Source organism: Eublepharis macularius, chromosome 5 (assembly GCF_028583425.1).
Source record: "Eublepharis macularius isolate TG4126 chromosome 5, MPM_Emac_v1.0, whole genome shotgun sequence".
NCBI lineage: Eukaryota > Metazoa > Chordata > Lepidosauria > Squamata > Eublepharidae > Eublepharis > Eublepharis macularius.
In genome coordinates, this window is record NC_072794.1 from 11,908,601 (window position 1) to 12,194,957 (window position 286,357).

The following is a 286,357-nucleotide window of genomic DNA, read 5'->3' on the forward strand; positions in this document are numbered from 1 at the left end:
GTATGTTTTAAATATAAAGCGGTCTAGGAATCTTGCAAAATAAAATTAAAACCACCTTTTCTGCGAACTGCTTATGGGGGTAGGGACTCTTTGCAGTTACTTGGCATAGAAGCAATTGGAGCCTGTGCGTCCTCTATGGCATTTTCATCAATCCCAAGGTTTCTGGGGAAAGCACAGTGCTGAAAAAGAGACACTGGAGATGGCCGTCTAGCATTAGCGTTGCCAATGTCCATGTGAGATCTGGAGATCTCCTGGAATTACAGCTGGTCTCCAGTCTACAGGGATGGAGAAAATGGCAGCTTTGGAGGGTGGACTCTATGGCATCAAGCCCCCTCCTCAACCCCTGCCCTTCCCAGACTCTCCCTATAAATCCCCAAGAATTTCCCAACCTGGAGTTTGCAACCCATCTCACCCAGTGAGTTTCATGACTGGGCAGGGGTCGAAGCCCGTCTTGCCGCTCCTTGTCCGAGCCCTACGCCATGCTGGCATCCCACTTATCCTTGAACTGAGAGTGCCATTGAACATTTGACTCAGAGGGGTCAAGGTACGCACCGTCTGTTTACAAAAATGTTAGTGGCTGGGGCGAGGCAAGAATGTGCTGAGTTGCTTGCTCAGAATAGAAATCTTTTTAAAAAAAATCAGGACCTAGGAGCATAGTTATCAAGTGTCTTTCCTCTGAGAAAGGAGCATTTGTCACTTGTCTAAGACTGCTGTGTTACCTGGCGTCCTGCACCTTACCGTCAACATATCTGCCTAGAGGGGTCAATAGAAGCTGGCAGCCACACTGTTCACCAAATAGGGGCTTGAAATGGCAGTCAGTGATGCCATGAAAGTGTCACACTAGAAATGCGGCCACATGCACTAACATAGAGAGACAATGACTTGTGTGTGCAGTGACTGCAACCCCCTGCCACTAAACAACAAGAGCATCTGGCCTTGTGTCACTTGCTAGATTTGCACCCTCCACAACTGGCTACTAGGTAAGGCCTGACGTGTCAGCATAGTTTTGTCTGGATGCAACCTCACAGGTCTCTAGATCCAAGAGGATTTTTGTTTGGTTTAGGGATCGAACATATTCCTGGGGCTATGCTGCCCTACAGACTCTGGAGAACCCTCACGGGAAGGAACAACAATTACAAATTAATAAACAACTCTATTATAAGTGCCCAAAGGGCCATATGTATTTCTTATATAAATCAATCAGTGAAATGACCAAATACAATTTATACAATGACTCTTCCTTAAACTTAAAAAATACAAAGGTCCAAACAAAATGTGTTCTGTGTCTTCTTTAAATAAAGTAGCATTCATGCACAGCTATGTCCACACATGGTAAGGGAATCCACGGCTGCACACCCAATCTGGGGCCGGCTGAAAAGCTCAGATTTCGTATAGAATCTTCCTCAGGGGCGTGGCCAAATGCTGCAAAACAAACATCTTACATACTATACCATAAGCAATTTTACATGACATCCAATTTATACAAATTCATCATAATATACAATTGTCAGCAGATATCAACAACAAACCTGTGTGGTAGACCCTAAACACTGTATCAATTATTCACTCCCGGACCTGAGCAGCTGTATCTTCTTTTAGCAGGGCGGCTGTGTCTTCTAAAGCACGCCATTGCAATAAGTAAGTAAGCCGCCCTGCTAAAAGAAGATACAGCTGCTCAGGTCCGGGAGTGAATAATTGATACAGTGTTTAGGGTCTACCACACAGCATTTGGCCACGCCCCTGAGGAAGATTCTATACGAAATCTGAGCTTTTCAGCCGGCCCCAGATTGGGTGTGCAGCCGTGGATTCCCTTACCATGTGTGGACATAACTGTGCATGAATGCTACTTTATTTAAAGAAGACACAGAACACATTTTGTTTGGACCTTTGTATTTTTTAAGTTTAAGGAAGAGTCATTGTATAAATTGTATTTGGTCATTTCACTGATTGATTTATATAAGAAATACATATGGCCCTTTGGGCACTTATAATAGAGTTGTTTATTAATTTGTAATTGTTGTTCCTTCCCGTGAGGGTTCTCTTTAGTTTTACTGTTACAGTACGGGAAGTGCCATTGTTTTGTTGTTCTCTAGTTATTATGGCATCTTTTAAAAATGTGCTAGCCTTTTCGGCAGAAGAACAGGACCAAATTCTTTCAGGAATGACCTCTATAATGACTGGAACTAAGGCTGCCCCTAAGGATGAGTGGGATATGCTCAAATTCTTGAAGTCTAAAATGACTAAGTTTGATTTGCATGCTGCTACTCTTTATGATTACTATACTGCCCAACGCATTCCGCGAGGGCTCCGTATACAGAAACCCCCAGGTATGTTTGGGGAGGATGATTCTTTTAAGTCTGACTGGGCTTCAATTCTGAACAAATGCAGCTTTGACCTTATGCTGCTGGTAATTAGGAGATGCAAAAAGGAAAGTGCCACCCTTTTGGAGGAGATTCAGACGTCAACTGAGTCCCTAAAGACTCCTCTCCCTTCAGTGGAATATGAGAGTCGGATTAGTGAGATAGAAAAACAAGTTAAACAATTTGAAGTGAGGATAAAGGAGGTTAAGATCCAGAAATTCAAAAGGGACACATTAGATTATGCCAATAATCGTGTTTATTTTTGGTGGGACCAGTCTAAGGGTAGTAGAGGCACCCAGAGGAAAATTACTTGGGCTGACCCAGTGAGCTCCTTTTCTGATTTAGAAACTTCGGCAGCCTCTGACAGCTCTGGGGACGAGGGCCCCAGTAGTAGGAATTTACGTAGCAGAACTATTTTTTCTAACAAGAGAGGGCCGTCCCTTTTAGAGAGAGGCAATAAAAGAACCTTTAAGAGGGGCCGAATGAAACCTTGATATTCAATTTACTTTCCTGCCCCCTCAGCCCTGTAGAGGGCTCAGTTCTCCATCAAGGACTGGGCTTTATCCCAAGGACATGATATAGATCTTTAGATTAAACTGTGTGCGTTTTTTAAGGATAGACCTACAGAGGCTTTTGGTTCAGTTTAAACATTATCCAAATGATTAAAGGGATGCTCACAATTTTATCCACCTATTAATGACCATTGGATTGACACTTATGAGTATATCATACTAAAAAAACTGCAGACTTGGAAAGAGAACCAATTTGTGTGTGGCATAACTTCTCCTGCCCGGAGCACACAGCTTTGTATACTTTATAAAATGACGGGCATGGCAGTCTTAGAGGTTCCTCTTATCCAGCATTTCAGAGTTAGCAGCACTTGGAGACTGACTCTCGTGTAGTAGTTCTTTGTGTTACACAGGGCAATAAACAGAGTAATTTACTGCAGAAGGAATCCTGTTGAGAACTTTATAACCGTTAGGGCTTAATACTGATTACTTTGAGTTGTTTCCTTTGATGTGTAATTTGAGTGTCCCTTTAAGACAAAGTCAAGCCATTGGGGGTAGCTCAATATAAACGTTCCTTACTTATTGCAATGGCGTGCTTTAGAAGACACAGCCGCCCTGCTAAAAGAAGATACAGCTGCTCAGGTCCGGGAGTGAATAATTGATACAGTGTTTAGGGTCTACCACACAGGTTTGTTGTTGATATCTGCTGACAATTGTATATTATGATGAATTTGTATAAATTGGATGTCATGTAAAATTGCTTATGGTATAGTATGTAAGATGTTTGTTTTGCAGCATTTGGCCACGCCCCTGAGGAAGATTCTATACGAAATCTGAGCTTTTCAGCCGGCCCCAGATTGGGTGTGCAGCCGTGGATTCCCTTACCATGTGTGGACATAGCTGTGCATGAATGCTACTTTATTTAAAGAAGACACAGAACACATTTTGTTTGGACCTTTGTATTTTTTAAGTTTAAGGAAGAGTCATTGTATAAATTGTATTTGGTCATTTCACTGATTGATTCATATAAGAAATACATATGGCCCTTTGGGCACTTATAATAGAGTTGTTTATTAATTTGTAATTGTTGTTCCTTCCCGTGAGGGTTCTCTTTAGTTTTACTGTTACAGTACGGGAAGTGCCATTGTTTTGTTGTGCCCTACAGACTCTGAGCACCGAGATCCTGCACCAAGTTGTGAGGTCAAGCATGCTTGATCACACATTGCTCACACATTGCAGGGACACAGCAGGGCTTCCACTCCCCCCTTGTCTATTCATTCCACTGAGCACAGAGACGTATCTGACGAAGAGAGCTGTGGTTCTCGGAAGCTTATGCTACAATAAAGTTGGTTAGTCGTAAAGGTGCTACTTGACTCTTTATTAATTTTGCAACCACAGACTAATACGGCTAACTCCTCTGGATTTAAAAATGATGACAGCCAAACTATCCATCAGGCTAAGCAGCACAAGAGCCCAATGCACGGGTGTAGCCCTGGTTCTTCCAGAATGGTCTAGGGTGTGCGAAGCCATGTGTTGCAATCTCAGCTCTGCCACAAACCAGCAGGTTGGCCTCAGTGCGTGTGAACAGAAAGCAGAAGGCAATCTGCACATACATCAGTTACAGAATTAAGTTTAGAAATCCTAGCTTAACTGGAATTGGGGGGTGGGGGTGTACAGGGGGTGCCCTGATGTGGCTTCTTAAATTTAGCAGTTCTGTGTTAGCAAACTCAGCACAACCACCAACTCTTATTTTTAAACTTCCAGACGTTTATAGGAAATTTAATCTCACAGTTGATGGGATTTTACTTACACCGGTGCCATTTGTGAAGGGAGAGATAGTTATTGGGATGCATGCCAAAAAGAAGGCAAAAGGGGGCATTTGAAGCAAAGGTTCCCGACTGACCAGACGGAACCTGTCCTTCATCTCCAACAGCTTTCGTTGGCAGAAATGTGCAAGAAACACTTTTCCATGCACGGAGACAAACTTGTCTTCTGCGGCTCATGGCGACAGCTGCTAAAGGACCCTGCAGAGGCCCGCACCAAAGTTGGCAACCTTATTTGCTGCCTATGTGCGTGCATAAGATGCAAGATGGATCCCCACATGCAACTTGGAGATTTCACTTCTGTAAACGCAAGTACGGGCAGTGAACCCTAAACAAGAATATCTCACATCTCAATTTCTCCAAAGCAGGGATGGATTTACGAGGGACAAATAGGAAATGTAAGGGCAGCGGAGCATCTGATACTACAATTTAGTAAACAAAAAGCTGGCAGACATTGTTAGGAGCAAAAGCCAAGTAATTTGGTGGCAATTAATTTGCAAGACATTTGCTGTACTTCTTTGTGTCTTTGACTGCAGCAACCATACCTAGTGCAGCAGAAGCTCTTTGGAAGGAGGCAATGAACATTGCCATGCAGGGTTGCAACAGGCAGCCTCTCTCAGGAAGTGGGTGCTTTGGGATCCCACCCTCCTAGCTTTCTGCAAATGATGCAAAACCAAATTATTCAAAAAGGCTTTTGTAGGGGTCGCAGATGCTCTGCAATGAGTTAGGGACCATAGACTTCACCATTATGTTGCCTTATGTGCTATCTGATGCTTTAAATGTGTTCCTATGTCAGCCCTAGAACTGCTTATGTTTTGTTTGAGCATTTCTTCAGCTCTGTATTGGATTTTTGCTAATGTTATGTCTTAGTAAACTGGTGTTTATTTACCCTATGGCATTGTTTATGTGTCAGGATGCTGGCAACATCTGCCATACCCATACCTGGGGGGGTTGCGCTGAGGCTGGAGGTTGTTTATCTGTTGCAGCTGTGGTTCTCAACTCTCCCAGGATGTGAATTCTTGCTGGAATTCTCTCTCTTAGACGATGCTTGTTCCTAGCTGCTGGGAAAGAACCTTGAACCCTGTGGCCTCCTCTGTACATAGTTCCCAGCAGTAGTAGCCAACCTCTGGGAAGGAGTGGGGGGTGGGGGAGAAATCTTAGCCTGTGATGTTCATATTTGGTTGTGCCTCGTTCCTGACAATGAACCCAGTAAGATCATGATACTAGCGACTTTTCAATAAAGCTCTTACTAACAGTGTCGGTTGCTTGGCAGATCTTTAGTTTGTCCTTGATAATGACTGTTCTAATTAACCCGCCTTGAGTCCCAGTGAGAAAGGCGGGCCATACATAACATAAATGAAATAAATAAATATAGGATGAATTACTGTTTTAATGGGTTGGGAAATTATTGAACCAGAGGTGCCGGGTGTCTATCTGCAATTTCCCACTGGATGTTTTTGAGACACGCAGAAGGTGGGTGCAGAGCGGAAGGGGTTGTGGCTCCACCATTCACCACAGCCTTTGATGGGCACAGTGCTGTTTTTCCTGGGAGCTCGGCTGGGTCATTCGGGACTTTTCTGGGATTTGTGAGCTACGCAGGAGCTGACAGGAATGAATGCCATCCTAAGCATTACAGAGAAAGGCTGACAAAAGGGTGGGGACGGGCTGCTGACCAGGCAGAATGTGGCCACAGGAATGTTGCTGACCAGAAGGCTTTGAAGTACTCCCCTGACCAACAGAGAAGCGGAGAGAAAAGGGGTTGCTGGGAAAACTTGGCCCTTGTGATGGGGAAAAACAGAGGATTGGGGGGCGGGTCTGTTGAGCCTCTCCCATCTCTGCTTGTGTGGAGTGGTGGCTAAACATGTGACCTGCGAAGTCTCTGGTTCATGTCTCATCTCTGCCCAGGGGCCACCCACATCCAAAAGTGACCAGCCAGTGGTTAAGAGCAGGAGGTCTCTAGTCTGGAGAACCAGGCCCAATTCCCCCACTCCTCTGCTTGAAGCCAGCTGGGTGATCTTGGGTCAGTCACAGCTCTCTCAGAGCTCTCTCAGTCCCACCCACCTCACAGGGTGATTTTCGTGAGGAGAATAACAACACACTTTGTAAACAGCTCTGAGTTGTCCTGACGGGCAGTATATAAATCAAATGTAATAATAATTAACATTAGATTTATATAGCACCCTTCAGATAACTTAACACCCACTAAGAGCGGTTTACAAAGTATGCTATTATTATCCCCACAACAATCACCCTGTGAAGTGGGTAGGCGTGAGAGAGCTTTAAGAGAGCTGTGACTGACCCAAAGTCACCCAGCTGGCTTCAAGCAGAGGAGTGGGGGAATCAAATCCAGTTCTTCTTCTTATAATTTTGCAATCTTCTATCCCGTCTCCTCCTAAAGGGCAAGCCTCAAGCTCCTTAGCCTTTCTTTGTAGGGAAAGTAATCCAACACCGAGATCATTTGGACTGCCCTCTACCCCCCAGGCCAGCTCCACAATATCCCCTCTGAGATGAGGCAGAAAGGAAAAGTTACACTGAAGGGCAACCGCAAATGATTAGAGAGGAAGGAAGGAAGGGGGAAAGGAAATGAAAGGCAAGGCAAGGCAAGGCGGAAGGAGAGAAAGGAAGGAAGGAAGGAAGGGAGAGAGAAAGGGGGAAAGGAAACGAAAGGCAAGGCAAGAAGGAAGGAAGGAAAAATAGGAAGGAAGGGGGAAAGGAGAGATAGAAAGAGGGGAAGGAAGGAAGGAAAAAGAGATAGAAAGAGGGGATGAGTAGGGAAGGAGGCAAAAACCAGAAGTAGTCCCAGATTTTTAGATTATTCACACATTTTATTTGCTCTGTTCAGGTATATTACAAACCAATAACGGGGCAGGGAAGAAGGTGAAATTTCAAACAGCTCAGGTGAAGAGGGAAGTGCACTTCAGCAAGGCAAGGAGGGCCAGAAAGAGGAGTTTGGTGACAGACGGCTGTGAGCACAAGGGGAGGAGGACCACCATGTTTAATACACCGGATGAGACGGAGAGGGACGGGGGAGGAACGGGTGGGTTTGCTTTTGCAGGTCAGCAAGGGGATCCGGGAGGCAGCGCTCTCTGGCCCCTTGGAGCGGATGGCAGGCCTTCCCTTTGGAGCCCGGCTGCCTGGCCCTCTCGTCTGTTTCAGAGGTCTCCCGCACGTGGCAGAAGCTTGCTCAAGGGCTTCAGGGCTAGCAGAGAAGGCCCAGAGCAGGTGTCGAGAACGGGTGCAAGGTTGAGGCATTGCTGCTGGTGCAGATGTTCATATGCCAGGAAGGGTCCCAGCGGCCCTGGCTAAAAGTTAGCATGTCCTTTGCTGGGGGTGGGGGGAGGCCTCCCCACGGATGCTTCCGCCTCTCTCCAACGTCCTCGGTGAGAGCTCCAGTACCAGATGATCCTTGCGGGTGGCAGACCAATCAGATGAAGATGACTCCTGGAAGGGTTTGGGAGTTGCAAAATGGCCGGCTTGAGCAAAAGGGTTCGGAGAGCACTGCACAAATTGAACTGATCCGGTTGACTTGGAGAGAACTTTCGGGAAGGATTCGAGGGTTCGGCGCTTTGCTTCTGCCTCCAGCTCCCCATAGGGAGTGCGAGAGATTTCCCACCAATGCATAGCGATGCTCCCCTCGGCCCTAGGTTGAAGGGATTAAATCTCCATTGCCCAACGAAGCATCAAGTGACCCCTAACTCTCCCCAGTTGGTGGTCCCCTCCCCCCTCTTCTTTCCACAACTTCACGGCAACATCAGACGATTTTGTCCTTCTGACCCTTGAACATCTCTGACCGCACTCACACGGTGCGTTTACCAGGCAACATATTCAGCCATTTCTCCTCACTCCAAACATCTGCATCTACACTGAACTTCCATTGATACCAACGGGGCACTCTAGCATCCCACGGGTTTCAAGGGCAATCAGTCACGGCTGACATGGGCCAGATCAAACCCTTTTCGTATTGTGAACTATTGGTTATTCCTCTTTCATCCGCTCCACGTATATCTTGGTAGAAAACACAACCTGGATTTTCAGTCCCGGAGACGGGTGGAAAGGAGGAGTCCCGTAGAGCCCTGCTTTCACTCCCCATTCCAAATCCACCATTTTGGCCATCCATGGTGCCTTTTGCAGGCCAGCTACACACCACCCCATTTGGGAAGTGCAATCTTAACCCCGGGTTTGGGGCTCAGCTACATCCAACCCCAAGGAAGAGGACCGTAGTTCCCATCGGAGTTGCATTTATGAGAAGGAACAATGGCGAGCAGACTGTCCCATGACTGCCCTGCTGGTTCTTGAGGGGCATTAAAAAACCAAAAAGGGAAGAAAAAAAGCCAAACTCCTTTACAAAAAACAACAACAACCGATTGTCATGCCAAGCAGAAATGTGCAAAAGAAGCTCACTGGGGTTCTCTTTCTCTGCCCTTTAAAGCTTGGAGTGTGACTGGACATTCGCGAAGAGTCCAGGGCAGAGGAGGATGGAGGTGTTGGAAACTTGGGAGGCTTTGTGACGTCTAGGCACTGGGTCAGGAGCAGCTGAAGTAGCATTTCTCAAGAAGGTGCCTTGGAAATTAAGCTGCTCACTCACCCATATCCGCTACTTTACTCTCCTGGAAGTGGGGAAGGTCTGTGCCGTTCTGATCTCCCCCAGCCCTCTCTGTTGCATCCCAAGGTGTATCAGAATTCCCTACTGGACACAGGAAGCTGCTGTATGCAGAGCTAGAACCTTGGTCCACCTCCTCTCCCAGGTACCGGGGTGGGTCTTTCCCCCAGCTGTTTGAGGTTTTATTAGTTGAAGTGGGGCCTCAGATCTTCTGCGGGTGCCACACGGGGCCTCTCATGTTGCCTTATCCAGATTCAGGCCTGGTAGTGTTTAATCTGTCTGGCAATGGCTCTCCAGGGCAGGGTTACCAACCTTCAGTTGGAAGCCGCCCAAGAGAGAGGCCGTTTCCCCACACTACTCACCTTCATCCGGAACGCTGTGGAACGTCGCGGAAAAACCGCGGAAGATAGCAGCTTCTCGTGCGAGTTTTGCAAAACTCGCACGAGAAGACGCTATCTTCCGCGGTTTTTTCGCAACATTCCACAGCATTCCGGATGAAGGTGATTACTGTGGAAATGGCCCACGTTATGGTAAAAGCTGATTATCAAAAGAACCACACAGTTAACAGCCCAAAGTCCAAAAATACAAGTGACTTCAATGTGGTTTGTCTTTTGTTCTTTAAGGGAGAAAGAAGAGTTCCCAATACTTTATTGTATTTTGGGACTTTTTCCTGCGGTATATGCAATCTGTTTGTGCTTACTGATTTTTACCTGGAATTTGCAAGTGTATTCATTACTATTTATTTATGAGACCAAAAATGTTGCTTATTACTGTATATGCTTAAGAAATTAATAACATGTCTTGATGAAATTGAATTGTGACTGTGTTCATAAGCTGGCTCTGTATGATTGTTGTAATTATTTTGGATATTGGCTTGAATTGTATTAGTTAGGCTGTTACGGGTTGTTTCTTTTGATAATTAAGCTCCAGGTGGGGGCTGGAGATCTCCTGGAATTACAACTGATCTTCAGGCAACAGAGACCAGTTTTCCTGGAGAAAATGGCTGCTTTGGAGGATGAACTGGATGGCATTACACCCCACGAAGGACCCGCCCTTCCTCAAACCCCGCCCTCTCCAGGCTCCACCCCCAAATCGCCAGGAATTTACAAACCTAGCCTAGAAAGGCCTTTCCCAGCAGAAGTCCATTAACAAGATACTGAACTGGAGGCTTTCAGCTTGCAACGCTGAGCCTCTTCCACTGAGATAGGGACCCCCTTCTTCACCCATGAAGCTGCCTTATACGCCTAGACCATTAAGCTGTGTTTTATCTGCTCTGACTGGCAGACTTTTCGGTGGAAAGAAGTTTTTCACAACAGCAGAGATGCTCTCAAGGGGGACTGACGGGCGTGGAGGAATCCCCCAATCATCTCCCTTGCCTGGAAAGCCGGTCTCATGATTGGCTGGGTAGAGGGGAAGGGTATGACGCTGGAACTTTAAGCAGCCCATCCTAGCATTTGCTAACAGGACGTTTGTCTGTTGCATTGAGAACTGGCCAGTGGAGAAAATTGGTGTATTTCTCTTTTAAAGGGTGTTTCCTATCGGGAAGCAGCCTGGACAGCCCTGCTTATGAGTCCATTGGAGCTTGGAAGCAAAGAAAGGGTTCGGCATGGTCAGCACTTGGATGGGAGACCACCAAGGAAGACCGAATGTGCACCGTGGAGGAAGGCAATAGCAAACAAACTCTTGCCTGGAACACCCTATGGATGGGGTTCATAGAATCATAGAGTTGGAAGGGGCCATACAGACCATCTAGTCCAACCCCCTGCCCAGTGCAGGATCGGCCTAAAGCATCTCTGACAAATATTCATCCAGACTCTTCTTGAAAACTGCCAGTGAAGGGGAGCTCACCACCTCCCTAGGCAGCTGAGTCCACCTTGGAACTACTCTGACCATGAAAAAGTTCTTCCTAATATCCAGCCATGAGTCAGTTGCAACTTGATGGCATGCTCTTCTTTCTCCAATCAGAAATATAAAAATGAGCTTCAGCCCCCCCATTTCAGAAGTTTGGAATAGTGCGTTGGGGGCCCATGAACATCTTCTCTGATCACTTCCTACATCCCCTTTTGTTTCTCTTAGGAAGCAATCTGGAGCCACTCAGCCGAGACACTGAAAGAGCTCTGATGGGTCACCTACAGAGCAAACCTAAGAAGAGTTATCCCAGTCTAAGCCCATTGATTTCAATGGGCTTAGACTGGAGTAACTCTTCCTAGGATTGCATTGCTGGTCCAGCATCCTCTTTCCAACAGGGGTGAAATGCAGGGCTTTTTTTCAGCTGGAACGCGGTGGAACGGAGTTCCGGAACCTCTTAAAATGGTCACATGGCTGGTGGCCCCGCCCCCCTGATCTCCAGACAGAGGGGAGACAGAGGGCAATCTCAACTCCCCTCTGTCTGGTGATCAGGGGGCGGGGCCACCAGCCATGTGACCATTTTCTCCAAGGGCAACCCACTGAGTTCCACCACCTCTTTTCCCAGAAAAAAAAGCGCTGGTCAAATGGATGCTCCCCTAAAAGAACTACAAGCAAAAAGTTTGCTGTTTCCCTGTGGCAACCTGCCTTGGAGCGAATTGCCACTGAACATGGGAGGCTCCATGTAGCCTTCATGGTTTACAGCTGTTGAAAGATTCCTCCCCCTCACGATTGGTCCAATCCCTTTTTAACGTTCAAGGCCCTCATCACACCCTGGGACAGAGAGTTCCACAAGTTAATTGTGCATTGTGGGAAAAGAAGTACTCCCTTTTGTCTGCTCCTGAAGTCAACGGCTAACAGACCCAGGATGGACAACTGCAAAGTCCTTCACACAACACAACAGTCAAATGTGTGGTTTGAATATGGATTTGTTGTGTCCTTTATGCACTTAGAACCCCCTACATCCTTTGCCCAGAGAAGCGCCACCCCTCAACACCCCTCCTCCCAAAACTCCAGAAGGCTGGACTAGCCGTGCTCACCTGTTGCAGCAAAAGCTATAAACTGGGTCATCTGGAGATTCACAAGAGCTTCCACAGACAAACTTCCCACCTCCTGGCCAAATGGGCTTGAAATGGACACTGGAAGGGGTTCTTTGGAACTGAGGGCCAAGCTAGAAGTGACGAATGACACTTGAATGGCAAGTGAACAGACTCACGCGTATTCCTCCCTGTTCACTTGCACTCCACTTGCACTCCACTCGATCACTATGGAGTGCAAGTGGAGTGCAAGTGAACAGGGAGGAATACGCGTGAGTCTGTTCACTTGCCATTCAAGTGTAATTCGTCACTTCTAGCTTGGCCCTCAGTAAGAAGAGGGAACCAAAGAAGGATTGGTTACGTGTCTGTTATTGCCAAAGACGCCATTTTGGAAAGAGGGAAAGTGTTTAAGGCCAGCGGCCATCTTGGCTGACACCAGACAGACAGGTCTCTCTTGGAATGGAGTGTGGTGTCAGGCCCTGCAGGACTCAAATTGGGCCCTGTGGATTACACAGAACTCCCTTCTTTCCTGAACCACTAGAGAAGAAGAGCCACACATAGCTGCCCTTGCAAAGCCAGCTGCCTAACCCACCCCAGTCTGGGCCTCTTGCTACTGGGCTTCCGTCTTGGCCTGCTTCCCTGCTGGTCACCTTAAGTTCCTACCTCCTAGTCAGTTCTGCAGCCCGTCCAGACATGGCTGGGCTCCTCAATGTAGTTTGGATTCCATCTGCCGCTCCTGCCCATCTCCTGGGCCTGTGGCCCTCTGCAACCATGCTGGCCGCTGGGACTGCATCCTTCTCCTAGCACGAGGCTTCCTCTGCTCCACTGGAATCCAAAAAGGAGCGAGTATATTTTGAAATCTAGGTACGATGGGAACAGCACGCTGAATCGTTTGAGGTCTACTGCTTGACCAAACAGTCTCCATTTAACATGCTGGAGAGGTTCCCTTCAGGGCCTCCCACAAAACTGTAGAAAGATCATAATTAGACTGGCGTCTACCTGCAGCCATTGCATCACATCCTCCTTTGCTAGGAACTCCTTGGACAATCAAGACGGCAAGTGGGGCTTACTCCACTGATGGGAAACAACCAAGGCAGTTTCCAAAATCAGGATGCCTGCTGGATTTCTGCCGTGCCCAAGGGACGGACTGCCATGTTTTCAAATCAAAAGTCAGGTTGCGTAAGGATACATTTCCGATTGTAACACTTCACAGAATTGTACAAAAGTCTTATCCTAGAAAAGTTCTTGAGGAATTTAGGAGATCCTAAAGGCCATTGAATTCTGAAGGTTTTCCAGACCACTTGAAAAAGCTACACGAAGCACCGAGGATTCCTTGACTGGTTAATTTTCTTCTTCAAAGAAGCCTCCAGACAACCACTGCAGGATTGGTTCACTAGAATTAGGGAATGCTGACCCACAATTCAATTTTTTTTAATATATATATATATATATATATATATATATATATATATATATAGTGGGTCTGCACAAAATTTGACCACGTGGCAGTTTAAGGTTTCCTGACGCATCTTGCTGTGGAGAGGGGCCAAAGGATGACTTGAGCTAATAAATATAGTATGGCATCCGTTCCATTTATGAAAGAGAGGATAAGGATGTTAGACAAAAGTGAGGGCAAGGAAAAACGGCCAGACCGGCGGCACTGTTGTGTGTTATACACTTTTCACCAAGGCCACAATTAAGTTCCCTGGTCACTTTAAAATAGAAAAAAAGGCAACCCCCCTCCCAAATAATAATAATAATTATAACTGCTTGTCTTGTTAAGTAAAATAAAAACATCAAGGAGTTGGTCTAACTTAAAAGGTGACTGAGGAGGCGAAGTCAAGGTATCCTGGTGAGAGTGACGGGTGTGGGATGAGGAAAGGCAGTCCGGATGGGCTGTACAGCCGAGGGCGGGCTCCTTACATGACGGAACAGCATTTGCAACGCTGTTTTTTAACGTCGAGATCCTTGTCTGCTTCTTTGGGGTCGGTGTCGTTGGCTGTTGGCTCACCAGCCGGGGTCTCTTCCTTCGGCAGGAGGGCCGTCACGGGCTCCACAGTGCTGCCGTTGGGCGGGGCGTGGTCCTTCCCTGTGTGATCCGCTGTTGGCTTGTTCTCTGCGTCTTCAATCACCACAAGCTCAGCCTTGATTGTACCCTCGAGGCCCAGCACTTTTTTGGTCTCGTTCTCGTCCTCCACATTCTGGTAGCCCATGAAGATCATGGTGACTGGCTGTTCCTTGCTGGGCTCGGGGCCTTTCCCTGGAGGCATCAGCTTCGGACTCTCCACCGGCTTTGCCTGAACACCGGTGATTTCCTTCCGTGGTGTGACCTTCTGGCTGGGGGGATTGCTCTTGGCCTTCTCGGAGACTTCGCTCAGATTCGCCTCGTCTGCCTTGTGGATGAGTTCATCTACCTCAGAAGAGCTGAGTAGGTGGATGCCGTTTTCAACGGCCCCGTCCTCGGCACGGACAGCATGGACCACTGCAAGGGAGAGACAGAGAAGGTGCAAAGTAAGGACAGACCGATAGCCCATGTTTCCTCCTGAGTCAAGGTAGGGTTGCCAGCTCCAGGCTAGGAAATTCCTTGAGATTTGGGGGTGGAGCTAGGGGAGGGCAGGGCTTAGGGAGGGAAAGAACCTCAGGTATAATGCCAAAGCATCCATTTTCTCCAGGGGAACCGATCTCTGCATTCTGGAGATCAGTTGTAACTCCAGGAGATCTTCTGCCACCACCTGGAGGCTGGCAACCCTTGCAAGCAGGAGTCACCCTCACTCGGCCCCATCAATCTCTAATTGCCTCTAGAGTGGAGCAGAGGTTAAGAACTGGCCGGCTCTAATCTGTTTGGACACTCGACAGTAGCCTAGTAATACAGATGGATCGCTGAGGATGCATTAAGCCAGTCCCAAGAAGTCCCCCCAATCATGTACCTAGAACACAAGTCACACTTCCCTGCTTTTTGCCCGAGGGTGTGTGTTTGTGGCATTAAAAATGTACTTTGGATTTTGGCAGAGGAAGAGAGGGGAGATTTAGGAAGCAGCGGTGGGGCTTAGGAAGACGATGCTATAGGTCAAGCATGACCCGATTGTTCTGCATCTACAACAGCAATAAGGAAACGGGCACTGCCACCCCACCAGTCACTGGCACGCACTCTTCGTAAGGGCACAGGATCTAGGAAGCTGCTCTTCGTATGGCTTTCAGCTCGAGGAGGAGTCAGTCAGTGGGCAGCCCCGTGATAGGCCCCGTGATAGGTTCACAATCCCGCCTCCACCTGGCCAGCCTGGATTCCGATTAGCCCATGTGGAGAACATGGAGACAACGGCCATCTTCCAGTCACTGACCAACTAGCTCTGATCAAGGCCACAGATAGACTTATCCTCTGAGAATGTGTCTAATCCTTTTTTAAGGCCATCTAAACTAGAAGCCACGGCTACATCTTGTGGCAATGAGTTCTACAGGTTTGATTATGGGTAGTGTGAAGGGACTTTTTGTAATGTCTGAAACCTACTGCCCCTGTTTCGTTGCGTGCCTCCATGTTCTAGTCTTATGGGAGAGGGAGGGAAATTCCTATCTACTTCTCCATCCCTTGGTGCAATACTCCTCTGTTGGACCTCTGCTTAGTTGTCTTTCCTGCCATTTATTTTATTATACCTCGCTTTTGTCCCCAGTAGGAATCCAAAGCAGCTTACACTGTTCTCCTGTCTTCTATTTTATTCTCACAACTGTCCTGTGAGGCAGGTTAGGCTGGGAGTGTGTGACTGGCCCAAGGTCACCCGGCAAGCTCCCGTGGCAGAGGCAGGATTCAAACATGTGTCTCCCAGATCCTAGTCTGCTACTGTGGCCACTAACTAAACAGCCTCGAATTCCTTAGGAAATGGCAGTTTTTGTTCCTTTTTTCCACTGGCAGTGTTGAATTTATAAAACATTTTATGTAGAGATGTTTTGACACTTGTTTTGTCCCAGTTCTGTTTGTTTGCTTCAAACGAAGTGCTGATCATTATGCAAAACTCAATTATTTTAAGAATTGCTTTTGTAAATACCTTCTATGAATATTTTAGTACTGTCTTTGATAAATAAAATGAGAAACTAGCCACCAACTCATAGATCCAGAAGAATTAGCCATGTTAGTCTGTAGTCGCAAAATAGTAGAGAGTCCAGTAGCACCTTTAAGACTAACCAACTTCATAGTAGCATAAGCTTTCGAGAACCACAGCTCTCTTTGTCAGATGCATCTGATGAAGACAGCTGTGGTTCTCGAAAGCTTACACTACAATGAAGTTGGTTAGTCTTAAAGATGTTACTGGATTCTCTACTATTTAGCCACCAACTAGGGCTGTAAGCAGAGGAGGTGCAGTTGGATTGGCCCCCAGGCCGGGCTGTGCATGACAATATCCTTCATCCTTGGAGCTGCAGGAGGCCAGCCGTGCCCTTGCTCCTTGGGTGCTCCCTGGGTGCGTACCTTTCATCTCGTCCTCGTACACTTTGACCCCCTGCACATGGCAGTCCTTGGGGAGTCTAGTGGTGCTGGACAGGACCTTGGTCTCCCCAGTGACTTTGTCCTTTTCCACAGTGATTTCCACAGAGTACATAGCTGGGACACAAACAGGAGAGTGAGCGCCCAAACCCCTCACACCTCTACCCTGCCCAAGCTTAACTGCGAAGCATTTCGCACGAGCGGGGTTGGCGGTGTGAGATGTGAAGCAGCATGACTGGGTGGCGCGCCTGCAGGCAAGTGCCAAGACATCAGGGGCGCAAAGGGGAAACGGTGCACACAGCTGCAAAGAGGGACTGCGAAGAGCAGGAATCTGCCATCTGCAGTCGTGTTTATGCTCCTTCCCAGAATCCTTTGTGCGCACCCCCCCATCAGTCCAGCACCTTTGCCAGCTCCTCTGTCCCCCCTGCTGATAGATCAAGATGGGTAGCCGTGTTAGTCTGTCTGTAGCAGTAGAAAAGCGCAAGAGTCTAGTAGCACCTGTAAGACCATCAAAATTTGTGGTAGGTTATAAAAATAATAACTGCGCTTATACACCACTCTTCTAGACAGAATAGTGCCTCACAAGTTAGTGTTATTATTATCCCCACAATACAGCTGGGGAGCTGAGGCTGAGAAGAGGGGCTTGCCCAAGGCCACCCTCTGAGCTCATGGCAATACTGGGATTTGAACCAGTAGAGTGCTGATTCACAGCCAAACTACTTAACCACTGTGCTACAGCAGTATTTGACAAAGTGAGCTGTGACTCACAAAAGCTCATACCTTACCACAAATTTTGTTAGTCTTATAGGTGCTACTGGATTCTTGCTCTTTTCCCCCTGCTGATGTTATTGCTGTTATCTTTGCGGTGCCCCAACATACTTATAGTCTAAATTTGACAAAGGGGAGCTCTGTGGGAAAGTATGGCATCACGTTGCCTGACCAATGATCTGGTGGCAGAGTTTTGGCTGAGCTGGCTGAGGTGTGGCAAAGGAAAGCCAGAGAGGAGGAAGTTGCGGCAATCAGGGCAGGAGACGGCCAGAACATTGAGGCTGGTGGACCAAGCCAGAAGTGCGCACGATCGGCAATCAGGGCAGGAGACGGCCAGAACATTGAGGCTGGTGGACCAAGCCAGAAGTGCGCACGATCGGCAATCAGGGCAGGAGACGGCCAGAACATTGAGGCTGGTGGACCAAGCCAGAAGTGCGCACGATCGGCAATCAGGGCAGGAGACGGCCAGAACATTGAGGCTGGTGGACCAAGCCAGAAGTGCGCACGATCGGCAATCAGGGCAGGAGACGGCCAGAACATTGAGGCTGGTGGACCAAGCCAGAAGTGCGCACGATCGGAGCCAGCGAATTTGCTGCAAAGGGCTGATAACAAAGATGTCGTACGTCTCCACCATCCACCCCTCCTGGCTTTGCTTAAGGCAGCCTGGAACCTCTGAGCAGCCGCAATGGATGTGGTGAGCTGCAAAAGACAAGAAGCTGGCACACTGTTAGAAATGGTTGCAGCAGCCAGCTGCGGGAAGGAGCGTGAGGGCTGCACATGCTCTTTCTGGGGATGTCTTGTTCTTCAGGCTCAGCAGAAAGCCGTACAGACAGCAGGCAGGCACAGCAAAAGGGAAAATAAATCTGTGTTGCAATCTGAAGGGCTCCCGATTCAGGCCATCTCTGGGAAGAAGTGTTCCCCCCTCCCCAACCATGAAACAGCCGGCACGGAAAACTTGGGCTGATGGCAGCTCTTGCTGGGCTCATAGATGACCCAATGCTCAGTGGAAATGTCCCTTAAAGCTACATTTTTCAATTTTTTGTAAGTCAAGAAATAGTGATTTTTCATCTGCAGGATTTATAAAAATCGTAAGAATTGGCCTTGCTGGATCAGATCAAAATCCACCTTGTTCCCAAGAGGAGACAACCAGACACATCCAGGAAGTCCACAAGCAGGGCGGGAAAACTACAGCCTCCCTCCATGTCTTATCCTGCAGCACGCTGCACCTGGACATGGAGGTTCTACACTCATGGGGCAATGGTTAAGAAGCTGCTTCTGTTTCTCCGTGTTGGTCTTATTAGCTGGCCTTCTCAGTGGATACGTTTTGTAAAAAACTAGGCAGGACTGATGATCCTTTGAAGCTTGACTCTGTCCAGAGGAACATCTGGGATTTGGGGGACATTTGCAAGGACAACTAGTTCTACCTTGTGTCTAAACAGGAGACGGTGGGGAAGGCTGCGCGGGCCAGCCTGAGCTCCGAGAAGGGCAGAGCAATCTCAAGGTAATTGATCAGTTTTAAAGATAATAATCAGTGTGCGGGCCAGGAGCAAACGGGTTACTTCATCGTCATCATAAACCTTAGCATCTTTGTGGCCCTTTTGGATGCTTGAGAGCATGCTCCAGGTGCTATCTCGTTGTGATCCTGACAAAAGCCTTGTAGGTTATGTGGGTAATTTATCAATGGGATAATCAGTTAACTGTTGCGGCGCCGTTAGCTCCAGATTGGGAAATTCCTGGAGATTGGGGTGGGGTGGGGCCTGGTTTGGGGAGGGGAGGGGCCTCCACTGGGTATAATGCCACAGAGTCGATCCTCCAAAGCAGCCATTTTCTCCAGGGGAAGTGAGCTGCGTAGCCTGGAGATCAGGTGTAATTCTGAGAGACGTCCAACCCCTCCCTGGAGGCTGGCAACTCTAGCTGCAGCCCTCGTTCAAAAGTAATGGTTTACTCTGCGGTTTTTCCCACCCCATCACCCGCTGACCAGATGTGGAATAATATGCCCGGCCCCCCAGTGATGGATCAAAGGGAGCCAGATCCAAAATGAGGTTATATAAATAACATTTGCCCCTGGGGCACGGAAAGTGATCGAGCCGCTCAAGTGCCCATCGGGTCACTCTACACATTCTAACTTGGGGGCGGTTAATGGCTAATAGCTGCCGGTCAAACATCATTTCCCAGGATGGCTGCATTTGCAATCTGGACCGTTTCCCAGATGTCATTCTTCCTTTGACCTTGCAGGAATGGCAACCCACACTGTAACAAAATCATTTCTGATCAGTGGAAAAGTGAGACAGAATGGCCACCCAGGCAAAGGGGAAAATGCTGTTGGGAGCCCGGCAGGGTTGCCAGGTTTGGCTTGGGAAATTCCTGGAGATTTTGGGGTGGATCTTGGGGAGGGCAGAATTTGGGGAGGGAAGGGAGATTAAGCAGCGATCATCGTCTGCCCTCTGAAGCTGCCATTATCTCCTGGGGAACTGATCGCTGTAGCCTGGCGATCAGGTATAATCAGGGCTGGCGCGCCCATTGAGGCAGATCTGGCCCCCGCCTCGAGCGCTGAGGTGCCGGAGGGGGCGCCGAAGGGGGCGTGCGCTGTGGAGCTGGCAGCGGCAGTGCTGGTGCCTGGGTGGGAGGGATGGGAAACTGCTTGTGCACTGCCCCAAATGCCTGCCGTGCCTGGCCCACAGTTGCTGCAAAGTGCCAGCCCTCCTGCCCCATGCTGCTGCCGCTGCCAACACACGCCCCCGGCCGGGCACAGCAGCCGTGGGCCAGGAGCAGCAGGCATCCAGGATGGCGTGTGGAACAATGGAGCAGGAGGGCTGGAAGGATGCATGGGCACCTCCCCAGCCATCCGCCGCGCCCGCCTGGAAGCGCGGGCAGCCTCCGTGCGCCCGTCCCAGCCACCCGCCGCACCAATGGGGCTGGCTTGCAGTGATGTCATCACAGGGTCTGGGGTGCACATGCGTAGGGGCAGCAACAGACCTGGTGCTGCCCTAGCATTGGGCGCCAGAAACCCTGGCGCCACCCCTGGGTATAATTCTGGGAGAACTTCAGATTCAACCTGGAGGTTGGCAACCCTAGAGCACCATTTTTCCAACCTCCCCTGCCCTAATATATGTTCACAATCATTAAGCATTGGCAATTTTATTTGGTGGAGTGGGAAAAGTGAGATTTATAGCCTAAGGTTTTCCCTCCAGAACACTCCAGGAAACTAACCCTCAACAATGTAGGAACTACATCAGATTTGGTTTCAAACTATGGCTGGCCAGAGACTCCTTGAAGCTACACAAAGCAAGACTGGAAGGGGCTGGGCATCTTCTCCCAATTGTGCCTCTTCCAGCATCTTGCATTCTATGGTAGACTGCTTTTGAACATGGAGGCTCCATTGAGGACTTAGCCTCTGGCAGAACAGTCCATTATTTTTTGTTCTCTCTTTAAAAAGGTGATCAGCTTCTGTAGGTATAGCACTCCCTATGTAAAATCTGTTTCTGTGAAACTAATTAAAATTATGCTTGAAAGCTTAAAATTATGTGACATTCACTGCTCAATTTATTTTAAAAAGAGAAAGAGAAGTACTGAGAGCCAGCTCTGCTTGGGCACCCTTCCCTTTCCCCCCCTGATGTTTGAAGGAAATTGCACACTGCATCTGCTCAGGAGCACTTGCATCTTGTCTTACTCCGTAAAATCAATTCCCAGCCTGGAAAACAGGCCCTGGGACAGAGTCCCAGCACAAGTTAACATCTGGCAGACTGGGGTAAATGTATGGAAATCAGGTTTAAGGTCTATGTAATCTGGCAGTGAGTGATGCAAAGGACAGCACATTGTTTCCCGACGGCAGACGGTAAGTTAGTTCAACGCAGACTTTGATGCTCCACCCCCTTTCTTACAGTTGTGGGTGGTTGCCCCAGACTGTGGCAATAGCAGGCAAAGCAACATGCCACTGTGATAAGCATAGATGCCTCCCCCGCCAAGCCCTGAGGCAATGGGGTGCAAACAAGCACTGAGCTGTGAGGGGAGGGAAGCAGGCGGAACGTGACGCAACATACCTGCCTTCATCATGCCACCCATTTCCAACATTTTTATAGGACTGTTGGAGGCTTCTGGAGGGAAAAAAAGGAGAAAAGGAGTTACTGCTTGGAAATTGCATGTGTATACATACACCTAAGTGCGCATGTGCAGGGCCGGCGTCAGCGAGAAGATGTAGAGATCTCGGGATGCACACCCTGCATGGCAGAAGCAATTGCTGCTACGCCTCTCGTCAAGTGGTGCCAAAAGTGTGATTGGACCTCCCTTCGAAATGTTTGGTACCCCGAGTGTGGGGGCCTTCAGGAGTTCGAAGCCAGGGACTTGAGTGCTGGGACCCCCAGAGGTGCCTTGTTCTCTGCACCCCTGTCACTGCATGCCAGGAGGAGGAACTGGAGGCCTGCTCTCTACTGCCACCATTCTGGATGGCCAGAGGGGGTATTGCTGATACCAGAACACTTTCCAGGGAACAAAGGACGTGGTTGCCTCTCTGGGCAGGTTACATCCTTGGTATCAGAATTCGGAATTTTTTTAAAAAATAGTTGAGGACATGCAATTAGACTTACGCTTGGCTGAGCCCAGAGGAGTCTGCAGAAACAAAGAGATTATGTATTAATGCCGGTGGTGAGGAACGAGGAGTTATTTCAAGCACCTGTTGGGCTTGGCTGGCATGCAACACACCCTGCCCCAAGCCATTCCCTGCGTGCTCACAGCTGCTCAACGGTCCTTCCACGGGAGCACCGTGAGTTGCAAGAAGTTGCCACCGGACGGGAAAACCTCCACCCACCCACGTGCAGAAGCACTTGGCACATGCTCTTGGGCGTCTCTTGGTCACAACCCTTGGCCGCTATGGTAAAATGGCGTATATATTTACCAAATTTAAAACCAGCACTTCTTCCATGGAATTCAGGGCGCCCTGCGTTGTGACATGGTTTTTGTCCTCATAGGGGCCTTGTGAGGTAGGCCGGGGGACACAGAAAGAGGGAGGTGCTCTCCCAAGAAGCTCTCCCAGTGAATATGGTTTTTCAAAAGGCAGCCACTCTAGCAGAAAAGTCCCATAAACACAGCCCATTCCTTTCCTTTTGCCGTTCCTGAAGCTACCACCAGTCGAATTTACTGGAGTTTTCCCTCCCCCATTGCTAAAGATTTGAGAGAGGGAGAAAATGTCTGCTCGGTTCCACCACGTCATTAGGACATGCGAACATAAAAGGAGCCCTACTTAAGTTATCTAGTTCCCACACTGGCCAACCCAGACATCCCCCAGAAGGCCTATAAACAGGGCATGGAGGCCAAAACCTCCCCACCATGGCAACTGAAGTGCATTGACTCTTAGGATGGCACTCATGAGTTGAGAGCCAGTGTTGTTCAGTGGTTAGAGCACTGGACTTGAGTCATGGAAACCCAGGTACAAACCCAGGGCTTGGGCCAGTCACTTTCTCTCAGCCTAACCTACCTCACAGGGCTGCTGTGAGGATAAAACAGAGGAAGCAAGAACCATGTAAGCCAGCAGGGTGTAACGGTAACAGTATGGGACTAGAATCTGGGGAATCCATTGAATCCCTGCTCTGCCATGGAAGCTTGCTGGGTGATCTTGGCCAGTCACACACTCTCAGCCTAACCTACCTCACAGGGTTGTTGTGAGGAAAAAATGGAGGCGAGGAGAGTGATGTAAGGTCCCCAATGGAGAAAAAAGTGAGGTATAAATGAAGTAAATATAAGCCAGCCTCTTTAGAGGTAAAAGGTAAAGGTAGTCCCTTGTGCAAGCACCGAGTCATTTCTGAACCATGGGGGGATGTCGCATCACGATGTTTTCCTGGCATACTTTTTACGGGGTGGTTTGCCATTGCCTTCCCCAGTCATCTACACTTGACCCCCAGGAAACTGGTTACTCATTTTACCGATCTCGGAAGGATGGAAGGCTGAGTCAACCTTGAGCCGGCTACCTGAACCCGGCTTCCGCCAGGATCGAACTCAGTTCGTGAGCAGAGCTTGGGCTCCAGTACTGCCGCTTACCACTCTGCGCCATGGGCTCGGTACCCTCTAATACAAATGTCCTAGACCAAAGTAGAAGGCTGCTTCTGACCTTTGGTGAGTGGGCGAGTTTCTCTTCCTTAGCCTCCTCTGCCAAGGTCTCTTTGGTGGAAGATGCGGAGACTCCATTTTCAAATTGTTCCAGCTCCCTCTCCAACCTGGAATGAGAGGAGACTTGGCTGCTTAAAAGCTCTTGATTGGGGAAGATGGGAAGGGAGAGTTCATTTTAAAGTTATCTGGGCCTCACACCCACCAGTAGATCTTCACATCTCCACCGAATAAAACATCAGAGGCACTAGAGATTTAAATTGGTTTATCCACCTTTGCTTCTTCCAGTGGGGCCCCTTGGAGCTGTGATTTGGTATGTGGGTGTGTTGGCATGAAAGGTAACTGATGAAGAATTCTTGCCACAAGGAAACAACCATTTCCAGAATTCTTTGAGGGATACCCTGAAAGATGCGTAGATGTGTCAGTCTGTCTGCAACAGTAGAAAAGAGCAAGAGTCCAGTAGCACCTGAGGAGTTAGCCGTGTTAGTCTGTAGTAGCAAAATCAAAAAGAGTCCAGTAGCACTTTTAAGACTAACCAATTTTATTTTATTGTAGCATAAGCTTTCGAGAATCAAGTTCTCTTCATCAGATGCCTGTAGCACCTGTAAGACTAACAAAATTTGTGGTAGGTTCTGAACTTGTGTGAGTCACAGCCCACTTCTTTAGCTCTAACAATTTGTGGTAGGGTACGGTATGAGCTTTTGTGAGTCACAGCTTCAGATCTGAAGAAGTGAGCGGTGACTCACGAAAGCTCATACTCTACCACAAATTTTGTTAGTCTTATAGGAGCTACTGGACTCTTGCTCTTTTTTACTGCTACAAACTAGCTACATCTTATGAATGATTTTCTGCACTCAGGCATTTGGTGACCAGAACAATTTCTACTGGAAAGTTCTCTGTAATAATTTGGCTGCTATCATTGCAATTCTCCATTCTTTCATTCATTCATTTAAACGATCATACCAATAAAAGATTTTACAAACCCATCCACAAAGCCTGCTTTCTTTTTCTTCCTTTTCTTTTAGCTACCATGATATTTCTAAGAAACCAAGGTTTTTTAAGAAAAATTATGAACCATTTAATTTAAAAAGATTGTGCCAGGTTGAACAATGAAAACCCAGAATAAAACCATCAGTTTCTAACATCAATCAAGCAGCTGCCTCAAAAGAAGCCAAGTTTAAAAAAGAAAGTCAAATGCCCTGATTTAGGGTTGCCAGCCTCCAGGTGGTGGCTGGAGATCTCCTGGAATTACAACTGGTCTCCAGGCCACGGAGATCAGGTCACCTGGAGAAAATGGCTATTTTGGGGGGGTGGACTCTATGGAATTATGCCATGCCAAGGTCCTTTCCTCCCCAAACCCCTCTTTCTCCAGGTTTCACCCTCTAGATCTCCAGGACTTTCCCAACTTGGAGCTGGCAACCCTACCCTGATTAGCTAAACCAGATCAAAAGTCAGACTTTTCCAGCAGATGTTTCAAAAGAGAAGAATGAGGAGCCCAATAAACGGGGCACACGGCTCCAAAGCTGCAACCCGGAAGTCCCTGATCCTTGTGGACTCCCCTACTTGTGAGAAGGCAAGCAAAGCAGGGCCTCGTTGAGATATCTTCAAGGCTGCTCATCTTCTACACAAACAATGTTCAAAACGGGGGGATTCTGCCAAATATCTGTTTTGGGTCAAAACATTTCCTCCAAGTGGTGAATATCTGTGAACGTTTCTTCCAGTTGCGCAAGAGCATTTTGTTTTTTAAACATGATGGCCCGCCCCTCTTTTGGGGCTTAATATCCTTTCAGAAACTATCAGGGGAAACTTCTGGGGCTGCTATGCGGATAGAGATCCAAGAGAGAATTTCCACTGGCTTCCAAAGGAGGGCAGGGAGTGCAGGGCTCGCTTTGGCTGCTTTTTCTGAGCAACTCCGGAGTTGCCAGGAACAGTCTGTGATGGATCTTAGTGCAAAGGGGGGGGGGGGCGTGGAAGGCCAGTCACATTGTTGTTTCAACTAAAAGCCCAGTCCAGCACTTAGACTAGCCAAGATGTTTCTTTGGCTGACTCCTTGCTGGTTACGGAACTCAGGGAGAGATTTGGACAAAGCTGAAGGGAGAGGCACGTTGAGGTGGGGAAGGAGCCTGGAGTGGGGACTCCAAGCACTGGACTGAGGGACTTCAGCCAGGGAGATTCAGGCTCAAGTCTTCTGCTGGTGATTGCCATCCTTAAGGCTGGGCCTGGAGATCTCCTGGCATTACAACAGATCTCCAGACATCATTTCCCCATGAGAAAATGGCAGCGTTGGTACATGACACCAAAGAAGATTGCGCTAGGGAATTTGAACACTTCTAATAAATGCTGGAAATGTAGGAAGCATGAGGGCTCCCTCTATCATATGTGGTGGTCGTGTGAGGTAGCTAGGCAGTACTGGGGGGAAATAATAAGAGAAATGAGTGAAATTTTACAATTTCAAATAAATAAGAACCCAGAACTCCTGCTACTAAACTTGGGAATGGAGGGAATTCCAGCCCATCATAGGACGTTGATATTTTATATGACAGCAGCAGCTAGACTTTTGTATGCGCAAAAATGGAAAGTACAAGAAGTGCCAACTATTGAAGATTGGACCTACAAATTGCTGTACATGGCAGAAATGGACAAGATGACAAGAAAACTGAGAAATCTGGACTCAGGGCAGTTTAACACAGATTGGGAGAAGCTGAAACAATATCTGGAGAAGAAATGGGAGGTGGGAGGAAAACTGTGGCAGTTTGAGAACTACTGAAGTATAATAAAATGTAGAGGGGGGTGACTTTACCGGGGGGGGAAGAGATAAATGTGAATTTATAAGCAGTTAGATTAACAGATTGATATATATATAGATATATATTGGTTAATAAATAGAATATTGATAGAAAATAATTAAGGATAAGGATTAAATATACGGATTGAGTAATCAACAATATTTTCTTTCTTTGATAAGATTTGTATAATGCACCAAACTGAATGTATAGACGAGTCAAATTGATTGACTATGTGACGAGAGTTATATAGAATTACCATAAAAAGATAGAATGAGTAATACATAGAGAATAAGTCAAATTGTTTGATTTAAATGTGTAAGATTTTTATGGTTTATGATATATAGGTTTATGATATACAGAAATATTCAAAATTGGAAAATGGGATAAATTGTTTATCCAAGATGGAAACAAAGATTTACAGTTTGAGTATACAATAAGAAAAGTAGTTAAGGATGTACTGCTTAGTATAATGGAGAATATGTATTTGTTTTAGATAGAGAAATTTAATAGAAGTAAGGGAAAAGGGACAAAGGGTTGGAAAACTGTTGGAAGTCAACAAAAGGGGGGGAAAGGGAGGGGGTTAGAAATGAAAAATTTGGGGAAAATTGAATGTAAATGTAAAAATAACGGATTCTAACCCAATAAAAATTTTTTCAAAAAAAGAAAAGAAAATGGCAGCGTTGGAGGGTTGACTCTATGGCATTATACCCCCCCCCGAGGTCCCTCCCTTCCCTCAACTCTGCCCTTCCAAGCTCTGCCTCCAAATCTCCAGGAATTTCCCTACCTAGAGTTGGCAACCATACCCAATATGAAGTTAAATGGGTTCGTTGGCACCCCTCACTAATCTCTCAGCCAAATCTACCTTGCAAGGAAGAATGAGAGGAACAGATGTGCCTTAGAAAACAACACGCTTGCACACACGTCTGTGAGATGGACAACAAAATCCTAACATTGCAACCTGGGAAGGGAGAAGCAGGTTTGTAGCCATCAGTGGGTTAGAAGAACAAAACAGATTTTGGGGCTGACGTTATTTGTTTGCTCAGGATGTGCTAGGAGCTGAGATGGATTGGTTTTTAATTTCCCTGCTTGGCACCTTCGCCTACTCCTAACTTTTTGATGCGATTGGCAAACAGGAGGCTTGGAGGGAGAACTCTCCCACATACAATCTCTCTCTTTCTCGCTCGGGGTTAACAAGGATCATCCCAGGCCTCCAGAAAATTGATAAAACTGTTGGCCTGGCCCACAGGTTTGTGTCAAGACTCTAACCAAGGATGCTTAGTCTTGAACCCATTCCTTTGGCTGGACTGTGGAGGCCCGCTTACAAGTACAGATTTAACTAGCTTTCTCAACTTGGAGCTGGCAACCCTACAATGTATTCTTTGTTTCTTTCAATAGGATTCTGCCTGTAACTCTGTTTATTGATTTACTTTCTACGTTTTATGTGCCATTTCTTTCATTCATAATCTTTTTTATTGTATTTTATTTTATTGTATACGTTTTTATTTCAGTCAATAAACATAAAACTTAGGCTACAATCTTATAATCTAAATCATACATCTACAATCATCCACTACAGCTATTGTCTACAATATCTAAGTCATACATATTACATAAACACGTTCTAAATTATACAAAAACCCATAAAAGATGAACTACTATGATTTAAATAATATAGTCATCAATCAAATCATATATCTATATGAAACTTTCTTATATATGTCCTTAATTTTCCACTTCTATTCAAATATCTTTATTCTATCTTTTCCGTCTATCTTCATATCTAATAATAATTTTATTACAAACATATATTGCCAATCTCTTCTCTCTTTTTTATCCACAGTCTTTTTGAGTCTGAACAGCCAGCATAATAATAAATCGAAGTGATAAATAATATAATCTTGTTCACATCTGCCTGGCTGCTCAGTTTTTATGCTGAAACAACCTCTGCTGGTTCTGACCGAAAGGAAGGAAGGAAGGAAGGAAGAAAAAGAAAGAAAGAAAGAAAGAAAGAAAGAAAGAAAGAAAGAAAGAAAGAAAGAAAGAAAGAAAGAAAGAAAGAAAGAAAGAAAGAAAGAAAGAAAGAAGGGATTGAAGCCTTTTCTCTCTCATGTGAGCATACTGTCACTCACCTACCTCTGCTGGCTCTCTCCAAAAATGGCTGGGAGAGCAGGTTTGAAAAGAATTTTCTCTTTTTGTGGTAGCAGATTTCTACCAAAGATAGGCTTAAGCATGGGTGAGATAAAGGGTTTGGGGTTTTAAAATAACCTGATCCCTCTTGCTGCTTGGCAAACTTTGGACCAGAGAGGTCGGGGTGAGCCAAGAGGGCACAGTTATGACATCATCTGTAAAGAGATCTCACATTTAATGCACTTCAATGCTACTGAAGGCTGTCTGATTCACTCCAAAGCACACAGAATGAACCCACAGAGAATGCAGGGTAGTAGAGGGCCAGTTTGGTGTAGCGGTTAAGAGCGGCAGGACTCTAATCCGGAGAACCGTGTTTGATTCCCCACTCTACTGCTTGAAGCCAGCTGGGTGACCTTAGGGTCAGTCACAGCTCTCTCAGAGCCCTCTCAGCCCCACCCACCTCACAAGGTGATTGTTGTGGGGAAAATAAAAATATCCTTTGTAAACTTCTCTGAGTAAGTTGTCCTGAAGGGCGGTACATAAGGGATGATTTGGGAAAGGTTGCCACTCTGTAACAGAAAGCTTCCTGCTGGTAACCTGTGTTGCCAGCCACCACTGTGAGCAGTGGGCATTTAAAAAAAACCCTGTTGGCAGCCTGTGTGGGGTGACGTCACTTCCAGGAATAACCCAGAAGTGATGGCAGGGCACTCTAAGAATCACCAAAAACACTCGGGTGTTCTAATGTCTGTCAAGTGTGTGTTACACTGCTGGGGTTGATGGCATGCCTCCTTTCTATGCCTTTCACAAGGGCATCAGCAGTACGGTAGCCCGGCTGGCAACCTATTTTGTTGCTCAACGGAGCCTGAAGTGCTGGCAAGAGGAATGGCGGGGGGGGGGGGGCACGGTGGCATCGCACCAGCATGCTGACATTGCTTCCAATTTTTACTGGAACTTTTTACAAATCCTAGAGCGCCCCAGGACATCGCTTCCAGTTTTTACCAGCATCAAGCCAGTGCATCCGGGTGCCAGTACCCTCTCCCTAAATGCTCTCAGGGGTTGCCAATTGTGACCTGGCAACCTTAATTGACAGGCAGAAAAGCAACCAGCAACGTTAATCGGAGGCTACTTGGGGTCTCGTGCACCGCTGGGGAAGGGCCACTTGGCAGATTACCTCTGGATGCTCTCTTCCAGCTCCTTGGTCCTCAAGTCATCCTGCTGCATCTGCTTCTTCATGACATCTCCTTCCTCGGCTGTGGATGAAGGAGCTCCTTCTAGCAGCCATCTCTCCCGCAGCGTTTTTGACTGGGAAGGAGAGAAACCAAAAAGGGGGGGGGGCAGGAAAAAATCCAATTACTTCCCCCCCGTACAAGACAGCTCCGGATCCAGTCTTGTTTGCAACCCTTGTCAGGGTTTTGCAGGTAAGCTGTGAGCAGCCTGAGAGTGTCTTTGCATTTCTGAGAGAAAGATTGAGTCTGGGCAGAGCAGGCAACCTGTGTGGAAGCCTGAAAGGATTCTCATTCCAGTTCAATTAGGCAACCTGTGTGGAAGCCTGAAAGGATTCTCATTCCAGTTCAATTAGGCAACCTGTGTGGAAGCCTGAAAGGATTCTCATTCCAGTTCAATTAGGCAACCTGTGTGGAAGCCTGAAAGGATTCTCATTCCAGTTCAATTAGGCAACCTGTGTGGAAGCCTGAACTGTGTATGTTTGTGAAAGAACATCCCGTCTGGGCAAAGCAGGCAAGCTGTGTGCAGCCTGAGTGTGTTTATGCATTTCTGAGAGAAATATAACCTGTGTGGAAATCTGAACTCTGTGTGTCTGAGAGAAACCCGTCCATTCTATCTAAAGCAGACAAACTGTGTGCGCGCCTGAGAGAAAGTCTTACGTGTTTTTGAGTGAGAAATTGATGTCTGAAGCGGGCAAGCTGTGTGTGCAGCCTGAGAGAAGATGTGAATGACTGTGTTTATGAAAAGAAACTTTAAGAACAAATAATATTCTTTGAAACCATCAAGCTTAATTAATAGTGTATACTATTTTTGTTTGTTCGGTTTTTTTAAAAATAAAAATTAAAAATTAAAAAAAAACTTAATTAATAGTATGAAACCGAAATGCTTCTTGTAAAAATAAAAGTTTGTTTTGGTTTTTTTTGTTTATCCTAGAGTATCTGTTATTCCCATATCCCATTCCTATCCTCAGGGCTACATAGTAAAATGTCCTCCAGAGCTCCCTGTCTCCCCTCCCCAGAAAGTTGTCACCATTGTGGCTCTACTGAAGGCTCTACTGCATGTATTCTTTTGAGGCCCATCGATGCCAGGGGGCCTAAAAGGGTCATGAAAGATGGGCCTCTTGGATGACCACTGGGGCATGTGGAGGAGGCAGGAGACAGCATTGCCTGGAGAAAAACACCCTGTCCCTTTAATGGAAACTTGATGTGTGGAAAAAGGCAGATGAAGTTTGTCATGGCATGGAGGCAAATGTTTACCTGGTAAATAACATCCTATCAAGTCTCTATGAAAGGGAAAGGACATTGTGGACTCCAGGCAGTTGGCAACCCGAGTAGCAGAGAGCAGTGCTCTCATGGACTGCTTCCTCTACTGCCCTCTCTCTTTGAGAGATTGACCCACATATTTGGTCAGGCCACGGGGTGCGCCATCTGCCAGGCAGTGGGCATGGACGGGTGCCCGAGTGTGCCAACAGCTGACTCTGGCCTTGCATGGGGCAGGCCCGAATGCTCTCTGTTCCTTTTGGAAAGAATGAGGAAGCATGCTCCGCTCCGTAGGCGTTACTTACAACTGCTCATTTTTCAAAATGTGGATCCTAAAAATACGCTGTGAACAGCTTGCACGGTTGATGCCTCATTTCATGTCATGTCTGGAGTTTTCTTGAAAGTTAGAGCCATGAGAAAACGGAACTAAGAATTCCACCAGGTCCCTTCTGTTTCCTAGGGCAGACCTTTGGTGATTTTCCTCTTTCCAACTCATTCTGATTTGGCTCTGCTGTCTATTCCCACCCTCTTTGGGCGACATCCCACATTACACCTGGCAGAGGGACCCGTTTTTCTGCTTACCTTAAGGTGCTGCAGTTGGCGCCGGTCGTCTTCCAACTGCCGTCGTTTATTTTCAATCTCTGTTTGGCGCTTCCTCTTCTCCTATAAAATCACAGGAGAGAAAAGGGAAGGGGGATGAGAAAAAGACAGGAAAATGAAAATAAATCAGTAGAAGATCCCCAATGAAAGCAAGGGTCCAAAAGGTACAATGGACTGTATCAATACAGAGCTGCTGTCAGGGCTTCCAGTTTGGATTAAATGAGGGAGAAGGATCTACTCCAAATATCGGAAATTTGGTAATTTCTTTTTTACTTTTGTTGCAGTTTTCCTCCTCAACTAATTAAAGAAGGAGCTTGAGTTTACTCAAATTTTGCCTTTACCCAAATTAAAAATATGTAAGTTTGGTCCAGAATGCCTCCAAACTAGGGCTGCCAACCACCAGGTGGAGGATGGAGTTCTTCCAGAATTTCGACTGATCTCCAAACTACAACAATCAGATCTCCTGGAGAAACTGGAAGCTTTGGAGGGTGGACTCTAAGGCATTATACCCTGCTGAGGTCTCCCACCTCCCCAAAACACTCCCACCCTTGGCTCCACCTCCAAATCTCCAGGAATTTCCCACCCCAGAGTTGTCAACTCTACTCCAAACAAAATCAAGGGGCAGCACAGACCTCCATATGGTGGCAGATTCTAAAAATACACCTGCCCCTGTGCTTCAGTCCTGTTCACTCGCACAAACGTAGGGCCAAGCTAGAAGTGACGAGTTACACTTGAATGGCAAGTGAACCGACTCACTACGTGATTGAGTGGAGTGCAAGTGGAGTGCAAGTGGAGCGCAAGTGAACAGGGAGGAATACACGCGAGTCTGTTCACTTGCCATTCAAGCGTAACTCGTCACTTCTAGCTTGGCCCTTAGAATGCAGGCAAAGGGATAAGAAGACAGAAGGAACCGCTGTGTTTTACTGGGGCATTTGGCACTGTTCGAGCTGAACTGAAAAGGAGCATCCTCAAAAGGATGCCAATGTCTCTAAATATAAGTCGACTTCCTTGGCACGGTGGTAGAACTAGGGGACCTGGGTTCAAGACCCTACTCAAGTCACAAAGCTCACTGGGGAGGGGGGCCTTGAGCCAGTCTTCTTCTCCCAGCCTAACCTACCTTGCAGGGTTGTTGTAATTATTAAGGGGGGAGGAATAACTGTGTACTTTGTCCTGAACCTCCATTGACTAAAAACTGAGTAAATCAACCTTGAGGTGGTGGCAGGGCAATTACTCATTGTTGACTCCAAAGGCACTCTGCACGTGCTCCAGGAGAAAATCCCAGGTTCTGTGGATAAGCTACAGAACCCAAGTACTTGTGTGGATGCTAGGCTGCCAACTCTGGCTTGGGAAATTCCTGGAGATTTGGGGGTGGTGCCTGGGGAGGAACTTGAGTTTCTCCAAGGCTTTATGGTATACCATAGAGTCTATACTCTAAAGCTGCTATTCCTCCAGATCAATGGATTTATGTCATCTGGAGATTAGCTGCAATTCTGGGAAAAACCCAGGTCTCACTTGGAGGATGGTAGCCCTAATGGAAACCCCCAGTGCATACAGCTGCTTTTGTTGGGCCCACAGGGTCCCAGAGACCCTCCCCACCCATCCCCTGCCTTCAGAGCTTCCTAGCAGCAGAGCTCTGCTGAAGGAAGGAAGGAAGGAAAACCAGCAAGAAGTCTGAAGCAGGGGGGAAGGTTTCTCCTTGCTTTCCTGGTTCTGGTTTCCTGGAGTTAACAAGAAGAGCAATTCTTCAGTCCAGAGTCATCCTTAGGAGCAAAGGAAGAGCTGCTGTTCGGAAAATGTGCTGCCCTTGGAAGAATGTCTTGGAATGGTCCCCAAAGAAATGATTTCACAAGGCACTTCAGTGCACTTTGCCACAGTCGAGCGAATGAATGCTTCCATCAGAGGAGAGAGGGGATTTGAAACCACAGGGCATGTTTCTTTCTCCACACTGGCCAGAGGGGGAGAAGACAATTTCACCATTCACTGCCCCTACTTCCCCATATAATTCAGTACTGCTTGGTGATTTTTAGTTGATTCTAATGCCTCCGGCATATGAGATCTGGGATTTGAACCCAGATCAAACCGACTTTGCCAGTCTCTCTCTACATGTTACTAAGTACCTAGGGACGCTCAAGTGCAGGACTGCATGTCTAGTCCTCAATTCACGTGCAGGCTGCTCTTGCTCAATGCACGTGAATAACACTGTCACGGGAGCTCCTTTTGTGTGGCTGCATCTGCAAGTTAATCCCAAGGGCAAAGCGCCAATTCAGCTCTGTTTTCGCTCAACAAGTACTGTAGGCTCCTTTGAATTGTGAATGTACATTTCTTTAAGGTGGGAGAAAGTGTCAAGATCTGCATTTCAATGAATGGATGTGGGGAAAACTGGGATACCTTTAGCAGTTGATATCAAATGCGTGAATGAATTCACGGGGAGCAAACTGAAGAGTGACTGTGGGCCAAGCTGGGTGACGAATGACACTTGAACGGTGTCATTTGTCACTTGTAGCTTGGCCCTGCGTGAGTGCATTGAAAGTTGGAGGGGGGACACGTGAAATGAGATTCACTTGAGCATCCCTAGGTACTTCATAACATGTAGAGAGATCTAAGGGGTAAGAGGACTCCTGCAAGAGATGCCAACTCTGGGTGGGGAAATTCCTGGAGAATTGAGAACAGAGCCTGAGGAGGGTAGAGTTTGGGGAGGGAAAAGACCTCAGCAAGTTATAATGCCACAGAGTCCACCCTCCAAAGCAGCCGTTTCCTGCAGATCAATGGATCTCTGTACTCCGGAGATCAATTGTAATTCCGGGAGATCTCCAGGCCTTACCTGAATGTTGGCAGCCTTGGATGGTGAGAAGCTTCCTGCAAGACCTGGACCTGGTCTCTGCTGGCTAGGCTCCTTTTAGATCTTACCCTTCTCGACCCTTCTGCCTGTTTTCCCAGTGGAATTTTAATTCAATTAGGGCGGATGGGCCCCTTTCCCCTCCAGTGGAAGCCAATGGAAGCCGGACAATAGGGACTCTTGTTTGCAATAAATGATTGCTCTCCGTTCAAAAGGGACATCAAATATGAAGCAGCTCAGGAAGCGTGCTTGGACAGACCCAGGCAAATTTCGCTCTCCCAAAGGCAAACAATAAAGGATTCTTGTGAAGTGTTTGCCTTCCTGAAGGACTGCAGAAGGGCAGCCCTGAAGCGACTGAGTTCAAGGAGTGAAAAGAATCAACATCAGGATTGGTTTCTAAGCCACTGCCGTATGCCAGCTAGGTGAATCTTTGAGTAACGAGAACCCGGGTTCAAATCTCTGCACAAAGCTCACTGAGTAAGTTGGGGCTGAGGGCCAAGCTAGAAGTGATGAGTTACACGAATGGCAAGTGAACAGACTCACATGTATTCCTCCCTGTTCACTTGCACTCCACTTGACCATCGAGTGGAGTGCAAGTGAACAGGGAGGAATACACTTGAGTCTGTTCACTTGCCATTCAAGTGTAACTCATCACTTGTAGCTTGGCCCTGAGTTACTAACCACAGCCTAACCTACCTCACATGCTTAACTGAGAGTCTCTCTATGCAATACTTTTGACACGTGTTCTTCACATGTTGAGAGATGCAGTGTTAGTTGGGAAGCACAGTTTTAAATGACAGAGCTAGCAGAGATTACTCTGGAGCAGACAGATTGTCTCATAGCCCTCTGCTGGCTCTGGTGTCTCCCCTTCCGGAGCATTTGCCCAGCTGAGGCTCAGTTAATTCAAGGTTTTTACCAGTGAACGTGGCAGGGTAAAAGCTCCAGAAGAGGAGACAGTCCAGCATGCGAGAGGCAGTGGAGGGCTGTGAGAGAATCTGTCTCCTCCAGAGTGATCTCCGCCAGCTCTGTCTTTCAAAACTATGCTTCCCGGCCAACATTACATCTCCTGACACTTGACAGACATGCGCCTAGGCATCTTGTGCAGAGTCAACACTGCAGGGTAGTGACAAAGATCAAAGATCCATATTTGATACTATTAGACCACCAGAGGAAGGGTGGGGTGAACATGTAATCATCAATTAGTTTGCTTTCTTAAATTAAAGCAGTAGTTTAAGCACTCAAAATACATCATCTGTTGTAAAGTATCCCCATGCTGAAATAGAGGCTGAGAAAAAGTGAACTGCCACTGTGTGTGTGGCAAAATTGCAACTTGAAGTGAGGAGCTTGTCAGTCAGTAGATGTGTGACACCCACCAGGCTCGCCAACCTCCCAGTGCAGCCTGAAGATCTCCCAGAATTACAACTGATCTAGTTTTGTCCGCTCCAGACTGGGAAATTCCTGGTGATTTGGGGGGTGAAGGCAGAAGAGGGCAGGGTTTGGGGGAGAAGGGACCTCAGAACGGTAAAATGCCAAAGAGTCCACCCTCCAAAGCAGCCCAGCGGCCTGGAGATCAGTTGTAAGTCCGGGAGATCTCCAGCCACTCCCTAGAGTCTGGCATTTCTATGATCTCCAGATCACAGAGAACAGTCCAGCTTCAGGGCCAAGCTAGAGTGAACAGACTCACACGCATTCCTCCCTGTTCCACTTGCGCTCCACTCGATCACATGTGAGTCTGTTCACTTGCCATTCAAGTGTCATTCGTCACTTCTAGCTTGGCCCTGAGTTCTCTAAGCCTCACCAAGAAAAAGCACAATCAGATCCTCGAATGCCACCTCTTTACATGGGGAAATATCAAAGACATTTGCCCCCAAATTTCTCAGCCGTCTCACTGGTCAAGAAAGCTCATGCTGGAACAAAGGTCGTCAGTCTTTAAAATGCTGCTGGACTCCTGTTTCATCAGTCAAGTAACAGGAGTAGTCTATCTGAAAAGGATGAAAGGTCTGCCACCATGCTTAACTCCCTCTGGTGCCGTGCCTCGTCTGTGGCCACCGATGGCTCCAGTTACCAACAAGATTTTGCAGATTGCTTGGATAGAATCTGGGCAATCCAGGACAGAAGCTACCATGGCAAGAACATTTTCTTGCCTACTTATGATGAAAAATTTCATTTTATTCTCAGGGTATCACTTTACTTACAGCCCCCTGATGTTGAAACAGTAAGGTAATATTTCCTTGAGCGAGCCTAGAGTGGGAATGAAGAGCCTCTATACACGAGATGCCTGGGCGCATGTTCATTAAGTGTAGGGAGATGCAATGTTAGTTGAGAAGCATAGTTTAAAAAGACAGAGCTGGTGCCGATTGCTCCTCAGACGATTAGTTAATGTCATCTTTGCCGCCCAGAAGGCTCTGTCAATTTCACCTCTCCAGTCTAAAACTCTGTGGGATCACAACCAGAGGGCAAGGAGGAATGGAAATGGGCTGGAGCTGCCTTCCAGAGCCAGACTGGGACCTGGAGAGGTTATAATGGGCTGGCATTTCACAGCCCCTTCACACAGCTCCAGCGTATAGCAAAGCCTTTGCCCTTCCGCCAGCTCTGTCTGTTTAAACTACCCTTCCTGGCTACCATTGCATCTCTTCACAGGTCAGATGTCTTGTGTAGGGTGACTCTAGGAATCCTGGAGACACTGAAGGAATCTTGGGCTCCACAGTACCATCTTGGTCCCGATAGATTATTCGCTCTTTCACTCTCTCTGCAAGAGCTTTCAGCCTGAAAAATGTTGCTCCCTGCCCCGCTCCAGCCCTAAACTTTTCCAGTCCTTGGGGAAGGCCGATACCTCGTTTGACTCCTCTGTGTCTGGAAGTTGGCCTGGCTGTTTTGTCCTAGTCGCCCCATCCGTGTTCCCAGAATCATTCCATTCCTCCCCTCCTTCCGTCCGAACAATCAGTTCCTTTGTGCAGCCTTGTATCAAGCAAGGAGCCTCGGAAAGCCGGGTACCATCCAGCAGGGACGTTTCAAGGTGCCAGCCTCTCCCAAGGGCAAAGCTGAGGGGGGGGGGCAGACGTCCCTCCTGCCATTGTGACTGAGAGTCTCGCTACATGAGACATATGACACGTGAAGAACACTTGTCGGAAGATGCAATGTAAGCTAGGAAGGGTAGTTTAAAAAGACAGCAATGTCCACTCCCCCCTTCACCCGGCCAAGATCAGGATCAGAGCAGGTGGCAATGCCTGCCTGCCCTTCCCTCAGCTGGGATCAGGTGCAAAGCATGTGGCAATGCCCGCCCCCCCCTTCACCCGGCCGGGCTCAGGATCAGGCGAGGAGCAGGTGATAATGCCCGCCCCTTCACCCATGTAGTTTAAAAAGACAGGCATCAGGGCAAAGGCTTTGCCATACACGAGCTGTGTGAAGGGACTGTGAAATGCCAGAAGGGAAACTTCAGCCCATTAGAACCTCTCTGGGTCCAACCCCGGCTCCGGAAGGCAGCTCCAGCCCCTTTCCATTCCTCACTGTCCTCTGGTTGCAATCCCACACAGTTTTAGACTGGAGAGGTGAAATTGACAGAGCCTTTGGGGAGGAGAAGATGAAATTGACAAACCCTCTGAGGAGCTATCTGGACTGGCTCTGTCTTTTTAAACTACACTTTCTGGCTAACATTGTGTCTCCCTACACTTGACCAACATGCACCAAGGCGTCTTGTGTAGAAAGACTGATTCAGGGTGATATAGATTCTACCATGAGCCTCAGTCAAACAGCAGAGGTGCCACTCAAAGCTCCCTGCAGGATCAGTCCATCCCAGTTCACCAGCCACAATCCCAGTATTCTGGAACCCATTTCAAATAAATCACTCCCTTGACTTTGACTTTTTATCCATGAACTTCCCAGAGATAAATGCATCTCAGTATACATTGAGAAATGGGGACGTGTTTCAAAACAGGAAGTAGTTACAAAGCTTTTAGCTGGAATTAACCCAAGAGTAACTCTTGCTGTGGCAAAATTTCTATCTAGGGTTTCAATGATTTTTTCCCCCTAATGACATATTTTACACTTTGTATTTAGTATTTCTGGTTATTTGCTCAATTATTTTATTGAACTATATTATTTTGTACCTTTGAATTACTGAATTTGTCTGCTTATGACCCCCTGGTCTGTGAGCACGGAATAAAGAAAGTGAAAGACTTTTTGCAGAGATTTGGGTGGATGATTTTTTTTAAAGAAATGTTTACATATTTGGGGGCCAAATGGTAATGATTAGCAAGTATCAGATTATGAGATGGGTTCTCCCCACTGGGGATACAACTATACTAGTTTTTGTTCCCCCATCGTAAGAATGAAATTTAACAGAAACGTAGCCTCTCCTGTGTCCATTTAGTCTCAGGGAAAGGGCACGGGGTGGTGGTGGGGGGCTGAAGTCCCTCTTCCTTGGTTGACCGGACTCGTGTTAAAGTTAATGTGTGATTAGGCTCACAGAGGAAGAGCCCCGTGGCGCAGACTGGTAAGCTGCAGTACTGCAGCCTAAGCTCTGCTCACGATCAGAGTTCGATCCTGGTGGAAGCCGGGTTCAAGTAGCCGGCTCAAGGTTGACTCAGCCTTCCATCCTTCCGAGGTCGGTCAAATGAGTACCCAGTTTCCTGGGGGTAACGTGTAGATGACTGGGGAAGGCAATGGCAAACCACCCTGTAACAAAAAGTCTGCCAAGAAAACGTCATGATGCGACGTCCCCCCATGGGTCAGTAATGACTCGGTACTTGCTCAGGGGACTACCTTTACCTCTTTACCTAGGCTTACAGAGTGGGGGTGCCACCTCCAGACTGGGAATTTCCTGGAGATTTGGAGATGGAGCCTGGAGAGAGTAGACTTTGCAGAGAGAAAAAAGCTCAGTGGGGTGTAATGCCATACAGTCCACTGTCCAGGGCAACCATTTTCTCCAGGGGAACTGATCTCTGTGGCCTGGAGATCAGTTGTAATTTCAGATCTCCAGCCACCACCTAGAGGTTGGCAACGCTATCACACAGAGAGAAAGCGAGCAAGCACAACTCGACTAGTAAGTTTTGCAGAATCCTACAGCTAACCAAAAATAACAGCCCTAAGAAACATTCTATGGTAAAGCCAGATGTTCTTACCATAATTTCTGGGTAGCTTTACAAAGTGCCAGAACTCTATGATAAGAACTTCCTGTAAGAGGAAGCCTTATTATGCTTTTTAATTTTTCTCCCAGCATGCTGTCCCCCCACAACAACCCTTCCACCAGTTGCCAGGATCTTCCCAGTCTTAGCCAAGCCATCCCATCCCACTGACTCTGCCTGATACAGCATATCTCATATGTAGAAGAACAGGAACCAGGGAACTAGGTCCAAGGCCAGAAACTGTACAGGAAGAAGGCATGTAGGGTAGACTTACCATTTGCCTGCTGGTAGAGGGCAATCCCCTGTCCTACCTTAACCCCCTGCCCTTGATAATTTGTGAAGCCTGAAGGAAAAAGTGGTGTTTTCACAGTGATGCTCTAGGAATTTCCCCTCATTTCCATGGTCTTTTCCGTAAAGAGTATGGGAAATTCCTAGAGAGTCACCCAGAAGTGATGTCACAGCCTCCTGAAATTCAACCCTCTCCAGGCACTCTCCCCCAAAACCAGACAGCATTTGCAGGTGCAAGGCTAGGAATCCAGAGATTGCCTAGTCCCCCTCACCCCAAACTGTGAGGCTCATGGTACGGCCTGATGATGTCATACTGGACAGCTGTAATCATAGTAGTGCTTCCGCACTTGGAGGAGATGGTATATATGGCAGACTGAAAAATAACACAATAATTAGCTATGTGCTAAATTTAAAACGTAGTTCAGTTTTCAGTGCCAATTACTATCTCCTGTTGCCAATTTACATGTACAGTAATTACTACAAGTAGACTAGCACAGAAGGCTGACAAGAAGCCACACAGCGGGTAGTTGGCCCTCCAGCTGCAGGTCAGGCCTGAGAGCAGAGTGTCATGGAGGGAGGGAGGTGGGAGGCTGAACATTAGCCTCTTCAGTCTTTTAGCCCATGTCCTCAATTTGTGTGCGTGTGTGTGTGGCCAGTAGCTTGACCATAGATATTCACCGGTGAGTCAAAAGCATTCTGCACATGTTTGGTGGCATGCATTCCTTTACACAGGCAAGATACAACCAGACAATTTGCAGTTCATGATTAAAACTGGGCTGAGTGAAGCTGGACATTGGTTTTTGTGCTCCTATCCCCAAGAATCGGAGCCCACCTCCAAAGGCAAATTTCCCCACTGGAGACAGAGGAAGCAACCAGGGTCGCCAGGCCCTCGCCTGGAAGCTCCGGTGGCATGGCAAGGTGTGGAAATGAAGGACACCAGTGAGTCAGGCAATGCTCTAAAATTCCCCTGAAGTCCCTCAAAATTTCCCCAGAAATTTCCCCTGTAGCATAATGGTTAAGTGGCTGAGATGCAAATCAGCACTCTGCAAGTTCGATTCCTGCTACTGCCATGAACTCAGCAGGCAAGCCACCCCTCTCAGTGCCAGCTCTCCAGCTGTATTGTGGAAATAATAACAACACTGACTTTGTTCACTGCTCTGAGTGGAGCACTAATCTGTCTAGAAGAGTGGTTGTTGTTGCTGCATAATCATCATAATAATAATCAGGGCTCATTTCGAGAGGGAACGCGCAGGAACGCAGTTCCAGCAGTTCCCCAAAGAGGTAACATGTCAGGTGGCCCCACCCACCTGACTCTCGGCCATTTTGGGCTGGTGTTGGCCTGGATTGGGGCCAAAACGGCCTGGATCGGGCCTCTGACGGGTGGTGGATCACTCTTCCGCTCAGCAGTGGCCCAATCCTGACCATTTTGGGCCCCTTTTCGGCCATTTTCAGCCCCTTTTTGCCATTTTGGGCCCAATTTCAGCCCTGAATGGCCAGGATTGGGTCCAAAACAACCAGGATAGGTGATGCCATGGGTGTGGCATATGCAAATCAGTTATGCTAATGACACACTTTTGGTGATGTCAAGGGCTGTGGCATATGCTAATGAGTTATGCTAATGAGTTTCTGCAGCTCTTTTTCTATGAAATGACCCCTGATGATGATGATGATGATGATGATTTGGGGGAAATTCCAATGCATTGCCTGACGTGCTGACACCTTGTCTGGGTTTTCTCTTAGAAGTCATGTTGCATTGGTTCTGGAAAATGCTGTCAACTCACAGCTGTCTTATGTTATCCTTTACTGGGGTTTTCAAGGCAAGAGACTAACAAAGGCAGTTTGCCATTGCCTTTCCTCAGCAGAGTGACCCTGGTCTTCGTTGGAGGTCTCCTATTAAATTACCAACCAAGGCCCACCCTGCTTAGCTTCTCAGATCTGATGAGACCGGGCTTGCTTGGGCTATTCAGGTCAGCCAGTTGATGCACTGCCGCCATTTCCCCCACCAGCCTAAACCGCCGATGTGGGGCTCCGAGGGAAGGCCTTGCAGTGGCTTGTCTCTTTGCAGTGGCTTGTCTGTCAATTCATGCTTTTTGAAATTGTATGGAATCAGAATGGTATAAGCAGCAATATTGGAGCTACCGGTGAAGTGGGGGCTGTCCATATTTATTGTGCCCATGAAGAAGTATGTTATACGAAACGGGAATTGTATAAATATGCACGCATAATCCCGTCGGCACTTTTGGACTTATTTGCAGTTTGGACTGGAGCTTGCCATCTCATGCCTCCCACACGTCTACATTGGAGCTCTATCTGAGGAAACCTGCATGCTGCTACATTTTCATCTTAATTAATTCATGGACATTGTTCCTTTGAAAAATATACTTCATAACCATTAGTATCAAATTCTGTATTTTTACCATATTTATTGCATGTTGGGACAGAGAGATCAATATTTTATTGTATTTATTGTATATTTATTATTGTATATATAATCATGCACTATATTTTGCACTTTGCACTTTGCACTATAAAAATATAAAAAATTGTTAGATATATACATATTCCCGGAATTGTTTGTTTGTTTGGTTTTCTACTATCCGGGTGGATTCCCTTGTTTGCTTAAACTCCAGGTGGGGCCTGGAGTTCTCCCAGAATTACAACTGATCTCCAAACCACAGAGCTCAGTTCCCCTGGAGAAAATGGCAGCTTCGTAGGGCAAACTCTATAGTATACTCATATATTCTACGTGAAATCCTTCCCACAATTTCCTCTTCCGTAGGCACCACTTCCAAATCTCCAGGAACTTCCCATATCAGAGTTGGGAATTCTAGCTAGGGTTCCCAGGTGCTCACCAGTGGCAGGCAAACTCCCGGGGGTTATTGCCCGCTGATCTGCCAATGATCAGGAGGAAGTGACAATCAACCAGAGGTCTCCTGCCACCAGCAGGCATCCTGAGAACACATGCGGTGTGTGCGCTCCCAGGAGCGCAACTACGTCACTTCTGGGAGTGACGTTGTTGTGCTGGCTGCGGGAGTGCTCCCATGCTTTGTTTAGGGCCAATTTAGATCCTAAACGGTCCCCCAACAAAGTGTGGGAGCACTTGCATGGCCCCAAACAAAATGTGGGATCACTTGCACGGCTGGCACAATGATGTCACTCCCAGAAATGACATCACTTGCCAGGCGCACACTTGCACAAAGTGCACTCATCAGGAGACACATGCTTGAGGCACAAAGTGCCTGGTTCCCCCTCCCCACCACCACCATGTTGCACCAATATAGATAAAAGCACATGACAATAATCAATACTGAGCAATACTAGGCCAAGCACTTGTATTCTAGATGAACTTTCAGACTTTGCATGAACCCTGTGCGTTTTTTTCTATGTGTTAGGTAATTCTAACAGGTGTGCTTTAATCTTTTGACAGTTAATTAAAATAGTGGACTCTATCGAGATTAATGTTCCTCTATCAGAGATTCAACCAATGGTGATCTCTCAACTTAACTTTTTCTGACACTTCTCAGAGATTTATAGTTTTGGTTTGCAATTTTGAGTATAACGTAATTTTTTACTAACTGGAAGGTTATACAATAGAAACTATGAATATTCAATGAAGCATCAGACCAATTATCGTTTGTTTGTGCTATCATGTGACTAGACCTTAAATATTTGCATATGATGACTTATAAAATTGCAAACTCAGATAGAATGTCAGAGCTCTGATGGATGAAATCTCTTGAGAGAATTTAGGTGAGAACTTATCTTTACCTATGCATTTCATAGGAATGTTGATTATGTTAAACTTGGAATTTATTAAGAAATGTTAGCAAACGTATTTCTTATTGCCTTTCTGTGTTCTGTGTTTATAGGATTTATTTTAATAACCATTTATATTTTGATTACTTGCTTCATTAAAAAACTAGGGTGTATTTTCAATAAAGTGAAATAAACTCTAGACAGGTGTCTATGTGTTTGATAAAGAGTTGCAAAGCAATGTTGAACCCTATATAAATAAATGTACTGATAAACAGGTGGCTCAAAGAACTTATCTGTTTGACAGGTCTGAGAACTAATTGCTGAAAGCTTTCCAAGAGAAAGATACATCTTTCTTTTGGCTAGTAGAAGCTTAGTTTCAGACACAGGCAAAAGCTCGTTACAACCAGAAGGGTACAGGGACTTGGCAACCCTACCTAGAGCTACGGTTGTCAACTTCCAGGTGTGGATGTAAAGATAATTATGACTGATCTCCAGACTACAGACATCTGTTCCCCTGGAGAAAATGGGCGCTTTGGAGTGCGGACTCTAGGGTTTTCAAAGCAAGGGACAAACAGAGGTGATTTGTCGTTGCCCGCCTCTGCGTGGTGAAACTGGATTTCCTCGATGGACTCCATTAAAGTACTAACTAAAGCTGACCCTGATTGGCTTCTGAGATCGGAAGAGAAGAGGATAGCTAGGGACACTCAAGCCAGGGAATGAACATTTTAGAAGTTTATAATGTATCTGCTGCTAAATTTCTGTGCTGTACTTTGAGATATTTCTACTTGCTGCTCTCTTCTGTTGCTCTGCTCTTGTTGACTGTTGCTGCTTTTACTGTTTTATGAATTTTATAGTTTTTTTTTAAAAAAAGATTTGTGTGTCTTTTTAGTGTTTTTATCTCAAGAGCTTTGCCTTTTAACTTGGCATACAAGTAATTAAAAGAAATAAGGCTCCCTCTTATCTGTATGTCTTTAGGCCTGAGTCCCATAGAACATGATAGGAATGACTTCTGAATAAATCTGCACAGGACTGGACCTTAAATTACCTTCATCTCCTGGCTCTATCGCTTTCAAATCTGCAATAATCTGCACTGCCAAGCTACCCTTCAGAGCCACTGTCAACATTACTTAACCTGCTATAAAGACGGCTAGCAGGTTTTTAGTACGGCAGATGAATGCAACATGGAGGCTAAGTTTGCAGTCTTTACGCACACCTTCTTGACAGTAAGTCATTTTGAAGTGAGTGCGGCTTACTCAAGAGACTGGACCAAAGTATATATGTGTACCAGGAAGCTCCAGGTTCAAATCTCCTCTTTTTCACCCATTAGGTAGTCTTAAAGAAGCCGTGAGCACTGCAGACCCCTCCTGTTCCCAAATCGGCAGTATAATAATACTGACTTCCTTGGCTATTGTTGGGAAGGAGAGGTAAGATGGCAGACTGCTCTACCTCTGGCCAATTTCTGGTAGGCCATCAAGGACTGGCTGGCTGCTGGAATCCTGGCAAAGAAGAGTCTCTGTGCATGAGACATCTGACACAAGAAGAACACGTGTTGGGAGATGCAGTGGTAGGCGGGAAGGGTAGTTTAAAAAGACAGAGCCAGCGGCAGGGCAAAGGTTTTGGTATACACTGAAGCTGTGTGAAGGGGCTGTGAAATGCCAGAAGGGAAACTTCAGCCCATTATAACCTCTCCAGGTCCAAGCCTGGCTCTGGAAGGCAGTTCCAGCCCATTTCCATTCCTGGCAGCCCTCTGGCTGCGATCCTGCAGAGTTTTAGACTGAAGAGGTGAAATTGACAGAGCCTTCAGAGAGGTGAAGATGAAATTAACAAACCCTCTGAGGAGCAATCTCTGCTGACTCTGTCTTTTTAAACTATGTTTCCTGGCTAACATTGCATCTCCCTACACTTCACCAACATGCGCCGAGGCGTCTCGTATAGAGAAACTCAATGCTTGAACCTAACTGCATACTGAAAAGCACTCCGAGTATCCCCCAAAATCAACATTGCTGCACACACCCTAATAACTGAAGAGGTGTTTCTTTCACATTTCTTCTCCATGCTGTTGCAACCTGAAATCCTAATTTCAGTGTGCACAATTGGGGCCCATGATCCCTTATTTCCGTGCCATTTTCTCGGATGGATCCAGACGAAATTGGCCATTTCTAAGGATTGCCCCTTCCTGCTGTAGACCCATCATGCTGTTTCTCTGGACCCCTAACCCCCCACGTAGGAGCAGCATTTCATGAAGTTCAACGGGACAGGGGAGGCTGGAAAGTTCCATTGTGATTATGGAAATTTTAGTCTTGATCTGTTGCTGTAAGATCAGCATGATTTCCACTGTTATCTGTGTGTCAATTAAACATCATTATATGGCTGTTATATGTATAAATGACTGACATACATAGCACTGCTGCACATATTGTGTGAGAGAGCCACACAATGTGCTCACAGAGAGCAAACGGATCTATAAGCCAACAGTGAAAAGCAGGGGTTACAGTGTCAGACTAGGATCTGGGAGACCCCGGTTCGAATCTCCACTCAGCCATGGAAGCTCGCTGGTGAACTTGGACTAGTCACGCATTCTCAGCCTATCCTACCTCGCAGGGTTGTTGTGAGGATAAAAGGAAGAATGTTGTAAATTACCATGGAAACAAAAGGGCACTAGAAATATAAAAATATAAAACAAATAAAGCAGAGAACCAAAGACATTGACCGAAATAGAACCAATATTTTCAAAAAATGAGAGGTTTACAGTTCCCGAGTTGTTATGGGTGGGGCAGTGGCTTGGTGGTAGAGCACGGACTTAGCAGGCAGAAGAACTTCGGCAGGGCTGGTGGTACCTGCCAGTGCACAGTACAACCACCCCTATTTCCACAGTACCAGCACATCCTCCTGCCAGCAGGCTTGGGCCCCCAATACCAGCAGCTCTTTTTTAAAGGAAAAAAGCGCTGTCCCTAGGTAGGGATACCAACTGCCTGGAGGAAAAAAAGTCCTGTCCCTTTAAGAGAGGCTTGCTGGACTGAGCCGCCCCTTTCCACAAGACAAGCCTCTGTTAAAGGGACAGGACACTTTTCTCAAGTTAACACCAGCCTTAGGTTCAGTCCCTGACAGCACCTCCAGTTCAAAGGGACCAGGTCGTAGAGAGGTGAAAGACTGAAAGCCCTCCCCCTCCCAAGAACTAGGAGAGCCGCTGGTGGTGGTCAGAGGAGGCAACGGGGACCTGGATAGACACCCCCACCCCCAGACTGACTCAGGATCAGGCAGCTTCCAGCGTGACATTAATCCACGTGATTGTTATTGTACCATGGGATCAGCCCTGGCAGGTGGCCTCAGGTGGCGTGGAAGGCAAACCAAGCCAGCGACTCACCGCGATAGCCTGCAGTCTCTCTTGCTGAATGACGTTGGTGTCAATTATCCTGGAAGGAACAGAGAAGTTGTTTCAGACTCTTTCGAAGACCAACAAATCCCATAAAACCCCGCCCCGGCCAGCAAATAAGGATATAATTCTGCACCGGATGTGCATTCATACACTGTCCTGTAATGACAACTGGTTTACAATTTGCCAGTCTTGGGTTTGTAGCTAGGATTTACATGCGTTTTTAAAAATGTATTGATTTTAAAACTGGCACCCCCACCTAACTCGGTGGCCCGGAACAGCTGCAAGCCAGTAGGCATTACAGGACAGCGCATGAAGGCCCACGTAGTGCAGCATTATGTTCTTATTCCACTGCCCCTGAATGGATGAGAAGCCCCTCAATGGCTATGAGCCATGGTGACTAAAGGGAACCTCCATGTCCAGAAACAGTCCACCTCTGAATACCAATGCTGGGAGGCAGAATTAGGGGAAGGAATTGGTCTCTGTGCCTTGTCTGACAGATCTCCATCTACTCAGCCAACAGCAACTGTGTGAAAAAGGATATTGGACTAGAGGGATAACTGGTTTAGGGGTTGCCAACCTCCAGATGGGGCCTGGAGATCTCCGGGAATCACCACTCGTCTCCAGACTACAGAGCTTTGGAGGGAGGACTCTATGGGCCAAGCTAGAAGTGACGAGTCACACTTGAATGGCAAGTGAACAGACTCACGTGTATTCCTCCCTGTTCACTACGTGACTGAGTGGAGTGCAAGTGGAGTGCAAGTGAGCAGGGAGGAATACACGTCTGTTCACTTGCCATTCAAGTGTGACTCGTCACTTCTAGCTTGGCGCTATGGGGCCACATCCCAGCTGAGCTCCCCCCCAAATTCTGCCCTTCCCATGTGCCAGTCCCAAATCTCCAGGATTTCCCAACCCCGAGGAGGCCATCCTAGGATCCAGCAGGGCTTTCCGGATGTTCTTATGCGACTGCCCCAGAGACCCCTGAGCTGGCAAGGGGAGGAAGGAAATGTGGTATTTGGTATTCTTCAAGACCACGCCCACCGACAGGAACATGAATGTGTGGAACTAGAGGGTGTGGCTGCTCAGCACAATCCTGAGCCCCCCTCTTCAGCCAGAGTTTTCTAAAAGAAAGAAGCCATTTCCATGGTGCACCAAGCTGCACAGCGTACCGTTCGACAATCAGTTCAGGCAATGGGTCTGAGTGCCTGATGATCCATGGGAGAATTAGGAGGAGGGGCTGGCCAACCCTTTTGTGTGTTTCTGTGAGTAGAATCATTGTATTTCACAATTAACCGGACATGGAACACAGGCAGTATATGACCACTCGCCTTCCCTTGGGTGACCCCTCCTTCCTCCCCCCCCCGCACATTTCTTGCTAGAGGCCCTTCCTCCTATATTCTTGTTCTGTTCTGTATCATCCTTGAGGGAAGCCGATTTTTAAAAATGAGATTTTTAAAATTACCATTTCTTATATACTGCCTTTTAACCCAGAAAATAAACAAACGTCCCCCAGCCAGGGAAGCTATGGGTGTCCAATTCCAAACGAACGCAAAAACCAACTGGAAAAAGGTCCACTTGATCCCAACGGACAGCGCTTCCCTATGGTGCATTTATTTGCAAATTGACGGGGGGTGTATGTGGAGGGGGGGAAGCAGGAAAACAAGCCCTATTTGTTCAGATAATGGAAAGAAACACATGCAATGAATGGACATAATTAAAGCAAGTGGGAACAAGCAGGGAGGAACCGACACAAAACTTTTTTAAAAAACTGCCCATCTTTAGTTCACAGACAGTAAAACAACTTTTGCATTTCTCAACGTGACAGCAACACGTTAAAGCATTTTATTTGCAAAGATTGCAAACCGCTGAGCTGATCCATTGAAAATCCACCTCCCCACAATCCATGTACTAAGTCCAACCACATTCAGAGCAAAGGACTGAATAAAGACGAAAACAAAACTCCCAGTTGGTTCCTTCCAGTTCATTCCTGGAATTTTAAAAAAAAAAAGTTTTTACATGTCCCCGAAAAGAGGCCCAAAAGGGACATAAACCTCTCTCTCTCTGGAGAAATTTCCAAAACTGTGGCTGCCATCTGGCCAGTGGGGTGGGTGGGTGGGGACTAGCCTGGTCCGTTCCTCTGCCTCCAAGATATTTAACCTGCAGAAATCTGCTCATTGCTGAACACTAAAACTACTGCTGAAAGGATGGGGGGGCAGTTCAAAAGTTGGCAACGCAGCACTGCAACTGGAGGATGTGATGGCATGGGATGTTAAAGAACATTCCAACTGCTCATGGAACAAAGCTGTTGGAATGCAGAAGGTCAGAACTACTGTGTTTCATAGGCTGGCCAAGTATGGTTAAAAAGCATTGAGGCAAAGTAGGCCATGAACCTGAAAAACAGGGAACTGCTAGAACAACGGGTGCCAGAGACAGGGGGCTGGGAAAAGGTTTGTGAAATTGCACACGGTGCGCAGAGCATGGGATATTGGTACTGTTACTTTAAGGCCAACTCCCAGAGGCTATTGAAGGGAGAGGCTTCCCGGAGGAGAAGTCAGAGTTGCTAGGTTGCCAATCTCCAGGATATCTCCCAGAATTACAACTGATCTCCAGGCTATAGAGATCAGATTAACATGAAAAAATGGCTTCTTCAGAGAGGGAGACTCCATGGCGTCATACTAGGGTTCCTAGGTCCCTATAACCTCTCAGTGGGGAGGGGGAGACTCAGGACTTACCTGGAGTTGATTCCTTGTGCCCGTACAAAGTGTGTATGCGCTCCCAACAAGGTGTGATGACGTCACTTTTGGTAAGTGACGTCATCACACCGGCTATGGGCACGCTCCTGCCCTTTGCGCCGGGCTAATTCAGCTCGTTTGAGGCCAAAATTGGCCCCAGGGAAGCGCGGGAACACGCCTGCAGCTGGTGCAATGATGTCACTTTGCGAAGTGACATCATTGTGCCCTGTCGGGAGCACGGCTAGTGTGTGCTTTTCTGGGTTGCCTGCCAGTGGTAGGCGATCACCAGGGGATTTGCCACCTTCTGCGGATTGCCATCGATTGGCAGGCAACAGAGAAAACCTCAGGAAATAGCCTGCCACTCCCAGGCAACTGAGGGCCAAGCTAGAAGTGACGAATTACACTTGAATGGCAAGTGAACAGACGCCTGTGTATTCCTCCCTGTTCACTTGCGCTCCACTACGTGATCGAGTGGAGTTCAAGTGGAGCGCAAGTGAACAGGGAGGAATACATGGGCGTCTGTTCACTTGCCATTCAAGTGTAATTCGTCGCTTCTAGCTTGGCCCTGAGAAGCCTCCTCTGAGGTCCCACCCCTCCCTAAACCCCACCCCAGGGGTCTCAGAGGGTTTAATGCCTACGGTTGCTAGGGGGACACCCGGTACTTATCGGGACAACGCTCTTCCAGAAGTCACTTACGGAAATGACATCATTGCACCAGCAGCAGGAGTGCTCCTGTGTTTCACACAGAGCTGATTCAGCCAGTTTAGAGCCGAAATTGGCCCCCACAAAGCACAGGGAAGTGACGTGGTCATGCCACGCCAGGAGCGCACCACACCCGCTGCACACTTGGCCGGGATGCCTGCTGGTGGAGGGAGATTGCCGGGCAGTCTGCAACCTCCCACCAACTGCTAGTGATCGGCAGGCAATGGGGCAAAGTGCTGGGCATTTGCCTGCCACCAGTGGGCAACTGGGAACCCTAATAATGTCATATAGCCCACCCACCCTCCAAACATCCATTTTCTCCAGGGAAGTTGATTTCTAGACCCTGGAGATCAGTTGTAATTTCAAGAGAACTCCAGCCTCCCACCTGGAGGTTGGCAACCCTAGCTTCGAAACTGCTCAGTACGGGCCAAGCTAGAAGTGACGCGTTACTTCTAGCTTGGCCCTATGTTCACACTGCAGAGTTAAATTAGCTGAGTAGGCTTTCCTTTTCTCTAAATCTGGAAGCGGGCTCAGGATCTTTCACAACGATCCCCCCATGAAAGAGCCAGAAATCCACAGATCCAACCACATGGTTATAAGTCACAAGGTTTACGTGTAAGGTTGCCAGCTCCGGTTTGTGAAATTTCTGGAGGTTTTGAGGGTGGAGCCCGGAGAGGGCAGGGTTGGGTACTGGATGGACCTCTGCAGGGTATGAGACATTTTCTCCAGGGGATCTCTGTTGTTTGGAGAGCTGTTGTCATTCTGGGAGATCTCCAGCCACCACCTCAAGGCTGGCAATCTTATTTACATTGTGGTTCTGAAACCTGAGAGATGGCTACCTTTGGTTGGGGTCAGCATTTCCCAGTAGCAAAAGAAAAAGAAAATGAGACATGGGGAAGCCAGGAGGGGCTTAATTTATTTAGGAGATGAAATTCAGAATCTCTGCAGCCATACGGCAGGCAATGGTTACCAACAGGCCTGGAGAAAACAGAGGTTCAGTGTGTGGAAAGGTCTGGCTGAAGCTCTTCACAGTATAGAGGTAAGCAAGATCACCTGGCAAATAACAGACCATTAAGTCTCCATTGAAAGAGAACATTTTGTTCTCCTGGAAGCTGGCCTAACAGCAGCAGAGCTGAAGTAGGATGGGGAGGCAGGCACCTCGACAGGCTTGCCAACTTCTAGGTGGAGCCTGGAGACCTCCCAGAATTACCACTTGTCTCCAGACAACAAAGATCCATTCCCCTGGAGGAAATGCTTCCTTTGGACTGTTAGGCTTCCTTTGGACTGTTAGGCTTCCTTTGGACTGTTAGGCATCACTTCCCTCCCGAGCTCTCCCCTTCCCTGAACTGCCATCCCCAGGCTCCACCCCTGAAATCTCCAGGAATTGCCCTAAGCAGAGTTAGCAACCCAAACTGTGATTTCCCCCCCTCCTTAAACCTCTAACCAGGCTTTCTCTTTTTCAGGAGGGAAATAGCTGGGTAGAGGGAAGCATTCAAGGGAACAGAATTTATTTGGCAGAAGCTATAAAAATATGAAGTGGGGACTACCGAGGCAGGGCAGGAGGCTTTGGAACGTGGTGGTAGTATTATCCAGTCAGGCCTCACCTGGAGGCTGGCAGTGCTTGGCACAGGACCCCTGCTTTGCAAGCCAGACGTCTTTGCTCCAGGCTATGCAAAGGATCTCAGGGTTGGGGCAGTGCCTTTCTCTGCCAGAGGCCCCGGTAAGGAAGGCCACACGCATTACCCTCATCCACAGAGGGCAGGTGGTGGAAATAGAAAGCTGCCGCTTTCTATTTCCACCGCCTGCCCTCTGTGGGTGAGGGTGAAGCGCCTGGCCTTCCTTACCAGGCTGCTGTAAATATTACGGTGATTTGAATCTGTGACATTCCTCGGCATTTAGTTGAGTGGCAAAGCGAGTCCCTGCCGATGTTTCAGTCTCTCTGGCCTTTCGAGTTAGAAATGGACCTCAGAGTGTAGGGAAGATCATTCTCTGCACAAAAACCAGGGTCATAGGAGTCTCCACCCACTCCAGTTAACGTGAAGCCCATTTCGGGTAGCTGGAGTTCCAGGAGAGACTTGGAGATCTCAATGTGATCCGCGGCTTGGCTGTTCCGTTTGCAAGAAGCCCACTCTGGCCTTCAAACTCCAGCCCCTCCCTGGCCTGCTCCTTCTTCCCATACATCCGGCAGTGGCTGCCAGAATCACGTCCGCCTCCCCAGGCCAGCTGTGAGCTAATGCCTTTCTCCAGCCTTGGACAATCAGCCCCGCAAAGGAATCTTTCTCGCCTTCATCTAAAGCAAGTAGAGACCTACATTATAAGCTATCGCTACATCCAGTGGCAGTGAGTTCCCCTAGTTAAATCTGTGTCACGTGAAGAAATGCTTTCCCTTGTCTGCACTGCTTTTCCTGCTTCTAGAGCCAGCTTGGTATAGTGCTTAAGAGCACAGGACTCTAATCTGGAGAACCGGGTTTGATTCCCCACTCCTCCGCTTGAAGCCAGCTGGGTGACCTTGGGCCAGTCACAGCTCTCTCAGAGCTCTCTCAGCCCCACCCACCTCACAGGGTGATTGTTGTGGGGATAATAATAACATACTTTGTAAATCGCTCTGAGTGGGTGTTAAGTTGTCCTGAAGGGTGGTATATCAAAAATTATTATTATTATTAAATTTCATAGAGTGCTCTTTAATTTTAGAAAAGTTCTCTCATGTGGCCTTGCTTTAAACTGTGCCTAATGGCCTTTTTGCCTTTTGCCTTCTCCATGGAAGTTGCTTTCAGTTATGTTTTAAAGTTGGACTGGCTGGGAGGCAGCTGGAGCACCTTCTGGGAAATGTGCAAAGGAACAAACTCAGTTGCACACACGCAAAACACTTAGTGTGTTAGTCACGCTTGGCACCTTTGCCCGTGTGCCAGCTTTACTGGATGAGCAACACAAAACAAAAATGGCTAATTTGGAAACACAAATGCTCAGCGGCGCCTGCTTCTGCCCCCTCCCCTCAGCCATTGTTTTCCACCCTGAACTTTGGCTCGCTGTGATCATGGGAGGGAAACCTTGGCAGAGAGGAGGTGCCTCCGCTCAGATCTCCCTGGGAGACACACATTTCAGCTCTTGTGATAAAGCTGGGGAGGGGGCAGAGAAATTGACAAGGTCCCCCCCTCCCACCTCAGCAGTGTTCCGTTATCCAGGGAAAGAGCAGTGATTTGGAAGATGCTGGCCCTGGACACTGCAGCCAGGCTGGGAAGGGAAAAGTCTGGATTGTACTATCCAAATGGAAGCAAGACTGCAAGCACTGTGCAAAGAAAAGTAAAATGAAACATTGGCAGGCCCATGGCTGACCCCAAAGAAGATTGAAATCACTTCCCCAATGCCAAAGACATTCATGGGATCTTTGGAATGAAGACTGGACTGTCTTTTTGCTCTTAAGTTCAGCCTCGGAGGATCCCCAGAATTTCAGCTGGCCAGAATTCCTCTCTGTGTTCACGGCTCCCTTTTTTCATACATTCACAGGACACAAGCAAGAGGTGGCAGATAACAACAACAACATTCAATTTATATACCGCCCTTCAGGATGACTTAACACCCACTCAGAGCGGTTTACAAAGAATGTCATTATTATCCCCACAACAAAACACCCTGTGAGGTGGGTGGGGCTGAGAGAGCTCCAGAGAGCTGTGACTGACCCAAGGTCACCCAGCTGGCTTCAAGCGGAGGAGTGGGGAATCAAACCTGGCTCTCCAGATTAGTGTCCTGCCACTCTTGACCACTACACCAAACTGGAAGCTGTGCAGCCTCCTAGCTTGAATCTGGCCTCTGCCAGAAAAGCGACCCAGAGTAGCAACGCCTCCCATCTCTCACGCTCCCCGTCCGCAAGGATGAAACCGGCCTATTTTACAAGGAAGTTTTAAGGAGCACTGAGAGTTTAATTTATTAATTTATTAATTTATCACCTTAGCCTCCAATCTTATCGGGCCAGATTCAAGGCGTAGGCTGGCATTGAAGACGTAACTGGGGAATTGAAATATTGCTCTTAAAAAAATTTCAATTGCGTTTTCTCCGACAAGGCAAAACTCGAAAAAGGCAGACCTAACATAGTTCCTTACAAAAGTTGGGAAACGGTTTTAGATCGGTATAATTTAAGGGCCGTTGGTATGTATTTCCCTCCTTTATTTTTTTTTACCTTATTTATAGTCTGCCTTTCCCACTGAGACTCAAAGCAGATGACACAATCTAAGTCAATATGATCACTGGCTGGACCATTCAATAAACAAAACAATCGGGTAAAGATAACAGAAATTTGGAAACATGCAGAAATCCGATATACAGCTGGAAAGAAATGCTGAAACAAAACACAAGCAGACTGATATGACAATGATTGATATGATATGACATATTGAACAATGCAGAACTATCCTGTAGGAGCGTACTTGCAGCAACAGGCAGTACGCAATAGCATACTATAGTTCTCTGAACCATTTCCTAAAGAGCCAAATACATTACATACAGGGCTTTCTTTCAGCAGGAACATGATGGAACGGAGTTCTGGGACCGCTTAAAAATGGTCACATGGCCGGTGGCCCCGCCCCCTGATCTCCAGACAGAAGGGAGTTGAGATTGCCCTCCGTGGAGGGCAATCTAAACTCCCCTCTGTCTGGAGATCAGGGGGCGGGGCCACCGGCCATGTGACCATTTTCGCTGAGGGCAATTTAAACTTTAAAAAACTTTAAAAAACTCCCCCCTTGTTCCGGCTGACCCAAAGTGACGTCATTGTGTGGTCTTGAGTTCCACCACTGAGTTCCACCACCTCATTTCCCAGAAAAAAAGCCCTGGTTATATATATTAATTTGTGGCCTCAAAGTGGAGGCCGATAGTTGGAATCTTCCTCGAGATACAGAGTTCTTTTGTCAGGGGGCTGTATTTTCCTCTGAGCAGTCTCCTTTGGGAGGAGATCAGTGGGCGGAGTTGAAGGCACGGGCAAAGGGCTCTATAAGCCCCTCTTCTCCCGTTAAGAGAGGCTTTAGCCATATCAGCTGCTCACTACTATTCCCTTGCATTTTTGTTTTGGTTTCTTAGAAATTATACTTAAAAAGAAAAGATATAACAATAGAAAGTGCATAAAAATTTATAGAGGCACTACATTTAAAGTCAGATTAAACTTATAAAAAATACATTCAAAGTATGTAACAGCACAGCTGAATTATATAAGAGCTCTTTCCCTCTCCTTAGTTGCTTATACCCAGATTTTAGTATCAACAATTTTTAATTAATCATTTCTCCTGTGTTTTATCTTTTAATCTTTGTATCAAGTTACCTTAATTTATCTGCGTTTTAACTCAAGTAATCAAAGAAATCTTTCCATTTTTTCCAAAACTCAGCGATTGGTCTATTATGCACATTTCCCTGCATTTTGAATAACACACATGGCAGAAGGGCTCCACCACACTGGGGTTAAAGAGCCCTTGGTTCATGTCTCCACTTGGGAGAAATTAGCTCATGTGCAGAAGAGCATGGCACGGAGTGGGCGCTACACTGGGTCGTAGATAGGTTTGCCAGATGTTTGGTTTTCACCCGGACAGTCTGGTATTTGGGGGGAATGTCCAGGGAAAACATTCCCAAAATACCAGACCCCTGGCCCTTCCCCAATTGCTCAGCCCAGCTGTCCAGCCTCTTGTGGCTGCTGGTGGCAAAGGAAAGTGGTCAGCTGGCCAGCCTGGCTGGGCTCCCCGGAGTGGCCAGCCATCTCAGGAGCTCCTGTGGCTGCATGGGGCTGCCCAGGGTGGCTAGCCAGCTGGGCACCCAGGCAGCCTTGTGTGGCTGCACAACACTGCCTAGAGTGGCCAGCTATCCCTGGAGCTCCTGCAGCTGTACGGGCTGCTCGGAGTGACCAGCCAGCCCAGCGGCCTGGAAGTGGGTGGTCGTGTGATGTCATCATGTCCAGCAGTGACATCACTGCACTGGCCAGGAGTGCATGTGTGATTATTTTTTTTAAAAAGGCTAGCACCCTCCCCACCCCCTGAAGTCCAGTATTATTCCGGAGCCCTTCCTAGGCCTAGAACGGGGAGGCTGGAATTAGCCTCCAAAAGAGGGCCTTCTAGCTAAGGGTTCCTTCGTGGAAGCCTGTTGGATTTGCTAGAAAAGCTCCCTAGCTGAAGGGGATGGGGCCAGTTCCAAAGCCCCATCCCCAGACCTACTAGTGGTGCCGCTCGTGCCCTCTGCCAGTGGAGGGTTATTCTCTGAGGGCCAGAGACGTGCTCTTTGCCCCTCTGTTTTGCTTTCAGATGCGCATTCTCAGCTTTCAGATTTTCCAGCTCTGTTCCACCTTTGGGCACTTCTTTTGTGCTGCTCGAGAGTAATCAATGCACAAAGAATATCGACCGCAAGTGTTCATTTGAAAAGGGGGAAATTTCGGCAGGAGTGAACGGAAAAGAGTGCACAAGTGCCACTTCGATTCCCACCGCAGAGATGGGAAATCAAAAGGAGGGGGGGGATGCAAAATTCGAGAGGCTCCTTGCTGAAGATGAATGGCGTCACCGGCATGAGCCAGAGCTCCACCAGAATATGGCGAGGAGAAAAGAGCATCTGTGTGTGTGAAAGAGAGCGTGAGAGGGTGTGGGCGCATAAGAGCCTGCTGAGCCCAGCCACCCTCCACCCCCACCCCACCCCCCTGCGCTGTACCTCTGGGTATATTTATTTGTACGACAAGATTCATCTTAGGCCTCATCTCTGCCATCATTCCCTGAGCATCCCTGTTGCCTGGCTAATCTCTGTTGCTACGGCAACGTCAGCCCAGGCACCCACCTCCTGTCCCTCAAGCATTATAAATTACTACTAAGTGGCTTCTCTGCCTAGACAGGATGGAACTGGGCAGCCAGCCTCCGCCATTGCACAGGTGAGAGGAGGCATTGCAATGGGCGCCCAGATCTTGGTCCAGGCAGTGGGTGGGGCCTGTGGCGATAGAAAGAGGCGCAAGACGGAAATGGAGGATATTCACTCCAGCAGTGAATGGGCATGTGAGAGAGTGCGTTGGCACTGGGCAGACTCTCTGTTGCAGGAGCAAGAGATAAGAGATGCCTGCGGAGAAGAGAGGTGCATGACAGGAATCCCCCCCCCCCACTGCCAAATTCCCACTTCCCCTTTGCTTCTCCCTAGCACGAATCTAAGCAAACCTTTATCTTGGTGACATTGTCTGTTTTGTCACATCTATTCCCCGCCCTCCCCCATAAAATGTTTTTACTTTTAACGTGGCTTGCACATCAATAAATCAGCATGCCTAACACCACATCAAAACAGCACAATCCATGCATGCGCAATGCAAATGCAACTCCCAGAGCCACTGCGAAAAGTGGAGCACCAAAACCGCAGCAAGAAAATGAAAGAGGGAACAGTTTTTTCTTCCCTACTAAAGTCACAGCCTGATCTGGATGGCCCAGGCTAGCCCAATCTTGTCAGATCTTGGAAGCTATGTAGGGTTGGCCCTGGTTAGTACTTGGATGGGAGACCACCAAGGAAGTCCAGGGTCACTACACAGAGGCAGGCAATGGCAAACCACATCTGTTAGTCTCTTGCCTTAAAAACCCTACAGGGTTGTCTTAAGTCAGCTACAACTTGATGGCACGATGATACACGCTGAAGTCACACTGGAGATTGGGCTCAGGGCAGCAACTGGTTGTACACCCTGGTCCCAGGACTGGAGGGGAGACCAAAAACCACTGGATCCTGGCACATTTCAGTTTAGCTGAATGGAACCTCCAGATTCAGGAACAGTCTATCTCAGGAGTTGGCAACCAATGGCCAAATATGGCTCAGTATGGAACCAAATATTGCCCTTTGAAAGAAAATTAAATCTTTAAGTTAAGGTGTATTGGAGGGGTAGGTTAGATGCAAGAATGCCCAGTATGTGAAGGGAACAGCAGGCAAAGATCTACACGGGATTGAAGGGCTACTTTGAGATGCTTTCTTGAAAGGGAAATGAGAAAGGTGAACAGTTGCCAGTGCACTAAAACCATTTGAGCGTGTGTGTGTGTGTGTGTGTGTGTGTGTGTGTGAGAGAGAGAGAGAGAGAGAGAGAGAGAAAAGAGGTGGTGGAACTCCGTGGGTTGCCCTCAGAGAAAATGGTCATATGGCTGGTGGCCCCGCCCCCTGATCTCCAGACAGAGGGGAGTTGAGATTGCCCTCCGCGCAGCTGGAGCAGCGCGGAGGGCAATCTAAACTCCCCTCTGTCTGGAGATCAGGGGGCGGGGCCACCAGCCATGTGACCATTTTCAAGAGGTTCCGGAACTCCGTTCCGCCACGTTCCTGCTGAAAAAAGCCCTGCTTTTGTGTGTGTGTGTGGGGGGGGGCTGTATGCAGAGTTCATTGATTACTGGGAACACTGAAAAATGTAAAAGTGAGAGAAATATTTAAATTTGGCAAGCAGATTTGAGAATTTTTCCCTGCCGAAAATTTTAAAAAATCATTTCCTCTGGGCATGTGTGAAGTACACCTTTGCCCTTTGGAAAGCAGGCATAACCTGCCTCCATCCCAGTGACACATTAATGGGCAGCATCGTATCTCTGCAGTGCCTGGGTGTAGCCCGGCATCCTCTCCTGAACGCCTCTTCCACTGCTTAGCTGACTTGCGAAATATTTTCCCGAGTGCTGATGTGGGGCGTTTTCATTTCCATGACTGAGAGAAAGGCCAAGCGACCTTCCTTTCCACACCCCTGACTTGGAACGGCGCTGTTTGCTTTTCGTCAGCTCTCCCCTGATATCATCCCCCGTGCAGCCGTCCTTGTGACTCTTTCCATTTCTTCCTAATTCCCAGAGCAAAACTGGCCCCCTCCCATTAGCAGACAGAAGCGGGCCTGCACTGTGTTACTTTAGGAAAAGACAACCGAGCAAGACCTTGATGGACTGCTTTTAAAAAGCATCCAGTCTTTCTGGTTTATTCCCCACAGCTCAACTTGAGAGCCTCCATGTTCTGAGACAGTCTACCACTTAATAGTAGATTCTGGGAGTAAATAACAAGGAACAGCGGCTGACTCCTACCCTCTGCTTACAGGGCTCCCAAGCTTCGGTCTGATCCACCTGGATTCTCAGATGTCCTTGTGATAGCAAAACTGAGTCTCCAGGCATACGCGCAGAGAACCTCTATTTCTGAGAATTAACAGCAGGGGTTTATGGCTACATCCATGTTCTTTGGGCCTCCCAGAAACATCTGACTGGCCACTGTTAGAAACAGAGTGCTGGGCTAAATCGATTGCCTTGTTCCCGCCTGACACCGAAATGGCTTCCAGCAGGAAACTAGTTTTGATAAGGGAATATTCACATCATGGGCTATTTCAAACTGGTTTACTGCTGGAGTTACCGTGAAGTGTGTCTGGGCTGCTCCTTCTGGAGAATCTGAGGTTAAAAGACTTGTTATTTCTTCTCATCTGGGAGCCTCAGCAAAGAAGAAGAACAGGAAGAGTTTAATCCTACTTGGGGGTCGGGAAGAATCCATGTATCTGCGGGATGCAAAGCGCTTCAGTGAGTGCGCGAACGGCCAGTGTTTCAGTTGGTTGGTGCAAAAATGAGACTATCTGGAATAAGCAAGGCAGGTCTTGCAAGATGTCAGGTGTTAGGACCCCCCCCCCCGCCCTTGCAAGATATCACCTGCATCACTCATTTGCAACACTTGTCCCTCCAAGGCGTCTGATTTCCCTCTTGCAGCTGTGAGGGAGTCCTAAGTATGTTCGTTGGGAAAGAAGCCTGACTGAGGTCAATGGGCTTTACTCATGTGCAAGGACACCAAGGGTCAGGCGTCCTCCCCCCTACAGGAAGGAGTCTGAAACGGAAGCTGCAGATTCCGCTACTGCTCCGGAGTCTGCCATTCATGAAGATGTGTAGAAGAAGAAGATGCTCGGCTGGGTGGGGTAAGAGACGAAAGGCCTTTCACAAGACAGATTCCCTCCCCCATCTCAGCCTCTTCCATCAAATATTCATGGCATCCATTTTCTCTTGGCCTGCTTATGCCCGTTCTCTCTCTCCTTCTTCTTCCTTCTTAATGCTCCTTTCTCCAGACGAAGGCGACTGCCTCCCTCTTTTCTGGCCAGAAGCCTCAGAGCGAAAAGAGGCGCGTGAAAAATGGGAGGCACAGAACAGATGCAGGCAGTGGAGATGCAGGGAGCCTTCACAAGTCAGCAGAGGCCTCCCTTCCACATGACACAGCCTCTGGCCTTAAAAGGGGATTCGGTGTGGGCCAATCCACAGCTGTCAGTCACGACGGCTAAATGAAATCTCCATGTTCAGAGGCAGTCTATGGCCGTTTCCACACGTCTTACCTGCCTGCGGAACATCGCGCGAAAGACTCGGAAGACAACGTCAGAAGACCCCGGAAGACAACACAAAATTGCACCAGGAAGACGCTGTTGTCCGGGAGTTTTGCGCGAAATTGCACAAAACTCCCAGATAACAGCATCTTCCTGGCGCGATTTTGCACAAGACGACGTTGTCTTCCGGGTCTTTTGCGCAATGTTCTGCAGGCAGGTAAGATGTGTGGAAATAGCCCAGGGCTTTTTTTTCAGCAGGAACGTGGCGGAACGGAGTTCCGGAACCTCTTGAAAATGGTCACATGGCTGGTGGCCCCGCCCCCTGATCTCCAGACAGAGAGGAGTTGAGATTGCCCTCCGCGCCGCTGCAGCACCGAAGGCAATCTCAACTCCCCTCTGTCTGGAGATCAGGGGGCGGGGCCACCAGCCATGTGACCATTTTCTCCGAGGGCAACCCACTGAGTTCCGCCACCTCTTTTCCCGGAAAAAAAGCCCTGAAACAGCCTATCACTAATGAAGACGCTGTCGCCCTCACGCTTGCAGGCTTCAGCCAGTACTGCAACAAGTCCAGCGTCCTGTTTTCTCAACCAGATGCTCCTGGAAAGCCTACAAGCAGAAGGCAACAGGCACCCCTGTAATTGCTCCCCCTCCACCCCTGGTCTTCAGAGGTAAACTGCCTCTGCACAGGGAGGTGCCTTCGTGGCTAATAGCCATCGAGTCTCCTCTTAAAGAGTCTAAGCTAGCGATCATCGCTGCATCCTGTGGCAGTGAATTCCATGAGTTAATTATGCATTGCATGAGGAAGTCGTTCCTGAATTCCCAGAACGAGCCGGTTAAGTTGGAGGAACAAACCCTGAGGTGGAGAAAGGGTTCCAGCTTGGCTGAGTAGAGTGGCTGGATCTAACATACTCTCTCCACTTCCTCCACGCCATGCACAATTTGGTTGACTCGTTGCCTTTTCTTCCAAATGGAGTTGAGAACCATGAATAACAATTTCATAGAATCATAGAGTTGGAAGGGGCCATACAGACTATCTAGACCAACCCCCTGCCCAGTGCAGGATCAGCCTAAAGCATCTCTGACAAGTATTCATCCAGCCTCTTCTTGAAAACTGCCAGTGAAGGGGAGCTCACCACCTCCCTAGGCAGCTGAGTCCACCTTTGAGCTACTCTGACCGTGAAAAAGTTTTTCCTAATATCCAGCCGGTACCTTTCTGCATGTAATTTAAGCCCATTGCTTCGGGTCCTACCCTCTGCTGCCAACTGGAACAGCTCCTTGCCCTCCTCCAAATGACAGCCTTTCAAATATTTAAAGAGAGCAATCATGTCCCCCCTCAATCTCGTCTTCTCCAAACTAAACATTCCCAAGGCCCTCAGCCTTTCCTCGTAGGGCTCAGTCTCCAGACCCCTGATCATCCTCGTCGCTCTCCTCTGCACCCTCTCGATTTTGTCCACATCCTTTTTGAAGTGAAGCCTCCAGAACTGCACACAGTACTCCAGGTGCGGCCTGACCAAGGCAGTATAGAGAGGGGCTATGACCTCCTGCAATTTCAACGCTATGGCCCCTTTGATACAACCCAGGATTGAATTAGCCTTTTTTGCCACCGCATCACACTGACTGCTCATATTTAGTTTACAGTCCTCTCTTACCCCAAGATCCCTTTCACATATACTACTGCCCAGAAGTGTATCCCCCATCCAGTATTTGTGCTTCCCATTTTTATGGCCCAGATGTAATACTGTGCACTTGTCTTTGTTGAATTGCATCCTATTCACAGCTGCCCACTTCTCCAGAGTATTCAGGTCTTGTTGAATTTTAATTCTATCTTCTTGGGTGTTTGCTACTCCTCCCAATTTGGTATCATCAGCAAATTTAATGAGCAGCCCTTCCACTCCTTCATCCAGATCATTGATAAAAATATTGAAAAGTATCGGGCCCAAAACCGAGCCCTGCGGCACCCCACTGGACACCTCCCTCCAATCTGATGAAACGCCATTGACCACCACTCCTTGGGTGCGGTCCTCTAACCAGTTCCCTATCCACTGAACTGTCCTATATTCCACAGTCTTCCAGTTTGCCCATCAGAATGTCATGGGGGACCTTATCAAAAGCTTTACTGAAATCCAGATAAATCACGTCAACAGAGTTCCCCTGATCCAGTAAGCTGGTCACTCGATCAAAGAAGGAAACCAGGTTGGTCTGGCAAGATCTGTTAGGGACAAAACCATGCTGACTTCCCCAGATCACTGAGTGGTCCTTCAGATGCTTACAGATTGATCCCTTTAAAATCTGTTCTAATATCTTCCCAGCAACAGAAGCCAGACTGACTGGCCTGTAGTTTCCCAGGTCATCCTTCTTCCCTTTCTTAAAAGATTTAGAAAGGACTGGGGCCCTACTTGTCACTATTAGCATGGGAAAAGCTCACAGTCTATATCAAGTACAGTTCATATCAAGTATATATCGAGTAAGGTGCCCACCAAGCGTTTACAGAAAGGGGGCAGGGCCAGGTGAGGCTTTTGAGCAGCAGAGCTTCTGACTGGCTACTGGAGATCTGATTGGCTGGGCAGATTTTTTGAAAGTTGGTTCGGCAGTAGCTGGGATCTTTACTGCATGGCCAAAAGTAAGCTGTGTGTCTGCAAGAAAACATTTTAAAGCAATAGGTTCATTTTAAAAAGGAATCCCGTCAAACAGAGCGTCTACCTAAAATGTTGAAGAATCACCAGGAGAGTTTTGCAACTTCAGGGTGATGTTATGAGTGCGAGGTTGTTCTTGGATGGGGGAGGGCGGAGTTCGAAAGGCGCTTTAGTCAGGTGTGAAAGTGAGCCGACGCACCGGGTTAGTGAGGAATTTCACTGCCATTTTCCTGAAAAACTTTGGGCTGTATTTTTAGAGGGCTGTGATTGTAGGTGTGGGAGTGTGCCTTATTTAATTAACATTTTAATTTAGTCCTGCTCCTACATACAGAGACTAGATAGGGTGTGGTTGCTTGGTGAAGAAGCAGAGGACCTCTTTATTACTGCATATCCATTTTTTGAATGGGGTGTGGCACTGTGGCTGATGGCACAGGGAGATTGTTTATATGAGTCCAATGCCCAACAGCATCGGTTAGAATCCAGACACAATACAATACGTCCGCCTGCCCTATTTTGCTGGATTGTTTCCGAAAAAAATAGGATGGAATGAGGACGACCGTCCTAAACAGCTCTGCGGAAGTAATAAACGTTTGGAATTTAGTTGTAAAAGGGACCTCCTCCCCAATTTCTCGGGCTTAGACTACTCTTAAATACTATATTATTATTGGAGACCAAGTATGGTCAGCAAGTTGGACAAGAAATAGGAGAGCCAGATTCAAATCCACCCTCTGTTATGAAGCTTGCTGGCCAAATCGCTCACAAATTTGCCTACCTCACAGGGTTGTTGTAATGATAAAATAGAGGAGGGAAGGCCACTGTACACTCTCTAAGCTGCTAAAAAGAATAGGGCACATTATTATTAGCATTATCATCACCATGGATTACTATTATTAATCACATCAGAAATGAAACAGGGTTTTATTTGCAAGCGTAAGAAGAGCGCTGCTGAATCAGGGCAAAAGTTTCTCTTGCTCACAGTCTTCCACCAGAGGGTCAGCCAGAAGCCACAAGCAACGCACGGAGGCATCCGGCCTCCTCCTCCCCTCTTTGTCCAGGAGATTATAGCAGCTAGAGCCAGACCAAGGCCTCTGAACACAGAGGTTTTTATTAACTATTATGGCTAATAGCTACAGTAGATACATTTAAAGAAATGCCTGGTATCCTGTTTCCACTGGGAAATACTTCCTGAACATTTAAAAGCAAGTCATTAAGAGGATGGTTCTCCCTTGATAATACCACTTCCCAGTAGCTGGTATTCAGAGGGTAGACTGCCTCTCCGGACTAGGCCAAGCTAGAAGCGACGAATTACACTTGAACGGCAAGTGAACAGACTCACGTGTATTCCTCCCTGTTCACTTGTGTTCCACTTGCAAGTGGAGCACAAGTGAACAGGGAGGAATACACGTGAGTCTGTTCCACTTGTCGTTCAAGTGTAACTCGTCGCTTCTAGCTTGGCCCTATGGAAACTCCTTGCAGCTTTCATGGCTAAAGGATGTTGACGGGTGTACATGAATTTGTCTCATCTTTTTCCATCGCCTTGATCCAATCAGACCCCATGCTCTCTGGGAAACCATCCAAGCAAGGTGTGAAGCTGATTTTACTTATTAAAAAATTGTTTTTAAAAACCGTACGCTGCCTTAACACTAAAACGCTTGCAAGATGGAATAAAATCATCTCAAAGAAAACACGAAGCCATCCACCTTCAAGATCTCTCCAAAACCAACACCATACAGCAGCAGCTAGCCGGCTCCTCTGGCTGTTTGCTCCCCAGATCTGGAGCCCAGCGGTAGACTGCCTCTTGACAAGGAGGCTCCATTAAGCCGTTGTGGCTCATGGAGACTAATGGACTCATCCTCCACAAATGGTACCTAGCTGAAAGGAGCTCATCGGCTGATGGCTATTCCCTGGCCCAGCTCTTGGGCCCTGCCCTGCTGAGCAAGCATGAATGCTGATCTCTACTCTGAGAAAAGCTTCCCCTGTTGAATTTTGCTGCTGCAGGCACCGGAGCCGTCAGAGCAACCCCACTGACGAGAGCTCTTCTGAGCATTTACAGAGCGCCAGTCCACAATCACAGAGACTTCATGCACAAATAGGAGCAACATTCTAGGGCAGGCCCTTGTTCACCATGCAGAGGGACCCCCATTCAATTTCCAGTTTTAGGATCTCAGATGCTGGGGAAGAACTTCCCCCAACTTCTGAGATTTGAAGAGCCTGCAGAACAGCTGCCAGTCAGGAGGAAAGGCTGGGCCTGTTGGCCCCAGGGGCTGACTCAGTAGAAAACTTGAGGTTGGACTAGATGACCCTGGAGGCACCTTCCAACCCTATGATTTTAGTCTGGAAGCCCCCAATTCTCTCTTGATGCAACTGACATCCTTCTTGTCTTACGCTATCCTAGAACAGGACTGGACTGCCCACAGGGATGGGCGGAGAAACAACTGGGTGGAAACCCTTCATATTTTCCCTCTGCACACGAGCCAACTCCCCGCTTTGGAAAAAGAGACCATGACAGGGGAGGTGGCCGGATAGCAGTCATTTCATAAATCTTATAACAGGCAGTCGATGGTCATAGATCCAGAGGAGTTAGCTGTGTTAGTCTGTAGTCGCAAAACAGTCAAGAGTTCAGTAGGACCTTTAAGACTAGCCAACTTTATGGTAGCATAAGCTTTCGAGAACCACAGCTCTCTTCATCAGATGCATGGAGGGTATGAAGAAACCAGCCAGAGATATATAGGTGGTGAGGGGAGGGGGAATAGATGCAAATCAGTTGCAAACGTCATGAAAGAGGCAAAGTGCAAAATTTAGGCTGGCTGTGACCCCTCCCCTACACAGCTGAATCTGAATGGAGTCGATAGCAATTTTGGACAGGGGCAAGGGAGCCCAGGCAGGGCCCCACTTGATCTCTGGCTTAGTATAGTAGATGCAAACCCTTGCTTTGAAAGTCTAGCCAAGTTACTAGTCCACAGTAATATCTGCATGCTTGTGTTAGCCCATCAGGATCTGAAAGATAATACATAAATACGTGTGTGTGTTTGAAGGATCTTTTGTAAAACCTCTCTGCCTATAAAACGACTAAACCTGAACTTTGCTAAACCTGAGCTGCTGTATACAATTCTGGCCACCACTGCACGAGCGGGGACTCAGTTCTGCCTGGGCAGACAAAGTATCCTCCCAGTTACTCAACAATGTGGGAAAGGTACTCTGTACATGCTTAGAGCCACAAAGCAGGCCTCTGCCTCTTCCTGCCTGTTTTTAAGGAGCTTAGCAAAGACGGGGAAGGTTGCATTATCTCCAGTCATGACTGTCGTGACTCTTCACTGTGCTTCCGATGGATGCATTCTCAAATCCCTTGCCCCAGCTCTCTGGTAGTGGTTTAAAAGATTGTTCTGTACATGCTCAGAGGCACCTACTTTTTTATTACTCCTCTTCATGGCCTTGCACTGAGCATTGGCCATGAAAATGAACTTAACTCTGATTCAAGGGAAGTGTTACCAGGGGCAAAGGTCTTGTGAGGTCTACTTAGTCCTGAGACCTCTTACAGCTTGGGTTTTGCAAAGCTCATTCTAATTAAATTACAACGGAGGGTTTGGAAGCCATGCTTTGATCAAGCTGCTCAGATTATTTTATCTGGCAGCTAAATAAGCCTGGAAAAAAGGGGCTATGTTTTCACTTAGTCGCAGGACCGCGCCGCTTTACAGCTCAGGTTTTGCAAAGTTCACCTTAATGTGATGTTAGGAAAGTATTCAATTTCAGTAAAGCTCCTTTGGTGGTTTCAATTGGCAGCCACATAACCTCAAAAAGACTTGAGCCCATAGTTCAGAGCTATTTTTGCAGCTCATTTTTAGCAAAATTCATCTTAATCTACTTGCAAATAATCTGAGATTTGAAAAGCCTCCTCCTTTGATCACGCTATTCATCTCATGGTTACTTTCCATGCTTAGACTGAATCCTAACACTAACAAGTCCTGGGCTGAAGTCCTGCTTGGGTGAAACTATGGTAGTGACTGGCTTTTACTCTGGCACACACGGTCAGCTGGGAGCTACCCCAAGGGACGCAGCTTGGGTGGGAGGGAGATGGCGAGACTTGCCCACAGCCCAGTTGTCCACAGGCTGCAAGGCCATGCCATGCCCCGTTGATTGCATTTCAGAAATAAAACAGGGCCTTTTCTTTCCTGGCCCAGGAGAACAATCCAGAAAGGATGTTTTCACAACTTTGCCACGGGGCCTGGAGAAACGACGTTCGGACCCTTTTTGCATGTGTGCTCCCCTCTCGCTGTTTTGGGAACCTCTGCCCTAGGAAAAGCAGAGGCGCCTTTGGCAACTGGATTCCAGACAGCTCATTTCTCCATGAAATGGGTGTTGCTTTCTGGGGAAAGGGCACCAAACAAGTCCTTGGCTGCGGTCTAACCAAAGTTAAGGACCATCTTCGTTTTGTGGCCGCTGCTGGGAAAGGGACCGAGAAAGGACAGCTCAGGATGCAGTCCGGCCTTTGGAGGGACCCTCATTGGAGGCTTTTGACGGCTGCCAATCCAAATGCTGCATCTGCTCGCAAAGACATCAGGCTCATTTTTCCAGGTAGCATCTCTGGAATGTGGGCTATAAATGCCCAAACGGAGAGGAGGGAAACATGCCTAGCAGTGGATTCTCTGGCCCTTCCTTTCAAATGTAGGCAGCATATTCCTTGGGGCAGAGACCTCTCACTTCCCACTGAGGTTAGTCTTCAAAGCTAAACACAGTTAGAGTTGCCAACCTTCCGGCAGGGCCTGGAGATCTCCTGGAATTACAACTGATCTCCGCACTACAGAGATTAGTTCTCCTGGAGGAAACGGCAGCTTTGGAGGGTGGACTTTATGGCATTATACCCCATCTCTAAACCCTGCGTTCCCCAGGCCACATCCCCAAATCTCCAGGAATATTCCAATCTCAATTTGGCATCCTGTCTCACTAAAAAGGGATCTCTAGAGCCCTGACCAGACTTAGGTGCACTGCCTGTTTATCAATGGGTAAAAATGGGTGGGAGTCATCTTTTAATGGTATTTACAACAGGGACTGCAGAGAAACAAATGTATTCTAGCAGAGGGCTCAAAGCATTCACGGGGGAAATAGCAGTGTCGCCCCACAAATCAGATAGAGTTGCCCCAAATTCATACCCTCAGCTGGAGCCAGACCTCTGTTTGTGACAGCTACTGGCTGTAAAAGATCCGCCATCAGAGCCCATGGCAGGTAGACTTTGGGTGGTATCAGAAGGGTAATAATCGTAGGCAAATGTGCACGCTGCGTGTGAATGGAACGCAAGTGAGAATGAAATGCATGCTCAGTCTCTTCTCTTTTACAATTCCAAATGAACTTTTTTTTCCAGATGTGCCCTTTGGCTCTTGTCTGCTGAGAGCTGGAGCGGCCAGCCGCACGGCACTCGTGGCCACTAAACTAATGCACAGAGGCGGCGAGACTTGAACGTACCTCTAACCCCCAGGCCACAGCCACCAGGCGTACGCATCGACGGAAATGTATTTTGTGTTTACTAGAGCAGAGGAAATTAAAACCACCAACCAAACACAATTGACTGCTGGGCGTGGGGACGGGGGGTCACAGAATGTTCACAAACATTCTTCTGGCAGAAGAGGCATGGAATGGCAAAACATGCAATCACTGCAGCGGCTGGAAAGAAAATCCTGGCTGAAATTAAATCCTGCTAGCTGGCATGTACTGACAGCTCGGCTAGGTAGCCCTCCTGGGAGGCTCTCCCGGCGCCAGCAATTCCTAGTGGAGGTTGCTGGAGAAAGCAAAATCCTTGTCCCCTCTTGGTAGCGGAGGGGGGAGGGGTTGGCAACCAAATGTCAAGCCTGATGTTAGCATTCCGTATGCCCCCCACCCCTCGCCCAGTTGCTTTTGCACACACTCCAGGCAAGGTTTCAGCCTAGACGGAGGGCTGCTTTGAGCAGGTCTTCCAACTTTACCGGCCTGTTTGCCTGGTTGGAAAGACTCAGCTATAATAGGAAAACATCACCAGCTGGAAGAAATCTGAGCGGAGGGTCACCCGCTTTGCACAGGAACTGAAATACCAACATGGGGAGGGGGGGACACAGCACAGGTATCTGTGGGGCTGGGGGGGGGGTTCCTTCTTTAAACGGGTCCCTCATTCTACGCCAATTTAAGCAAACTCCTCCCAGAAGGTCCAGCATTTAACCGCAGGCTATTTTGTTTTGGCCAGAGTGGCCTTTGGGGGAAGGGAGGTTAACCACAGAGAGAAGTGAGACTTCGGGGGCCCCTCCAGGAGGAAAGGCGCTGCCCCCCCTGTTCAAAGGCACCCCACCTTTGCAGCCCCTGGCAGGCAGGCAGGCTGGGCACGGGGTTGCAGGGCTGGGGGGAAGCAGCCACCTCAGGCCCCTGCCCAAGGAGAGGCAGATTTGCCTGAGTCACTGCGAGGGACCCGAGCGCCGGCGGCTGGGTGGAGCCCGGGCAGCAGCGCGCCCCCCGCGAGGCTGGCGACAACAGGTACGCGACGGCCCCGGGCTCGCCACGCCGGGCGCAGCCGCCTCCCAGCCTCGGCCCCGAGCGCCCTTGGCGGCTGCCCGCAGAGAGCCCGGGCAGCGGGGCCGGCCCCGCGAAGCCCCTGCCCGCCACGGCCTCGGGGATGCGCGAGCGAGGCGCGGAGCGGCGCGGGCGGCGCTACTCACTCCATTTTCCAGGCTCGGCTCGGCTGCGCTGGGCTCCTCTCCCGTCGTCTGGCGGACTCGCCGGGCGCGAGCGAAGGCAGGAGGGGCAGCCGGCTCGGGCGCCTCGCTCGGCTTCAGGCGCTGCGATTGCCGGCGGCGGCGGCGGCGGCGGCGGCGACGGGAGAAGGTGGCGGCGGCGGCCGCCTCCACATCCCCTCCGCGGTCCGCCTGGTGCCCCGCGCGGATGAACGGTGCCCGCGGAGGCGGCGGAGGCTCGGTTGTTATGGCCGGGCGGGAGGGCGCGCGTGTGTGATAGGCTTGGCGTGTCCCCCCCACCCCTCCCCCGGTTCCGGCTCTTCCAGCGCCGCAAGAGCACCTCCTGCCGGCCGCCGGCCGCCATTGCCGGCCGCCTTCCCCTCCAGCCAAAGGCGGCAACATCTGCGGCAGCGACGCGCGCCCGGGCGAGCATCAGGCGCGGCGGCTGGCGCGCATGGCTTCCGCCTGAGCAACCTTGTGGCGTTGCCAGCTCCAGCACGGGAAATTCCTGGAGATTTGGGGGTGGGGCCTGGGAAGGAACCTTATGCCATAAGGTTAGGGGAGCTGGAAACCCACGCTGATGGATGGTGCGCATGGCTTCCGCCTGAGCAACCCTGTAGGGTTGCCAGCTCTGGGCTGGGAAATCCCTGGAGATTTGGGGATGGAGCTTGGGAAGGGCAGCATTTGGGCAAGGGAGGGACCTCAGCAAGGTATAATGCCACATCCCAAATTAGCCATTTTCTCCTGGGGAACTGATCAGTGTTGATTGGAGGAGATCAGTTGTATTTCCGGAAGATTGCCAGCTACCACCTGGAGGTTGGCAACCCTACTTGGGAATGTGGATCGAGTCCACATTCTCAAGTAGGGTTGCCAACCTCCGGGTGGGAGCTGGCAATCTCCGAGAACATGTCTTTGAATTGGTTATGCTCCATTTCAGCATTTCTCTCACCCTATCGTGATTCTGCAATGGCATCTGAAAAAGTGAGCTGTGACTCACGAAAGCTCATATCCTACCACAAATTTTGTTAGTTTTATAGGTGCTACTGTACTCTTGCTCTTTTCTCCTTCCACCCAGTATTAGATTTCTGCTGGTTTTAAATCCTTGCAACTTTGCATTTATTATCATTATTATTTCTCACTGCGATCTGAGGTGTTACACAGTGCAAGTGAGATACAATATAATCAACAGCTAGCACTCGCACTGGCCAACTACAGTAATGAACAACGGGATATTTAGTGAACAGATACAATAGGTATGGTAGCAGGATATTTGAAAACGAGCAGAAAGCCAAGACAGAGAATGGAATCTTCTGAAACAACACATAACTAATTTATATGGCGTCTTAAGCAACACAGAAACTCCCTAGTGGCACGTATCTGCATCAGCAAACATTACCCAATAGCATAGCATATAGCCCCTGTGTCTATCAAAGCATCTCTGTGAGTTATTTCTTATGACAGAGCCCTATAATCTGGGTAGAAAGCCCTCCTGATTAATTTGGTTTTGCATAGTTTGCAGAAACCCCAGAGGGTGGGAATTTATAGACCTTATTACATGGTTTATTGAAATGTCCTGAAATTGGCCGTGCAATCTGCCTTGAGTCTCAGCGAAAAAAGGAGGACTATAAATAATGTAAATAAATAACATAAAATAGATTATCGCTGATCTCCAGGCCACAGAGATCAATTTTCCTGGAGAAAATGGCTACATTGAAGGGTGGACTCTATGACAGTATGCCCTGTTGAGGCCCCCCTCCTCCCCCAAACCCCACCTCTCCAGACTCCACCCCAACATCTCCAGGAATTTCCCACCCTGGAGCTGGCAACCCTATTCCAAAGTCACCATGTTATCCAGAGGAACTAATCTCTGTTGCCTGGAGATCGGTTGTGATTCTGGAAGATCTCCAGCCACAACCTGGAGGTTGGCAACCCTAGCTAAGGTACGGTGTGCTGTCTTGTCAGGAAGCAGAAGGTCCGGCTTAGGTCCATGGCTCTGACTTGGGGAGAAGAGTTTGTGAGCGCCGAGGAAACTGGAGCCGTTTCATAGGTTCACAGTGCAGGACAGGCCTCTGAGCAAATCTCCTTTGGGGGTTCATGGAACCTCAAAGGGAGACCAACTTTTCTGAGGTTCTTATAGGGTCAGCATAGGACCAGAAAGTCCTGGGATCAAATCCTGACTCTGCTATAGCCTATGAAGCTAGTGGTTCTCTTTTGCCCTAAGCAGGGTTTTTTTTCTGGGAAAAGAGGTGGTGGAACTCAGTGGGTTGCCAGCACAGGGGGCAACTCCTGGCAGGAGGTATGGTACCAGGGGCAACTCCTGCCCCTGGTACCACATGTGCATGTGCAAAGTGCGCGCATGGTCCCAGGACCGCACAATGAAGTCATCCTGGGTCAGATGGAACAAGGGGGGAGTTTTTTAAAGTTTAAATTGCCCTCAGCGAAAATGGTCACATGGCCGGTGGCCCCGCCCCCTGATCTCCAGACAGAGGGGAGTTTAGATTGCCCTCTACGTTTCTCCAGAGGTGCCGGAACTCTATTCCACTTCATTCCAGCTGGAAAAAAAGCCCTGGTCCCAAGCTACCTCGCAGAGTTGTTGTGAGGGTGAACTAGAGGGGGATTTTTGAACATTGCCCTATATTCCTTGGAATGAGGGTGATAAAAATCATAAAAATCAGCCACAAAAGAAAACTCTTTAGACAGGGTCCTGTGTGTTTTAAAGAAGCAAAAACTAAGGCCAAGGTAACTCAAACTCTGAATCCCTCTGAACCAATCTTTCCCTGAGATAGGTGAAGTTCTTTTTTTAAAGAGTCCAAGAGCAGATACGCTTCTGAGCCAGTAGTGCTTCTCGTCTCAGACAGGAAGCAGCTTTAAAACAAAGTCAGGAAAATGTATTTTTCAGCACGTGCAGAGAATTTCTCCCCTTCTGTGAAAAGCACAGTCTTTTAAAAAAAAAACCTCACATATTTATAGAAATGGTGGTGGAGAGCGCTCAGAAAATATTCAACCTAACCCTGTACCCCAAGTTGCAGTGATCTTGCAGGACTGTGAAATCCGCTGTCTGTTTAATTTTGCTGCCAGTTTTAAATTGCTTTTAGCTATATATTATTTATTGTATATTGTATATTGTATTGTGTTTTAATTAGGTTGTGATCCGCTCTGAGCCTGTATTGTGGGGAAAGCAGACTATAAATCTAATAAATAAATAAGGTCAGGCAAGCTCTCTTGCTGACGCAGAATTTGAACCCAAGGCCAGTCCAGCAGGAGCATGCAGAAAACAGCCCAGTCTCCATCAAATTTCTGGGGCTAAGCAAGCCAAGTTCCAACACACTTTGAAGAAGACTGCGAACATCCAAGCCCAGGAGCTGATGATGATGATGATGATAACTGCACTTCTAGACAGATCAGTGCCCCACTCAGAGCAGTGAACAAGGTCAATGTTATTATCCCCACAATATAGCTAGGGAGTTGGGCTGAGAGGAGTGGCTGACCCAAGACCACCTACTGAGCTCATGGCAGTAGTGGGATTTGAACCAGCAGAGTGCTGATTTGCATCCCAACCACTTAACCACTGTGCTACAAGCAGAGCTAGCCAGTGCCCTCTGGGACAAAGATGGGCTGTGGGGAGATGCTAAATTTCAGCAGTCTGGGCAAAGAGAGCAGTGGGTGGGAGCTGAAGGATGAGAAAGACGCCCTGTGCAATCCTAGGAAGAATAAATCTGGTCTCAACCTGTGGGATTTGGGCGTGTGTGTGTGTGCGCAATGGGAGTGAGTCTTTGCAGGCTTTTCACCAGCAGCCAGGAGCTGTGAGCCAAGCCCCAGAGGGACTGGCTGTGAGGTAGGAGGTAGGGTTGCCAACTCTGGGTTGGGAAATACCTGGAGATTTTTGGTTGTGGAACCAGAGGAGGGGAGGAGCTCAACAGGTTATAATGCCACAGAGTCCCCTTTCTAAGCCATTTTCTCCAGGGGATCCCTGTGTTGGAGATCAGTTGTAATTCCAGGAGATCGCCAGACCTCACCTGGAGGTTGGTGACCATTTGGAGAGTGCCTACACAGCCTTCCTTCTGCAAACCCAGCAGCCATGCACCACTGCCCAATGTGCTGGGGCTGGTCACTCCTGGGGCCATTTTAATGCCCCCCCAACCCTCCTTCATCTGCCAGGCAATCTCTGAGAGATGGGACCCATAAAGGTGGTTGATGTTAGCATACCAGCACCGCATTTAGCTGCTAGGGAGGGAGAACACACACACCCCCTCCATACGAAGAAATACTTCTTTACTCAATGAGCAATTAAATTGTGGAATTTGCGGGCAGCCGAGGTAGCGATGGCCATGAGCATAGATGGCTTTAAAAGGAGGTTAGAGAGATTCGTGGCTAAGCCTGTATCCGTGGCTACTAGCCATTCGTGATTAAAGGGAACCCGCACATTCAAAGGCAGCACACTTCTGAAACCCAGAGCAAGGAGGCCACAATGGACTACGCACCCTGTTTGTTTGGCCTTTCCAGAGCAACTGGTTTCCCACTGCGTGAAACAGGATGCTACGTTTGATGGAACACTAGGATTGCAAAATTCCAGGTGGGGCCTGGAGATCCCCTGGAATTATAGCCTGTCTCCAGATTGCAGATATCAGTTCTTCTGGAGACAATGGCTGCGTTGGAGGGCAGACGCTATGCTGTTACACCCTGCTGAGGTCTCTCTCCTCCCTAAGCTCCACCCTCCTCAGACTCCATCCCCCAAATCTCCAGGAATTTCCCAACCTGGAGTTGGCAACCCTAGCGCTGCTCCTGCTGGGGCCTTCTTATGTTTTTACGCGTTGCACAAATTCAAGCCAGTGGAGCTCCCTCTTTCTCAGATGTGGTCTTTCTTGTTTGTGCCCAGTTCAGACCTCATCCCTTATTGCAGAAATAAGAGGGGTTTCCAACCAGCCCCTTTCTTGAAGCTGCCATGAGTGAGTGGTGGACATATCATGACTGACTGGGCAGAAAATGTATGTACAAGGAGTAGAGATCCCAGGTCCCCCAGTGGAGGTGGGAGATCCCCAGCTCCCACCTTCCAGCCATGCCTCCACTCACCTGGCCAGCGGAGGCCTCCTGGGCACACTCCCATGGTGGCATGATGATGTCATCTCCAGGAAGTGATGTCGTTGCACAGGGCAGCACAGGAGCACTCTCAGCCCATGTGATTACATCACTTCCTGGAAGTGACATCATTGCGCCACCCTTCCCAGTAGGAGGGTAAGGGTACCTGGCAACCCTAACAATGACACAGAGCGGATTTTTAAAAAGGAGTTCAGAACATTTCAGGCCCATTAGTCTAATATCTGTTGCAGGTAAAGGAGTAAAAACTGTCATTAAAACTAGAATTATTAAGTACATAGAACATCAAAGCCTCAGGTAGGGGTGGATAGCATGGCTTCTACAAAGGGAATTCCTGCCTCATCAACATTTTGGAGTTCTTTGAGCAGGTGAACAAGCATATGGATAAGTAACATTCAGAAGATATTACATTCTTGGACTTCAGAAAGGCTTTTGACTAGGGTTGCCAACCTCCAGGTGGTGCCTGGAAATCTCCCTGATTTATAACTGATCTGCAGACAACATCAATCAGTTCCCCTGGAGAAAATGGCTCTTTGGGGCCGGGCGGCGGGGGGGGGGGTGACAGTATAGTATTATACCACTGAGGTCCCTTCCCGCCCTAGGGTCCACCCCCAAATCTCCAGGAATTCCCCAACCTGGAGTTGGCATCCTACTTTTGACAAAGTCTCTTGTCAAAGACTCCTGAGTAAGCCGAGCAGTCATGGGATAAGACAGGGGTCCCTAATTATTGGAGCCTGTTGACACCATTGGAATTTTGACACAGAGTTGTGAACACAACCACAAAATGGAGGCGGAACCACAAAATAGCTGCTGCAGGAGGTGAAGCCAAACACACAGAGAAAGCCCAAGTGCAGGGGGCTATACAGGTAACTTAAAAATAGTCTGGGAAAGAGCGGTGATGGAGAAGAAAACCAACACGGGTGGCAGCGGCCACTAAAACATTGTTTTAATCTGTACAGCCAATCGAATGAGGACTGTGGTGGCCAAGATTGCAGATGACACAACAATTATTTAGTAAGTTAAAATCAAGATGGACTGAGAAGAACTCCAGGAAAATTGTTTCATACTCGGTGAGCAGACAACATGATAAATGATATTCAACATGGGGTTGCTCACAGGGCCGTATTATTCCTAAGGCTGACTAGGCCGAAGCCTAGAGGCCCTGCAGGGACTAGGGGCCCATCAATGTATTTTTTAGCTGAGGCAGACCCCTACATAAATTACAATTAATTGATTCTCTTATATAACCTCTATTAATAAGATAACTAACTGCTTCCTTATTGAAGTGAAACAAATTATCTCTTATATTAAAACAATTATCCATAAATTATATATTTTTAATAAATAATAAAAATTTCATTCACTTCAAAATTTTACAGTATTGAACAATTATACCCCCAGAATGTGCTTTCCTGAAGAGTTCTACTTGCACAATAACAATATTTTTAAAATTGTGAATAGAATTCTTCAGGAGCCCCTCAAAATGGATGTAGGGCTACGTACTGCAGTCTAGTACCTACCGTACCAGGGTGAGGCTGTCAGCTGTAGTGGGGTGAAAGACTGAAGTGCCGGAGGGGGCCCGAAATACACGAAAGCCTAGAGACCCAGCCATGGGTTAATGCGGCCCTGCTTTCACACAGACAGGTGATACACATAGGGACAAAAACATTCATGGCTGCTAGCTATGGTGATTAAAGTGAACCCTCCCTCAAGCTGTAAACATCTATGCCAGGAGGCAACATTGGGGCGGGGGGGTCTTGCTCCCTGTGCTTAATTTGTAAATTATCTGGTTGTATCTGGAGTCCTGTGCATAAGTAACAGTGAATGCATATACAATGTGTTTACAGTGTACACGTGTTACAAGTGTTGGACAATTCTTATGTAACATTCAATGCATGTTCCCTGACCCGGATAGCCCAAGTGAGCCTGATCTTGTCACATCTCAGAAGCTAAGCAGGGACAGCCTTGGTTAGTAATTGGATGGGAGACCTCCAAGGAAGTCCAGGGTTGCAGAGGCAGGCAATGGCAAACCACCTTTGTTAGTCTCTTGCCATGAAAACTCCTCCAGGGGTCGCCATAACTCAGCTATGACTTGAGGGCACTCTCCTCCACCTTCGTTCAATGCATGTACATCTGAGCGTGTGATTGAAACCCCACTGGCACTGATTCCTGGTTTCATGTGCAAAGTGAATACATGTTGGCTCTTTCTTACAAACATATGTGTGCACATATGTGCAAGTTGTATATGCATTCACTGTAATATGGGGATGGGGTTTGGTTGGCTGCTGTGTAAAACAGATGGACCTCTTGCCCAACATAGCAGGGCTAATTTTTTTTTCATATGTTCCTGTCCAGACAGAGCTGCAATAGCCCTGACATCCCTCATGGCCTGCCAGATGGAATCAGAACAGTTTCTTGCTGCCTGGCGTTTGAAGTTCAGAGAGACTGGACTCCATTCCATTCTGACAACAAAAAACCTGACCAGAACAGGCAAAGGTCCCATTAGTCAAGTATTATGTTTTCTGCTATGTCCAGCCCAGATGCTTTGGGGAAGCCCATCAAAAAAGTGTGAAAACTTCACTTGTCATCTTGCCCTATGCATCTGATATTCAGAGGCAAACTGCTTCTTCATATGGAGAATTTTTTAACCTAGCTAATGCTCACTAGAAGATTTCCTCTCCTGCATGAATCAGAGCATCAAATCAAGCCAAAACTTCATCTCCCCTAGTATCCAGTTTCCAATAAGGGGCAGCCTGATACACAACCTTGGTGTGACATCAATAGCGTTCCCCTGCTGTAGTCTCCTTGGCAACTGATAATCAAAGGTAGATTGCCTCTGAACACAGAAGTTCCACTTAGCTATCATTTTTCCTCCTTTGTCTGCTGCAAACAGCCATGCGGGGCTGAACATTCCTTGAGAAATGCTTCTTGCCAGGCTCCTTAACTTTAAAAGCGCAAAGAGGGTTGGGAGTGGGAAAGGAAGTGATTGTGGAGGGGCACTTCCAAAGCTCATTGAACAAAGAGGGAGCTCTTAGGTCCAGTTCCTGAAAACTACAGGGCAGTGGAAGGGCAGCATCCTGGAACAAAATATTACTCTTGGGCGCGCAAACCAGGCAGCATACCATGGAGACATCCTGATTGTGAAAGAAGAACCTTTTGAAAGACTCTGCCTAGCAACAGGGGGTCTAAAGGGCACTTGCAAATGGTTAAAAGCCCACCCACAAAAAAAAGAGCTACACATTGAAGTGGTTTGCTAAACAATAACTAAACTGTATTGCAAAAGACCCTTAGATGCCAGGGTAGGTAAAGGTAAAGGTGCAAGCACTGAGTCATTACTGACCCATTGGGGACGTCGTATCACAACGTTTTCTTGGTAGACTTTTTATGGGGTGGTTTGCCATTACCTTCCCCAGTCATCTACACTTTACTCCCAGGAAACTGGGTATTCATTTTACCGACCTCGGAAGGATGGAAGGCTGAGTCAACCTTGAGCTGGTTCCCTGAACCCGGCTTCTGCCAGGATCGAACTCAGGTCATGAGCAGAGCTTGGACTGCAGTACTGCGGCTTACCACTCTGTGCCATGGGGCTCTTAGTCGATGCTGGGGTAGCTGCAGAAAAAACTCGACAAAATAAATCCTTCATATTTCTATAGGACTTTCTGTGTTCAAAGCACTTTGTGTACATTATCTGGTAAACTTCATAGCATCCCTGCTAGGGTAGACCAGTCAGTGGGGTCTTGAGAAGCTGGCCTAAGAGATATTTACTTAAAACATTTATATGTTGCTTCGTCGGATAACTGCTCGAGATGAACCACAGCCTGAAAGATAAAATCATAACACATACAATCATTACAATAAACAATTAAAAACCAGTGTGACAGGAGTTTTCTTCCAACTGAGGGCACCCACACAGCCTTCTATAATTTTGGGAACCAAATTTGTTTTGAAATTTACTCCTTCCCTTCAACTGCAAAATGTTTTTATAGTAACAAGTGTGATGGCTTTGGGTTTGCTGCCATGAGGCAACTTTTGTTTCGAGCACAGAAAGTGCAGAGATCACTGAAGCAGGAGCTTTATACAAATAACAAAGGATAACAATTTATGTACAGTTTGTTTTGAAGGAACAGATCGGCAGTTCAGGTCTCCCCAGCATTCAAAGGGAAAACCTGGCTGAGGCACAGGGCTCATTTCGAGGGGGAACGCACAGGAACACAGTTCCGGCAGTTCCCCAAAGAGGTCACATGTCAGGTGGCCCCGCCCACCTGACTCTCGGCCATTTGGGGCACGTTTCGTCTTGAACTGGGGCCGAAACGGCCAAGATTGGGCCTCTGATGGGTGGTGGGTCACTCTCCTGCTCAGCAGTGGCCCGATCCCGACCATTTTGGGCCCCTTTTCGGCCATTTTCAGCCCCCTTTTGCCATTTTGGGCCCAATTTTGGTCCTGAATGGCCAGGATTGGGTCCAAAACAGCTAGGCTAGGTGATGTCAGTGGCATATACAAATCAGCTATGCTAATGACACGTTGCCAGTGATGTCAAGGGGCATAGCATATGCTAATGAGTTATGCTAATGAGTTCCTCCAGCTCTTTTTCTACGAAATGACCCCTGCTGAGGCACATACATTTAAGCTAGCTTTGGATTTTCCCTTTCCTGCTTCCAAGTACAAACAAGAGTTCACTGACTAGCTACCAGGTTGGATCCGTTCACATGCACAGTGTTCCACCCACACCAGCCTGCCCTGTTCCAAGAGACAGACGAAAAGGTATGAGGACTGCTCATCACCAGAGCCAATCCTCACATCTGTGTCCTCTCCTAGAGTTAGAGTTAATGCATTCTGACACAATACCAGGCAAAGGTGCGCACAAAACTGTGCCGTTGTTGAGGCAGCCCTGAACTATGGTTATTAGATGGCTTCCCCCCACCAGCTGGATGGGGGCCCTGGCACTTATCAGTGGGTTTTTCCCCTTTGTGCGCATGTAAAGCATGATGATGTCACTTCACTGGGGCTTAGGAGGCTGGGCAGGCAGGCTGGCTGGCTATTCCCTGGGTGTGTGGCAGGCCAGGCATTCAGGCGAGCGGGTCAGGCTGAGTGATTGGGCACATGAGCCAGCCATTCCCTGGGCACACAGCAGGCCAGGCAGGCGAGTGGGCCAGACACTCCCCAGGTACATGGCAGGCCAACCTGCTCACCTCCCTGGGTGTGCGTCTGCCAGGTGTCCATTTTTTCAACTTTGTTTCCCCCAGACAGTCTGGCAAAAAATGGAACTGCCTGGGGAAATGCTAGACACCTGCCAAACCTACCCTAAACCGAACTGAAATACTGCTGCATTTCCCTCCAACATTCATTCCCCCCCCCAAAGGTTATTGGATGCTGGGACAGCAGTCACATAGGCTGGATCAGGGGTCATTTTGTAGAAAAAGAGCTGGAGGAACTCATTAGCATAACTCGCATAACTCATTAGCATATGCCATGCCCCTTGACATCGCTAGAAATGTGTCATTGGCATAAGTGGTTTGCATATGCCACACCCCCTGACATCACCTATCCTGGGTGTTTTGGACCCAATCCTGGCCATTCAGGGCCGAAATTGGGCCCAAAATGGTCAGGATCAGGCCACTGCTGAGTGGGAGAGTGATCCACCACCCATCAGAGGCCAGATCCGGGCCGTTTTGGCCCCAATTCAGGCTGAAATGGGCCCCAAATGGCCAAGTCAGGTGGGCGGGGCCACCTGACATGTGACCTCTTTGGGGAACTGCCGGAACTGTGTTCCTGCGCGATTCCCCTCAAAATGAGCCCTGGGGTAGATGAAACAGCTGTTTGGCTGTTTTAACTTTCAGGGGCAGGACAGCCTCCTGTCCATCACAACCAGCCAGTTTGCAGAGGGGCTTTACATAGAACCTAAGGTATATCTCCTGAGACTTCCATTTTCTCTAAGAGAACTGATCTCTGTAGCATGGAGATCCGTTGTAATTCTGGGAGAACTACAGGCCCCACCCGGAAATTGGCAACCCAAAGCCGGACCACTGCTTATCCAAGCATTTGAGTGGATGAGCATCCATGTGCAATGGGTGGACCATTCCAGGGCCAAAATGTTGAGGATTTTAAAACGACGTCTGATCACGCCAGAAACAAAATGGTATAATCAAAGAGGTTATTTTAAGAGTGACAAAAACACATTTGCAGCCACTGATGCCCACTAATAATCAGGCGGGGGCCTTGCGGATCACCTGAAGTTTCCAAACAGTCTCTTTAAAAACAATATTGCACCATGAGTTTGTTTGGTGCTTTACAGGTAGGGGAAGAGAGATCCCGACAGCAATTATAACTTCATATTCTGGGGGAGTTGCCGCACCATTGCTTAATTTATATCCCTTTAATCTGTGAAACAAGGTTTCTCCAGTGGGAAAACATACTCATTTCCATCAAACGAGCACAAAAAATGCATCTCCGGTACATTTTAGAAAACTGAAACAAGGGGTAGCAATTGGTAACAGGGTCATATCTAATGAATAACGTTCCTTTCTGCTTGGCAAATATTATGTTCATTGTGAGTTTTGATCCAGAAGAGTTAGTCGTGTTCTTCTGTAGTTGCAAAATAGTAAAAAGTCCAATAGCGCCTTTAAGACTAACCAACTTTATTGTCGCATAAGCTTTTGAGAACCACAGGGCTCTTCGTCAAATGCATCTGACAAAGAGAGATGTTGTCCTTGAAAGCTTATGCAACAATAAAGTTGGTTAGTCTTAAAGGTGCTACTAGACTCGTGACTATTGTTTGAGTTTGTCAAGCAACGCTTTGCTAGCAGCAGGAAAGGCAATCCAGCCCTCATTTCATTCCTGCCTTCTTCAGCACTGACATGTCTTATGTATACAAGTTGAATAAATTTGATGGGGGGGGGGGATGTCTTACATTGCCAACCTCCAGGAGTTCTCCTGGGTTGCTCCTGGAATTACAACTGACTGCTAGACTACAGAGATCAGTTCCCCTGGAGAAAATGGCAGCTTTGGAGAGTAGGATCTATTCCATTACATCCCCACTGACTCCCAGACTCTTACTTTCCCGGGCTGCACCGCCCCAAATCTCTAGGAATGTCCTGACCTGGAGTTGGCAACCCCTTCAGGAAGTAGTCTAATGGGACAGTCACTTTTATTATAATTGTTTACAATCCTATAAGCATTTATAAGTGTTTATTGTTTCCATTGCCTTGCTTTTACTGCATGGGATATCACTCCTTAGGCAGTTTTCTGTTTGCACTTTTTTCTGGTTCTATAATCCTAGCCTGGGCTAAGCCTGTTCTCCTCAGATCCTGGAAGCTAAGCAGGGTCAGCCTTGGTTAGTAATTGGATGGGAGACCTCCAACAAAGACCAGGGTTGCAGAGGCAGGCAATGGCAATGGCATCTCTGTTAGTCTCTTGCCATGAAAACCCCACCAGGGGTCGCCATAAGTCACGTAGGACTTGAAGGCACTCTCTACCACTACCAATCCTTGTCCTACTACATTGTTTACTGTAGGGCTTTGCTGTCTGATTGAATTGTCTTTTGCATTTTGACATCTGCCTTGAGCCTCAGAGAGAAATGTGGGTTATAAAGGAAGTATATTAATAAATAAATACTCTGGTGCTCTCATATTACATTATCTTAACACAGGGGACTTCCAGGGCAGAACAAAATTCCACCCAATTTTACTTTCGTTTCCTCCTGTTTACTTTTTAAAAGTGTTGATGTTGATGGATTTCATGTGCCGAGTCCTACTGCAAATACTGCCTTTTCTCCAAAATCACATGATTTCCTGGAAATACCAGAGGGGCGGGGAGGAAGGGTGTTTTGTGAACAACACAATTCTGGCACCTAGAGGGACTGGGAAGTTCCTCCATGCAATCCTGGCAGATTCTTCTGTGGCTGGTCTGATGGGGACAGAATCTCAGTATCAACATTGCCCCACATCCCCAAATAGTCCAGACGGTGAAATGACGGGGTGCAAATACAATTGGAAGTGGATCTTACTTTTAGCTGTGGCCCTCTTTGAGGCCATCCTCTTACTTGTTTTCTTGGGGCTATTCCTGAGGCAGCAGCATTCGGAATCAGCCCTACAACTGCAGGAGTGCCAACTGCAGATGCAAAACCAGTCGTCCCGAACCCAGGACCAGGCTGTATCGCTCCGGAAGTGCATGGAGGAGATGCAGGAGGCAGCAAGGAAGGAGGCCAGAATCTTGAACCACAAACTGGAAGCTGTGAATGAGACCCTTGCTCAGACCCAGAAGAACTGGACATCCTGCCAGAACCAGCTGGTATAGTATTTGATATTTGAAAAATAGAGTATTTGATGCTGCTTTGAAAAAAAACCAAGTTTCTGTATTCTACAATGAGAATACAAGCAGAGACTGTCTCTTCTTGTGCATAATTTATTCAGAAACTGACCTGTAGATTGTCAGCTATACCAGTTCAATAATATATGTGGAAATACTGCTGTTGGTAACTATTGTAGCTTTTTTATTTTTGCTTCTGTATGACTTGTGAGCTGTACTGAAGACTGTCCGTTTGAACCTGAGTTAGATTCTCCAAATAACATTATTTGTTATTATGTACACTAACAGTGCAATCCTAAGCAGAGTTACTCCAGTCTAAGCCCATTGAAATCAATTGGCTTAGAACGGTGTAACTCTGCTTAGGATTGCAGTGTAAATGTTGGACCTCATTGGGATGGCCCTGGATAACCTGATCTTGTCAGATCAGGGCCAACCCTGGTTACTATTTGGATGGGAGACCACCAGGGAAGTTCAGGGTTGCTACACTGAGGTAGGCAACGGCAAAACACCCTTTGTTCGTCTATTGCTTCTCCCGCTCTCCTAGCTTTCCGCAAACTATGTAAAATTAAATTATTCAAGAGGGCTTTTTTACTCAGATAGGAGAGCTGTATGAGAAGGAAGCAATCTCAAAAAGTTGCATCAGGAAAAGAAGAGGGACCAACTATACTATTGCTACTATAAGTAAGATAGACTGTAAAGTTTACTGTTATTGCTCTGTGATCCTACCTGGTAGCTCCTATGTTGTTTAATATGCCAGTCTTAGAATTGCTTTTGCTCTGTTTCAGCATTTCTTGAAATCTGTATTGGATTTATGCTGGTTTAAATCTTTGCAAATCTGCATGTACTATTACATGTTTATTGAAATGTCTCTGAAATTGACTGTACTGGTTCACACTGTAATTGAGTCTCAGTGTCAAAAGTGGACTATAAATAGCATAAATAAATCCTACAGGATTTCCATAAATCAGCTGCAGAGTAAATGTTGTGACCAGCAAAAAAAATCCTTCTGAAAGTCAGATGGTACCCTGGCGCCTTGGGTTAAAGAGAGCCTGGGAGCGGGTTATGGTGGCGCCATTTTGTTCTTTGCTTTCAATATTAATCATATCCTTTTCCTTTCAAAATTCAAAGCTTCTTATAGGGCTAAGACATGGAACGATTTGCAGTGTCTCGGTTGTCAGACTAAGAAAGGGTCTTGCCAGATTCAAATAGGGGAGGATTTTAAAAATCTGTGCCCTTGGTGTATTTAGATTGCATATAAATACACTATAGGGTGCCTCCAGAACACAGCTACATCTACAAAATTAACATTAAAAGGCAGAGAATGGAAATATAAACAAATGGGAGAAGGGAACCGCACTCCTCAATATATATTCCAGAGAGAGTTACCCCTCAGTGCTTACATCATACTTTTGGATCTGGATTATTGTACAGAACATTGGACTTTATTATATTTATTCATCTGTACCTCCAATAATTACGATTTGCGTTACTTGGTTACATGTTAGACAACGAGTTTGTCAATTTCAGGCACTAGCACTTTGTAAAATTATTGAGTTTAGCACTTGGCACTTCGTTCTTTGCCATTGGCATATGAATATTCTTGCACTTGGCACTTTGTATTTGCCATTATACTTCTTGTGAGATGCTTTGCCTTTTGTATGTATCCAAGCTATAATGTATGTATAGTTTATGAGACCCCTTATTGTTACACCACTAAATGATATTTGGAATATATTTCTTAAGTGACTATTTAAAAATTCTTCAGTTAGTTGAGCACGGTTTTTTCCTGTTGGGTAGCCTTCAGGTGGTGGCTGGAGATCTCCTGGAATTACGAACTGACCTCCAGGCCTCAGAGATCCAATCCCCTGGAGAAAATGGCTGCTTAGGAGGGTGAAATCTATGGAATTTACCCTACTGAGATCACTGCCCTCTCCAAACCCCACCTTCTCCAAGCTCCACCCCCCAAATCTCCAGGGATTTCTCAACCTGGAGTTGGCAACCCTAGTTGCCACCCTTGAGGTGGGAATACAATCAACAGAGAGAGTCACGGTAATAAACGTAACAAATAAAGGAACACGTGACTGACTTACTAAAGAGCCTTATAGAAACAATGAAACCCATTACAAAAACTGTTTTACAAAAATCTTTGTTACCAGTTCTTTGTTGTCAATTACTGAAGCAAAAATAGGCAAACTGGAAATCAACATTAGGCAGCAGCAGACACAATTTGACCAAGTCATATAAATACAAAGTGCAAAAGCGTTACAGAGATGCTTCAAAGTGCATGTGCCAGCATTAAAGTGTCCGTGCCTATTATAAATAATATTATAATTACATACACATACGATACGATACCACAGAGTATTCAAGCGGGAGTAACAACACATTCAATGGTACCACATAGGTACAAAGTATACTCAAAGTATTCCCTTCCCTTCCCAGGCACCGCTCCCAAATCTCCAGGCATTTCCCAAGACACAGTTGCTTGCAGGGTGGGCATTTGCCTTTCCCATTGAATTCCACCCATGGGCTATGCCATGTTTTTTCCTGGTATAACTTTACTCCACTTGTGACTCCTGCCATGCTCCAGGAATGCCCCTTTCTGCGCTGGCATGAGGGGTGTGCCAGGATATCTTGGATGGCTGGTTGTGGCTCTTTGGCAGCCACTCCAGAGCACTACCCTGCTGTACCTCTGGGAGATAATTCCTGGATAGTGCCTAGCTAGCTCCTGGAGCACTTCCTCCCCTCTCCCCCAGATCTGTGCTGTTACACACAGGTGTGTGCTGAAATCCACAATCAAATTCATCCAAGACATTGATGGTGCCTTAAAGATGGCCAGACTGATGGTTCTGTTTAACAGAGCTTTTTCTCAGCTGGAACGCAGTGGAACGGAGTTCCAGCACCTCTTGAAAATGGTCACATGGCTGGTGGCCCCGCCTCCTGATCTCCAGACAGAGGGGAGTTGAGATTGCCCTCTCCTCTGTCTGGGGATCAGGGGGTGGGGCCACTGGCCATGTGACCATTTTTTCCAAGGGTGATTTAAACTTTAACCCCCCCCCCCCCCCGGTTCCAGCTGACCCAAAGAGATGTCATTGCGTGGTCCCAGGAACGTATGCGCAGTTTGTGCATGTGCATGTGGTACCAGGGGCACCACCTCCCACCAAGAATTGCCCCCTGTGCTGGCAACCCACTGAGTTCCACCACCTCTTTCCCCAGAAAAAAAGCCCTGATGATTAATGTGTGTTTTATTGGAGGAGGGGAGGGTGTAACCTGATTTTTCCACAAGCTACCTCAAGAGCCATTGTGGGTTGTCAGTGCATACAAATCAGGGCCGAATCTAGGGTTGCTGGCGCCCAGGGCAACCCAAGTCCGGCCCCGCATGCACGCGCACGCTCCTGGTGCTGCATGATGATGTCATTTCTGTGATGTCATCACGCAAGGGTGGAGTGCGCTGCCTGCACAGCAAGCCAGCTGCCCCGGCACACCGTGGAGCTGGTGGTGGCAGCGCGGGTGACTGGGAGGCCGCGCGCCATTCCCCTGCCCCGCAGGACAGGGGGCGCGCAGCAAGCCAGCCGCCCCCTCAGCAGGGCAGGCAAATGGCATGGGCGGCCAGCTCTGCGGCCCGCCGGGGCAGCCAGCTTGCTGCATGGGCAGCACGCTGACAGGGCGGCAGGCTTGCCGCACACCCCCTGCCCTCTGGGCAGGCGAATGGCACGGGTGCTCAGCTGCCCGTGCATTCCCGGCAGCTGGCCGCTGCACCCGGCACCCCCTCTTTGACTGCACCAGGGGCAGACTACCCCCCCTGCAACCCCATCAATCCGGCCCTGATACAAATAAACTCCAAATCTTTGATATCTATCTAACAAGAACTAGTTCTTCATTCTGACCACCCTCTGAGCCTTGACCTCTGGGCTGGGTTTTGAGTTATCAGATGAACCCTGTTCACATTGCTGATGAGTATAAGGTATATACGGTATATAAGTATAAGGTATATAAACAAGTAAAATCAAACAAGCACAGTGCAATCCTAAAAGTACTACACCCTTCTAAGCCTGTTGACTTCAATGCAAGCCTGTTTGGAAGGGCACCAGCCGTGTATCTGGAGGAACCCGATCAGTCATGCATTCCCAGGCACAGGTGGGCAAGGATACACGGCACTGTTTCTGCCATTTCCCTTCTTTGTCTTCAGAGCAACTGTTTTACTCATAGTTAATTGATTAGTTAACAATGAAACCTATGCTGAACTGACTTAAAATTAGAGATGAGCATGAACCGCATTACGAACTTCAAAAACCCACTAAATTGGCGATTGCATAATCGCGATCCGGCGGTTCATAATTGTCCACGGCCAACGAACCAGCATTCGGGAGAGGCCTGGTTCGGTCTGTTCAGCCGCAGTTCGGGAAGCCAGACACTCAGGTGCCAGCAATCAATTCCCCTGGCAACAGAGCCAGGGGAATGCCTGAACTCTGTCTGCGCTCCTTCTGTCGCCCTGAAAACCCCAATGGAAGCCCAGCTTACCTTGATCGGCAGGTCTTCCTTCCAACCACGGAGCTGCAAAGCAGTTACAAGTTGGGAGGAGACACCCAGGGGAGGGAGGGGGAAGGGGGTGTTCTGTAGCCATGGGCACTCCAATCTCATCCCTGCAAACCCTGATAGGCAGCTCTGACGGCCAAACACAGACCTCCTGTGTTGCTCAATGGGACCTATGCTTATAAATAGCCGTGGGCTTCCAGGCTGGGTTTCACTTTCTGCGAGCAGTGGAGTGGGACAGAGCTCTTGCTTGCCACTTGCTAGCCTTTGGGGAGAGAGACTGAGAGTATAATTGAGCTTGGCTTTTTGTGGGAGTTTTCTGGGGGCCTTGGATTGGAGAGGGTATAACTCCCAAGATCCCTTTTGCAATCTTGTCCAAACTTGGGTGATGGCTGTAGGAGAGCCTGCAAAAGACTCCCTGGGAATATGGGCTCTCTAAGTGCCACGGGGGTCGTTCCGTGCCCAACGAACCGTGAACTGCGAACCGGTTCAGCAACAGAAAATGTTCGTTGCAGTTCGCGACTTCCGGATCGTCATCAGCACCAAACCACGAACCGCTGGTTCGTTAAATTTTTTTGGTTCGTGCCCATGTCTACTTAAAATGTCTTCACACAGGCCACAACCTTAACTGTTTCATTTCTTCTCTTCCTGGATAGAATACCTTGGAAGAAAACGTCACCTCGTGGGATGTGAAAGAGAACACGTGGAAAGGTAAGGTTTCCAAAATTATTCCCCTTCAAATAATCTTCCCGGATGTGGGAGTTTTAAATTACCTGCTCTGATTTCTGGAGTGGATCTGAAACGTTGTGAATCCTGCCCTGGTTTTATTTTTTAAATTTGCTGCACCATGCGCTTCCTTCTGTTCCTTCTTTTCTATGTTTGCTGACCCATGCATAAAACAATACAGTAAAACAAGCATTCCTCTCAAGGAAGTCATCGCCACAAAATCTATTGTCGGCCATGAGATGAGGGCCGATTCCAGATGACTAACCTTAAGTCGCTTCATGCCGCCCTCTTCCGGATCGCGACGGGGAAAATGCGAAATATCGCGTTTCCTCGCGCGAGTTTTGCGCGTCATCGCGCAAAACTCGCGCGAGGAAACGCGATATTTCGCATTTTCCCCGTCGCGATCCGGAAGAGGGCGGCATGAAGCGACTTAAGGTTAGTCATCTGGAATCGGCCAATATGACTTTAAAGGGGGAGGAGACACGGGGGTTTCCGCACAGGATTTTTTTGTTGCTTCGGGGGCCATACTACTTCAGTTTATCCGTTTCCAAGCTTCCAATTTCCAATTTTCACCATTTCACCATGGTGAAAATTGGAAAATTGATGACTAGTATGGAGTGGTAGCTGCATGAACCTTTGACAACTGTGTTCTTTGAGAAAGAGCTTGGAAACGGATACAATGGTGATCTGGACCTTCCGTTAGAATACTGATGTCACAGAATTATCAATGTACACCTAAAGAATACACGCAAAGGTCTACTTGTAATCTGTGAACTACACAGTTTATTGGAACTAAATCTTGGACTATACCCAATTCCAGTTGGAACATAAGGCGAGCTTGAATGAAAGAATTAGTGTGTACATGGTGCTAGGAAGCATTTGCACTTTAATACCTGTTGCAATATTAATAGAGCACTTGAAGCACTGGACACTTTATGTATTGACTTTGGAGCATATATGACGCCTGCAAAATAATTTTTCCTAGGACTGGTTACATGTGGTATAGTTTTCTGTTAAATTATGCAACTACTGTAAATAAAATAGGGAGACATTGTTACTGCACGGGAAATTGTGTTTTGTTGTCCCTGAAAATGGAGGCACAAGTCACAGCGGTTGTCAGGTCCTCTTTTTTCCACCTGCGCTAGACCAGGCAACTTGTCCCGTACCTGTGAACCCGTGACTTAACTACAGTGATTCAGGCAACAGTAATCTCTAGACTAGATTACTGCAACTCACTCTACGTGGGGCTGCCCTTGAGCCTGACCCAGAGATTACAGCATGCATTATCATGAGAGTGCCAAATGGGGAACATAGAACACCGATATTACGCGAGCTGCATTGGTTGTCTATGGAGTACCAGATCAGATTCAAGGTTTTGGTACTACTGACCTATAAGGCCCTATGCAGACTGGGGCCAGCGTTTCTGCGGGACTGTCTCTCCCCATATATTCCCCGGAGGACACTCCGATCAGGGGATAAACAACTGCTGGTGGCCCCTGGCCCCAAGGAGGCCCACGTAGCCTCGACCAGAGCCAGGGCCTTCTTGGTCCTGGCTCCCACCTGGTGGAACGTGCTTTCTACTGAGACCGGGGCCCAGCAAGATCTACTATCTTTTCACCGGGCCTGTAAGGCAGAGTTGTTCTGCAACTGTGAACTACTGGTTGGAAAATCTGGTCACAGCCTGGTCTTTTTCTTTTTCTTTCTAAAGAGACAATGAAAGACCTTCAGCAGCAGCTCTCCAACAAATCCTTACAGTTGGATGAGGCGCAGCACAAGATCCAGGAAGAAAGGTAAGGACTAAGGACCATAGTTTTTAGTTCACCTAATACAATTTAGTTCACCTAAGAACACAATAATTTCCTTGCTGGAGCAAACCCAAGGACCATCTCATCTGCAGTGGAGAGGCTGAAGCCAGCACGATGCAGCATTTAGGGTATTTAATTTAATTTAATTTATTATATTTATATTCCGCCCTCCCTGCTTTCGCAGGCTCAGGGCGGATAACAAATACAAACATGTTTAAAAACATTTAAAAACATTAAATAATACATTTAAAAACATTTAAAAACATTAAATATAACAATTCATGCTGCCCAGTGGTTCATACATGCCTCTGTGTTTGCATAGGGGTGATGGTTTAACCCCCCCTTCATGGGGGGGGCGGCCACTGCCCGGCGTTAGCCATATGCCTGGCGGAATAGCTCTGTCTTACAGGCTCTGTCTTATAAGGCTCTGTCTTATAAAACTAGGATCTAGGAAACCCAGGTTCAAGTCCCATTCAGCCCAGGAAGTTCACAGGGTGGCCGTGGGCTATTCACTCTCAGTATAATCTACCTCTCAGGGTTGTTGTGACAATAAAATGGAGATAGGGAAAACAGTGTTGTAAGTTGCTTTCGGTCCTAATTGAGGAGAAAAGCAGCACATACATAAAAATGAAGCCCACAAGCAAACTACAAAGGCATCTTTCGTCCCTAGTATCTGGTATACTGCTTTTGGCCATGGAAGTTCCGTTTAGCTGTCCTGGCTAGCACTGCCATACCCACTGGTTTTATGATCCAGACCCCTCCAGCATTGTGTTTCTAATACTGGCGGGGTGTGGGAAAGCACACGTTCCAGGTCTGAGGGATAGCCCCTCCCTAAAAGTTATGCCCCCCCCCCCGATGACCCCTTCTTTCTTTCCCACCTGGACCTGGATGGGGAGGGAAAGAAGCGGGATTGACGGCATCTGCTCATTTGCATTGCAGTATCTCTAGTCCTGCTCCTAACCAACCAATTATTGTTTTCCTCAGAAAGATCCACCAAGCAGAAATCCAGCAGCTGAGACAGCAGCTCGAGAAAGGACAGCAGCGAACGTCCAATGGGGGGGACTTTGGTGGCCCTAGTCTCCTTCTCCTCCCAATTCTTGCTGGATATTTCCTAAGCATGTAGCAGCCTGGGACTCTGCTGCCACCAAGCGGCCAGCGAGAAGTTTGTCTTGCGTCGCAATGTGGGACTTTCAGACATACGAAGCTAGACAACTTCACCGGTGTATCAAAGTTAGTCTTGTCTGTTCGGACTGCCTCTCTGGGCTCTCACATATTCCCTTGAGACCTTGTCACTGGAGATGCTGGACATTGAATCTGGGTTTTCCTGCATGCATCTCAGAGGCTCTACCACAGCCCAAATCCAGATTTCAGACTTCACCCAAAAATATGCAATTTCTTGAAAACCAATGTGACATTTTGCCTGAAGTTTGACTTTTAGTCACTCTGGTGGAGGAAGACCCTCGGTGGAAACTTTGGGAGGAAGGGGTGTTCTCCTGTTGCTTCCAGAGTGAAGCAACATCCACTATTACTGCAATTCAACTCCTGCGTAAATTCATGGAAGACACGTTAATTTAAGCAAAATTCCAGATGGATAGCTGTACTAGACTGACGTAGCAAAATCAAACAGGAGTCCAGTGGAACCTCAGATGCTAACCAAATTTATTCCAGCAAATGCTGTCAGTTCCATTAATCCAGAGGAGTTAGCCGTGTTAGTCTGTAGTAGCAAAATCAAAAAGAGTCCAGTAGCACCTTTAAGACTAACCAATTTTATTGTAGCATAAGCTTTCAAGAATAAATGGACACAAATCTGACATTAGAAATGGCAACATCCAGAAACCAGTGGGAGAACACTTCAATCTACCAGGACATTCCATCAAAGACTTAAAGGTCACTGTAGTTCAAAAACAAAACCCAACGGGAAGCTGCTGAATTGGAATTCATATGTAAATTTGACTCTGTCAAGCTGGGACTGAATAGGGACTATGAATGGTTATCTCATTATCAGAGGTAACCGATTTCCTTAACAGAAGCAAACTGATCTCCATATCAGAAGGAGCTGTTTGCATCTCCATATCAGAAGGAGCTGTTTGCATCTACTCCACCCTCCCCTCCCCTCTGACCAGTTTCTTTTTGCCCTCCATGCATCTGACGAAGAGAACTGTGATTCTCGAAAGCTTATGCTACAATAAAATTGGTTAGTCTTAAAGGTGCTACTGGACTCTTTTTGATTTTAGTTCCATTAATGAAGAGGCTGATCGCTGACTCAGGAAAGCTTAGGAATAAATGTTGTTAGGTGCCACTTTAGCCATTTTATCTAACTTTAAAAAGTTGCACATCTGGGAGGTCAATGCTTTTGTAGTTGCTAGCACCACCACCAAAGATATGCACAGGCTCAAAAAGGGTGGAGACCCCTGTGCGAGGCCAATTGATTTATATTAGCAGAAAGAAACAATTCCCTTCAATGTGCAAGGCTCATTCCCCGCTCATTAAGCTAAGTTTCAGCTCAGCTATGGAAGGAATTTTTTTGTTCAGCAGGGCACAGCCACTTATTCTCTCCTTGCCTTGACCCCAATTCCCTGGCTGTTCTGGATATATTCTTTATCCGGCTGGCTGGCTGGCTGACAGATCCACCTCTGGCCTATTGCGGCAAGGTTTATTTACTTATTTCATTTATAGTCCACCTTTCCCACCGAGACTCAAGGTGTGTTACAACTAAAAATAATGCAATAAGTACAACGGTTTAATGCAGACTAGCAAAATCAGTGATTATCTCCAAGCAGGAATGAATCCCTGGATCTTGCTGCCCTTGAGACCTTTGCCAAGATTTGGAAAAGGTAGGGTTTCTTGGGAAGGTGGGTGGTTTCAGAGTCCACTACCTCTGCTAATACATCACATTTTTATCCCACCGAGGCACTCAGGACTCCATACATACTCTTCCCCTCCATTTTATCCTTACAACTTGCTTGTGAGGTTAGGCTGAGCAAGTGTGACCAGCCCAGGAATTGCCTTTTGTGGTACCTTTTCGTTGTTGTATCTCCTTCCAGGAGGCCTTCCTGTTACATTGGCTATCTTGCAGGAGCCTTGTGAGGATTAGAATCGAGGGATCGGGATAATGTGGAATAGCTTTCCCCCCTGCTGCTTTGGTGCTTTGCTTCCAAAACATTGAAATTTCCGTCAGTATCTCTAGAAATACAGTTCCAATGCCGAGGATTCAGTTGTATACAAATATTATTAAACTGGTGAAAAGGCAAAGGTTTTGTTGTGATCTTTCCCCGAAACATGTAATGCCTTGACTTATTCGTGCATAAATACTATTGAAAAATGCATATATTTGTTGTCAGGAATCAGAAAACGGCATGAAAACAAAAGTTCTCTTTGCACATGGATGAACCAAAACAGAAATGGGTGACTTGCTTGTAGAAATTTTAGGTGGGTAGCTGTGTTGGTCTGCAGTAGAGCGGCGGGATTTGAGTCCAGTGGCACCTTAGAGACCAACAAGATTTTCAGGGTGTCTGAGTGCCCTTCTTCAGACAGCTAAAAAAGGGAGCATTGACCCTTGAAAGCGTACTCTGAAAATCTTGTTGGACTCTAAGGTACCACTGGTCTCAGATCTTGTTGGTAGAAGTGGACCACCGCAAAAGATTGGGATATAGACACAGCTCAGGAAATACGCTGATGCTCTCCAGAGGTAGTACCATCTACATCTATTATATCTTTGGGATTTGGGGGCTGTTGTTGTTGTTGTGTGTAATGTGCCGTCAAGTTGCCTCCGACTTATGGTGACTCAATGAAGGAAAGACCTCCAAAACGTCCTATCATTAACAGACTTGCTCAGGTCCTGCAAACTGGAGGACGTGACTTCTTTTACTGAGTCAAGCCATCTCATTGTGGATCTTCCTCTCTTCCTACAGCCTTTCACTTTTCCTAGCATTGACTTTTCCAGACAATCTTGTCTTCTCATGATGTGTCAAAAGTACCTATTGCCTCATTGTCAGAATCACCTTTCGGTAGCTAATCTGATGTCTCCAGGAAGGCCACAACCACATCAAGGTGGCACACCCACCATAGTCTCAACACTTTGCAACTGCTATCTAGAATGCTGCCTCCAAACATGGAGGCTTAATTTTGGTTGGCTCCCTTTTATGTGTGTGAAGAGTTTCCCCCTGGCTTTCTCAAAGGCTGTTGCCCAGGAGTTCAGGACAACCCGAAAGAGGGCCTGCCCGCCCTTGTACTTGCGGAACTCAGAGCAGAACCACAAGTGTCAAAAGGCAGAGATTGGACACTTGTCTGCTTCCCTCAAGTTTTGATGGGAAATGTAGGCATCCTAGTCTCGCAGCTTCACTCTCTGATTGCTGTCCAATGGACTTTTCAACTGTCATTTGTCCAACATTCCACCAAGCTGCCTACATTTCCCATCAAAACTTGAGGGAAGCAGACAAGTGTCCAATCTGTGCCTTTTGTCACTTGTGGTTCTGCTCTCTCTGCCATCTGGTTTAACAGAGATGGTTTTCAAACAGGATTGGATAAGAGCCGAAACAGACGTTAAGAACTACACGTGGTTGCGCACGTGTCCGCGCTCCCGTCTGTTTCGGCCCGCCCGTGGCTGTTTCAGAATTTCGGCGCGTGTCCTGCCCGCACCAGACCTGTGATTGTGTGTCCGCGTCTGCACGTGCCCCTCCTGACGACCAGCGAGTTCCCAGAACAGAGCGGCTATTTTTACCATCCCGAGGGCTGTGGACCTCTCAATGACTGCTAGATGGCGCTATTGCCTGCAGCTTGCGAGCGAGCAGGTGACGCGCAATGGACTGGTCCGGGGGCCTCCAACGCGGGCCTCAAAAGATTGGATGACTGTTTGGCTTCCTGTCAGAGATGGCCCCCCTGGCTCCCCCCCGCACTCCGGGATCTTGCCCGGCTGCCTGAGGGCTTCGAAGCGGGGCGGGGGGCCCTGTCCGTTGGTTGGTGCTTGTCCACTGGGGGGGGCATGCCTTTGACAAACACAGGCAAACACAGACATGTCTTCACTTGGGGAGGGTGGAACATGTTTGTGAGAAACACACACGGGACTGTCCGAAATCCCAGGGCCCGCCCAGGGCTTGGGGGGAGTGCACGGGCGAGGTCTAAGACATGTCTGTCAAAAAAAATTTTCTTGCCCAAAATCCAGGGGCGCACTGCCCCTGGTGCCTCCGGGGGGACCCCATCACGGCTGCGTCTGGTTTTCCGTTCAGAGGCCCCAGGAATTGGGGGGGGGGCTTGATCAGCTCTTGACCTGCCGCATTGACCCGGTCGGTGTCACCGATTCCCGCTTTTTCGGCTACGACCAACCAGCTTTCGGCCTCCGCGTGGTGCAACGCAATTGGCTGTGCGGTTGGTTTGCCCGCGCAAACCCCCGCAAACTCGTGAGGCTTCCCCTGCCGACCAGACGTGCCTCCGCCATCGTCGCAAAGCATGGCAGAGTGGGTGCCAAGCAACTGGCGTGAGGAGTGGGCGGAGCAGGCGGCCGCGGCCATGGAGGAAAAGGGGCTGACGGAGCACGAGCGGGAGGCGGCGGAGGAGACCATGGTGCCGTTCCGCCTGGAGTCGCTGTTCCCTGACCGTGTCGATCTCGCCCACACGGTCCGCAGGAACTTGACCGCTGTGGTGGAGGACATCGAGGTCGACATGGTGGAGAAGGAGTTTCTGGGCGAGCGACCACGAAGTAAGTCTGGTCAAGAAACAAGTGGGCGGCGGCCCCCGGAAGCTGTTCCTCGATGGGTGCAGTGTTCTGCAGCGGGCCAAGGAATGTTACACCTTTGATCTCCAGGTGCTTGGGCAGCCCAAACTATATTCTCTGTTGGGCGGCCCAAGCTCCATTGCTCTATTCTCCTCTGAGGCCTAGCCTAGCGGCTTGCAAGCCGGCTCTGTTCTCCTCTGACACCTAGCTGGCCAAAGGGGGACATTGGCCTGCGGCCGCACAGCGCGGTTATTTTTATTAGAACCAGGTTTGAATCCCCACCCCTCCACTTGAAGCCAGCTGCATGGCCTTGGGTCAGTCACAGCTCTACCAGCTGGTATTTGGCTGGTCAGCACTCCAAAGTTAGGTTCTCCGCTGAGTTCCAGAAATCCTGTCTGCACCCAAGTGTCCCACAACCTAGAAAAGCATTTCTATTGATTTCAGTAGAAGCCGGGCTCAGTGCACAGTACATTGCCTGCATGGTTCTACCTCCTGAAGCAAGATAGAGAGCTTCCAGTGTTAAAACTTTTGTGTGCGTTTTACTATATAGGAAGTTCTGGGGTGTGGCATGCTATTTTAGCATCTACCATCTGAAGAATGTGATTGAGATCACAAGATTCTGCACTTTGGAAAGAGGTTAGGTAAAGGACTATGCAGCAGTACCAATGCAGGTATTATATGCTTTTTTATACACCCAACCTCCAAAAGGAGAACTTTTAAAGAGCTGATTTCTTTTGTGCTTGCTCTTAACAGGATTGAATAAACTGTGAAATATTAAAATGATATCTAATGGTTATAATGATTATGGTCAGCAATTGATGGTGATACAGAAGTGAGCATAAACAAAAGGCTGAAGCTCTGCTTGTCAGAGGCAATATTACATCAACAAACCGACTGTACAGCCGATTGTGTGGCGCCAGGCGCAGGCCGAGCTGCCAGACAGCTGGGAAACACAGCGCTCATGTTTGAGGATGGGACGCACAGCTGGAAGGCTTGCTCTTTTCTCCACTGAGGCCTAGCTGGCCAAAGGGGGACATTGGCCTGCGGCCTCGCAGCGTGCCCGGGCAAGTTCCACTTTTATACTCTGGGTGCTGGGGATAGGTCAACAAAAGGTGCTGGCGAAGGCTACTGGTGGCTCTTGCCAGGGAGAAGGGACACACAGCTCGCATGTTTGGGGAGGGGCCGCACAGTTTGCGGGCTTGCTCCCTTCTCCTTTGAGGCCTAGCTGGCTAAAGGGGAGCATGGGCTGGGCCGGCAGCGTGCGCGGACACGTCCCAATATGACCAACAAGAGTCCAGCGGATATGCACGCTGTGTGTCCTGGTGCAGCCTGGAGCGTGGAACTGACAGGGAGATAGCACTCATGTTTGGGGAGGGTCCACATAGCTTGCAGGCTTGCTCCTTTCTCCTCTCTAGGCCTAGCTGGCTAAAGCGGAGCATGGTCTGGGCCGGCAGCATGCCCGGGCAAGTTCCACTTTTGCACTCGGCATAGGTCGGGCGAGAAGCGTGTCCAGACAATTTTACGGTCGGTAGAGAAGCGGGCCCGGTCATCCCCCAATATGACAGAAGCGGTGCTGGGGAAGGCTGGGGGTGGCGATTGCCAGGGAGAAGGGACACACGGCTTGCAGGTTTGGGGATGGGCATCACCAACCGATTGAAATTCCTTAATCGTTACACCGCCTTTCTTTCAGCCAGTGACACCGAGCGACGGATGGAGGCTGTGGGGTTGGCCCATGAGAGAATCCAGGCACGCCGGGACCAGTTTTGGAGTAAGTGGCTAATGGCGGCCCACTGGGCGCTGCGAGGTCACTGTTGGGTCGACAGAGGGCGCCTAGATGGGGGCTTTGGTCGGTGTTTCCACAATGCTCAGTAGTATGGTTGGTCGGGGCAAAGACTGCTTATTGCTTTCCAATTGGTTTCCCGACAGCAGGCCCCACTGCGGGGAAGGAAGAGGAGGAGGAGGAGGAGATTGACCTGCTGGATGGTGGGATGTCTCCTGCCGCCTTTCTCGCGGCAACTCAGCGTGGAAGACCGCACGCACCCGAGCAACTCCGCGAAGAGCCTGGGACTTCGACCCCGCGTCCACCATCGCCAAAAAGAGTTAGGGCATTCTCGCGTGTCCCGAGCTTTGCCCAGGTGCTTGGCCGTCGAAGGGGGGGGCCGTCTGGCTCGATGGACAGTTGAGTGAATGGACACAGGGGGCCTGGGGTTCCCGCCTGCCATGGTGAGCCCTGTCTGTCGGCAAAATAAAGCTATGTTTAAACTTAACAGGCTCCGCACACTGAATACACATGTCCTGGATCCGGAAACGGGTTGCGCTTTGAGCATGTCTGCATGTTTTGGGAACCCATTTTCTGCGATAATCTTTAAACAGAAGGTGCTGGGGAAGCCTGGAGGGTGCTCTTGCCGGGGGGCTGGAACACACACACAACTTGGATTTGGGGGAAAGGGACGCTGAGGTATAACGTTTTCTGGTTCAATATTGACACATGAGGTCCAGGGCACACCTGGGGGGTGATCTGGCCAAAGTGCCTGGAACCAGCACACTGGATTTGGGCGGGGGGGGGGGGGGAAGGAACACAGATCTGGCAGGGTTGCTCCTTTCTCCTCCGGCCCATGGCTGGGAAGAGCCATGCAAGGCCCTGCCGTGTCTCCCCAGGCAGGGGAAGGCCTGGAGCAAACCCTTTTCTGGCTCAATCTTGACACAAGAGGGGGGGCAGGGGGGTTTGGGGACTCCTTAGCCAAGTCTCCCCGAAGTGGCCTGTGTCCTCCATGTTGAGATCGGGGGGGGGGGCAGGGAGGGAGAAGCAGGACAGGACACAAGGAAGATTTGGAGAGCAGAGGCCGCGGCTGGCCAGTCGTTCAAATTCAATGAGAGGTCCAGGGCACACCTGGGGGGTGATCTGGCCAAAGTGCCTGGAACCAGCACACTGGATTTGGGCGGGGGGGGGGGGGTGGAAGGAACACAGATCTGGCAGGGTTGCTCCTTTCTCCAACGGCCCATGGCTGGGAAGAGCCATGCAAGGCCCTGCCGTGTCTCCCCAGGCATGGGAAGGCCTGGAGCAAACCCTTATCTGGCTCAATATTGGCACATGAGGTCCAGGGCACACCTGGGGGGTGATCTGGCCCAAGGGCCTGGAACCAGCACCCTGGATTTGGGCGGGGGGGGGAACACAGATCTGGCAGGGTTGCTCCTTTCTCCTCCGGCCCATGGCTGGGAAGAGCCATGCAAGGCCCTGCCGTGTCTCCCCAGGCAGGGGAAGGCCTGGAGCAAACCCTTTTCTGGCTCAATCTTGACACAAGAGGGGGGGCAGGGGGGTTTGGGGACTCCTTAGCCAAGTCTCCCCGAAGTGGCCTGTGTCCTCCATGTTGAGATCGGGGGGGGGGGGCAGGGAGGGAGAAGGACAGGACACAAGGAAGATTTGGAGAGCAGAGGCCGCGGCTGGCCAGTCGTTCAAATTCAATGAGAGGTCCAGGGCACACCTGGGGGGTGATCTGGCCAAAGTGCCTGGAACCTGCACACTGGATTTGGGCGGGGGGTGGGAAGGAACACAGATCTGGCAGGGCTGCTCCTTTCTCCGCCGGCCCATGGCTGGGAAGAGCCATGCAAGGCCCTGCCCTGTCTCCCCAGGCATGGGAAGGCCTGGAGCAAACCCTTTTCTGGCTCAATATTGGCACATGAGGTCCAGGGCACACCTGGGGGGTGATCTGGCCCAAGGGCCTGGAACCGGCACCCTGGATTTGGGCGGGGGGTGGGAAGGAACACAGATCTGGCAGGGCTGCTCCTTTCTCCGCCGGGCCATGGCTGGGAAGAGCCATGCACGGCCCTGCCGTGTCTCCACAGGCAGGGGAGGCCTGGAGCAAAACCTTTTCTGGCTCAATATTGGCACATGAGGTCCAGGGCACACCTGGGGGGTGATCTGGCCCAAGGGCCTGGAAGCAGCACCCTGGATTTGGGCGGGGGGTGGGAAGGAACACAGATCTGGCAGGGCTGCTCCTTTCTCCGCCGGCCCATGGCTGGGAAGAGCCATGCAAGGCCCTGCCGTGTCTCCCCAGGCAGGGGAAGGCCTGGAGCAAACCCTTTTCTGGCTCAATCTTGACACAAGAGGGGGGGCAGGGGGGTTTGGGGACTCCTTAGCCAAGTCTCCCCGAAGTGGCCTGTGTCCTCCATGTTGAGATCGGGGGGGGGGGGCAGGGAGGGAGAAGCAGGACAGGACACAAGGAAGATTTGGAGAGCAGAGGCCGCGGCTGGCCAGTCGTTCAAATTCAATGAGAGGTCCAGGGCACACCTGGGGGGTGATCTGGCCCAAGGGCCTGGGAGCAGCACCCTGGATTTGGGCGGGGGGGTGGAAGGAACACAGATCTGGCAGGGTTGCTCCTTTCTCCAACGGCCCATGGCTGGGAAGAGCCATGCAAGGCCCTGCCGTGTCTCCCCAGGCATGGGAAGGCCTGGAGCAAACCCTTATCTGGCTCAATATTGGCACATGAGGTCCAGGGCACACCTGGGGGGTGATCTGGCCCAAGGGCCTGGAACCAGCACCCTGGATTTGGGCGGGGGGTGGGAAGGAACACAGATCTGGCAGGGCTGCTCCTTTCTCCGCCGGCCCATGGCTGGGAAGAGCCATGCAAGGCCCTGCCCTGTCTCCCCAGGCATGGGAAGGCCTGGAGCAAACCCTTTTCTGGCTCAATATTGACACAAGAGGGGGGGCAGGGGGGTTTGGGGACTCCTTAGCCAAGTCTCCCCGAAGTGGCCTGTGTCCTCCATGTTGAGATCGGGGGGGGGGGGGGGCGGGGAGGGAGAAGCAGGACAGGACACAAGGGAGATTTGGAGAGCAGAGGCCCCGGCTGGCCAGTCGTTCAAATTCAATGAGAGGCTAGTGTTTTCTCGCAGGAGTGATCTGAAGGACAAAAGAGAGGCCCCCGGGGCGCGGCCAGGGCATGCCTGTCGCGGAAACATGTGCAAATCTTGCCAAAGGGCCTGGACACAATGAAGATTTGGAGAATCGCGCCCCCCCCCCTGGTTTTCACCGAATTTTTCGGTGAAAAATTCATGGGGACACCGGCGGCCGCCAGCGCGGTTCCCACCCGTCGGTCTCAGCAGACGCGAAAAAGGGAGGCGGGCCGGGCGGGCGGCGATGCGGGGCTCGAACAAGGAGTCCCAGGGCACTAAGCAGGCCTTCCTGCTTGTTGCTCTACGGGACTCCTGTGCGGCAGTCCCTTCTGATAGCATGCATATTTCGGCTGCGACCGTCGGGGAGGGAATTCAGGGGGGGAGAGGCAGAGCGCATGTTAACATCGGATGACTTCAGCCTTGCATCGCACAAAAGGGAAATATGAAGGACAAAGGAGTGGCGCTTGGGGCGCGTCGAATACATGCCTGTCGCGCAAACATGTGCAAATGAAACGGCCCGCAAACCAACTTGCGGCCCTGAGAGGAGAACATGCAAAATCTGCCCCCCAAAACCTGTTCCTGCTCTGTTGGAACCAGGTGCCAGGTCGCTTATTCAGGGTAGAGCCCCGCGGCAGGCATCACCGGAAACCCTCCGCCACTCTTGGCACAAGGCAAATCTCTCCTACAAGTCCTATAATTGTGCCTCAAACACAAAGTCAGGAGAAAAGAAACGGCAGGGGGGTTTGGGGAGTCCTTCGCCAAGTCTCCCCGAAGTGGCCTGTGTCCTCCATGTTGTGATCGGGGGGGGCAGGGAGGGAGAAGCAGGACAGGACACAAGGAAGATTTGGAGAGCAGAGGCCGCGGCTGGCCAGTCGTTCAAATTCAATGAGAGGCTAGTGTTTTCTCGCAGGAGTGATCTGAAGGACAAAAGAGAGGTCCCCGGGGCGCGGCCAGGGCATGCCTGTCGTGGAAACATGTGCAAATCACACTGCCTGCACAGCAACTTGGGCCCCAGAAAAAAAGAAGTAGGCGATGCGGGCCAGGCAAGAATCGAACGGGGATCACAATGGACTCAAAGCCATCCCTCTTGCCGCGCGCCCATCTGATCCCCCGAACGAAACCTGCTCCGTTGGAACAGTGGTGGGGAGAGTCCTCCCCCTCCCCCGAGAAACGGCAGGCTGGGAAGGAATATGCAGATTTTTCCTATAGCGCACGCCTATCCGCCCGGTACTGCCGGTATTTAACCGGTGTGCGCCCCGAAAAGTAAGGCTTTTCAGCCCATAACCGACCAAGCACCATCCCCTCGTCTTCGCCCGATGCTGAAACTTGGCATCCGCCACGCAGCCTCGAGCACCCGTGACCTGACCGCAAGAGGGCTGGGATGGAGCCTGTGGGCGTTAAAACGGGGAATATGAGGGCGACTTCTTTATTCAGAGCCAAATTCGACCGCCGCGCTATGTGGCGGTTTGGTGAGAGCCCCGTTTCCACGTGGAGAAGGCTTTCTCGCGAGCTCGAAAAATGCTTGCGGTCATATGCCCACCCATGAACTCAGCTTCTGCTGAGACGAAACAACGCTTAGGGCCCCCGCGGGGGCCCGACAAAACAGTCACAAAAGGAAGGGCGCAGACAATGGGCAAGCCATCACCATGAGTAGGCCTGGGTGGGGAAGTCCTGTGGGTGGAGCGGAGCCTGGATGACTGGCTGGCCAACCCGCTTATTCGTATGTAAATTGAGAGCAGAGAACATGGGAGCAGAGTAGCTGCAATGGTTGGGCGGGCGCCGGGCAGGAGCAGGCACAGTCAGCACATTCTTTCCCCGCTGCAAGCACACCTGGGCTTTCACAAGGCTGCGGAGAGGCTGGATTGCGGTTTGCCTTGGCGCCCACCATGACTGAAACGTCACGATCGCTGCGTGGTGTGCAGGCGGCGTAGTCGCCACATCTCCATGGGCGCCGCCGAAAACCCACATGGCCCTGCTGCTGCACTGTGGCCGGCAGGGTGGTGGAGGGCCCCGATTCCACGTGGAACCGGGACTCTCACCATTGCACTCCTTTGTGGGTAAATTTCGTGCAGCAATGCCCGGACCAGGCCGGATTAGACTAAAGATCCAACAGCCTGGCCTTCGAATTTGGCTCTGAATAAGGGAGGGCCCTCACGCAACCCTCCCGATCTCTTGGTAAAGGACATTAGCAGAGCACCAGGCATCCTGAAAGGCGCACACAAAGCGAAGCCCAGTAGGCTGTATGTGCCACCCCCAGTAATCCCAGCTCTGTGTCCCTGCTCCCAGGCCTGCCAACCAGGCTCCCCTCTGTATTATTTCCCGGAAAATATCCCAGGCGTGTGCTCCCGCTCCTGGCCCAGAGCACAGTCAAGGCTCCCCCTGGGCCCTTCCTGTGAGAACTCTCCCTGCAAGCAGCTTCCAGATTTGCCTTTAGTGAGGAGTCTGCTGGTTTTCCATGTCACCAAATGTGGAAGATTCTGCCCAAAGAAAATATGATTTCCTCATGCAGTTGAGCCAATTCTTTATAGTTGTTTTATTAAACCAAAATGTCACATGCAAGCGCACACACACACACACACACACACACACACACACACACACAACAGTTTGCCGCAACCCTATGAGGGGGTCATGTTTAATTCAGGTGACCAAACAGCGCAATGAACTCATTAGGTGTTATAAAGAGTGACTGCTAGATATTTATCAATGGTATATAAAGTTTCAGGAAATTGTTGGAATCTAGTGAAAGCCAGACTAGAAGCAATTTTGGGGTGGGGTTATTTTAAGAACGGCTACCCGGGAGCTGGACTTTGCTTAGCAAGAGACGATTTTAAACATCATTATAGGTTGAGACACATTTTGGGGTGAAGTCTTCCATGATGGGTTTTTTTTGTGTGTGTCTCTATCCATTTGTATGCTCCGGTCGGAATGGGACCTGGGGATAGGGAACACACAGCAAACCAACCCCGTGGTATGCCGTGTGAACCCCAACTCGAAGCGGTTCCCGCCCCCAGGCCAGAGCAACCGCCAGGCTGCAACAGCACGATCTCTTGAAAAATAAAAGTCAGAGCATGTAGAGGGTTGCCCTAACTCCGGTCAGGCGGGCGGTCCAAGCACCAGCCTAGCCTCTAGAGGCCTCTCCCCGGCAATAAACCAAAAAACCGCGACCGTGATGGGTCGCCCAGGATCGAGCGAGGATCCCCATGAGCACAAAACCGTCGTTCTATCCTCATGCCCATGGGGTCCTCTGCCTAAAACGGCACCGAACGGCACCAAAGAGCAGTCCTTCGACCCGGCCACCCTCCCCCGTGCTCGCCCAAACACACAGATGCTGTTCCTCCGCCCGCCCGCCCCCCGCCCACCACCACCTTCGACGCGGCCCCCCTCCCCCGTGCTCGCCCAAACACACAGATGCTGTCCCTCCGCCCGCCTCACCACCATCCCACCCCCCGCCCCGGATAGAGACACACAGTCTGAAACCGGCTGTACCGGTCACAGCTTTATTGAATTATCGGTATTGCTGGAAGTGCGCACTTATGGCGGCACGAATCGATACTGCCCGCGCGGTAAGAGCGGCCTCGGACCAGGGAATCTGCGGCCGCTCATCCCCGGGCTCCATCAGCGGCTCGCGCGGGAACGGCCCGTAAACGATGTCCCCGCGCGAGAGGCAAATGTTGTGAAGGATGCAGCAGGTGGTGATTACCGCGACCATGAGGCGCTCGCTGACAAGTAGGGGCCGCTGTAAATAAAGCCAGCGATTTTTCAGAATTCCGAACGAGCGTTCCACACTCATGCGCGCCCGGCTCAGTCTGTAGTTGAAGCGCTCCTGGGCGCGCGTTGATGGCGCCGGATAGGGCTTCATGAGCCAGGGCCGAAGAGGATAGGCGGGGTCCCCGATGATTACCGGGTCGAATGTGACCCCCTCCAGAGTGACCGGCCGCTTCGGGCGACGGGCGCCATCCTCGAGTCTCTTGAACAGGGGCGAGTTACGGAGCACACGCGCGTCGTGCGCCCTTCCCGGGAAGCCCACAAAAATGTCCAGGAATCGTGCATCGCTGTCCACCACCGCCTGGAGAATCATGGAGCAGTATCCCTTGCGGTTGATGTACTTGTCCCCAGAGAAAGGCGGAGAACGGATCTCGATGTGTGTCCCGTCCACGGCGCCCCAGGCATTGGGGAATCCCCTCTCCTCGAACCCGGAGATAATGTCCTCGAGGTAATCGATGCAGATCCACTTCTCGGTCAGCTTTGCAGCGATGAGCTCGCAGACCTCGTCGAATATCCCGCAGACGGTAGAGACGCCACGGCCAAATGCGGGCAGTGTCGCGGAGTTTGTGGTTCCCGTGGCAAGCTTCCAGATGGTGATGGCGATCATCTCCTCGGGAGGGACTGGGTCGCGCATGTGGGTCGTCTCGCGGACGAGGTCTTCGCGAAGCTCCCCAACAATGTACTCGAACGTGGCACGTCGCATTCTGAACTGCTGCAGCCACTGCCCGTCACTGAACTCGTAGCGCTCCCACCACGGCCACCAGTGAGGGCATGCCCGGGGAAGCACCCATGCCTTCCTCGGCGGGAAAGCAACAATGAAGCACTGCGCCATCTCCTCCACGGACGCAAGTGTTGCCACCAACTGCCGCAGTCTTCTTCTATGTCGCGCGCGGCGGCCGTTAACTTCCTCTCCCAGCTGCCTCCCGAGCAGGGCCACAGTGTCAGCTGTGGCAGCCGTAGAGCGGATGACCGTCCGCGCGAACAAGGAGAGCGCGACCGCAAAGGCACGGAGTGTTTCTCTCGGCGGCTGGCCCCTGCTGCTCCTCTCCCCGTGAGCGGGCGCCATGGCGTGACGGCGACCGCAACGGTTCCCGCCCCACAACGGCCCCTTCTCCTTAGACGTCCGCCCCCCGCCCCCTCGTGACGTGGCCGACACTGTCCAATGCCGCGCGAGTGTGACGCCCAGACGCTCTCGAGCAGCCGTCTCTTGCAGCGAGTGGACAGGCGATTGGTCCCCTGCCGGCCACGTCAGCGTCGCGCCCCCCTCCAACTTACTGTAAAGGCAGCCCGAAACTGACCGCGAAGACCGCCGTTGACGATCGTTTGTTGCTCCCGAGCCCAGCAAAGGACACCCAGAACGGCCAACCGCAACATGGACTCCACCACGCCTCCCGAACCCGCAAGCAGTCTGCCTCTCTTGATCACCCTCAGCACCAGCCCCACGTCCTGCACCGGTGCCGGACTCTCGGTGGTCCCGGCGGCCCGAGGCAAGAAGGCAAAGGCCGCCCCCTGGTCTGACGAGGAAACGAGAGCCCTCATCCAGATTTGGGGGGACGACGCTGTGCAGAGCAGGCTTTCCGCAAGCTACAGGAATGTGAGCCAGTTCCAGTGGATCGCGAACGAGATGGCGGCCAGGGGTTTCCCCAGGGACTGGGAGCAGTGTCGTGAGCGGGCGAAGACTCTGAGAAGGGGCTACAAGGAGTGTGTGGACGGGAACAGTCGTTCGGGACACGGGCGGAGGGTTTGGCCCTTCTTTGAGGAACTGAACCGGTTCCTGCGTCTGGAGCAGGATCTGGTGGTGCCACGGGTGATGGGCACTGGCGTCCCCCCAACCGTCGTTGACCGGCGTCGACGTTCGGCCAGAGCCACTGAGGGGGAACCGGAGGGGGGTACTGACAATGTGGCCGGCGTTGGAACGGAGGACACCGAGGACACCTTCGAGGAGCCCGCCGGCGATTGCCTCCCAGATCGATCTGTGGCAGCAGCGGCCGGCGACCACTCCGCGGCAGAGACCATCGGTGAGTAATGTCCCGTGGGCAGTTGTGCGGTCGGGAATGCGGGGTGCCCGCGGGAGGGAGGCCCCCATCTAACACCGTCTCCCTCGTTCTTTACACGCTACCCAGCCGACACCACGGCCGCCGGGACACGCCGTCTGTCTCCGGCGGAGCGAATGTCGAACCTCCGACTTCGGCGCCGGGAGCGCCCGCGCAACGAGGCGATCGTGTGCATGGAGGCGACTCGGCGTGCGGTGGAGAAAATATCGTCGGAGCTGACCGACTCCTGCGCAATGGAGAAGGAGGCGCGGCAGAGTGAGGCTGCTGACCGAGGCGAGCAAAAAGAACTGTTTAGCCGGGCGGTCGAAGCGGCAGAGCGCCAAGCAGCCACGGCAGAAAGCTGCATGCGCGACATGGTGCGCCTCCTGGAGAGGATGGTCTCCGCGGTTGAGGCCCCCGCTGCCCCACCATCAAGCACTGCCGGCCCCAGGGACTCCGCAGACGGTGACGCCCCCACAGCCGACGCTCCCGACCACGCTCCCACGGCGGATCCCGCCGCAGATGAGAACCGGCCGCCGGAGCCGCCCGCTCCACGTGCAAAGAGGTTCCGTGTCCGGGCCGACCCCGAACCCCTTCCTAGGGGCTACCTGTTTGCAAAAAGGCAGCGCTGCCCACCACGACGCTACCGGCTGTAGGGTGTATGAGGCCCCTCTGCACCGGGGTCTAATCGTCTTATCGGGCATTCCTATTAATGTGTTTTCCCAATGTTGAGGGGGTTACTTTTTGTTTCTAACCGGTGGCGGCTGTGGGGCGGTTGCTTGTTATCCAGCACCACCCTCGTTGACTTGTGCTCCAGCACTTCTAATGTTTGCTTGAATTGAGCGCACCATGTTTTTTTTCCTGAATAAAGAAACTTTCACGACCGCTTTGCTTGTCTTTCTAGCAAACTCTGGGGATTGGTAAAGGGGAAAAAGTCTTTCCTCCCTTTTACATTCACTTCGCCCCACCCCAAACTACGCTGCCTCACCTCCTTCTGCAAGGAAGCGCGCCCTCCCCCCCCATTCCCTGCCCATTTTATCAGAGAACAATACATGTAAAGTTATGTTTCCTACTTCGCCGAGGGAACGCCCCCCTTCCCGGCCATGACATAAGCCCGAATAGACCCGTTGCCCTTGGCGGGGCACCGCGGCCAGTGAACAAGTAGCCCGCTCACTGTCATCGGTGCTCCGCGTTCGAATCCGCAGTGCACACACGTGGATGATCGCAACATTCAAGCAGTCATCCACGCGTGTGCACTTTTATCAGTCGCCACCCTGCACCGTGACGGCCCCCCCCCCCGGGCCAGTGAGGGAACGCGGTTGGGAGAATAAAGAGCAAGCACACACACCGACCCCCCAAAGCCCCATCACGGGGTGATGTGATGGCTTCCTCGGGCTCATTGCCCATTGGCTCCTTTCCCGTTTAATTTCCCAATGGTTGCCACTTTTAAGCTGCAGGAAACATTTTTGGTTCACTTCATTCCCGCCCCCAAATTCCCGCCAATCCAAACAAATGATTTGCAGACCCTCCCCCCCCTAACCGATTGGACCTTTCCCCCCCAGGGCACGCCCCCCCATTCCCCGGGGTCTCTGTTGGCCGAGGCCGGCCCCCCCTTACAGGGCGAGAGATAAGCCCGAATAGCACCAGCTACCCTTAGCGGGGCCCCACGGGCAGTGCGCACGGCGCTCGCCCACTGCCTATGGCGCCCCGCGTTCGAACCCGGTGTGCGCATACGTGGGCGATTGGAGTACTGATCAACCGACCGCGCATGCGCATTTTGTCCTTTTCCGCACGATGCTCCCGCCCATGGCGACAGGCGTCCCACGAGCCCCTCCTTTCCTGACGGAGGTCCACCCAGGCCCCCCCCTGGTGCCCAGCTTGGCCCTAGGGGAGAAAAGAGCAAGCTTGTAAGCTATGTGTGCCCCCTCTGCCTGGCAAGAGCCAGTAGGCCCCAAAGGAGAAGTTTTGCAAGCCTGCATGCCAAAGATGGGTGCTATGTGTGCCCCCTCTGCCTGGCAAGAGCCACCTGAAGGCTTCCCCAGCCCCTTGTCCCTCTCAGCTTGGGACATGTCCAGGCACGCTTCTCGCCCGTCCTACGCCAGGCACCCACCCAGTAGGCCTCAAAGGAGAAGTTTTGCAAGCCTGCATGCCAAAGATGGGTGCTATGTGTGCCCCCTCTGCCTGGCAAGAGCCAGTAGGCCTCAAAGGAGAAGTTTTGCAAGCCTGCATGCCAAAGATGGGTGCTATGTGTGCCCCCTCTGCCTGGCAAGAGCCACCTGAAGGCTTCCCCAGCCCCTTGTCCCTCTCAGCTTGGGACATGTCCAGGCACGCTTCTCGCCCGTCCTACGCCAGGCACCCACCCAGTAGGCCTCAAAGGAGAAGTTTTGCAAGCCTGCATGCCAAAGATGGGTGCTATGTGTGCCCCCTCTGCCTGGCAAGAGCCAGTAGGCCTCAAAGGAGAAGTTTTGCAAGCCTGCATGCCAAAGATGGGTGCTATGTGTGCCCCCTCTGCCTGGCAAGAGCCACCTGAAGGCTTCCCCAGCCCCTTGTCCCTCTCAGCTTGGGACATGTCCAGGCACGCTTCTCGCCCGTCCTACGCCAGGCACCCACCCAGTAGGCCTCAAAGGAGAAGTTTTGCAAGCCTGCATGCCAAAGATGGGTGCTATGTGTGCCCCCTCTGCCTGGCACGAGCCAGTAGGCCTCAAAGGAGAAGTTTTGCAAGCCTGCATGCCAAAGATGGGTGCTATGTGTGCCCCCTCTGCCTGGCAAGAGCCAGTAGGCCTCAAAGGAGAAGTTTTGCAAGCCTGCATGCCAAAGATGGGTGCTATGTGTGCCCCCTCTGCCTGGCAAGAGCCACCTGAAGGCTTCCCCAGCCCCTTGTCCCTCTCAGCTTGGGACATGTCCAGGCACGCTTCTCGCCCGTCCTAAGCCAGGCACCCACCCAGTAGGCCTCAAAGGAGAAGTTTTGCAAGCCTGCATGCCAAAGATGGGTGCTATGTGTGCCCCCTCTGCCTGGCAAGAGCCAGTAGGCCTCAAAGGAGAAGTTTTGCAAGCCTGCATGCCAAAGATGGGTGCTATGTGTGCCCCCTCTGCCTGGCAAGAGCCACCTGAAGGCTTCCCCAGCCCCTTGTCCCTCTCAGCTTGGGACATGTCCAGGCACGCTTCTCGCCCGTCCTACGCCAGGCACCCACCCAGTAGGCCTCAAAGGAGAAGTTTTGCAAGCCTGCATGCCAAAGATGGGTGCTATGTGTGCCCCCTCTGCCTGGCAAGAGCCAGTAGGCCTCAAAGGAGAAGTTTTGCAAGCCTGCATGCCAAAGATGGGTGCTATGTGTGCCCCCTCTGCCTGGCAAGAGCCAGTAGGCCTCAAAGGAGAAGTTTTGCAAGCCTGCATGCCAAAGATGGGTGCTATGTGTGCCCCCTCTGCCTGGCAAGAGCCACCTGAAGGCTTCCCCAGCCCCTTGTCCCTCTCAGCTTGGGACATGTCCAGGCACGCTTCTCGCCCGTCCTACGCCAGGCACCCACCCAGTAGGCCTCAAAGGAGAAGTTTTGCAAGCCTGCATGCCAAAGATGGGTGCTATGTGTGCCCCCTCTGCCTGGCAAGAGCCAGTAGGCCTCAAAGGAGAAGTTTTGCAAGCCTGCATGCCAAAGATGGGTGCTATGTGTGCCCCCTCTGCCTGGCAAGAGCCAGTAGGCCTCAAAGGAGAAGTTTTGCAAGCCTGCATGCCAAAGATGGGTGCTATGTGTGCCCCCTCTGCCTGGCAAGAGCCACCTGAAGGCTTCCCCAGCCCCTTGTCCCTCTCAGCTTGGGACATGTCCAGGCACGCTTCTCGCCCGTCCTACGCCAGGCACCCACCCAGTAGGCCTCAAAGGAGAAGTTTTGCAAGCCTGCATGCCAAAGATGGGTGCTATGTGTGCCCCCTCTGCCTGGCAAGAGCCAGTAGGCCTCAAAGGAGAAGTTTTGCAAGCCTGCATGCCAAAGATGGGTGCTATGTGTGCCCCCTCTGCCTGGCAAGAGCCAGTAGGCCTCAAAGGAGAAGTTTTGCAAGCCTGCATGCCAAAGATGGGTGCTATGTGTGCCCCCTCTGCCTGGCAAGAGCCACCTGAAGGCTTCCCCAGCCCCTTGTCCCTCTCAGCTTGGGACATGTCCAGGCACGCTTCTCGCCCGTCCTACGCCAGGCACCCACCCAGTAGGCCTCAAAGGAGAAGTTTTGCAAGCCTGCATGCCAAAGATGGGTGCTATGTGTGCCCCCTCTGCCTGGCAAGAGCCAGTAGGCCTCAAAGGAGAAGTTTTGCAAGCCTGCATGCCAAAGATGGGTGCTATGTGTGCCCCCTCTGCCTGGCAAGAGCCAGTAGGCCTCAAAGGAGAAGTTTTGCAAGCCTGCATGCCAAAGATGGGTGCTATGTGTGCCCCCTCTGCCTGGCAAGAGCCACCTGAAGGCTTCCCCAGCCCATTGTCCCTCTCAGCTTGGGGGCACACGCTTCTCAGCTTGGGGGCACACGCTTCTCGCCCGTCCTACGCCAGGCACCCACCCAGTAGGCCTCAAAGGAGAAGTTTTGCAAGCCTGCATGCCAAAGATGGGTGCTATGTGTGCCCCCTCTGCCTGGCAAGAGCCAGTAGGCCTCAAAGGAGAAGTTTTGCAAGCCTGCATGCCAAAGATGGGTGCTATGTGTGCCCCCTCTGCCTGGCAAGAGCCACCTGAAGGCTTCCCCAGCCCCTTGTCCCTCTCAGCTTGGGACATGTCCAGGCACGCTTCTCGCCCGTCCTACGCCAGGCACCCACCCAGTAGGCCTCAAAGGAGAAGTTTTGCAAGCCTGCATGCCAAAGATGGGTGCTATGTGTGCCCCCTCTGCCTGGCAAGAGCCAGTAGGCCTCAAAGGAGAAGTTTTGCAAGCCTGCATGCCAAAGATGGGTGCTATGTGTGCCCCCTCTGCCTGGCAAGAGCCAGTAGGCCTCAAAGGAGAAGTTTTGCAAGCCTGCATGCCAAAGATGGGTGCTATGTGTGCCCCCTCTGCCTGGCAAGAGCCACCTGAAGGCTTCCCCAGCCCCTTGTCCCTCTCAGCTTGGGACATGTCCAGGCACGCTTCTCGCCCGTCCTAAGCCAGGCACCCACCCAGTAGGCCTCAAAGGAGAAGTTTTGCAAGCCTGCATGCCAAAGATGGGTGCTATGTGTGCCCCCTCTGCCTGGCAAGAGCCAGTAGGCCTCAAAGGAGAAGTTTTGCAAGCCTGCATGCCAAAGATGGGTGCTATGTGTGCCCCCTCTGCCTGGCAAGAGCCACCTGAAGGCTTCCCCAGCCCCTTGTCCCTCTCAGCTTGGGACATGTCCAGGCACGCTTCTCGCCCGTCCCACGCCAGGCACCCACCCAGTAGGCCTCAAAGGAGAAGTTTTGCAAGCCTGCATGCCAAAGATGGGTGCTATGTGTGCCCCCTCTGCCTGGCAAGAGCCACCTGAAGGCTTCCCCAGCCCCTTGTCCCTCTCAGCTTGGGACATGTCCAGGCACGCTTCTCGCCCGTCCCACGCCAGGCACCCACCCAGTAGGCCTCAAAGGAGAAGTTTTGCAAGCCTGCATGCCAAAGATGGGTGCCATGTGTGCCCCCTCTGCCTGTCAAGAGCCACCTGAAGGCTTCCCCAGCCCCTTGTCCCTCTCAGCTTGGGACATGTCCAGGCACGCGCAGGGTAGTGTGGCCCCTGGAGGTGGGGGGTGGGGGGTGTCTCCTCACGAAACGACTGTAAACAGGGAAACAAGAAACTTTTATTTACAAAACAACCTTGAACAAACCCCAATCACAGCAGGCTCTCTTTATGAGTGTGCACTGTCACCCGCCCCCCCCCCTCCCCAGCAGTGTGGCCATGTCCCGGCGCATGTCCTGGACCGCTTGACCAATCGTCGTGATCTCCTCCGCCATCCTGGTCACCGCCGCCTCGGTTCGGTTCACTGCAGGAGAGAGCACAATGAGAGCCACGCACCCGCCATCTCACCCCATCTCCAGTAATGGGTTCCCTTCCCCCCCACCTGTCTCCATTGGGGAAACATAGGACAATGGATCTTGCCGGCACGGCGATCAATACCGCGGCCACCACATAGCCACAGATCTTCGCCGTCGCCAGTGGCTCAAAACCCTGATGGCCCACCCGCCTCTCGAAGCAGAAATGGCACCCCACTTACACACTCTGAGGCAGGCCTCCACCGCGACCTGCCCACGCACTGTTATGGGCACATCCTCCCGCTCCAGCTCTGCCCTGCGCCCCTCATCCCGCGAAGTCCCCGCGCTGGAACCGGATGAGTCTGTGCCGTTACAAAACGTTATGTGTTCAGGGATTTCAAGGGCGGGCAAAAAATTCACTTCTGCCAACGCCAGGCCCATCAAGCGCCCTGGCCGCGGCAGGGGGGAGCCCTCCCCCGCCCTCATCCGCACATCCGTGTCACACCTGCAGACCCACCTGGCTCCATGGTTGTGGCGGACTCAGGGCGGATCGGGGTATCCGCCACCACTCCGGTGGGCGATGATGGCGGCGCACGGAGGACAACCGCGCCCGGCACCTCCTCCGCCTCCTCTCCACTGGTCACGGATATGATCTCTGCCCCGTGCTCCTCCCCTGCAGAAGAGCAAACAGTCAAGACACAGAGCTCCAGCGCCGCGCTCCCCTGGCCCGCCAAGCAGGCGCACCGCGCTCTTTTTTGTCCCCCACCGGCAAAGGGGGCGTGCGAATAAAGTCAGGGCCGGCGCAAAGCGCGCAAAGCGGAAAAGCTGCTCACCTCTCGGCTGCTGGCCCGCCGCCGCCAACCGTTCAGACTCCTCCTGAAGGCGCTCCATTGCGCGGTGGTGTGGCGGTGGTCGGAGCTGACCCCCCTGGCGCCAGCGCAGGAAGCGGTCCCGGAGCTGGCGGAACTTCCCACGGCATTCCTGTGGCGAGCGTGCGACGCCCGACACCGCCAGGCCGCGGGAGAGCGCCTCCCAGGCGTGCGGTGCACGTGCCCGCGCCCCGCGCATTAGCTCCCCCGCGTAGCCCATGCGCAGGATCGCTGAGAGCAGCATGTGGACCTCGAACCGACGCCAGGGGCTGCGCGCTCGGACACGAGGCGGCATCGCTCCACGCTGTGCGGCGCGCTCGCGTCTGGAAGGACTGTTATATCCCCTCGGCGAACGGTCCACAGCCACACTCCACGCACCCCGAGGGGATGCGGAACACGTCAATCATCACGAGGCGCCCCGATTCGGCAACCCCAAGATCCGCCCCCACCACAAAGAAAGGTGGATTGGACCATCCAGGGAATTGAATGTCAGCAAAATGTTCATTGGGCGGACATGCAGGCGGGGAGCCGGCCCTCAAGACGTAACAGAATCGGCGGGCACAGGACCGGGGAGCCCAGTGCTTCAGGCCAGAGACGCCGACAGGTGTCTGCACAGCCGTGGGTCCTGCACACATGCGGCCAGTCAGCGTGTGGCGGGCTCTACCAGAGACAATCTAACAAGACAAGGCCTGCGAAGAAGCTGGGTTGACCCTTGCAAGGCCCAGAGTGGCACACAAAAAGTTTGGAGTTTTTTAAAATGAATGCAATCTTTTAAGAGAAAAGAATAAAGCTTTTTAAACAAACTGTGTAGTGTGCATTCTGCATGCAACAAAGGTTAAGGGAAAATATAGGCAACGGTCATGCCGGGTGCAGGACCTGCCCGCTGCTCTTGGGGCTGGCACCCCGCGTCACTTCGAACAGCCCTTTCAGCAAACCCCAACAAGCGTCGGCAAACCCGGACAGCGCGCATAGAGTGCTATGACGCGATGCCAACTTATAGTGACGATCAATGCATGACGCCACCTGCCGGCCACTTCAGGTGCAGCAACTGATGGCCTATTTCTCGGCCATTTTCCTGTGAGCATGCGCCAAGGGAAGCGCGTCACAGAAGTACAGCCGAGAACCCGTGGACGGTCGACCGCGAACGCGTGTAGGGGGGGTTCCGAAACACACTGGCAGCACGTGAACAGCAAAACCCGCTGGAGACACGTGTAAGTGCAATCGCGTGGACGGCACGTGAAATGCGTCACGTCTGTTTCGGCTCTAAATTCACAGAGGGTCGGCCTCTTCAAAGCAACTAGCCAGCTCCTAGTTGGAAAATTCCTGGAAATTTGGGGGGTGGGGGGTGGAACCTGGGGGGGCAGGGTTTGAGGAGTTTTTTTTTTAAAGCAAGGAATACTGTCAGAGTGCCCCCTCCAAAGCAGCCACTTTCTCTAGAGGAACTGATCTTCGTAGGCTGGAGATCAGTTGCAATTCCGGGAGATTGCCAGCCACCACCTGGAGGTTGGCAACCACAATGGCTCCCCCGCTCAAGGGCCGTCCCCCTGTGGCAAGTTTGTTTGGGGCGACTCCTTGCCGAACGGTCCGTTCTTTCGGCTGCGGAACGACCTGAAAGGCGGGCGGGCGCTCAGAGTGCTCCAAGCCCAGCCCACGGCTCCACGGCTCCAAGTCCAGCCCGACGCTCTCGCCAGTCCTCGGCATTAGGGCAACCTAAGCACTTCCTCCTTCGGCAGCCAGAACGCGGAAGCGTCACCATGGCAACCAGGGCTCAGACAGAAAAAACTTCCGGAGGAGGCCGGCCCTCCCATGCCGCCCTGGCCAACCGCAAGGGGCATAGCCAATCATGGGGCGGGGCTTCCCGCTCGGCTCTCAACCCCGCCCTTCGGCTCCTGCCCTTGTTCACAGTTCCTATTGGTCGCCCCGTTGACCGTGGGTTTGCCCTAGTGGGAACCGGAACAGTGGCGTAGGGCTGGCCGCTTGAGAAGCGGCGGTGAGTGGGAAGGAGGCCCTGGCTGCAAAGGATCTCTGGAAGCGCAGTCTTTTTTCTCGTGGGGAAGGCCCGTGTGAGAACTAGGGTTGCCAGCCACTAGAAGAAGCCTCGAATCTGGAATGACAGCCTCTCTCCAGGTTACACAGATGGGTTTCCCTGGAGGAAATGGCTGTTTTGGAGGGTGGGGTCTATGGCAACCACATCTTTGCGGCGGGGCCTTCCCTGGCTCCACTTGCAATCCGTTAGGAGTTTCCCAACCTGGAGTTGGGAATCATAGAATCCTTTTCTGGAGTCTTTGGCCTATCACTCTTATCTGTCCCCATACTCAAACTGTAGTAAGAGATATGGTAACCAGCTCCTGGTTGTGAAATTCCTGGCGATTTTGGGAGTGGAGCCTGGGGAGGGCAGGCTTTGGGGACGGGAGGGGCCTCAGCATAGTATAATGACATGAGTCCCCCCTCCAAAGCAGCCATTTTCTCCAAGAGAACTGATCTCTGAAACCTGGAGATCAGTTGTCATTCCAGGAGATCTCCAGCCACCGCCTTGAGGTTGGCAACCCTAGAAAGAGTATGTTGGTGGCAGGCAGGTGGCTGAAAGATTGTTTCTTAGCATTGCTTTTCTTAAGAGCCATCGCTTGCTTGCTCCTGTTTATAGGCGGTTATTTTCTGCATAGCGGTTGCTGGTTTAGAAATACTGCCATCTGATGGAAGGTGATTTTTGAAGAGGTTGTATGAGAGGTTGCTTGACAGCTGAACTGAAAAAAACTAGTTAACTTTAGGGATGAAGGAGAGAAGTGAACTTAAGTGCCAGATTTATACTGAAGAAGGATGTTGGTTGCAGAAGAGAAGGCAAACCATGGGGCAGTTAAGAAAGGTGCCAGAAGAGTGGTGTCCTCTTGGTGTGGGCCACCCCCCCCCTCAGTTCTATCCTCTTTTCACTCCAACCTCAAATAAAAGTTATATTTTAACTGTCAGTTCAGATTTGAATGGCACAACAAATGCAGTCCTCTTTAAAGATGAAAGGGCTACAGCTGGAGAAAAGTGCAGGGAAGCCATAAAAGAAACCTGAGATTTCAGATTAAACCAGAGTTGTTAAGCAATTCAGTAGTATTCCCCACATCCTACTTTGTCTCTACGGTATTCACCTCTGGGATGGAAACATCCCAGCACCTGTCCAATTGCACATAGGCCCAGCTCCAGTTCTGGCTAAAAACTCCCAACACTGACAAAGCCATTCTTGGCTGGATCGACACATCACAGGATAGCAAGATTTTCAGGGTGTGAGCTTTTGAGAGTCAGCTCCTGAAGGGAGATCAGACTTTCAAAAGCTTACACTGAAAATCTTGTTGGTTTCTAAGGTGCCCCTGGACTCAAATCCTGCTGTTCTACTGCAGGCCAACATGGCTACCAAACTAACTAACATCACTGGATATTATGCTATTGATGTTCTTTGGTAAACCTTCCCAACTGGATATTCCTGTGGAGAAGCCCATCCAGTTGCAAGCGATGGCTATAGTGCCATGACAGAGCACTGTCTAATGATGTGTGGCTCCAGCCAGAGGGGACATTCAGGAACCTGTCATGTCTGGATCCAGCTCCAATGCAAGTTCATTTCACTTTTTTTCAATCCGTTTTTCCTCTCACAATACATAGGCAATCCTCTTCCACTTGGAGGCATAATCTGATCACAGACAGACAGATATAAAAAGGAGTTATTTGCAACGCATTGTCTCCAAACACAAAAGAAGCTACTTATTAGTTTTGATCCTGTTTCTACTCAAAAGTGTTCAAAATGTTAGGAAACATTCGGCATACACATATTTTAAAATTCTGAGAGTATTTGCAATATTCGCCAGCCCAACATTTCTAGGAATGTTATTAAATACAAGTGGTGGACCTGGGGCATCTCAGTTCTCTGCCTTTCACTGTTTCCTCTTTTTGTCCCTGAAAAGTCCCCATAGTGTTGCCCTCTTTCCTCCTTCTCATCTGCCAGCCAAATTACCGTCATCTGCACCCCTATCGTCAGCTTTCTCCCTAGGGTTGCCAGCTCCCCTCATCGTCCCAGCAGGAGAGGGGGAACTGGTGCTTACCTTCTTTTTGCTCCTGGCATGCTCTGTGTGCGCGGTCATTTCTGAGAAGTGACATTATCATGCAAGGTAGGGAGCGCTTGTGCACTTCATAATGGGCCCGATTCAGCCCATTTGGGGCCCAAATTGGCCCACAGTGAAACACAGGAGCACTCAGGGCGGCGCAATGACATCAGCGACGTCACACCAGCCTCGGGAGCGTGCCCAGGAGGCCTGTTCCTAGGGTTGCCAGCCTCCAGGTGGTAATTGAAGATCTCCCGGAATCCAGCTAATCTCCAGACAACAGACATCAGTTCCCCTGGAGAAAATGGTTACCTTGGAGGGTGGACTCTATGGCATTATATCCTGCTCCACCTCCAAAATCTCAATGAATTTCCCAACTCAGATCTGGCAACCCTACCTGTTCCCCACCTTTGCCCCCTGCCCACCAGGCAAGTGGTGGTGGTGGTGTCGTGGCCTCTGAGTCCTCAGAGGATGAAGACCTCAGGGAGGACGACAGGAGTGGGAATATTCCAAGCCCCTCCAGAGTCAGCCGCTTGGAAGACCAGAAGGGAATGGAACAGCAGGAACCCTTGCCAGAGCAGGCTGAGGAATCCAGGGCAGACCCAGGGACAGAGGCTGTTCCCTTACCTGCACCAGCTCCTGAGACCAAGGCAGCATCTCCACCCAGCTCCCCTGAGCCTGATAGGCAGCGCAGACGGAGGCAGCGTCTTGCTGCACAGGAAAGGAGGCGAAGTGCAAGGCTTCAGGCACTCAAACAGCGACGTAATGACCTTGAGTCTTAAGAGGATGCAGCACTGCCCTGAAGGTGAGAGCTCTTAAGCCAGGACACCCTTTCCCTTGTTGAAGAAGCACCTGCGCACAGACCCGCCCGGCTCTACTGCGACTCAGTTCTGCTCTGACTGCTCTTTTGGCCCTGACCCTTGCATTCGGCTCTTTGGACTACGCTCCCTGCCTGTTCCCCGGTCGGCTTGGTTGAACTCTGGACGTTTAGAGAGGCTCGTGGCAGACTCCCCGCCTGCATTCCAGCACAGGTGGGGAAACAAAAGGTGGGAGCAGGGGAACCCCTGCCGCCACCGGGGAAATGAGATCTCTACTTCTTTCCCCCCACCCTAGCTGCCTCTATCTGGGGAAACTATGGCTGGTTGTGCAGTGCCAGCTGCCAGGCCCAGTTGCATGTTGGGAAACCTTGAAGGACTAGCAGGGGTAGGGTTGCCAGCTCCAAGTTGGGAAATTCCTGGAGATCTGGGGGGTGAAACCTGGAGAAAGTGGGGTTTGGAGAGGAAAAGGAAGTTGGCATGGCATAATTCCATAGAGTCCACCCCCCAAAGTAGCCATCTTCTCCAGGTGAACTGTTCTCTGTGGCCTGGAGACCAGTTGTAATTCAGGGAGATCTCCGGCCACTACCTGGAGGCTGGCAACCCTAAGCAGGGGGCACCTCACTTTCATCTGTATCTCCCCTCCCCACACTATTTCTGCATTCCTTCCCTCTAGCAACCCCTGTATCTTCACCTTTCCCTTCATCCTTCTTTCCACTCACCCCCCCACCACCTACCTTCTATCTTCAGCTACATTATTTATTTATTACTGCATTATTACTTATTTGCTCTGTGTGTGTGTGTGTGTGAAGTGCCATCAAGATGCAGCTGACGATGGCACTTGGCAAACCAGAGGGTTTTCAAAGCAGGAGATGAACAGAGGTAGCTTTGCCATTGCCAGCTGGCCTATTAGAGCAAACAAGGCTGTGTCCCAGCAACTCAAGCTGCCCCCAGACAGTTCAGGGATCGCAGCTAGTTTGTCTTTGTTAAACTCAACGCTGCGAGCAAGCAAGACCTCCCCTCCAAAGACAGAGGCTTAGAGGGCCTTTGCTCCTTTAAGCCAGGCCCTGGCTGTGTGGGGCTGCCCTTGAATACGGTACAGAAGAGCCAGTTGGTATAGAATGCTGCATCCAGAATGTTACCGCCTTGCAAGAAAATTTATACTGAAATGGATTAAAATGGGTTTCAAGTGGGGGGGGGGGGGTGACCAGCCTACCAGGATTGCTAAGTAAAGACTGGCAAAGGGATTGTTCCAAACCCACTTTTTGCAGCTATTGATGGCGTCTTCTGGTTAATTTCCATCTTTCACTGCTGCCACACAATTGATATGCCTCGATAAAAATGGCAGGGGTGTGTGTGGATACAGTGATTGCCTGCATGGCTGGCAGTTAGGCCTCCAAGAATTACGACTGAACTGCAGTCCACAGAGATCAGTTCCACTGGACAAAGTGGCTGCTTGGGAGGATGGACTCTGTAGAATTATAATCTGCTGAGGTCCCTCCCCTCTCTAAACGGTACCCTTCCAGGCGTCACCCCCAAATCTCGAGGAATTTCAGGTTTGCAACTAGGAAAGATGCCGAATACACCAAAAGACTGGTAGGACTTATTGGGTAGGACTTTTTGTTAGGGCAGTGCTCCATCATTGCACATGTAAAAATCAACATCATCGGACAAGGAAGAGGTCATGAATTGAAGGAAAGAAGTGCCAACTTGGATTGCGTGGCACTTACTACCAAGACCAGGAAGAAAATTGAAACAGGAGATTTATTGTAGCGGATTCCACATTGGAAATAAAACTGGTAATGGAAACTCGAGATTCCAAAACCTAGAGAGAAAGTTGGATGAGGAAACTTTCCAAAGCGCTCATACTTTGAACTGGAGATGCATCTGTTTGAACCTGGCACATAAAACGTACACTGTGGCCAGGCTGCTAGGCCCAGCATGGCAAATCAGCAAGAGACTAACAGTGAAATCCTAAGCAGAGTTACTCCAGTCTAAGCCAATTAAAGTCAATGGGCTTAGACTGGAGTAACGCTGTTTAGGATTTCTTCAACAGCAGCATGACATCACTTCTGGGAAAACCCAGAAGTGATGTTAATCCTCTCTAGGAATCGTCAAAAACTCTGGTTTTGACACAGAGTTTCTGGTGATTCTTAAAGAAGTGTTACGTCACTTCTGGGTTTCCCAGGAAGTGACATCACGCCATTGTCATTGCTGCTCCGTATTTTAAATTCATTTCCCTCTGCTGGAGTGCTGATGGGGGAGGGAGATCTCCCACCTCCAGTGGGCATATGGCAACTCACAGTGACGGAGGTCCAATGACTATTCGGAAGTTAGGTACCAATTCCTCCCACAGAAACTGAGTCAACTGATCAGCCAATAACCAGAAGCCGTATTCCAAGTACTATGCAAACACATGGGTTTATTGTTGCCTTCTTTGCTTCCTGGGCCACAAGCTACTCGGGTGTGCAGGGTTCCTTCAGCCTATCTCAGTAGCACTTCCTGTGGACAATGTATGGCCCACGCTCGTGATACTCTTCCTTTCTAATCCAACACGGCTGGAAGTTTTTCAGGGAAGCCAGAATAGAGCCTCCCATCCAGACAGAATACTTTCTCGTTGGGGTAGCTGAGACTTTCACTTTCGCATTGGTCTGAAGCTCATGAGTAAATCTCTTTTCGAACCCTTCAAAGAGGGATGACCCTCCACATAGCATGATGTTTTCATACATCTCCTTCCGGGTCTGTTCAGGGACCTTCCTCAAGCTTCTCTGGGCCATACCATGGATTCCGACCAGAGTGAGGCCAGGCATCGGGGGAGGGTTGAACAACATCTCTGGGCACTGAAACCGCTCTTTCCCCAAGCTTATAACCTGGCCGTCTGGTAACTGATAATCCACAATGTATTCTCTCTTGGGACTATTCCACTCATTCTCAAAATCAAAGGCAACATAACAACATTTATGTTTGATGTCATCAACTATATCCAGCATCTTCTCGTCTAAGTAATGCCCCATGTCCTTTAGGAGGTCCATCAAGAAATGTGTCAGATTGGACCCAGCAATGTCCATCCTTTCTATGGCATTTGGCAAGTTGTACCCTTGATGGACTGGGACGGTATGCGTCACCGCATGGCCAGTGTCTACCACTAAGCCACTAATTTTGCCATGGGCATACACTGACAGCACGGACTGATAGGCCACATACATTCCTGGAGAGTTGAGGGACTCAAAGACAACCTCCACCAACTTCTCTCTGTTTGTAGTTGGGCACAGTGGAGGATCAGACATCAAAAGGGCGTGGTCTTCAGGGTTAACTTTGAGCTCACTATAGAAGAGGTGTCTCCAAAGTTCTTCAGCTGCATCCCAGTCAATGATTATGCCATGTCTTACTGGTAAAATAATATCAAGATCAGGCTCCAATCTTGCTCGTTCCCCAATGAATGTGTCTGGTCTATCTCTTCTAGTCCTCATGGACCTCTCTGTAGGGTGTCCCACCAAAGTCTCAATGACAGATTGGGGAGTCTGCTGACCTGCAAATCCGGCTTTACATGTTCCAGTACCAGTTTCTATCACAACAGCTCCTGTTTTGACAACCACGCGCCCTTTATCTGGAGTCTTTGATCTCACCATTGTGGAATTTCTTTCACTTGAAGGTGCTCTAGACCTGATTGATTGGTCCACTGCATATCCTGGAGAGGTTGTTGTTCTCACATGCCCTGGACTTACTGGCCTTGACCTTGGACTCTTTGATCGAGAAGATGCCCGACTCCTTGCCCGTGAAGGCCCTGGGCTGACTGGCCTGGCATTTCTGAATGACATTTCAGATGGCCTCCAAAGCTTACTTTATACTGGATCAACCAGTGAGGTCTATAAACACCAGTCTGGAGAGGACCTGCCAGTTCACTCTGTTGTCACAAAGAGAACTATAATATCAGCATCTTGGGTGAACTTGCTTGAACTTGGTAATCAGCGTTATGATCATTCTCTCCAACCATCACCTTGGAAACTGGGTCAATCCATTTTTTTCACTTTCCTCTACGCCTGATGGCTGCAAAGTGTTCTTTAGAAACAATGGGCTTAAGAACATGGAATTTTCAGGATGAATGGAATATCATGAGTCATCCAGAGCTATTTCCCTGAGACCATCTACACTAGCAGTTTTCAGATTGGGCTCCACAATGATAAGACGGTGGAAATCGTGGATGAGTGTTCTAGTCTGGAAAACATCACACATTGCTGCCTTAGATCAAGTCAGACCCTTGATCTCAGAATGGCAGCAACGCTCCACGTCTTTCCCAACATACAATCATGTCAGAGAAAATGACAGGAGTTGATGCTGGGACTTTCTGAGTTGCACTCTTTGCCAACTTTTGCAGATTTCAGACCACTTTTGCCATACTATTGGAATCTCTCTTAAATTTGTAATGCTACCTTCTCTCAGATGCTTCCAAAATCTTCTCTGACACAAACTATCCCCGGAATATGCTCTTCTGATCCAAATTGTCCATGTTTGAGAAATGAACTGGACCAAAAAAAAATTTAAAAAGAAAGAAAGAAATGAACTGGATGAGCATTCACTTTGCCCATGTGCTATTGCTGGGCCCCAGATTCTTGGGAGAAGAGGAGGGGATATATATTTAATAGGTGTTATAGAAGCATGAATTGCAAGTTAAGAAATTTACAGCATATATATACAACAGCACTGATGTGTGCACCATGTGAATATCACAGAATATTTGCCAAGCTCATTAAATGGGGAAATTTCACAAGTGTGTCCCTTAGGCACTTAGAAAAATCCCCAGAGGGCAGAGTATGTAAAAAGTAGAGAGGGAAGGGCAGAATTGCTCTTTCTTTGCTCATGCAGTTCTATGGCAAACTTTGATGAAAAATCCAACCCCCCTGTGTACAGAATGCTCAGACTCTAAAGAGGGCAGAGCTGTAGGGATCTGCTCGTTATCACTATGAGAAGGAATATTATAGCAAAACCATCTTAAACTGGCCAGCAGAGGGCAGGAGAGACTCAGAGCCAAGCTACAAGTGACACAGGTTGGACACTGGTCAGCTTCCCTCAAGTTTTGATGGGAAATGTAGGCATCCTGGTCTTGCAGCTGTAATGGAGAGCCAAGCTGTAAAACCAGGACGCCTACATTTCCCATCAAAAATTGAGAGAAGCTGACAAGTGTCCAACCTGTGTAAGGCGTCACTTGTAGCTTGGCTCTCAGACAATTGCAGGCTGAAATGCAGAGCATTTGGTGGGGGTGGCTTAACTCATAAGTTTGACATTTACCCAAAATGTTGCTTCTGAGATGACCCCTTCTCTTCCGCACTCTGGGATGCCCGTATTTCTGCCAAGCCTTATGTTACCCCCTTTAAACTCACCTATTCTTTTCCTGTTATTCCCCCCCCCCTTTTACAATAAACCTACTTTCTATAAAGAATTGTATGGCTCCCTGAGTACAATATATTTCCTCTGGGATATTTCTCTGAATCTCTTCCCTATGTGCTAGACTGCATGAATGCTACCCAGTTTTCCGGTTATTCCTTTATTGTTCTGGCACTTTTCCGGAAGAGCATCTTCTCAGCAGATCAGTCTAGAAGTTTTCAGGAGGCCCCTGAATGGTGGCAGCCAATTACCAGGGGGCTTTCCAGGGAAACCTTGGTCTAAGGGAGTTCCCAGCAAGGAAAGCCCCCCTTTTCCTAACTCAAACAATTATAAATAAAAAGTCAAACAGAGACCATCAGATTAATCCCTGAAATTTTATTCTGGAATCCAGCCCTAAGCTGCCGTGTCAAATTCAGCCTGGGGAGAAATTCCTCTCTCAAGTATTCTATTTCAGCAATATTGTCCTTAAAAGGAAAAAATAAGTTACTCATTAAATACAAAAATTCTCTCTCTCAACAAGAAACTCAATTTCAGCGATCAAGTTAAAGATAATTAAAAGCACGGAGTTCAAAGTGCTATAAACTTCAAACTTGATAGGCAGCCTTCCAAATCTCTCTTCCCCATCACTGAAAAATTTTTTTCGACAATCGTTGTCCATCCAAGCAACATCTGACTACTTTCCAATACTTAAATAATATAAGGCATCAAGTCCACAAGCATAAAAAGGGTGCTCTGAATTCCACAGAGCATTAATAAATAAATAAAGTTATACTTCCGACGCTCTTCCGCAGAACGGACATTTCACACGGAGGTCAATGTCGATTGGCAAGAGTCCAGGTCCCATTTCCCCCCTTTTCTTCAAGGCCAATTTTGATTAAGAAGAAAATTGCAGTGATCCCAGCGGTGGCTAACTTCTGCTTCGTGCAGAGAGGTTGTACACAAAGAGGCCGTTCTGTTTCAGCTATGGAGCCAAGTCTCTAAAGTTCACATCAATGTACTTTTCGCTTGTCCAGATGTGGGTAGTAGATCCCAAAAATGCTCTGCTGGACTTGGTACTTGCCTGCTTTCCTCCTCAGACAGAAGGCAATCTGATGGGTAAAAACATAAAGAAATATGTTTAAGACAGAGAGACAGATGCACAGAAAGGGAGGTTTTAGTGTCCCAATGACATGCGGATGGAGATGGCAAGCAAAGTTGTTCTTTTAAAAACCTCCCCTTGGAGGAGCAAGCCAGGGCATCTCTCCAGGCTTGCGGAAACTTAGTTTATTTGCAGACTTGGAACACTGGATTCCCCCATGGCTGAATCAGAACAAAGGTTTTTTTTCTCGCATTACAGATGCTAATTTTCTGCACTTCACACCCAGGCTCTATCAAACGAATTACATCTGTTATAGCCAGCTTCCTCACCTTCTAATTTACAATACCCCGCCCACCCTCTGCCTGGATTAGAAGGACTCCTTCCTTTTCCCACTCCTTTTTTCTGACAAAGGGAGCTTTGTCTCTCAACAGCTCATACCCTGGAAATCTGGTGGTGGAGGAAAGTGCCGTCAAGTCATAGCTGATTTATGGTGACACCTGGTGGGGTTTCATGGCAAGAGACTAACAGAGGTGGTTTGCCATTGCCTGCCTTTTTAACCCTGGTCTTCGTTGGAGGTCTCCCATCCACTTACTAACCACGGCCAACCCTGCTTAGCTTCTGAGATATGATGAGATCAGGCTCACCTGGGCTATCCAGGTCAGGGAAAGCTACTTGGTCTTTAAGCCACTATTGAACCTGAATCTTGCTCTTCTACCTCCTTCTGAAATAGTTCTGGGAAAAATACAAGTCTCGCACAATAGATACACTCTGTGATGGCATGGACCCCCTAGTATAAATGAGTAAGCCCAGTGCTTGCATTGGATAATCTTCATAGCCCTCTGTCTTCAAGCCCAGTCTGAACTTACCAAGAAGCATAAAAGGAAGAGGAGGATGAAGCCCAGAAGGACAGACAAACATATGAGGATGATCACCCAGAAAGGCAGTTCTGGAATGAGAGAAACGACCGATTTTTGTAACATGAGACTTCTTGAACACTGATTGATCTCGTCATGTTTAGAAAGGTGGTGTTTTATGATAAAACATATAAAAGATCTTTGCCTAAATCTTGTTGGATGTTTTTGGGTCAAGAAATAATGCTTAGTTAGCGCTGTACCCACATTATAGTTAAAGCTGTACTCATGCCATCTTCTGGGCATAGTTAGTGCTGTAACCCATGCGATCTTCTGGGCATGAAGCAAGGGTCACCGGGTGTGTGGGGAGAAAGGGGAGGTATTTGTGAATTTCCTGCAGTGTGCAGGAGGCTGAACTAGATGACCCCTGGAGGTCCCTTCCAACTCTATGATTCTATGATTATACTGTACCCACAACGTAACACTATCAATCCATTCATTTATAAATGTACTTACCTTCCCTAGAGGTTACAGGAGTGGCTTCTGAAGGATACCCTGGGGAAAATAGGAACAAAGAGCCTCTCTAGTAAGGCAAGGGAACCAGGTCAGACCCAACATTCCTGCCCACCTGCCACATCTGCTTTACGCATCTAGCTTACAGAGGAGACTGAATTTTGAACACAATCTGATTCGATTCAAAGAGCCCCCTTTTGATTTTATTTTGAAGAGTCTTAAAGAGCCTCTTGCATGGAAAGAAGGCTCCTTATGCTGAAAGAAAGTCCATTCGCTTGCATAACAGATCGGCAGGGCCCAATCGCAAGGGCAGCAACAAAAAGAAAGGGAACCCAGACCAGCGGCATTAAGAACGCATGAATGGAAAAGGAAGAAAAAGAACCAGATTGCCTCTCCTTTGTAACTACCAACATTGTGAAGGCTGCTCCCCTTACCGCTGACGTGCACGCTCTCCTTGTCGAGTGTGTAGTTCCCTAGTAAAGAGCCTTGGCCAGTCAGGTTCTCGAATATGTCATATACAAGACTTTTGTCAAGAGTCCTCAACCCATAATCCAGCGCAAATGCACAGTTCGAATCAACGCTGGTTTCATTTTCCTGGCCAGTGGGCCTGCAAAAACAGGGATGACAAGAGCGAGAAATGAGCTTAGTCACATGATTGCATGCAGTGCTTTTTTTCAGGGGGAACGCGGGGGAACGGAGTTCCGGAACCTCTTGAAAATGGTCACATGGCTGGTGGCCCCGCCCCCTGATCTCCGGACAGAGGGGAGTTGAGATTGCCCTCCGCAGAGGGCAATCTCAACTCCCCTCTGTCTGGAGATCAGGGGGCGGGGCCACCAGCCATGTGACCATTTTCTCCTAGGGCAACCCACGGAGTTCCACCACCTCTTTCCCCAGAAAAAAAGCCCTGATTGCGTGTGAGTGCTGTCCAGTCACAACCAATGTACGGAGACTCCCTCAAGAGGTTTTCAAGGTAAGTGAGGGGCAGAGGTAGTTTGCCATTGCCTTCCTCTGCAGACCAACCCTGGTCTTCCTTGGTGATCTCTCATCTAATCGGGGCGACCCTGTTTAGCTTCTGAGATCCAATGAGATTAGGCTATACCATGCCACCTCCCCACCTATCCCGACCACAGGAAGCTGCAATGGCAGCTGATGATAATTTGGTGATTTTTTGGTGGGTGATGGTGATAAGGTCTTTGAGTTATAAAGAGGCTCAGAAGGGCTTTGAACACACCTGAAATGTTCTACTGAGCAGCCAAGGAAATGCGGTCCTAAAGTGCTGTTTCGGAAAAGCTGGTTGAGCTGGGAAAAGAAAGGGGAAGAAATGAATGTCATAGATCCCAAAGTGAAGAGCACATCTCGCTCCCTTTCTTTTATGCAGTAGCAGGAGAAGCATCTGCTTTGTTTAGCTCTGCTTTATGTTATTTATAGACTGCCTTTCGCACTGAGACTCAATATAAGCCAATACGATCAATGGCTGGGACATTCAATAAACAATACAGTAGAAATTTGAAAAATAAGCAGAAACCTGACTATATGACTTACGTGATAGTAGTTTATCTTTTATGTAATATGTATGACTTAGATGATTGTAAGACAATGGCTGTAATAGATGTATGATTTAGATGATTCATAGAATCATAGGGTTGGAAGGGATCTTTAGGGTCATCTAGTCCAACCCCCTGCACAATGCAGGAAATTTACACGTACCTCCCCTCCTGCACACACCCAGTGACCTTTACTCCATGCCCAGAAGATGGCAAAACATCATCAGGATCCCTAGCCAAACTGGCTTGGGGGAAATTGCTACCTAACCCCAAGGTGGTGATCAGCCTTACCCTGGGCATGTAAGAAGAGGCCACAAGAACTAAGCACAATTGTGCAAGTGTAGCTTATATTTTAAGTTTGTGAGTTTATTGCCTGAAATAAAAACTTATATGATAGAAAAACAGAAACCCAATACAGAGCTGACAGAATGCTGAAGCATTGCGACATGATATATTAACAACATGGAGAAATGATTCAGTAATGCAGTAGTAAAAGGCAGTATGCAGTAGTAGAATTAACAGTCCCTATCCAATGCACCTCTGGTTAAAGGGGACTGAAAGCTTTATTATTTAAGGGGCTTCCTTTCAGTAGATATAAGGCATCCAGGTTCTCAAACTAGTAAAACTATAAAAATCTATAAAAAATTCTCATCCCTGCTGATAGATCAAGATGGGTAGCCATGTCAGTCTGTTTGTAGCAGTAGAAAAGAGCAAGAGTCCAGTAGCACCTATAAGACTAACACAATTTGTGGTAGAGTGTGAGCTTTTGTGAGTCACACAGCTCACTTCTTCAGACAGTCTTATAAGTACTACTGGACTCGTGCTCATCCCTGTTGAATGCTTATTCATTCCCCAAATCCACTTTTCAGTTTTGCTTCTCCCTTGTGCCAATCAAACCCATGAGTGTTTCTATTCATGTCATTTTTCTCTCCCTTCCCTGCTAAAATGAATACTTTTCAGCATGACTTTTGCCCCAGCTGTACAGAAATGGCATAAAAGAAAGAAATGGTATCAAAACCGAGCAAAGCAAAAAAAGCTTACTATGAAAACACATGAAAACAAAGTAATGAAAAAGGGACCTCATTGTATCGTGTTCTTGCAGAGAGACATCAAGCGCTTTGCCTTCTGCATCACTGTGGATGCATCCAGTATGAACTGTGCTCTACAAAGGGACTACTACACTGCTTCATAACCGTCCCCCAACCCTCAGTCATGTGACTTAGAGAGCCTGTACTGGGCCTTCTGCCCCTACTAAGCCTCAGTCCTGAGAGCTGGCCAACGTCTCCCTTTGAAAAGCTCCACTCCTGTTTCCCATCCCTCCCTGCATGCTGACTCCAGGCCCTGCACACTTTGCCTCTGACTCCCACAGGGTTTCTTGCTGTCTTGCTCTCTTTTTCGACCTCCGCACTCTGCTGTAGCTTACGGCATCAGACCTTGGCAAACGCTGACGCTGCTGGCCATTTTTCCAGGCAGCACTCCTGCAGAAATCTGGCCCTCTTCCGGCCACATTCTCAACTATTTACCTCATTTTCTACATTCAGTTTGGTGCTCTGATAGAGCTCTGTGTTGTTCCCCAGCTGCGCTGTGTATGCCAAGTTGGTGATGGTGAACTTCAATGCAAAGTCCTTCTTCTTTGAGTTGAGTGCAGGACGGTGAGTTGCTGGCTTGATGTCTGGTTCCAGATCTGAAAAGGAAAAGATGAAGAAAGAGCCAATGATGCTTAAGGGACAGGCAATTGGCAGCACGGAGGTTCAGCCTTGTCACTGTAGTCCTAGATTTTGCAACCTCTAGGTCAGACGCCTGCAATGCACGCCACATGCAGGGCCGGCGTCAGCGTTTTTGGCACCTGAGGCGAGATACCTGCTCGCTGCTGTGCTGCCGGGGTGCCTGGCTTGCTAGGAGCCAAGCCGAGGTGGGCAGCAGTGGTGAAGGGGCGGAGAGGAGAGTGGGGCAGCCCGCTTCCCCACTCATCTCCCTGCTTGCTGCTGCACCGCCGGGGCGCCCGGCTTGCCAGGATCCAAGGCGAGGCGAGCAGCAGAGGGGCAGAGAGGCGAGTGGGGATGGCACCTCCCTCTAAGTTCAGCGCTTGAGCCCCCACTGCCTCAATGGATGCGCCAGCCCTGGCCACATGGGACCAGCCTTGAACATGATTTGGAAACTTTTACTATTCAAGAAACTGCTTAGGCTCCCAATATATTTCCTGCCCAGAGGAAACCACTAAAGCCAGCAGTAGTTTGGATCTGTCTCCAGCACTAATCAGATCACATGTTTGGTGTATAAGGTAGTCAGTGCTTCTTGAAGCATTTCAATGGATTGAAATGTTTGCTTGCTTTTCTCTGAAGGGTTAGCTGGTCCTATTAAACAGTATTTATGTTAATGAGCCTGCTCAGATATCTGAACATTTTAAATTCAACAAGTCAACCTTTTCTTGATAAAATACATTGTAAACTTTGTTGTGCCTTGAAATATTATGGGCGTAAGAGGGTCAAACTAGCCATGCAGGTTTTAGGGGGACCTGTGGGGGAATGGCTAAAAATAAAGGAGAGCCCAAGAGGCCTCAAAGCACCACTGTGGGAAGAGGAAGGGCTCCTGCCTCACCCTTTAAGCCGTTTTCCAAAATAGCAGGGGCTGTCTCTGAGTTTGCTGCTCCACATAGAATATTCTGTGCACGTGGAGCCGTAAAAACAGGGAACTATTCTCTTCTGTGCTGTTTTGACATGGAGAAACAGATCCCATGGGGGAGCCCTCCCCCCGATGATGGCATTCATAGGCAGCTTGAGCATCCCTTTATTTTTTAACAGGAACCGGAGTTGGGTTGGGGGAACGCAGACCCAAGTCGTTAAAAGCCAGCACATCTAGTCTGACCCTGGGGACACAGGAGAGGAAGCTGCGGCTAGGGCTGTCAGGTCCCCCTGTCCTCCCGGTGGAGTTGGGGCCCCGGCACCTACCTGTTCTGTTGAAGGTCATGCACGTGCTGTGTGTGTGTGTGCACTCTGGGTCTGCATGCCCCATTGCATGGGGCACAGCTGCCCCTAGGAGCGCTTCTGCGCTCTGCAGGAGGGCCAAATTGGGCTGATTCGCTCCAAATCAGGCCACTGCGGAGTGTGGGAATGCTCTTGCACTCTGCTGCAGCTCAGTCTGGCCCTATCTGGGCCAATTCAGGCCCAAATAGGCCCAGATCAGGCTCCCAGGAGTGCACTATGCCCCCCAGAAGCACGCCCCCCAGGAGGCCCGTGCCTCCTATGCCAGCCAGGTAAGTGGGGGCAGAGGGTAGAGGGTGGGAACAGGGGATCTCTTGCCCCCAGTGGGGGACTGGCAACCCTAGCCGTGGCCCAGTAGTAGAATGTCCCAGGTTCAATTCCTGGCATTTCTGGTTAAAAGGATCAGGAAGCAGGTGACGTGGGAGACCTCTTCCAGAGAGGCTGCAGAGGTGCTGCCATTCAGGGGTAGACAATAGATCAAAGGTCTGATAAGGCTGCTTAATGTGTCCACAAAATAGAGACATATTGAACTATGGGATTTATAGGACAGCAATGGGCGGTTATAAAAGGAAAAAGTACTGAAGCCTGTAACTGCAAGGTTAATTTTATTCCCATCAGCTGACATACCGACATACCTCTTACAATCACAGCTTTGAGCTGGAATCTATCGCCTAGCCATTGGGAAGTGGCGTTCTGTGTCTCTTCGTTAAATGTTTTTTCAACCAAGTCTCTAGTGATGTTCTTTTCCGGTTTGAAGAAACACTTACAGTCAACTACAATGGACCCATACCTGTAAGTGTGGAGCAAAAGGGGGGATAGAGACAGAGCATGATTTTGAAATAAGGTTGCCAACTCTGGGTTGGGAAATTCCTGCAGATTTGGAGGGAGGAACTTAAGTGGGATATAATGCTGCTAGAGATTCCACCCCCCCCCCAACCCTCCATTTTCGCCAGCGGAACTGTCTGGAGTCAGTTTGATCTCCTGGGAAACTGATCGCTGCAGTCAGTTGTAATTCCAGATCTCCTGGCCCACCTGAAGATGGCACCCCTACTTTGAAATTGTCCTTCCGAGTGTTGTACTTCAGAGTTTTGAATGAATTAATCTTGTTAGCCCAACTTTCAGAGTTTTCTGATGATTTTAAGGTTCAGTTTCTGCTTGACAACCCAGACGGGGAAATAACTGAAATAGTAACAAAGTCTCTCTACAGTGCCATGGCTATATGTCCTGTCAAGTAATATTCTATACCAGGGCTTTTTTTCTGGGAAAAGAGGTGGTGGAACTCAGTGGTAGAACTCAGGACCACACAATGATGTCTCTTTGGGTCAGCTGGAACAAGGGCAGAGTTTTTTAAAGTTTAAATTGCCCTCAGCAAATACGGTCACATGGCTGGTGGCCCCGCCCCATGATCTCCAAACAGAGGGGAGTTTAGATTGCCCTCCGCGCTCCCCTCTGTCTGGAGATCAGGGGGCGGGGCCACCGGCCATGTGACCATTTTCAAGAGGTGCCAGAACTCCGTTCCACCGCGTTCCTGCTGAAAAAAAGCCCTGTTCTATACTGATTTTGCTGTACTGCTGCCCTGTTCCTATCTGTAATTTTAATCTCATTCTGTATGGGCTCATTTCTGTATTTAAAATCTTATATTTTTATATGTGCCAATAAAGGCTTGCTTGAGATTGATTTAATCTTGTTAGCAAAACAAGTAGATCTTTCGGGGGCTCTTGATAGAATGCCTCCATTTCGCCCTTTCTGGTTCCTGGAACCAATGGGAGAATCCCCCAAGCTGGGAATTCTGGGACATGTAGTTTTCAGGTTATCTGATGGCCCTACTAAAGCATTGAGAAGGACTGTGTGTCCTGGGTTCCCTGGCTTCTCGGGTGCTGCAGCATTCAAAGCACCCAGGGGGGAGGCAAGCACTCCATTTGAGCCACAGAAGAAATGTTCAAGTAAACAGCTCTCCACTCATCATGTGCCCATGTATTACAAGCTGGACAAATTTGTATTCTGAGCCAGGTATTTATTAGCTTTGGCAACATCTCCATTGCTGAAGATGGAAAGACACTAGAGAAACACGCTGGGATTCTTTTCAGCAGTACACTGACCTCAATCCAGTTACGCTGCAGATCTTGAATCCACTCTGAATGATGCTCTCGTTGAAGAGCCGATTTAACTGCAATTGTTGGACAGATTGAATTAGATCCTCACTGGTTTAATTCAGCATTTTCTGACGTGGGCATTTTGCAAGCAGTAGACAAGAGTTTGGTGGTGGCAGAGAGCCCTCAAGTCATAGCTGATTTATGGCAACCCATGGCAGGGCTTTCATGGCAAGAAACTAAAAGAGGTGGCTTGTCATTGCCTGCCTTGGCAACCCTGGACTTTGTAGGAGGTCTCCCATCCAGTTACTAACCAAGGCCGACCCTGCTTAGCTTCCAAGCACTGATGAGATCAGGTTCACCTGGGCTATCCAGGTCAGGATCCCCAACTTGGTACAAATCCACAGTAACAAGCATGATGACTTATACACTAATGGGATTTTATTTCACTAACCATAAAACTCACATTTGTTCATTTACTAGTTCTTTTCCTTCATAAACTGATCTTTTTCTCCATGGGGTTACTTGTCAGTCTCTCAGTGATTCACTGACCAGACTGAAGCCTCTTCTGCACTGGGGAAATAGCTCCTCACTATCCCAGAAGTCAAGCCAAAAGGCATGGAATCAGCTCGTCTGGGCCCTTTCGCACCTCTCACGTTTGGTCAGTGTGCTGCTATTCTTCTGCACGATGCCAAAATGCATCGGGGTTGATGAGTGCTGGCACTTTCATCACTAGTGCCATCATCAGTGATGTCACAGCATTAGCCCTTTCCTTTTTTCCTTTTTTTTTAATGGGGGCGGGGCCCATGCAATGAATCGATGCATCACTGGAATGCTGGGATCGCTGGGATCAATCTATTTCCTGGATTTCTCCCTCTCAACCCATCAGTGCATCAATCCTATGCTGGATTTTAAAAAGGAAAGAGGGGAGAGGGGAGGAATGGAAAGGAGGGGGAGGGAGTGGCTGCATAGACAACACTGGCCAATCACAATGAAGTGGGCTGGCAGAGGGTGGGAGGAGGCAGAAGAAGGTGGAACACAAAAGGATGGAATAAAGACTGCACAGGGAAACAACCCACTGGAAAATGGATTTTTTAAAAAACAGTCGGGGTATAAGCGCTTCCAGGAAAGTCCTGGAAAAGCCGCATCATAGCTCGAGTGACTACTCACGGCAGCAAATTGGATGCATGCAGAAGGAGTTTGAGACTTGAGTCTCATTGGAGAATTTTGCAGCAGAGCCAATGCAATATAGCAATTAGAGGAGAGGCCTGAGTTCAAATCCCCGCTGTGTCACAAAGCTTGCTGGGTGGCTGTGAGCTATTCTTTACCTTTTTGCTGATGGAGGCCTTCAGTTCCCTGTATTGTGGAGATGACGGGTCTGAGTTGGTCAGGTTCTCACTGATTATTGTGAAGCCAAGCTCATAAGCCACACCGTCGGCGACTGGCGAGTTGGATCCAAGCCTTGTGGATGGTGGGAATCCTGCAAAGAGGCATGAGCAAATTGTAAACTATACAGGTGTGGAGACTGTTGCTTCTATGTTTTGTGCAGTGCCAGTGGGCAAATTCATGGAAGATGGGTAAATGCTTGGTTTAGCCAGTGAGGTGCACTGGGTAGAGTTTCAAACTAAGATCTGGGAAATGCAGGTTGAAATCCCCACTGCTGTGGAAATTTGCTGGGTAACTTTGGGCCAGTCACTCTCTCTCAGCCTAACCTACCTCACAGGGTGGTTGTTGCGAGGGTAATATGGAGGGAGGGAAAAGGTTGTAAGCCACTTTGAGTCCCCATTGAGGAGAAAAGTGGGGTATTAATGAAGTTTTAAAAAAGAGATGGCTAAACTTCTTCGTTCAGAAGCAGCGTCCCTCTAAATATTCGTTGCTGCAGTGTAGTGGGTAAGGAAAATACAAAAAAAAACACTTGGGGAAATGGTCCTAATGATATCTAATGATGCCTAATAAATAATCAATAATTTTACAATCAGTTTTATAAGAAGTGCTCAGTGAATTACAAAATTCAAGTATATACATATATACAATTCAAGAATCCATCCTATTGAATCAATACAGGAAACAAAATATGACTCTTTCAACAGACAGTAGCCTCCAAACACTCTCTCAACATTGAACATAGTCTCTTATTAATAAAGTGAAATGTCCACAATCTCCAAATGAATCAAATGTTGAGGAGCCCCGCGTCGCTGTCTATTCAAGGGAAATAGACAGTGGCCGTTTCCACACAGCTCCATGTGAGATTTGCACAAAGTCATATGACATCGCACAAATCTCGCACGAGAAAACGCGATCTTCCGCGTTTTTTGCGCGATCTTCTGGGTTGTTACGAGCAGCGGGGAGCCGTGTGGAAACGGCCCTACTTTGATTCAATATGATGGATTCTTGAATTGTATATATGTATATATTTGAATTTTGTAATTCACTGAGCACTTCTTATAAAACTGATTGTAAAATTATTGATTGTTTATTAGGCATCATTAGATATAATTAGGACCATTTCCCCAAGTGTTTCTTTGTATTTTCCCTATCTCTTCCTGGGGGACCCTCTTGGTTGTTTTTGAGCAGCGTAGTGAATGTCAAGATGGGGGGAACGCTTTGACCGCTTGAATTCTACTCCTGTTAACTTATGGCTTTCTGAATATGCCCCCATGCCCTGGAATGAAGGTATGAGTAGGGTTGCCAGCTCCAGGTTGGGAAATTCCTGTAGATTTTGGAGTGGGTGGGCAGGGTTTAGGGAGGGGAGGGGGTCTCTGTGGGGTCAGTGCCCTAGAATCCATCCTCCAAAGCAGTCATTTTCTCCAGGGGAGCTTATCTCTGTGATCTGGAGATCAATTGTAATTTCAGGAGATCTTCAGCTACCACCTGGAGGTTGGCAACCTTAGGCATAAGGCACCAATGTATGGATTGAGCTAGGTCTTACTGCACGGCAGATGCACATACACATTAGATCCCACCCTCCCTGCTAGCGTGGGCGACCATTTCTGGACAGCCTCTTCTTGCAGCCAGTTATTGGGCAACCCCACTCTCAGTCCAGACTCAGGGCCAAGCTACAAGTGACAAATGACACAGGTTGGACACTTGTCAATGTCCCTCAAGTTTTGATGGGAAATGTAGGCATCCTAGTCTTGCAGCTTGGCTCTCCAACTGCTGCCCAATGGACTTTTCAACTGTCACTTGTCCAACATTCTGCCAAGCTGCCTACATTTCCCATCAAGAGGGAAGCTGACAAGTGTCCAACCTGTGTCATTCGTCACTTGTAGTTTGGCCCTCAGCCTTGTTTCTCCTGCTCTGCATAAAACATTGTGCCAAGAGGGATCATCACACCTCATTCCACCACCCCATGTTGTCCTGTCCCCCATATATAGCAATTAAGGGTACATCTGGGGGGCTGCTCTGCACAAGGGAGGGGTCCTCTCCCCAATCTCTCAGCCATGCAGCTAAACAGCTTGGGAAAACCACCCTCAGACATCTCAAGGTGCTTGCTTGTTATCCCTAACTATATTCTACTCTATTCCCGGCAAATCTCCAGGACCAGATGGGTTGGTTGCCTATTCAAACCTTTTCATAATTTTAAATCCCACAATTATATCAATTGTACAATCACAGTTTATTATTACCATCCAAGATCAAAATTTAGATCCGCATATACAGTAATATATAACGAATACATTAATTCCAAATTAAATATGTCTAAGGATTAAACACAACTATATACTAAGATGAATAAAATTACCAAAATACAATTAAAATTTCTTAAAAGAAGTTATAATGTTCTGTCTGATTAAATTAGACAGGGCACAGAATCTTGCTACCTTGGCAGTAATTTCATTGCGGTAATCAGCTAAAGGCAAGCGGAATGAAATTGATTAGATCTGCCTGGGTAGGCAGTGATAATTGGTAAAATGTACTTTGTTCAGATCTCCTGATAATTCTGACAATATAAAAGAAAGTGCTTTATTGTCTCTTCCAGTATGGATTGGCAGGGGCAGAGAGGGTTTACATATGGGATATGAGCATATCTCCCCTCCAAAAGAACAGAAGGGAAAACATCAAGACCTGCTAAAGTAAAAGCTCTGCAGTGTTTCGGAAATTCCAAAGAAAAAAGATAACTGGGCCGACAAAATTTGGTTTCTATTCCCCACTACCGGGATGTGCAAAGCTCGTGCTCTATCCGCTTGTAAAGAAGTGTCCCATAATCTCTGTTTAATCATTACGGTGGCTCCTTGATAGCCAAGGTGCGGGAGAGTAGTGACAATTTACATTCTATTATTGAGAGACAGCTTTGAGCAGAAACTATCTAACAGAATTAGAGGAGTTAATCCTGAAGGAGAAAATTTTATCTTGAGCCATAGCTAGATGTCATGGAATCAGGCCCGGGTTTGCAGTGAGACTGATCCAGCCTCCAGCCTGAGCAAAGTGTTGTGGACACATCTTTGTACTCCTAATAAAGATCTTAAAAATTTTCCTTTAATTACCTCAAGTTTGGAGTATTTTTTGTACAGGGATAACTGCACGCTGTACATAAGCTGGGGTATTGCCTTGCCCTGAAAGACCTTCAAGGCATATGGAATATAAGCTCCTCTTTTTGCATGAAAAAATCTCAACATTGCTGAGGCTGTTTTTTGGGCGGATTCCATACCTGGGAAAGGTGTACAGCCCATGAACCTGAGGATTGAAATGCAGCCCCCAAATATCGAAACACGTTGACTTGCTCAATCTTATGTCCATCTATTTATGAATTGTGGGTCTTTTAGCAAAGACAAGTACTTTAGTTTCAGTAAAATTTATAGTGAGATGTCCCTCATGACAATAGGGCTGATTCCGCACACGTTGGATAATGCACTTTCAATGCACTTTATCAATCGTTAGAGGTAGATTTTTTGTTCCATACACAAAAAGATCCGTTCCAAATGATCTATAAAGAGGATTGGATTATCCAACGTGTGCGGAATCACTCTAGGTCTAAAGTGCTTGGAGGGTTCTTCTCAGCCCTGCCTCAGTATATGACAGAATAGCCATGTCATCTGCATATAGGAGCATGGAGATGGATCTTTTCACAATGGTTGGAGCATGGAAATCTAGATTAGGATAGGGACTGTGCAATAGAATTAATGTAGAAATTAAACAATAAGGGAGCAAGTATGCAGCTTTGTTTCACACCCCTCTCTTAACTGGCACCTTATCAATAAGATTTTATAGGGTTTTTTCTTTACCACTGTTGGTATAGAATGCTTATCTTACTGTGATTCTAAAACCTGGCAAAGACCGAACTGTATGTGCAAATTTTTGAACCATTTCTTCTCTGAATGTAGATGCTAAGATATTATCTGCCATTCTTGCTAACAGGCTTCAAAAGGTTGATATGACCCTGGTATACGCAGACCAGGTAGGATTCTTATGAGGCAGGCAATGGTTCTGATAATTTCAGATTGGTTGCCGATAAGATTGCATTAAATCTGATCAAGTTATTATTCTCTTACTCAACACTGAAAGAGCTTTTGACAAAATATAGCAGAATTATTATTTTTTTGCTACGTTGGCTAAATTTGGTTTTCTTCACAAATTTTTCAAATGGGTTAGAATTCTTTATTATTCTCCCAGACCTAAGGTAATAGATCCAGAGGAGTTAGCCGTATTAGTCTGTAGTTGCAAAATAGTAAAAAGTCCAGTAGCACCTTTAAGACCAACTTTATTGTAGCATAAGCTTTTGAGAACCACAGCTCTCTTCGTCAGATGCATGGCCCATGCACCTGACAAAGAGAGCTGTGGTTCTCAAATGCTTATGCTACAAAAAAGTTGGTTAGTCTTAAAGGTGCTACTGGACTTTTTACTATTTTTCAGACCTAAGGTACTAATGGCATCTTTTCTGCACCATTCCCTCTTGAGAGGGCTACTAGACAAGGTTGTCCACTCTTTCCTCTTATTTTTGATCTATGCTTGGAACCTTTGGTTTGTGCCATCAGACAAAATAATAATATTCATGGTTTCATGCATAACTCTTCGGAATTTACAATTATTCTTTATGCACATGATCCTTTATTGTTTATCTTAGAACTTCAGTTCTCTGTTCCTGTATTAATGAATGTGGTGGATCCTTTTGGTGATTTTTCTGGTTATTCAATTAATTGGACAAAATCAGAGTTGATGCTTCTAGGAGACAATATATCACATAAGGTATTTGCTTATGGACATTTCAACGGTGTCCAGAGGTCATTCATTACTTATCTTGGAATATTAATTTCTAGAGATATTAATTATAAGATTACGCTAAATTTCAACAAGTTGATTGCTGATATATCTTTGGATTTGGACAGATGGGCAATTTTAAACCTGTCATTATGAAGTAAAGTAAAAACACTCAAACGAATTATTATACCTAGAATTATACATGTAGTGCATGCAATTCCTTTCCATATAGTTTGCAGATATTGTCATACAATTAGTACTTTGTTTTGGAAATTTAAGTGGAGTTCCATACCACCTCGGATATCTTAAATGAGAAAGCAGCTTGCATTTAATGAAGGAGGGTTTGGCTTTCCTGAAGTTGATTTATATCTTCAGACATACTTGTATACTTGTATTAATTATTGGCATTGCTTTTCTCAGTTGGATTATTCATTTCAGGCTCTTTTGGAGGCTTAAATGGGGCAATCGCTTTAAATGGAGTGCATTTGGGTCTACTCATGCTAAAATGGATCCTGTTCCTCCTGGAATTTCTGACGATAGAGAACTATGGCACATAACATCACAACAATATCAACTCGACCCAGTTTCCCATGCTAAATTAACATTATGGGCCAATCCAGATCTAAAAGTTGGGAGAAAACCTTTTTTATAGAAGTCTTGGACAGATGGGGGATTTTTCCTCTGAATCACTTGGCAGGCTTTGACAATGAGTTTTTGTCATTTTCTCAGCTGAGATCTAGGTATGATTTGAGAACCTTTTGGTGAATAGCTGAATATTTACAACTGAAACATTTATTGGTATCTTAATGTGGCCCTGCCCTACCCTGGATGGTCTAGGCTAGCCCACTCTCCTCAGAACTTGGAAGTTAAGCAGGGTCCGTGTTGGTTAGTACTTGGATGGGGAACCACCAAGGAAGACCAAGGTCACCATGCAGAAGTAGGGAACAGCAAGCCACCTCTGTTAGTCTCTTGCCTTGAAACCCTCTGGAGGGGTTGCTATAAGTCAGCTGAGACTTAACAGCACTTCACACACAAACAAATATGGCCCTGCAGCATTGAATGTTTTTATGTTGTCCCCAATTCTGGAAGTTCTCATTGAATTAAAGCAGAAAAAGAAACCTACAATATTTGTATATAAGTATTTGGTGCTGGTTAACAAATATGGTATACAGAGTCTCAGGAGTGAATGGAATAAGGAGCCAGATTGCTTGGCTTTGCTAAAGCAATGGGATACAGCCTTAAACTTTGAGAGCCAGTTTGTTGTAGTGGTTAAGAGTGGCAGGACTCTAATCTGGAGAGCCGCTTCACCACTCCTCTGCTTGAAGCCAGCTGGGTGACCTTGGGTCAGTAACAGCTTCTCGGAGCTCTTTCAGCCCCACCCACTCACAGGGTGATTGTTGTGAGGATAATAATACCATACTTTGTAAACTACTCTGAGTTGGTGTTAAGTTGTCCTAAAGGGTGGTATTATAAATTGAATGTTGTTGTTATTGTTGTTATCTGTTACTTCAGATTCAGAAAAAAATTATGTTTAGGGTATATTGGACACACAGTGCCTTTTAGTAAAGGACTAAGTATTTATCTATTTGTTAGCATTGTAACTTACAGGATACATTTCTTAAGCACATGTTTTGTACATGTCCACTTATTCAGATAGATGTTACTGGGAGGAAGTTATTACTCATATTAATTTTGTATTGGCCTGCTTGTTGATTTTTTAAGATGATTTTGACTTATAAGTTATTTCCCTGTTTCCTGGAGCCTAATCAATGGTCAATGAAAATGTACCCCCCATGACCTTGGTGATGAAGAGTGCCCTCAAGTCATAGTTGACTTATGGAGACCCCTGGTGGGGTTTTCATGGCAAGATACTAACAGAGGTGGTTTGCCATTGCCTGCCTCTGTAACCCAGGTCTTCATTGGAAGTCTCCCATCCAATTATTAACCAAGGCTGACCCTGCTTAGCTTCTAAGATCTGATGAGATCAGGCTCACTTGGGCTATCTAGGGCACGGCTCCTCTATGACCTTACTGTAGCTAAAAGACTCATATGACAGCAGTGGAGAAACAAAGGTACGCATCCTGTAATTCAATGGATTGAGGAATTTACAACTCTATCAATATTTGAACATATGGCATATAGACAATTGTGTATGGACTTATTTTTAGATATTTGGAAACCTATTATAGATACTTATGTGTAGATCTGCCATTGTTGTTGTCATATTTTTATTTCTATTTTTATGAGGTTTGTTTTAATTTTTAAAAATTAAAAAAACCCTATTCCTACCTGCCCAATTTAGAGCCTAATCAGTCCGTATGAAGCAGGATTAATTCCAACCATGTGAATTAGCTGGGAGTTGCCTCCTGATATGGTCGAACCATAGAGTTTTGGGCAACGTCTAGAGCATAGACCCTGATGTTATGACAGCACTTCCTGTTTTTGCCAGAAGAGATGCTGCCCACCAGCAGGACACCAGTGCATTCATCCCCACCCACAAAAAACTCTTGGACTGTTGCCAGCCGGAGCTAGCAAGTGGCAACCCTATTATTCTCCCTCTCTAAAAATCTGTGCTGGATACAAAACAAAATTTTTCCAGCAGGAGAATTTCTCACATCAGCTGGGAGATGGCTTCTGACCGCAAGCGGCTTGTTCCTGCAAATAGATGCATACAGGTTTCAGACACCCAAACAGCCCATCGATTAACTGGCTGTCTTATCACCGCTGGCAAAAAGGAAATGAGCCAAACTGCCTTGGGCAGCCCTTAGCCAAAGACAGTGTTACCATTTAAGGGTGTTACAAAATTCCTGAGCCAAAAATATACAAGAAAATTGCTGGTTCCGGTTAGTAATTTGATATTCTGGAATTGTAACACAAACCCAGGATCCTTGGGAGTCCTCCCAGACAATCCATGCTTTTTCTCATGCTTGGGTGCTTACTAGCACTGCAGTAGTTGCCCGTGTTTTTCTTTGGTGTAGTGGTTAAGAGCACGGGACTCTAATCTGGAAAGCCGGGTTTGATTCCTCACTCCTCCACTGGGTGACCTTGGGCCAGTCATAGCTCTCTGGAGCTCTCTCAGCCCCACCCACCTCACAGGGTGTTTTGTTGTGGGGATAATAATGACATACTTTGTAAACCACTCTGAGTGGGCATTAACTTTTCCTGAAGGGCGGTATAGAAATCAAATGTTGTGGTTATTGTTATTATTTGATTTTAAGGATTTCCCAGGCAGTGGCCAGGGGAAGGTGGCTCCCACCTAGGGTACCCAGGTGCCCACCAGTGGCAGGCAAACTCCCAAGGATTTGCTCCCTCGCCCACCAATCCACCAGTTATTGGCGGGAGGTGGCAAGCCCCCTGGAAGTTGCCTGCCACCAGCAGGCACCCCCAGGAACACTTCCCATGCTTAATTTGGGGCCAATTTGGGCTCCAAATGGGGTGAATCAGACCCAAATGGAGCTGGGAGGGTATAGGGACCTGGCAACCCTACTCCTACCTCATGTATGCCAGGTGCAGCACCTAGAAGAGCTGCCGTTCTGGCTCATTCTTTTTCCATCCCTCTCTCCTTTGTGGGGGTGGGGCCCTTTTTTTCCTCAGCAAGTAGAATGACTGGAGACACCATTTTCAGGGGCCTATAGAATAGGGACCCTTATGGTCCAATTTGCTTGGAAATTGAGGGTCCTTAGAGTCTCTCTACACGAGACCTCTTACGTAAGGATGCTCAAGTGAAGGGAGACGCAATGTTACCTGGGAATCGTAGTTTCGCCTCCCTGAAGGCTCTGTCAGTTTCACCTCTCTACAGGGTTTATTTATTTTATCTTTGCCTCTGGTAGGGGAGGTGAACTTGACAGCCTTCAGGGAGGCAAAACAAACCCTCTGAGGAATGATCCCTGCTGGCTCTAGAGAGGTAAAACTTAAAACTATGATTGTGTCTCCCTACACTTGAGTGTCCTCATATAAGAGGTCTTATGTAGAGAATGAGATACTCTTTAAAAAAATTTTTTTAAATAAGAATAACTTTATTGAATTCAAAAATAACTGTTTGTACAGAGTATGTTAGGTGTGTAATAATTTTTAAACATAGTGATATACTTTGTAGATATATTCTATCATATAAACAAATAATAATAAGAGTTCCTTAGAATTCACTTATTAAATTTCTAAAGATAATACAAATATACAGCTTAGCTTGTTTTAACTTATTTCATAAGATGTCATAATTCTGATATTTTGCATAAAAATTCATTACCCAATTGCTTTTTATAACGTCATAAGATAAGCTGCGATATTTTTAGGTGGTTGTAAATTGTTTTTAGACATAAGATCAAAAAACGGATCCCATTTTATTGTAAAGTCAGTTTCGTTTGGAAAGTGTTCTGCTCAGAAAATATTATCATACGTTTTTTCTTGTATATAATAGTCCCATATTCTGGCCATCCAACTGTCAATTGTTAGTGTTTTCCTTAATTTCCATTTTTTAGCAATTAGTGATTTAGCCACTACTAGAAATGTACTAAATAACTATTTTCTAATTTTAGGAATTTTGCTGTTGTTCCATTGATCTAAGAACAGAATTTCCGGATTAAGAGGTACTGTATATCCAGTTATATCCTTAATATATTTTAAAATATCAAACCAGAAGCTTTGCAGTTGGGGACAATCCCACCAATAATGAGCAGGGAATACCAGGGAAGCCGTATCCTTTCCAACACAGTGGGGATCTATTGGCTAACAACAGTGATAATGTTTTAGGTGTTAAGTACCATCTGTGTAGTATTTTGAAGGATTGTAATTTAGTAGATATTATTCTGGAATTAAGTATATTAGAATTCCAAACCTTGTTCTTCTGTATAGTTTAATTTACAATCCCGATTCCAGTCTTTTTGATATTTTAATGTTTTGGGTTGGATTGTAGCTAACAATGGCTGTTTCCAGATGGCTTACCTGCCTCCGGAACGTTGCACCATCTTGCGGGGAAAACACGAAATATCGCGTTTTCTCATGTGAGTTTTGCGCGACGTCGCATGACGTCGCGCAAACCTCATGCGAGAAAACGCGGTATTTCACGTTTTCCCCGCAAGATGGCGCAACGTTCCGGAGGCAGGTAAGCCATCTGGAAACAGCCCTCATGTCATATATTTTTGATATAAATCGTTTTTGTGACGATCCTGTTGTATTTAGGAGATTTTCAAATTCTGTCATAGGTGTGTACATTATATTTTGGATATCAATTGGGTTCAACGTACTAGTAAGTTGTAAGTATGCAAACCAATATATTTTCTGCCTTGTTTTTTTGTTCTAGTTCTTGTTTGCTCATAGGGCCCTTCTTGTTTGCTATATCTATTAAACGTGTCAGATTCATTTTTTGCCATACCTTCATATTAAATTTAGGTTGCCCCAGTGGGAACCAAACTTGATCTAAGAAGGAAGAGAATCAAGATATTTTTGGAGTGATTTTGTCTGAAAAGGTCCCAGACATCCAGAATAAATTCTAAAAAAAATTCTTTTTAATTTTTTGAGTTTGCTCTTTTTTATTATTCCAAATCAAGTTTAGGATTGAACTGTTTTGCATAGATTGCAATATCTTTATCCAGTCCATAGTATATGAATATTTTAGTATTTGTAGCACATTCAATAACCTAGCTGAAGCATGAAAATATATACGGTCAGGGTAATTAAATCCCCCTTTTGTTCTTTTTAGTCTTAATATATTAAATGGGCATTTTTTTGCCCGAAGAAATTTATTGAGTATTCCTTGCCAATTTTTTAGGGTGCTTTTGGAAATTTTTAGCGGTAATGTTCTCATAAGAAACAGAAACTTTGGTAGTATAACGGATTTTATCATATTGTATCTCTCATACCAAGAAGGGTTCATTTTATCCCACTTTGCCAAGCTTATTTTGATTTTGTTAAAAGTATCATTATAATTCAGGTTGAATGTTTGTTTTAAGTCTGCAGGAATAACTATACCTAGATATAATAAGTATTTTGAAGCCCACTGGTATTTATTTTTTTGTTTGATTAAATTTGCAGTGTTAGGGTTAATGCTTAATGGTAATAATTGGGATTTTGACTGGTTAAAAGCCCAGAGATTGAGCTAAAAGTAAATAGTTTCTCTTGCAATGATTCAAGAGATTTCAATGGGTCAGTAATATAAAGTAATATATCGTCTGCAAAAAGGCTCAACTTGTAATTATTATTTCCCAATTTAATGCCATGTATATTTTCATCTTCCCTAAATGCTGTTACCAGAGGCTCAAGCTCTATTGCGAAAAGTATCGGAGATAACGGGCATCCTTGCCTAGTTCCTCTATGAATTAAAATCTTGAGATATGACCATTGATCTTAATTTGTGCATATGCTTGGGAATAAATAAGTCTCTATTGTTCTGAGAAATTTTGTCCCAAGTCTCATATTTTGTAGTATTGATGTGATATGATGAATTTCTACAGAATCAAAGGCTTTCTCAATATCTAGAGAAAGGAGTAAAGAATAAGATTCAAGTTGAGTTTTCTGATAATAATATGCTAAGTTTAGGGTTTTATTTAAATTATTTGTAAGGTCTCTGTTAAGTATGAATCCGGATTGGTCCTGATGTATACAGTTTGATATGAACTTATTAAGTCTTTTTGCCAGGATATAAGTATATATTTTATAGTCTTGATTTAAAAGTGAAATTGGTCTGTATGAAGTGGTGTTATTGGGATCTTTTCCTTGTTTAGGTATAATAGTTATTAATGTACCTGCCCATGAAGGGAGCATTTGTCCTTTCTCTAAGATTGTATTACAGGTGTCCATTAGGGGTTAACAAATTATAGGTGCAATTTTTTTATAAAACTCCGAGGGGAATCCATTTGGACCTGGAGCTTTATTATTTTTGAAAGTTTTAATTGCATTTAGTATCCTCTAGTAATGATCTATGTCCTTCCTCAAGTTTTTTTAAGTGTTGAAGCAAGTGTAGGAATTGTGTTATATTTTCTTGTTTAGGGCAACATGATGTATATAGATTTTGGTAATAATCTTTAAAAATGTGTAGTATTTCTTTTGTCAGAGTGTGGTTTACCATGTTTATCATAAATTTGTTTAATCAAATGTGATGATTTTTTCTCTATTTTATAAGATAGTAGACGTATTGTTCTTGGTGTGTTAAACCAGTAGTTCTGTTTAATAAATTGTAAGCTTCTCTGAATTTTATTGACTTCTAAAGCCTCCAGCAATTTTCGTTGGCTCAGCAATTTTTTATAAATTTTTTTACCACCATTTTTTTGGTGAAGTGTTTCTAATTCTCTAATGCGATCTAGTAATCTTTGTTTTGTTATGTTTCTCTGTTTATTTAGTTGTGTTGAGAGCGAGATTATGTGACCTCTTGTTACTGTTTTAATAGTGTCCCATAAAATATTGGGGCCTACATCCCGTGTCATTATCTACAATGGTAGTTTCTATGAATTTGTTGATTCTTTCAACGTTTACTTGATTAGAGAGTAAGGATTTGTTGAATGACCACATTTTTTGCTTATTATTTAATTGATCTAGGACACAATCTACCCAAGCGTGGTCCAAAATTGATATATTGCCAATTTCTGAGCTTACTATTTTATTTCTGGTTGTTTGTGAGGTTAAGAGATAATCTAGTCTAGTATAAGTTTATAGTTAGGAGAATAATATGTAAAATTCTTTTCTTTTTTATGCTTGTATCTCCAAACATCAATTATGTGATTGTTCAAGAATGAGATACTCTTAGTGAACAGGCAGCATTAGCAATTTTGGTGTTGTTTGGTTGAAAAACAGTCATTCCAGCCCCGCTCCCCCAGAGGGAATAATGGCAGACTGAAAGGACTGGGAAGTGTGTTCTGCAAAGGAAGCCTGCTTCATTTTGTGAAAGGAAACAAACAGTAGACCACAACAAGGAAAGATGGCAAATGCACAGTTTTCAGCAGAAAAGTAAAACATTTTATTGTCATTTGGTTGCGGTAAGAGTATGAAAATTAATGAATGCAGACAGATTTTTTTTTCTTTAATGCCAGTAGCCAGCCAGCACTCTCCTGGTAAGGCCGGCCACCTGAGTGCCATTTCCCCCATAGGAACTGGTAGAGAGAAGTGCGTCTGTGCAGAGAGGCAACTACTTTATGGGTCTGTAAAACTGAACCCCTTGAAACTTAGGGGGTCTTTAGATTAAAGGGAGGAATGGGTCCTGTGGAAATTTGGTGCCATTATCTTTATAAACAGCCACCCCAGACCCTCATACACATTCCATTTTGAAAGCCCATAAAGCCACAGATTTGAATCCTAAATCCGTCATTTCCTTCCCAGAAATCAGCTATCACAGAAAAAAAAATTTCCCCTGAAGCCTGGATTCAAAATCATAACAGTTTTTTCCTCAGTGCACATCCCTATTACCGTTCACTCTGAGACTGTTTTCCTGTATGATGTAGCGTCCCATTCTGCGGCCCCCGTTCGTCATGTCGCTCATTTCACTGTGGACCCGCGCAGGGTCTAAAGGGGTGAGGAGAACATCTTTCCAGTAGCTGCAAAGGGTGTTCATAGTCACGCCATTTCCAGTCTGTGCAGCTCTAAGAAAACACAATGGTGTGTTAGTGCACTGGGCAGGAAGAAGCTTCCCACTTTATTGAGGTCACAGCAATGCACGAAACTTCTCCGGATCCATGCAAGGATCTCTTAATTGGTGGGCAAAACACTGATGTGTGACTTTTTGGGGGGTGCTGTGGAGATGGGGAGCCCTTTCTCAGGATCTCCCTCTGGCAGCCCTCAGTCCGTTTGCCTCTGGAACCATTCACCAAGGCTCGAGGGGTGCGAGCAGAAAAAAACCTGTAACCTCCCCTCACTTTCCCTTCCACCAGTCTGTCCCAGTGACGTGAATAATCACCCCTGTACAGAGAGGTTCTTAACTATCCTCAAGGTTTATTTTGACTAACAGAATAATACATTAGAATGTTACATTAACAGTTGAATTCAAATGGCACTAGGTCAAACTGCCCTTAAAGATCACAAGTATGGACCGGTAATGGTTACAGATATACAAGCACACAGTTTGCAGTGTTATAATCTATAAACCCTATGATAGACAGAGAGAACTAACTAAAAGAATACTTAACCTTAATAGTATAAAACCTTAAGCAGAACTTACTTCAATTCTATAACAGAAACCCTTATATAAACCTAAATCTTTCATTCTTAACTTACACTTATATTTCCCACTAAGTCCTTAACTTACCCCAAACCTAACACTTTAAAACCTAATAGCTAACTTAGAAATCCTCTAGAGGTGTCTTAACTTACCCTCTGGAGAGCCTCTGGACCAACTCGAGTCTCTTGTAGGCTCCCCAGTGGCCACCAGTTGGCAGACACAAGCGTTTGTGTCTTCCCAAGGAGTGGCGAGGACTAGCTGCTTGGTTAGACTTTTTATAGATTAGTCCTCAGTTTTCTAATTGGTTGGTGGCTGATTGGCTAATACCATTTTAACAGCTGGTTGGTTGATGGCACCTTAGCATAGGTGGCTCCATGACTCTGCTGGTTCTTAATTGGTCAGTGGCCCTTTTTTTTTTTTTTTAAGTTTCAAAAAATTTTTTATTGAAAGTGTGACAAGTAACAAGATCAACAGTAAATGCGTAGAAAAAAGGTGACATCATACATAACAATGTTCAGATACAACAATACATAAACATCAAAACACTAACAGTTGGCAATAATCAAGTGTGCAAATATTATACATAATCAACAGGAGTCTAATACAGTGTTAAGCAAGCTAATTACAACAGCGTCGGGGGAATCATGTACAGGCACATCCATTATGTCGCAGAGTAAATCCATAGTTCAAATTTCGGGATTTATAATCGCGTAGTGAGGTAGCTTAGAGATCAGCCATTCATTCTGAGATAAAAATTCCAGGAAAGGGTACCATTGTGCGTAAAATTGTGTAGGTTTGGAGGGGTTATGCAATGCTCGAATTCTGTCTGTTATCTTTTCCATCATAAAGTGGTCCCACACCACTCTATACCATATGTCAAGAGTGGGAGGGAATCGCGATTTCCACCTGAGTGCAATTGCGGTCTTTGCAGCTGCTAGGAGAGTTCTGACCAATGCCTTCCGCAGATGAGGAATATCTAGATCTCCCCAAAGGTCCAAGAAAACAAGTCCCGGGCTTGGGGGTATCACATAAGTCGTGATACGGGAAATTTCCTGGAGAACCGCCTTCCAGAAAGCAGCAACACTTTTACACTCCCACCAGCAGTGCAGGAACGTACCCTGCTCCCCGCATTTTTTCCAGCAGAGTGGCGATCTGCTGGGATATATTTTCGCCAGCTTTTGGGGAGTGAGGTACCACCTGTGGATAATCTTATAGGTTTGGAGGCGCACATTGGTGACAGGGGAGTTAAGCAATGCAGATATCCAAACATGCTCTCTATCTTCTCGTGTGAGTTCTATCCCACAGTCCTGCTGCCATCTATTGAGCAGCGCTTCAGTGTTTAGTGGTTTGGTATCAAGCAGGACGAGGTATAGTTTTGACAGGAGACCTTTACGGTTAAATGAGTGGGAGTCCAGAAGTGCTTCAAATTTAGTTGTTGGTTTAGTCATTACGCTTTTTATATTCAAATCGTTCAGAAGATATCGCAGTTGCAGGTAGAAAAACCAGGGGACTTCCCTGCCTAGGTTGTTGTTCAAGTCTACTCTGCTTATAATACCATCCTTGGTGGCTATGTCCAACAACCTCAAGTCCCTCAGGTCATCCCAGGAGCGCAGTGCGGTTATATTATGCTGGCGAGGCATGCCCTTATGCGATGTGAGCACTGAAAAGCGGGATATGGCCGGAAGAAGGGATCGCTTATGTCTGTCCCAAAGCTTTAGCAGTGCAGCAAGGAACATATTTTGATATATGGAGGAAGGACGCAAACTTGGGGTAGACCAGAAAGTTTCTCGCAATGTTTTTGGCTGGGAAAAGGTGCCCACTATGTTTATCCAATCAGAGTGTCCAGAGGGGAGTAATATCTGGAGGATGTCTGACAATCTGGCTGCATCAGAATAGAGCCCTATATTTGGGTAGTTAAAGCCCCCTGCTGTTTTAGGGGCGCACAAAACTTTGAAGGCAATCCTAGGGCGCTTATTCTGCCACAAGAATCTGTTTAATGTCGCCTGCCATTGGCTCAGAATTTTGCTAGGGATTTCAATCGGAATTGTTCTATACAAAAATGTCAATTTTGGGAGGACGAAGGATTTTATCAAATGGTATCTTTCATACCATGCCAGGTTTTGCTTGTTCCATTTGAGCAGGAGGTGTTTAATTTCTTTCATCTTTTGGACGTGGTTTACCTGGAGTAGCTGGGCTGGGTTGGGAGGGATATTTATGCCCAGATATCGGAGGTGTGATTTGGCCCACTGGTATTCAAATTGCCGTTTTATGTCGCTACACGTCTCCTCTGGGAGATTCACTGATAGGATGGTGGATTTGGCTTGGTTTATCCTCAACCCCGATATACACCCAAAGTGAGCAAGAACAATTGCCAGAGCCTTTAGGGAAACAAGTGGGCACGTAAGAAACAGCAAGATGTCATCAGCGAATAAGCATATTTTGTAAGTACGTTTGTCTATTTCAATGCCTCGAATCCTTTCATTGGTTCTTATCTCCTCTGCTAAGGGCTCTATCGCGAGGGCGAAAAGGATAGGGGAAAGGGGACATCCTTGGCGCGTGCCTCGGTGTAGAGTGAAGGGATCGGACGCTAAGTCATTAAGTTTGATTCTTGCCTTGGGGCCTGCGTATATCGCTTTAATTGTTTGTAGGAAGTTGGGGCCGAATTTCATGTGGGAAAGGAGCATCTGCAGGTACGGGACCTCCAGGGTGTCGAAAGCTTTTTCGACATCCAAGGAGAGGAATGTGGTTTGTAATTTGTTGTGTCTACTGAATGTCAAAATGTTCAATGCCTTATAAATGTTGTCGGAGATGTCCCTATTGGGGATAAAGCCAATCTGATCTGTACAAATATAATTTCCAATGAAAGAATTGAAGCGTCGTGCATATATTGAGGTAAAGATTTTATAATCGACATTCAGCAAAGAAATCGGTCTATACGAACCGGGGTTAGAGGGGTCTTTGCCTTCCTTGGGGATCATGGTGATGACTGCCTCAGCCCAGGTTCCAGGTAAGGTCCCCAATTTATGTACCTCATTACAGGCCAATAACAGGGGCGGGGTTAACACCAAAGCAAATTTTTTATAGAATTCGGCCGGATAGCCATCCGGCCCAGATGCCTTATTGCTCTTTAATTTCTTAATGGATTCCAGCAGTTCTGTGGCGGTGATTGGGGTATCCATTAATCGGCTGTGTTCCTCCGTCAATTTTTTAATGTTCTTATGGTTTGATAGGTAGTTTCTAATTGACACTTTATCTGGCCTGGATGAAGTATATAAATTTGTGTAAAATTTTGTAAATACATTCAATATTTCGGGAGATTTAGTGAACATTTGTCCCTTGTCGTTTTTTATGAGTCTGACGTGCCTATTTATTCTCTTCTCCTTGACCTTCCAGGACAGATAACGTAGGGTCCTAGGAGAGTGGTTCCAATACTTTTGTTTTAAATATAAGATGTTCCTTTGAATTTGGGACGTTTCAAGTGACTCCAGAGCTTTGCGCTCATGGAGCAGCTGTTTATAGGTTTTTTTGCTGCCTCTATCCTTGTGTAAGCGTTCCAATTGGTGGATTTTATCCATTATGAGTTGCTTTTGGAGTTTTTTCTTCTTATTTAGAGAGGCAGAGAGAGCGATCAGTTGTCCCCTTAGTACCGCCTTAAGAGCGTCCCACACCGTTTGGGAAGATGTCGTGCCTGTTTGGTTATCTTTGAGATATTGGGCGATATCTCGTTCAATTTGTAGGACATTGTTCTCATTAAGTATGAGGTTTTTCTGAAACGTCCAATGCCTCTCCCTTTCGTAGGGCCTATCTAGGGACAATTTGCACGTTACCCAAGCATGATCCGAATAGCTTATGTCCCCTATGCTGGAGAGTAGCACTCTGTCTCTCAGATCTGGGGACACCACGATATAGTCGATCCTGGTGTATACGTCGTGGCGTGGGGAGTAGTATGTGTAATCTTTGGCCAGTTTGTTCATCTCCCTCCATATGTCCACTAAGTGGAACCGAGTAAATAGCGTGAGCATCTGTGTGTCACGATTAGGGTTCTTAGGTCTTCTTGGCGCTCAAGGTGCATTGTTGAGGGGAAATGAGGATTTATCTAGGTCATAGTGTGCTACATAATTGAAGTCCCCTCCCACAATTACTGATCCCTCCTGGAATGCTTCCAATTTTCGGAGAATTTCTTCCATGAACTCCAGTTGCTGCGTGTTGGGCGCATAGACAGATGCCAGTGTAAGCAACTGTCCATTGAAGTGCCCCTTTATAAATAAGAACCTGCCTCTAGGGTCCCGTAGGGTGGCTTTGTGTTCAAATTTGACCCTGTTTGCTAGTAAGATTGCCACCCCGTGGGATTTGGAGGAGCCTTTTGCGTGGAATTGCAATTTTATCCATGGGGCCTTAAGCTCCGCCTCATAGGATGCATGGAGGTGTGTTTCTTGGATCAGGGCTACATCTACATTCAGTTTCGCCAGGCTGGTCAGAACTCTCCTTCTCTTCACCAGGTTGTTTAAACCCCTCACCAGGTTGTTTAAACCCCTCACATTTTGCGAGACAATATGGACATGTGGTTGTGAGGCCATTATAGAATGGGTAAAAGTAGAGTACCAGAATTGGCCTTTGAAGTGGAATGTAATAGTATTGCAGAACCAAAAGTGCAAGTATAGAAACCGCTAGCAGGCGTGTAAAGGCTCTTGCTTCAGTAGTTTATAATAGATATGAATGAGATGGCTGAAATGATCTAAGCACCAAAGGAAGGGTCAGTACGCAAGTGCAATAAGATTCAGGTAAATAAATCACTGTCTGATGTTAATTAATTAAGCAATCAAATTTCATCACTTTGAAGGCAATCATGCAACAAATTCATTAGAAAGGAAAGAGAAATCGTATCACAAAACACAAATGCAATGAAATGTATAGCAAGCGTAAGTTAATCTACTATGTTGGTAATTTTCAATAAATAATTAATCGACTTTCGCCCTTACCCTTTCAAAGTATGGTGATAAGCAAGCAGACTGTCAGTGGGTAAAACTGATAGTTGTGATAAGCTTGTAGTCTGCTATGCTACCTCCCCTCTCCGATTATGGATGGATCAAACAGCAATTAATTCCAGGTATATAATAAGCCAATCAAGTAAGTACTAATTAATTAAGATTTCTGTTTATTACCGTATGTAGGAGTAGACCAAATTAATAGATGTACCTCTTAACCCTAAATCACTAAGTTGCTTGTAGTCTGTTATGTTACCTTCTCTCTCTGATTATGGATGGATCAAACTGCAATTAATTCCAAGTGTACAATTTGCTAATCAATCAAGAACCAATTAATTAAGATGTCTGTTTGTTACCTTATGGAGGAGTAGATTGAATTGATGGATGCACCTCTTAGCACTAAATCACTAATTTGCCTAACTACCTTAACAAAGTTATATACAATAAGCACGCAGCACTTTAATATTGTTTTTGGTAAAAGCTTGAAAGTGTAAATATATTCAATTAACTCACTACTTATACTCCTTTAAACCAACTGTCCCCAGATTTGTAATAAATGATTAATTAATTCTTGCCCTTACCTCTGCAAAATGCAGTAAGGAGCAAGCAGATAGTCAGTGGGTAAAACTGCAAGTTGTAATTGTCGTATAGATTGCTTCGTTACCTCCCCCCCCTTACTAACGTCGGATCAAGCTGCAATGAGTTCCGAGTATATGATATGCCAATCAAGAAGGTATTAATTAATTAAGATTTCTCTTTATTACTTTATGTAGAAGTGGATCAAATCAAGGGGCGCACCTCTTAATATTAAATCACTAACTTGCCTTAACTACCGTAACTAAACTATATACAACGAGCACTCAGCGTCTTGTTACTTATTTTCCAGGAAGAACTTGAAGAATGTATTTATATAATTATCACAAGATCTAATATTTCTCTAAAGCAACCGTCTCCAATAGAGAAATAGAAACTAAGGTGCTACACAGTCCTCAGCAGCCTCGCGAGAAATCTCTGCAACGAGGTTGCTGTAAATAAACAGTACGGAGGACTGTTTGTGTAAGGGGCTAATAAAGAAGCAATCCCTTCAATCCCACCCCAACCACCCCTACCCGCGAGTAAATTAAGTAAGATTGGGACGTTCCAACACAACATATTCTGGTCATAAGTCCTACCAGTCAGAGCTTCAAGTGTCCCGGACCGGTATTTTATTATTTTTCTGAGGAGACATGGGCAGTGGTCGTTTTCTTTTCTGAGAGCTGGCCTCCGTCTCCATGGCGACCTCTATGCCTAGCTCGTGTAGAAACCGGAGGCCTTCCTCGGGAGCAGAGATCAAGTGTTGTATACCCTTCAACGAGACTCTCAGTGCAGAATACCGGGTCCAGCTGTATTCTATTTGGGCATTTCTGAGTTCCTCAGTTATCTGCCGGAGTTGTCGTCGTCGCTCCAAAATCTCGGCCGGTAGGTCCGTATAGACGCTGATTCGCGCTCCATTGTAGGAGAGGAATTTTCGCGCCCTCGCCACCTCAAGCGTTTTTTTCCTCAGCCTCCAGTCGGCAAAGACGGCCACCACATCTCTAGGTCCCCGCCTCTTATCTGGATTTCTGGGGCCCACTCGATAAGCCTTGAATATAATCAATGCATGGGTTTCCTCCAGCTTTAGCTCCGTCGTCAGCCAGCCCGCCAAAAAAACGGCAAGGTCTGCATCCACGGCCGCATTTTCCTCTATCCCCCTAAATTTCAAATTAGCACCCCGCAGTTGAATCTCCATGTCCAAGATCTTATAGTGGACACGATCTTGTTCTGATTGTAGGGAGTGGACGTCCTCCCTTAAAGCTGCAGTCTGGGTAAGAGCCTGATCCGACTTAGCGACCACGGAGTCCATCACTATCTTAAGATCAGTTAATTGTTGTGATAGTGGTTCCATCAAGTGGGAGATTTTGTTAGAAAAGCTCGATTCAAGGTCTAGCAGTAGGGCTTTCAGTGCTGGGTCATAGGAAACCGTCTGAGTTTTTCACGCCTCAGCATTTACCATCGCGGCCGCCATGTTTGCACTCGTTCCCTCTATCTCCCCCTCCGTGCCTTCTGCTTGCGAAGCTGGGAAATAGCTCTGCAAATTTTTCACCGCCTTAGAGTTGGGCTTCTTTGAAGTAAGATCTTGCTTACCCTTCATACTAAGTTGTGTAGAACGTTTTTGATGCGCTTATCGGGGTTTAGGGGTGGAATTGAACCAGAGCTCTGGCTTTAGGCGTCCATTCCTCTCGGTGCCGACGCCACGCCCCCCGTCAGTGGCCCTTCTAACCTGGATGGTCACATGCTCCTTTTTAACCAATGAAATTGAGCCAGTTCTAAGGCTCTTCAGGTGTGCTTTGTCCTTGGTCTTAGAATAGCCCTTGCTTGGAATCATTCCCTGTACCTAGTGGAATGCATTACTCAGCATTCTTTGTGAAGCCCAAAAGTGACTGTCTTTTTCTGCTTAGCTGGAAAGGGAGGGGGCCAGGAGTGAACTTTCACCTAGATATCATAGCTCAGGTCTTTTTCTATCAGTCCTATATGTCAGAACTGAATACCTTTCTCCAATTTAGTACTCTTTTATAAATTATGCCTAATTTATGCCAAAAAAGCTGCTGCATACTTCTGCCAGCTCTCACATAGTTTTAGTGCACATAAACCCAAAGTAAGAGCTTTTAAAAGTTGCTCTTAGGCCAAAGCTGGGTTTGTTATGGGTTTGGGTTCAGAACAATCCAAACTCTAAAATTCTGACCACAAACGCAGGAAGAGGTTTGGCCCTTATCCTGCCATGACATGACAGGAGAACAGGCTTATTGTAATTGGGACAGGGGACAAATCCCAAAAGAGACTATTGAATTTTGCAAGTGCTCCTGTTGAATTTAAAAATCCCAATTTTGATTTTGCTTCTCCCTCATGTGGACCGAGGGCAAACGTGGTGCCTTTTTCTGTTTCTCTTCCTTATAAAATGTATGTGCCTCTCAATATGATTTGCCCTTCAATAAGTCTTTATTAAATGTATTATGTATCTTCAAAAAGGCCATGTAGTCATGAGAAAAGGTGCAGAAAAGGGCAACCCAAAATGATCCGGAGAGTGGAGCACCTTTATTTTCATTTTTTTAATTTATTTTATTATTTAGATATCATGCCACCTCTCCAGAAACTTACGAGGAAAGGCTAAAAAGTCTGAGGCATTTCAGTTTGAAGAAAAGACAATGCAGGGGACAGCATGGCCGTTTCCAGACGGCTTACCTGCCTCCGGAACGTCGCGCCATCTTGCGGGGAAAACGCGAAATATCGCGTTTTCCCTGCAAGATGGCGCAACGTTCCGGAGGCAGGTAAGCCATCTGGAAACGGCCCATGACAGAGACCTACACAATTATGTATGAGACGGTGAAAGGGGGTGGAGAAAATTTTTTCTCCCTCTCCCTTATTAGATCTTTCAGGCCTGCAGTGAAGTCAAAGGACAGCAGATTCAGGATGCAGAACAGTAATTCTCCCCTCAAAGAATAATTAGCTTACAGAATTCACTGCCACAGGATGAAGTGATGGGCACTAGTTTAGCTGACTTTGAAAGGAGGCTTAGTCAAGATGGCTAAATGGAACCTCCATGTTCAGAGGCAGTGTACCTCTGAATACCAGAGCTGGGAGAGAAGGCAACAGTGGGGCTGTTTTCACACTGCTTACCAACCACGGACCATCGCACCAAGCTCCCGGAACGACAGCGTCTTCTTGGCGCGATTTCACGTGAGAACGGTTCTCGTGCGAAATTGCGCCAGGAAGACGCTGTCGTTCCGGGAGCTCGGCGCAATGGTCCGTGGCTGGTAAGCAGTGTGAAAACAGCCCAGGAGGAGCTTTGGTATCTGTGTCCTGCTTGCAGGCATGCTGAGGTGTCTCATTAGCCACTTTGTGACGGAGGATACTGGAATTTTTACGTCTGATCCTGTAGGGCTACTATTATGTTCCCCTAAATAATGTATGTTCTACATATAAATACTGTATACATTAAAAATACAGACAAGAAGCAAACAAGCAATGAAGTCAGGGCCTCTTTATCTGTTCCCACACACACACACAATACATATGATAGTCCCCTAATTCTTGCCTCTTAGTTTGGAAACCAACAGAGGTTGCAGATTGGTGGAGTTGCCAGATTCCACTGAGGGGCTTCTGACTCCCCGCAATCACTAATTTGAGTCCTGCCAAGAGGCACAATTTATTCTTGATCTTAATATCTTCTTAGTCCAGAAAACCTGCCACCTTCTCATGGATACAGCTGCAGACTTCCTTCCCACTGTCCCGTTTTACTAGCAAAGGCCCTTTCCTCTGGCAGACGGAGCCTTCCCCTGACTCTGTGACCCTCTTGCATCGGGAAACTCCTTGCCTCAGAAAAAAAACACACCACCACAACTAGCAGAACAGAGATCCAACCCGTAACTTCTAACTATGTAGCTATTTTCTTTGTACATTTTTATTCTGCTGTTCCTGGAAATAGTTTAGGTGCTCTACACCATACTCCCTTCCTTCCTTTTTTCCTCCCAACTATCCTATGAGGTTGGTTAAGGTGAGAGGTGTGACTGGCTCAAAGTCACCCAGAGAGCTTCCAATGCAGTGTGGTGATTTGAACACTGGTGCCTGAGATCCCAGTTCAACACTCTAACCTCTACACCACACTGCCTCTGCTGCTTAGAATTTTACAACCTAGTTGGGGAGGGAAATTATTGTTCCATATTTGTAAATCAGATGAGTTAAACCAGGGTGATACAGTGGCTAGCATTTCAGACTGGACATTCAAATCTTCACTTGGTAGTTTTGCCAATCTGCAGGTGGAACCTGAAGTTCACCTGGAATTACAACTCATCTCCAGACTACAGAGATCAGTTCCCCTGGAGGAAATAGATCCAGAAGAGTTAGCCGTGTTAGTTTGTGGTAACAAAGATGCTAGAGCCAGTTTGGTGTAGTGGTTAAGAGCAGCAGGACTCTAATCTGGAGAGCCAGGTTTGATTCCCCACTCCTCCGCTTGAAGCCAGCTGGGTGACCTTGAAGCAGTCACAGCTTCTCAGATCTCTCTCAGCCCCACCCACCTCACAGGGTGTTTTGTTGTGGGGATAATAGTAACATGCTTTGTAAACCACTCTGAGTGGGCATTTAGTTGTCCTGAAGGGCGAATGTTGTTGTTGTTGTTGTTACTACTACTACTACTACTACTACTACTACTACTACTACTACTACTACTACTACTACTAGACTCTCTACTATCCTGGAGGAAATGGTAGCTTCGGAGGGTACACTCTCTGTTGAAATCCTCCTTTCCCCAAAATTTCCCTCTCCGGGCTGTGCCTCCAAATCTCCAGAAATTTCCCAACCCAAAGCTCTTTGGATGACCTGGGCCACTGGCTCTGACTTTCTCACCTACATCACAGTGTTGTTGTGAAGATTAAACAGAGAAGTGAAGAACTGTGTGCGCACACATTATTTGTTAGGGGAAAATTTTCCTGTGATATATGTCTTTGGCCCAATTCTTCCATTATAAGTTTAATCATACTGTCCGGAGTGGGCCTCGCCCACCCTGGACTGGGCCCTACCCCCCGGCCCGACGGACCCCCAGGGGGCTCGTGGCCAACCCCCCCGCCCCCGCCAAGCACCCCCGCTTACCCCAGGACCCGCGGCGGAGGGCCCGGAGACGCCAACCACCCAACGCTTCCCCGGCACCCCGCCGCCGGGCCTGCCGCCGCCGCCGGGACCGCGGGGCCTACCGCAGCCGTCGCGGCTGGGACGGCCGGGCCTGCCGCGGCCGCCGCGGCCGCCAGGACGGCCGGGCCTGCCGCCGCCGCGGCCGCCGCTGGGGCGGCCGGCCCTGCCGCCGCCGCGGCCGCGGCTCGCGGCGGTGGGGCGGCCGAAACCGGGCCGGCCGCCCGGCGCAGCGACGGCGGCGGGTTGGGGGGAGAGAAGCAGCAGGAGGGAAGGAGCAGCACGGCCGCCGCTGCGGCCGCCCCAGGCAGCATCCCGGGGGCGGGCACGGCTGAACGCCAGCAGGGGGAGGGCCCAGCTGGGGCAGGTGAGGGGAGGGACACCGGGCAAGTCGTCCCAGCGCTGGGTTGGCTGGATGGCTCCTGGGAGGGCTCCCCAGTCTGAAGGGACGCTGGGGATTGGCGAAGGGCGGGGGAGGGGAGAATCAAGCTCAGAGGCAATGGCAGGAGAGGAGGGGGTGATGGAGGAGCATTTGGCCCAACCAGGTGGGAGCAGCCAGGTGTCGGTGCCAGGGACAGGTGGTTCTGGAGAGGGGATTGGGGGAGAGCCAGGGGGCAGAGCCAGGAGGGACTATAAGAGGGAAGCTCCCGATGACGCCAGGGAGGAGAAGGCTGGTTGGAAGGTTGGTCAGAGAGAGAGTGCGAGAGACTTCCAGAGCAGCAGATAGGAGGCAGACTCTGGTGCCCAAACCACTGCCCCTATCTAGTCTGAGGCAGAGGGAGCACCCTCAACCTCCCCCGGGTGGTAGCCCGGAGGACGGCAGAACGAGGGGGAGGCGCGGCCGGCGGGGCGGGGCCTCACAAACTGGTGGAGAATGCAGGCACTAGCAGCCCCGTGAGGCACCCGCGCCCGCACCTCCCCACCCCAGCCGGTTGGAGCAGCTCCCGGCCCCTCCTACGCCCCGCGGTGCTGAAGGCAGCGAGTGCGGAGACCCCTGCCGAGGCTGCCAGCTCCACGATGGATCTCTTGCAGTTTGGCCAGTGGCTAACTGAGCACCAGGGGCAACTATTGAGGGAGGTGGCTCAGCAGCAGCTGGACGCGCAGGCTGCCCTGGCCCGCCAACAGCAAGATGCCCAGGCGACTCTCATCAGAGACCTCCAACAAGCACTGGCCGGCGCCGGTCCCGGAGTCGGCGGCGGGGCCGGGCCCGCCTCCCGGCCACCATTCCACCTCGCCACGCTGGGCCCGGAAGACGACGTGGACGCCTTCCTGGAGGCCTTTCAGCAGACAGCGGAGGCGGCGGGGTGGGCACCAGCTCAGTGGGCCTTCATCATTGGACCTTATCTTACGGGGGAGGCGCAAGCCGCCCTCAAGGCCCTCCCCAAAGCCGAGAGCGCTGACTACGCGAGGCTGAAGGCGGCGATATTGGATCGCTACGAGATCACGCCGGAGACTTACCGGCAGAAGTTCCGGACCATCGCCTTCCAAAAAGCAGACCGTCCCCGCACCCTCGTGGCCAATCTCCAAGACGCAGCCTACCGCTGGCTGAGGCCCACCTCGGACGAGGGCCGGAGAATTGCCGACCAGGTGGTGCTCGAGCAGTTGCTGCAGGTGATCCCCGCTCGGGTCCGGAATTGGGTGGCCTACAACAAGCCCGCCACCTTGAAGGAAGCCACCACGTTGTGGGAAAACGTGATGGCTGTGGAGTCCCGAGAGCCCGCGAAGCAGGAACCCCGCCCTGGTGGCGACGGGAGCCGCAGCACAGGCGAAAAAGGGGGACAAGCTCGATCAGGCCCTCGGCCTCCTGCCCCCGGCCACCTGGGCCGGGCGACCGGAGGGCCCCCAACCGGACCCCAGCTGGCCCTTCCGCCACCCGTCATCCCCGCCACAGCTAAACCCAATAGCTCCACCCGGGAGACGGGAGACAAGGGACCGTGCTTCATGTGCGGGCAACGAGGGCACTGGAAGAGGGAGTGCCCCCTGATGGAGTGCGATCTGGGCTGGGACACGGCCCTGCCCGCGTCGAGCCGGGCCCCCCGGCCCCCTCCCATGCTCGTCCTGGTCTCGGTGGCGGGGAGGAAGTTGACAGCGCTCCTCGACAGCGGGAGCTCCGTGTCAATGATCCGCTCCCACCTGTTGCCCCCGGACCTACCGGTGATCCGCCAAGCCGTCATCGCCTGTGTCCACAATCACGTGGAGGAGTGCCCAGTTGTCCTGGCTCCCGTGACGTACCGCGGGCAGACGTGCGAGACGCCCTTGGCCCGGGTGCAGGCTCTACCCTACCCGGTCTTGCTGGGGAGAGACTCCCCCCACTTCCGCCCCGCCATGAAGACGGCCCTCCCCCCTGCCCGGGAGGAAGCGGGAGAGGCCCTGGTCGGAGAGGATGAGGAAGACGACGAGGGGGGCCCAGGGGGGAGCGGAGCCGGGGATGCTCCGGCCCAACTTCGCCAGGGATGGGGAGTGGAACCCCGGTTCGCCACCGATCAGGCTGAAGACCCCTCACTGGAAGGTCTACGCCGGATGACCGCAGTAAGTGAGGGTCGGGTCCTCGATCCCCGCCGGGCAGGGCGGCTACCACGGGTCATCCGTGCGGGGGGGGGCGTTGGTACCGCCTGGCGAAGGGAAGCCAGGGGGAAGTGGCCCAGCTGTTGGTTCCGGCCGCCCACCACCCGGAGGTCCTCCGGGCTGCCCACGATCACCCGTGGGGGGGCCACCAGGGCGCCCGGGGCACTATGGCCCGGATTGAAGCCCACTTCTTCTGGCCGGGGCTAACCAAGGAGGTTAAGCGCTACTGCCAGGCCTGCCCGCTTTGCCAGCGACAAGCCACCCGCCGGCCCGCCCGGGCCCCACTGGCCCCGCTGCCCATCATTGAGGAGCCCTTTGCCAGGATTGCTATGGACTTCGTCGGTCCCCTGCCCCAGACCCCGAGAGGAGCCCGTTATATCCTGGTCCTGATGGACTATGCCACCCGGTACCCCGAGGCCATTCCCCTCCGGGACATGAAGGCCCCGGGGGTCGCTCGGGTGCTGCTACGATTCTTCGCCCAAGTGGGGTTGCCCCGGGAGTTGCTGTCGGACTGCGGAAAGCCCTTCACGGCCCAGCTCACCAGACACCTGTGCCGGACGCTGCATGTTCGGCAGATCTTCACCAGCATCTTCCACCCTCAAACTGACGGGCTGGTAGAAAGGTTCAACCAGACCCTGAAGGCAATGCTCCACAAGCTGGCCCATGACCACCCCCAACAGTGGGACCTGTACATCGATCCCTTACTCTTTGCGGTCCGCGAGACCCCCCAGGCCTCCACCGGCTACGCCCCTTTCGAGCTCCTATACGGGCGGCGGCTGCGGGGTATACTGGGGCTGGTGGAGGAGCAGTGGGCCCCAGTGGCCACCCCCGAGGGACGTCCCGCCCCCGAGTATGTCCGGGACCTCCAGACCCGCCTCGAGGCATGCCGAGCCACCGCTCGTGAACACCTCCGGGAGGCCCAGCGGTCCCAGAAGGCCTACTACGATCGGGGGGCCAAGGCGCGAACATTCCAGGTGGGAGAGAAGGTCCTGGTCCACCACCGAGTCATGGGCCCGGGCCCAGGGGCCCCGTGGCGCGGACCCTACCTCATCACTAAGGTGCGGGGGCCCCTGTCATACGAAGTCCAGTGTGGGCCAAGGCCCCGACACCGGAAGAGGCTGCATGTCAATGATCTGAAAGCCTGGCACGAGGCGGAGACGCTCCAATGCAACCTATCCCCCGACCCCCTGGAGCTCCCTGCCGGCGAATTGCCATGGACCCCGAGCGGCCCCACCGGAGAGGAGCCGGTCCTAGACCCGGGCCTCCAGGATGACCAGCTGGCGCAGGCGAGAGCAGTGGTCCGCCAGCACCCTGGCCTTTTCTCCTGCCGGCCAGGCCGAACCGCCGTGCTGGTGCACCACATACCCACCCACCCCCGGACAGGTGGCCCGGGTCCCCTGGAGACCATTGCCGTTAAAACGGTGGGAGATCGTGGCCACGGAAGTAGAGGACATGCTCCGCCTCGACGTGATTGAGCCCTCCCGCAGCGCGTGGTGGAGCCCCATCGTGCTAGTGGGGAAGCCGGACGGCTCCGTCTGCTTCTGCGTGGACTACCGGCAAGTCAACGCCATTGCCACCTTTGACGCCTACCCCATGCCCCGGGCCGACGTGCTGATCGATCAGCTGGGGACAGCCCGTTACCTCTCGGCTCTGGATCTCACGAAGGGGTACTGGCAGATACCCATGGCAGCCGAGGACCGGGAGAAGACGGCCTTCGCGACCCCCCCAGGGCTTGTTCCAGTTCAAGGTCATGCCCTTCGGCTTGCATGGGGCCGCCGCCACCTTCCAGCGCCTCGTGGATCACGTGCTGGCCCATTGCCAAGAGTTCGCCCGAGCCTATATAGATGATATCATCATCTTTAGTCCAGACTGGCCGTCGCACCTGCAGCACCTGAACACGGTCCTGGCGGCATTGGCCGGGGCAGGCCTGCGAGTCAACCCCCGCAAAAGCCGGATTGGGTTCCAGGAGCTCACATACCTTGGGTTCCAAGTGGGCCACGGGGTCCTACGGCCCGTACCCGATAAGGTCACCACGTTGGAGCAGAGCCCTCGCCCTCGAACTAAATGCCAGATGCGGCGCTTCCTAGGGCTGGTGGGCTATTACAGTAAGTTCATACCCCACTTCGTCAGCCAAGCCAGCCCCCTTTCCGACTGCCTACGCAAGGGCCAGCCGGCTACCATCCACTGGAACCCCGACCGGCTCCAAGCCTTCGAAGCTTTGCGCGGAGCCCTGTCCGGAGCCCCCGTGCTACGGAACCCGGACTTTGAGCGTCCCTTCCTCGTCCAGACGGACGCCTCCGATGTCGGGCTGGGGGCGGTCCTATCCCAGGAGGTCGACGGCCAGGAACACCCCGTGGTATTTATCAGTCGGAAGCTGCAGCCCGCGGAGGTCAAGTACGCTACCGTCGAGAAGGAGGCCCTGGCGGTGAAGTGGGCAGTAGGCGCACTCCAGTTCTACCTGGCCAACAACCACTTTACCCTGGTCACAGACCACGCCCCCCTGCTGTGGATGGCCCGCATGAAGGACCACAACCCACGGGTTCTCAGATGGTACCTCTCTCTGCTCCCTTTCAGCTTCCAGCTGCGGCATCGGCCAGGTCGACTCCATGTGAATGCAGACTACATGTCGCGGATCCCGGAGCAGCAAGCGGGCCAGGAAGCGCCGGACCCCAGGGGGTGTGTGTGTCCGGAGTGGGCCCAAACCACTGCCCCTATCTAGTCTGAGGCAGAGGGAGCACCCTCAACCTCCCCCGGGTGGTAGCCCGGAGGACGGCAGAACGAGGGGGAGGCGCGGCCGGCGGGGCGGGGCCTCACACATACTTTGGTTCTGTATAGGGCCATGGTGGGATGAGTTGCAGATGCCTCCTTCCCTCGTTCTTCTTTTTCACCTGCGTGTTATGGCCAGAGCTTTTTTTCTGCCAGAATGCAGTGGAATGCAGTTCTGGCACCTCTCGGCGCCGGGACTTGGAGGAGGCAGCAATGGCAGGCAGATGCCCACATGGCGTCTCCACTTAGCCCATCAAGCAGCCTCCCCATCCTGGAGCCGGGAGCTGGAGGAGGCAACGGCGGTGGGCAAACGGCTGAGCGGCCTCTCTACTGCAGCTACAAGAGCCGGAGGAAGCAACAGTAGTGGGCAGGTGGCCAAGTGCAGGTGGGCAGTCAGCTACATGGTACGCCCTGGCTTCGGCTGGCTCATGTGCTTTAGGGTTGCCAGCTCCAGGTAGGGAAATTCCTGAAGATTTGGGGGCTGGCACCTGGAGAGGATGGAGGTTGAGGGTGTCTGCTTCCAGCTCCTGAAACTGAAGCTGTATTCCGTCCGTCCCGCCCCCCGCCCCCGCATCAAGTCTGCCCCACATTATTACTCGGGTATAAATGTTAAGGAAGTTAGGTTCTTGTTTCTTAACACTTTCAGCACTGTATCCAACTTCTGGTTGTTTTCAAATTTCTGCACCCCATTCCCTATTACATTGTTTATTGAATGCCCCACTCTGTTGATTGTATTGACTTACACTGTGAAATGTGTCTTGAGTCTCAGTGAGAAAGGCTGACTATAAATAGTGCAAACAAAATAAAATAAATAGCAACCCTGCAAGGTTTTTAAGACAAGAGATGTGCAGAGGTGATTTGCCATTGCCTGCCTCTGCGAAACAACCCTAGAGGGAACACCTACTTAAATTTCCAAGATCTAAGATCCAATAGCCTGGGTTGTCCTGGTCTGGGTTTAGGTGGTATACTGCCCCTATACGTGGAGTATCCAGTTAACTCTTATGCTAAAATAACTGTGAATAGACCTTTCATCCACACATTTCTCTAATCATTTTTGAAATCCCTAATATCCTCTAGCAGTTGCCACATCATGTGGCAGTAAATTCCATATATTACAGACGCATTCTTTAATATCCAGAGGAGTTGGCCATGTTAGTCTGTAGTTGCAAAATAGTAAAAAGTCCAGTAGCACCTTTAAGACTAACCAACTTAATTGAGGCATAAGCTTTTGAGAACCAGATGCATAAGTGTGTGTAACCAACATATTGATGGCACCCAGTACCAATGCCTCAGGCAATCTAATTCAAAAGCCTTTTAATCAAATGGATTCTGTTTTTTGGAAAAGGCGTGCTCAAATCTTGCAAGCTGCTGCTCACAAAGTAGATTTCTGGCTCACAACATTGCACCACTTAGAGGGAACATTATCGGAGTTAAGGGTCAGGGAGGCGAGCAGGCCTAAACTGCGGGAGCACTACCGGGTGGTGGCCGCACCCTGTGTGTTGACATCACTTCCCGGAAGTGACATCATCGTGCGGTCCTGGGAGTGCACACGCAAACATGTGATACCAGATGTGGCACCTCCTGTTGGGAGTTGCCCTGGGTGCCACTCAGTGGCAACACTATGCCACTGAGTTCCACCACCTCTTTCCCCAGAAAAAAGCCCTGGTTTATGGCCTTGCAGAAGTAGCACTTAAGCTGCTGATTATGGGAGACGGAGATGTTGGGGCATTGTGATTTATAAAAGCAGATGGCCTCAGGAATGTGTGGATGTTTTGGCTTTGAATGTCCAGTACTGCCCACACTGTCTCACGAATTTACTGCTCTTGGTATGCAGAAAGATAACAGGAGGTGCCATAAGAGTGTCAAATGTAACACTTAGCTATCTATATGACCTATCTGTCTTTTAGGATTTTTTTGACTAGATGTTTTCTCATTCTGTAAGAAGTAACTTGATATTCTAAAAAACTTTTTGTTGATTTTGTAAGAAAGTATATAAGTTAGTGCCCATGCTCTATGTCAGAGATATTTTGCTTTGCGTGTGTTATGTGCTGTCAAGTCGCCTCCGACCTCTCGTGGCCCTATGAATGAAAGACCTCCAAAACATCTTATCAACAGACGTGCTCAGATCTTGCAAACTGAAGGATGTCACTTCTTTTATTGAGTCAAGTCATCTCATTTTAGGTCTTCCTCCTTTCCTACTGCTTTCTACTTTTCCTAGCATTATTGACTTTTCCAGAGAATCTTGTCTTCTCATAATGTGACCAAAGTATGATAGCCTCAGTTTTGTCATTTTAGCTTCTAGGGAAAATTCAGGCTTGATTTGATCTAGTACCCACTTATTTGTCTTTTTGGCCATCCATGGTATCTGCAAAACTCTCCTCCAGCACAGTTCAAATGAATCAATTTTTCCCCCAACATATAGTTCAATAGTTGCTGCACTCTTTGGCATCCCCTTTTTGGGAATTGGAATGGAGACTGAGCATTTCCAGTCTGTGGGCCATTGTTTTGTTTTCCGTATTTGTTGACAGATTCTTGTTAAAATTTTGATGGACTCCATTTCTGTAGCTTGAAATAGTTCTCTTGGTATTCCACCTACTCCAGGTTTCTCCTAATTTCTTGAGTGCAGCTTTTACTTCACTTTCTGAGATTTCTGGTTCTTCATCAAAGGACTCTTCTTCAAAAATCTCTGTCATCCTTCCATCTCTTCTGCATAGTTCTTCAGTGTATTGTTTCCATCTTTCCTTTATTTTGTCCTGATCAGATACTGTATTTCCATGTTGATCTTTCAGCATCCCAAGCCATGGCTTGAATTTCCCTTTGATTTCTTGGATCTTGTAGAACAGATCTTATTCTTCCTTTTTTGTTGTTCTATTTCTTTGCACTGGTTATTATATTTTTTTGTCTCTGTGCGCAAATCGCTGAAAAGCTGCATTTAGAATTCTGACTATTTCCATCACCTTTTGCTTTTGCTTCCTGTCTGTCTTTAGCAATTTTAAGAGTTTCCTCAGAGCCAAGCTACAAGTGATGAATGACACAGGTTGGACACTTGTCAGCTTCCCTCAAGTTTTGATGGGAAATGTAGGCATCCTGGTCTTGCAGCTTGGCTCTCTGACTGCTGTCAGACTTTTCAACTGTCACTTGTCCAACATTCCGCCAAGCTGCCTACATTTCCCATCAAAACTTGAGGGAAGCTGACAAGCGTCCAACCTGTGTCAGGCGTCACTTGTAGTTTGGCTCTCAGTCATCCATTTAGGCTTCTCCTTTTTTTTGACTACAGGAAGAGTCATTGCACATTCTTCCTTGATAACATCTCTGGTTTCAGCCCATTTGGATCTGTTAACTCCAATAAACTTTCTTTCTTTTGCCAATATTTCTGCCCTGGTTAATGAGGTGCTAAATACAGTATTGGGGTCTCCCTGGATTGAGACATTGGTGAGTTCCCCTCACATGCTCCTTGTGAGAAGGAAAGAATACAACTATTTATTTAATATACATATAACCTGTGCTCTCACCACCAAAATAAGTTGCCCACAAGAAAGAGTTGCTGTCACATAGTGGTTAAGTGGCTAGGCTATGAATCAGTACCCTGCTGGTTTGAATTCTGCTACCACCATGAGTTCAGCAAGTAAGCCACTCCTCTCAGCCCCAGCTCCCCAGCTGTATTGTGGGGATGATAACAACACTAACTTTGTTCACTGCTCTGAGTAAGCACAAATCTTTCTAGAAGAGCAGTATATAAGCGCAGTTGTTATTATAACATAAGAAAAGCTGTTAAATCCATAAAATGATAGCACAATAAAAGCAGTGAACAGCATACAAACCACACAAAAATGCAAAAAATTATGCTAGGTACTGCAGTGTTCTTTGCTGAGCTACTTGTCCTTTGAGGGACTTTTCTAGATTTTGCCTCCTGAACTCTTTGTATCCGGCTCCCTATGTTTTCCCCCTGCTGTTATTAATTTTTTTAAAAGATTGATTATGGTTTCTTTCTCTTCCTGCACAGCGTCTTACCTAAAATTCTCCACTTGGCACTCAATGAATGCTGACCCAATGCTGGTGTTCTTGAGAATGGGTTCCATCTGGGAATGAAAAGACAGCATGTGAATTTGTTGCATACCGGGTGGGGCGGGGGGAGGGAAGTGAGAAAGACGTGGAGGTTTTGATTCTGTACCAAAATGGAAGTCCCCAATTGTGATATTCCTCTTAGATTGCTGTCAAATAACCCCCCAAAAATCATGGAACCACTCTAAGTTGGGAGATAGATTTCACCAAAGGTTTTCAGAAAAATATGAAATGTTTAAAAAACCTCACGGTAAGTTCTGCCCCAAACTGGAGCAAGTTGTGCCTGCCCATGTGCAGAGTGCAGACATTGTGGTGGGGGGTGGGGAGGGCTAGTCAGGTGGCACATCAAATTGCTGCAGCAATCCCAAATGAATAATAATAATGATGATGATGATATTCAATTTATATTCTGCCCTTCAGGGCAATTTAACGCCCACTCAGAGCTGTTTACAAAGTGTGTTATTATTATCCTCACGACAATCTCCCTGTGAGGTGGGTGGGGCTGAGAGAGCTCTAAGATAGCTGAGACTGATCCAAGGTCACCCAGGTGGTTTCAAGTACAGCAGTGGAGAATCGAACTCGGCTCTCCAGATTAGAGTCCTGCCACTCTGAAGCACAAAACCATGAAGTCAGTGGCATTAGGAGTTTCCTTTTCTCCCATGCCTATTTCTCCCCTCACTTTACTGTGCTCACAAGTGGACAAACAGGAGAGAAGGTGAATGAATGGGTGGGAAGACAGGTGTGAATAACAAGGTGAGCAGGTAGGAAGATTTGGTGGGTGAGTAGGTAAGGGGGACGCACAGCCAGAGTGGAGGAAGGGAGGGAAACTGGGGGAGCAGCAAAAGAGGGGGAAATGGGGGTCCAGCAGGGAACGGAACTCAATTTTCCTCTCTTCTTGAGTCCTCATGGATCCCCCACTTGCCATTCACAAGCACACTGCTCTGGGTCTAGAAAGCATAACTCTCATAAAGATACAAAGCTGTTTTATAGCACTGAACCTGTTTTATAGCACTGACAGCAGCTCCTAGGTTTCCCTAAAAGGTATAATTCAACCTGGTGAGAAGTACATAGGATGTGAAGCTTACATAATATCGCATGACTCTTTGAGTGGAGTTGAACTTTCGAGATCCATGCACCCCCAGGTCCCTTGTATAAGGGAGGTTAGTGAAAGTGCAGTTCACGGTGAAATACCCAACAGTTGGAGTCTTGGTGGTGGTAGAGGCAGCAGTGACAGTGACATCTGGAAGAGAAGAGAACGCCAATTTTGAGACAGAACCCATTTCGAATGGAATGTTCCAGAGCAGTTAAAATCTTGTGCAGTGGTCCAATGTACTTACGTGTAAGGCTTGGTGACCTGCAGTAACCTAGAAATTAAAACAATAACATTTTAAAAGTCAATACAAAATAATCATTGGGGGTATTAAGGTTGCCAACTCTGAGTTGGAAAATTCCTGGGGATTTGGGGGTGAGGCCTGGGGTGGGTGGGGGCTTGGGGAAAGAAGGTACCTCAGTGGGATATAATGCCATGGAGTCCACTCTCCAAAGCTGCTGTTTTCTCCAGAGGGTACTGATCTGTGTTGTCCGGAGATCAGTAGGGGTGTGCAATTTGGGATTCTGATTCAGGTAAAATACCCGAATCAGGCTCGATTCGGCTTGTTTTGGCATTGCTGAAACTTTTCGGCATGCTGAATCAGTTTCGGCAATACCGAATCGGAGAAGAAGCTGCTCTTACGCCCCTCCTACTCCATTATTTCCTAGGGGGGGAAGAGGCTTGTCTGGCTAGGGGTGGCATTTTGCATGCAAAATGCCCCCAACCTTCAAGGGACCTGCTCCCACCTGTCCTCCCACCCTCCACCAAGGCTCAAGCAGATCCCACTTTCGGGGGGCATTTTATGGCCTCCCAAAGAAGCTGCTCTTACCCCCCTCCTACTCCATTATTTCCTATGGGGGAAAAAAGAGGCTTGTTCTCCCACCCTCCCACCCTCCCCCAAGTTTCAGGGAGACAGCACTTTGGGGGGGGGGTATTTTATGGCCTCCCAAAGAAGGTGCCCCTATCCTTCTCCACTCCACTATTCCCTATGAGGGGGGGAAAGAGGCTTGTCTGGCTAGGGGTGGCATTTTGCACGCTTTAGGTTACACAGTAGGAGGGCACAACAGGGCATGAAAGCAGTCTACTACAGAAAAATAACACAACTCACTTCACTGTGTTACCTAAAGCAGTTAAAGAAATAAAGTGTTTTTGACAGCAATTTTTTTTTGTGATTCTCTGATGTTAAGTGAGTTGTGTAATTTTTTTGTGTGGGAGACTGCTGGTGTAATGTGTCACAATACTTTGCTTAGTTGTACTTTGAAAGTTAGAAAATAAATTTTTAAAAACTTTATTCAGTGTGTGTTTGTGTTTTCTTCTTTGGTGTGAAGTAAGTTCCCATCATAGGGAACAATGGGGCTGGCTGGCCAGCCATCTCTGTAGGGGGGGCGGATTTTGGGGAGGGTGTCTGTGGTTCAAGTGTGCTTTCACAGGGACGAGCTCACACTCAGGAGTGTGCCCTCCATTATGGCACCCCTGGGCTGTGCATAATTGCCCTGAGTTTAAAAGTTCCCATCATAGGGAACAATGAGGGATGGCTGGCCAGCCTGCTCTTGGGGTAGTGGCCAGTGTGGGAATGTTGGGGAGGGTGTCTTTGGGTCTGTGTGGGGCTGTGTGGGTGGATTTAAAAGGAGGACTGTGCCTGTGGCCATAGATGCCACATTCCGTGGGTTCCTGCTGTGGGAGTCTGGATTTTCCCATAACAGGAATCAATAGAGAGAGAGAGTGGCTGGCCACAGGGGAGGTTAGGTTTTGGGGAGGGGATGTGCAGTCTTTGGAAATTTGGGTGCAGGTGGGCTGTGGCTGTGGCTATTGGCAGCCCCAATCTCATGTGTTTCTGCTGTTTGGAAGTCTTCCCCACAGTAGAAAGGCATTAAGTGGTGTGGCAGGAGAACCACCTTTGGGGGGCATAAAATGGCCCCCCAAAGTGGGATCTGCTTGAGCCTTGGTGGAGGGTGGGAGGACAGGTGGGAGCAAGTCCCCTGAAAGTTGGGTGCATTTAGCTTGCAAAATACCACCTCAAGCCACCTAGAAAGATGACTTGTTTTTCCCCATAGAGGATAATGGAGAGTGTAGGAGGATGGGGGCACCTTCTTTGGAGGGGCATAACATGGCTCCCCAAAGTCCAATCTTTCTGAAACTTGGTGGGTAGTTAGAAGAGAGTTAGGAGAAGGTCCCCACCAAGTTTGGTTTGATTCAGAAAGAAAATGCCCCCCCAGGCTCCTGGAAAGCCGGGAGCAAGTTCCCAATTGAAAATAACGGCCGAATCTTTACGAATCAAACCCAAATCAAACCCGAATCGGTTTACTGATTCGGGTTTCCCTTTACTTCGAATCGGTTTCCTGATTCGGGTAAACCCGAATCAGGAATACTGAATCAGGCTGGCCCTGCACACACCTAGAGATCAGTAGTAATCCTGGGAGATCTCCAGGACCCACCTGTATGTTGGCAACCCTAGGGGAAAGGGTTGTAAGCTGCTGTGAATGGATGAGGATTTTCTACTGGCTCTCTTTTCCAGAGCCTGTAATGGCCCTAGCTGCCCTCACCCTCAAAGGATTTGTCACCAGATCAAAAATGACCTTGTCAAGGCCAGGTCTTCCATTCCCACCAGAATGCAGGCCTTGGGAACTGGGGGTGATCTCTCTCATTTTAAGTATTTCTCTCCAGAGAGGTAAGGGAACACAACTTATGGTGCAATCCTAAGAAAAGTTACTGCAGTCTAAGCCCACTGAAGTCAATAGGCTTTTTAGGACTGCCAGATCCCCTTACCCTCCTGGCAAGAGTGAGGGGAAACTTGGCACTCGCCTTTTCCGCATTGGCCTGTCGATTAGTGTGGGAGCACTCCTGGGGCCTGTGTGATGATGTCACTCCTGGGAGTGATGTCATGCCATGCCAAGCTGGGAGCACACCTGGGAAACCTGTTCCTCCACCTTTCTCCCCACTGCCAGGTGAGTGGTGGCGGAAGGAGGAGGGTGGGAATGGGGGATCTCCCACCCCCATCAGGGGACCTGGCAGCCCTAGTTTAGATTGGAATAACTCTGCATAGGCTTGCACTGTTAACATCCTCAGTTTACTCCCAATAAGCACTGGAATTATTTTTCAAACCTTTGGGCTTCTAGATGCAACGTATCCAGATCCCAGTGGGATGAAGCTGTGGTCCTATTCATTTCCAGGAGCCAGCCATTAATTAAAGTCTGGCATGCAGGCCCTTCTCAGCCACTATCCTGCAACTCTGGAACTCCTTCCTTCAAGGCCTATGATCAAGTACCTCTCTGAAGTGGTTCCGGAGGGGTCTGAAGACCCGTCTTTTCCAGAGAGCCTTTGAATCTGAGTAATTAAATGGCACTGTGATGTTGCTGCTGTAAAAATGGTCTTTGTATGATGTTTTAGTTGTAGAGAGCTGCTGTAGCACAGTGGTTAAGTGGTTTGGCTGTGAATCACCACTCTACTGGTTCGAATCCCATTACTGTCATGAGCTCAGGAGGTGGTCTTGGGTCAGCCACTCCTCTCAGCCCAACTCCCCAGCTGTATTGTGGGGATAATAACACTAACTTGTTCACCGCTCTTATTCTTCTAGAGTGATTAGCGCCTCACTCAGAGGCACTAATCAGTCTAGAAGAACAGTATATAATTTATTTATTTTATTTTATTTATTTCAAATTTGTACTCCACCCTCCCTGCGTGCGGGCTCAGGGCGGATAACAACATATTAAAAATACAATTAAAAATTCATGTTCATTAAAAACAACACATTTAAAACAGGATGGTGGACAGCCTTCATAGGGAGGGTTAAGATTTATACACCCCTTTTTTCCAGGCCAGCGGAGGCCCAACCTCAGCCATATGCCTGGCGGAACAACACTGTCTTGCAGGCCCGGCAAAAAGATAGTAGGTCCTGCCGGGCCCTGATTTCAGCAGACAGAGCGTTCCACCAGGGACCGAAAAGGCCCTGGCTCTAGTCGAGGTGCTATTATTATTATTATTATTATTATTATTATTATTATTATTATTATTATTATTATTATTATTATTATTAAAACACAAACAACAATAAACAGAGGTTTATTATTGATTGGCCTTGCTAAGCTGATACAAGTTTCCACCAGAGACCTAAGTATCAACCAGATATCGGCGCAATATGTACGCTGTTCCAAGTAGCGCTGTCTTTTGCCGTTCTGTAGGTGTTATGTCAGAAAGCTGCATTATTATTATTATTATTATTATTATTATTATTATTATTATTATTATTATTATTAAAGCATGTGGTTTTATTTTGCTCTTACTAAATAGATTGAGACTTTGGGGACCATTTGATTGATAGGCAATCTACCAGCAATGAATAAATTCTGAGGCCAGATTGCCTCAAAAAGTTCAGTTTTGTGTCTCCCTCATGCAAACTGAATGCTCAGACCTTAATTTTCATGTGCTCTTCTTTTTCTTTGCACTAATGTGTTCCTCTTAAAATCAATGCATTTTAAACATGATTTTTTTGCACTGGCATAGAAATGGCATATAAATAGAAAAATGGTATCAAAGAAACAAATGATTCGGCAGTGGTGGCTATGGAAATGGGTGCTACAAAAGGCTTGCAATGACTGCATATGGAAACAAAATAAATGAGAAAGAACAGATTGGTGCTCCTCCTCTAACCCATGGCTTGGATTGCCAACACTGCCCTGCAGACAGCATACAAAGAACAATAGTATAGTAATTGTTCTTTCTCTATCAGATTTTTATCCTGCCCTTCTGCTGAGCTCAGTGTATAAGGGAAAGTGCACAGGATTTCCCGTTTTTCCATTTCAGTCACACAACAACCCTGTGAGGTTGATTAGGCTGAAGGAATTGAGATTGGCCCAAGATCGCCCATCAGGCTTTAACAGCAGAGTGGGGATTCAAACAGGGCCGTTTTCACACTGCTTACTGGCCACGGAACATCGTGCCAAGCTCCCGGAGCGACAGCATCTTTCTGGCGTGATTTCACACGAAAATGGTAGTTCTTGTGTGAAATCGCACTAGGAAGATGCTGTCGTTCCAGGAGCTTAGTGTGATGTTCCGTTGCTGGTAAGCAGTGTGAAAACGGCCTGGGTATTTTCCCATGCTCTACCCATTACAGCCACCCTCCCCTGGCTCCTGATACTCACTGTCTCCTGCTGGTTTTGTTAAATATAATTATTAGGTAAAAAGCCACTGTTACCATTCACACAAAGACTGCTCCTGTCCAGACTGTAGGTTCTCATCTGGGTGAATCCATTTGTCTCATTGGTTAAGTCACGGTGCACACTGACTTGGTCAAACTGAGGGGCTGTGGAATCGCTTTTGTAGGTGCAGACGCTATCTACACCAGTAGCCATCCCTCCATTCATGGATCTAGAAAAGGAAAGGATAGACATTCAACAAAAAAACAAAACAAAACGGTCTCCTTTATAAGATATAAATATTGTTTAAAAAAAAACACCCACTGCTCCTATAGACAGGGTCAGCTAAATGAACCTCAATGCAAATCTTGATAAATGATTAATTAGCCAATTATCCAGATAAATTTAAACTGCTTCTCTCCCCCCCTTCCCTCCCCCCCCCGGGCGCTGATTTGTGGGACATCCAGTAGAAGACACTCCTTCCTTCCCCAGTTCTCTAACCCTTCTCTCTTTATTTTTTTTAAACAAGGGAAGGGTTGTAACACTACCACATCATTCATACAACTGTATTGTGAAATCAAGGCTGCAAATTCATTTTCCAAGTTCTTTTTTTTTTATTATTATTATTATTATTATTATTATTATTATTATTATTCAATTTTAAGGCTGCAAATTCATAACCTTGCAAACTGTGCTCACAAAAGACATTTTTCTCATCTGACTGACTCTTTGGCTTTAGGAGGAGCCTGACAATAAACCCCAAGCAATCAAGTACCCCCCCCCCTTTTTTAGGGGAAAGTTGCAATGCCGTGACATTTGTGCATTCTACCCCTTAAAGCAGCATCTATCCTGCTCCCCAATGCTGAGCCACGTTCCCCACTGATTGTTTCTTGGGTTTACTTTTTTATTTCCTTTCTCTATAACCAGAGCTCATGATCACAGTGATTTGGAAAGCTGGGAAGGGGACTTCATCTCAAGAATCCATCCTCCCCGTGCTAGAACACGGACACATGATGCGAAGAGGCCAATGAGAATGCTGTTTCGGTTTGGGCACCAACATTTGAACATTTGGTTCAGGCAGAGAAGCACCATTTTGCGCCAAGCAACAATTCAAACCGCACCAGAGAGAGTTCACAAAGAACTGCAACGGCTGCCAGAAGAATCTACTACTAGTGAAACAAACGTAAAAAGCACTTTGTAGGTTTCCCTCCAGAACTCTGCCACCAATTGCCTCTCCACAATTCTAAAAAAAAAAATATGGTGGGCACAGGACTAGCCAATCAATGAATACAGGGCCAGAAAGGGGAAAGGGGATTGTGGACACACTGGGTTCCAACATTGCAACGTTATGACACATACTGAAATTTTTAAATAAGTGATGTCAGCTACAGCCCTCATAAAAGGTGACTCCAAGTCTCAACATGTCTGTCATAAAAAAGCAGATGCCAATCTGCTTCAGCATTGTGCAGTGCAGAATGTGGGGAGCCCAAACCGATTCAGTACTGATTGGGATGAATACTGAGAGCCAAGCTACAAGTGACGCCTTACACAGGTTGGACATTTGTCAGCTTACCTCAAGTTTTTTTTTTTTTGAAAAATTTTTTATTGGGTTAGAATCCATTATTTTAACATTTACATTCCATTTTCCCCAATTTTCCATTTCTAACCCCCTCCCTTTCCCCCCCCCCTTTTGTTGACTTCCATCAGCTTTCCAACCCTTTGTCCCTTTTCCCTTACTTCTATTAGATTCCTCTATCTAAAACAAATATATATTCTCCATTATTCTAAGCAGTACATCCTTAACTATTTTTAATATTATATACCCAAACTGTAAGTCCTTGTTTCCATCTTAGATAAACAATTTATCCCCTTTTCAAATTTCAAATATTTCTATATATCATAAACCATGTAAATCATACATTCATTTAAATCAAACAATTTGACTTATTCTCTGTATATTACTCATTCTGTCTTTTTATAATAATTCTATATAACTCTCATCACATAGTCAATCAATTTGACTCATCTATACCTTTAGACATTCAGTTTGGTGCATTGTACAAGTCTTACCAAAGAAAGAAAATATTGTTGGTTAATCAATCCTTATATTTAATCCTTATAGTTAATTATTTTCTATCAATATTCTGTTTATTAACCTATATATATCTATATATATGTCAATCTGTTAATCTAACTGCTTATAAATTCCCATTTATCTCTTCTCCCCCCGGTAAAGTCACCCCCCTCTACATTTTATTATACTTCAGTAGTTCTCAAACTGCCACAGTTTTCCTCCCACCTCCCATTTCTTCTCCAGATATTGTTTCAGCTTCTCCCAGTCTGTGTTAAACTGCCCTGAGTCCAGATCTCTCAGTTTTCTTGTCATCTTGTCCATTTCTGCCATGTACAGCAATTTATAAATCCAATCACCTTACCTCAAGTTTTGTTGGGAAATGTAGGCGTCCTGGTTTTACAGCTTGGCTCTCCATTACAGTTGCAAGACCAGGATGCCTACATTTCCCATCAAAACTTGAGGGAAGCTGACAAGTGTTCAACCTGTGTCAGGCGTCACTTGTAGCTTGGCTCTGACAGTTTCTACACAAGACATCTTACACAGGGTTGCTCAGGTGACTTACTTTCTGTGGTCTTATATTCAAATATACTCTGTCTCCCTAGTGGCGCATCTGTATCCACAATGGGAGAACAAGGGTAAAATCTTTCATTTGATCCTACTTGTGTAAGATGTCTTGCATGGAGAGACTCTCAGAAGTGCCAGCTTAAAGTGAACCATGCATTTAAAGAGTTTTTCTATCCCCTTTGCCAATTTTCGTTATTGGTTTTTCCAGTTAATATTTGTTTCTTTTTGTGGCATCTTTACACGATTTATATGCAATTGGTGAAAATATAACATTAAAAATAGCACCACTTAATAGAAAACATAGTGTGAGGAACTGGAAAATGGTGCCAAATTAAAGACTACAGAAACCCAAAGGCAGAAGAGAGCCAGTTTGGTGTAGTGGTTAAGTGCACGGGACGCTAATCTGAAGAACCGGGTTTGATTCCTCACTCCTCCATTTAAAGCCAGCTGGGTGATCTTGGGTCAGTCACACAGCTTCTAGCTCTCTCAGCCTCACCCACCTCACAGGGTGTTTTGTTGTGGGGATAATAATAACATACTTTGTAAACCGCTCTGAGTGGATGTTAAGTCATCCTGAAGGGCGGTATATAAATCGAATGTTGTTGTTGTTGTTATTATTATTATAAATTGAGGCAGACGTTTTCAAGGGGAGAAGGCAGGGATGCAAACCCAGAAGAATATCCCTAATTGCAAAACAGTATCAAGCTACTTCTACACAGAGCTTGTCCTCACATGGAATCCAGGAAACCCGTAAATTAAATGGGAATATCCACATGACATCATGGTCATTCTGAGCATGACTCGTGGGCTTCCTGGGGCTTTCCTCCTTAAATTAGATTTTTAGACAACCCTTCTTTGCTCTAGTTCAAAGGGGGGACTATGCAAACATTCCATCCGCAACCACTTTGGAAAGGGAGGAGGCAGAGGTTTGGGGCCTTTTAAGGAACTTTATTTTTCATTTTCTCAGCTGAGCTATGCTGTAGCATTAAGCATGGCTCAGCAGGGAAAGTGAAAATGAGGGGGTTTCTGAGCATGGTTGCACAGACATAATGACAGAAAAGCAGGATGCCATCCTCCGGGTGGCACCTAGAGATCCCCCTGAATTACGTCTTCTCTCTGGACGAGAGAGATCACTTTCCCTGGAGGAAATGGCACTTTTAGAGGGTGGGCTCTAGGCATTATACTTCACAGAGATCCCTCCCCCTCCAAAACCCACCCTCCACAGGCTCCACCTCTGAATCTCCAGGAATTTCCCCAACCCAGAGTTAGCAACCCTAGGGAGGGGTGGCAGGTGGGGGTGGCAGCAGCAGCAAGCAGTGTGGGGAGAGGCTGCGTGGACTCTGTTCTCACCCACTCCCACCCCACTTGCAGCCACTGCTGTTTTCTGACCCCTGTGTAGACATCTCTTGTCAACTCAAGAGGCCTTACCTAAGAACTGTGACACTGCAGGCTGCGAACGCAGGCCCAAGGATCTTCTGCAACATGCGGCCCAGCTAGACATGAAAAAAATATCGAATTACACTAGGGTTGCCAGGTCCCCTGATTCCCCCGGCGGGAGATTGGGATCCTGGCACTTACCTCGCTGCGCTTGTGTGTTTGTTTTTTGCACGTGCATGTGGTCTCGGCTAGCACGATAACATCACTTCTGGGAAGTGACATCATCACGCGGGTCAAAGGGCGGCCTAGGAGTAGTCCCACGCTCACCAACAGGCTGAATCAGTCTGCTGCAGGGCGCAATTCAGCCTGAAATGGGCCCACTTTGGGGCATGATTCGGCCTGAATCGGACTGCTGGGGGCATGGGAGTGCACCGCCCACGAGCGAGCTGCACCACCCGGGGGAAAGGCGCCCTGGGAAGTACCCCCCCACTGGCCAAGTAAGTGGAGGTGGGGGGAGGGGAAGGGGAAGAGCAGGGGATCCCCTGCCCCGGGCGGGGGAATGGCATCCCTAAATTATACCCAAGACAGCACTTGGTTAAACTCTACACTCTAAACTCTGCCCCATTTTTTCTCCCAATTCTTGTCAGCTTCACTCCCCCCCTCCCCGACCAAATCTCTTACTAAACAAAATGGTAACACCCATTCTCCCTTCATCCCTTCTGCCTGGCACTCTTTTCCAGGCCCCTCTGTTCTGCAGGCCTCTTTGGGTTCCAGCCCAATAAAATCAGCTCTTGTGAAGTTCAGACTTACCAATGTGGTGAAAGTTCTGTTGGTGGATGTAAAGACCTTCGAACTGGGATCGGCCATCTCTGGCTTGTATTTGAGGTTGGTTACAGTAAAGTTCACTGTGAATTCTTCACTTGTTGGCTTGGCAGGAGTTGTTGGAACAGAAGCTGCAGATGAGGGGAAGCAGCCATGAGAAGATAAGATGCATATTTCTGGTTTTCTTCCTTGCAGATTGCATACCATCCCAAGCAGGCTTTGGGGTGTTGCTTTGGTTTCTCCTGTTCTAAAATGAACCTCCATGTTTTCCTGTGCTTTTGACTACTGTTCCAAAATCACATTTACTAGTCCAAATCCTGAAACGGGTTGCAAAAGACTACCCATGCACCCAAGCTCATGGAAGTCTTCAAGCCTTGGAAACAAATAAGTGGTGCATTCCCTGAGCTGGCCTGACTATGCTTGAGGAACCACCTCAAACCAAAGTAGATACAGCTCAAGCAGAGTCCCTTCAGTGAGTCCCTCACTCAGCATATGTGTCTGCTAACAGTCCCATCCAAGCCTAGCTAGATATTTTGCCACCCAAAGCTGCCCTGCACGATCCAAGAGGGGTATCCCAGGAGGGATTTCTCCTATTCTGGTCTTTTAGCAGTTCTCCTACAGAGGAATTTCAAAGGGAGATTAGAAAGAGAGACTGCTGAATTGCAACTGATAATGGAAGCTCAAGTACATCCACCTGGGCTGAATCAAGACAAAGGCTTCCTGGCTCATTATCAATGCTACTTTCTCCACACCAACCACCCTGCTGTCTACCCCACCCTATTCAATCATGTTTGTCTTTGCCATTTACTTGCTATTGTCATTTGGCATCTGAAATCACTCCTCTCCCCAATATATAAGGACAGATAGATTCATATTCTAGATATATCTGAATGGGAGGCTCCTCCCTCACTGGTGCCCCCACCTCACGGCCTGCCATCCTACCAGCTCCCCAGGCAGGTGTCCTCCGGCCTCAGATGGGCAGGGAAGGGGGTTGCACCCCCTTGTTCCTCCTCCTGCCCTGGGAGTAACAGTATGCTCCAGCTGCCTCTCCCTGCAAAATCCTCCTTGGCCTTCACAGGAACCTGAATTTAAAGGCCTCTTCTCCCGGCCTATCTGACAGGAGGGCTGGGTAGACTCTGCAGTCTCCTGGCCCCACCCACTCCATCCCAGCCTAGGGCGGGGCATTTGGTCTGCTCTCTGCCTGGCTCCCCCCTGCTGCTTCTGGACCCTCCCCAGTGGCTCCCCTGGCAGCTCAGGGCCTGGGCCTGCCTGGCTGGTGCTGCTGGCAAACTCCCGTGGGCCTGGATGAGGTGGAGCCATCTGGGCAACTGCGGCAGAAGGGTGAGTGACTCTGCTGAGTGGCTGCAGGCTGCTCCCCAGAGTTGTGCCTGGGCGTCGCCTGCGACTGGCCTGAGGGTGAGGGAGGCCTGTAGGGGCTCCTGCAACGGAGGTACTGCCAGAGGCCGCGCTGCAGGGCCTGAAGGGGGTGTCTGCTGCAGCAAGGCTGGGGGGTTGGGGGGTGGACAGAAGGCCGGCGGTGCTGGACACTGAAGAAGTGAGCTGTGGGTCATGAGAGCTCATACCCTACCACAAATTTTGTTAGTCTTATCAGTGCTACTGGACTCTTGCTCTTTTCTACTGATCTTTTATTGTTCAGGAATCTCCTTTGGAGCTGTATTTCATTACTACTTGGTTCTGATTTAATTAGGATTGTTTCTACAATGAACTTCAGATGGTGTCGGACTTGGGAAAAAATGACTTGGGAAAAAAAATGTTGTATCTTTTTAAATAATGACTTCATGTGTGTTGAAGTAGTTGAAACTGTTCCCTGGCATGGAGGGTAGGTATGATCACCTGGTAAACAGCATCCCATGAAGCCCCTATTAAAAAGTCAGGACATTCTTCCTCTGACCAGTTGGCAACCATAATTCTAAATAAACACCTGTACAGCCTAGCCCGGTTGAATTGTCTGTTTCTTCTCTTGCATTATTGATGCATTCTTGTCCAATGATAAAACAGAAGGGGGAAGTAATCATAATCTTTTCTGTGGTGCCATACTGAGATCTGTATGTCCTCTTGCATGCTGATGAAACAGCGTACAAAAAGAATCTTGAGAGATGTACACACAGTTACAGAGGGATTCCTTTTTTTCAGTATGATAACAGTGAGATGGGAAAGGATGCAAAGGAATGGCTGGAACTTAAGAAGAGCCCTGCTAGATCAGACCAGAAGCCTGTCTAGTCCAGCATCCTGTTTCCAGTCATCCAAATGCCCACTAGCTGGATACGGAACCGTCAGCAACTAGCATACAGGTAGACTGCTTGTGAACACTGGGGCTCACTTTGATTGCACACTGCTGGCCCAAACAAGGGCTTGGGAAAATTGCATGGTTGGTATCGCATCATAGTATACTTACCTGGCCGATGTGGTGATTCATGATAACCTGGCATGAGAAGAAAAGCAGAGAAGAGTGAGCTGTAGCAGGTGGAGGTGGGGAAATTATCTACCCAGTGGGAAAGGACCTGATTTACTTGTGGAAAGTCCACCTCCAGCACCTCCCATCAAAGAATTTCAGGCAGTGAGCCTCAGAAAGGCTGTTCTGCACTACAGCTCTTTGGAGAGCTGCAACCCATTGGAAGGGCTATTACTTGGGATCAAAAGAACTAACGCTTGATAAAGGGCAGCTTCAAACAAAATCTGATTATTACCATTCACAAAGAGGCTATGCTGGTCCAGGCTGTAGGGCCCCATCTCGGTACAGCTATTGGTATTGCTGACGAAATCCTGGTACACTCGCTCTTCGTCAAAAGGGACAATTGTAGAGTTTCGTCGGTAGGTGCAGATGTTATCCACGGCTGTCTCGCTTCCATCATTTATGGGTCTGGGAAGGGAAAGAATATCTGGATTAGGCGAAGCCTGGATGGAACCTGCTATTGATTGTAGCTCAGTTTGGGAGTGCTTTGGGAAGGGCTCAATGGCAGGCCACCTGTGTCAGGGACCCCAGGGATCTGATGTAGGGGTGTTAGCCTCCAGCTGGCAATCAGCAGGTGTCTGGGGGGTCGGGACATGGGGAGGCACCATCAGCACAAAGGTGTTACATCACTTCCAGGGGAAACATGGAAGTGATGTCATGCCACTGTAGGAATTGCCAGAAATTCTGGTTTCTAGCACTGACAGCACTGGAGGTGGGTATGGGAGAGGGCACTGGTCATTATTCCCCCCCCCCATGCCAAGGCAGCAACATTGGTGGGGGGAGGGGAAGAGGACCAGAGGCCAGAGCTCTGGGAGTAGCCTGGTGAGCAGGGGGTGGGGGATGACAGAGAAAGAGGGGGGTACAGAAAGAGATAGGGGCATGAGTGACGGAGAAGAGATGGAAGAGAAGGAAGGGGGGAAAGCAAGGGAAATGGGATGTTCTTTCCCTGTTTGCATGTGTATAATGCTGATTTATGGATGCTGAAGAAGTGTATGTTTTACAGGGAACACAGAAGAAAGGTGCAGAAAGGAAGAACTGTGAGTTCGATTTGCACAAGAGATGAGTTAAGTTCAACTGGGAATTTGGGGAGGAGAAATCTGAAATCGTCCTTTGTTCATAGGTCAAATGAAAGGTTCTGGAACATCCCCAGTTTTTAAGACAGAGACCATTTACATATTGCCAAGCATTCTCTGTATCCTTTTACCTGAAAGCCTTTACACTGCATCTCACAAACCAAGGTCCAACGCTGCTCTTTTCTAAGAGTTGGCCCAGCTAGGCATAAAGGAAGATTTCGTGAGCTGGAACCATGCCTGAGAGGTAAAGACTCAGAGTGGAAATACATGTTGCAGATTACCTGGAGATGTTCAAGTGCAGGATTTTATGCGTGATCCTCAATTCACATGCAGACTGTTCTTGCTTGGCACATGTGAATGCCGCTTTCACAGGAGCTCCCTTTGTGTGATTGCATCTGCAAGTGTGTCTGGAGGGCAGAGCACCAATTCAGCTCTATTTTCGCTGGGAGAACAAGTACTGTAGGCTCCTTTGACTTGCCAATTTGCATTTCTTTAAAATGTGAGAAATTGTCAAGACCTGCATTTCAGTGAATGGATGTGGGGGAAACTGGGATACTTTTAGAAGTTGAGGAGGAACTGATACTGAACGCATGAATGTATTCAGGTGGAGCAAATTGAAGTGTGACTGTGTGAACAAGGGCATGGAAAGTTGGAGGGGAAACATGTGAAATGAGGTTCACTTGAGCATCCCTAGGTACTTAGTAACATGTATTTCCACCTTTATTTACTTAAGTAAAGTTTGGTGTGGCTCTGGGCTTACCATTTTGTCAAAAGGTCTCCTTGTAGAATTGAACTCTTTTGAGTAGGAAATTCCCATGCCTGGCTTATATTTGAGATTGGTTACGGTGAAATTCACAGTGAAATCACTTGTCATTGAAAACTGTGTTGTGGGAGATCTCGTAGTGGAAGTAACGACAACTGAGAAAGGGAAAATAGCAGCTCAGCTATTAAGCAGCTCAAGTACTAAACTGATTGGTTTTTTTATTTTAAAAAACATACCACTTGATCAGTAGAATCAAAGCAGCTGATATGTGAAAACTAGTGATGCTACAATCCTCAAAAATAAACATGCTTTTCTCAAATAAACCTTGCCTTTCTCAAAGTGTTCATTTCGAGTTAAGCATTCCAAGCCCTCAAATGGCTGATTTTGTTGTTGTTACAATTTTAAACTAGCAGCATTTCAACATTAATCACCACAGTCCTTTCTATGAGAAAGATTGGCTAAAAATGCATTAAATTAAATAGGCAGCTAGCCAGCAGCTACTCTCAGAGCTTACAGGGAATTGCAGTTTTCTTGGCCTTCTGATTGCATTTGGGAGGCAGTCACAAAGGGGAAGACTGGGAAGAGTAATTTACAATAAGATAGATCCTGACTAGGGCTTGTCCTTTGTGACAGGTTGTTTGTTCTCCTTTTTGGAAATGGATGGTTTGTTGAAAGTGTTGCCAACCCCAGCTTGGGAAATTCCTGGAGATTTGGGGGTGGAGAGAGGACGGGGTATAATGCCAATGGAGTCCAGCCTCCAAAGCTGCCATTTTCCCCAGAGGAATTGATCTCTGTAGTCTGGAGATGTTGTAATTCCAGGAGAACTCCGGGCCCCACCTGGAGATTATCAAACGTATATGTAGCTTGGGAAGAGGGATGAGCATGCAGGCCCACAAAAGGGTACATTTTGCAAGGTGATAGCTACTGATTCGAACTATACCATAGGCTATTCTCAAGCCAAAAGCCAGGCACAAACTCTCACACACAATGCAGCACAACATGAAATCAGGGTACACATTAACCAAACATAAAATGACCAAGAAGAGATCTTCCAGATGGACGAGTCAGTGGCCAATCTGTGCCCTGAATTAAAACAATGGTCCCCCTGCTGTCTGTCTGTTCTTGCAATGGGATAGAGAACACAATCCCCCCTTCTGATAAGTGATGACTTTCATGTGCTCCTAAGAAGGGATTGGTGGTCTCTCTAAACTTTCCCTTCCAACTTCTTGGTGAGGTGCTACCATTACTGAAAGGGGCATGATTGACAGGAGCTACCCACCGGAGAGGGACTGGGTGGATAGAATAGGTCAAGTTCTGCCTCCTGAATAACAGTTTAAATAAGAGAATCTTCAAGACCAAAGGAAACACAAACAAAATAGTGTTTTGAATACTCACAAGGTTCGAAGGCTGATTCATGATAACCTGAAACATGAAGAGACCATTGTTACAAGAGGGCTACCAAAGAAGAAATACGTACTATTGGTAGCCCCCATTTGAGAGCGGAGTAAAACTTAAAAAATAGTCCAGAAGCTATATCCTTTGAATGTAGGGTTTGCCAGCCTCCAGTTGGAACAACAACAAAGAGGTTCCTCTGGGAATAAGCACAAAAACCAACAGGGCAGCGCCCCATCGAAATATCTCGTTATAAGAGTATGATAATAAATCACATATACACAGGGCTTTTTTTCAGCAGAAACACGGTGGAACGGAGTTCCGGCACCTCTTGAAAATGGTCACATGGCTGGTGGCCCCGCCCCCTGATCTCCAGACAGAGGGGAGTTTAGATTGCCCTCCGCGCCACTCCAGCACGGGGGGCAATCTAAACTCCCCTCTGTCTGGAGATCAGGGGGTGGGGCCACTGGCCATGTGACCATTTTCACCAAGGGTGATTTAAACTTTTAAAAACTCCCCCTTGTTCGAGCTGACCCAAAATAACATCATTGTGTGATCCTGAGTTCCACCACTGAGTTCCATCACCTCTTTTCCCAGAAAAAAAGCCCTGCATATACATGTATTTAGAAAGTGGCAAGTACATCTGGTGAATAAATAACTCTTGCATATAAATATCAATGAAATCCTACATATAAATTGCAATTACTACAGTTCACATGTAGGGGGGCTGCACTGCTGGTTTTCGAGCCTCCAGTTGGAGCCTGGAATTCCCCTGGAATTTCCCAACGCAGAACTAGCAATCCTAATTTGAATGGCGAAAAAATTGGAAAGTGAAAATTTGAAAGAAAGTTGAAAATGGAAAGAAACGCAGGAAACTTTGCAGAAGAAATTTTGCCCCATTCTCCCACTCAAACACATGACTTGAGCAAACATTTCTCTTGAAGGATAATTCATGTCAGAGATCAGGATTACAAATGCTTCAGAAAGAAATAATATCTATCCCATTACAGCCAATAACAAAGGTTATTGCCATACAAAATGATTCTTAGGAAGAGGATTTTTTGATAGTCTTTCTTGGGGACCCTTTTCACAAACCCATTTCACCATGAAGTGAAAATTTCAAGTGCAACAGACTCACATGATTTTACCAAATGTCCTCCACAATTTTTGGATTCCAGAATGGTATCTGTTTTACATTCTAGAGATCAGTTTCCAACCACCTGAAAACTCATGGTGGGTTCCAAAGGCTTTACATGGGGCAAACAGATGCCTTGCATACCAATAGAACACGTTGATTTCATATTTTTTCAGAACAAGAACAGTCTAGACATGTAGCAGATAGATTACACTGACAGGGTATGGCCATTGTCTCAAATAACTGAAGGACTGTCAGGTAGAAAAGGGAGTAGACTTACAGACTCCAGAAGACAGGAGTACAACTAATGAGTGAAAAAGACAATGATATACATTTTGGCTGGGAGAAACTTCCTTGGGTGGTGGTGGACTCTTTCACTGGAGGTCTTTAAGCAGAGGTTGGATGGCCTTTTTTCAGGGATGCTTTAGTTATATATTCCTGCATCAAGTAGTGGGATAGACTAGAAAACTTCCGAACTGCCTTTCAACTCTAATCCTTTATGATTTCATAGCTCTAGTCAGTGGCATAGTGTGGGTTGGCAGCACCCGGGGCAACTCCCAGCAGGAGGTGGCACCCCTGGCACCACACATAACAACAACAACAACAGATTTATATGCATTTGCTTTGCTTGCGCTCCCGGGACCGCGTGATGATGTCACTTCATCACACAGGGTGCGGCTGCCTCCCCTGGGAGCTTTCCTGCAATTTGGGCTGCTCGCCTCCCCATCCCTTACCAGGCAGCCCTTTGCAGCAACTGCCTGCATCAGCACCACCATCTCAGAGCAGCAGACGGCCAGGGCACCGTGGGTGGCCTCCTGCACAGAGCAGGCTGTCCTTGGTGCAGCGCCTGGGCCTCGTCCCCCGGGAGCACTCCCACGATTCAGGCCACTCGCCTCCCTGCCCCTTACCTGGCAGCCCTCTGCGGCAGCCACCCACACTGCTGCCACCAGCTCAGTGCACTCCTTGGCTGCAGGACGATCAGGCCAGCTCAGCGCTCACCGAACTGGCCACCCCACTGGCGTGGCAGGCGGCCTCCCGTGGATGCAGTGCAGGCTCTCCTCAGCGCGGTGCCCCCTAAAAATTAGGCGCCCAGGGCGGCCAACCCTCTGGCCCCCCCACGCTACACCACTGGTTCTACTTCTGAAAGGTTTCCAAGCAGATGATGAAACCCACTGTGTCCCAGTCAACCAAAGGTCCAATGTGATGTCTTCCTCCAATGAAACTGAGAACCTTCAGTTTCAAGGAATGGTCATTCACAAAGGGGAGCATTCCTCTTTGGCCAAATGAGGCTCCAATGAATGTGATCACTGTGGCATTACTATCACACTACAGAAATTTCGATCATTCAAAGTCATAAAAAAAAGATGCTTACCATTGACATAGAGGCTGGCTTGGTCCAGCTTATAGGGCCTGATCTCGGTGAATGTCTGCGTCTTTTAAAATATTTCACTGTACATTTTTACTTTGTCAAACCAGGGCATCGGGGCGGGAGGGATAGGAGGCTGCTGCTTTGTGGCGCGCGCTCCCACCCCCCGTGCCTCCTTCGGTGCTCCCTCTGGCACCCCGCGCCTGAGGCCACCGCCTACCTGGCCTCAATGGGCGCACCAGCCCTGACTACACTACCTTACACATACACACAAAGACACTTGATTGAAATTCAGTTGATTACCGTTCACATAGAGGCCGAACCTGTCCAGCTTGTAGGGCCTCAGCGTAGTGAATCCCTGGGTCAGGTTAACTAGTTCACCATACATTTTTACTTTGTCAAATGGGGGCATCGTTGAGTCATTTCTGTAAGTGCAGATGGCGTCCACACCAGTTTCGTTCCCATTTCTTAAAGATCTGCAAGAAGACAGAGAATTTCATGAGGTGTTTTCTCAGCTGACCAAACATTTGGGCAAAAGGACGAGGTCAGGACAGATGTCTTAGCTGAAGAAAAGGAAAGGAGAAATGTTCACACATCTGATGAAGACGTACCTCAGGGATGTCACTTCGCATTTTATATAGACTGGGCCAATGTAGCTTTGCTTGAGTACCCGCCCAATCTGAAGAAGAAAGGCCATGTTTAGTATGCCAAAAAAAGAGGACCCTTCCTGTTGAATTAAAAAACCTGTACCCCACCAGCAAGGCAGCCAAGCTTACCAGAAAAACTAAAGTTCTTTCTGTAGAATTGAATGTGCTGGAATCAGAAATTCCCATCTCATTCTTGTATCTGAGGTTGGTTACGGTCAAATTCATGGTGAAGTGTCCAATTGCTGGCATAGGCTTAGATGTTTGGGTGGTTGTTGGCAAAATTGCTGGAACAAAAATTTTACAAAATGAACCACCATACTGCGACAATTTCGCTGCAAACATGGCACAATCCACTTCCCACTATTCCCTTTCTTTTCTCCATTTTTAATGAAGTCTCAGAACATTTATGCAACACTTACTTGGGATTTGAGGGGCCTCATTATAACCTAAAACAAGAAAAGAGAACATTGTTACTGTGACAGTGGTAGTTTAAATTGACATTTTGGGACAATCCATAACACATTCATAAGATAGTAAACCGTTCCCAATAGGGAAGCATAACAATATGAATGAACCTTATCAGCATAGGAAAGGGTTCACCTCACACAACGCAGCCAATAACCTCCCCAATAAATAATGGAAGCCTCCATCCTCCTGTCAGTCTATGCTATGACGTGGTCTTACTTCTGTTGAATTTAGAAGTCAAAATTTGAAGGAAGCTACTTTCAAAGAAAGCGACACCATTTTTCAGGCAGGGGTGACTTCAATGAACGGGCTCAGACTGTATATCAATGAATTATTGGTACACTACACTACCTTACACATACACACAAAGACACTTGATTGAAATTCAGTTGATTACCGTTCACATAGAGGCTGAATCTGTCCAGCTTGTAGGGCCTCAGCGTAGTGAATCCCTGGGTCTGGTTAACTAGTTCACCATACATTTTTACTTTGTCAAATGGAGGCATCGTTGAGTCATTTCTGTAAGTGCAGATGGCGTCCACACCAGTTTCGTTCCCATTTCTTAAAGATCTGCAAGAAGACAGAGAATTTCATGAGGTGTTTTCTCAGCTGACCAAACATTTGGGCAAAAGGACGAGGTCAGGACAGATGTCTTAGTTGAAGAAAAGGAAAGGAGAAATGTTCACACATCTGATGAAGACGTACCTCAGGGATGTCACTTCGCATTTTATATAGACTGGGCCAATGTAGCTTTGCTTGAGTACCCGCCCAATCTGAAGAAGAAAGGCCATGTTTAGTATGCCAAAAAAAGAGGACCCTTCCTGTCATATTATAAAACCCGTACCCCACCAGCAAGGCAGCCAAGCTTACCAGAAAAACTAAAGTTCTTTCTGTAGAATTGAATGTGCTGGAATCAGAAATTCCCATCTCATTCTTGTATCTGAGGTTGGTTACGGTCAAATTCATGGTGAAGTGTCCAATTGCTGGCATAGGCTTAGATGTTTGGGTGGTTGTTGGCAAAATTGCTGGAACAAAAATTTTACAAAATGAACCACCATACTGCGACAATTCCGCGGCAAACATGGCACAATCCACTTCCCACTATTCACTTTCTTTTCTCCATTATTAATGAAGTCTCAGAACATTTATGCAACACTTACTTGGGATTTGAGGAACCTCATTATAATCTAAAACAAGAAAAGAGAACATTGTTACTGTGACAGTGGTAGTTTAAATTGACATTTTGGGACAATCCATAACACTTCCATAAGATAGTAAACTGTTCTCAATAGGGAAGCATAACAATATGAATGAACCTTATCAGCATAGGAAAGGGTTCACCTCACACAACGCAGCCAACAACCTCCCCAATAAATACTGGAAGCCTCCATCCTCCTGTCAGTCTATGCTATGACGTGGTCTTACTTCTGTTGAATTTAGAAGTCAAAATTTGAAGGAAGCTACTTTCAAATAAAGCGACACCATTTTTCAGGCAGTGGTCACTTCAATGAACGGGCTCAGACTGTATATCAATGAATTATTGGTACACTACACTACCTTATACATACACACAAAGACACTTGATTGAAATTCAGTTGATTACCGTTCACATAGAGGCTGAATCTGTCCAGCTTGTAGGGCCTCAGCGTAGTGAATCCCTGGGTCTGGTTAACTAGTTCACCATACATTTTTACTTTGTCAAATGGGGGCATCGTTGAGTCATTTCTGTAAGTGCAGATGGCGTCCACACCAGTTTCGTTCCCATTTCTTAAAGATCTGCAAGAAGACAGAGAATTTCATGAGGTGTTTTCTCAGCTGACCAAACATTTGGACAAAAGGACGAGGTCAGGACAGATGTCTTAGTTGAAGAAAAGGAAAGGAGAAATGTTCACACATCTGATGAAGACGTACCTCAGGGATGTCACTTCGCATTTTATATAGACTGGGCCAATGTAGCTTTGCTTGAGTACCCGCCCAATCTGAAGAAGAAAGGCCATGTTTAGTATGCCAAAAAAAGAGGACCCTTCCTGTTGAATTAAAAAACCTGTACCCCACCAGCAAGGCAGCCAAGCTTACCAGAAAAACTAAAGTTCTTTCTGTAGAATTGAATGTGCTGGAATCAGAAATTCCCATCTCATTCTTGTATCTGAGGTTGGTTACGGTCAAATTCATGGTGAAGTGTCCAATTGCTGGCATAGGCTTAGATGTTTGGGTGGTTGTTGGCAAAATTGCTGGAACAAAAATTTTACAAAATGAACCACCATACTGCGACAATTCCGCGGCAAACATGGCACAATCCACTTCCCACTATTCACTTTCTTTTCTCCATTATTAATGAAGTCTCAGAACATTTATGCAACACTTACTTGGGATTTGAGGAACCTCATTATAATCTAAAACAAGAAAAGAGAACATTGTTACTGTGACAGTGGTAGTTTAAATTGACATTTTGGGACAATCCATAACACTTCCATAAGATAGTAAACTGTTCTCAATAGGGAAGCATAACAATATGAATGAACCTTATCAGCATAGGAAAGGGTTCACCTCACACAACGCAGCCAACAACCTCCCCAATAAATACTGGAAGCCTCCATCCTCCTGTCAGTCTATGCTATGACGTGGTCTTACTTCTGTTGAATTTAGAAGTCAAAATTTGAAGGAAGCTACTTTCAAAGAAAGCGACACCATTTTTCAGGCAGTGGTCACTTCAATGAATGGGCTCAGACTGTATATCAATGAATTATTGGTACACTACACTACCTTACACATACACACAAAGACACTTCATTGAAATTCAGTTGATTACCGTTCACATAGAGGCTGAATCTGTCCAGCTTGTAGGGCCTCAGCGTAGTGAATCCCTGGGTCTGGTTAACTAGTTCACCATACATTTTTACTTTGTCAAATGGGGGCATCGTTGAGTCATTTCTGTAAGTGCAGATGGCGTCCACACCAGTTTCATTCCCATTTCTTAAAGATCTGCAAGAAGACAGAGAATTTCATGAGGTGTTTTCTCAGCTGACCAAACATTTGGACAAAAGGACGAGGTCAGGACAGATGTCTTAGTTGAAGAAAAGGAAAGGAGAAATGTTCACACATCTGATGAAGACGTACCTCAGGGATGTCACTTCGCATTTTATATAGACTGGGCCAATGTAGCTTTGCTTGAGTACCCGCCCAATCTGAAGAAGAAAGGCCATGTTTAGTATGCCAAAAAAAGAGGACCCTTCCTGTTGAATTAAAAAACCTGTACCCCACCAGCAAGGCAGCCAAGCTTACCAGAAAAACTAAAGTTCTTTCTGTAGAATTGAATGTGCTGGAATCAGAAATTCCCATCTCATTCTTGTATCTGAGGTTGGTTACGGTCAAATTCATGGTGAAGTGTCCAATTGCTGGCATAGGCTTAGATGTTTGGGTGGTTGTTGGCAAAATTGCTGGAACAAAAATTTTACAAAATGAACCACCATACTGCGACAATTCCGCGGCAAACATGGCACAATCCACTTCCCACTATTCACTTTCTTTTCTCCATTATTAATGAAGTCTCAGAACATTTATGCAACACTTACTTGGGATTTGAGGAACCTCATTATAATCTAAAACAAGAAAAGAGAACATTGTTACTGTGACAGTGGTAGTTTAAATTGACATTTTGGGACAATCCATAACACTTCCATAAGATAGTAAACTGTTCTCAATAGGGAAGCATAACAATATGAATGAACCTTATCAGCATAGGAAAGGGTTCACCTCACACAACGCAGCCAACAACCTCCCCAATAAATACTGGAAGCCTCCATCCTCCTGTCAGTCTATGCTATGACGTGGTCTTACTTCTGTTGAATTTAGAAGTCAAAATTTGAAGGAAGCTACTTTCAAAGAAAGCGACACCATTTTTCAGGCAGTGGTCACTTCAATGAACGGGCTCAGACTGTATATCAATGAATTATTGGTACACTACACTACCTTATACATACACACAAAGACACTTCATTGAAATTCAGTTGATTACCGTTCACATAGAGGCTGAATCTGTCCAGCTTGTAGGGCCTCAGCGTAGTGAATCCCTGGGTCTGGTTAACTAGTTCACCATACATTTTTACTTTGTCAAATGGGGGCATCGTTGAGTCATTTCTGTAAGTGCAGATGGCGTCCACACCAGTTTCGTTCCCATTTCTTAAAGATCTGCAAGAAGACAGAGAATTTCATGAGGTGTTTTCTCAGCTGACCAAACATTTGGACAAAAGGACGAGGTCAGGACAGATGTCTTAGTTGAAGAAAAGGAAAGGAGAAATGTTCACACATCTGATGAAGACGTACCTCAGGGATGTCACTTCGCATTTTATATAGACTGGGCCAATGTAGCTTTGCTTGAGTACCCGCCCAATCTGAAGAAGAAAGGCCATGTTTAGTATGCCAAAAAAAGAGGACCCTTCCTGTTGAATTAAAAAACCTGTACCCCACCAGCAAGGCAGCCAAGCTTACCAGAAAAACTAAAGTTCTTTCTGTAGAATTGAATGTGCTGGAATCAGAAATTCCCATCTCATTCTTGTATCTGAGGTTGGTTACGGTCAAATTCATGGTGAAGTGTCCAATTGCTGGCATAGGCTTAGATGTTTGGGTGGTTGTTGGCAAAATTGCTGGAACAAAAATTTTACAAAATGAACCACCATACTGCGACAATTCCGCGGCAAACATGGCACAATCCACTTCCCACTATTCACTTTCTTTTCTCCATTATTAATGAAGTCTCAGAACATTTATGCAACACTTACTTGGGATTTGAGGAACCTCATTATAATCTAAAACAAGAAAAGAGAACATTGTTACTGTGACAGTGGTAGTTTAAATTGACATTTTGGGACAATCCATAACACTTCCATAAGATAGTAAACTGTTCTCAATAGGGAAGCATAACAATATGAATGAACCTTATCAGCATAGGAAAGGGTTCACCTCACACAACGCAGCCAACAACCTCCCCAATAAATACTGGAAGCCTCCATCCTCCTGTCAGTCTATGCTATGACGTGGTCTTACTTCTGTTGAATTTAGAAGTCAAAATTTGAAGGAAGCTACTTTCAAAGAAAGCGACACCATTTTTCAGGCAGTGGTCACTTCAATGAATGGGCTCAGACTGTATATCAATGAATTATTGGTACACTACACTACCTTACACATACACACAAAGACACTTCATTGAAATTCAGTTGATTACCGTTCACATAGAGGCTGAATCTGTCCAGCTTGTAGGGCCTCAGCGTAGTGAATCCCTGGGTCTGGTTAACTAGTTCACCATACATTTTTACTTTGTCAAATGGGGGCATCGTTGAGTCATTTCTGTAAGTGCAGATGGCGTCCACACCAGTTTCATTCCCATTTCTTAAAGATCTGCAAGAAGACAGAGAATTTCATGAGGTGTTTTCTCAGCTGACCAAACATTTGGACAAAAGGACGAGGTCAGGACAGATGTCTTAGTTGAAGAAAAGGAAAGGAGAAATGTTCACACATCTGATGAAGACGTACCTCAGGGATGTCACTTCGCATTTTATATAGACTGGGCCAATGTAGCTTTGCTTGAGTACCCGCCCAATCTGAAGAAGAAAGGCCATGTTTAGTATGCCAAAAAAAGAGGACCCTTCCTGTTGAATTAAAAAACCTGTACCCCACCAGCAAGGCAGCCAAGCTTACCAGAAAAACTAAAGTTCTTTCTGTAGAATTGAATGTGCTGGAATCAGAAATTCCCATCTCATTCTTGTATCTGAGGTTGGTTACGGTCAAATTCATGGTGAAGTGTCCAATTGCTGGCATAGGCTTAGATGTTTGGGTGGTTGTTGGCAAAATTGCTGGAACAAAAATTTTACAAAATGAACCACCATACTGCGACAATTCCGCGGCAAACATGGCACAATCCACTTCCCACTATTCACTTTCTTTTCTCCATTATTAATGAAGTCTCAGAACATTTATGCAACACTTACTTGGGATTTGAGGAACCTCATTATAATCTAAAACAAGAAAAGAGAACATTGTTACTGTGACAGTGGTAGTTTAAATTGACATTTTGGGACAATCCATAACACTTCCATAAGATAGTAAACTGTTCTCAATAGGGAAGCATAACAATATGAATGAACCTTATCAGCATAGGAAAGGGTTCACCTCACACAACGCAGCCAACAACCTCCCCAATAAATACTGGAAGCCTCCATCCTCCTGTCAGTCTATGCTATGACGTGGTCTTACTTCTGTTGAATTTAGAAGTCAAAATTTGAAGGAAGCTACTTTCAAAGAAAGCGACACCATTTTTCAGGCAGTGGTCACTTCAATGAACGGGCTCAGACTGTATATCAATGAATTATTGGTACACTACACTACCTTATACATACACACAAAGACACTTCATTGAAATTCAGTTGATTACCGTTCACATAGAGGCTGAATCTGTCCAGCTTGTAGGGCCTCAGCGTAGTGAATCCCTGGGTCTGGTTAACTAGTTCACCATACATTTTTACTTTGTCAAATGGGGGCATCGTTGAGTCATTTCTGTAAGTGCAGATGGCGTCCACACCAGTTTCGTTCCCATTTCTTAAAGATCTGCAAGAAGACAGAGAATTTCATGAGGTGTTTTCTCAGCTGACCAAACATTTGGACAAAAGGACGAGGTCAGGACAGATGTCTTAGTTGAAGAAAAGGAAAGGAGAAATGTTCACACATCTGATGAAGACGTACCTCAGGGATGTCACTTCGCATTTTATATAGACTGGGCCAATGTAGCTTTGCTTGAGTACCCGCCCAATCTGAAGAAGAAAGGCCATGTTTAGTATGCCAAAAAAAGAGGACCCTTCCTGTTGAATTAAAAAACCTGTACCCCACCAGCAAGGCAGCCAAGCTTACCAGAAAAACTAAAGTTCTTTCTGTAGAATTGAATGTGCTGGAATCAGAAATTCCCATCTCATTCTTGTATCTGAGGTTGGTTACGGTCAAATTCATGGTGAAGTGTCCAACTGCTGGCATAGGCTTAGATGTTTGGGTGGTTGTTGGCAAAATTGCTGGAACAAAAATTTTACAAAATGAACCACCATACTGCGACAATTCCGCTGCAAACATGGCACAATCCACTTCCCACTATTTCCTTTCTTTTCTCCATTTTTAATGAAGTCTCAGAACATTTATGCAACACTTACTTGGGATTTGAGGGGCCTCATTATAATCTAAAACAAGAAAAGAGAACATTGTTACTGTGACAGTGGTAGTTTAAATTGACATTTTGGGACAATCCATAACACTTTCATAAGATAGTAAACAGTTCTCAATAGGGAAGCATAACAATATGAATGAACCTTTTCAGCATAGGAGAGGGTTCACCTCACACAACGCAGCCAACAACCTCCCCAATAAATAATGGAAGCCTCCATCCTCCTGTCAGTCTATGCTATGACGTGGTCTTACTTCTGTTGAATTTAGAAGTCAAAATTTGAAGGAAGCTACTTTCAAAGAAAGCGACACCATTTTTCAGGCAGTGGTCACTTCAATGAACGGGCTCAGACTGTATATCAATGAATTATTGGTACACTACACTACCTTATACATACACACAAAGACACTTCATTGAAATTCAGTTGATTACCGTTCACATAGAGGCTGAATCTGTCCAGCTTGTAGGGCCTCAGCGTAGTGAATCCCTGGGTCTGGTTAACTAGTTCACCATACATTTTTACTTCGTCAAATGGGGGCATCGTTGAGTCATTTCTGTAAGTGCAGATGGCGTCCACACCAGTTTCGTTCCCATTTCTTAAAGATCTGCAAGAAGACAGAGAATTTCATGAGGTGTTTTCTCAGCTGACCAAACATTTGGGCAAAAGGACGAGGTCAGGACAGATGTCTTAGTTGAAGAAAAGGAAAGGAGAAATGTTCACACATCTGATGAAGACGTACCTCAGGGATGTCACTTCGCATTTTATATAGGCTGGGCCAATGTAGCTTTGCTTGAGTACCCGCCCAATCTGAAGAAGAAAGGCCATGTTTAGTATGCCAAAAAAAGAGGACCCTTCCTGTCATATTATAAAACCTGTACCCCACCAGCAAGGCAGCCAAGCTTACCAGAAAAACTAAAGTTCTTTCTGTAGAATTGAATGTGCTGGAATCAGAAATTCCCATCTCATTCTTGTATCTGAGGTTGGTTACGGTCAAATTCATGGTGAAGTGTCCAAATGCTGGCATTGGCTTTGGTGTCTGGATGGTTGTTGGCAAAAATGCTAGAAGGAAAAACATAAACATCAAAATTCCATGCTCCAGTACTAAGTCTTGCTATTTTCAACCTTCCGTACGGATCTCCCCTTTTTAAATGGAGTAAAATTATACTTTTGCAGAAGAGTTACTTGGGTGCAGAGTCGGTTTCTTGTAACCTAGGGAAAGTGTAGAATTATTTGTTTGTGAAACAGTCACACCTGTGTCATGTCCACCAGGTAGAATATTAATGAAATTCAGCACACGTGTACCAGAAAAAATGCTGGAACGAGGTCATCCAGAGAAAAGAAACGTGGAATAAGATGGCATCGCTGTTCTGATCACAACCCATTCTACTTTTACATCTGAATTTGGACAGTCAGTGGAAGAGTGATTCCGCACACGTTGGATAATGCACTTCCAATCCTCTTTATAGATCATTTGGAACGGATTTTTTCATGTGCAGAACAAAAAATCCACCTCAAATGATTGATAAAGTGCATTGAAAGTGCATTATCCAACATGTGCAGAATCAGCCGAAGTGTTGCACTGGTTCTGGATTAAGTAACACATTAGAACTAATACACTGAATAATGGAGATTCTGTCATTTTGTCATTCAGTGACCCCGGAGGTGGTATTCAACTTCACCTGGATCTGTTTGCACTCCTTCTTAAAGAACAGTTCATAGCTTTGAGGTTTGCTAGGTTTATTCCTTACGTGAGAGGTTTAGGGAATTGTGTGTGTATTATGTGCAGTCAAGTCGCCTCCAACTTATGGTGATCCTATGATTAAAAGACCTCCAAAATGTCCTATTATTAACAGACTTGCTCAGATCTTACAAGCTGGAGGGCGTGGCTTCCTTTATCGAGTCAAGCCAACTCATTTTGGGTCTTCTTCTTTTCCTACTGCATCCAACTTTTCCTGGAGTTACTGACTTTTCCCAAAGGATCTCACCTTGCCTTTCATTGCCTGCTCGCAATCCTGTGACCAGAGGTGCCAAACCCCACCTGCTCTGCCCCCGTATACAACAGCTAGTGGAGCTGATCCTGTCCAGCACCAAGAGAGCCCTCTTCCCAAACCTGTTTGTCTCTGAGGGCCAAGCTAGAAGTGACGAATTACACCCAAATGGCAAGTGAACAGACTCATATGTATTCCTCCCTGTTCAAGTGTAATTCACCACTTCTAGCTTGGCCCTAAGTCAGCATGCAGCTGGATGGCCTCTAGGGGGGCCGATTACCAGATGGGGCCTGGAGATCTTCTGGAATTACAACTGATTTCCAGGCAACAGAGACCAGTTCTCCTGGAGAAAATGGCTGCTTTGGAAGGTGGAATCTACGGCACTAGACCCCGCTGAAGTCCCTCCCTTCCCTAAACCATGTCTTCCCCAGGCTGTAGCCCCAAATCTGCAAAAAATTTCCAACTCTGATCTGACAACCTGAATTGCCTCAGGGTACCTGCCAATTATCCCCTAACTACCTAGCAGGTGGCCCACACTAACCCTGCTACTTACTGAGGTAGTAAGAGATTATCCAGTCCTAGTACAAGGGCCATTGAATTAAAAAACCATTCCAAATAAGTTGATATGAAGCAGGCGAGAAAAAGAGACCCACAACAGCCAATCAGAAAGAAACACCCCAATTCCTCCTCAGGATCTAAAAGATCGCCTTAATCCCATACTGCCAGGCTCCAGGGTGGGTGGGTAAGCAAATGCCAGACCGAAAGACATGAGGGGAGAATCCCTTTATATAATGACACCAGTAACGCTTCCCTGTTGGTAAGGGTACACCAGTGGCCTGCTGCACCAAACATGCCTCACTTTTCGTCTTTTTAGGAGGCATGGCAAAATGCCAGCTCTTAGTCAAAGTGGGAACTGTGCTATGTTTCTGCATGACGTACAAACACAGACACCCCAGCTTAACCCTGCCAGGAGACTTATTCCCTGGCTTTAATTCTGGTGATGCCTGCCAGGCTACAGAGGGAAGACAATAAAACCAGCATTTGCCAAGGCAAAATCAGGAATGGTGTGATAGTTTGATAGGTGAATCCTAGTTCACAAATTAAACCATAGTTAATATAAATCATGGCTATGCATGATGAAACCAGCTTCGATTTTTTGGTGGTCGGACATTTTTTCTACAGTCCACCAAAAAGGATAGACTGGGTTTGCATGCCAGACTAGACTGCATCTCACAATTTGAGTCTCCTATTTGAAGAGCAGAAGCTAGGGTTCACATGCAGAAGCTAACATGGTGAAGCACCAGCAGACTCTATGCCTAACTTCACTGCGCATGCGCAGCATACTCTTGCTCTAGCATGGGACAACACAGCCACCGTGCCACATTGATGCTGTAGCCTATATGCTCATGCCTAGTAAAGCAAGCCAAAGTACCAAAGTCATCAGAGTCCACACTGTACATCCTCCCTGGAAACAACTCCTCCCATATCCCAATCCTCCAACGTGGCTTCCAACTGGGGAGGAAGACAGTGCCATCTGCAAAGACTTACTTGTTGTTGCTACAGGTGGTGTAGTAAATGGTGAGGCTGTGGTGTTCCCAACACTAGCAGGTCGATCTGTTGGTTTCTCAGTAGCAGGGGGGATTACTGATTCATTGGCCTGACCTGCTATGTAGAAAAGATTTTTGGTCATTTTGTGGTGGCCAGGAATTTTTTCTACAGTCCACCGGAAAGCATGAAGTAGGTTTGCATGCCAGACTAGACTGCATCTCACACTTTGAGTCTCTTATTTGAATAGCAGAAGCTAGGGTTCACATGCAGAAGCTAACATGGTGAAGCACCAGCAGACTCTATGCCTAACTTCACTGCGCATGCGCAGCATACTCTTGCTCCAGCATGGCACAACACAGCCACCATGCCACATTGATGCTGTAGCCTATATGCTCATGCCTAGTAAAGCAAGCCAAAGTACCAAAGTGATCAGAGTCCACACTGTACATCCTCCCTGGAAACAACTCCTCCCACATCCTAATCCCCAAATATGGCTTCCAGTTAGGGAGGAATACAGTGCCATCTGCAAAGACTTACTTGTTGTTGCTACAGGTGGTGTAGTAAATGGTGAGGCTGTGGTGTTCCCAGCACTAGCAGGTCGATCTGTTGGTTTCTCAGTAGCAGGGGGGATTACTGATTCATTGGCCTGACCTGCTATGTAGAAAAGATTTTGGTAATTTTGTGGTGGCCAGGAATTTTTTCTACTGTCCAACGGAAATCATGAAATAGGTTTGCATGCCAGACTAGACTTCATCTCACACTTTGAGTCTCCTATTTGAAGAGCAGCAGCTAGGGTTCAAATGCAGAAGCTAACATGGTAAAGCACCAGCAGACTCTATGCCTAACTTCACTGCGCATGCACAGCATACTCTTGCTCCACCATGGGACAACACAGCCACCATGCCACATTGATGCTGTAGCCTATATGCTCATGCCTAGTAAAGCAAGCCAAAGTACCAAAGTCATCAGAGTCCACACTGTACATCCTCCCTGGAAACAACTCCTCCCACATCCTAATCCCCAAATATGGCTTCCAGTTAGGGAGGAATACAGTGCCATCAGCAAAGACTTACTTGTTGTTGCTACAGGTGGTGTAGTAAATGGTGAAGCTGTGGTGTTCCCAACACCAGCAGGTTGATCTATTGGTTTCTCAGTAGCAGGGTAGATTACTGATTCATTAGCCTGACCTGCTACGCAGAAAAGAGTTTAGGTCATTTTGTGGTGGCCAGGAATTTTTTCTACTGTCCAACGGAAAGCATGAAATAGGTCTGCATGCCAGACTAGACTGCATCTCACACTTTGAGTCTCCTATTTGAAGAGCAGAAGCTAGGGTTCAAATGCAGAAGCTAACATGGTGAAGCACCAGCAGACTCTATGCCTAACTTCACTGCGCATGCGCAGCATACTCTTGCTCCAGCATGGGACAACACAGCCACCATGCCACATTGATGCTGTAGCCTATATGCTCATGCCTAGTAAAGCAAGCCAAAGTACCAAAGTCATCAGAGTCCACACTGTACATCCTCCCTGGAAACAACTCCTCCCACATCCTAATCCCCAAATATGGCTTTCAGTTAAGGAGGAATACAGTACCATCTGCAAAGACTTACTTGTTGTTGCTACAGGTGGTGTAGTAAATGGTGAGGCTGTGGTGTTCCGAACACTAGCAGGTCGATCTGTTGGTTTCTCAGTAGCAGGGGGGATTACTGATTCATTGGCCTGACCTGCTATGTAGAAAAGATTTTTAGTCATTTTGTGGTGGCCAGGAATTTTTTCTACAGTCCACCGGAAAGCATGAAGTAGGTTTGCATGCCAGACTAGACTGCATCTCATACTTTGAGTCTCCTATTTGAAGAGCAGAAGCTAGGGTTCACATGCAGAAGCTAACATGGTGAAGCACCAGCAGACTCTATGCCTAACTTCACTGCGCATGCGCAGCATACTCTTGCTCCAGCATGGGACAACACAGCCACCATGCCACATTGATGCAGTAGCCTATATGCTCATGCCTAGTAAAGCAAGCCAAAGTACCAAAGTCATCAGAGTCCACACTGTACATCCTCCCTGGAAACAACTCCTCCCATATCCCAATCCTCCAACGTGGCTTCCAACTGGGGAGGAAGACAGTGCCATCTGCAAAGACTTACTTGTTGTTGCTACAGGTGGTGTAGTAAATGATGAGGCTGTGGTGTTCCCAACACTAGCAGGTCGATCTGTTGGTTTCTCAGTAGCAGGCGGGATTACTGATTCATTGGCCTGACCTGCTATGTAGAAAAGATTTTTGGTCATTTTGTGGTGGCCAGGAATTTTTTCTACAGTCCACCGGAAAGCATGAAGCAGGTTTGCATGCCAGACTAGACTGCATCTCACACTTTGAGTCTCCTATTTGAAGAGCAGAATCTAGGGTTCACATACAGAAGCTAACATGGTGAAGCACCAGCAGACTCTATGCCTAACTTCACTGCGCATGCGCAGCATACTCTTGCTCCAGCATGGGACAACAGAGCCACAACACAGCCACCATGCCACATTGATGCTGTAGCCTATATGAAACCAGCTTCGATTTTTTGGTGGTCGGACATTTTTTCTACAGTCCACCAAAAAGGATAGACTGGGTTTGCATGCCAGACTAGACTGCATCTCACAATTTGAGTCTCCTATTTGAAGAGCAGAAGCTAGGGTTCACATGCAGAAGCTAACATGGTGAAGCACCAGCAGACTCTATGCCTAACTTCACTGCGCATGCGCAGCATACTCTTGCTCTAGCATGGGACAACACAGCCACCGTGCCACATTGATGCTGTAGCCTATATGCTCATGCCTAGTAAAGCAAGCCAAAGTACCAAAGTCATCAGTGTCCACACTGTACATCCTCCCTGGAAACAACTCCTCCCACATCCTAATCCCCAAATATGGCTTTCAGTTAAGGAGGAATACGGTGCCATCTGCAAAGACTTACTTGTTGTTGCTACAGGTGGTGTAGTAAATGGTGAGACTGTGGTGTTCCCAACACTAGCAGGTTGATCTGTTGGTTTCTCAGTAGCAGGGGGGATTACTGATTCATTGGCCTGATCTGCTATGTAGAAAAGATTTTGGTAATTTTGTGGTGGCCAGGAATTTTTCTACAGTCCACCGGAAAGCATGAAGTAGGTTTGCATGCCAGACTAGACTGCATCTCACACTTTGAGTCTCCTATTTGAAGAGCAGAAGCTAGGGTTCACATGCAGAAGCTAACATGGTGAAGCACCAGTAGACTCTATGCCTAACTTCACTGCGCATGCGCAGCATACTCCTGCTTCAGCATGGGACAACACAGCCACCATGCCACATTGATGCTGTAGCCTATATGCTCATGCCTAGTAAAGCAAGCCAAAGTACCAAAGTCATCAGTGTCCACACTGTACATCCTCCCTGGAAACAACTCCTCCCACATCCTAATCCCCAAATATGGCTTTCAGTTAAGGAGGAATACGGTGCCATCTGCAAAGACTTACTTGTTGTTGCTACAGGTGGTGTAGTAAATGGTGAGACTGTGGTGTTCCCAACACTAGCAGGTTGATCTGTTGGTTTCTCAGTAGCAGGGGGGATTACTGATTCATTGGCCTGATCTGCTATGTAGAAAAGATTTTGGTAATTTTGTGGTGGCCAGGAATTTTTCTACAGTCCACCGGAAAGCATGAAGTAGGTTTGCATGCCAGACTAGACTGCATCTCACACTTTGAGTCTCCTATTTGAAGAGCAGAAGCTAGGGTTCACATGCAGAAGCTAACATGGTGAAGCACCAGTAGACTCTATGCCTAACTTCACTGCGCATGCGCAGCATACTCCTGCTTCAGCATGGGACAACACAGCCACCATGCCACATTGATGCTGTAGCCTATATGCTCATGCCTAGTAAAGCAAGCCAAAGTACCAAAGTCATCAGAGTCCACACTGTACATCCTCCCTGGAAACAACTCCTCCCACATCCTAATCCCCTAATATGGCTTCCAGTTAGGAAGGAAGACAGTGCCATCTGCAAAGACTTACTTGTTGTTTCTACAGGTGGTGTAGTAAATGGTGAGGCTGTGGTGTTCCCAACACCAGCAGGTTGATCTATTGGTTTCTCAGTAGCAGGGTAGATTACTGATTCATTAGCCTGACCTGCTATGTAGAAAAGATTTTTGGTCATTTTGTGGTGGCCAGGAATTTTTTCTACAGTCCACCGGAAAGCATGAAGCAGGTTGGCATGCCAGACTAGACTGCATCTCACACTTTGAGTCTCCTATTTGAAGAGCAGAAGCTAGGGTTCACATACAGAAGCTAACATGGTGAAGCACCAGCAGACTCTATGCCTAACTTCACTGCGCATGCGCAGCATACTCTTGCTCCAGCATGGGACAACAGAGCCACCGTGCCACATTGATGCTGTAGCCTATATGTTCATGCCTAGTAAAGCAAGCCAAAGTACCAAAGTCATCAGAGTCCACACTGTACATCCTCCCTGGAAACAACTCCTCCCACATCCTAATCCCCAAATATGGCTTTCAGTTAAGGGGGAATACAGTGCCATCTGCAAAGACTTACTTGTTGTTGCTACAGGTGGTGTAGTAAATGGTGAGGCTGTGGTGTTCCCAACACTAGCAGGTCGATCTGTTGGTTTCTCAGTAGCAGGGGGGATTACTGATTCATTGGCCTGACCTGCTATGTAGAAAAGATTTTGGTCATTTTGTGGTGGCCAGGAATTTTTTCTACAGTCCACCGGAAAGCATGAAGTAGGTTTGCATGCCAGACTAGACTGCATCTCACACTTTGAGTCTCCTATTTGAAGAGCAGAAGCTAGGGTTCACATGCAGAAGCTAACATGGTGAAGCACCAGCAGACTCTATGCCTAACTTCACTGCACATGCGCAGCATACTCTTGCTCCAGCATGGCACAACACAGCCACCGTGCCACATTGATGCTGTAGCCTATATGCTCATGCCTAGTAAAGTAAGCCAAAGTACCAAAGTCATCAGAGTCCACACTGTACATCCTCCCTGGAAACAACTCCTCCCACATCCTAATCCCCAAATATGGCTTCCAGTTAGGGAGGAATACAGTGCCATCAGCAAAGAATTACTTGTTGTTGCTCCAGGTGGTGTAGTAAATGGTGAGGCTGTGGTGTTCCCAACACCAGCAGGTTGATCTATTGGTTTCTCAGTAGCAGGGTAGATTACTGATTCATTAGCCTGACCTGCTATGTAGAAAACAGTTTGCGTCATTTTGTGGTGGCCAGGAATTTTTTCTACTGTCCACCGGAAAGCTTCAAGTAGGTTTGCATGCCAGACTAGACTGCATCTCACACTTTGAGTCTCCTATTTGAAGAGCAGCTGCTAGGGGTCACATGCAGAAGCTAACATGGTGAAGCATCAGCAGACTCTATGCCTAACTTCACTGCGCATGTGCAGCATACTCTTGCTCCAGCATGGGACAACACAGCCACCATGCCACACCGATGTTGTGGCCTATATGCACATGCCTAGTAAAGCAAGCCAAAGTACCAAAGTCATCAGAATCCACACTGTACATCCTCCCTGGAAACAACTCCTCCCATATCCCAATCCTCCAACATGGCTTCCAACTTGGGAGGAAGACAGTGCCATCAGCAAAGACTTACTTGTTGTTGCTACAGGTGGTGTAGTAAATGGTGAGGCTGTGGTGTTCCCAACACCAGCAGGTCGATCTGTTGGTTTCTCAGTAGCAGGGGGGATTACGGATTCATTGGCCTGACCTGCTATGTAGAAAAGATTTACATTTGGTGCTGTTCCCAAGAAATACAGAAATGAAAAACGGCCAGAAATTAGATGCCAGGCTAAAGGAGATGCATCATAGAGCATAGATGCTTCTTGTTGCTGATTTTGAAATAGCATGTGGCTTTTCAAATAGCCCGAGGCATTTGAATTCTATACTATAGAAGAGTTTATAGATGCTTTTAGACACTTTCTGCTATATACTGTTTGTATGGAGGGGGGTGCGTTTTGGCAGAAGGTAATCAACAAATTTTAAAATAAACCCACGTATTCTGGATATATTTAAAAATCATTGGGTTCAACCAAATGAGTTTCTTCTGCAACATAAGAAGATGGTTCTCTGTTGGAAGATAACTCTTCACTTGGTGGAAGGGATCCAACCAATTCAGTTTTTGAAATCTGAAAGATTGCATTATCAACATCGCATCTGAGAATTAAAATACTCATTTCTTACGATTGTACCTCAGATCGTGTTACATGAATTTTAATACATAAACCGAGTTCCAACTCTCATACTGGTCAACATTTAAGCATAAATATTTCTTGTTTTCAAAACCCAAATATATGAAATTAGAATCTCTGATGGGGATCAGCAAATGGTCCATATTCTGAGCTGGGTCCTAAAATCATAACAACAGATCCGCTGGCGATGAAGCATTTCCATTTGTGGTGGCGGACAGAGCACCAATTATTCCCCCCCCCCGCACACACACACACACTAGAGATTCTCAATTCCCACCCACCCTGTACATGGGGGTCCACTATCCTTCAGGAACACAACATTGGAGGGTGCAATAAGCTACACAGGAACAGGAAAGGCAGGAAAACTTCTTTATCTAGCACAATGCTTAGGAGCCAGATTTCTTGGCGCTGTTTCCTTTTCTATTCGTTTACATTTCTGTAACTGTTTTCTCTTTTCCACTTTTCACACTGGGTTTTCTGGATTTGTGCCATTTTTCTATGTAATTTATGCTGTGTTTATAAAGACAATGTACATTACTTATACATCTAATCTATGGATAATGTGAATTTATTGTTGGACAAATAACACAGAAGAATGTGTATAGTTTACAGAAGCTGGTCCAAAGAGCAGGGAAAAAAGAAAGAAAGAAGAATGGCTCCAACTCACATAACAGAGAAGCAAAATCAAAAAAGGGATTGGGAGGTCAAAACAGGAAGGCATGAGAAGTGTAAATCACCCTTAAACAATGCCAAAGTGGAAAATTCCTGATACAATTCCACCCATTACTTCCTTGCTAAACTAACCCAAATCTTCTAAGCACAATCAATGTCTTACTTGTGACAGCATCTGAAGTGGTACCTAACATTGTCATCACAGATGGGGTGGTAGTTCTAGAGGCAGCTCTGCTCGTCTTCTTAGGTACAAAGGTGTTAATGGCTGTTCTGGTTTCAGAGGGTGACGTGGCTAGAATGACAGCTGTAGAGGTGTTTTCCCTTGTCACAGTGACGGAGGATGTCATCTCCAGAACTGTAGGATAAGTTGTAGTAGTCGTCCCTGGTTTCACAGACCCAGCAAGAGATGTGGTGGTCTCCGTGGAGGATGAGGTCAGGAGAAAAGAAGATGATGTTTCTGCCACGGCAAATGTTGACACCCCCATGGTAGGAAAAAGGATGTTGCTTGTGGCCTCTTTGGAAATGGTACCAGCCCCTTTTGTGATCTCTGAGACAATTGGTGTGACTGCTTCTGTGGTCTTAAAAGATGAAATTGTTGGAAGGATCATAGTGCTTGCCTCCTCCCTGGATGCTTTGCCAAATATAGTAGGGGAAGTTTCTATGGGGGAAGTGGTGAGGACAGCTGCAGCTGTTGTTGTCAGGAACGAAGTTCTGGGCATGGTCTCCATGGCAGAAGATGTACCAACAGACAAAGATGTAGTCTCTGAGGTAGAACTAGGCTGAAATGAAGTGTCTGCCATGACCTGTGTGGTAGAAAATGCAGGAGGTAGTGTAGTGCCTGTTGCCATTTCTGTGCCCCAAGATGTTGCCGGGGTTGAAGTGTCTCTCATGGCCTCAGTGGTAGAAGATGTAAGTAGAGGTGAAGTCCCAGCTGTGGTCTCCTCAGTAGAAGACATAGACACAGACAAAGATTTGGCTGTAGGCTCCAGCGAAGAAGATATAGCCAGGAGTGTTATTCTCGTTGTTGAATAAGTGGCAGAAGATGGAGAAAGAAGTGAGGTGGCGCTCATGGTTTCCATCGCAGAAGATGCAGCCAGGTGTGAAGTGCCTGCTGTGATCTCTGTGGCAGAAGAAGTGGCCATGGGCAAAGCATTTGTGGCAGATGAAACAGGTGGAAGTGAAGTGCCTGCTGTTGTCTCCATTGCAGAAGAAATAGCTGGGAGTGTCGTGTAAGTTATCTCAGTGGCAGCAGTTGTTGAAGGAAGTGAAGTTCCTACCATTGTCTCCATGACTGAAGATGTAGCCAAGGGTGTTGTGTTAGTTGTTATTTCAGTGGCAGAAGATGCTGGTGGAAGTGAAGTGCCTGCAGTGGTCTCCATGACAGAAGATGTAGCCAAAGGTGTTGTGTTAGTTGTTATTTCAGTGGCAGAAGATGTTGGTGGAAGTGAAGTTCCTACCGTTGCCTCCAGGGCAGAAGATGGAGCCAGGGGCGTTGTGTTAGTTGTTATCTCAGTGGCAGGAGATGTTGCAGGAAGTGAACTGCCAGCTGTTGTCTCCACGGCAAAAGATGTAGCCAGGGGTGTTGTATTAGTAATGTCAGTGGCAGAAGATGCTGGAGGAGGCGAAGTGCCTGCCGTGGAGTTCATGCCAGAAGATGTAGCCAGAGGTGTTGTGTTAGTTGTTATTTCCGTGGCAGAAGATGTTGGCAGAAGTGAAGTGCCTGCTGTGGTCTCTGTGGCAGAAGACATATCTGGGAGTGTTGTGTAAGTTGTTTTCTCAGTGGCAGAAGTTGTTGGAGGAAGTGAAGTTCCTACCGTTGTCTCCATGACAGAAGATGCAGTCAGGGGTATTGTGTTAGTCATTATTTCAGTGGCAGAAGATGTTGGTGGAAGTGATGTTCCTGCTGTGCTCTCCATGACAGAAGATATTGCCAGGGATGTTGTCTTAGTTGTTATCTCAGTGGCAGGAGGTGTTGGAGGAAGTGAAGTTTCCATTGTGGTCTCCAGGGCAGAAGATGTAGCCAGGGGTGTTGTGTTAGTTGTTATCTCAGTGGCAGAAGATGTTGGTGGAACTAATGTTCCTGTTGTGGTCTCCAGGGCAGAAGATATAGCCAGGGGTGTTGTGTTAGCTATTATCTCAGTGGCAGAAGATGTTGGAGGAAGTGATGTTCTTGCTTTGCTCCCCATGACAGAAGATGTAGCTAGAGGTGTTGTGTTAGTTGTTATCTCAGTGGCAGGAGGTGTTGGAGGAAATGAAGTTCTTACTCTTGTCTCCATGACAGAAGATGTAGCCGGGGGTGTTGTGTTAGTTATTATCTTAGTGGCAGAAGATGTTGGTGGAAGTGAAGTTCCTACCGTTGTCTCCATAGAAGAATATGTAGCCAAGGGTGTTGTGTTAGTTATTATCTCAGTGGCAGAATGTGTTGGAGGAAGCAAAGTTCCTATCGTTGTCTCCATGACAGAAGATGTACCTGCAGGTGTTGTGTTAGTTGTTACGTCAGTGGCAGAAGATTTTGGAGGAAGTGAAGTTCCTATCATTGTCCCCATGGCAGAAGATGTAGCCAGGGGTGATGTGTTAGTTATTATCCCAGTGGTAAAAGATGTTGGAGGAAGAGAAGTTCCTACCGTTGTCTCCATGACAGAAGATGTAGCCAGGGGTGTTGTGTTAGTTATTATCTCAGTGGCAGAAGGTGTTGGAGGAAGTGAAGTTCCTACCGTTGTCTCCATGGCAGAAGATGAAGCCAGGGGTGTTGTGTTAGTTATTATCCCAGTGGCAGGAGGTGTTGGAGGAAGTGAAGTTCCTACTGTTGTCTCCAATGCAGAAGATGTAGCCAGGGGTGTTGTGTAAGTTATTATCTCAGTGGCAGAAGGTGTTGGAGGAAATGAAGTTCCTACTGTTGTCCCCGTGGCCGATAATGTAGCCAAGGGTGTTGTGTTAGTTATCTCAGTGGCAGAAGATGTTGGAGGAAGTGAAGTTCCTACCGTTGTCTCCATGACAGAAGATGTGGCTATGGGCAAAGTATTTGTGGTAGAAGATATAGGTGGGAATGAAGTATCTTCTGCTCTCTCCATGGCAGAAAATGTAGCCAAGGGAGTTGTGTTAGTTATCTCAGTGGCAGAAGATGTTGGAGGAAGTGAAGTTCCTACCGTTGTCTCCATAGAAGAATATGTAGCCAGGGGTGTTGTGTTAGATGTTATTTCAGTGGCAGAAGATGTTGGAGGAAGTGAAGTTCCTGCTTTGCTCTCCATGACAGAAGATGTAGCCAGGGGTGTTGTGTTAGTTATTATCCCAGTGGCAGAAGATGTTGGAGGAAGTGAAGTTCCTACCGTTGTCTCCATGACAGAAGATGTACCTACAGGTGTTGTGTTAGTTGTTACGTCAGTGGCAGAAGATTTTGGAGGAACTGAAGTTCCTATCATTATCCCCATGGCAGAAGATGTAGCCAGGGGTGATGTGTTAGTTATTATCTCAGTGGGAGAAGATGTTGGAGGAAGTGAAGTTCTTACCGTTGTCTCCATGGCAGAAGATATAGCCAGGGGTGTTGTGTTAGTTATTATCTCAGTGGCAGAAGATGTTGGAGGAAGTGAAGTTCTTTCCGTTGTCTCCATGGCAGAAGATGTAGCCAGGGGTGTTCTGTTAGTTATTATCCCAGTGGTAAAAGATGTTGGAGGAAGTGAAGTTCCTACCGTTGTCTCCATGGCAGAAGATGTAGCCAGGGGTGTTGTGTTAGTTATTATCCCAGTGGCAGAAGGTGTTGGAGGAAGTGAAGTTCCTACCGTTGTCTCCATGGCAGAATATGTAGCCAAGGGTGTTGTGTTAGTTATCTCAGTGGCAGAAGATGTTGGAGGAAGTGAAGTTCCTACCGTTGTCTCCATGACAGAAGATGTGGCTATGGGCAAAGTATTTGTGGTAGAAGATATAGGTGGGAATGAAGTATCTTCTGCTCTCTCCATGGCAGAAAATGTAGCCAAGGGTGTTGTGTTAGTTATCTCAGTGGCAGAAGATGTTGGAGGAAGTGAAGTTCCTACCGTTGTCTCCAAGACAGAAGATGTAGCCAGGGGTGTTGTGTTAGATGTTATTTCAGTGGCAGAAGATGTTGGAGGAAGTAAAGTTCCTGTTGTGGTCTCCAGGGCAGAAGATGTAGCCAGGGGTGTTGTGTTAGTTATTATCTTAGTGGCAGAAGATGTTGGTGGAACTAATGTTCCTGTTGTGGTCTCCAGGGCCGAAGATATAGCCAGGGGTGTTGTGTTAGTTATTATCTCAGTGGCAGAAGATGTTGGAGGAAGTGATGTTCTTGCTTTGCTCCCCATGACAGAAGATGTAGCTAGAGGTGTTGTGTTAGTTGTTATCTCAGTGGCCGGAGGTGTTGGAGGAAGTGAAGTTCCTACCGTTGTCTCCATGGCAGAAGATGTAGCCAGGGGTGTTGTGTTAGTTACTATCCCAGTGGCAGAAGGTGTTGGAGGAAGTGAAGTTCCTACCGTTGTCTCCATGGCAGAATATGTAGCCAAGGGTGTTGTGTTAGTTATCTCAGTGGCAGAAGATGTTGGAGGAAGTGAAGTTCCTACCGTTGTCTCCATGACAGAAGATGTGGCTATGGGCAAAGTATTTGTGGTAGAAGATATAGGTGGGAATGAAGTATCTTCTGCTCTCTCCATGGCAGAAAATGTAGCCAAGGGTGTTGTGTTAGTTATCTCAGTGGCAGAAGATGTTGGAGGAAGTGAAGTTCCTACCGTTGTCTCCAAGACAGAAGATGTAGCCAGGGGTGTTGTGTTAGATGTTATTTCAGTGGCAGAAGATGTTGGAGGAAGTAAAGTTCCTGTTGTGGTCTCCAGGGCAGAAGATGTAGCCAGGGGTGTTGTGTTAGTTATTATCTTAGTGGCAGAAGATGTTGGTGGAACTAATGTTCCTGTTGTGGTCTCCAGGGCAGAAGATATAGCCAGGGGTGTTGTGTTAGTTATTATCTCAGTGGCAGAAGATGTTGGAGGAAGTGATGTTCTTGCTTTGCTCCCCATGACAGAAGATGTAGCTAGAGGTGTTGTGTTAGTTGTTATCTCAGTGGCAGGAGGTGTTGGAGGAAGTGAAGTTCCTACCGTTGTCTCCATGACAGAAGATGTAGCCAGGGATGTTGTGTTAGTTATTATCTCAGTGGCAGAAGGTGTTGGAGGAAATGAAGTTCTTACTCTTGTCTCCATGACAGAAGATGTAGCCAGGGGTGTTGTGTTAGTTATTATCTTAGTGGCAGAAGATGTTGGTGGAAGTGAAGTTCCTGCCGTTGTCTCCATAGAAGAATATGTAGCCAAGGGTGTTGTGTTAGTTATTATCTCAGTGGCAGAATGTGTTGGAGGAAGCGAAGTTCCTACCGTTGTCTCCATGACAGAAGATGTACCTGCAGGTGTTGTGTTAGTTGTTATCTCAGTGGCAGGAGGTGTTGGAGGAAGTGAAGTTCCTACCGTTGTCTCCATGACAGAAGATGTAGCCAGGGATGTTGTGTTAGTTATTATCTCAGTGGCAGAAGGTGTTGGAGGAAATGAAGTTCTTACTCTTGTCTCCATGACAGAAGATGTAGCCAGGGGTGTTGTGTTAGTTATTATCTTAGTGGCAGAAGATGTTGGTGGAAGTGAAGTTCCTGCCGTTGTCTCCATAGAAGAATATGTAGCCAAGGGTGTTGTGTTAGTTATTATCTCAGTGGCAGAATGTGTTGGAGGAAGCGAAGTTCCTACCATTGTCTCCATGACAGAAGATGTACCTGCAGGTGTTGTGTTAGTTGTTACGTCAGTGGCAGAAGATTTTGGAGGAAGTGAAGTTCTTACCGTTGTCTCCATGGCAGAAGATGTAGCCAGGGGTGTTGTGTTAGTTATTATCCCAGTTGTAAAAGATGTTGGAGGAAGTGAAGTTCCTACCGTTGTCTCCATGACAGAAGATGTAGCCAGGGGTGTTGTGTTAGTTATTATCCCAGTGGCAGGAGGTGTTGGAGGAAGTGAAGTTCCTACAGTTGTTTCCATGGCAGAAGATATAGCCAGGGGTATTCTGTTAGTTATTATCTCAGTGGCAGAAGGTGTTGGAGGAAATGAAGTTCTTACTCTTGTCTCCATGACAGAAGATGTAGCCAGGGGAGTTGTGTTAGTTATTATCTTAGTGGCAGAAGATGTTGGTGGAAGTGAAGTTCCTGCCGTTGTCTCCATAGAAGAATATGTAGCCAAGGGTGTTGTGTTAGTTATTATCTCAGTGGCAGAATGTGTTGGAGGAAGCGAAGTTCCTACCGTTGTCTCCATGACAGAAGATGTACCTGCAGGTGTTGTGTTAGTTGTTACGTCAGTGGCAGAAGATTTTGGAGGAAGTGAAGTTCTTACCGTTGTCTCCATGGCAGAAGATGTAGCCAGGGGTGTTGTGTTAGTTATTATCCCAGTTGTAAAAGATGTTGGAGGAAGTGAAGTTCCTACCGTTGTCTCCATGACAGAAGATGTAGCCAGGGGTGTTGTGTTAGTTATTATCCCAGTGGCAGGAGGTGTTGGAGGAAGTGAAGTTCCTACAGTTGTTTCCATGGCAGAAGATATAGCCAGGGGTATTCTGTTAGTTATTATCTCAGTGGCAGAAGGTGTTGGAGGAAATGAAGTTCTTACTCTTGTCTCCATGACAGAAGATGTAGCCAGGGGAGTTGTGTTAGTTATTATCTTAGTGGCAGAAGATGTTGGTGGAAGTGAAGTTCCTGCCGTTGTCTCCATAGAAGAATATGTAGCCAAGGGTGTTGTGTTAGTTATTATCTCAGTGGCAGAATGTGTTGGAGGAAGCGAAGTTCCTACCGTTGTCTCCATGACAGAAGATGTACCTGCAGGTGTTGTGTTAGTTGTTACGTCAGTGGCAGAAGATTTTGGAGGAAGTGAAGTTCCTATCATTGTCCCCATGGCAGAAGATGTAGCCAGGGGTGATGTGTTAGTTGTTATCTCAGTGGCTGAAGGTGTCGGAGGAAGTGAAGTTCCTACCGTTGTCCCCATTGCAGAAGATGTAGCCAGGGGTGTTGTATTAGTTATTATCTCAGTGGCAGAAGGTCTTGGAGGAAGTGAAGTTCCTACCGTTGTCTCCATGACAGAAGATGTAGCCAGGGGTGTTGTGTTAGTTATTATCTCAGTGGCAGAAGGTGTCGGAGGAAGTGAAGTTCCTACCGTTGTCTCCATGGCAGAAGATGTAGCCAGGGGTGTTGTGTTAGTTATTATCCCAGTGGCAGGAGGTGTTGGAGGAAGTGAAGTTCCTGCTGTGGTCTCCATGGCAGAAGATGTAGCCAGGGGTGTTGTGTTAGTTATTATCTTAGTGGCAGAAGATGTTGGTGGAACTAATGTTCCTGTTGTGGTCTCCAGGGCAGAAGATATAGCCAGGGGTGTTGTGTTAGTTATTATCTCAGTGGCAGAAGATGTTGGAGGAAGTGATGTTCTTGCTTTGCTCCCCATGACAGAAGATGTAGCTAGAGGTGTTGTGTTAGTTGTTATCTCAGTGGCCGGAGGTGTTGGAGGAAGTGAAGTTCCTACCGTTGTCTCCATGGCAGAAGATGTAGCCAGGGGTGTTGTGTTAGTTATTATCCCAGTGGCAGAAGGTGTTGGAGGAAGTGAAGTTCCTACCGTTGTCTCCATGGCAGAATATGTAGCCAAGGGTGTTGTGTTAGTTATCTCAGTGGCAGAAGATGTTGGAGGAAGTGAAGTTCCTACCGTTGTCTCCATGACAGAAGATGTGGCTATGGGCAAAGTATTTGTGGTAGAAGATATAGGTGGGAATGAAGTATCTTCTGCTCTCTCCATGGCAGAAAATGTAGCCAAGGGTGTTGTGTTAGTTATCTCAGTGGCAGAAGATGTTGGAGGAAGTGAAGTTCCTACCGTTGTCTCCAAGACAGAAGATGTAGCCAGGGGTGTTGTGTTAGATGTTATTTCAGTGGCAGAAGATGTTGGAGGAAGTAAAGTTCCTGTTGTGGTCTCCAGGGCAGAAGATGTAGCCAGGGGTGTTGTGTTAGTTATTATCTTAGTGGCAGAAAATGTTGGTGGAACTAATGTTCCTGTTGTGGTCTCCAGGGCAGAAGATATAGCCAGGGGTGTTGTGTTAGTTATTATCTCAGTGGCAGAAGATGTTGGAGGAAGTGATGTTCTTGCTTTGCTCCCCATGACAGAAGATGTAGCTAGAGGTGTTGTGTTAGTTGTTATCTCAGTGGCAGGAGGTGTTGGAGGAAGTGAAGTTCCTACCGTTGTCTCCATGACAGAAGATGTAGCCAGGGGTGTTGTGTTAGTTATTATCTCAGTGGCAGAAGGTGTTGGAGGAAATGAAGTTCTTACTCTTGTCTCCATGACAGAAGATGTAGCCAGGGGAGTTGTGTTAGTTATTATCTTAGTGGCAGAAGATGTTGGTGGAAGTGAAGTTCCTGCCGTTGTCTCCATAGAAGAATATGTAGCCAAGGGTGTTGTGTTAGTTATTATCTCAGTGGCAGAATGTGTTGGAGGAAGCGAAGTTCCTACCGTTGTCTCCGTGACAGAAGATGTACCTGCAGGTGTTGTGTTAGTTGTTACGTCAGTGGCAGAAGATTTTGGAGGAAGTGAAGTTCCTACTGTTGTTTCCATGGCAGAAGATATAGCCAGGGGTATTCTGTTAGTTATTATCTCAGTGGCAGAAGATGTTGGAGGAAGTGAAGTTCCTACCGTTGTCTCCATGACAGAAGATGTAGCCAGGGGAGTTGTGTTAGTTATTATCTTAGTGGCAGAAGATGTTGGTGGAAGTGAAGTTCCTGCCGTTGTCTCCATAGAAGAATATGTAGCCAAGGGTGTTGTGTTAGTTATTATCTCAGTGGCAGAATGTGTTGGAGGAAGCGAAGTTCCTACCGTTGTCTCCATGACAGAAGATGTACCTGCAGGTGTTGTGTTAGTTGTTACGTCAGTGGCAGAAGATTTTGGAGGAAGTGAAGTTCCTATCATTGTCCCCATGGCAGAAGATGTAGCCAGGGGTGATGTGTTAGTTGTTATCTCAGTGGCTGAAGGTGTCGGAGGAAGTGAAGTTCCTACCGTTGTCCCCATTGCAGAAGATGTAGCCAGGGGTGTTGTATTAGTTATTATCTCAGTGGCAGAAGGTCTTGGAGGAAGTGAAGTTCCTACCGTTGTCTCCATGACAGAAGATGTAGCCAGGGGAGTTGTGTTAGTTATTATCTTAGTGGCAGAAGATGTTGGTGGAAGTGAAGTTCCTGCCGTTGTCTCCATAGAAGAATATGTAGCCAAGGGTGTTGTGTTAGTTATTATCTCAGTGGCAGAATGTGTTGGAGGAAGCGAAATTCCTACCGTTGTCTCCATGACAGAACATGTACCTGCAGGTGTTGTGTTAGTTGTTACGTCAGTGGCAGAAGATTTTGGAGGAAGTGAAGTTCTTACCGTTGTCTCCATGGCAGAAGATGTAGCCAGGGGTGTTGTGTTAGTTATTATCCCAGTTGTAAAAGATGTTGGAGGAAGTGAAGTTCCTACCGTTGTCTCCATGACAGAAGATGTAGCCAGGGGTGTTGTGTTAGTTATTATCCCAGTGGCAGGAGGTGTTGGAGGAAGTGAAGTTCCTACTGTTGTTTCCATGGCAGAAGATATAGCCAGGGGTATTCTGTTAGTTATTATCTCAGTGGCAGAAGGTGTTGGAGGAAATGAAGTTCTTACTCTTGTCTCCATGACAGAAGATGTAGCCAGGGGAGTTGTGTTAGTTATTATCTTAGTGGCAGAAGATGTTGGTGGAACTAATGTTCCTGTTGTGGTCTCCAGGGCCGAAGATATAGCCAGGGGTGTTGTGTTAGTTATTATCTCAGTGGCAGAAGATGTTGGAGGAAGTGATGTTCTTGCTTTGCTCCCCATGACAGAAGATGTAGCTAGAGGTGTTGTGTTAGTTGTTATCTCAGTGGCCGGAGGTGTTGGAGGAAGTGAAGTTCCTACCGTTGTCTCCATGGCAGAAGATGTAGCCAGGGGTGTTGTGTTAGTTATTATCCCAGTGGCAGAAGGTGTTGGAGGAAGTGAAGTTCCTACCGTTGTCTCCATGGCAGAATATGTAGCCAAGGGTGTTGTGTTAGTTATCTCAGTGGCAGAAGATGTTGGAGGAAGTGAAGTTTCTACCGTTGTCTCCATGACAGAAGATGTGGCTATGGGCAAAGTATTTGTGGTAGAAGATATAGGTGGGAATGAAGTATCTTCTGCTCTCTCCATGGCAGAAAATGTAGCCAAGGGTGTTGTGTTAGTTATCTCAGTGGCAGAAGATGTTGGAGGAAGTGAAGTTCCTACGGTTGTCTCCAAGACAGAAGATGTAGCCAGGGGTGTTGTGTTAGATGTTATTTCAGTGGCAGAAGATGTTGGAGGAAGTAAAGTTCCTGTTGTGGTCTCCAGGGCAGAAGATGTAGCCAGGGGTGTTGTGTTAGTTATTATCTTAGTGGCAGAAGATGTTGGTGGAACTAATGTTCCTGTTGTGGTCTCCAGGGCAGAAGATATAGCCAGGGGTGTTGTGTTAGTTATTATCTCAGTGGCAGAAGATGTTGGAGGAAGTGATGTTCTTGCTTTGCTCCCCATGACAGAAGATGTAGCTAGAGGTGTTGTGTTAGTTGTTATCTCAGTGGCAGGAGGTGTTGGAGGAAGTGAAGTTCCTACCGTTGTCTCCATGACAGAAGATGTAGCCAGGGGTGTTGTGTTAGTTATTATCTCAGTGGCAGAAGGTGTTGGAGGAAATGAAGTTCTTACTCTTGTCTCCATGACAGAAGATGTAGCCAGGGGAGTTGTGTTAGTTATTATCTTAGTGGCAGAAGATGTTGGTGGAAGTGAAGTTCCTGCCGTTGTCTCCATAGAAGAATATGTAGCCAAGGGTGTTGTGTTAGTTATTATCTCAGTGGCAGAATGTGTTGGAGGAAGCGAAGTTCCTACCGTTGTCTCCATGACAGAAGATGTACCTGCAGGTGTTGTGTTAGTTGTTACGTCAGTGGCAGAAGATTTTGGAGGAAGTGAAGTTCTTACCGTTGTCTCCATGGCAGAAGATGTAGCCAGGGGTGTTGTGTTAGTTATTATCCCAGTTGTAAAAGATGTTGGAGGAAGTGAAGTTCCTACCATTGTCTCCATGACAGAAGATGTAGCCAGGGGTGTTGTGTTAGTTATTATCCCAGTGGCAGGAGGTGTTGGAGGAAGTGAAGTTCCTACTGTTGTTTCCATGGCAGAATATATAGCCAGGGGTATTCTGTTAGTTATTATCTCAGTGGCAGAAGGTGTTGGAGGAAATGAAGTTCTTACTCTTGTCTCCATGACAGAAGATGTAGCCAGGGGAGTTGTGTTAGTTATTATCTTAGTGGCAGAAGATGTTGGTGGAAGTGAAGTTCCTGCCGTTGTCTCCATAGAAGAATATGTAGCCAAGGGTGTTGTGTTAGTTATTATCTCAGTGGCAGAATGTGTTGGAGGAAGCGAAGTTCCTACCGTTGTCTCCATGACAGAAGATGTACCTGCAGGTGTTGTGTTAGTTGTTACGTCAGTGGCAGAAGATTTTGGAGGAAGTGAAGTTCTTACCATTGTCTCCATGGCAGAAGATGTAGCCAGGGGTGATGTGTTAGTTATTATCCCAGTTGTAAAAGATGTTGGAGGAAGTGAAGTTCCTACCGTTGTCTCCATGACAGAAGATGTAGCCAGGGGTGTTGTGTTAGTTATTATCCCAGTGGCAGGTGGTGTTGGAGGAAGTGAAGTTCCTACTGTTGTTTCCATGGCAGAAGATATAGCCAGGGGTATTCTGTTAGTTATTATCTCCGTGGCAGAAGATGTTGGAGGAAGTGAAGTTCCTACCGTTGTCTCCATGACAGAAGATGTAGCCAGGGGTGTTGTGTTAGTTATTATCTTAGTGGCAGAAGATGTTGGTGGAAGTGAAGTTCCTACCGTTGTCTCCATAGAAGAATATGTAGCCAAGGGTGTTGTGTTAGTTATTATCTCAGTGGCAGAATGTGTTGGAGGAAGCGAAGTTCCTACCGTTGTCTCCATGACAGAAGATGTACCTGCAGGTGTTGTGTTAGTTGTTACGTCAGTGGCAGAAGATTTTGGAGGAAGTGAAGTTCCTATCATTGTCCCCATGGCAGAAGATGTAGCCAGGGGTGATGTGTTAGTTGTTATCTCAGTGGCTGAAGGTGTCGGAGGAAGTGAAGTTCCTACCGTTGTCCCCATTGCAGAAGATGTAGCCAGGGGTGTTGTATTAGTTATTATCTCAGTGGCAGAAGGTCTTGGAGGAAGTGAAGTTCCTACCGTTGTCTCCATGACAGAAGATGTAGCCAGGGGTGTTGTGTTAGTTATTATCTCAGTGGTAGAAGGTGTCGGAGGAAGTGAAGTTCCTACCGTTGTCTCCATGGCAGAAGATGTAGCCAGGGGTGTTGTGTTAGTTATTATCCCAGTGGCAGGAGGTGTTGGAGGAAGTGAAGTTCCTGCTGTGGTCTCCATGGCAGAAGATATAACCAGGGCTGATGTGTTAGTTGTTACATCAGTGGTAGAAGTTTTTGGAGGAAGTGAACCGCCTGCTGTTGTCTCCATTACAGAAGATGTAGCAAGGGGTGTTGTGTTAGTTATTACCTCAGTGGGAGAAGATGTTAGTGCAAGGGAAGTTCCTACCATTGTCCCCATTGCAGAAGATGTAGCCAGGGATGTTGTATTAGTTATTATCTCAGTGGCAGAAGGTCTTGGAGGAAGTGAAGTTCCTACCATTGTCCCCATGGCAGAAGATGTAGCCAGGGGTGTTTTGTTAGTTATTATCTCAGTGGCAGAAGATGTTGGAGGAAGTGAAGTTCCTGCTGTGGTCTCCACGGGAGAAGATATAGACAGGGCTGATGTGTTAGTTGTTACATCAGAGCCAGAAGTTGTTGGAGGAAGTGAACTGCCTGCCATTGTCTCCATTACAGAAGATGGAGCCAGGGGTGTTGTGTTAATTGTTATGTCAGTGGCAGAAGATGTAGGAGGAAGTGAAGTTCCTATCATTGTCCCCATGGGAGAATATGTAGCCAGGGGTGATGTGTTAGTTGTTATCTCACTGGCAGAAGATGTTGGTGCAAGGGAAGTTCCTACCATTGTCCCCATGGCAGAAGATGTAGCCAGGGGTGTTTTGTTAGTTATTATCTCAGTGGCAGAAGATGTTGGTGGAAGTGAAGTTCCTGCTGTGGTCTCTACAGCCGAAGATAAAGCCAGGGCTGATATCTTAGTTGTTACATCAGTGGCAGAAGATTTTGGAGGAAGTAAACTGCGTGCTGTTGTCTCCATTACAGAAGATGTAGCCAGAGGTGTTGTGTTAGTTATTATCACACTGGCAGATGTTGTTGGACGTGAAGTTCCTACTATTGTCTCCATGGCCGATGATGAAGCCAGGGGTGTTGTGTTAGTTATTATCGCATTGGCAGAAGATATTGGAGGAAGTGAATTTCCTACCATTGTCTCCAGGGTAGAAGATGTAGCCAGGGGTATTATGTTAGTTTTCTCAGTGACAGGAGTTGTTGGAGGAAGTGAAGTTTCCATTGTGGTCTTAGTTTTTACATCAGTGGAAGAAGTTGTTGGGGGAAGTGAACTGCCTGCTGTTGTCTCCATTTCAGAAGATTTTGCCAGGGGTGTTGTGTTAGTTATTATCTTAGTGGCAGAAGATGTTGGAAGAAGTGAAGTTCTTACCATTGTCTCCGTGGCAGAAGATGTAGCCAGAGGTGTTGTGTTAGTTATTATCATAGTGGCAGAAGAAGTTGGTGGAAGTGAAGTTCCTGCTGTGGTCTCTACAGCCGAAGATAAAGCCAGGGCTGATATCTTAGTTGTTACATCAGTAGCAGAAGTTGTTGGAGGAAGTGAACTGTCTGCTGTTGTCTCCATTACAGAAGATGTAGCCAGAGGTGTTGTGTTAGTTATTATCACATTGGCAGAAGATGTTGGTGGAAGTGAAGTTCCTACTATTGTCTCCATGGCCGATGATGAAGCCAGGGGTGTTGTGTTAGTTATTATCGCATTGGCAGAACATGTTGGAGGAAGTGAAGTTCCTAACATTGTCTCCAGGGCAGAAGATGTAGCCAGGGGTATTATGTTAGTTTTCTCAGTGACAGGAGGTGTTGGAGGAAGTGAAGTTCCTATTGTGGTCTCCAGGGCAGAAGATGTAGCCAGGGGTGTTGTGTTAGTTATTATCTTAGTGGCAGAAGATGTTGGTGGAAGTAAAGTTCCTACCATTGTCTCCATGGCAGAAGATGTAGCCAGAGGTGTTGTGTTAGTTATTATCATAGTGGCAGAAGATGTTGGTGGAAGTGAAGTTCCTGCTGTGGTCTCCACGGCAGAAGATATAGCCAGGGCTGATGTCTTAGTTTTTACATCAGTGGTAGAAGTTGTTGGGGGAAGTGAACTGCCTGCTGTTGTCTCCATTTCAGAAGATTTAGCCAGGGGTGTTGTGTTAGTTATGTCAGTGGTAGATGTTGGAAGAAGTGAAGTGCCTGCCATTGTCTCCATGCCAGAAGATTTAACCATAGCTGTTCTGCTAGTTGTTATTTCCATGGCAGAAGATGTTGGCAGAAGTAAAGTGCCTCCTTTGGTCTCTGTGGCAGAAGATGTGGCCATGGGAAAAGTATTTGTCATAGAAGATTTAGGTGGGAGTGAAGTGCCTGCAGTTGTCTCCATTGAAGAAGACATATCCACGAATGTTGTGTACATTATGTCAGTGGCAGAAGATGTTGGTGGAAGTGAAGTTCCTCCCATTGTCTCCATGAAAGAAGATGTAGCCAGGGGTGTTGTGTTCGTGATTTCAGTGGCAGAAGATGTTGGCAGAAGTAAAGTGCCTCCTTTGGTCTCTGTGGCAGAAGATGTGGCCATGGGAAAAGTATTTGTCATAGAAGATTTAGGTGGGAGTGAAGTGCCTGCAGTTGTCTCCATTGAAGAAGACATATCCACGAATGTTGTGTACATTATGTCAGTGGCAGAAGATGTTGGTGGAAGTGAAGTTCCTCCCATTGTCTCCATGAAAGAAGATGTAGCCAGGGGTGTTGTGTTCGTGATTTCAGTGGCAGAAGATGATGGAGGACGTGCAGTTCCTGCTGTGGTCTCCATGGCAAAAGATGTAGCCAGGGGTGTTGTGTTACTTGTTGTTTCAGTGGCAGAAGATGTTGGAGGAAGGGAAGTTCCTACCATTGTTATCCTGACAGAAGATGTAGCCAGGGGTGTTGTGTTTGTGATTTCAGTGGCAGGAGGTGTTGGAAGAAGTGAAGTGCCTGCCGTGGTTTGTGTGGCAGATGATGCAGGCAACAGTGAAGAGTGTGTCATGGACTCTGTGTTAGAAAATATATGTGGGAGTGAAGTGACAGCCATGGTCTTTGGGGCTGAAGATGTCGGTGGAAGTGAAGTTTCTGCCATAGTTTCTCTGTCAGAAGATGCAGGCCATAGTGAAGTGCCTGAAGTGGTCTCTGTGGCAGCAGATGTATTCAGGAGTATTGTTGTCTCAATTGCAGAAGATAGAGGAAGGAGTGACGTGTCTGCTGTGTTCTCTGTGGCAGAAAATGCAGCCAAGGAGGCAGTGGCTTCCATGGTCTCCATGGCAGAACGTGTAGAAGGAACTGAGGTACCTTCTGTGGCCTCTGTGGCAGACGATGTATCCTTAGACAACGTGCCTGCCATGGTCTCTGCAGGAGAAGATCTAGGTGGGAATGAGGTTCCTACTATGGTCTCCCCAGCAGTAGATGTAGTCAAGATTGTTGTGTCTGCTGTCTCAGAGGCAGAATGTGTAGCCATGAGCAAAGTGCCTGTTGCAGCCTCCGTGGCAGAAGATGCTGCCACCAGTGTAGGGCCTGCTGTGGTCTCTATAGCAGAAGAGGAAGGAGGAAGTGAAGTGCTTACTGTGTTCTCTGTGCCAGTAAATGTAAAGAGGAGCAAATTGCCTGCCGTGGACTCTCTGGCAGTAGATGGAGGCAGGAGTGAAGTGCCTTCCATAATCGAGAGTGAAGTAACTGATTCTGTTTCAGAGGTGGAAAATTTTGCTTTTACTGAAGTTCCCGGGTCAGATTTCAGCAGTGTTGAAGCACCTGCCGTGGTCTCACTTGCCGAAGATGTTCCTGCAGAAGTCATATCAGCGATCATTTCCACAGGAGAAGTTGCTGGTTGGAACTTAGAGGTGGTTTCTTTGGGTGAAATAAAGCCATTAACTGAGCTCACGTCCATGAAAAATGTAGCCTTGGTTTCCGAAGGGACTGTGCGCTGTCCACTGGATGTGACCGCATACTTTGTCTCTAAGAGGGAAGAAGTCGGCTGGGCCAAAATGGTTGTATCCATGGTGGTATTCTCTATGGGGGAAACAGATACTTCCACTTCAGTAGAAGTAATGGAATTTGTTCTCCCAGAAGGTGAAGGTGCAATTGGGCTACTTATTGCTAAAGTTTTCTTTGGGGAAGTTTCTTGAACTGAAGAAGCAAGCATCTCTGTAAAAAACAAAACAAAGATGTGTCCACTGCAGCAGATGGCAGTATTGAGGCCTCTATCACAAGCCTTTGATAGAGCTTTGGCCTGCTGTTACATCACTTGCTAAACCTTTTCTTGCTTTCTTCCTTCAGTCTTGATAGCCAAGTAAAATAAGTTGGAAAACAGAGATGTTATCGAATTTCATGACAACTCTGATTCGGGTCAAACATTCAGTGACGTTATTGGATTGTCCATACCCTGGACCGAACTGGCGTCTGTCCTTTTCCCCAACCACACGAACAAAATCCAACAGATATCCCATGTTTGAGAACTGATGCTGTTTTTCATCAATGGTATGAAAATTGCATATGATGTAGAAAGCATGAAAGTAAGAAAAGTAACAAACAACAAATTTCTCATACAGATGGCTGTGAAGGATAGTTTTGCCACCCCTCCTCTTCAGAGATGTGAAGGCACCAGACACTAGGTAAGAATTACTTACAGCTGCCTCGGGCCAAGAACATAGTGAGACTGTTTAAGGCCGATTCCAGATGACTAACCTTAAGTCGCTTCATGCCGCCCTCTTCCGGATCGCGACGGGGAAAATGCGAAATATCGCATTTCCTCGCGCGAGTTTTGCGCGTCGTCGCGCAAAACTTGCACGAGGAAACATGATATTTCGCATTTTCCCCGTCGCGATCCGGAAGAGGGCGGCATGAAGCGACTTAAGGTTAGTCATCTGGAATCGGCCTAAGTCCATGCCACTCTCTCAGGGTGGAAATACACATTACTACATTCCTAGGGATGCTCAAATGAACCTCATTTCGTTTGTCCCTTTTCCAACTTCCCATGCACTTGCTCACACAGTCCCACTTCCATTTGCTCCATGTGAATACATTCACGCATTCGATATCAGTTCCTCCTCAACTGCTAAAAGTATCCCAGTTTCCCCCACCTCCTACATCCATTCATTGAAATGCAGGTCTTGACACTTGCTCACACCTTAAAGAAATGCATACTGACAAGTCAAAGGAGCCCATAGTACTTGTTCTTCCAGTGAAAACAGAGCTGAATTGGCGCTCTGCCATCCGAACTCACTTGCAGATGCAATCACACAAAGGGAGCTCCTGTGAAAGCGGCATGCTCGTGCGCCGAGCAAGAATTGCCTGCAATTGAATTCTGATCCTGCACTTGAGCATCCCCAGGTAATTTTGCAGCATGTATTTCCACTCTCAGACACACTTTTTCTTCAGAGAATCTCATTACTACAAAGGAGCATTTGCCAGACACTTTGGGGCTGAGCAGAATGTTTTGGGCTTCTCTGTGGCAGTGAAAGATTCTTTTTTTCAAAATGTGTTGAGAGACTGTTGGGTGAGATAAATTGGCTGGGTACTAGGAGTGGATTAGGCCCTACCTAAGGCTGGCAGGATTGTATATCCCTCAACTGTGCATCATCACTGAAACCTTGGCATGGGACAGCATGGGCTAATCAAGTCAACAACGACATCTCTCTGCACAACTTGGGTGCAGTCACGGAGGAACAGGATGTGACTGGGTTGAGGTTGGAGCCAGGATGGAATTGCCCAAATGTCAGCCAACTCCATGGAAAAGTATTTTAGGAAACCTGCACCATTTGAGGTAGGGAGTGAGTTTAATATATTGTGCTTGTTGAGTGTTTAATAAAGCCCTCATTTCACCCACACATTGCGTCTGCTGTCTTCATTTTGCTTACAGGAGCAAAAGTGGGAAATTTGCCAAAAAGACTGAGCAGTATGAAAAAAGTGTTCCCGACCATACATGAACATAAAATAAATTAAAAATACATAGCCCTCATTCGAAATTGGTTTTCCATTCTATCTGGGTCAGCCTAAAAACGTATACTCCAGAAGATGGCTGTCAGCCTCCCGCCGGGGCGCTGCTATGCTCGGCCTTCCTCCCCATGGTGCAGGCTTTGTGGAGGCGGTGTGGGCCCCCCTTGTTTCGGACGCAGCTGGCTGGGGTGCCCGTGTGCCAGGCAAGAGCATCTGGCAGGTTGCCATCAAGCTAGGTGCTGGCATTGGGTCTGTGGCCGGAGGGGGGTATACATCACCCTCGCTCCCTCTCATCCACTCCTCCACCTTGCCTGCCCCCTGCCTACTTTCCCCTCCATATGCAGCATCCTTCTTCCCATCCTCCTCTTCTCCTTCTCCCACTCTCCAACAACTACTCTCTGTCTCGCTTTTGCTTTTGCTCTCCACTCCTTCACTCTCTACCTACCACCACTCCTACACAACCCACCACAAGCTCCCTACTGATCCTGCCTTTATAGGGCTTCTCCCAACTCCCCCCTCCTTTCCTTCCAGGCTCTGCCCTATCCCTGATGCCCTCCAGCTGGGTATGCCCTCAGATGTTTCCTCTCTCATCCTAGTCTCTCCCTGTTGAGATCTCTAAGCTAGATGTAACCCAGCTGGTGGCACCCTCAGGTGTTCCTCCTCCCATTCCTCCCTGCCCCCTTCACAGCCAATGTGGCTTGGCCGCCTTTGCTCACAAGGAGCCACCTTGGCCTCCTGGGTTCTGGCCGCAGGTGCCTGGTCAGCTGCCCCAGCTGGCTCCCTTTTCCCTTCATTCCCTGCTGGCTGGGGCTGAGCTGCCTCCCATGAGCTGTCTGGGCCTGTGGCTGGGAAGCCAGCTTGGTCCGTTGTGCTGCTGTTTCCTGGCCGCCTCCCGTCCTCTTCTCCCAGCAAATCTGGGGGCTGAGTGTCAGACCCCAGACAATGGCGTCACATCACCATGAATCTGAATTAAATATTTTCAGCAAGGCATGTCCAGAAAGTGGTGAGTCCCCACTGAAGCCAGATTTCTGAAGGGCAAGAATGGCAAACAAAACTTACCACTCTCTGCTGTTTGAGTCTCTAGATGGCGTGGGCAGGTAGACAGAAGGATAGGGGGAAACATACTTACGTGAAGTAGGAGAGAGAGTGGTACTTTGTAGAGCTGTGGTGTGTTCATGGGACTGATGTATCGGCGTATTTGATACAGATGCAATAGATTCGGTGACCTGATGAGCTGTACAAATATGACATGTCAGTTTTCTCCAACAGAAATTATTAATTACAGAGCATTATGATGAGGCTAAGAAACAATGATGGATTTATACCTAAAGAGACAAGTAACAATACCGAGGGCATTATCTTGAAACCTGTTGGAGTGGATTCTCACCATGGGGTTAATCAACAGAAGTTTTCTTTTCTAGTAGAGTTCCCTGAACTGGATAGTCTGGGCTAGCCTGATCTCATCAGAAGCTAAGCAAGTTTGGCACCAGTTAGTACTTGGACGAGAGATCACCAAGAAAGTCCAGAGTTGCAATGCAGAGGCAAGGAATGGCAAAGAACCTCTGTTAGTCTCTTGCCTTTAAAACCGCAGCAAGAATTGCTATAAGATGGCAGTAGTTTGACAGTACTTCGCACATACTTTTAAACATCATCTAAATTAGCAGCCACCTTGTGGTGGCAAATGCCATCCAAGAAACTTGGGTTGCTGGATCAGTCCAGTTTCCTGTCTACTATCTGATGCCTCTAAGAAGACCTCAGGTGGTGCATGCTGTTTATTCCTAACATCCAGAGACAACTGGCTTCTGAACATTTGGCTCCCACAGCCAAGGCTTCTTTTCAGGGGGAACGCGGTGGAACGGAGTTCCGGAACCTCTTGAAAATGGTCACATGGCTGGTGGCCCCGCCCCCTGATCTCCAGACAGAGGAGAGTTTAGATTGCCCTCTGCGCCGCTGGATTAGAAGCCCCCTTTAAACATCCATAGGGCCTTGGGCAGCCACCCTGCCTCAGTTGGTCACCAGTGGCCACCAGTTTCGTACCCATCCCCATCCTGGAACCTCACAAACTGATGTAGAGCAACGATGTCAGCTCCATCATCTTTCCTTGGACTCCATTCAGTACCTAGGATACTGTAAGTATGATTAAGGACCATTTATTTAGGTATGATTATAAAAGCAGGCAATGGCAAACCACCTCTGTTAGTCTCTTGCCATAAAACCCCCACCAGGGGTCACTATAAGTCAACTATGACTTGAGGGCACTCTCCACCACACATAACAGCATAATTTGTAGAGCACAACGTGTTTGCTCTACTCAATTTGTTGGTATTTTCCCATCAGGACAGCTTCCTGACTATTGTTCATATTTGACTGTTCCTCGGTATGGCATGGAGAGTGCACTCAAGTCATAGCTGACTTATGGCAGCTCCTGGTGGGGTTTTCATGGCAAGAGACTAACAGAGGTGGTTCGCCATTGCTTGCCTCTGCAACCCTGGTCTTCATTGCTGGGCCGATTCCAGACGGGCACAAATAAAGCGAGTGCTTTCGCTTTTCCAGCGACCTCACTCGTTAAAACACGTAATGTCCCGTCCCTGCTTACCTCCAGTTCATGGCGCTGTGTTGCGCTCCAGAAGCGGACGGTGTGAACGCCGTATTGCGGGTTTGCACACTTCTGGACGCTTCGTCGCCATGGAGAGGCCCTCCCCTTTACCTCCTTCCTTTGCCGGCTGGCCAGCAACAATATTCCCTTAGTTTTTTTTAAAAACCGGGCACCATTTGCGCAGTTGCACGTTTGCGCACATCGAACTGCGCAAATGCGCACAAATGCACAAATGCACAAAAGTTGACGCTGCATATTCGCATACCTGCACATTTGCGCATTTGCGCATTTGCGCAAAACACGTAATTTAAAAAAAAAAAAACTGAAATGCGAACCAATGAACGCCGCCGATGTCAACTGTGACGGGGAGGAAACAACCAATCCCGGGTACCTCAGTTGGCCGTGCGAACATCCGGAAGTGGGATGGCACGGCACACTGCGAGACAAAGCGGATGGAGACGAAACTGAACGTGTGGCCAGTAAGCGATTATTTCCGCAGAAAAACCGCAATTTCTGGCCATCTGGAATCGGCCCTTGTCTCCCCAATTACTAACCAAAGCCAACCCTGCTTAACTTCTGAGATCTGACGAGATCAGGCTCACATGGGCTATCCAGGTCAGGGCATTCCTTGGTACAGGTGTGACTTTATGTTGGTGCACCTAAAGATCTTACCACCTAGAGTTTTACAAGGGAGGTATCCAGGGCTTTTTTTCTGGGAAAAGAGGTGGTGGAACTCAGTGGGTTGCCCTCGGAGAGAATCATCACATGGCTGGTGGCCCCGTCCCCTGATCTCCAGACAGAGGGGAGTGTAGATTGCCCTCTATGCCGGTGGAGCGGTGCGGAGGGCAATCTAAACTCCCCGCTGTCTGGAGATCAGGGGGCAGGGCCACCGGCCATGTGACCATTTTCAAGAGGTGCCGGAACTCCATTCCTCCGCGTTCCAGCTGAAAAAAAGCCCTGGAGAAGGGGAAAGATCAGAGCATTCTCTCTGGTGGCTCCTGCTTGGTGGAATGGCCTGGCTGAGCAGGTCAGGAAGGCTCCCCTACTTCAATCATTTCACAAAATGTGTAAAACAGAATTGTTCAGAAGGGCATTTTTATTAAAGAAATAGTCAAACATCAATTTGGATCAGGAGGATGCTGTTACAAAGGGACAAGGCCTGTAGTTTATGACACCGTTTACTATATACACTTCTTGTTTTTACTGCACTGGTTTCTGATTTCTGTAATCTATTTTTTCCATTTCCTATAGGTCATAACTTACACTGGTTTATTGCGTTGTTTTCTAACCTTGCAATCCAACCTTATTACAATCTTTATTATATGTCTTACGGTGTTTCCATTGTATTGTTAATTTTTGCAATCCCCTTGGGTCTCAGAGGGAAAGGTGGGCTATAAATAAATCATGATTAAATTATTATATTTCCTACAATGTCAGTTTATGCCCCATATTACTTCTGTGAACATAGCACATAAATATAATAGAGTTGGATCCAAGGTCAATTTATGTCAGCAAAGGGAGGGGGGATTTCTCACTCACTGCAGCCCCCCAATTCACACCTCTATCTCTTCCTGCAGACTCCCTGCCCCCAAGGAGCAGCATTTGGGAGAGCCCAGTGGGTAGCAGCAGGAGCAGTGAAGCTGACTGGCTGTTAATATAGTGTTCCATTGGAACACCCAAAGCTCCACCAATTTCTTCTATTTTAGGGACTCAAAAGAGCTGATGTTTTAATACTGACAGCCTATTTAAATTGCCCTGTGTTATCTGTATGTTAAAATCTGACTTGGGACCAATTTCTCTGGTCCTGGCTCCCTGACTTTAATGGGTTGATTCGTTCTTGCCTAAAGTGGCTCATAATGCTTCCAAACCACACGGTTCATGGTTCATCACGTTTCATGAACCACGAACTTTCACAAACTTGCCCCGGTTCATGAACCGGCTCGTTTGATTCATGAAAATGTCACTTCCAGTTGTGAAAATGTCACTTCCAGGGCAGCAGAAGGTCCACAGAAAGCCCCTCCCCCCGTTGCCTAGGAAACTGATTGATCAGCGCCAGGCTGTCTGCAGTGACGAACCAAAAAATGAACAAAATGAACCGGCCTAAAGTTTGCGGTGGTTCGTCAGAAATGGGCCACCAGTTCACCACCAGTTCACAAACCTTGAACTGACCCCATTCATGATGAACTTTGGTTCGTATTTCGGTTTGTGCCTATCTCTAACTGCAATCTTTCCAAAAAGATTGTAGCAAACCAGGTTTAGGAAATATCACAGTAAAGCAAGGGAAACACAGAAATAAGACAAATAGACGATGATGCCATGTGGATGCTCCTAAAAACAACACTGCAGAAAGGAAGCAAAGGCAGAGCAAAACATCTCTGTGGAAACAGCCAAAGGAGATTGGTTTAAAGAGTGAATGAAAAACAGGAACTTACTTAAGACAGGACTTGAAGTAGCTAGCGTGGATTGCTGTGTAGGGCTTTTTGTCTGTTGTGTGCTAAGGATAGCAACAGATGTTGGAGCCACATAAGTAGATGCTGAAGTTTCAGTTGAAGAAACGGTATTCATGAAAGAAGTAGAAGACTTTGATCCAACTGATGTTATTTCTGTAGACTCAGTAACAGGCAGAGTAGGTGACAGAGATGTAGATCCCTGTGATGCGGTCGTTGTTAGATCCTGAGTTCCACTAGTAACTGAGGAAGATGTAAGAGAACCAAATGCCTCTGTTGCATAAGTTGTTCGATTTGTAGTTTCTGTGGTGACTATGCGAGGCAAGAAGGAAGTAGACATCTCAGATCTGATAGTTGTTAGTTCTGTGGTTTCAGAGGCTGACACGGAGCCTGGGACTGGGAGAGAGCTGGAAGGTTCTGAAGACACTCCGGGGGAAGATGTGGTAGGAGAAAAAGAAGCTGATGTCTCTTTTGGAGAGTTTATTAGCTTTGTGCTTTCTGTTGTTGATGTAATAGTGGAGAAAGAGGTAGATGTCCCAACTACAGAGGTTAATTCTGTAGTTCTTAATGTGGACGTGGTGGGTGTGAGAGAGGCAGACGACTGTTTTGTGGAGGTGGTTATTGCTGTAGATTGAGGGAAAGAAGCTGTAGATAGCAAAGAGGTAGAAGTCTTCATCTCAGGCAACGTTACACGTGTAGATTCTGAGGGGGACATAGAAGATGGAAGAAAAGTGGATTCTTCCACGGTAGAGACTGTGAGCTCTGAGGTGGATTCAAGAGGTGGTACAGAAGTGAAGGATTCTGTGGTAGATGTGTTCCCTGAGGGGGATGTAAAAGATGGGAGAGGAGTGGATGCCTTTGTAGCAGATGCTGGGAAAGCTGTAGACTCCAAGATGACTGTAGATGGTGGAAGAGAGGTGAAAGATTGCAATGTAGATGTTGACAGTTCTGAGGTGGATACAAAAGATGGGAGAGGAGAAGATGCCTCTGTTGTAGAGGCTGACAAACCTATAGACTGCAAGGTGGGAGTAGAAAGTGGAAGAGAGGTGGATGCCTCTGTGACAGAGGTGCTTTCTGAGGGGGATGAAGCAGGTAGGAGAGGAGTGGATGGCTCTGTGATAGATATTGACAAAGTTGTAGACTCCAAGTGGTATGTGGAAGGTGGAAGGGAGGTAGACTTGGTTGTAGTTCCTGAGAGCTCTGAGGTGGATTCAAAAGGTGGTACAGAGCTGTATGCCTTTATGGAAGATGTGCTCTCTGAGGTGGATGTAGAAGATGAGAGAGCGGAAGATGTCTCTGTTGCAGTTGTTGTCAAAGTTGTAGACTCCAAGGTCTGTGTAGAGGGTCGAAGAGAGGTGGAAGACTGCGTTGTAGATGCTGAGAGCTCTGAAGGAGACGTAGGTGGTAGAGAGGTGGATGCCTCTGTTGCAGATGTCAACAAAGCTGTAGACTGTAAGGTGGGAGTAGAGGGTGGAAGAGAAATGGAAGTTTGTGTTGTAGATATTGGGAACTGTGAAGTGGATTCAAAAGGCGGTAGAGAGGTGGATAACTCTGTAGTAGATGTAGTGGTTTCTAAGGGAGATATAGAAGGTGTTGTGCTCTCTGAGGGGGATGTAGAAAGCAGCAAAGAGGTAGGGGCCTCTGTTGTAGATGTGGTTAAAGCTGTAGACTCCAAGGTGGCTGTAGAGGCAGGAAGAGTGGTGGAAAGCTGGGTTGTAGATGCTGAGGGTGCTGAGGTGGATACAGAAGTCAGAACAGAGGTGGATGTCTCTGTGATAGATGTTTTGCTCTCTGAGGGGGATGTAGAAGGCAGCAGAGAGGTAGGTGCCTCTGTTATAGATGTGGTTAAAGCTGTAGAATCCAAGGTGGCTGTAAAGGGAGGAAGAGTGGTGGAAGGATGTGTTGTAGATGCTGGGGGTGCTGAGGTGGATACAGAAGTCACAACAGAGGTGGATGTCTCTGTGATAGATGTTGTGCTCTCTGAGGGGGATGTAGAAGGCAGCAGAGAGGTAGGTGCCTCTGTTATAGATGTGGTTAAAGCTGTAGACTCCAAGGTGGCTGTAAAGGGAGGAAGAGTGGTGGAAGGATGTGTTGTAGATGCTGAGGGTGCTGAGGTGGATACAGAAGTCAGAACAGAGGTGGATGTCTCTGTGACAGATACTGTGCTCTCTGAGGAGGATGTAGAAGGCAGCAGAGAGGTAGGTGCCTCTGTTGCAGATGTGGTTAAAGCTGTAGACTCCAAGGTGGCTGTAGAGGGAGGAAGAGTGGTGGAAGGCTGCGTTGTAGATGCTGAGATCGCTGAGGTGGATACAGAAGTCAGAACAGAGGTGGATGTCTCTGTGATAGAGGTTGTGCTCTCTGAGGGGGATGTAGAAGGCAGCAGAGAGGTAGGCGCCTCTGTTGCAGGTGTGATTAAAGCAGTAGACTCCAAGGTGGCTGTAGAGGGAGGAAGAGTGGTAGAAGGCTGCGTTGTAGATGCTGAGGGCCCTGAGGTGGATACAGAAGTAAGAACAGAGGTAGATGTTTCTGTGATAGAGGTTGTGCTCTCTGAGGGGGATGTAGAAGGCAGCAGAGATGTAGGTGCCTCTGTTATAGATGTGGTTAAAGCTGTAGACTCCAAAGTGGCTGTAGAGGAAGGAATAGTGGTGGAAGGCCGCGTTGTAGATACTGAGGGCGCTGAGGTGGACACAGAAGTCAGAATAGAGGTGGATGTCTCTGTGATAGATGTTGTGCTCTCTGAGGGGGATGTAGAAGGCAGCAGAGAGGCAGGTGCCTCTGTTGTAGATGTGGTTAAAGCTCTAGACTCCACGGTGGCTGTAGAGGGAGGAAGAGTGGTGGAAGGCTGCGTTGTAGATGCTGAGGGCGCTGAGGTGGATACAGAAGTCAGAAAAGAGGTGGATGTCTCTGTGATAGATGTTGTGCTCTCTGAGGGGGATGTAGAAGGCAGCAGAGAGGTAGGTGCCTCTGTTGTAGATGTGGTTAAAGCTCTAGACTCCACGGTGGCTGTAGAGGGAGGAAGAGTGGTGGAAGGCTGCGTTGTAGATGCTGAGGGCGCTGAGGTGGATACAGAAGTCAGAAAAGAGGTGGATGTCTCTGTGATAGATGTTGTGCTCTCTGAGGGGGATGTAGAAGGCAGCAGAGAGGCAGGTGCCTCTGTTGTAGATGTGGTTAAAGCTCTAGACTCCATGGTGGCTGTAGAGGGAGGAAGAGTGGTGGAAGGCTGCGTTGTAGATGCTGAGGGCGCTGAGGTGGATACAGAAGTCAGAAAAGAGGTGGATGTCTCTGTGATAGATGTTGTGCTCTCTGAGGGGGATGTAGAAGGCAGCAGAGAGGTAGGTGCCTCTGTTGTAGATGTGGTTAAAGCTCTAGACTCCATGGTGGCTGTAGAGGGAGGAAGAGTGGTGGAAGGCTGCGTTGTAGATGCTGAGGGCGCTGAGGTGGATACAGAAGTCAGAAAAGAGGTGGATGTCTTTGTGATAGAGGTTGTGCTCTCTGAGGGGGATGTAGAAGGCAGCAGAGAGGTAGGTGCCTCTGTTGTAGATGTGGTTAAAGCTGTAGACTCCAAGGTGGCGGTAGAGGAAGGAATACTGGTGGAAGACCGCGTTGTAGATGCTGAGGGCGCTGAGGTGGACACAGAAATCAGAACAGAGGTGGATGTCTCTGTGATAGAGGTTGTGCTCTCTGAGGGGGATGTAGAAGGCAGCAGAGAGGTAGGCGCCTCTGTTGAAGGTGTGATTAAAGCAGTAGACTCCAAGGTGGCTGTAGAGGGAGGAAGAGTGGTGGAAGGCTGCGTTGTAGATGCTGAGAGTGCTGAGGTGGATGCAGAAGTCAGAACAGAGGTGGATGTCTCTGTGATAGATGTTGTGCTCTCTGAGGGGGATGTAGAAGGCAGCAGAGAGGTTGGTGCCTCTGTTGTAGATGTGGTTAAAGCTTTAGACTCCAAAGTGGCTGAAGAGGGAGGAAGGGTGGTGGAAAGCTTAGTTGTAGATGCTGAGGGCCCTGAGGTGGATACAGAAGTAAGAACAGAGGTAGATGTCTCTATGATAGAGGTTGTGCTCTCTGAGGGGGATGTAGAAGGCAGCAGAGAGGCAGGTGCCTCTGTTGTAGATGTGGTTAAAGCTGTAGACGCCAAGGTGGCTGTAGAGGGAGGAAGAGTGGTGGAAGGCTGCGTTGTAGATGCTGAGAGTGCTGAGGTGGATGCAGAAGTCAGAACAGAGGTGGATGTCTCTGTGATAGAGGTTGTGCTCTCTGAGGGGGATGTAGAAGGCAGCAGAGAGGTAGGGGCCTCTGTTGTAGATGTAGTTAAAGCTTTAGACTCCAAGGTGTGTGTAAAGGGAGGAAGAGTGGTGGAAGGCCGCGTTGTAGATACTGAGGGCGCTGAGGTGGACACAGAAGTCAGAATAGAGGTGGATGTCTCTGTGATAGATGTTGTGCTCTCTGAGGGGGATGTAGAAGGCAGCAGAGAGGCAGGTGCCTCTGTTGTAGATGTGGTTAAAGCTCTAGACTCCACGGTGGCTGTAGAGGGAGGAAGAGTGGTGGAAGGCTGCGTTGTAGATGCTGAGGGTGCTGAGGTGGATACAGAAGTCAGAAAAGAGGTGGATGTCTCTGTGATAGATGTTGTGCTCTCTGAGGGGGATGTAGAAGGCAGCAGAGAGGTAGGTGCCTCTGTTGTAGATGTGGTTAAAGCTCTAGACTCCATGGTGGCTGTAGAGGGAGGAAGAGTGGTGGAAGGCTGCGTTGTAGATGCTGAGGGCGCTGAGGTGGATACAGAAGTCAGAAAAGAGGTGGATGTCTCTGTGATAGAGGTTGTGCTCTCTGAGGGGGATGTAGAAGGAAGCAGAGAGGTAGGTGCCTCTGTTGTAGATGTGGTTAAAGCTGTAGACTCCAAGGTGGCGGTAGAGGAAGGAATACTGGTGGAAGACCGCGTTGTAGATGCTGAGGGCGCTGAGGTGGACACAGAAATCAGAACAGAGGTGGATGTCTCTGTGATAGAGGTTGTGCTCTCTGAGGGGGATGTAGAAGGCAGCAGAGAGGTAGGCGCCTCTGTTGAAGGTGTGATTAAAGCAGTAGACTCCAAGGTGGCTGTAGAGGGAGGAAGAGTGGTGGAAGGCTGCGTTGTAGATGTTGAGAGTGCTGAGGTGGATGCAGAAGTCAGAACAGAGGTGGATGTCTCTGTGATAGATGTTGTGCTCTCTGAGGGGGATGTAGAAGGCAGCAGAGAGGTTGGTGCCTCTGTTGTAGATGTGGTTAAAGCTTTAGATTCCAAGGTGGCTGAAGAGGGAGGAAGAGTGGTGGAAAGCTTAGTTGTAGATGCTGAGGGCCCTGAGGTGGATACAGAAGTAAGAACAGAGGTAGATGTCTCTATGATAGAGGTTGTGCTCTCTGAGGGGGATGTAGAAGGCAGCAGAGAGGCAGGTGCCTCTGTTGTAGATGTGGTTAAAGCTGTAGACTCCAAGGTGGCTGTAGAGGGAGGAAGAGTGGTGGAGGGCTGCGTTGTAGATGCTGAGAGTGCTGAGGTGGATGCAGAAGTCAGAACAGAGGTGGATGTCTCTGTGATAGAGGTTGTGCTCTCTGAGGGGGATGTAGAAGGCAGCAGAGAGGTAGGGGCCTCTGTTGTAGATGTAGTTAAAGCTTTAGACTCCAAGGTGTGTGTAAAGGGAGGAAGAGTGGTGGAAGGATGTGTTGTAGATGCTGAGAGTGCTGAGGTGGATACAGAAGTAAGAACAGAGGTGTATGTCTCTATGATAGAGGTTGTGCTCTCTGAGGGGGATGTAGAAGGCAGCAGAGAGGCAGGTGCCTCTGTTGTAGATGTGGTTAAAGCTGTAGACGCCAAGGTGGCTGTAGAGGGAGGAAGAGTGGTGGAAGGCTGCGTTGTAGATGCTGAGAGTGCTGAGGTGGATGCAGAAGTCAGAACAGAGGTGGATGTCTCTGTGATAGAGGTTGTGATCTCTGAGGGGGATGTAGAAGGCAGCAGAGAGGTAGGGGCCTCTGTTGTAGATGTAGTTAAAGCTTTAGACTCCAAGGTGTGTGTAAAGGGAGGAAGAGTGGTGGAAGGATGTGTTGTAGATGCTGAGAGTGCTGAGGTGGATACAGAAGTAAGAACAGAGGTAGATGTCTCTATGATAGAGGTTGTGCTCTCTGAGGGGGATGTAGAAGGCAGCAGAGAGGCAGGTGCCTCTGTTGTAGATGTGGTTAAAGCTGTAGACTCCAACGTGGCTGTAGAGGGAGGAAGAGTGGTGGAAGGCTGCGTTGTAGATGCTGAGAGTGCTGAGGTGGATGCAGAAGTCAGAACAGAGGTGGATGTCTCTGTGATAGAGGTTGTGCTCTCTGAGGGGGATGTAGAAGGCAGCAGAGAGGTAGGGGCCTCTGTTGTAGATGTAGTTAAAGCTTTAGACTCCAAGGTGTGTGTAAAGGGAGGAAGTGTGGTGGAAGGATGTGTTGTAGATGCTGAGAGTGCTGAGGTGGATACAGAAGTAAGAACAGAGGTGTATCTCTCTGTGATAGATGTTGTGCTCTCTGAGGGGGATGTAGAAGGCAGCAGAGAGGTAGGCGCCTCTGTTGAAGGTTTGATTAAAGCAGTAGACTCCACGGTGGCTGTAGAGGGAGGAGGAGTGGTGGAAGGCTTAGTTGTAGATGCTGAGGGTCCTGAGGTGGATACAGAAGTAAGAATAGAGGTAGATCTCTCTATGATAGAGGTTGTGCTCTCTGAGGGGGATGTAGAAGACAGCAGAGAGGTAGGGGCCTCTGTTGTAGATGTGGTTAAAGCTGTAGACTCCAAGGTGGCTGTAGAGGGAGGAAGAGTGGTGGAAGGCTTAGTTGTAGATGCTGAGGGCCCTGAGGTGGATACAGAAGTCAGAACAGAGGTGTATGTCTCTGTGATAGAGGTTGTGCTCTCTGAGGGGGATGTAGAAGGCAGCAGAGAGGTTGGTGCCTCTGTTGTAGATGTGGTTAAAGCTTTAGACTCCAAGGTGGCTGTAGAGGGAGGAAGAGTGGTGGAAGGCTTAGTTGTAGATGCTGAGGGCCCTGAGGTGGATACAGAAGTCAGAACAGAGGTGTATGTCTCTGTGATAGAGGTTGTGCTCTCTGAGGGGGATGTAGAAGGCAACAGAGAGGTTGGTGCCTCTGTTGCAGATGTGGTTAAAGCTCTAGACTCCACGGTGGCTGTAGAGGGAGGAAGAGTGGTGGAAGGCTGCGTTGTAGATGCTGAGAGTGCTGAGGTGGATGCAGAAGTCAGAACAGAGGTGGATGTCTCTGTGATAGAGGTTGTGCTCTCTGAGGGGGATGTAGAAGGCAGCAGAGAGGCAGGTGCCTCTGTTGTATATGTGGTTAAAGCTGTAGACTCCAAGGTGGCTGTAGAGGGAGGAAGAGTGGTGGAAGCCTGCGTTGTAGATGCTGAGGGTGCTGAGGTGGATGCAGAAGTCAGAACAGAGGTGGATGTCTCTGTGATAGAGGTTGTGCTCTCTGAGGGGGATGTAGAAGGCAGCAGAGAGGTAGGGGCCTCTGTTGTAGATGTAGTTAAAGCTTTAGACTCCAAGGTGTGTATAAAGGGAGGAAGAGTGGTGGAAGGATGTGTTGTAGATGCTGAGAGTTCTGAGGTGGATACAGAAGTAAGAACAGAGGTGTATCTCTCTGTGATAGATGTTGTGCTCTCTGAGGGGGATGTAGAAGGCAGCAGAGAGGTAGGTGCCTCTGTGGTAGATGTGGTTAAAGCTTTAGACTCCAAGGTGGCTGTAGAGGGAGGAAGAGTGGTGGAAGGCTTAGTTGTAGATGCTGAGATCACAGAGGTGGATGCAGAAGTCAGAACAGAGGTGTATGCCTCTTTAATAGAGGTTGTGCTCTCTGAGGGGGTTGTAGAAGACAACAGAGAGGTTGGTGCCTCTGTTGCAGATGTGGTTAAAGCTTTAGACTCCACGGTGGCTGTAGAAGGAGGAAGAGTGGTGGAAGGCTGCGTTGTAGATGCTGAGAGTGCTGAGGTGGATGCAGAAGTCAGAACAGAGGTGGATGTCTCTGTGATAGAGGTTGTGCTCTCTGAGGGGGATGTAGAAGGCAGCAGAGAGGTAGGGGCCTCTGTTGTAGATGTAGTTAAAGCTTTAGACTCCAAGGTGTGTGTAAAGGGAGGAAGTGTGGTGGAAGGATGTGTTGTAGATGCTGAGAGTGCTGAGGTGGATACAGAAGTAAGAACAGAGGTGTATCTCTCTGTGATAGATGTTGTGCTCTCTGAGGGGGATGTAGAAGGCAGCAGAGAGGTAGGCGCCTCTGTTGAAGGTTTGATTAAAGCAGTAGACTCCACGGTGGCTGTAGAGGGAGGAGGAGTGGTGGAAGGCTTAGTTGTAGATGCTGAGGGTCCTGAGGTGGATACAGAAGTAAGAATAGAGGTAGATCTCTCTATGATAGAGGTTGTGCTCTCTGAGGGGGATGTAGAAGACAGCAGAGAGGTAGGGGCCTCTGTTGTAGATGTGGTTAAAGCTGTAGACTCCAAGGTGGCTGTAGAGGGAGGAAGAGTGGTGGAAGGCTTAGTTGTAGATGCTGAGGGCCCTGAGGTGGATACAGAAGTCAGAACAGAGGTGTATGTCTCTGTGATAGAGGTTGTGCTCTCTGAGGGGGATGTAGAAGGCAGCAGAGAGGTTGGTGCCTCTGTTGTAGATGTGGTTAAAGCTTTAGACTCCAAGGTGGCTGTAGAGGGAGGAAGAGTGGTGGAAGGCTTAGTTGTAGATGCTGAGGGCCCTGAGGTGGATACAGAAGTCAGAACAGAGGTGTATGTCTCTGTGATAGAGGTTGTGCTCTCTGAGGGGGATGTAGAAGGCAACAGAGAGGTTGGTGCCTCTGTTGCAGATGTGGTTAAAGCTCTAGACTCCACGGTGGCTGTAGAGGGAGGAAGAGTGGTGGAAGGCTGCGTTGTAGATGCTGAGAGTGCTGAGGTGGATGCAGAAGTCAGAACAGAGGTGGATGTCTCTGTGATAGAGGTTGTGCTCTCTGAGGGGGATGTAGAAGGCAGCAGAGAGGCAGGTGCCTCTGTTGTATATGTGGTTAAAGCTGTAGACTCCACGGTGGCTGTAGAGGGAGGAAGAGTGGTGGAAGCCTGCGTTGTAGATGCTGAGGGTGCTGAGGTGGATGCAGAAGTCAGAACAGAGGTGGATGTCTCTGTGATAGAGGTTGTGCTCTCTGAGGGGGATGTAGAAGGCAGCAGAGAGGTAGGGGCCTCTGTTGTAGATGTAGTTAAAGCTTTAGACTCCAAGGTGTGTATAAAGGGAGGAAGAGTGGTGGAAGGATGTGTTGTAGATGCTGAGAGTTCTGAGGTGGATACAGAAGTAAGAACAGAGGTGTATCTCTCTGTGATAGATGTTGTGCTCTCTGAGGGGGATGTAGAAGGCAGCAGAGAGGTAGGTGCCTCTGTGGTAGATGTGGTTAAAGCTTTAGACTCCAAGGTGGCTGTAGAGGGAGGAAGAGTGGTGGAAGGCTTAGTTGTAGATGCTGAGATCACAGAGGTGGATGCAGAAGTCAGAACAGAGGTGTATGCCTCTTTGATAGAGGTTGTGCTCTCTGAGGGGGTTGTAGAAGACAACAGAGAGGTTGGTGCCTCTGTTGCAGATGTGGTTAAAGCTTTAGACTCCACGGTGGCTGTAGAATGAGGAAGAGTGGTGGAACGCTGCGTTGTAGATGCTGAGAGTGCTGAGGTGGATGCAGAAGTCAGAACAGAGGTGGATGTCTCTGTGATAGAGGTTGTGCTCTCTGAGGGGGATGTAGAAGGCAGCAGAGAGGTAGGGGCCTCTGTTGTAGATGTAGTTAAAGCTTTAGACTCCAAGGTGTGTGTAAAGGGAGGAAGTGTGGTGGAAGGATGTGTTGTAGATGCTGAGAGTGCTGAGGTGGATACAGAAGTAAGAACAGAGGTGTATCTCTCTGTGATAGATGTTGTGCTCTCTGAGGGGGATGTAGAAGGCAGCAGAGAGGTAGGCGCCTCTGTTGAAGGTTTGATTAAAGCAGTAGACTCCAAGGTGGCTGTAGAGGGAGGAGGAGTGGTGGAAGGCTTAGTTTTAGATGCTGAGGGTCCTGAGGTGGATACAGAAGTAAGAATAGAGGTAGATGTCTCTATGATAGAGGTTGTGCTCTCTGAGGGGGATGTAGAAGGCAGCAGAGAGGTAGGTGCCTCTGTGTTAGATGTGGTTAAAGCTTTAGACTCCAAGGTGGCTGTAGAGGGAGGAAGAGTGGTGGAACGCTGCGTTGTAGATGCTGAGAGTGCTGAGGTGGATGCAGAAGTCGGAACAGAGGTGTGTGTCTCTGTGATAGAGGTTGTGCTCCCTGAGGGGGTTGTAGAAGACAACAGAGAGGTTGGTGCCTCTGTTGCAGATGTGGTTAAAGCTTTAGACTCCACGGTGGCTGTAGAAGGAGGAAGAGTGGTGGAACGCTGCGTTGTAGATGCTGAGAGTGCTGAGGTGGATGCAGAAGTCAGAACAGAGGTGGATGTCTCTGTGATAGATGTTGTGCTCTCTGAGGGGGATGTAGAAGGCAGCAGAGAGGTAGGGGCCTCTGTTGTAGATGTGGTTAAAGCTGTAGACTCCAAGGTGGCTGTAGAGGGAGGAAGAGTGGTGGAAGGCTGCGTTGTAGATGCTGAGGGCCCTGAGGTGGATACAGAAGTCAGAACAGAGGTGGATGTCTCTGTGATAGAGGTTGTGCTCTCTGAGGGGGATGTAGAAGGCAGCAGAGAGGTAGGGGCCTCTGTTGTAGATGTGGTTAAACTTGTAGACTCCAAGGTGGCTGTAGAGGGAGGAAGAGTGGTGGAAGGCTGCGTTGTAGATGCTGAGATTGCTGAGGTGGATGCAGAAGTCAGAACAGAGGTGTATGTCTCTGTGATAGAGGTTGTGCTCTCTGAGGGGGTTGTAGAAGACAACAGAGAGGTTGGTGCCTCTGTTGCAGATGTGGTTAAAGCTCTAGACTCCACGGTGGTTGTAGAGGGAGGAAGAGTGGTGGAAGGCCACGTTGTAGATGCTGAGAGTGCTGAGGTGGATACAGAAGTAAGAACAGAGGTGTATCTCTCTGTGATAGATGTTGTGCTCTCTGAGGGGGATGTAGATGGCAGCAGAGAGGTTGGTGCCTCTGTTGAAGGTGTGATTAAAGCAGTAGACTCCAAGGTGGCTGTAGAGGGAGGAAGAGTGGTGGATGGCTGCATTGTAGATGCTGAGATCACTGAGGTGGATGCAGATGTCAGAACAGAGGTGGATGTTTCTGTGATAGATGTTGTGCTCTCTGAGGGGGATGTAGAAAGCAGCAGAGATGTTGGTGCCTCTGTTGTAGATGTGGTTAAAGCTGTAGACTCCAAGGTGGCTGTAGAGGGAGGAAGAGTGGTGGAAGGCTGTGTTGTAGATGCTGAGAGTGGTGAGGTGGATGCAGAAGTCAGAACAGAGGTGGATATCTCTGTGATAGATGTTGTGCTCTCTGAGGGGGATGTAGAAGACAGCAGAGAGGTTGGTGCCTCTGTTGTAGATGTGGTTAAAGCTGTAGACTCCAAGGTGGCTGTAGAGGGAGGAAGAGTGGTGGAAGGCTTAGTTGTAGATGCTGAGGGCCCTGAGGTGGATACAGAAGTCAGAACAGAGGTGGATGTCTCTGTGATAGAGGTTGTGCTCTCTGAGGGGGATGTAGAAGGCAGCAGAGAGGTTGGTGCCACTGTTGTAGATGTGGTTAAAGCTGTAGACTCCAAGGTGGCTGTAGAGGGAGGAAGAGTGGTGGAAGGCTGCGTTGTAGATGCTGAGGGCGCTGAGGTGGATACAGAAGTCAGAACAGAGGTGGATGTCTCTGTGATAGATGTGCTCTCTGAGGGGGGTGTAGAACGCAGCAGAGAGGTAGGTGCCTCTGTTGCAGATTTGGTCTCTGAGGGGGATGTAGAAAGTGGGAGAGAAGGTGAGGGTGGGGTGGATGCCTCTGTCGTAGCTGTTGGCAAAGCTGTAGAGTCCAAGATGGGTATAGATGGTGGAAGAGAGGTGGACTCCGTTCTAGAGGTTGTGAGCTCTGAGGTCAATGCAGAACTTGTGAATGCCTCTATTCCAGTACTTGTGAGCTCTTGGGTGGCTACGGTTGGTGTGAGAAATGTCCATGATCCCCATCTAGTAGTTGTGCGCTCTGTTGTGAATATGCGTGTTGAAAGGGAAACTGATGGTTCCTTTGTTGACGTTGTCAGCTCTGTTGCATTCTGTGCTGATGTAGAGGCCGTGAGCTGTGAGGTGGATATAGTAGAAGGCAGAAAAGAGGTGGATGGCTCTGTTGTCCAAGTTGTTGGTTCTGAGGTGGTTATTGAAGAGATAATAGAACTGGATGACTCCGTTGCAGTTCTCATGAACTCTGATGCAGATACAGCAGGTGGCAGAGAACTGGATAACTCTGTTGTGGAAGTTGTCTGCTGTGATTTTGATGTGGAATGTGAGGGAGTGGTGGATGACTCTCTTGGTGCATTTGTTGTGCTTATGGTGGTCAACGTTGATGTAGAATTATCCGCAGTCGACTGAGTTGTAGCCAATAGCATCACAGAGCTTGCCACTGGAATAAAAATAGTCTCCGTTACTTTCATATTTTATGATTAATCTTATCAATTATTACGCTACTATTACAGAATAGATCATTACTGGCACATTAAAATATTGCTGTTTTACATGTACATTGGCATTCCATTTTTGATACTGCACGTTTTATATGCTATCCTAATAGTACAGAGCCCTGACCTGGATAGCTCAGGGAAGCCCCATCTCATCAAATCTCAGCAGCTAAGCCTTGGTTAATAATTGGATGGGAGACCCCCAACAAAGACCAGGGTTGCAGAGGCAGGCAATGGTAAACCACTTCTGTTAGTCTCTTGCCATCTTAACTGCAGCAGAAGTTGTCATAAGTCAGCTATGAATTGATGGCACTATCTACCACCAATGGTACAGTAGTATGCAACAAGAGGAGGAGATCTCCAGAGGAGATCTTATGCCTTTATATGTTATGAAAATGTTACATTTACTTATTATTATCATCACTTTTTGTTGTTATGTGTGTTGTGCCCCCAATATTTAGGCCCTTTTAAGAATGACAGATGCAGGAGAAAGGATCCTTCTCAACTGGGATTCTACTGTAATTTTGATAATGACTGAAACAACGGAGAGTGAGAAGAGGATATAGTAGCAAAACGTTATAGAGAACCATAAGCAGTTACATGCTCTTTGGCTGTGTTTTATTTGTGGATGCACACGAAATTTCAAACAGATATAAAGAATAATTTCCCAGTGTTCTTACAGTGTATCAAAAGTGCATGCAGGTGGAAAATAGTTTGGGGCAGAGTATCTGACAGGAGATGAGTGTAAGGGGAATACACGTGCATTTATAAAACATTTCTATCCCACCTTTCCCACCATCTAGGGTTACTTATACTACCAAGAGGATTTTCAAAAGAGATCTGCAGCTAGATTCAGCTGTTGCAATCTCACAGTTAATATGCAGGATGGGGAAAACAGCACTGGTAGATCCAGTCTTTTTTCCAGAAGTTCATAAAAAGAAGTGTCCCAATTTTATCATGTCTCATCATTCCCCAAATGCCCCTTTAGGTACTATGACTGAGAGTAGACATGGGCCCGATCCCAAAAAAAATTCCAGTTCAGCCATTCGTGGATCTGGGCTGCTGCCGAACGCAGGCCACCGATTCTAAACGATCAACTCTCGTTTCCGGTCCGCAATCAGGAATCGGGGAGGCCAGCACCCAGGGCAACTGTAGTCAGGCTCTTGCGTGCGCGCGCTCCTGAGTCGCCCCCACCCACGCAGCAAGCTGGCTGTCCCGGTGCACTGCGGAGCTGGTGGCAGCACGAGTGGCTCGGAGGCTGCCCGTGCCATTCACCTGCCCTGGAAGACAAGGGGCGGCTGGCTTGCCCGCGCGCCCCTTGTCCTGGGGAAAGACAAACGGCGCAGGCAGCCTCCCAGCCACCCGCACTGCCTTTTGCCTTTCCCCAGGACAAGGGGCGGCCGGCTTGCCCGCACGCCCCTTGTCCTGGGGAAAGGCGAACGGCGCAGGCGGCCTCCCAGCCACCCGCACTGCCTTTTGCCTTTCCCCGGGACAAGGGGCAGCCAGCTTGCCCACGCACCCCTTGTCCTGGGGAAAGGCGAACGGCGCAGGCGGCCTCCCAGCCTCCCGCGCTGCCTTTTGCCTTTCCTTTGTGCCCACCCCGTTCCCCCTCCCTCCCCTGGGTTGCTGCTCCATGGTTGGAAGGAAGCCTGCTAATCAAGGAAAGTTGGGCTTCCATTCGTGTTTTGAGGGCGACAGAAGGAGGGCAAACACAGCTCATTTCCCTGACTCCGTTGCCCCGGAAATAAATTACTAGCACAAGAGTGTCTGCAATTCCGAACAGAAACTGACCCATCCGATCAAGTCCCGAGCAAGCAAACTCCCGACCGCTGGATCAGTTGCCATGGACAGAACTGATTAGCTGAGTCACGATGGCGCAAATGCCAAAATCGGGGGGGGGGGGGTTGAAATCGTAATTCAGATCGTGCCCATCTCTAACTGTGAGCTTTATGAGGTGCTTCAAGTAGAGATCAGCAAACATCTTCATGCAATAGCTGAAACTGCTGACATTCCCCCCCCCCCTCAAGCATCCATGCTGAACAGTTGAAAACGTCATTGGTCATTAGCAAGTTTTCAACAAGAAGCTCACCAAATGTTAACATGTACTGAGCACACACATCGGTGGCGGTCCCCATACCTGCTCCCTCCCTTAGCCACAAACATTATATTCTGGGGTGAGTGAAATTAACTTGCCATAGGGAATGGCTCTTTAAACAGAGAATAGCTTTTGATAGAGAACAGCTTTTGACTTCCTGCCAGCATTGACAGTTTTGTGGTGCTTCCCAAACTGCAACTCTCATCAACCCCTAGAAATCCATTAAGGTATGAGCATGCGGTGCCAATGGATATTTGATTATTAGAGCCGGTTTAGTATAGTGGTTAGAATGTCAGAATAAGATCTAGGAGACCCAGGTTTGAATCCCTGTTCTGCCACAGAAGTTTGCTGGGGGACCTTGGGCCAGTCACATGTATTCAGCTTAACTACTTCACACGGTTGTTGTCAGGATAAAAGGGAGAATAAAATAAAAGAATAAATGATACGTAGAGGGGAAAAACCTCTGAATTTTTGTTCAGTTTTGCAGCCAAAGGAAACATAGAAGATGCCTGAGTCAAGAGAAAACAGACATAGCAAGCTGGGTACTTTCAGTGTTTTGCATGTTCTTTGTTAAGATTGCAACAGCACTAGGTTCCAGGGGTTACTTAAAGAAGTTCACAGTATGTTTGGAAATGCTTCTGCATGTTTTCCTAGTGCTGAATCCAACCCAGTTGACATTTAGCAGACAAACGTCATATCCTCTTCCTTCCCCATTAGCACTAAGCTCTTATTTGTTTTGTTTGTACTTCTTCCCATGAGAGCATCAAGATACAGAGAGAGATTAACCCAGGAGGACCCATTTACACCTCTCCAACCTCCCATGGCAATGAGGCAGGAAGTAGATTCATCCCAATCCTTGCCCTGTGTACTGGATTCCCTGTTGCAGCCGAGTGGCTGACCATATGAGCTATGTGAGACGAACTTCCCAGTACAAATCTCCTTTCAAACATGGACTTGCTAAAGGGCTGCAAGCAAATTGTCCTTTCTCAGTCCCCACTTTGAGGTATCAAGATTATCAGGGCCGTATTCAGACTTCCTTGCTAAGTGGGACTGCCAGATTGAAGGGGGGGCCTTCACAGAAGTGGACAGGATAGCTACTAGAACTTCCTTGCCAAGCCAAAGTATTTTGGTTTGTTTTAATATCAAAGAACGGTTAGTTGCAAAAACATATTTGCTAAATGAAAGCTTTCCCCCACTTATGCATTTATTAATGTAGTACGTTTTAATCTATTCCTTCCTCTAAGAAGTTTAATGTGGTGTACACCGTTCTCTCCTCCCCTCACCCACTGTGCAGAGGACTAAGTTGGGTCCTGGGAACAAACCAGACTCAACTCATTAAAAAAAGAATGTGTAATTTGGCTCTAAGATAATAAATGTGCTATCTAGCTATTTACCAGGGACAGGCCTTGTTTTCTGGTGCCAGTCCCTCCTAAAACACAGACCACATTTTGCCTTGGAGGGGGGGAGATGTTGGGGTAAGTTTGCCAAACTCGGGTTGGGAAATTTCTGGATATTTAGGGATGGAACCTGGGGAGGGTGGGATCCGAGTAAGGGAGGGATTTCAGCAAGCCATGGTACCATAGAGTCCTCCCCCAAAGGAACCATTTTCTCCAGAGGAACTGTTATCTGTTGACTGGATATCAGCTGTAATTCCTGGAGACCGCCAGAAGTCACCCAAAGGTGGGCAACAATGGCCGATTCCGCACGGCTTACCTGAAGCCGAAACGTTGCAGAACATGCCAGAAAAAACATGGAAGATCGCGTTTTCTCGCACGAGTTTTGTGCGACATCACACAAAACTCGCACGAGAAAACACGATCTTCTGCGTTTTCTCCAGCATGTTCTGCAACGTTCCGGCTTCAAGTAAGCCGTGCAGAATTGGCCCGTGATGGCGCCAATTGGCCCGTGATGGCGCCAATTGGCCCGTGATGGCGCCAATTGGCCCGTGATGGCGCCAATTCTAGAGTTGTGTCGCCATCTATTGGAGATAACTTTCTTTAAAACACCTTCTATCCCATCCGCTTTGGCAATGAAGAGCTCATAGTGGCACAGAACTTTTAAAGAAATAACTCTCTCTTGAGTTATTTTCAAACAAAATTCACAACCTACAGTGGGCAATGGAAGGTACCAAATTCATGGGTGGGGCTGGGCTATGAGCACCAGAAAAGGTCAGGTTGTGAAACAAGGAAATGGAAACAGATAAACAGAAGGAAAGCAAATGCAACACTGATTGAGTTTGATGTCCAATAGTCCTATGGCGTGAGTTCTGTGGCCCTGAGCATGTACTGCTCAGGGGAATAAATTGGTTCTTTGTAAGAGATGATGATACTGAAATCTGAGGTATGGGGATAATGGTGGTCACTGTCTGGAATCCCTTCCTTCCCCAAAGAAAACAAATATCAGTTTAATTATAACATTTCTATTAATTTCATGGCACAGTTGAAGGAAAAACTCTGTTGTTTCAACCCAAGTGGGGAGAACTCTGGGCAGAAATAGGAATTATTCTAACCAAAACAGTTGTTCCCTGGACCTTACATCGCACACTGAGAATCTGCACGTCACTTCAGTAACTCCAACACTGTCCTTTCCAAAGAGTAAATTTATATATTCAGCAGCCAAAAATATACAGATGTCCACAGCTGTGTAGGAACCAGGCCTAAGAAAGGCATTTTAAAGCAGCAATTCATAGAGCTTTCCATTGCTTATCAAGCAGTAATCAAAATCCTGAGAGGAAGTGTTGGAAAAGTGACCCAAATTTGGACAAGTGACTACAACCCAAATGTAACATTATGGGCCCTCAACACAGATGTATGTCTGCAAGTAATACAACTTATATGGTTTTGTATATTCTAAGGGGGAACATCTCAGACACACATACCACATACTAGATTAGATGTGCGGCAGGGGGGTAGCCACCAGAGAAAAATATTTACCCAGAGTTTAGCCTGAAAGAAATAACTACGTCATATCTGAATTGCTAGTTAGTTAAGTAAAAGAAAAACAAAACCGAGGCCTTCAAAATGTTCTTCCTGTACCCAAATGAAGAGCATCAAGCCAATTAAAACAGTATCAAGAAAAGGACTGTGTCTGAAGCAACTCCATTTCCTCCTCCTGTGGGCTCCCAATGAATCATATACACAGAACAATCAACTTGACCTCTCTCTCCCTCTCAAAAAGAAAAGGTATCAGATGACTGTGGCACAAAAAGTGTTAGGAATTTCTATTTGCTTGGACCACAAAACCTTTCCCAAACATCAAGCAACAGTTCTGAAATCTGGCTGTAAAAAGAACTCTTTATCTGAAATTTAGCAAATCAGCTCATTTTGCCGCACACATTTTAAACTGACACACTTGAGGCTTGGTGGAACCTTTTGTTTGGCTGAACATCAACTACAAACACCCGTAGCCTCTGGCTTTTCCTTTCACATCAACTTTTGCATTTCATCAGCTATCAAATGACTTTGTCCATCAACCATCACACTTATTCGATAATGAATATAATTGTTTGTGTCAGGTCTTGCCAGGTACTTCCCAAAACACTTCACTGCATCACGGGAGTGAATGAGTTAAAGTTGGTTTTATTAAAGAAGAATACCAGTATCAAGATGCTATGACAGGAGCATTGGCTGGAGTGGCTCAAGGTAGCAAAGCAAGGTTAATTATAGGTCAAAGTCCCCTCCCCCCCCCAGTGGGAAAGAAAGTCAATTAGGATTTTAGCAGCAGAGCCTGGGAAGAGGGGAGGAGGGAAAAGGATGAGCTCTGCTCAGTCTCTTAGGAGCTTGGTGCCGTCTCAGCTGTAACTTCAAGGCCACATTCTCAGGCCTGCCAAGAAATTGTAACCAAAACACCTGCAAGATAAGCAGCTAGCAACCATTCATCAAAACAGGGTTCCCTTTGTATGTTCTCAGAGGTACACTAAACACTGCAGCAGTAAGCCCATAACCTATGACAGATATGCTGGAGGCATATCTGACACTTTGTCAGCAATGAAATATTGTCAGATAACACACAGCATCATACACCAGGTATCAACTGTCAAATACTTAAAAATCAGAGGAGAACAAACAGATCAAATATTTACAGCTAAATGCAGATACTTGGCACCATCTTGGGGATGGATCTCTCATGCATGGAAGAAAACACCCTCTTTTATGGTGATATTTGGGCCGTTTCTGCACGGCTTACCTCAACCCAGAACGCTGCGCAACCTGCCGAAAAAAACGCGGAAGTGCGTTTTTTTCGGCATGTTGCGCAGCATTCCGGGTTGAGGTAAGCCATGCGGAAACGGCCCTACTGTGACACACCATTTAAAAACAATGTATGATTATTTCCTAATGTACAAAAAGGCGAAAGATTTATGCGATCTGAAGAGAAACCAGAGTATTATTTCCTAATGTACAAATTGAGGCACACTGAACTCACAAAAGCGGGTAAGACTAACTGACTGGCCTTTCTTTAACCAGGGCCATTTCTGCATGTTGTTAAAAGGACGGCCCACTCACCGAACGTAGTTGGATTTTCCACTTCAATCCAGATGAAAACGTAGATGTTTGGAGTGAAGGGGAAAAGCCATCCACGTTCGGTGAGTGGGCCGTCCCTTTAAGGACGTGTGGAAACAGCCCAGGTTGGAATAGGCAGAAAATATCTGAGCTTGCAGAAAACATCTGGAAGATGAATCCCATCAAAATCCATAGAAGATAAATCTAAGATGAATCCCTAGAAAGTCAGTTGTAATGGAAACTCTGGATGTTCCAGTCAGAGCCTAGGCATCCTGGTTTCCCTCCCCACCCCCTTCAAAGTAAGAGTGCAAAATTCCTAAATTTGACCAGCAAATTTGATTCAATTAAGTTTGGGCTTAATAGAGATGGTGGCATTCTTCCCCATTATTTAAATTAGCAAAGAACAGCCAGAAAGCTGGAACTGTCACTTATAACAAGACTGTTTTTATCTAGTACACTTTTGGGCTCTGCATAGAAACATCAGATTCACTGCTCGGCGCTTGGTATTCCACGACTTTTTAATACTTTGCACATTTCTTCTTCTTTTCATTAATGCATGAATTCATTCTCTATCCATCTATCTCCCAACCAAAGACAGCATTTCAACACATCAGACAAAAAAAAATTGGGTTGTGCCCCATGAAAACTTATGCCACAAAAAAATGTGTTAGTCATGAAAACGTCACAAGAATCTACTGCTTTGTTTGCGGAGAAGCAACACCGCTGCCCCTCTAGAATTTCTCCGAAAATAGCACTTCCCCTGCTCGTGAGTAGCTCCACCAGGATGTCTGCATTATCAGCAAGGCTTTGACACTTCCAGATAAGTTGGAACACTGTATAAAAATACACACTCTGGTGCAAGAATAAGCGATTAAGTGGATCACTTAATCCTGACCCTGATGTCAATCGACTGAGGCACGTCAGGAGATGACAGGTGGTGTCTCAAGGGATTATCAACATCACGGGGACCTCCCTGAGAATAACAGATCTCAATAGGTTTTGGCACTGACTCTGATGACTAAGAGGCAAGGAAGAGAACAAGAGGCAAATTCTTTTACGCTGGCAAACCTGTGCGGAAGTATTTACTGAGGGGGGGAAAAGCATTTGGATTCTCCGGTGCCCAGTGATTTGGCTTGGTTTCAAACCCTGTTGCATAAATTCATTTTCTTTTATTTACGTCCCTTCTTTCTCCCCCGAGGGACCCAAAGTGGCTTACATCATTCTCCTCTATCTTATCCTTACAATCACCCTGTCAGGGTAAGTTAGGCTGAAAGGATATGCTGGCCCAAGTCACCTAGCAAGCGTCCATGGCAGAGGAGGGATTCGAACCTGGGCCTCCCAGATCCACCACTCTAACCACTATGCAACACTGGCTGTCCACGTCAGCTCAGGATGGAATGAAGTGACCCAAGGGTCAGGAGAGAAAGTGGGCTTAGACATACCACAGTTTAAGAAGAATATGGATGGACTGCTGCTGGTTTTTGTATTTTCAATGTGGACAAAGAGGAAGTGCCATCAAATACTGCCTCTTCCCAGAGAACGTGCTGTACCCAAACAGCAGGGGGAAAACTAAGTCTTGTGCCTGCATTCATTTCACAGAGGATGCTTGTGAGATCAGGTCATAGTGCCACAGCCTGAAAAATCTGCTTTCCACCCCTTATCTTTATTAATTTTTTTAAAAATCCAGTCTGATTAAGAATTCTGGTGAGCACAAAAGCTTGCACTATATTTTATGTCCATTTGGCTGGTCCTACTAAAAAAGTATTACACAAATTACACACTTTTTAGTAGGAAAGTATTACACAAATTTCATTCTTCTTTTTTCAATTTTGTGTGCACCCATAATGGCTGTTTACAGCTTTTTACAACATGGTGGGGGCATGGCTGAGTGGTAGGATACTTTTTTGCATTCAGAAGTCCCCAGTTTTACAGTCTTTGACACCTCTGACTAAAAAAGATTTCAGGTAGCATGTTTCAGAAAATAGCATTCTCTCCTTGGAGAGAGCTTGCCCGTATGAGTTGATCTAGACGGACCCAGGGTTTGCTTCTGTACAAGGCAGTGTTGAGTTCATAGAATTGACTGCCATTGTACTAAGCAAGGTCTGTGCCCTTATGAACTAAGCAAGGTCTGCACTCATAATTTTAAAAGTATTTCTACACACACATCACATAATTAGCCTGTGGAATTCACCTTCACAAGATGCGGTGATGGCCAATAGCTTAGGCAGCTTGAAAAGGGAACTAGACAAACCCACTGGCTCAGAGGAAGTCTAGCCAGCCGAGTCAAAACACAGACAAAGGCCTCTTTAGCTGCTCCTTCCCAGGAACAGAGGCCTTGGCAGGACCTTCTCCTCATGCACAGCTCTGCATTCTGAGAGCAATCTCCCCTCCCCCTTTTCTCATTCACTTCAGAGGATCTGCTACTCTCAACAAGCCCCTTTATCCCTCTCCTTCCCAGCAATAGAGGCTCTGGCGGAACCTTCTCTTTGTCTCCTTTCAGCTGATTTCTCTTCTGTGTGAGCCTAAACACAGACAAAGGAAAGTATCTGCATAAGGGGACACTTCTGCCAAGGCCTCGGTCTGGGCAGCCATTTTGTATACAACTTCCATTTATCCTGATGAGCGGAAGAGCCCTTTGCTCACATTCCAGGTCCTGGAAGAGTCAACATTTCAGGGGCCTTCTGCCAAGGCCTCGGTCTGGGCAGCCATTTTGTATACAACTTCCATTTATCCTGATGAGCGGAAGAGCCCTTTGCTCACATTCCAGGTCCTGGAAGAGTCAACATTTCAGGGGCCTTTCGGCCCCTTTCAGATTGATATGCCCCAACTAGCATGGATATGCCAAGCAGATGACTCAAGAACGATATTAAAGCAAAGGCCTCTCAACACGGTCCCACCTCACTTTCTAGTTTTGTGTACATTTTGGTTTCTTTTCCTTTAGAAACCCTTCAGGGCAGGGCTGGACAGCTTATTCGCTGATGTTATAAAATGCCAGTCAACCGTTATGCTACATAGAACAAATCTGAAGGGAGTTCAAGCAAAAACAGAACAGGTGCTTGACTCCATACCATACACATATCACAGCTAAGAAATCTCACAGCCTTCCTGCTATCGCAACAAAGCACCAGTTTTCTCACTCCAGAGCTGTAGATAAACCTTGAATAACCTGCAGAGGAACCCCTCACCATTAGTCAAGGAGTCCTTATGGGTTGCAAAGGATTTTGAAGCATATACTCGAAAGCATACTTCTGAGCCCTCTCTGCAATTTGGAGCACACCCTAAAACACACCCCTGCGGTTGGAATCTGCCCCTACAGGATGAGGTGATGGCCAATGCCTTAAAATGGTTTTTAAAAGGGGATTAGACACATTTGTACAGGAGGGATGGGCCTGTTGACATCTATCAGCCAGGAGAGCTGGGATGGAACCTCCATGTTCCGATGCCGTCTACCTTTGAATATAAAATGCTGAGGATAGGAAAAAAGGCTACTGAACACGTAAAGCTGCTTATCGCGAGTCAAACTGTTGTTTCATGTAGGTCAAAATTCTGCCTGGCAAAAATGCAAAGGGAAAGTGGGGTCTTTCCAACTATCTACTGCCTAAGATCCTTAAACTAGAGTTGCCAGGGACTGAACCTGGGACCTTCCGCATGTGAAACAGGGGCTATAGCAGCGAGCCACAGTTTCTCTCTCTGGCTGTCTGGTCTAGATATACCCTCAAATCTGATTCAATCAGGTTCTGTTTATCAGGGTGTCGGAATAGTTCCTACATGGGTCTTTAAATGAGAGTTGGGAAAGTTCAGCGAGTGACGCAGGTCTGCCAATGGATGTCAGCCACAATAGCTCAATGTCACCTGCATTTACATAGACAGTTTACCTATGAATACTAGAAGCCATGGGCAAAGGTATGTGTGAATTTTCCCCTACTATATTCTTTTTTTACTTGGATGGCCTAGGCTAGGCTGATCTCCTCAGATCTTGGAAGCTAAGCAGGGATGGCCCTGGTTAGTACACGGATAGAAGAGAGCCAAGAAGTCCAGGCAGAGGCAGGCAATGGCAAACCACGTGTTTGTTTCTTGCCTTGGAAACCCCTATGGGGTTGCCAGAAGTCTGCTGAGACATGACAGCACTATACACACAATGTTCCCGCTTCTCTGTTTCAGAAAGTCACTCCATAGTGAGTTTCTCTCTCACTCTAGTTTAAACAGAATTTCTAAAATATAATTCCAGAATTGGAGCATGCATACTTAACCTTGAATTGCTGAGGTTGCCAAGAACTGCCCTCCCTTACCTTACCAATGTGCATGGGCACACTGATAAATATATTGCCAAAAAAAATTCCTCTCACCTGGTTTTAAAGCCAGCCATCTAAGCCAATGACCACCACTACATCCTGCGGCAGCAAGTTCCACAAGTTAATTATACACTGCACGAAGAAGCAGTTGCTTTCTTCTGTCCTCTGTCTGCTTTCTTCAATACCATTACAGGATTTTTAAAAAAGTTCTTTCTATACATTTCCCCCATGCCATGAATAATTCATAAAGGTCTTTTGTACCCCCTCCTCTTTTCAAACCTGAAACATCCTGAACCTTTAATAGCCTCTCCCCCTAGGAATATACTCCAGCCTCCATGTCATCTAAGTTGCCTTTTTCAATCTCAAGCTTTGCCATTTCAACTTGAAAGTTGCTGTGATAAAGGAATCCCCCCCCCATATTTATTCAATAGATTTCCAAACTTCCATTCGTTTAGTTGTACTGTTTCCCCACTAAATTAAAATCTAAGGTACAGTTCAGAATTAGACATTCAAAGGAACCCAGACGTCACTGTTTCTTTGTAAGCTACTCTTCTATGTGTGTGCCTTCTGACTGAAAGCAGGCAAGTCCAAAGCTGTGACTCATACAGAGACAGAAGAGACATCCTCTTCTGAAAGTGGGTAATTTTTCTGAGAGTTTGCATTGGGAGTGATTGAACTCTCAGCAGAGCTGAGCGGAAGGAAGCCAGTCCAGATTCATGACTCGTGCAGAGATGCAACTGGCAACCTCATCCAAGATCGCATCTCTGCATCAGGACTGGCTGAATAATCCAATCTCACCTGATACAATAGAATCAGTAAGCCCCAGCAAAAGATGATGGAAAAGAGCAAGGGCCCAGAAATGACTGGTGCAGAGAAACAGTGGGTATCTCATCCGCGAGAGGATAACCTCACTGCATCTCAGCACTGGGAATGATTGAATTATCCAATTATACTTTTTGCAGACACACAAATGAGTTATTTGCTTGTGGAGGTGGCTGACTGGAAGAAGGAGCCAAGTTTGGACAGAAGATCATACAGAGATTCAGTGGGCAGCCTCCTCTGTGGTGTACTCTAATGAGCCTTTAATTATTTCATTAATTGATTCCACCCAGCAAACTAGTATCAGTCCTCCAACCAACCCATGAACGTGCCCCACACATTTGTTTAGTTTAGGAACAACTCTCTTAATCAAAGACTCTGGTGATCCAAAATTGGGAGGAACTGCAAGCACTCTAAAAGTCTGGCTAGAAAAGTATTCGGTATGACCCCAGCAGATAAAGGCACCAGGCTGGCAATGGGACAGTGACAATTCAGGAAGTACAGATGCAAAGGATTATTCATCGAAAAGAAAAGGTGATCGTATAAATGCCAGATTGAGGGCAACAGAGCAAGAAAGAGCAGTTGCTGAGACGGTTTGGCAAACGGAGGCTTTATGGCAGAAATACAAGACCTACATTAGCAAGATTTGAATCCGGTGGCACCTTAGAGACCACTAAGATTTTCAGAGTATAAGCTCTTGAGAATCAAAGCTCCCTTCTTCAGATACTTACATGAAGAGCTACATTACTGCAGCACAAAGAACAATGTGTTTTAGGCGCATTAACAAAAAATCTTGAAACCGGGGCTTGCAAAGTCACAGGCCCAGCCGAATGCGCACTGACTAATCTAACTTGGAGCACTGCGTTCAGTTTCAAGAGTCACTCACTGAAAATTTCTTTGGGAAAACTAGAATGATATTATTTAACAGTATCTAACTTAAGTAAGCCACAGTCTGTTCAAAGAATCAAACAGAGGTAGATTGCCTCTACACACTGAAGTTCTATTCAGCTAGCAGGGCTGAGAGGACATAGTTTGAAAGCACATGATACAGTCAATGTGGTATATTAGTCAGAGTGTCTGACTACAATCTGGGTGAACCAGGTTCAAATCCCGCTCTGCCATGGAAGCTCACTGGGTGACCTTTGGCCAGTCACACACTCTCAGCCTAACCTACCTCACAGGGTTGTTGGGGGGATAAAAAGGAGGAAAGAGGAATGATGAAACTGCTTTGGATCCTCACTGGGGAGAAAGACATTTAAGTAAATAAATGATACGATGAATTAATTAATCTCGCTGAGTCTGGCTATGGATGGTGCATGTCTAATGGCAGAAAGGTGGGATGAAAATGCAAATAAATGGAAAATGTGCAATAAACATGCCTATACACTGATCAAGCCAAGAGTCCCAGGGCAATTTGAAGCAGCAACAGAAAGCCATGAGAAAATAAGTCATCTCCTGTTTTTTTAATATATAGGAAGCTTATCTGAACAGATGAAGCTGCCTTACGCCAAATCAGAGCTCAGGTCTACCCAGCTCAATGGACTGCCAGCAATTATCTAAGGCCTCAGGCTAAACAAGGTCTTTCTCAGCACCAGCTTCCTTGAGAGCCTTCTAACTGGAGATATTGGGGACAAAATTGGGGACCTTGCAAACATATGAGAAGCCCTGCTGGATCGGACCAACAGCCCACACAGGAAGGCTCACGCAGAGACCAAAACCTGCCCTAGCAAAGAGCTCAGTGAACCCAATCCTCTTTTAACTCTACCCAAACCTTGAGGGGCATCACTGCACTCTTTGGCAGCAAGTTCTGCAAATTCATTTGTGTAGAAGGTGTGAGTCCTGCTGCCGACTCCCAGAGCTCCTGCTCCAAACCAAACATATGATGTGAAGCTGTATAAACATATCAAGCTTCCTCATACCAAGTCAGACGGCTCTTCCAGGTAGCCCAGTATCGTCCATTCTGACTGGCGGAAAAGTGGAGAGAGAGAGAGGTTCTTTCTAACTCCTGCTATCTAAGAGCCTTGGTACTAGAGAATCCAGGGTCTGAACTTGGGAATCTCCATGTGCTTGGGATGCACCACTGAGCCGCAACCCATCCTCCAAGCTGAGCCAATTAAAAAGTGTGTTTAAAGCATAAGGCTTTGCAATAACTACGCAAATGCTGATTTGTCACAGGCACAATGATTTAAGCACATGCAACCACAAAAAGCTTTAAAAAAAACTTACCCCAAAAACAACAGATGACCGAGACCCTTCCCATCTCCTGGGAATGGCCTGATCTTAAATCGTGTCACGAATTCAAAAGTTGCCCCAAAATTCAACTTTGTTGACAATGCCACATACAGACAATCAATCTTTCCTCCTCTCTGCCTTCTGTGCTTTGACACTTGCAAGGAGATGAGATCAAAACACCAGGACTGAACGCTCTTCAGCTACCATATCTTGCCAAGTTGGTCCAGCCCTTTGTTCAGGCATAAGTGAAAGGGGCCACACCTCCCTGTGCATCATCACACAGGTGTTTTTGAATCGCAATAATGTGATTCTCCTTCCTTGATAAGCGAAATCTGAAAAGCCTTTCCGTCTTCAAAAGGTCACCCTGCCTTATTGTGAGCAAAAAGTGAGAAGAACGGAGCTGACCAACGCCCACTGAGAACAAATGTTCTTCTCACACACATTCATCCCCTAAATATTTAAGCATTTAAGGTCCCTAATTTGATTGCAATTGTATATTGCTCATTGGAGGATTTTGCAACTCTGGGCTCTCAGTCTTCTTATTCAGGCGCACAAAAAAAAAGACAGCCAAAATGATCTGAAGGTAGAGAGGACGGAGCGCCTTCCCTTTGTGGAAAGGCTGAAGAATTTGGGGCTTTTTTCTTTAGAAAAGACAAAACAGGACAGTTGATAGAGTTTTATAAAATTGGGTATAGAGAAAGTGGAGACATTGGGCCAAGCTAGAAGTGACAAATTACACTTGAATGGCAAGTGAACAGACTCACATGTATTCTTCCCTGTTCACTTGTGCTCCACTTGCACTCCACTCAATCAGAGCAAGTGGAGTGCAAGTGGAGTACAAGTGAACAGGGAGGAATACATGTGAGTCTGTTCACTTGCCATTCAAGTGTAATTCGTCACTTCTAGCTTGGCCCATTGTCTCATAATACTAGATTGTAGAAACACCCAGTGAAGTTGAAAGGTGGTCGTCAGTACAGAAAGAGGAAGTTACCTTACAGAACTAACTGCCACAAGATTGTTTTGATTACCACCATCATAGGTTTAATCAGGGGTCATTTCATAGAAAAAAAGCTGGAGGAACTCATTAGCATAGCTCATTAGCATATGCCACACCCCTTGCCATCACTGGAAGTGTCACTGACACAACTGATTTGCATATGCCACACCCCCTGACATCACCTATCCTGGCTGTTTTGGACCCAATCCTGGCCATTCAGGGCCGAAATTGGGCCCAAAATGGCAAAAGGGGGCTGAAAATGGCCGAAAAGGGCCCCAAAATGGTCAGGATTGGGCCGCTGCTGAATGAGAAAGTGATCCACCACCCATCTGAGGCCCGATCCGGGCTGTTTCAGCCCAAATCCAGGCTGAAACAGGCCCAAAATGGCCGAGAGTCAGGTGGGTGGGTGTCTGTCAGGAGCAACTGGCTGTTGCTCCTGACTGGCTTTTATAGCCAGGCATGGTTTTCAGCCAGCTGCTGGGGCTCCATCCTGAAGCTACTCATCATCACTCTCCAGCAGCTGGTGTTGGCTCAGACGAGAACTGCGCCGTCTCTCCTGCAGCTCCAGTCTCTGGCGCTGTCTGCGGCGTTCTCTGGGTGTGGGTGAACCTGGGGGGGTGGAAGCCTCTGGCTGGGCTTCCCCTGTGGTGCTGGCAGTCCCTGACTGAGCTTCCCCTGTGGAAGTCCCTGGCTGCACTTCCCCTGTGGTGCTGGGGCTGGAGAGTACTGATGGCTCTGCTTCAGCTGCTGGCTGTAGGCTCCGATTAGCCAGCAGCTGTGGCTCCTGATTACCAGCCTCTGCTGAGTCAGGGCTGGCTGCATGGAGCTCCTCTTCTCCTGAGGAGTCCTGGCTGGCTACACGAAGCCCCTCTCCTCCTGAGGAGGAGTCCTCGCTCTCACTGAGCCCAGGCTGGGCCATGACAGTGGGGCAACCTGACATGTTGCCTCTTTGGGGAACTACCGGAACTGCGTTCCTGCGCATTCCCCCTCGAAATGAGCCCTGGGTTTAATATACATGATACAGCCATTAGGTGAAATGTCTACTTTCACATGACATATTTTTTCACTTATAAGAGTTACCATGTGCATTTGACATGCTGAGTTGGTAACTTGCCACCTTAGGAATTTGCTTCTACAATTCTGTGATGATTTCACACGATCATTTTGGTCTGTGGAATTCTGAATGCATTTCTCTCAAGGACAAAGAAGCAGTAAGTATTAGCTGGCCACAGAGTTGTGAGAGTCAAAACTGTCTAAACAAATGGAGACTATCTAGCTGTCTACGTCCATGATACTGAATTCAAAATACTAGCTTCTACAACTTCTTTTGAGAAGCTTGCAGTGACTTATAGGATATGAAATCTTCAGAGTTCTGAGAATTGGAAGAAACAAATCACAATGGGAATTTTTAAGCTTACTCAGTACTTTGAGCAAATTATATGCAAGGCACTTACAGTGGAAATTAAGAGACTGGACTGAACAGGAGCAGTGTCTGGCCAATGAGCAAGCGGGTTTTAGAGAGGGTCGCTCAACTCTAGACCAATGTATAATCCTGATTAACTTTTGCAACAATTAACACTTGTGGCAAGTGCTCACACCAAGCACCACATCCCCACCAGGAACATGGCAATTTGATCTGTGTAGACAAGTCATTAGATGGTCTTAAAGAGGGATAAGATAAATTCATGGAAAGTAAGAGGTTTATCAGTGACTGTGAGACATTATGGCTAAATGGAATCTCCATGAACATAAGCTGTGTACCTTTGAGAAAGGCAACAGCAAAGGAAGTTTTTCTTGTCCTTTTTGGGGGGAATATAGATGCTGGACTAGAACAGTCCTTTGGCCTTGTTTTGAATGACATCCAGTGGGGTAATTTTTGATGGTATTTATTTTATCTCATTTGGGAAGTAGTTTACTTCCAGTTACTAACAGAGATGGGCACGAACCAAAATATGAACCAAAATTCATGACGAACCAGGCTGGTTCGTGGTTCGTGAACCAGCAGTTCATCAGATCCTATTTCTGACGAACTGCCACGAACTTTAGGCTGATTCGTTTGGTTCATTTTTGGTTCATCACTGCAGACAGCCTGGTGCCGATCAATTAGTTTCCTATGCAACAGGGGATGGACTTCCTGCAGACCTTCTGCTGACCCAGAAGTGGCCTTCTGCTGGCCAGGAAGTGACAATTTTCTGACCTGGATGTGACGTTTTCACAAACCAAACGAACCGGTTCGCGAACCAGGGGCAGGTTCGTGAAAGTTTGTGGTTTGTGGTTTGTGAAATTTGATGAACCACGAACCACATGGTTCTTTTTTTTTTTCTGGTTCTTGCCCATGTCTAGTTACTAATCCCCAAAAGGATATGGTAAAATTGGAAGAGATGCAGAAAAGACTGACCCAAAGATCAAGCGTTGGTAGCAGCTTCTCTAGAAGGAAAGGCTGAAGATGTTGGAGTTTTTAAGGAAAAAGATGACATGAAAGGTTTGTGGAAGTACACATGGGGCAGAGAAAGTGGAGAGAGAGAACTATTTCTTCCTCTCTCAAAACATTAGAACTTGGGGGCACACACTGAAGTTGATAAGCAGTTGATTCAGGACAGACAAAAGAAATGTCTTCTTCACACACCATACTGTTAGTTAATTATATGAAATTGCCACAAGGTGGGGAGATCGGCCATAAGCTGAGATGACTTCTTGGAGGAATAATTCTAACAAAGATCATAAGAGCAAAATGGAACATCCATGTTAAAGGCGACCCTGGAGCACCACAATGGGGTGCAAACAAAAAGGAGAGAGCCATTCTGTTCAGGCAGAGATTGAACAAGATGAGTCTCCCCAGTTGCTTTTTAAAGATACTGTAAAGCAATTGTAGAGGGGTTTAAATTTGGTTGGTGCGACAGCACTGGTGGACGGGGAATGCTGTGATCAAATTCTGAGCCCTCTTCCCCTACAGGCTCCCAGTTCTCCCATATTTTGGTCCACAGTTTCACAAAGACTGGCCACTTTTAGAAAGCGAATGCTGGAGCAAATAAGCCTTAGTTTCTTCTGATCTACCTGTGCACTTCTCATGGTTGGCATATGTCAATCACAAAAGCTGCAAAACCAGACAAGGCCGTGAAAGGAAGCGGCTTATATTTATTTGTGGTTTGTAATTTCCTAGTCATGTAATTTTAAAAATGACTGCATGAATTAACCAAAACCCAGGGGTGGGGAAGGACCCCTGGGGCGGGGGGAGAGACTGAACAGGACTAGGCATGCTCCAGAAGTTACCAAATATTGATAGGTGCTGAGAGTCAGTTAAAGGGGGGGGGAGGAGAAATGGAAATTGTAGAATCCCAGAAGAAGAGATTTTGGAGCTGGGTAGGGGTTATTAGATTGCTCCTGCCTCCCTCAATTCTTTATGGGAACCCAAGTCCTATTAGCAAAAACTAGAATTTCTGTGTAAAAGCTTATGATCTGTATAGTATGTCAGGGCTTGCCGCAGCTGCCGCTGGGCGTGGCACTGGGCAGTCTGCTCCTGACGTCACAGAGGGGCCAGGGATTTTGCAGGACCCTGCTCTGTGGAAGGAGGGGCGGTATACCTCACCCAGACTCCCTCTCAATCCACTCGCTGGCCTGCTCAACCTGGCCTGCTTACCCCCTGCATCTTCCACCATCTCTTCCTCCCAAGACTCTCCTTCAAGCCTCCACTCTTCTTGCCTTTTCCTTGGCTTCTCTCCACTCCAACTGCTCCATCACTCCTACTCAAACCCACCACCTCAGGGCTCTTCCCAGCCAGCTTTTATAGGGCTTCCTTCTACTGTCCCACCCCTCTTCCAGCCTGGTCTTGGGTTGCACCAAGCAGTTGCAGCTGGGGTAGCTGATCTGGCCCCACTGACCAGCACCAGCTGTGCCTTGTTCCATGGCTGCCCAGCCTCCCTGCCTTGGCTGATTGCTGAAGGCCTGTCCAGCAGCAGTCCCCTGGCTAGCAGCCCGGCCTCCCTGGCTGAGCTGATGGCTGAAGGTGGGTCCAGCTGCGGCTCCTTGGCTGGTTGCCCAGGGCTTCCTGCAGAGTGCCTCCAATAGCCCCACCTGGAGTGGCTTGGCTTTTGGCAACTCCTGGGCCAGGCTACTATTTTCTAGCTGGGGCGTGGCTTTGGGTTGTTGGGGCTGCTGCTGCTTCTCCTCCTCAGGTAAGGTCTTTGGGTGGGTGACTGCTGGGCTCCCAATCCCTCTGCCCTTGCCCCCTTCTGCCTTGCTTAGTCCCCTTTCCTTCCCCAGGGGAATGGGACTCGCTGGCCTCTCTCTGTTTCCCCCTGCCTCCTGAGGCCCTGGGCCTTTGCCCCTTGCCCCTGGCATAGGCAGGTTCTGGCTCCATTTGCCCGTGGGAGGGGTTGACCTGCTGTCCCCTGGCTGCCCCCTCTGCCTGCCAGTCAGACCGGTTGACCTACTGTCTGCTGGCTGACCAGTTGACCTGCTGTCTGACCAGTTGACCTGCTGGCTGCTGGCTGCCCCCTCTGTTTGCCCGTCGGCCTGGTTGACCTGCTGTTCCCTCTTGTCAAGTCTGGGGGCTGGGGCTCAGACCCCGGACACACACCCCCACTTGGCTTTGAGTTGTGGGGGTCCGGTTCAGCCTCGAACATGTGGGACATGAAGTCCGCGTCCACATGCCGTGCCCCCTGGCGGTATTTGACGGTGAATTGGAAGGGTAGGAGGGAGAGGTACCACCGCAGCACCCTGGGGTTGTGTGCCTTCATGCGATGGAGCCACTGCAGGGGTGCATGGTCTGTCAGCAGTACGAAGGGGTTGTTCGCCAGGTAGTACTGCAGGGCCCCCACCACCCACTTGACCGCTAGGGCCTCCCGCTCCACCGTGGCATAGTGCTTCTCGGCGGGCTGGAGCTTCCGGCTTAGGAGCAGAATCGGGACATCCACGCCATCCCGCTCCTGGGTCAGCACAGCCCCGAGGCCGGTATCCAAGGCATCAGTGGCCAGTGTGAAGGGCTGATCAAAGTCCGGGTTCCATAGGGCAGTGGCGTTGGAGAGGGCTGACCGCAGGTCCTTAAAAGCTGCCTCTAGTTCTGGGGTCCACCGGACTTGGTTGGGCAGCCCCTTCCTTAAGCTGTCCGTCAGGGGCGCCGCTCGGGAGGCAAAGTGGGGGATGAACCGCCCGTAATACCCCAGCAGTCCTAGGAATCGCCGAACCTGCTTCTTGGTCTTGGGCTGTGGGGCGTCGGTTATTGAGGCCACCTTGTCCGGTGGTGGCCTGACTTGTCCTCCCCCGACCACAAAGCCCAGGTATTGGAGTTCCTGGAACCCCAGGTGGCTCTTTTTTGGGTTCGCCCTTAGTCCAGCCCTTAAGACGGCTTCCAGGTGTTGGAGGTGGGTGGGCCAGTCGGGGCTGAAGATAATAATATCATCAATGTACGCCATGGCGTACGCCCGGCACTCTCCCAGCACCTGGTCCACCAGCCGCTGAAAGGTGGCTGCCGCCCCATGCAGGCCAAACGGCATCTTCTTGAATTGGAAGAGGCCTTGGGGGGTGGCAAAGGCTGTCTTCTCCCGGTCCTTCGGCCGTACGGGCTCCTGCCAGTAGCCCTTTGTTAAGTCCAGGGCCGACAGGTAGTGGGCGGACCCCAGGTGGTCCACCAGCACGTCTGCTCGGGGCATGGGGTAGGCGTCGAACTGGGCCACCTTATTCAGTTCACGATAGTCAATGCAAAACCGGGTGGTCCCATCTGGCTTGGGCACCAGGACTATCGGGCTCCTCCAGGCACTTCGTGAGGGTTCAATTACACCCAGCCGGAGCATCTCGTTTGTCTCCTTCTCCACTGCCTCCCACCGCTTCCTGGAGATGGGGCGCCAGGTAGCCCGGGCTGTCTGCCCCGGGCTGGTCGGGATGGCATGTTGAATCAGGCTGGTGCTGCCCGGCCTGCGGGAGAAGACCCCGGTAACCCGTGCGCAGAGGTCTCGTAGCTGGGCCCGTTGAGCTGGATCGAGCTGGGGGTCCACCTTGGGCTCCTCAAACTCCGGGGCTTTGGAGGTCCATGGCAGCTCACTGTCAGGAAGCTCCAACGGGTCCTCGGCCACGCCACACTCCTCATCTGGGCGCTCATGCCACCGCTTCAGGAGGTTCACATGCAACTTCCATTTGGTGGCGGACCCCTAGGTACTCTACCGTGATTAGGGCCGTAGGGTACGGCTGGGTGCGGCCCATCACATCCGTCACCGGGATCCAGCGGTGCACTGGAGTGGCAGCTGGGAGGAGTTGGGGTCGAACTGCTGAGACTGCACTCCCGGAGTCCAATAGGGCTTGTAGGATCAGCCGGCCGATCCTCACGGTGGCACATAGACTCTGCACCTGCTTGCCGGGCGGTGGGTTACTTTCCCAAACGAAGGCACAAACCCTTGGCAAGGCCCCTGTGAGCGCGCCAGCTTTCATCCGCAGCTCCCCTGCCCGTGCTAGTTCCACTGGAGCGGCTTGGTAGGCTGCCTCCAGCTTTCCCCCCATCCTATCCAGGCGTCCCTCCAGCCACAGTCCAAGCTCCACTGGGGAGGCGGCCTGGGGCGGCCACCTCTTGACTGGTGCCTGCGTCGGAACGTCTCTCCCCATACGGGCCACCAACTTGTCAGGGCTTGCCGCAGCTGCCGCTGGGCATGGCACTGGGCAGTCTGCTCCTGACGTCACAGAGGGGCCAGGGATTTTGCAGGACCCTGCTCTGTGGAAGGAGGGGCGGTATACCTCACCCAGACTCCCTCTCAATCCACTCGCTGGCCTGCTCAACCTGGCCTGCTTACCCCCTGCATCTTCCACCATCTCTTCCTCCCAAGACGCTCCTTCAAGCCTCCACTCTTCTTCTTGCCTTTTCCTTGGCTTCTCTCCACTCTAACTCTGCTCCATCACTCCTACTCAAACCCACCACCTCAGGGCTCTTCCCAGCCAGCTTTTATAGGGCTTCCTTCTACTGTCCCACCCCTCTTCCAGCCTGGTCTTGGGCTGCACCAAGCAGTTGCAGCTGGGGTAGCTGATCTGGCCCCACTGACCAGCACCAGCTGTGCCTTGTTCCCTGGCTGCCCAGCCTCCCTGCCTTGGCTGATTGCTGAAGGCCTGTCCAGCAGCAGTCCCCTGGCTAGCAGCCCGGCCTCCCTGGCTGAGCTGATGGCTGAAGGTGGGTCCAGCTGCGGCTCCTTGGCTGGTTGCCCAGGGCTTCCTGCAGAGTGCCTCCAATAGCCCCACCTGGAGTGGCTTGGCTTTTGGCAACTCCTGGGCCAGGCTACTATTTTCTAGCTGGGGCGTGGCTTTGGGTTGTTGGGGCTGCTGCTGCTTCTCCCCCTCCCCTTCTTTCCATTCTTCCCTGCTCCCCTCTTTTCTCTCTTTTTTTAAAATCTAAGTCCAGCGCAGGATCAATGAATCACTGGTTTGAAAGCACACAGGGGGAAGTTCTCTTTTTATTCTTTTTGCGTTGGCATAGGCGGCTAAATATCTGGGTATTAAAAATAAAGATTTTAATATCAAATTTTGGAGAGGTGCAAATGGCCACATACAAGCCGATTCCATGCGTTTCAGCTTGATTTCAGGGAAAGTGAGGGGTTATGTCCCCAGTGCAGTAGGGGCAGTCATCTGGAGATCAGCTGTAATTCCAGATTTCCAGGCCCCACGTGGAGGCTGGCAACATTAGACTTTTGAGGCGAGGCATGGGCAAAAGAATGTCAAAGCCTCTTCTGACTAAAACCTGGAAGTGATGTCACCAACTCTCTACCAGGTTTTACCACAGAGATTGACAAAAATCCTAGAGCATTTAGTGACTTCACTTCTGTGTTAGTGACGTCACTTCTGGTCTCCCCCATTTTCTCCCACCACTTATTTGAGCACTAGCGGGGAATGCAGGTGCTTCAGCAGCTGTTTGCCTGAAAGCAGGAAAACTGAACTCCTGCCTTCCACAGAGAGAAGATCCTAGTCATGAGAAATATCATGGCGGGGAGATCAGTACCTCTGTTAGGGTTTTTGTGCAGGGAGGGCATCTTAGTACTCAGGTTTCAAAATGCTCCAGAGAATACAGAGAAACAAACAAACAAAAGGCTTCTCCTCCATTTGAAAAAATTCATAAACTCCGTGCCCAAATTCTAAGCAAACTTTCCCACCATGCCTCAGAACAACTTTTTCTCCCCCCCGCTCCCAAGCTGGGTGTTTTGTATTGAACACCCAGCTTGATAAAGAGTTCTATGAAATTTAAACATTTGTTCACAAATTTGTGACAACTTGCTTGATCATAATAAAAAGACGTTTGTTTTAAGCTTTAAATTCTTGAGATGGAGAACAGATAAATGTTATATAACAAAAAGATAGATAAAGAATATATGTTTTTCAATTTCATCAATGTAATATAATTAGTAGAATACAATTTATTATAGCCAGTATTGAAATACTGTTAAGAAATATATAAGGCACCAATAAGATAAGGGTAATCATGAGACTTTTCTTGTAATGTAAGGAGTGAAAGTATGTTTGAAATTTGTAGGTCTTGTTGATTTGAAAAAAAAACTTAAATGTTGTAAGATTGTTGTATTCTGATAGCCCTTATAACATATAGTTCTGTAATTTTTTCCTTCAAATTCTAGTCCCCTTTTCTTTTCTGTACCTGCTTTCTGTTTTAGAAATAATAATAATAATAATAATAATAATAATAATAATAATAATAATAAAAATTACAATGCAGCAAGTACACGGTTTGTTTTTTACTCACAAGGGTATGTTGGACAGACTTTTCTGAATCCTGTGACTGTACAGCCCCACCTGCTGGTCTTGTTTAGGAACTGCAATGTCTACCCAGAAAGGAGTTGCTTGATGGAAAATTCATTTTTGTATAATCTTAATCTGTAGTATGATAACAAGCAATCTGGGAGAGTCCCAGTTGGCAGACAGTAGGGGGTGCTGTGGATTTATGCAACACTGCCTGTCTTGGAACAATGTTGCCCATCACAACATAGATATTATCCCGTAGACAGAGTTCAATTAGTTAACACCTTTTAAAAGCCCAGGGACTGTAATTCACTTGCCCAAAACTATATTGGTGCATTGACCATTCTGGAAATTTTGACCCAAGGGAAGTAAAACAGTTTTGGTAGATAACCAGTATTTGGGTCTCATAACTGAATGGAAACTGCATGTCCAAAAGTGGTATGCCTCCAATTGATGAATGGTTTTCTCTCCGGAAAGCCAGCTATTCTGTCTTTTCATACCATTTTCTGTTTTCTTTGCTGCCATAAGAAGTTTTTCCTTTGGGACTAAAATCAATATTATATGCTATGTGCAGAAAGATAAAAAGTCAGACTGCATGTAAAAACAGAAATTTTTGGTGCTCTTTTATCTCCGTAAAGCTTCAAGGGTTTCTCCAGGCTGGCACTGAACTTCGAGGCTGGGTATTTAATCATCACAATGCCGTGTTAGATAGGTAAATTATATCAGGATTTGGATATTCTCAATGATTTACATAGTTAAAAGGGATCATAATAGAGCTTTCTACTTGTCCAGCATTTCATTTTACAATTATCCATTTTCAAATGGATAGCTGTAAAGCCCGTACATGGGCTTTCTCTGTGGTGGCCCCTATCCTGTGGAATGACCTGCTTGAAGAAATCAGAAGAGCCCCCACTCTCCTGGCTTTCCATAAACGATGCAAAACCAAACTATTCAAAAAGGCTTTTTACTCAAATGGGAGGGCTGTATTGTAGGGAGGGGGTCTCAGATGCTTCACTAACGAGTTGGGGATCATAGACTTCATCACCATTTTGCCTTATATATTATCTGCTGCTTTAAATATGTACTCCTATGTACAATCAGTGCTCCACGTTGTCTAATGTTAGTGCTAGAATTGATTATGTTTTGCTTCAGTATTTTCTACTATGTCATGGATCCTTGCTAATGCTATGTCTTTAAACTTCTATCCGTTTACCTTATGGTATTGTATTGAAATGTACTTACTTGATACTGATTGTATTAACCTCATACTGTGTAATCCGCCTTGAGTCTCAGTGAGAAAGGCGGACTATAAATGACGTAAATAAAATAAATAAACCATGCCAACTGGCCAATATACTCAAATACCTGTGGCTCAGAGCTTATGTATCTGAGGAATTCTAGAACCAGAGGATCTCCCACATTATGCCCTCTCTACTTTGAACCCAAATATAAATTTCTTGTCAATATTTTAACCTGTTTATACTTGAGCTCATTTGTGGAGAAAATAATTTACTGGTAAAGACGCCTAGGGCTCATTTCGAGGGGGAATGCACAGGAACGCAGTTCCGGCAGTTCCCCAAAGAGGTCACATGTCAGGTGGCCCCACCCACCTGGCTCTCAGCCATTTGGGGCCCGTTTCAGCCTGGATTGGGGCTGAAACGGCACAGATTGGGCCTCTGACGGGTGGTGGATCACTCTCCCACTCAGCAGTGGCCCGATCCTGACCATTTGGGGCCACTTTTCAGCCATTTTTAGACCCCTTTTGCCATTTTGGGCCCAATTTTGGCCCTAAATGGCCAGGATTGGGTCCAAAACAGCCAGGATAAGTGATGTCCGGGGGTGTGGCGTATGCAAATCAGTTATGCTAATGACACACTTCCAGTGATGGCAAGGGACATGGCATATGCTGATGAGTTATGCGAATGAGTTATGCGAATGAGTTATGCTAATGATTTCCTCCAGCTCTTTTTCTATGAAATGACCCCTGAAGACATCAATCTGTGCCATCCTAAGACTCCTTTCCTGGAAGTAAGTTCCATTGAACAGAATTGAAAAGGAGTCTGAGTAGACCTGTTTAGGATTGCTATCTATATAACTCAAATAGATTGGTGGCTAAGAATGGTCAAGCCAAAGCTGTGTCTCACCTGGTATTAAATGGTTCAAACTTGTTGTATTTTAATTTGTTTTACAGGAAAGAAATTCAAAATTGCTCTTTAGTCATAATTTTTTATGTTTTGGGGATCTGCTTGTTTCCATTTTATTTTTAAAATCTGTACAGTCTTTGTACTTTTGTACTTAATAGCTGTTGGCTATTAGCAGGGCTTTTTTTCTGGGAAAAGAGGTGGTGGAACTCAGGACCGCACAATGACGTCACTTTGGGTTAGCTGGAACAAAGGGGGAGTTTTTTAAAGTTTAAATCGCCCTCGGTGAAAATGATCACATGGCTGGTGGCCCTGCCCCCTGATCTCCAGACAGAGGGGAGTTTAGATCACCCTCCGCGCTGCTCCAGCAGAGGGCAATCTAAACTCCCCTCTGTCTGGAGATCAGGGGGCGGGGCCTCTGGCCATGTGACTATTTTCAAGAGGTGCCAGAACTCCGTTCCACCGCGTTCCAGCTGAAAAAAAGCCCTGGCTATTAGCAATCAGTAAATCTGTTATTTGTTATTTATTTATTTGCTGTAGTTATAATCTGTCTTTCTCACTGAGACTCAAAGCAGATCACACATGGTAAATTGGCAACACTCCATACAAAGAGACATCTAAGCAAGCACACGGTAGGCCAATGCAATCTATATGCGGAAATAGCAAATGAGCAATGCACTAGGAATAACATTACCAAAATCTGAATGAGCATAGCATGCTAGGCAGGATACAGAGAGTGGATATAATGAAGAAAAATGATGTTAGTAGTAAACAAAGAAACAACAACAGGGTAATATGTGCAATGAACTGATAATGTGTCCCATCCTTCTGAGGTCGGTAAAATGAGTACCCAGTTTCCTGGGGGTAAAGTATTAGATGCCTGGGGAAGGCAATGTCAAACCACCCCATAACAAAAAGTCTGCCAAGAAAACGACATGATGCAACGTCCCCCCATGGGTCAGTAATGACTCGGTACTTGCACCTTTACCTTTTTTACATAGTGGTATTGAAACGCTCAGTGTACATTCCAGTTCCAAAAAAGGGAATGCCAAAGAGTGCAGCAACTATGAGACCATCGTGTTCACTTCCCATGCAAGCAAAGTGATGTTTAAATTCTACAGCAAAGACTTTTACCATATATGAAGGGTGAAATGCCAGATGTTCAAACTGGATTCAGAAAAGGATGAGGCACTAGAGATCACATTGCAATGGAACATACATATATATATATATATATATATATATATATATATATATAATTCATACCACAATTCTTTCTTCAATGGAGATCCAAAGTGGTTTACATTGTTCTCTTCTCCTAAATCCATCTTATCTTACAGCAGCCCTATGAGGTAAGTTAGGCCTAGACTGTGCAACTGGTCCAAAGTACTCACTGAGTTTCTGTAGCAGAGTTGGGTCTTTCAGATCCTAGTCCAGCACTCTAAGCACTACACCATACTGGCTCTCTGCTTATTTGTAATGACAAATTATAAATAATTATTCATCATTATTATAATTATTCATCATTATTAAAATTATTCATAATTATTTGTAATTTATAATTACAAATTATTGTCATAGAAATTATTGTTGTTATAAATTATTTTAATTATTATTAAACATGCATATAAAAGAAAAATGCAAAAATACTTAACCAATCTACAAAGCTGATAGCAAAAAGTGGAGAAATCAAGACGGGCGGCAAAACTATGGCTGGATAGGAAAAGAAGCATTCGCTGATTCATACTTTTTGAAAACACTTGTCTAGATAGACTTCTGGTGTGATTCAAGGGGGCTCTTCAGAGACGAGAAACTTCAGAGCCAGCCCAACAAAAATTCTTTTGCTATAATGACCACAGATGTCAGAGTGCCGCACAGGTCAAAGAACACTCCCACTTCCAAACCGGTCTTGCAGTGTACAAAGCTCCCTTCTCTGGTTAAAGTTATGCGACAAGTCAGTGGATTAGAGATAGAGCACCTGCTCTGCATGTAGAAGTTATGTCCCTAAAATCTCCAGTTAAAACAATCAACTTGTCACTGTGATGTGAAGGACCTCCAGCGGAGACCCTACAGAGCTGCTGACCATCAGAGTAGACAATACTGTTCTTGATAGACACGTGGTTTGATTCAGTACAAGACAGCTTCATGTATTCATCTTAGACTAGACAGCTGCTACATAAAATAATCATCAACGCCTTATATATCTCCAACAATAAGTCGCACATTAGAACGTCGTCATGATAACTTACTGGTTGTGCTGGAGGGTCCCATAGCAGCAACAGAGAATGGGGTAACTGAGGGAGGCAGAAGGAGCGCTCGGGTGTTTTCATGCATAGCTTCCTGTTGACCAACTGTATGAGGATGAATAACTTCTTCTGAAAAAAGAGCAGAAGGAAAGGACAGGATATGGTTTTTTGAAAACACAATGGATACCAGTAATATTGACACTGGGTAACTCGCCAGAAATGCTGAATTAGCTACACAATTATTCTCAATATTGTGAACACTTTCAGATGAGTAGCCCTGTTGATCTGCAGGAGAAGAGCAGCTTAAACACCAACCATCTTGTGGGTCATTAAGGTCCTACTGGACTCAAACCTTGCTCAATTTGATAATGATAATGAGAGTAATATTGTTATCAATCTGGACTCTGGAGGAGTTAGCTGTGTTAGTCTGTAGTTGCAAAATAGTAAAGAGTCCAGTAGCACTTTTAAGACTAACCAACTTTATTGTAGCATAAACTTTCGAGAACTACAGCTCTCTGACAAATCTTTACGGAGCATTCCGAAGCGATTCCAAGTGTTTTCCGAAGTGATTCTGAAGCAATTCTGAATGCTTTTCCTGCTTCGGGAAAACCCAAATATTTTGGGGGTGCACACCCCTAGTTATTACCATGTTGAGCACCATTTCCCTTGCAGGGGAGGCCTGAGGGGGAAAGGAATTGAGCAGTTCTGCCCTCTCTTCATCGCCTGTTACAATTTCACTTTCCTGTCCCTTCAATGGGCCTACCATGTCGTTGCTCTGTTTCTTACTTTGAACATGGACTGTTTCCATATTACCTTTAAAAAGCGGCAGGCTCCCAAAATGCTGGCGGCTTCTTCGCATGATGTTTTCTTTAATTTAATTTATTAGATTTATATTCTGCCCTCCCCTCACTAGCAGGCTCAGGGCGGATTACAATTTACAATTTAAAACGCATGCGGGGCGTTTTTTCAGCTCATATCGCGCAAAGAAGCCGCCAGCGTTCCAGGAGCCTGCCACTATTTTAAGGCAGTGTGGAAACAGCCTTAAGCAAAGAACCCTTTTTTGTTGTTTTTAGCATCTCTTGCTAGCCAAAGCTTATATTGAGCTTTAGTTTTTCTAACACTCTCCCTACAAGCATGGGTTATTTGATTATATTCATCCTTGGTTATAAGGCTCTCCTTCCATTTTCTAAATGAATCATTTTTATTTCTCAGCTCGTTAGAAAGGCTTTTTTAGGCTCCTCCCATTTTTCCTTCTCATAGGAATCGTTTGTGATTGTGCTTTCAATATTTCACCTTTAAGAAACTTCCACCCCTCTTGCACTCCCCTTTCATTAAGTATTTCTGACCATGGGATTCTAACCTGCATAACTTTCAGTTTATTAAAATTTGCTTTCCTGAAGCAAATACCCTTTCCCTTTCCCATGACTGTAAATTCCAAAAGTACACGGTCACTGCTACCCAGGTTGCCCACTACTTTCACCTCGTCAACCAGTTCTTCCTTGTTTATGAGAATCAAGTCCAAGATAGCAGAACCCCTTGTTCCCCTCTCCATTTTCTGAAAAATGGTGTTGTCAGCAAGACAAGTCAGGAATTTATTTGACCTTTCATTTTTAGCAGAGTTAGACTTCCAACACATATCCAGGTAATTGAAATCTCCCATGACCACTGTGTCCTGTCTCTTTGAGAATTTTGTATTTTGTTCTAGGAGCATGTCATCCAAATGCTCTGCCTGGCTTGGTGGTCTATAGCAGACCCCCACCATAACATCACTATTATTTCTCACTCCTTTAATTATTTCTTAATTATTTCCTTTATTATTTCTTAGTCCTCTTATACCATAATATCACTATTATTTCTTACTCTTACTCCTTACATGAACACCTAGTTTCTTTAAATATACCCAGAGACTCTCAACTGAACTTCCATGTTCAGCCTTCTCTGTGGTGGCCCCTATCCTGTGGAACAGCCTGACTGAGGAGGTCAGGAGAGCCCCCACTCTCCTAGCTTTCTGCAGCCAATGCAAACCTGAATTATTCAAAAAGGCTTTTGTATTGTAGGGAGGTGTTCCACTAATGAGTTAGGGACCACAGACTTCACCTATAGACTTCACCACTGTGTTGCCTTACGTACTACCTGTTGCTTTAAATATGTGCTCCTATGTCAGCCCTAGAATTGATTATGTTCTGTTTCAGCATTCTTCAGCTCTGTATTGGATTCTTGCTAATGTGTATTGGATTCTTGATATAATGTTATATCAAATAAATAAAATAAAAACATTTCCTCACAGGCATATACCTCCTTTACATATAATGCTACTCCTCCCCCTTCCTTATTTGTCTATCTTTTAAACAAGTTGTATCTCTCAATCCTAGTATTCCAATTGTGTCATTCCATGAAGTTTCAGTAATGCCTATTATGTCATAGTCCCCTTCCTGTATTAGGACTTGAAGTTTCTCTTGCTTGTTTCCCATACATTAGTTTAGAGACATCGTATACCATGAGTTATATGCCTTGAGGTTTTTGTTTTGGTGCTTACTTGCGAGTGAATGTTTCCTAGCATATGTTCCACTCCCCGCAAATCTTCAGTGTTCTCATCTCCAGTTATAGGCTTTGAATTTTTATCTCTCCCACCCCATAGGATTTAGTTTAAAGCCCTCCATAGCAGGTTTGCAAGCCTCTTACCGACACATTTTTCCTATGCTCGTGAGGTGCAAACCATCTGTCAACAGAAGAGCTTCATCTCAAAAGCATAAGCCATGGTCCAAAAGATCAAACCTTTCCTGATGACATCATGTACATAGCCAGTCATTTATTTGCAGTATTTGTCTTTCCCTTCCTAAACCATGACCTTCAATGTAAAGAACTGATGAAAAGAGAAACTGTGCTCCCAGGTCCTTAACCTTTTTAACCCAGAGCAACATAGTCTCTTTTAATACGTTCTGGACTGTGCCAGGCAATATCATTTGTTCTCACATGGATCAGCAAGAAAGGATAATAATTTGTGGGCTTGATGAGTCTTTCTACCCTTTCTGTCACATCCTAGATGCATGTACCCGGTAGACAGCATACCTCTCAAGACTCCTTTGAGACCCCTTCTCCTATATTGGGGTGTGGAAGCTTGAGTCCTCTTATCCACAGATGCCTGAGAAATTTCCTTCAAGGTTCGGGGAGGCTGGAGGAGGCTGGAGGAGTAACCTTTGATCCAGTGGTCCAGAATCAATATCTATGGGGAGATCCTGGAACTGATTGCTTAGCATCAGAGGCTCCAAAAGTCTCCTGATTTTCCTGCTCCTGTGGGTTACTTTCTTCCATACACCCAACTCCTGTACTGGGTGCTCCTCCAAATCCTGAAATGTCTTTCCCTCCTCCTCTCCATTTTCTGAAAAATGGTGTTGTCAGCAAGACAAGTCAGGAATTTATTTGACCTTTCAAACGTGCCCAAAATGGCTGAGAGTCAGGTGGGCAGGGCCACCTGACATGTGACCTCTTTGGGGAACTGCTGGAACTGCGTTCCTGCACGTTGCCCCTCGAAATGAGCCCTGCAAATGGAGATTTTCCTATAGCACCTTAAAAGACATACTGATTTCTAAGGCAGTAATATTGTCCAACAAGCTTGAAAGAACCAACCATTCCATACCTTGCTATACTTTTGCCAAATTTCACCCATTCATCAAAAATCTCCACATTGAGAAATATCTTCACCAACACATTGGAACTGAAAAAATAAGCTTGAATGCCCCACCCCAAGGAAAGAAGAGAATTACCCTTGATTGAATCACCAGTTTTCTTTGTTGGCACCATACTGAGAGCCGTCTCCTTGGGAAAAATGAATCCACCTGCTCCAGAGGTCATTGCCGCAGTGGTGGATGAGGGAAGAGTGGTAGAAACAGAAGGCTCTGTATCAGGTGACGTAGTAGAAGTCTCTGCCCCCTGTGATGTTCTCTTTGTAGTCTTTTTGGGGAAAGTGGATGATACACCTGCAGGTGACATTGCCATTGTGGCCACATAGGGAGGGACCGATCGCTCTGACCCTCCAGTCATTGCCACTCTGGTTTCCGAGAGAGACGTAGAAGTCTCTGCCCCAAGTGATGTTCTCTCTCTATTCTTTTGGGGGAAAGTAGAAGGTACCATTGTAGATGAAATTGTCATTGAAGAACCAGAGGGAGGATGGAATGTCTCCTTGATTGTTGTTGCCACTGGTGCTGCTGGAAGAGATGTAGAAGACTTTGTCCCATGTGATGTTCTCTCTGCAGTCTTTTTGGGGAAGGTGGATGGTACCACTTCAGGTGACGTCTTTGAGGAAACAAAGGGACGGCCGGATGCCCCTGTACCTGTTACTATTCCGAATATGGTTTCCGAAGGAGAAGTAAACCCCTCGGCCACATGTGATGTTTTCTCTGAAGTCTTTTGGGAGAAAGTGGATGGCACTATTGCAGGAGAAGTTGCCATTGCAGACACCAAAGGAGAACTGGGAACAGCTATACGTGTAGCTGTTGACATTGTGGGTTTAAGGAGAAAAGTAGATGACTCTGGCACATGTGCTGTTGTTGCTGCTGTCTTTTGAGAGAAAGAGAATGGTAGTGTTGCAGGAGACGTAGATGTTGCAGACACTGAGGGAGGACCGGAAGCCTCGATACCTGTAGCTGTTGACACTGTGATCTCTGGGAGGGAGGTAGATGATTTGGACACATGTGATGTCACTGCTGTCTTTTCGGAGATAGGGGATGGTAGTATAGCAGGAGACATTGCCACTGCAGACTCCAAGGGACGACTAAAAGCCTGAGTACCTGGAGCTTTTGGCACTGTGGTTTCTGGGAAAGAAACAGAAGACTCTGGAACGTGTGTTCTTCTCTCTGCAGTCATTTGGGAGACAGTAGATGGTAATTTTGCAGAAGGAGTTACCATTGCAGAAACCGAAGGAAGCCAGGAAGATGCTGTGCCTGTAGCAGTTGTTATTGTGGCCTCAGGAAGGGATGTAGAAGTTTTGGGCACATTTGATGTTGTCTCTGCTGTCTTTTGGGAGATAGTGGATGGTAGCGTAGCAGGATACGTAGCCATTGCAGACAACGACAGAGGATTAGAAGTTGCTGTGCCTGTAGCTGTTGTCATTGTGGTCTCTGGGAGGAAGGGAGAGGATTTGGGCAAATGTGATGTTGTCTCTGCTGACTTTTGGGAGATAGTTGATGGTATTGTAACAGGAGACGTAGCCATTGTAGACAACGAGGGAGGATTAGAAGTTGCTGTGCCTGTAGCTGTTGTCACTGTGGACTCTGGTAGGGAGGTAGAAGATTTGGAGATATGTGATGTAGTCTCTGCTATCTTTTCGGAGATAGTGGATGGTAGTGACTCAGGAGAAGTTGCCATTGCAGACAACGAGGGAGGATTAGAAGTTGCTGTGCCTGTAGCTGTTGTCATTGTGGCCTCTGGTAGGAAGGTAGAAGATTGAGATATATGTGATGTTGTCTCTACCATATGATCGGAGAAAGTGGATGGTGGTATAACAGGAGAAGTTCCCATTGCAGACAACGAGAGAGGATGAGAACTTGCTGTGCCTGTAGCAGTTGTCATTGTAGTCTCAGGGAGGGTGGAAGAAGATTTGGAAACATGTGATGTTGTCTCTGCTATCTTTTCGGAGATAGTGGATGGTAGTGTAACAGGAGACGTAGCCATTGCTGACACCGAAAGAGGACTGGGAGATGCTGTAACTGTAGCAGTTGTCACTGTGGTCTCAGGGACAGAGGTAGAAGATTTAGGCACATGTGATGTTGTCTCTGCTGTCTTTTCGGAGATAGTGGATGGTAGTCTAGCAGGAGACGTAGCCATTGTAGACACCGAAGGAGGACTGGAAGCCGCTGTACCTGAAGCTGTTGTCACTGTGGCCTCTGGCAGGGAGGTAGAAGATTTGGAGACATGTGATGTTGTCTCTGCTATCTGTTCGGAGATAGTGGATGGTGGCGTAACAGGAGAAGTTCCCATTGCAGACAACGAGAGAGGATTAGAAGTTGCTGTGCCTGTAGCTGTTGTCATTGTGGTCTCTGGGAGGAAGGGAGAAGATTTCTGCAGATGTGATGTTGTCTCTGCTGACGTTTGGGAGACAGTTGATGGTATGGTAGCAGGAGACGTAGCCATTGTAGACACCGAAGGAGGACTGGAAGCTGCTGTACCTGTAGCTCTTGTCAATGTGGCCTCTGGTAGGAAGGTAGAAGATTTCTGCAGATGTGATGTTGTCTCTGCTGACGTTTGGGAGACAGTTGATGGTATGGTAGCAGGAGACGTAGCCATTGTAGACACCGAAGGAGGACTGGAAGCTGCTTTACCTGTAGCTGTTGTCAATGTGGCCTCTGGTAGGAAGGTAGAAGATTTAGATATATGTGATGTTGTCTCTGCTATCTGTTCGGAGATTGTGGATGGTGGTGTAACAGGAGAAGTTCCCATTGCAGACAACGAGACAGGATTAGAAGTTGCTGTGCCTGTAGCTGTTGTCATTGTGGTCTCTGGGAGGAAGGGAGAAGATTTGGGCAGATGTGATGTTGTCTCTGCTGACGTTTGGGAGACAGTTGATGGTATGGTAGTAGGAGACGTAGCCATTGTAGACACCGAAGGAGGCCTGGAAGCTGCTGTACCTGTAGCTGTTGTCAATGTGGCCTCGGAAAGGGAAGTAGAAGATTTGGGCAGACGTGATGTTGTCTCTGCTATCTTTTCAGAGATAGTGGATGTTAGTGCAGCAGGAAAAGTTTCCTTTGCAGACAACGAGGGAGGATTAGATGTTGCTGGGCCTGTAGCTGTTGTCATTGTGGTCTCCGGGAGGAAGGGAGAAGATTTCGGCAGATGTGATGTTGTCTCTGCTGACTTTTGGGAGACAGTTGATGGTATGGTAGCAGGAGACTTGGCCATTGTAGACACCAAAGGAGGACTGGAAGCCGCTGTACCTGAAGCTGTTGTCACTGTGGCCTCTGGCAGGAAGGTAGATTTGGAGACATGTGATGTTGTCTCTGCTATCTTTTCAGAGATAGTGGATGTTAGTGTAGCAGGAAAAGTTTCCTTTGCAGACAACGAGGGAGGATTAGAAGTTGCTGGGCCTGTAGCTGTTGTCATTGTGGTCTCTGGGAGGAAGGGAGAAGATGTGGGCAGATGTGATGTTGTCTCTGCTGACTTTTGGGAGACAGTTGATGGTATGGTAGCAGGAGACTTGGCCATTGTAGACACCAAAGGAGGACTGGAAGCTGCTGTACCTGTAGCTGTTGTCAATGTGGCCTCTGGTAGCAAGGTAGAAGATTTAGATATATGTGATGTTGTCTCTGCTATCTGTTCGGAGATAGTGGATGGTGGCGTAACAGGAGAAGTTCCCACTGCAGACAACGAGAGAGGATTGGAAGTTTCTGTGCCTGTAGCGGTTGTCAATGTGGCCTCTGGTAGGAAGGAAGAAGATTTAGATATATGTGATGTTGTCTCTGCTATCTGTTCGGAGATAGTGGATGGTGGCGTAACAGGAGAAGTTCCCATTGCAGACAACGAGAGAGGATTAGAAGTTGCTGTGCCTGTAGCTGTTGTCATTGTGGTCTCTGGGAGGAAGGGAGAAGATTTCGGCAGATGTGATGTTGTCTCTGCTGACGTTTGGGAGACAGTTGATGGTATGGTAGCAGGAGACGTAGCCATTGTAGACACCGAAGGAGGACTCGAAGCTGCTGTACCTGTAGCAGTTGTCAATGTGGCCTCTGGTAGGAAGGTAGAAGATTTAGATATATGTGATGTTGTCTCTGCTCTCTGTTCGGAGATAATGGACAGTGGTGTAACAGGAGAAGTTCCCATTGCAGACAACGAGAGAGGAATAGAAGTTGCTGTGCCTGTAGCTGTTGTCATTGTGGTCTCTGGGAGAAAGGGAGAAGATTTCGGCAGATGTGATGTTGTCTCTGCTGACCTTTGGGAGACAGTTGATGGTATGGTAGCAGGAGACGTAGCCATTGTAGACACCGAAGGAGGACTGGAAGCTGCTGTACCTGTAGCTCTTGTCAATGTGGCCTCTGGTAGGAAGGTAGAAGATTTCTGCAGATGTGATGTTGTCTCTGCTGACGTTTGGGAGACAGTTGATGGTATGGTAGCAGGAGACGTAGCCATTGTAGACACCGAAGGAGGACTGGAAGCTGCTTTACCTGTAGCTGTTGTCAATGTGGCCTCTGGTAGGAAGGTAGAAGATTTAGATATATGTGATGTTGTCTCTGCTATCTGTTCGGAGATTGTGAATGGTGGTGTAACAGGAGAAGTTCCCATTGCAGACAACGAGACAGGATTAGAAGTTGCTGTGCCTGTAGCTGTTGTCATTGTGGTCTCTGGGAGGAACGGAGAAGATTTGGGCAGATGTGATGTTGTCTCTGCTGACGTTTGGGAGACAGTTGATGGTATGGTAGTAGGAGACGTAGCCATTGTAGACACCGAAGGAGGCCGGGAAGCTGCTGTACCTGTACCTGTTGTCAATGTGGCCTCGGAAAGGGAAGTAGAAGATTTGGGCAGACGTGATGTTGTCTCTGCTATCTTTTCAGAGATAGTGGATGTTAGTGCAGCAGGAAAAGTTTCCTTTGCAGACAACGAGGGAGGATTAGATGTTGCTGGGCCTCTAGCTGTTGTCATTGTGGTCTCCGGGAGGAAGGGAGAAGATTTCGGCAGATGTGATGTTGTCTCTGCTGAAGTTTGGGAGATAGTTGATGGTATTGTAGCAGGAGACATAGCCATTGTAGACACCGAAGGAGGACTGGAAGCCGCTGTACCTGAAGCTGTTGTCACTGTGGCCTCTGGCAGGAAGGTAGAAGATTTGGAGACATGTGATGTTGTCTCTGCTATCTTTTCAGAGATAGTGGATGTTAGTGTAGCAGGAAAAGTTTCCTTTGCAGACAACGAGGGAGGATTAGAAGTTGCTGGGCCTGTAGCTGTTGTCATTGTGGTCTCTGGGAGGAAGGGAGAAGATTTGGGCAGATGTGATGTTGTCTCTGCTGACTTTTGGGAGACAGTTGATGGTATGGTAGCAGGAGACTTGGCCATTGTAGACACCAAAGGAGGACTGGAAGCTGCTGTACCTGTAGCTGTTGTCAATGTGGCCTCTGGTAGGAAGGTAGAAGATTTAGATATATGTGATATTGTCTCTGCTATCTGTTCGGAGATAGTGGATGCTGGTGTAACAGGAGAAGTTCCCATTGCAGACAACGAGGGAGGATTAAAAGTTGCTGTGCCTGTAGCTGTTGTCATTGTGGTCTCTGGGAGGAAGGGAGAAGATTTGGGCAGATGTGATGTTGTCTCTGCTGACGTTTGGGAGACAGTTGATGGTATGGTAGTAGGAGACGTAGCCATTGTAGACACCGAAGGAGGCCTGGAAGCTGCTGTACCTGTAGCTGTTGTCAATGTGGCCTCGGAAAGGGAAGTAGAAGATTTGGGCAGACGTGATGTTGTCTCTGCTATCTTTTCAGAGATAGTGGATGTTAGTGTAGCAGGAAAAGTTTCCTTTGCAGACAACGAGGGAGGATTAGATGTTGCTGTGCCTGTAGCTGTTGTCATTGTGTTCTCTGGGAGGGAGGAAGAGGATTTGGGCACATGTGATGTTGTGTCTGCTGACTTTTGGGAGATAGTTGATGGTATGGTAGCAGGAGACGTAGCCATTGTAGACACCAAAGGAGGACTGGAAGTTGCTGTACCTGTAGCTGTTGTCAATGTGGCCTCGGAAAGGGAGGTAGAAGAGTTGGAGACATGTGATGTTGTCTCTGCTATCTGTTCGGAGATAGTGGATGGTGGCGTAACAGGAGAAGTTCCCATTGCAGAAAACGACAGAGGATTAGAAGTTGCTGTGCCTGTAGCTGTTGTCATTGTGGTCTCTGGGAGGAAGGGAGAAGATTTCGGCAGATGTGATGTTGTCGCTGCTGACGTTTGGGAGACAGTTGATGGTATGGTAGCAGGAGACGTAGCCATTGTAGACACCGAAGGAGGACTGGAAGCTGCTGTACCTGTAGCTGTTGTCAATGTGGCCTCTGGTAGGAAGGTAGAAGATTTAGATATATGTGATGTTGTCTCTGCTATCTGTTTGGAGATAGTGGATGGTGGTGTAACAGGAGAAGTTCCCATTGCAGACAACGAGAGAGGATTAGAAGTTGCTGTGCCTGTAGCTGTTGTCATTGTGGTCTCTGGGAGGAAGGGAGAAGATTTCAGCAGATGTGATGTTGTCTCTGCTGACGTTTGGGAGACAGTTGATGGTATGGTAGTAGGAGACGTAGCCATTGTAGACACCGAAGGAGGACTGGAAGCTGCTGTACCTGTAGCTGTTGTCAATGTGGCCTCTGGTAGGAAGGTAGAAGATTTAGATATATGTGATGTTGTCTCTGCTATCTGTTCGGAGATAGTGGATGGTGGCGTAATAGGAGAAGTTCCCATTGCAGACAACGAGAGAGGATTAGAAGTTGCTGTGCCTGTAGCTGTTGTCAATGTGGCCTCTGGTAGGAAGGTAGAAGATTTAGATATATGTGATGTTGTCTCTGCTATCTGTACAGAGATAGTGGATGGTGGCGTAACAGGAGAAGTTCCCATTGCAGACAACGAGAGAGGATTAGAAGTTGCTGTGCCTGTAGCTGTTGTCATTGTGGTCTCTGGGAGGAAGGGAGAAGATTTCGGCAGATGTGATGTTGTCTCTGCTGACGTTTGGGAGACAGTTGATGGTATGGTAGCAGGAGACGTAGCCATTGTAGACACCGAAGGAGGACTGGAAGCTGCTGTACCTGTAGCTGTTGTCAATGTGGCCTCTGGTAGGAAGGTAGAAGATTTAGATATATGTGATGTTGTCTCTGCTATCTGTTCGGAGATAGTGGATGGTGGCGTAACAGGAGAAGTTCCCACTGCAGACAACGAGAGAGGATTAGAAGTTGCTGTGCCTGTAGCTGTTGTCAATGTGGCCTCTGGTAGGAAGGAAGAAGATTTAGATATATGTGATGTTGTCTCTGCTCTCTGTTCGGAGATAGTGGACAGCGGTGTAACAGGAGAAGTTCCCATTGCAGACAACGAGAGAGGAATAGAAGTTGCTGTGCCTGTGGCTGTTGTCATTGTGGTCTCTGGGAGAAAGGGAGAAGATTCCGGCAGATGTGATGTTGTCTCTGCTGACGTTTGGGAGACAGTTGATGGTATGGTAGTAGGAGACGTAGCCATTGTAGACACCGAAGGAGGACTGGAAGCTGCTCTACCTGTAGCTGTTGTCAATGTGGCCTCTGGTAGGAAGGAAGAAGATTTAGATATATGTGATGTTGTCTCTGCTATCTGTTCGGAGATAGTGGATAGTGGCGTAACAGGAGAAGTTCCCATTGCAGACAACGAGAGAGGATTAGAAGTTGCTGTGCCTGTAGCTGTTGTCATTGTGGTCTCTGGGAGGAAGGGAGAAGATTTCTGCAGATGTGATGTTGTCTCTGCTGACGTTTGGGAGACAGTTGATGGTATGGTAGCAGGAGACGTAGCCATTGTAGACACCGAAGGAGGACTGGAAGCTGCTGTACCTGTAGCTCTTGTCAATGTGGCCTCTGGTAGGAAGGTAGAAGATTTCTGCAGATGTGATGTTGTCTCTGCTGACGTTTGGGAGACAGTTGATGGTATGGTAGCAGGAGACGTAGCCATTGTAGACACCGAAGGAGGACTGGAAGCTGCTGTACCTGTAGCAGTTGTCAATGTGGCCTCCGGTAGGAAGGTAGAAGATTTAGATATATGTGATGTTGTCTCTGCTATCTGTTCGGAGATAGTGGATGGTGGTGTAACAGGAGAAGTTCCCATTGCAGACAACGAGGGAGGATTAAAAGTTGCTGTGCCTGTAGCTGTTGTCATTGTGGTCTCTGGGAGGGAGGAAGAGGATTTGGGCACATGTGATGTTGTCTCTGCTGACTTTTGGGAGATAGTTGATGGTATGGTAGCAGGAGACGTAGCCATTGTAGACACCAAAGGAGGACTGGAAGTTGCTGTACCTGTAGCTGTTGTCAATGTGGCCTCGGAAAGGGAGGTAGAAGAGTTGGAGACATGTGATGTTGTCTCTGCTATCTGTTCGGAGATAGTGGATGGTGGTGTAACAGGAGAAGTTCCCATTGCAGACAACGAGACAGGATTAGAAGTTGCTGTGCCTGTAGCTGTTGTCATTGTGGTCTCTGGGAGGAAGGGAGAAGATTTGGGCAGATGTGATGTTGTCTCTGCTGACGTTTGGGAGACAGTTGATGGTATGGTAGTAGGAGACGTAGCCATTGTAGACACCGAAGGAGGCCTGGAAGCTGCTGTACCTGTAGCTGTTGTCAATGTGGCCTCGGAAAGGGAAATAGAAGATTTGGGCAGACGTGATGTTGTCTCTGCTATCTGTTCGGAGATAGTGGATGGTGGTGTAACAGGAGAAGTTCCCATTGCAGACAACGAGAGAGGATTAGAAGTTGCTGGGCCTGTAGCTGTTGTCATTGTGGTCTCCGGGAGGAAGGGAGAAGATTTCGGCAGATGTGATGTTGTCTCTGCTGACGTTTGGGAGATAGTTGATGGTATTGTAGCAGGAGACATAGCCATTGTAGACACCGAAGGAGGACTGGAAGCCGCTGTACCTGAAGCTGTAGTCACTGTGGCCTCTGGCAGGAAGGTAGAAGATTTGGAGACATGTGATGTTGTCTCTGCTATCTTTTCAGAGATAGTGGATGTTAGTGTAGCAGGAAAAGTTTCCTTTGCAGACAACGAGGGAGGATTAGAAGTTGCTGGGCCTGTATCTGTTGTCATTGTGGTCTCTGGGAGGAAGGGAGAAGATTTGGGCAGATGTGATGTTGTCTCTGCTGACTTTTGGGAGACAGTTGATGGTATGGTAGCAGGAGACTTGGCCATTGTAGACACCAAAGGAGGACTGGAAGCTGCTGTACCTGTAGCAGTTGTCAATGTGGCCTCCGGTAGGAAGGTAGAAGATTTAGATATATGTGATGTTGTCTCTGCTATCTGTTCGGAGATAGTGGATGGTGGTGTAACAGGAGAAGTTCCCATTGCAGACAACGAGGGAGGATTAAAAGTTGCTGTGCCTGTAGCTGTTGTCATTGTGGTCTCTGGGAGGAAGGGAGAAGATTTCGGCAGATGTGATGTTGTCTCTGCTGACGTTTGGGAGACAGTTGATGGTATGGTAGCAGGAGACGTAGCCATTGTAGACACCGAAGGAGGACTGGAAGCTGCTGTACCTGTAGCTGTTGTCAATGTGGCCTCGGAAAGGGAAGTAGAAGATTTGGGCAGACGTGATGTTGTCTCTGCTATCTGTTCGGAGATAGTGGATGGTGGTGTAACAGGAGAAGTTCCCATTGCAGACAACGAGAGAGGATTAGAAGTTGCTGGGCCTGTAGCTGTTGTCATTGTGGTCTCCGGGAGGAAGGGAGAAGATTTCAGCAGATGTGATGTTGTCTCTGCTGACGTTTGGGAGACAGTTGATGGTATGGTAGCAGGAGACGTAGCCATTGTAGACACCGAAGGAGGACTGGAAGCTGCTGTACCTGTAGCTGTTGTCAATGTGGCCTCTGGTAGGAAGGTAGAAGATTTAGATATATGTGATGTTGTCTCTGCTATCTGTTCGGAGATAGTGGATGGTGGCGTAACAGGAGAAGTTCCCACTGCAGACAACGAGAGAGGATTAGAAGTTGCTGTGCCTGTAGCTGTTGTCAATGTGGCCTCTGGTAGGAAGGAAGAAGATTTAGATATATGTGATGTTGTCTCTGCTCTCTGTTCGGAGATAGTGGACAGCGGTGTAACAGGAGAAGTTCCCATTGCAGACAACGAGAGAGGAATAGAAGTTGCTGTGCCTGTGGCTGTTGTCATTGTGGTCTCTGGGAGAAAGGGAGAATATTTCGGCAGATGTGATGTTGTCTCTGCTGACGTTTGGGAGACAGTTGATGGTATGGTAGTAGGAGACGTAGCCATTGTAGACACCGAAGGAGGACTGGAAGCTGCTCTACCTGTAGCTGTTGTCAATGTGGCCTCTGGTAGGAAGGAAGAAGATTTAGATATATGTGATGTTGTCTCTGCTATCTGTTCGGAGATAGTGGATGGTGGCGTAACAGGAGAAGTTCCCATTGCAGACAACGAGAGAGGATTAGAAGTTGCTGTGCCTGTAGCTGTTGTCATTGTGGTCTCTGGGAGGAAGGGAGAAGATTTCTGCAGATGTGATGTTGTCTCTGATGACGTTTGGGAGACAGTTGATGGTACGGTAGCAGGAGACGTAGCCATTTTAGACACCGAAGGAGGACTGGAAGCTGCTGTACCTGTAGCTCTTGTCAATGTGGCCTCTGGTAGGAAGGTAGAAGATTTCTGCAGATGTGATGTTGTCTCTGCTGACGTTTGGGAGACAGTTGATGGTATGGTAGCAGGAGACGTAGCCATTGTAGACACCGAAGGAGGACTGGAAGCTGCTTTACCTGTAGCTGTTGTCAATGTGGCCTCTGGTAGGAAGGTAGAAGATTTAGATATATGTGATGTTGTCTCTGCTATCTGTTCGGAGATTGTGGATGGTGGTGTAACAGGAGAAGTTCCCATTGCAGACAACGAGACAGGATTAGAAGTTGCTGTGCCTGTAGCTGTTGTCATTGTGGTCTCTGGGAGGAACGGAGAAGATTTGGGCAGATGTGATGTTGTCTCTGCTGACGTTTGGGAGACAGTTGATGGTATGGTAGTAGGAGACGTAGCCATTGTAGACACCGAAGGAGGCCTGGAAGCTGCTGTACCTGTAGCTATTGTCAATGTGGCCTCGGAAAGGGAAGTAGAAGATTTGGGCAGACGTGATGTTGTCTCTGCTATCTTTTCAGAGATAGTGGATGTTAGTGCAGCAGGAAAAGTTTCCTTTGCAGACAACGAGGGAGGATTAGATGTTGCTGGGCCTGTAGCTGTTGTCATTGTGGTCTCCGGGAGGAAGGGAGAAGATTTGGGCAGATGTGATGTTGTCTCTGCTGACGTTTGGGAGATAGTTGATGGTATTGTAGCAGGAGACATAGCCATTGTAGACACCGAAGGAGGACTGGAAGCCGCTGTACATGAAGCTGTTGTCACTGTGGCCTCTGGCAGGAAGGTAGAAGATTTGGAGATATGTGATGTTGTCTCTGCTATCTGTTCGGAGATAGTGGATGGTGGTGTAACAGGAGAAGTTCCCATTGCAGACAACGAGGGAGGATTAAAAGTTGCTGTGCCTGTAGCTGTTGTCATTGTGGTCTCTGGGAGGGAGGAAGAGGATTTGGGCACATGTGATGTTGTCTCTGCTGACTTTTGGGAGATAGTTGATGGTATGGTAGCAGGAGACGTAGCCATTGTAGACACCAAAGGAGGACTGGAAGTTGCTGTACCTGTAGCTGTTGTCAATGTGGCCTCGGAAAGGGAGGTAGAAGAGTTGGAGACATGTGATGTTGTCTCTGCTATCTGTTCGGAGATAGTGGATGGTGGTGTAACAGGAGAAGTTCCCATTGCAGACAACGAGACAGGATTAGAAGTTGCTGTGCCTGTAGCTGTTGTCATTGTGGTCTCTGGGAGGAAGGGAGAAGATTTGGGCAGATGTGATGTTGTCTCTGCTGACGTTTGGGAGACAGTTGATGGTATGGTAGTAGGAGACGTAGCCATTGTAGACACCGAAGGAGGCCTGGAAGCTGCTGTACCTGTAGCTGTTGTCAATGTGGCCTCGGAAAGGGAAGTAGAAGATTTGGGCAGACGTGATGTTGTCTCTGCTATCTGTTCGGAGATAGTGGATGGTGGTGTAACAGGAGAAGTTCCCATTGCAGACAACGAGAGAGGATTAGAAGTTGCTGGGCCTGTAGCTGTTGTCATTGTGGTCTCCGGGAGGAAGGGAGAAGATTTCGGCAGATGTGATGTTGTCTCTGCTGACGTTTGGGAGATAGTTGATGGTATTGTAGCAGGAGACATAGCCATTGTAGACACCGAAGGAGGACTGGAAGCCGCTGTACCTGAAGCTGTTGTCACTGTGGCCTCTGGCAGGAAGGTAGAAGATTTGGAGACATGTGATGTTGTCTCTGCTATCTTTTCAGAGATAGTGGATGTTAGTGTAGCAGGAAAAGTTTCCTTTGCAGACAACGAGG

At 47.6% G+C, this 286,357-nt stretch overlaps 5 protein-coding genes and 1 long non-coding RNA gene across 7 annotated transcripts; 1 reads left to right on the top strand and 5 right to left on the bottom strand.

The window, feature by feature from the left end:
- Positions 1-13,709: 13,709 nt before the first annotated feature.
- Positions 13,710-70,045, bottom strand: PALM (paralemmin). 2 transcript variants are annotated; one of them, XM_054980701.1, is made up of 9 exons: positions 69,965-70,045; positions 46,933-46,981; positions 31,548-31,628; positions 29,654-29,784; positions 23,574-23,679; positions 22,057-22,078; positions 21,514-21,567; positions 16,691-16,822; positions 13,710-14,716 (listed from the first exon to the last, which is right to left on the bottom strand). In XM_054980701.1, the coding sequence occupies exons 1-9, from the start codon at positions 69,967-69,969 to the stop codon at positions 14,154-14,156; spliced, it is 1,143 nt and encodes a 380-aa protein (XP_054836676.1). In that variant the 5' UTR covers positions 69,970-70,045; the 3' UTR covers positions 13,710-14,153. The 2 variants fall into 2 exon arrangements, with proteins under 2 accessions (XP_054836676.1, XP_054836677.1); XM_054980702.1 differs by lacking the exon at positions 16,691-16,822.
- A 12,877-nt stretch (positions 70,046-82,922) lies between these two features.
- LOC129329614 (uncharacterized) lies at positions 82,923-93,693 on the top strand. Its single transcript, XM_054979101.1, has 4 exons — positions 82,923-83,359; positions 88,567-88,621; positions 90,345-90,426; positions 91,426-93,693. Exons 1-4 carry the CDS (start codon positions 82,979-82,981, stop codon positions 91,562-91,564), a joined length of 657 nt encoding a protein of 218 aa, XP_054835076.1. The 5' UTR covers positions 82,923-82,978; the 3' UTR covers positions 91,565-93,693.
- A 10,856-nt stretch (positions 93,694-104,549) lies between these two features.
- LOC129329920 (uncharacterized) lies at positions 104,550-105,512 on the bottom strand. The gene has a single exon (XM_054979665.1). It carries the CDS (start codon positions 105,510-105,512, stop codon positions 104,550-104,552), a length of 963 nt encoding a protein of 320 aa, XP_054835640.1.
- A 15,505-nt stretch (positions 105,513-121,017) lies between these two features.
- On the bottom strand, positions 121,018-122,157 carry ACTL9 (actin like 9). The gene has a single exon (XM_054979675.1). It carries the CDS (start codon positions 122,155-122,157, stop codon positions 121,018-121,020), a length of 1,140 nt encoding a protein of 379 aa, XP_054835650.1.
- A 2,126-nt stretch (positions 122,158-124,283) lies between these two features.
- On the bottom strand, positions 124,284-126,956 carry LOC129331218 (uncharacterized). The gene is made up of 4 exons (XR_008597107.1): positions 126,787-126,956; positions 126,356-126,394; positions 125,855-125,934; positions 124,284-124,998 (listed from the first exon to the last, which is right to left on the bottom strand). It is a non-coding gene; the product is annotated as an uncharacterized LOC129331218 (long non-coding RNA).
- Positions 126,957-127,445: 489 nt separating this feature from the next.
- Positions 127,446-235,495, bottom strand: LOC129329924 (mucin-16-like; the record flags this gene model as incomplete). The annotated part of the gene is made up of 66 exons (XM_054979676.1): positions 127,446-127,467; positions 127,584-127,651; positions 129,420-129,580; positions 131,513-131,667; positions 132,977-133,044; positions 134,296-134,447; positions 147,557-147,729; positions 168,329-168,396; positions 169,465-169,625; positions 169,717-169,743; positions 174,661-174,833; positions 178,668-178,732; positions 179,427-179,569; positions 181,855-181,881; positions 182,147-182,319; positions 183,116-183,183; positions 183,745-183,902; positions 185,143-185,169; positions 187,944-188,116; positions 188,252-188,319; positions 188,417-188,571; positions 188,707-188,733; positions 189,150-189,322; positions 189,458-189,525; positions 189,623-189,777; positions 189,913-189,939; positions 190,356-190,528; positions 190,664-190,731; positions 190,829-190,983; positions 191,119-191,145; positions 191,562-191,734; positions 191,870-191,937; positions 192,035-192,189; positions 192,325-192,351; positions 192,768-192,940; positions 193,076-193,143; positions 193,241-193,395; positions 193,531-193,557; positions 193,974-194,146; positions 194,282-194,349; positions 194,447-194,601; positions 194,737-194,763; positions 195,180-195,352; positions 195,488-195,555; positions 195,653-195,807; positions 195,943-195,969; positions 196,386-196,558; positions 196,694-196,761; positions 196,859-197,013; positions 199,491-199,607; positions 200,028-200,144; positions 200,564-200,677; positions 201,326-201,335; positions 208,469-208,621; positions 210,083-210,220; positions 211,127-211,312; positions 214,094-214,354; positions 219,818-220,046; positions 220,413-220,677; positions 222,442-222,684; positions 230,662-231,225; positions 231,293-232,451; positions 233,025-233,523; positions 234,023-234,030; positions 234,348-234,842; positions 235,367-235,495. Coding segments are annotated over 66 exons (9,933 nt in total), but the record flags the coding sequence as incomplete, so codon positions are not given.
- Positions 235,496-286,357: the final 50,862 nt, after the last annotated feature.

Coding starts and splice junctions, on each gene's coding strand:
- PALM (XM_054980701.1), bottom strand. Junction 23,680..29,653: donor CTGGAAGAGAGCATCCAGAG/GTAATCTGCCAA, acceptor CTCTCATTCCAG/GTTGGAGAGGGAGCTGGAAC. Junction 16,823..21,513: donor GGGTGGCATGATGAAGGCAG/GTATGTTGCGTC, acceptor TTTGTGTCCCAG/CTATGTACTCTGTGGAAATC.
- ACTL9 (XM_054979675.1), bottom strand. CDS start 122,157: ATGGTGAGATCAAAGACTCCAGATAAAGGGCGCGTGGTTGTCAAAACA.
- LOC129329920 (XM_054979665.1), bottom strand. CDS start 105,512: ATGCGACGTGCCACGTTCGAGTACATTGTTGGGGAGCTTCGCGAAGAC.
- LOC129329614 (XM_054979101.1), top strand. CDS start 82,979: ATGGGGACAGAATCTCAGTATCAACATTGCCCCACATCCCCAAATAGT. Junction 83,360..88,566: donor CATCCTGCCAGAACCAGCTG/GTATAGTATTTG, acceptor CTTCCTGGATAG/AATACCTTGGAAGAAAACGT. Junction 90,427..91,425: donor CACAAGATCCAGGAAGAAAG/GTAAGGACTAAG, acceptor TGTTTTCCTCAG/AAAGATCCACCAAGCAGAAA.